The sequence below is a fragment of the Pipra filicauda genome, unplaced genomic scaffold, assembly GCF_003945595.2.
Source record: "Pipra filicauda isolate LSUMZ 115617 unplaced genomic scaffold, ASM394559v2 scaffold25_size4600443_pilon, whole genome shotgun sequence".
NCBI classification, from domain to species: Eukaryota; Metazoa; Chordata; class Aves; order Passeriformes; family Pipridae; genus Pipra; species Pipra filicauda.
In genome coordinates, this window is record NW_024104376.1 from 2,126,743 (window position 1) to 2,382,768 (window position 256,026).

General features: G+C 42.2%; 4 protein-coding genes across 14 annotated transcripts; 2 read left to right on the top strand and 2 right to left on the bottom strand.

Moving 5' to 3' along the window:
- The first annotated feature begins 26,456 nt into the window (after positions 1-26,456).
- Positions 26,457-33,589, top strand: RNF139 (ring finger protein 139). The gene is made up of 2 exons (XM_027727004.2): positions 26,457-26,735; positions 31,528-33,589. Exons 1-2 carry the CDS (start codon positions 26,546-26,548, stop codon positions 33,336-33,338), a joined length of 2,001 nt encoding a protein of 666 aa, XP_027582805.1. The 5' UTR covers positions 26,457-26,545; the 3' UTR covers positions 33,339-33,589.
- A 524-nt stretch (positions 33,590-34,113) lies between these two features.
- On the bottom strand, positions 34,114-49,874 carry TATDN1 (TatD DNase domain containing 1). Its single transcript, XM_027727006.2, has 12 exons — positions 49,829-49,874; positions 48,489-48,554; positions 47,829-47,878; positions 45,471-45,534; positions 44,102-44,245; positions 43,962-44,004; positions 40,441-40,526; positions 40,296-40,336; positions 38,815-38,891; positions 38,064-38,134; positions 37,025-37,151; positions 34,114-34,371 (listed from the first exon to the last, which is right to left on the bottom strand). Exons 1-12 carry the CDS (start codon positions 49,848-49,850, stop codon positions 34,269-34,271), a joined length of 894 nt encoding a protein of 297 aa, XP_027582807.1. The 5' UTR covers positions 49,851-49,874; the 3' UTR covers positions 34,114-34,268.
- Positions 49,875-49,923: 49 nt separating this feature from the next.
- On the top strand, positions 49,924-53,533 carry NDUFB9 (NADH:ubiquinone oxidoreductase subunit B9). The gene is made up of 4 exons (XM_027727005.2): positions 49,924-50,032; positions 50,165-50,357; positions 52,192-52,305; positions 53,312-53,533. Exons 1-4 carry the CDS (start codon positions 49,947-49,949, stop codon positions 53,441-53,443), a joined length of 525 nt encoding a protein of 174 aa, XP_027582806.1. The 5' UTR covers positions 49,924-49,946; the 3' UTR covers positions 53,444-53,533.
- Positions 53,534-55,468: 1,935 nt separating this feature from the next.
- Positions 55,469-181,901, bottom strand: MTSS1 (MTSS I-BAR domain containing 1). Of its 11 annotated transcripts, none has more exons than XM_039382152.1 (16): positions 181,482-181,901; positions 181,194-181,330; positions 164,763-164,824; positions 161,996-162,069; positions 90,354-90,438; positions 88,872-88,963; positions 87,072-87,146; positions 81,302-81,313; positions 75,926-76,083; positions 74,563-74,670; positions 73,585-73,682; positions 71,376-71,586; positions 62,393-62,587; positions 60,147-60,311; positions 59,641-59,803; positions 55,469-58,271 (listed from the first exon to the last, which is right to left on the bottom strand). In XM_039382152.1, exons 2-16 carry the CDS (start codon positions 181,263-181,265, stop codon positions 57,727-57,729), a joined length of 2,115 nt encoding a protein of 704 aa, XP_039238086.1. In that variant the 5' UTR covers positions 181,266-181,330; positions 181,482-181,901; the 3' UTR covers positions 55,469-57,726. The 11 variants fall into 11 exon arrangements, with proteins under 11 accessions (XP_039238086.1, XP_039238090.1, XP_039238082.1 ...); XM_039382156.1 differs by lacking the exon at positions 81,302-81,313 and adding an exon at positions 63,575-63,694 and having other exon boundaries at positions 55,469-58,418; positions 181,482-181,900; XM_039382148.1 differs by having other exon boundaries at positions 55,469-58,418; positions 181,482-181,900.
- Between the last annotated feature and the right edge of the window lie 74,125 nt (positions 181,902-256,026).

The following is a 256,026-nucleotide window of genomic DNA, read 5'->3' on the forward strand; positions in this document are numbered from 1 at the left end:
TTCCTTTGACACATGGAAGAAAGATAAAGGCCTCAAAGCATCAGAACGAGCTGGGTTAGGACCCTGGAGACAGCCACCGCTTTGTGGTGTAAAATGGATGAGATGACCTTTGGAGACCCCATCTTGCTGATCAGGGGTTCCCTCATGCTTTTTAGCACATTGCCATCACCATTATCCCTGCTGCCCCTTGATCCCATTTACCTCTATTGAGCAAAGCCAATTAGTCATAGGAGATAAGAGTTAAATACCATCAAAAGGGCAGCCCAAGCTGTTGTTCAGCCTGTTTACACATTCAGTGAAAGAGGTCATGAACAAGAGCTTTGTTACTTCTCACCAGAGGTTTTCAGGCAGTGTGTCATCACAGTTTTCTTTGTCTTCTTTGTTTTTCCTCTTCATCAGTTGCTTTTCTCTTTCTCACTTTCTTCTCTAGGAGTCTACCCTGTTAACATACTCAGCCTGGCTGTATCCAATCTATTACTTTAGATGGGCCCATGGCTGTTTTTTGGAGGCTTTCCCCAGTCCATTGTTGCTACTTGCTGGTCCCCTCTTATTCCAGAAGTAACCATAACAGGTTAAATAGCTTGTGCTGAGGTCCCCAGTACAAGATTTTTGATCTCCGTTTACTAATTTCTTGATAATTACAGAATCACAGAATATGCTGAGTTGGAAGGGACCCACAAGGATCGTGGAGTCCATCATATCCCTTCCAGTCCTGTGTCCAAGTTATTAAGAAGATGCTGAAGAGCACAGGGCCCAAGATGGAGCCCTGTGGAACCCCACTAGCAACAGGTTGCCAGTCTGATGTTACCTCAGTCACTGTTACCCTCTGTTACCCTCTGTGCTTGACCTGCGAGCCAATTGCTCACCCACGGCATGATGTGTTTATCCAGCTGGACATTTTGTCCAGAAGGATCCTGTGAGAGGCAATATGGAAACCTGTACTGAAATCCAAAAAGATTACATCAGCTGGCTTCCCTTGATCACCTAGGCAGGTTACCTTGTCATAAAAGGAAATCAGGTTGGATAAGCAGGACTTTCCCCTCATGAAGCCATGCTGGCTGTGACCAATGACAGCATTGCCTTTCAGGTGTTTTTCAATACCTCCCAGAATAATCTTTTCCATAACTTTATCAGGCATTGATGTGAGACTGACAGGCTTGTAGTTTCCAGGGTCCTCCTTCTTGCCCTTCTTGAAAATTGGGACAATGTTCAACCACCTTCCAGTCAGCTGGGACTTCTCTGAATTCCCAAGGTCGCTCCAAAATCATCAAGAGAGGTTTTGCAATGGCATCAACCAGTTCTTTTAGGATTCTGGGATGAATCCCATCAGGCCCCATAGATTTGTAGGAATTCAGCTGGAGCAGAAGATCCTGCACAATTTCAGGGTTGACTGGGAGTTGATCATTCTCACAGTCATGGTCCTCCAGCTCAGGGCACTGAGACCAGTTGCTCTTTGAAGCTGCCTTGTTATACAAAAGCAAATATGATTATACACCGTGATAATGTGATGGGTCCTCTCGATACTTGTAAAATTTCATAGCCTCAAATTGTCTTTGAAAATTCCATTTTAAAAATCACATGATGAGTTCTGTGAATACAAATTAGGATACCATTCAATTAACTGATTCTAACACGTAGATAGTTTTCAAGAAGGAAACAAACAGGTGTGAGCTGCCAAAAAAATCCAACATCTTACTGTGAAATTATTTGTATCCTCATTGTCTGGAAGCTTGAGAGTCATCTAAACAAATAAACAAACTGTTTTCTGAATGAGGTCAAATGTGTATGTCCCCTCAAATTAAAAAAAAATTACCAATGCTCAGAATAGATTAGAATCCACATTTAGAACTTTCCTGTTGAATAGCTGCTGTGCAGATTTAACTGCAGGAGTAATTCATTCTGACAGTGGCAATGAATTTTTAATTACTATTTATTTAAATTTCAGAATGCTTGCACTGTTCCAGTGAGATCTTCAAAAGTTCTATTGCCTACAATATTTATTTAATTGTTTATAGAGCATATATAAATCTATTTAAAATAGAGATATGTACAATCACAGAAAGATGAAAAAAAGGAGCAGAAACGGGTGGTGTTTAAGATCCTGATGATGGTTTACACTAGTATTTCATTCAGCAATGGAAAGAAAAAGCTACAGGCCGTTCATAATAACTACAGAGATATAATCATCTTGCAAGTGTGCAAGTGACTGTCAGATGCTAGATCCAATATCACACCAAATGGTGGTTTTTAACATGTTCTTATATCATTGTGGTTTTGTTTTTTATTAACTGCTTAATTTCTATATGGATGAATGAAGATAAAAATTTTGAAAGTCTTGATTCCTCTTTTCTTTAGCAAAAAGAAAATAACTTCATAAGAATAAGAATTACAAGGCAGAAAACTTTTATAGTTTTTATAGTAACTGGACACTCACAGAAAAGAATGTGTGTTATGCCTGCATGACTGACTCCTGTGCAGGTAAATAATGATGAGTAACTCCAGCTGACTGTTTCTAATATTGTATTCAACCTACTATCAAATTGGATATGAGAGGAGGCAAAGGGTTTGTTTGTAAAGAGAAACTCCTTCACCGCCAGAAAACCGGCTGCAAATGCAAAATAAGCCTGTAATGACCAAAAGCCACTGCTTTGCAACGGCTCAGTCCATACCACAGCCTGAGCTCCTTCCTGAACATCATTTTGTATCAAACTAGAAACAGTCTTAATGGTGAGGTGTAGCTGTCTGGATACAGAGACAGAGCCTGATGTGCTGCTTCACTGTCACTGAAGGTTCACTGCTACCCCTGAGAGTATTTGTTGTACCCGGTGGGTAAACAGAGCAGTATCACCTGGAATGAGGTATGAAGCCTTGCCTTGGCACTAAATTCCAAAGGACCCAGTGAAGCTGATATTCAGCTGTTACAGGCAAGGAATGACTATTGCACATATTTTATAATATTAGCATGTGTTCTGCAAAAGTTAGTATCTGTTATGTTTTAGTATTTTAGGTGATAATTGTAACAATTTTTAGTATATTTTTAAAATAAATAAAAGAAGGAACATGGTTTTCTTTCCAAACTTTGGATGCACCAGCCTTGTCCAGGAGACCTGAACAAGCAGCTGACAGATGGAAATCTCCTCCTAATCTCACAGGCAAGGGCAGAAAAATGTCAGTATTCACTGTAGCAAAGTATAAGATTCTGGGCAGTGTATCTTGGCTTCATTCTCTATGTTCTCTTGATGTCCTCACCCCTGTTTCCCCTGTTGCTGGGAGTGCTACTATAAAACAAGATGCAGGGGATGAAATCTGTCCTGTGCAGGCCCTTAAGAAAATGCTCTGAGAGGAAGAAGAGTCAGAACAAGGTACAACACTTAGCAGAATGGTTATGAAAATTAAATGTGAAAAGGTTGGAAAGGAGAATGAACATTATGAGTCAGGAGTGAAGCCAAACTCTAGTCATGAGCCTCTCTCTATGGAGAGGAGGTTATTCCATACTTACCTGATGTGGGTTTCTTATGTTCATGCAAAGGTCAGATAGCAATCACTGTCAGAGGTGAGATTTGTGAACTAGAGGGACAACAGGCTGCATGAACAATGCCAGAACCAGTGTTTCTGGTCTCTCTCACATGCTAAGCCATTTCTTTGGAGGATGTTAGAGTGGATACACAAGCAAATAGTCCTGTTAATAAAGGAGAAGTGCTGCCACTCCACTTGTGTATACTTGTCTATATCTCACTTGTAAAATCCAAGGAGTTACCTTGCTTTTAAACAGTTTATATTTCATTTGAATTTTTCAGCATCTTGGTCACCCATGGAAGAATGTAGTCTGAATACACTGACCCGTGTTCTCTCAGACAGAGCAGTGCCATTGTTGAGGGTGGCTGAATTGTTCATTGCTCTGTTCTTTTTAAATAAAACAGATCAACCTTGAGTCTATTAATTACGAACACCACAGGCCGTTATCCTACTCTTGTTTTTCTCTTTTGCTCTCAGTCTACAGCAAAGACCCTTAGAATTAACTTCTTTACGAATAGGGGCTGAATAAATGTACAAAATGGGGGGGCAGGGGGGACTTACAAGGTGTTCAAATCACTGAAAATATGTTTATTGATTTTTGACCTGTTTTCCTCAGGTACTTAAATGCCATACAGGAATTCTTTTCAAAAAGATTTTTCTGTGAAAAGAAATAACAGATGGGGGTGGAATAAATTGCCTTTATAGGGATTTGTGTGTTACATAGATATTTGTATTTGAAAACAAACAGAGGGTTTGAGCCAAACTTTTAGGTGCCTGGAGGTAAAGAGGCTCAGTGGAGTTACGACACTTCTATCACGCAGTGTAATGCTCCATAACTATTCAGTTTATAGCCTTGCTTTAGCAGCAAAATGAATTACAGGTTTATATTTCTATTTTTATTTGTTTGTTTATTCCACTGTCTTTTTATATGCTTGCACAACTACAAGAGATAAAGATATTAAGTTAAAAAAACTTTGCCCCTAACAATGCTCCTCAACATCTAAGACTGCTTGCCCGTAGCAAGGACAGAGTCTGTCCTGCCTGGTTTCTTTACAACTGTGTAATCCGAGAAGCTATTGATTTTATTTTATCACTCTACTTCAGTATTGCCCAGACCTCAGTGATCTCTGCCAGGCATTGGCCTCTTGCTGCTTCTTGGAAATTCGCCTCCTGCTCCCTGGAGCCTACGTGGTCTGGAGCAGCAACATAAACTTTTACAGTTTTGACCCTGTGCCACCCGTGTATATTTTGTACCAGTCTCCTGCTGATCTGCAGTTTCCCTCCTGGGCTTTACTGCCTGAACTTCAGTTTTCCATGGACTATAAAGAGAGAGCAGTGCAACCGGCTCAGATTTAGACATCTAACTTTTCAGATATCCATGATGTCATTTACAGTGTAGATGTCTGTGTGTAGGCATCTGGCCTTCCAATATAGACAGGGAGGGATACAGACACCTCTGGAAGGCAATTTATTTGGCTTAGCTTAGAGGACTGTCCAATGATGACTTTAACCACCCTCTACTTGTGCCTGGTTGTCAGCACAGACTGCAAAGTGAACTGGGAATGACTATGACTTAAATGCTTAACTTCCAGATGCATAAACCTTAGCAGATGAGGCTTACTCAAAACTACCTTTAAAGCCCAGATGCACTACCTTATCCTCAGATGCTGCTTTACTTCTACTTATTCTGCTTTTATCACTGCAATCCCTGCGTAGATTTTAAACCTACTCTGGTCAGCAGAGTGCTTGCTCTGCAGCAGGAAATAAATCCAAAGGACAACAGGACATGAGCTCAATGCGTGGAATCTCGGCTGGTCTAGTGATTGGTGCAGAACAAGGGATCGTGCATCTTCTACCAGACGTGTCAGAAGGTAAATCCCACAGTCCAGACTAACTTCATCCATATTTATCCCATTCTTTTATACTCTTCACTCTCAAATTAATCCAGCATATAAACTGGTCTCACCAGTACAAATTATTATCTGAAGAACAACTGATATTTTTCTCAAAACTATGTATTTCGGGCAGAAAAAAGCCCCAAAACTAATAGGCCTTTGCACATGAACTGCAACCGAGAGAGAAACAACTACTTTTCTAGAAGGTGCTAGTCATGATGCACCAGAGGAGCTATTTGTTGATACCAGGCATTGTTATTTTCTGTTGTATTGCCAGTCACAAATGTAATTTTTAAGTGGTTTACAAAATTACTCCTTGTGGAGGGTTTCAAAGCACATTGTGCTTGACAAATGCAGGTGGTAATGGAGACACGATGTTAAGGACTGGAGGCAAATGTTCATCTGTAGACATATTAGGGATATGGTGTTCTCCAGAGAAGCAGCCTCCAAACCAGAGATTGCAATGCCAGTAAGAAATACAAGTGGAATCACGAGCAGAAGTTTTGCTCTTGGCATTGCTACAAGCCAAATAAATGATCAGTGACGTAGCAGTGGTAATACCAGCCACTGCAACACAGTTTTTTCCAGACTTCTGTCTCTCCCATACAGAAGTTAATTTTGTTATTATATGAGGAGAAAGAACCATCTCCCCCATATCTGTGACAAAAAGTGCACTGTGTGTTCACTTGTGTTCATCGTGTCTATTACCTCTTCCTCTTTGCAATTCTATAAGCTTACTCTACTCTCTTTTAAATAAATACTTCCCAAGGCACAGAAACAAATGAACTGGATATTTGAAACTTGGCTGTTTAACATGGCACATAACCCATAAAACCAGGATATGAGATGACTTTTTTACAATATGCAATCTGAGGTCTAGTAATAAACAAGACCTTTTTTTATTAAATAGACAGTGCCACAAAATGGGTGTGAAGAATTTTGGATTCCCAGTGGTGATTGCCTTTAGTTTTCCACAGCACAGAAAGTTGTAGTTGTTGCTTCCCTGGCTGGGTAGTTTCATTACCAAAGAGTGCTTGGCCAGAGACATCTATAAATATAGATATTGGATTTTGGGGATAGAGTACAAGAAAAGCAATTTGTTAACACATCTGTAAACTGGGAATAGCTTCAGAGAATTAGCATCAAAATAGTTCTATAGTTTTTTATGCCAGTTCTGTCTCATTTCCCATGTAGCTATAGCTCTTGCTTACATGCACTATAAGGAAGACATTGGACACTTTAAAATGAGCCTACAGACTGCACCTAAGTCAGAGATTTCCTTACAAATTTGTACTGCTTCCTCTTTACAAAACACCTTTTAGGTTATGTTCCCTTTTTATTATTCTTGGGGAGTTTGGGGCTCATAAAGTACATTCTGTCAGTGTTTTCAAGGTTTTTCTCACAATTACAATGATGACAATCTTACATAAAATGACCAAAAAAAAAAAAAAGACTGTTGTATAAACTCAAAAGCTCCTCTCTACTGTCATCATGAGAATCATTAAAACTATTCATGATTGCCCAGACTGGAGTTTTACTATATGGCAGGGAGACCTTGAAACTGCTTGCTTTTAGGTTTGCTTAGTGTTACAGTCCTCATCAACTTAAATGACATTAGGGGGATTCTCGGCACATCTGAATATCAGATAGCAGCTGAGACACTGGAAATTTAGGTGTATGTGTACTCTAATTTACATTTAATGTAAATGTAATGCTCAGAGGTACTTACAGAGTAACCTGGTGCTATGTGCCAATTTTGACTTTACAACTCTATTTGTTGTTTATAGTTGAATAAATTAAGCTTTCTACAAGTGTTTTGAACAAACTATGCCAGATTTCTGAACTGTGTAGATAATTAAACTTTCCATCTTAATGGATTTCTGTGTCCATTTGCTCTAAAATACAGATCTAGGACAGATCTAATGAAATCTCCATGGGCTTTTTCAAGAGGCCTATGCAACTGAAGCATAACCAGCCATGATTATCCAGAAATTTGCATTTCTCATATAGATTATGAAATATGCTTAAAATATGTTACAGAACTCGTTTTGAATTCTACTTGTGCATGCACTTTAACTCTGGGTGTGTTCTGTCTTGTTTTGGAAGATCTGAATGAAACTTCTCTTTGTCCTTCGTATTCTCAGGAAATTATCAGGAAGGGAATTGCTCAATAGCAGACTTAGCAATCAAAGAACTTGGCTCAGTATATAGAAAGATATTCTGTACGGATCCAGTTACACAGAAGTATAGAATTAATGCCAAATGGGTAAAATTCTGTAGGCTGAAGTGTGGGACAACATAAACATATTCATGAGTATGTAATACTTAATCATCTGTGTGGATTAAATTACAAGCACTGTTTTTTTGTATTTGTGTTGCTGGTTCAAAATCTCTGCAGAGGTCTGATTGCTGCAGCAGCTGTGAGAGAATAAGGGAATAAGGCCCTGACCCAAAGAGCTTAGTGCCACAAAAGTCTGGCACTGATCATCTATCAATAACCTTGATACCAAACTACTATGAAATGGTAGGATACACAGCAATCAAAAAGTCACCGGTAAATTTTTCTCCTGCTATTCTAGTAACACATTCATATAGCAATTTGTATTTCTAAAGGGGCAGATAAATCCCAGTGAATTAATTCTTTCTAGAAGGAGGTGCTTTCACTTTATTTTACAAGCAGTGAAAACACCTAATCACTGATTTAAGACCTGCCCAGTCTCATGCACTGCATGTGAGACCTACTCACTTGATTCCCTTTTCACCATCCTATGCTGTGGCACTTCCAGGTCAGGAGCTTCCTGTGCAGCTGCATCTGCTCCCTCCTGCTCCCTGACCCCAGCTGGGTGCTGTGGTCTGTTTGCCAGCTGCATCTGGGAGCTCTTTACCAGCTGCAGCTGCTGTGTAGGGGCAGCCCTCCCAGAAGCCAAAGCGCTCAGCTGTAGATTTGCATCATGATCTGTGATGCAGGCTTACCTTGTTGTGTGATCTGACACATGGGCATGTAGCCCAGCCTGGGACAAGCTAATCCTGCTTTTACAGCCATTGAAGTCCCACTGCAGGTCATGTGCCAAGCAGCCTGAATTGGCTTGAAAACCTTCTAAAAATGGCTTTTATAAGGCACTAAAGCTTTGTCTACACAATATCCCCAACTGAGTTTAAAATTGAGGAAGCATCTCCCCAGTGTGCAGTAGGTTTTAGAAAACTAATAGTAGCAATTACATCTACGTGATGTAATCTCAGCTTTGCCATCATTCTATACAGAGTTCTCCAGAGGCCACCACCTCTCTTTAGCAACAAACAGAGATGTTAAGCACAAACGTACAGTGTCTTGTTTTGATCAACTCACAGTCTTTTCTACCATCCTTAGAGAGGGTCAGATGTGTTCTGGTCACACAGACATTCTCTGCTCATGCTAAATGAGGTCTCATTAGCAAGGTGATCTCTACCTCTTTGCTGAAATCACCCCTCTCAGCTGGTTATTTAATTTAGATCTAAAGCTCATCTCCAGGCAGACACCCAACTAAACTCAGTGGGGCTTTCCTCAAACCTGGGGCAGCACAGCTCCTTGTGAAGCTGATGAAGGGCAGCTCTAGCACGCAGAGCCTAGCAAGGGAAAGCAGAGCTTTGGGTAAAGGGTGACAGAGAAGAATATGATTTAATAATTTCATTCATTTTTAGGGTCCTTATGGTTTCCATTGGGGAGTATACACAATAAATCCCATACAAGACAGATACAGGCAAAGGAAGAGCAACTTCTGTAAGTGGTCTTCAGTACAGGAAAATCACAATCTTAAAAGCTGTCAGCCCTGTCCAAAGAAAATATGTATTCACATATAAACACAGTAATACAACACAAATAAAACACAAATAAAAAAGGGTGCAATGTGCCTTACAGTGACACACAAAGACAGGTCTTTTGATGAAAATTTGGAAATTCCCCTCTTCCCCATTTACTTTACCTGACATATGTTATGCCTGCGATAATAACGGAGATTTTGGGACGATGAACATGTGCTCTTAACTTTAATAGAGATTTTCCACGGGGTTATTTTTATGTAGTCAGGAGATGGTGATTTGTAGACAATAAAGTTTGGAAGATCATATCCTCAACAGATGTGGGAGAAATCTACATTATTTTACAAGGAGCAAATGCTTGTGCATGCTGATATTGCTAAAGGAGCTAAAGGAGTGCAAGCTCAAAACTGTCTGTAAAATTATCCCAAATTCATCTGTTCCTGCTATATAACTCCATCTTGCATCTGTAAATGATAGGGAAATTTTTCCTGAAACCTCTGAAGTTCATGAATGAAGATAATTATCTCTCCTTGACACACAAGAAGATTCTATCACTGACTGTCTTTAGGCAACTGCATAGACACAGTGTTTGAACTCAGCATCTTTCTTAACAGTCTTGTCCCCTCACTTCTTTTATCTGTGACTAATGGTATCACTGTTCTTCCTGCCACCCACACTTTCTAAACTGGGTGTCATTTGTTTCTTCCTTTTTTGGAACACTTCCTTTTCACCATCATCTTCATTAATATAACATTTCTCATTCCCAACTTCACAACCTTGCAGGAAGCTCCATTAGCTTCCTTTCCCCCTTCTTCCTGCATTCACTGACTTTGCCAATTACTTTGTGTCTTTTCATTCCCACAATTCAAGCCTCAGTATTGCATCTAAAGAAGCAATCCCACCAGCACACCAGAGGTCTTCTCTGATGACCCGCTCCACTCACACTTCTGGCCTGCAGCATCAAGAGAAACAGCTGGATTTAGAAATATCTTTTGGCTTGCCTGCATGGTCAGCCGGACACATGTGCGGGCAATAATATGTAAACTGGTGGTTTATGTGGCTACAAATATTTTAGGAACAGCAAATCACCCTTGAATTATATTGATGTTGTGCTTAACATTTCATGTTATTTTTGTCAGTTCTGGAGGAAGAAAGATGGTGAGGGGGAGTGAAACCTACTGTCAATATTTTTCCTGTGAAGGTTCCTGGTACCTTTGCCATTAACTGTCTTCGAACATTCTTAATTTTGCTGTGTATTGTGGGCTGAAAGGAATGGTATACCTTTATGAAGATTTGATTAATTATTATGAAACTCAGAAGCTTTTGTACTGTGTGAGGGATTCAAACTTGCTGCCCTCTAAATTTCCTTGCCCTGAATATATTCTAATGTTGGACTGTCTTTGCCAAATTTTTTTTTGTGTTCTCTCATCAGAATCAGGAAGATCCCACTAAAATGCAGTTTTTCAGGCTTAGTTTTTGATGTTATGAAGATATTCATTAATATCTCAGCTGAATTCAAACCCAGAAGACAGATTTTGGTTATATGTGAAAATGAGACTGTTCAGTTTTATCATAGTTCCTGTTAGTTTTTAGGACACCCTTGTGGAGAAAGAAGAAAGCAGTTTTCTCAGCTTTTGCTCTGGGCATTCAGTTTTAGAGATTCTAAACTGCTTGTCTGACAGAAATATCCCATACTAAATTAATTTACTCTAAATTTCTTCTATTATCTGCCATGAAGCTTGTTTTAAAGTCAGTGATATCGTATTAGTAACTCATATAGTTTAAAAAAAAAAGTAGGATTTTATGCAAATTTATTCTTACTACTTGAAGTGGTTTAAGTAGTTATTTCTTGGAAAGTAACAGAGGAACTGGAAAATGGTACATTACACAGGATAATATCTGTGGCACAGATAAAGCTGCCAGGTGATCCTCTGTAAAAATTTTATTCGCAGTTAAGATCAGCCACATGTTACAACAAAGAATGATCAACCTCTTTTTTTCAGTCATCTCAGGAGGCTGAGGCTGTTGCATACAATCACTTCTGTTGTGATGCTGGATGGGCAGTGGAAATACAGGATCAAGGAGAATTCCAGCCAGAGGTCTTTCAGACCTCAGTCCCAGCCTGCAGTAGCTGAGATGAAGAAGAGCCTGGGCAAGGACTAAGAAGATGCAGAAGCTTGTGTGAGACATATCTGAAGCTGACCAGTGCAGACTGGTGACTCCACTCTTCAGAAGCCACCCAACAGACCAGTGTGGACACAGCTAATGACACAACTCAGATCTGCTTCTATCACCAGCCTCCAAGCCCAAACAGCTGGTGCAGCTGCAGAGCACTGTGCCACAGAGCTCTGCTACCACCTGGGAGCCACTGGGCATGTTCCACGGCCTTGGTTCTATTTTAAAAGCAAGTAAAGCCTCAGCAGGGTTTGGTTTTCTCTCATGTCAACAAGCCTCAGCCAACTCAGTTTTTGCAACACCTGACAAGTTAACGAAGACAATGGGCAAGAGGCATTAGAACCACAGGTTATCCTGAGTTGGAAGTGACCCACAAGGATGATTGAGTCCAACTCCTGACCCTGCACAGGACAGCCCCAAGAATCACACTATGGGCCCAAGACAATTGTCCAAACGCTTCTTGAACTCTTGTCAGGTTTGATGCTATGACCATTTCCATGGGGAGCCTGTTCCAGTGCTCAGTCACCCTCTGGGTGAAGAACCTTTTCCTAATATCCAACCTAAACCTCCCCTGACACAGATCTGTGTGCAGCCATTACACTGGTCTGGAGCAGAGGAGGAAGGCTCTGAAGGCTCGTGTTCATCAAGTGACATGGAACCACACTGCACCATCAAGAGTCAGTGCTGCAGCTGCAACCCTCTCATCCTCCCCCAGGAGAATGACCTTGTCAGAGCTGGCTCCAGCAGGCAAAACAAGTGGTAGCAATGGAGGGAGACATTAATACAAAATCCTTCTCCGGTAAATTCAGTTGCAAAATTCTCATTACTTCAAGGGACTGAGATGTCATACATTGCACTCAGCTATGGGAACATTCTTAAAATGATTAGGAGAGGCTAAGCATTTGCTTTCAATAGCCCATTATGGGATAAATTAATCCTAAAAATCTGCTGGCTCCCATCTCTTGCTGCAACTGCTTGCTTAAGCTAATCTTCCAGCTTTACATAAATGAAGATTGAAGAGGATGGTAAAAAGCTGCTAATAGCTAAGGAAGGAGGTTTTCTTTCTCTTCCTGGTTACAGTTCAGCTTATTTTGTTACCTTATTTATCATCTCTAATGATGTCTAAGCACACATGGAAGTGGGGGACATTTAGGAACAGCAAATTGGTCCTTGCTCCAACCACCTCTGTGTACATGGTTGCAGAGGTGATAATGTGTCCCAGAACGGGAATTTAATGGACTTGTCTGGTGGAATATTACTTTTTGGGAACAGAAAAATGAGAACAAAAGGTTTCATATGGTTAATTGCTTAAATAATGTGAAAAGTAGATGAGTTTGAAAACAGGTTGAATGAGAAATTGTGCAGTCAAAGGAGTAAATGACTCACTTTGCTTCTCTTACATCATAGTGAAAAGCTGCCAGGTATGTGCTGCTAGAAAGTAACAGTATATTGAACTTTGCAGTGGCTGATTAGAGGCAAACCCAGCTTTGTGGAACACAGCATTTACTGTTGTATTCTGAGTTCTTGCACACAAAGTGTTTGGTTGAGCAGAGAACAAATTCATAATTATCCTGTGCAGATACTTAATGTATTTACCATATAAAGCAGACATCTTTCTGGGAAATGAAGGGTAAAATATCTTTCCACATAAATCACTGGAAATTTTTCTTTCAACTTCAGTGAAGCAATCCAAAGACATTAGGAGATGGAGAAAATTAGCATAATCAGCTCATGTTGTTTAATCCCCCTAGTCCAACCCAGGAATGTTCTCTATGTGCTACTGGTTAACACTTTTATCCCAGCCAGGTTTAGATGACCTGTAATTCTCTGCTCCACTGGCTGTTGTAACTGTCAGAGAGCTCACAATGTGTATCTTGTATTTCATTGAAGTTTGCATGTATTGCACACCATATATTTTAAAAGTGTAGTTATATTAAGTGTAATGGAGAAAGAGCACACGGAAATATGGGAGCTACAGAGGAAAATGCTTTCAAATCTGATCCTTTTATATGGTATAATGCATGTATATTTTTAATTCCTTCCTTTAAAAGAGCTGTTAAGATTTGATAGTGACTGGAATGATGACCAGGATGGGTGTCAGTGGTGGATGACAGACTGCAGAATACAACAGGAGAAGGAGGACTTGTAGTAGGAGATTTTTCAGAAAACGAAGGTATCTGTTGAAAGCTGTGGAGTTTCCATTGGACAGCATGAGCACTGAAGGCTCAGAACTACCACAGGTAAGAAAATCATCATCTCTGAAGCACATATTTATGTCTCGCTTAAGTAATGCTTGTCATCTGTCTCTATGATGTTTATATTAGAAACATAAAGTCCTGTCAGGCTTGATTTCAAACAAAAGAGCTCTAAATCCTATCCCTCAGTTCAGTTGATTTTCATTGACTGAGGTGAGATCACCCCCAGGAAGCTTCCATCTGAAATGAACTGAATGTGCACTGATTGCAGACCATGCAGTGCCTGCCACAGTATTGCTAGAATTTATACAAATTGCTGTTATTAATGCAATGCCTGATGTTACAGTAGAAGAAACAAGGCTGTAGTTCTTACCATTTTCTCCCGAGAGCTGAAGAAAAACATTTAGATTTAGACACCTCTGCTTGATTTTTGTGTCATTAAACAAAAATAATGCCAGCTCTGTAGAAACTTTCCTCATTTCATGGACTCAGCTGGTTTCCTTAATTCCACTGAGCTCAACAATCTGACAACAGCTGATAATTTGTCCTTATGGCTAAATGTTATTCCATTACATAAATTATGGATGTTATTCCAATATGCAAAATCTAAAAGATGAAAAGGTAAAAACAGTGTATTATGCCAGTTGCTGAGACAAAAATCTTGACAGAAATGGAATATTGATTAAGTCTGGCAACATAACTAGGTGGGAACAGGAATAGGTGGTTCAAAATGGCTCTTAGAATGCTGAACAAAGATGGAATGATACCAACACTATAGGTGGTCCCTGTATAACAGACTTTGGGCAATGGCTACAATTACTTTGTATTTTCTAGAGATTAATTTGTCTTTGGAATATGCAAAGTTCATAAACACACATACCTATGAATCATTTTCCAGTGGCACATTTCTAATTCTTACAGCTGTTGTCTTTCCAACACAAGAAGAAAAACATTCCTGTCATGACAGCTGCTCTTCTTAGACAGGCTTAAAGGGGAAAAAAAATGCAAACAAAGTGCTTCAAGAGAGAGAATAATAATAGGATGGGCCACTCAGCCCTGGATAGTCAGATGCATTACTCCGAAATCTGCTCTACTAAGCTTTTTTCATGGCTTTCTCCTCCCTCCCACCATCACCACAGACACGTGTGGTTAAGAGTATGAGCCAGTCAGACCATGTTTTTTTCATGTGAAGAGCCTCACCAAAAGGGATTAATGAGGGTTTTCAGGGTTGGGGCTGAGTTTATTTCAATATTTTGCTTTTGTTAAAAAGTCCAATCCTGACTCCCAAGAGATAATGGAAAAGCTACTGAAGCTGTTAGATCCTACAGTTACGGTCTTTACCATATGTGAACTGCAAGTTTTTTGGACATTGATTGTGAAAAACAGTGTAGACGAGTTTTCAAAGGATGTCCACCACTGCTCAGTGAGTTGGATCTGTCCTTACCCCTGTTTCTGGTGTGTGATTCCCATCTGCTTCCTCAGGCCAGCAGTTGCAATCGTGTGTTCAAGGGGTAATGCAAATCAGGAAAGTAAGCTTGGAGCCAGCGTGGGGGAGAAGGATGCTCGGTCCATAGTCTGGTTCACTGTGTAGCCACACAGCAGCTACATGAGCTCCATGCTGGGATGAAAGGAGGCCAAGGATAAAACAAGGATCCACTCATTTCACCAGCAGCAAAGAATTCCATTGGTTCAAACAGATCAAGAAAGTTTACCCTGATAGGCTGACCCAAATGTTGCTAAAGCCAGTGTAAGCTCTCCTCATTATCTCTTCCTGGAAGGATTTCAGAGGTGGTTGAGCAGAGACAGCGTGACTCATACATCAGCACTGGGACACCCTGGCCAAAACACCTTGAAATAGTAGGAGGGGGTGTTCAGGAGCCAAAGCTGCTCCTGGAATCATCCGTCACAACTTTGAAAAGGTTTCTCACAGCACTGAGTAGCAGGAAGTGAATCCTGCTTAACAAGGCTCTGTGTAGGGGCCAAAAATTTGGCTCTCAGAAAGGAGAACACAGCACAAATAAATCCTTTTGTAGGAATTGTCATGCCAGACTGGGGAAAACTGAGGGTGCAATTCCAGGAATATTTCTTCAAAAGCAGTCCTGGCACATGGCTTGTGTGTAAACACTGAGATGGACAGAGGAAATGCCCAGCCAGGAGAAGGAAAATATTTTTTTCCTTCCACATTTTTTTCCAGCAGGATGCCTTTTCCAATTCAGTGCACCATGCAACAATGCTGTGCTGTTAAATAGAATAGATTAGAATAGAACAGAACAGAACAGAGCATATCATGATGGCACAATACATAAGTTAGAAACACTTCATCATTTACTATATAGATATTAATTATGAATGTTCAGTAAACCAACACAATGATGCAAAGTATTAAAATCAGTATTCATAGCTATTTCTCTACCATGCTATTATAAAACCCATCAATGGTGGAATTTCCACAGATCACTAGGAAGCTCAGCACTGTGCTGAGCCACCTTTGGAGATGGAAAGCTTTCTGTAATACCTAATTAAATAATCCTTTTCTGCATATTATGTCATCTGTTTTTTTCTTGCTGTCAAAGGTAATGCAGAAAATGTGATCCCTACTGGGCATTTTTTCCTCAAAAAAATCAACATGTATATGAATATGTTTTGGTTTGAAGGCTGCAATGCTTATAACTAAAAGAAATAAATCTTTCCTTAAATGAAGTAATGGAGATGAGGGGGTAATGCCTTCTTCCTTGACAGGAATATTTGAAACTTCTTGTAAAGCTGCTGTATTTTCAAATAAGCAGAAGAAATTTATCTTTCCTGTATCATTTCCTCACACACTTTTGACTAGTGATATATCTAAAATTTCTGTTTCATTCCTCATTTGTGACATTCCTGGCTGCTCAGAATATGCATATGGAAATCAGGTTAATAAAAGTGTTAGCCATAATGGGAATGCATGGGAAAAAAACCCTTTCCCCTTTTTGTGGTATGTTCTATTTTGTTTGCATCAACCTTCTTTCCAAAAAATTCTTTCCCATTCCTTAGCTCCACTGCAAGCAAGGTCATAGAACCATAGAGTCATTAAGGTTGGAAAAGACCTCCAAGATCATTGAGTCCAACTGCGTCCAAAGTGATTGGAGTGTTTGGGCAGCATTATGTTTGAGCCCACCCTGTGCAATGATGGAAAACAGAACCTTTTACAGGGGATCTGTTCTCTGTCTGGTCCATAAGTGAATGTAGCCCTCATGACCTGGTCCAATGATTCCAATTCAAGCATCAGGAATACTCAAACTGCTCATTCTGTGCCACTGCTCACAGCCACCACAGTGGCTTAGTGTGTGCACGATGCAAGTGAAATGTTGTCTGAGGCCCCCAAATCCACCCCCAAAACAGTTCACAGCAGCGGAAAATGTTTTGTGCTTTTGAATCTCCTGTTGAAAATGTACATCTACAAGTAATCAAATTAATCATCTGTGACAGTGCAGCCAGATCAGAGCGATACAGGTCTGACCACAAAATCTTTGACAAATGTCTAGTATTGCCTCATCTCTTCACAACCGTGTCCTTTGCTCCCTATTACAGTTGCCATTACAAAATGTAATTAAGTTCAAGACCTCCGCCCCGACCCTTAGGGGAACCAGTGACCTGTGCCCAGGACGACTGAAAGATCAGTTAAAGCCTACAAATGAAAATCACTGCCAGCAATTCAGCTCCCTACTACAGCAGAGTACTTTACTAAACAACTACAGTAAGGCTCCTTGGTCTAAAGTCACACTTCTTGCAGCCCTGGTCCAGAACTATGACATGATCTCTCATAAGTTCAGAAATATTATGAGCATCATGACATTTTTCCCTAAGGAATATGTGTATTCCTTCAGCTTAGTCTTCTCTATGAATGCAGAGTATTTCCACACTGGGGAATGGCAGGTCAGTGATCAGGAACTTTGTAGAAACTGGATGTTCAGCCCCTGTTGGAAGCAGGTACTTTGCTTTCTTGAATCTGCACTTCCAGGCAACTCAAAAAATTAGTTGAGAAACTAAGAGCTTTATCCAGTTACCTATGGCTGAAACACCAGGCAGAATTATTTTACTTCTAAGAAAGTAAAAGGACTGCTTGCCATTCTGGAAAGGATTCAGGAATTGCCAGTCTTTGGTAGCTGAAAGGGAAAAGTGTCAGGCTGTAAAGCAGTATCTAAATTCACTGCATTCCAGTCCATGCCCCTCCCTGTGCCAAAGGTATGGAAGGCAAGAAGGAAATAGTAGCAGAGCAAAGCAAATAATTAACAGCAGATTGTAATTCGCTGTCATTTCACAAGGCAAGAAAAGACATCTCTTGCCTGTTGTGAGAGAGGATGGTGGGTCAGAAAGCCAAGAGCTGGGAGATGCTGGGTACTGTTGATGGGGGATTGTGTCTGTTTCAGAACTGCTCTTACACAGCCAGACACCAAATGTGGGGGCAGCACAGGTGCAAGGATGGCACTTTGTTGTGTCCCTCGGGATCACATCCCACATAAGTGATGCCAGTGGGGTCAGAGGGTTTTGCCTCCCTGAGCACTTCCTCCCTCCCCCTCTGCAGATGCAGCTGTAAGTTACTGCAGGTTTTTCCTCTTTTGTTGTCTTACAGTTCAACCAGTACAGGGATCATGTAAATAATGTTAACGTTTCTAGTCTTGACTGTGAATTATTTGATTCTTACAACACCAGAACACCTGTCTGCCTGGCACACTTCCCTTCTCCCACAAAACACGCTTGCCATCTTCTGGCCAGGACACCAAGCATCACAAGGCTGGCTGGAAACACACTCTCAAGTGTCTGTACTGCAGGGGCTTTTCCAGTTGTTAACACAATCAACCAAACAAACAGGTTGAAATTAAATTTTGCTTTGGGATATGAAGTTCCCCTATCACAGAAGAATTTATCTTTCAAGCTGTGCAAAACTTCTCTCTGATTCATAGGGATGTGCATGAGTTTTTTCTTCGATCTTCATACCTGTAAATATACTGAGAGTTTTATTTATTCAAAGTCTAAAGGAGTTAGTATTATTATGATGCTTTTACATTTAAATCACAAGTTTCAGTGGCTCTTATAGGAAACTAGTGTTGGTCAAAACTGGAATTACAGTTTTCATGAATATTTATTAAACACCAACATTACAGTGGAAGGTGGGGCTGAGCAGAGTTTGTGCGGATCAGGTTCGAGCACAAATATTTGATACAGCTGTAATCAAAGCCAGTGGTAGTTTTTGATGTCACTTTGATATCCTCTTCAACCAGGGAGGATCTTCCAGGAAGATCGCATTTTCTGCCATGGCAGGTCTAGTTTCCAGTGTAATTCTGCATTCTCTCTCCTTTTGTCTCCCACATGTTGTCTGTGAACATATATCTCCCAGATCAGCTCTTCTGAAGACTGAAATCATCCTGAGAAGTGTGTTGTATCAGATAAAACCAGAAAATTATTCTTTCCCGTTTGGGACTGTATATGCAGAGGACAGGGGAACCAGGGGCAGGATTGTCCTGTATGTGACTTCAGAAAATAGAGCTTTTCCACTGCAATTTTTTCTGCCAAGGCTTTGTACTGACACTGGAGTTCAGGGAGACTGGGAATAAGAGTGCAAATCTCAAGACTGGAAATGCTGAACATAGTTCTACTGAGAAGCAGAGGCAAGCTCTGGCAGGCTTGGTAGTGACAGGAAGACTGGTGTTTCCACAGATGGGATTTCCTCTTTGAGGCAGGGTTTTTCAGAAGACCACATTTTCTGCTAGTGGTATATCTAGTTTCCAGTAAAATTCCAATTCTCTCCACTTTCGTCTTTCACAAAACAAGTAGCACAAATGGTAAAAATGAATGTTGAGCCCCAAGTTGAAGGAATTTGCCTTTCCTTTTGTTATTTCACTTTGTAATTCAGGGGTTCCACAATTACATTCCAAATGTTACTAAATATCCGAGAGAAAGAGTCCTGCAATGCCTTTGCTGTGCATATATTGAATTAGAATAGCCAGATCTTTCCTTTCAGTGGTACAAATTTCCTGTATGCAGCCACCCATCACCTCGTAAGGGGAAAAAAAGTTGAGTGTAATCATAATTATTTTCATTAGCTATAAAAAATGACATATAGGGCAAGGCTCTATATGTACAGCTCCTATTTAATTTGTCATTTCAAAGGGAAAAATTTTCATTTATGAGGTTAAAAATTAACACTGGATCTGCATTTTATTTCTTACCTTTACAGATGTCTAACACAAAGCATTGCTGAGGTCAGAGAAACTGCTCTGATGGTAGCATGTGCTATTCCATGTGCTCCACGCAAAATATCACAATCATTTGCATTTCTCCCTCTCAATCAGGCACACCATTTCTGAGTTGCTGTCTGGTAATTGAAAAAATGAGCTGCACCAGCTGTCAGGGTGTTCCAACTTCCCACCTGTTTTAGCAGACACATTTTTCTTTGAAAAAATGGATCTTGACATTCTATTATAAGAAGTAATAGCCAAGAACAGCTTCAGAGCAGAAACTAATATTCAAATGCAGAGAAATAAAGCATATCAATTCCTAGGACTAATTTCTAGCATCTGCTCAGAGATACTTTTAATGTATTTTACTACTTTAACATTCTAGAATTGTTTTTACTGAGTATGTAACTTATAGTAAAGGTTGCTATCTTTTCTACTATGGATTAATAACAGGATTAGGGGGACTGGGAAAACTGCTAAGAAAGGGGATGATACCCAACAGGCAAGTATATAATACTGCCTGTCTCAAGCAAGATGCACTCAAACACTAAAAAAACATGGCAGGAGACAAAGGGATACATGGCAATAAGGAAATAAAGGATCTTTATTCATTCTTGCCTCCCCACAGAGAAAAGAGGCTGTGGCAGGTGTACATCCCTTCTAGAGCAGCAGACATGTCAAGGAGGGGGCTGCAGTCCTTAGACATGTTCCTCGTCTGTCTCTTGTCTCCTTGCTAAGTGTGCTGGTCAGAGTTAGGAAATGGGACAAATATGCCAATGAGAATACAATTTATACTGTTAATTAACCAATACTGTTAGTACAATTTGTTCTCTTATCTCCCTTTTTTTCCCAGAAGGCAAAAGCCAAAGGCTATTTCTACAGTTTTGAAGAAAATTGTAAAGCCCCATCCAACTTGGCCTTGAACACTTCAGGGATGGGGCATCCACAGCTTCTCTAGGCAACCTATTCCAGTGCCTCGCCATCCTCATGGTAGGGAATTTCTTCCTAATATGTAGTCTAAACCTACTCTCTTTTAGTTTGAATCCATTCCTCCTAGCCCTGTCACTACAGGCCCTTGTAAAAAGTTTCTCTCCTTCTTTCTTGTAGGCTCTGTTCAGGTAATGGAAGGCTGCAATTAGGTCACCCCAAAGCCTTCTCTTCTCTAGGATGAAGAATCCCAATTCTCTCATCTTTTCCTCATAGCAGAGGTGCTCCATCCCTCTAATCACCTTGGTGGCCTCCTCTGGACTCGCTCCAACAGGTCTATGTCCTTTCTGTGCTGGGGACCCCAGAGCTGGATGCAGTGCTCATATGTTACAGCCATTGACACTTCATGCAGATGAGAAATCAAAATCAATCTTTCACACGAACAAGTGTAAAACAATTTATTTTGCTAAATATTTACTTTAAGTAAGTTGCTTTCTGCTTTCTTAGCACTTTTTAAGAAATGCTATCCAAACCCATGGCATTTAGCTGTAAAGAAGGAATAAAACCCAAACTTAATACAATAACTAATCTTAACCACACTAATTTTTATATGGAAATTCTTAATATATTCAAAAGGTCCCTATGTCCATAACAATATTTACAGGTTTCACCTTACCTTTTCAAATGTTACCTTGATTTGCTTTCTTTTTCTTCAGAAGGAAGAGACAGATATAAACTATTCTTGTGTAAAGATTACTGGTGTCTTTAATTATTAAAAATAGTCGCATGAGTGCAAATCGTTTCTATTGAACATTAAGCAGCAATACCTTGGTCTTTAAATATTTTGCCAGTACCACTTTGGAAGGGCCGCACACAAAAGTCTGTCTATGACAAACTTGTTCAACGTAGGAGAGTTTGTGCATCCTTCTGCATGAGCTGGCACTTCTCTCTCCTCGCAGAGCACAGGCTGACAATGCCAGGATGCTGCTGCAGGCAGGGCTGATGGCACAGACTGTTCTCTGCAGCAGGCAACGAGCAGCTTCACCCAGGCACAGCTGGGTGCTGAATCCACCACAGCCTACACTAATAAAACATTGATAAATTTGGCTTTTAAAAAATGCAGATTGGTTTCTTCTATGCTGGAATATCATCCTAGGAGAAGAAAATCCACATGAGGTTCCTTTCATGAGTCTTTGTTTTATGTTTCAGTCCAAAACACACACATCCTTAGTGACTGTAATGAAAAAGCTGTTACAACAAAATGTAAGATATACTGTACAGAGCTTTATTCTTATATAGGGAATGAAAAATGGTATCAGAGAATCAACCGCAAAAGGTATCTGGAAAAGAGAAATGAAATTTGGAAATAGCTATGGATTGCTACATTCATTGCAAACTAAAATGCATTTTGACTTGCACATTTGCACTGTTTTTCTTAGCAGCCAACAGTTTTCATTCTTACAGAAGTTATTGTTACTGAATCAGGCTAAATTTACATGTGGTATGTCAAGGCAAAGGTATTGTGAATATTTAGTTTTTCGGGATCTGGTAGTTAGAAAAAGAAAAAAAGACAATACTTTTAAAACCCTCCCTGCATTTTTATTCTTTTTATCTATAAAAGTGTGATTTTTGCAAGACCACGTGATTTTGCAATATCTAATGTGAGTGCTGGCGTTAATCCAATAAAGCCTTTGGCTTGATGGGATTATGAGAGCACTTAAGCAAATGGAGTTTTAAGAACTCTGAAGTTGTTTTGCCAAAAATTGGTTTTAGATTTGGCCATAAAGTATGGGCACAGAGCCTAAATATGGCCTCGGCAGACTGGTATAGAAAATAAACAGTTCTACCATTCCGGAAGATAACAAAGATTCCATTATGTCCAGTTAATTCAGGGCATGCGACTTACACAACTGATAATTTGTATTTATGCCATTCCTCTTGCTCTAAAAATCTCAAATGGAAAAATACTAACAGCTTTTGAAAAAAAAAGTATATGAATTTTGACCTCTCTGAGCTGTCAAAAATACCCCAAAAATCATTTTTATGCGACACAGACTAAAACCTCAACCTTTTGCCACATACTATACAGAATCTCAGAGAATTCCAGTGGCTTGTTATTGACATAGACTCAGCCTGTCTGACTCAGCCTGATACAGGAGGTGATTCGAATTATTCCGAAAGCATTTTTGAGTGTTAAGTTCTTATTTATTATGCAACAGCTCCCCAGGGCTTGTTGTTTGTGCTGCCTTGTCATGGGCGTGGGCTTGACACTTGACACCAAGTCAGGGCAGGTACACCCGGGCACAGTGACACGTGGAACAACCTTCATCTGGAGTCAGGACTATTTGCCCTTAACAATTAATCTATACAGACAAGTAAAGGAGCTTTCTGCTTAATTTGTGTGTTAGTTATGAACGAGAAATTGCAGAAGTCCTCAGCCATGAGAACTTTTTTTTTTATAGGAGCATTAATATCCATATACTGGAAATAGTATTTAACCCCCCAATATACAAAGAACGAGAGACTGCATTAAACTCTATAAGTAATATGCCAAATTTCCCTGCATTTGTGTCTATAACTGAAGTGAATTCAGTAGAGGTTTGCTGGTGTAAAAAAGCTGAATTTGGTTTATTATTCCACATTTGAAAGTGTGTAGTGCAAATTGCAAAATGAAAAGTATCCAGTAGGTGTCATCTTCCTGCATCCCATGTGGCTGATAATCCAGTTTATATTTACTTTTTTTAATTGAACTGAAATCAAAAGTAGGAGTCCTAAACACTGCAACAAGTTTTCTGAAGAACATGTATAAGAAATGTACTAATTTGATCTGATATGCCTTACTAACACTAGGATTTCTGGAATGTTTGCAACCTGGAAGTGTTCAAGCACAAAATAATTTGCAGATATCCGTGACTGCACTCACATGTCCAAATAACATCTGTAAAATATGTCCGTAAATACTTGTATTTAAACCTGAAAATCCATTTAATGGGTTCCATTTAATCCACATGTCCTTAAAGCAACAGAAATATGTACTACAGCATTGCCTCTGATCCAGAAGCCTGTACTGCAAAAATAGATTTAAGATGCTCTTTACAGATGAGAATATTAAATGAAGTTGAAAGGGTCTCAGGAGGGCAGGGAATTCTGTTTCCTTAAATGGTGTTTTAAGTTGTTTGATTTTTTGAAATTACACCTCATGCAAATAAATATTTTCATGTGGATTACTGGGAATTATCAAGTACCCAGAGCTGCTTGATATACATTGTTTTTAATTTCAAATCAAATACTGTTATTTCTATTCAGCAGCTTTATACTTAGTTGAGGAGTAAAATTATTCAGGCAAGCCTGAATCACTCTGATTCAGCCATCTTCAAATGTAAGTAAAATAAACCCTTTCCAAATTTTAAACCCTGACCCCTATTATTTGGCATGAGGAGACTTACTAGGTCAGAGTTACGCCTTTCAGCATGTGATTAAAACATGTCCATGTCCATGGATTTTGTAATACAATCCTTTAGCAATCTGGCAACATTTCTGGCTTTGTTAGCTGGGGCATTGCTTAGGAAAGTTCCTGTGCAATACTGCTGTGGTCTGATCCAAAATCCTTTGGACACAATAGAAAGGCTTCCGAGGGCTTAAGCCACGGACAAGTGAGGCTCACAAAAAGGCTGAGCCGGAGCAGGTGAAGTAGGAGGCACACACTGGTGGGAATCTCAGCGTGGCGGATGCCAACAGGCTCACAAGCCCATCTCAGTTGTGGCCTGGAACCTGCTTTTAATTCCCACAAGCGGTGAGATGGGAAATGCCCCTGTTTCACACAGGCAGATATTGTTACACATTGAATTCAGTGTAGTATTTTTTTTTTTAGTAAAAAATCATAGAATAGTAGAAAGTTCAAGGGTTGGAATGGACTGTAAAGATCATCTGGTCCCAACCGCCCTGCCATGGACAGGGACACCTCTCAGTCACCGGGTTGCTCCAAGCCCCATCCAACCTGGCTTTGAACACTTCCAGGGCTGGAGCATCCACACCCTCCCTGGGCAGTCTGTTCCAGCATCTCATCAGCCTCACAGTGAAAAATTCCTTCCTAATATCTAACCTAATTTCCCCCTCTTTTAATCTGTACCCATTATTCCTTGTCCTATCACTACAGTTCCTGATGAAAAATCAAGGCAGCTTGAAGTTTCTATTACTCCTTGTATCTGTGGCTTCTGTGATAATACACAAGGAAGGAAAGAGGATTTAAAAGGAAAATGCTTTTTTTTCCTATGACTCTGATCTATGGTTATGCATAAAGGCAGCTGAAAACCACAGGCTGTGTTTTAGCAGGTAAATCCACTTGATATCACTGGTAGAGAAGAGCAGAAATATGTTTTAAGTCACTACTTCTCCCGGGCTCAAAAAGGAACTTTGTTTCCCCTTCTCTTTTTTCTTTATTTCTTTCTTTTTTTTTTTTTTTAATATTTCTTGAACTAAAGGACCACCTAATGGGTGGAACAATACCTGGAAGGTAATTTTTACAGCCACATACAAAGGCTCTGAAGGTCAAAGAAAGTCTTCAAGGTCAACAAAATTTTTTAGCAGAGAATAAAAAAGGCACATGTAAGGGGACATATTCTAATGGATCTCAGAGGTAGAATTACAGGAATATTTCCCACTGTTTCCAGTAATATCGGCAAAGACAGGGCTTGTGTACCCCGCTTGAGAGAACTGGGAATTCTGATTAAAGCTCATTAGTCCTTCAGCATGCGCCACCATCCCCAGACAGTGCAGATCAAGGCTGCAGCCATGGGGAAACACTGAGGGACCGGGGCTGGGCTCTCCCGAGGGGGCTGCAGCACAAACGCGCCTTTTTATGGCTGGCAGAGGATCCCTGTGACAAAGCTTTAGGGGCACTTTAGGGACATGCGGGGCTGAGGGGCTCCCGGGGCCGGGCCCACTGCCATCCCACCATTTGAGCCAGCAGTGTGCCCAGGCGGCCAAGGACGCCAGTGGCATCCTGGCCTGTATCAGGAACAGTGTGGCCAGCGGGACCAGGGAAGTGATTCTTCCCCTGTACTCAGTGCTGGTGCGGCCACACCTCGAGAACCGTGTCCAGTCCTGGGCCCTCCAGCTTAGGAAGGACATTAAGGTGCTGGAGCAAGTCCGGAGAAGGACAATGGAGCCAGTGAAGGGTCTGGAGAGCAAATCCTATGAGGAGTGGCTGAGGGAGCTGGGGGTGTTCAGCCTGGGGGAGGCTCAAGGGAGACCTGGTTGCTCCCTACAACTGTCTGAAAGGAGGTTGTAGCCAGGTGGGAGTTGGACTCCTATCCCAGGGAGCAAGGGACAGGACGAGAGGAAATGGCCTCAAGTTGTGCCAGGGGAGGTTCAGGTTGGACATCAGGAGGAATTTCTTCCAGAAAGGGTGATTAGACATTGGAAGGGGCTGCCCGGGGAGGTGGTGGAGTCACCTGGCTGGAGGTGTTTAAGGAAAGACTGGACGTGACCTTTAGTGCCATGGTCGAGTTGACGTGCAGTCGTCCGGTCACAGGTTGGACTCCGGTATAACCCCAGGTCTCTTCTCCATCCAGATGGATCTTGGGATCTACGGCCCGGTGAGCGCGCCCCGCGCATGCGCTGCCCCCGACCTGGCCCCGCCCCCCCGGGCGGGCGCGCGCACGAAGATGGAGGAGGCGGCGGCGCGGGGGGCCCGGGCGGGCCGGGCGGCGGGCGCGGGGCGGTAGCGGCTCCCGGCCGCCCTCCCTCCTCCCCTCCCTCCCTCCCGCCCCCTCCGCTTCTCCAGCGGCGGGAGAGGCGGCTCCGCCTGCCCTCCCCCGCGCAGGGCATGGCGGCGCCGGGCCCTCCGCGGCTGCCGCGGCTGCCCCGGCTGCGGCTGGGCCCGCGGCTGCGGGCCGGGCTGGAGGTCGCGCTGCGGGTGCCGAGCCTGTTCCTCATCGACGCCATCTTCAACTCGGCCCCGCTGCCGGGCGGCTCCGTGAACGCCGCGCTGCTGGGCGCGCTGCTGCGGCTGCTGGGTGAGACACCTGCCCTTCCTCCCCTCCCGAGGCACGGACCGACCCCTCGGCCCCGCTCAGTCCCGGCACGGCCACGGCTCCCCGGCCCTCAGCCCCCGCCTGCTCCCGGCTCTCCCGGCCTGTCTCTCCCCTTCCCTGACCCCTTCCTGCCGCCCCCGAGTCCCTGCTCGGCCGCCCGGGCTGGATCATCACCTCGCCCGCTCCGTGCCCGCTTCCCCACCCCGTCCGTCGGCTCCCTCCACCTCCTCCTGCCCCCGGGACGGTGCAGGGACACGGCGGGGGCTCGGGGCTGTGACACCCCCCTCCCCCTTCCTCCCAGGGCTTCCACGGCGGAAAACATGTGACTTAGTGGGTATAGGGTTTTCTTGTGGTTTTGGTTTTTTTAAAACACTTTGGATAGCGTGATGCCTTCCTGAAATATGGTGTTAAATCACTGTTTTAGCAACAGCAGTTCAGAAATGCCGGGAATTTGGTTCGCAAAGGAAAGAGAAGGCTCTTGAAACTTACCAATGGTTATTTTTAAGCTTTTTTTTTTTCCCCGGGATGAAGGATGAAAATCACGGGTATAATAACTAGGTGATGCTTGTTTTCAGTATTGCTTGTTATCTGGGGTTCTTACGTAGCCTCGGCTTGGTGGGAGCCCCATTCTGTGAACTGCTGTGCGGGTGACACTGCGCTGCGTGTCACATCTTGGAGCTGGCGGTCCTGAGGCAGGGAGGAAAGGATGACACAAAACACAGCAGGTTTGATTTGGTTTGTTTTTGTAGGCCTAAGACAGGTTGATTTTATGTTTTATTTGACGTTTATAGTGGAAGAAAAACAGGAAGGAAATAGGTGGTACGGCTGTTGGGGCAGGAAGCAAAGCGAGGCTTAAAGGAAAGGTGCTCGGTGAGAAGTGTGGTGGTGACAGCGAGAAGCGGAGGGGATAAAGTAAAGGATAACCTATAGCAAGACAGCAGGTGAGAAGAGAGCGAAGGGAGGAGGGAACAAACCAAAGCAAGTGTTTCATTTTGGGTTTTTATGTTTATTATACCAAAGCTTCTGCTTTGGTAAAGGGTGCCGGGGGAAGTCACTGCTCACATGAAGAGGCCCTGACTTGCCTCCTTTGCCTGAGGGACAGCTCTGGGATGGGGAGAAGAGGTTCTTCCTCCTGCTTCCCATTTCCTTGACCCTTTGTTCCACATTTATGGAATTGCTAAGAGAGCTTCCCACTGATAATTCCTTTTTAAAAAAATGGCATTGCAGTGCCTCACCAACTTAATTTTAGGAGTCCTTCATGGTGTGATCCAAAGGCTGTAGGAAGTGCACTGAAATTAATCCCACCCCTGTAAATGAGAGTGGTGGATGTGTTATTCGATGATCTCTCTGAAGTGTGTGATGCTGGGATTAACAGATTAAGGCACTTTTGAGGATTGCATTTATATGATCACTTTTCGGGAGGGGGTTGGGGGAGCAGTGGGTAATTTTTGCCTTCTGCAAAAAAGCTTCGGAAGTGCTTTATGCCAAGAAACTTATCTTGTACATTTAGACAAGTGGTCTGTGGTTCTTGGCTTTCCAAAATTGAAGAAAAATTAAAATGTAACTACGTGAAGATGATGTTAAGACCTGCCATGTGGTTCAGACAATGGAGTGCTTTTGTATCTATTTTTTCCTCATCTGAATTTAAGGGTTGCAGGGTTGGGTTTTTGCTGCTGTTAAGAAGCTGAAATAGTTATTTTGGATCATTCTGTATTTAAACAGTGGGGAAGTTGTCCTTTTAGTTACCATTTGCAGGTGTTGAAAGACTGATCCAAATTTTTCCTGTACCACAATACTGTTTAGCAGAGGATAAAAGCACAATTTGTCCTGCAGATACTAAGCTTGGAGCTCTGGAGAAATTGATGGCTTTTGTGGGTGATGTTCTACAGTTCTGAAATATTCTGGGAGTACAGTTCTTCAGGAATGCTAATAGAGATCTACGTGGGTGCTGCGTTTTACGGCAGGATTCCTTGGTCTGATTCTTCCATCACTTATTTTCTACACAAGTACATAGAGTTACACACAGCACAGAGCTGAGTTCTACAACTGGAGTGTCTTTGACTAACCTTGCTTTGTCCCCAGCACAGTTTTTCTCTCTCCTATCTTGGCATGGGTTTAAGTATCTTGATTCCAGCAGAACCACCACCCCCAGGAGTGACTGTTACCTCAGACAGCAGTCCCTCCTCAGTGAGGACACTCGAGTTTTGGGAGGGTACTATAAATACTGTAGTCTGTAGAAAGATGTGGAGCAAATAGAATGACTGGAGCTAGGGAAGAATAATCTGGCATTTCCACGATTGAAATGCTGAAGTGTAAAGGTAATTGCACCCTGCAAGTGACCAAAAGTCGAATCGTGGGTAGTGGTGCTACCATAAAGATACTGCCAAATTGCAAGAGTTAAAGGGAAAAAATGAGAGGGAGAGATTCATTGCAACACAAGACATTATTTTAAAAGTAAATAAGGTGTGGTTTGATTTAGTGCTGTGTTTAGAGGCCATCCTGGGATAGTTGGGGATGGCGTGACAGAGAGGAGCAACAATATATACAGAAACATGAGACAACCTTATCAAAGGAGGAACTGCAGCATTTCCTAGCAGAGGGAAAATGGGAAAAGATTTACTGCTTGGTGAACACTTCACAGGGCAGGGGGAAGTCTGGTGTCAAGATGGGCTAAGTGACATAAATGGAGATGGGGGAGAGGAGTGCCCACCTCTCCTTCTGAGATTTGAGTAACCTCTTATGGTCTTTTGAGGCTCCTTTCAGGGGGTCTTGACTTTTCCCCACAAGTGTTAACAGAGAAATGCTTTACCTTTTTTTAGTCCCTCTTCAGAGGAACCAGTAAGTCGAGCTTCTCTATTGACTCACTGTAGTACTGTTTTTAGGGACTTGCATGTGAAATGTCAGTGTTTTAAGATGACCTGTAGTATCTAAATACAGGCCTGTTACTGCTACTGCAACGCACAAAAATAGGTTTTGTTAGGGCGTGTTTCAGAGCAGCCTGCTCAGTGCAAAATGCATCTCCGTTGGCTCGGATGATCAGAATTACATAAATAATGACCTTGTACAGGCATGTGAGCTTTCTCTGTGACTTCTGAGGAAAGACAAAGGCTACAAACTTAGCAGTGTTGGCTTTCCCAAAGGTGTCTGTGGTGGTTAAGTATGATAAGGCAATGAAACTGTCAAGCTTATTTTGTAAAAAGTTCTGCATGTAACTAATACTCAACTTTCCCTGGAAGAACTGAGCTATGATACATTTTCTGCAAAATGATAGAGGCTTTTCCTCAGTGCACTTCACAAGGTTACCAGGTTAATGATTAGTTAAGGAGAATATGTTTATATCAGCCAGTGCTGCTGGCAAGGAATACTGTTAAGCTGTATTAATGACTTTATTTGTAGTCTGCCTTTTGCTGCTGATTCATGTTGACCCCTCCTTTCTTCTCAGGCCTCCGGGCTGTTGGGGGTTTTTTGTTGTTTGGGTGTTTTGGTGTATCTTTGTTACTGTTTTTCTTTATACTGGTGGAATCAAATGCTGCTTCTTAGCAAAGTTTTTATTTCCATGATCAAGATCCTATGGCTTAAAGTATTTTTTAAACACTTGATTAGGGTGGATTTAGAACAACCTAAATACAATCGTCAGCAAAGACTGATGCTGTCCTGCAGCAGAAAGAGGATTATTTGTTATTTCATTAGTTTTAGTATATTGAGATTGAAAGCAATTTACAATCAAATATAAATTGTAGACATTGCAGTCTCACCAAACTGGTTTGGATGAGAAGGCAGTTGCATAGAGCGGAAGCTGACCAAGAAGTCCCAAAGAAAGGCAGAGTGTTTCCTGAAGAAGAAAATGTTTAAGGGAGTGACTCTAGTGATAAGTGCTGTTTAACTCCTCTTGAGGCAGAACCCTTACCTATGTAGTACACAGGGATGAAATTCATAAGCCACTCTACAGAAGATACTGCAGGGACATGTAATCCCAAGGTACTGTAGTTGCTCTGATAGGATTTCTCATAGGAAGGTGGAGTCATGGTCAAGATGTGTTCATGGTCAGTATGAGGGAGGGGTTAGCAAACGGGAATTTCAAGGTCTAAATCTGACTTCTAACAAGACAGACAAGTTTGCATTGGCAAAGAGGCAATTGGTGCAGTTCTGGATTCTGTGTACAAAAGCTCTACACTGCAGAAAGTCTTCCCCATGCAACTTTTGTTTCAGGATGCCTTGCCAGAAATGAAAGCAAACCGAAGGGATATGGAAGAAGGCGGCCTTCTCCCTGCAAACTACAGCAACTTTTCACTATTTTCCCATTAAAGGGTTTAGCTAAACTGTTTTGGTTACTTATCTTCAGTACTCCAGCTTGGACAGCTGTAGTCGAGTGCCTTGCTCAAGTGAATTAGGGGACTTACTTAATTTTACTCATTTATTATGAACTCGGCATATAAAGGCGGTGCCATATCTGGTTGGGTTTTTTCTGTTTTTAGAACTTGTCTACCCTTAGATTTCAAGACTGAGGCTGAAAGGCTGGGAGGTGTCACTACTCTAGTCTGAAACTGCAGGTGAACTTCATAGTAATTGTGGCTTAGAGCTTGCCATGGCTTTGCATCACAGCTGTAGTGCACAGCTTAAATGCAGTGCTCTGAAAAGGGCACCATTGGTAATGCAAAGTTACAAGTGACTAATGGGGGGGTGATACATAAAATAAATGTAGCTCCAAAGCTAATAGGTTAAAATCTACTATTGAATTTCTGCTGAGAACTAAATTATTTCAATCTGGTTTTAGGTGTCTTTGTATCCAGTGTTGTTCTGGTCTTACAACAGCGAGCACTTTTCAAGTTCTATATGATTGCCTCGGCGTTTCTGCTGGCTGCCACCTCAGTGTTGGTGAATTACTATGCTTCTTTGCACATAAACTCCTACAGTGCCTACTACACCGCCGCGTTCGGAATTCAGATCTTCCCACATAAAGGACCTTCACTATGGATGGCACTTTCCATCCTTCAGCTGACCTTTGGGATTGGATATGTTACATTGCTAAACATGCAGTCCGTATACTCTCAACTCATCATCCTGGATATACTGATTCCTGTAATTGGCTTGATTGTTGAATTACCTTTAAATGTCCGGCAAGTACTAGTTTTTATTTCAGGCCTAGTTCTGACACTAAATACCACAGCCATTTTAGTTACCAAAATTAAATGGTTCTATTACTCGGTACGATATGTTTATCTGCTGGTGAGGCACATGTATCGCATTTATGGATTACAGCTACTGATGGAAGATACATGGAAAAGGATTCGGTTCCCAGCTGTACTGCGTGTCTTCTGGCTAACAAGACTTACAGCACAAGCTGTGGTATTAACATATGTTGTAAAGATGGCTGAAAATAACACAGAAGAAAAATTCTTCTTGATATCGTGGGATAACTGTTGGGAACTGATTTGCAGCTTGATCATAAGTGGGTGTGACTCTACTTTAACTGTGTTGGGCATGAGTGCCGTCATTTCCTCAATAGCTCATTACTTGGGACTTGGTATCCTTGCCTTCATTGGATCGACGGATGAGGATGACAAAAGGCTTGGGTTTGTAGCACCCGTCTTGTTTTTCATTTTGGCTCTGCAGACTGGTTTAAGTGGACTGAAACCAGAAGAACGATTAGTTCGCCTGAGTCGAAACATGTGCCTTTTGCTGACTGCAGTCCTGCATTTTATCCATGGAATGACAGACCCCGTGCTGATGTCTCTCAGTGCCTCCCATGTGTCATCATTTCGCAGACACTTTCCTGTACTGTTTGTCTCCGCTTGCCTTTTCATCCTTCCAGTTCTGCTCAGTTACATCCTCTGGCACCACTATGCACTAAATACTTGGCTTTTTGCAGTCACAGCGTTCTGTGTAGAGCTTTGCCTAAAAGTAATAGTTTCTATCACTGTTTATATATTGTTTATGATTGATGGCTACTATAATGTGCTATGGGAAAAACTTGATGATTATGTCTATTATGTTCGCTCAACTGGCAATATTATTGAGTTTATATTTGGAGTAATCATGTTTGGGAATGGAGCTTACACAATGGTTTTTGAATCAGGAAGCAAGATTCGCGCTTGCATGATGTGTCTACACGCGTATTTCAACATCTACTTGCAAGCCAAGAACGGCTGGAAGACTTTTATAAATCGCCGGACTGCTGTTAAGAAAATAAACTCACTTCCAGAGGTGAAGGGAAGCCGGTTACATGAAATAGATGATGTCTGTGCAATCTGCTACCACGAGTTCACCACCTCCGCACGCATTACCCCGTGCAACCATTACTTTCATGCACTTTGTCTTCGGAAGTGGCTGTACATTCAGGACACGTGCCCGATGTGCCATCAGAAAGTGTATATTGAGGACAAAGAAAATGCCAATATCTCTAACAACAACGGGTTTGTAGCACCAAATGAAAATCCTGTACGGGTTGCAGAAGAAGCTGCTGATGCTGAAAATGAATTAAATGAAGATAATGACAGTTCTGACAGTGATGAGGAAGATGGCGACTGTGTGGCACAGCACTTGAATGAGACTCTTAATGTTGACTCTAACTCTCTTGGTGATTAAGATGTCCTTTACTAAGCCGTGAGGTATTTGTTTAAGATTGACTTCAACAGAATAAAAGTATCACTTTGTAGTTATTGTACTTAAGCACAACAGCAGTATCTCAATGTTGAGTCTGTGAATGGTGGTTGTTTACTGTGGTGTGTGTGCTACTGTAAATATACCTCTAATTTTTGCTGGTCTCTTTCATGACCACCTTAAAGTTATGTACATTATTGTACATGGAATAAAATGTTTTCACATTTTTAAGATGATTGGGAAAACACTCTTTAATTGATGTAGTGATAATGCTGTGCCAAAGACTGTATACCAGTAATCCCTGATCAATGTCTTCTGGATGCAAATGAAAAATACTGGTGAAAACAGACTGTTCAGCGGGTCAAACAGGAAATGAAAACCCTGAGCCAAAGCAGCTTTACTTATAAATTCAGTATTAGCAGAGCTTTATCGCAAAAAACTAGTGAGCTGTGTTTTTAAAAAATAAAATAATTAAAAATTTAGGTTGTTAGACTTAATGTTACAGCATTTGCATAGATGGAACAAAAGGCAACACTGCTGAGCTTTCTGGGGAAGCAGCAAAGCACATGGCATGGATGTGTTCGACCCCTCTGAACTGCAGCAGTAGCTTGAAGTGCTCAACGCACCAACGTAGCAGCCTGGTGCTCATCCTGTGATGCATCCAGATGTTAACAGGAATTGCAGGCTTGGGCTGGCCTTGAACTTGATCCTAAATCTTGACGAAAGGGGAACAGGGCTGAGAAACTGCACAGATGCAGACCACCTTTTCAAAAGCAGCTTTAATCTTGTACCATAAAAAAAAACAAAACCCACTACATATTGGCTTCCATTGATTAGGATTTGCAGGTATGATGATTTTTAAGTTTTTGCAATATATTTACTGAATTATGCTGAATAAATGTAAGAAAAACAACCTTATATATTTGGAAAGAAGACTTTAATAGTGTTGTTATATAGAGTGTTGGCCAACTCAAGCGGGTCATCTTCTCTTACTGCCGCCATAATTTCCAGTATTTGTCTAAAAAAGAAAGATTGATATTAGAAGACTGAAACCCAGTACTGAATGTACTTCAGACTGCTGCATGTGTGTGTACAAGTCACCAAAATTAACCTGGAATAAAAACCTATGCTGAGAGCAGTAGGGCAGGGTGCTCAGATATGCAAATAGCTTCACTTTTAAGTCACTAACTGCCCTTTCCTTTACACTGAACACTGGTTGCTCACTGGTACAGATTCATCTTTGCTCTTTTGACTCTTGTTTGGAGGTAATTAAACAGCTTTCTGTTTCGAAGAAAGTGTCATTTTGTGGGTGTCTTTATCAATGGTCTTCATTTTTCAGACTAAAACTCATTAGCCTTTCAAGGCTAAAGCTGCACTATGAATAGACTGGTCTATGGCAAAGCTTAAATTCCAGATACAGTCTTATCTCAACACAGCTGCCAAAGTAACTTGCTCCTACTTCCCTGTTCTCTAGCTTAATTGTGATTAATGTGGTCAGATATTTGCCATAAACACTAAATGAGCATGGTCTTGATACAAGCCAGGAAAAGGAGGCAAAAGAAATGGGATGGATACTGTTAACCAAGCCACAAGCTCTTCTCTGCACTTATTTTCTTGATTTTGTATCAGTCTTTCTTAAAAAAAAGGAATATTCTCTACACTTCCTAAGATATGTCATACTTTAATTTTTCTAGCAGTAGAATGGAACTTCACAGTGAAGAGCAAGAATTTGAAGCTTGGTAGGGTTTGGTGGTTTTTGGATCTTGCCTCTAAACTGACGCAATAGCTAAACTTCTGTTTAATAAGGAAGAGAGAGGAGAAAAGGTTGCTCTTAATAATTGCTGGAATGCAGATCCAGAATTAGCAAAATGGTTTCTTGATTTAAGGGACTGTTACAAATGAGATGGGGTGAGATCAGGCCTACACAGAAATAAGTAACAAATACCAAAGAATTTCACCCTGGAATACTCCTGGTAGGGTTTACATATCTCTTCTCACTTGGATGCAGTAGAATGCCATGTGTTACTGTAACACTGTGTATGTGAAACTGCTGAAGGAGAAAAAAGGTTCTTGGGGCTAAAATTTTTTAAAAAATAGCTTCCAAGGGGAGTAGTGCAGTTCTAAATATATATATATATGAAGCAGAAATATCGCCATCAAAATTGAAAGGTGTCCAGCACCAGTAAAAGACAAGTGGAAAATTCCTCCTGCCAGTTGAGCTGTATTATAGTATATATGCCCTAAACATTAAATACTCTTTGTGGCCTGAGTAACTTTCTCTCACACCAGATTTTGCTACTTCAGAAGTCACAAGATATCAATTCTGTTATCATTCTTCATTTTTCTTAAGGTTTAACAGATTCTCAAGTTACTAATTTACAATTAGTACGGCTTATAATAAATGTTAAAGAGATGGTAATTTTGAAGTAAAGTTCAAACAAACAAGAATTTGTTTTATAAAGGAAAGCAAAAGCATTTTTGTACCAATCTAGGGCAGATTCTGTGCATTTCCAATTCTAGGGTTTCTGAAATAATCCCGTAAGCTACAACTAAGGCAGCAGACAAAGATGTGGGGATGTTGTTAACACACAGGCTTGCTGAAATAGTAACAGTAGAGGCCCTCTGCTTGTGATCAGAAAACTGTTTTCAGTTAATCTCTTCCCCCACTCCAAAATCACAGACTGACCCTAGAAAGTCTTAAAATAGCCCTTCCATGCTAACATGTGCTCTTCACATGTAAAAGGTGGATAAAACCAATTTCAAAGAGTATTACAATTGACCTAATTGGACAAAATGTATCTGAACACTAGGAGCTGCCACTATGTAAGCTTAAACTATGCTTTTAGCATCATCAGTGGTTTTCTAAGTTTCATCACGTCTCTCCAAAAGCAGAATTCCCTTCAGTTCTCAAACTTTAGAGACCTTGCTGATCCTTAGTACTACCCTGTGCAGTATTTCAAAAGTTAGTCTGAAATAGGGAATTCTGAAAACTCACGCATTTCATCTATCAGTGCTATTTAAAGCAGATAATTAAACATTTTCACTAAAACAGTACATTTTCCTGCTTTTCACACCTCTGTGGGGAACCAGAAAGGAGGTGTTTCTGTACTTTTCAGCTTTGTCCATAAGCCCCTGGAGTTTTCTTTCACTACTCTGTATGTTGGCTGCTGCCAGTCATATCTAAACTGGGCACAGCAGCAGAAGGAAGAAACAGCCCTGACCAAATGTATGTTGTGGCAGTTGGTGCCACAGGCCCTGTGACAGGAGCAGTGGCACAGGCACTGCTGGTGCCTCAACACTGTCCCCTCTGGGGGACTGTTCCCTGATCCTCAGGGCTGGATCAGTTTTAAAAATTACCTGAACAACTGAATGAAATGAATATTCAAGTCAGGTTATTTTACAGGGTTTAACCTCTTCTCCACTGTATCAAGTGAAAGGATAAAAACAGTACTGGTTTCACTTTCAGAGAGCTTTTTACATCCAAAATTGCTGAAGTGAGAAAATTAGGAGTTTGTAATTTTTTCCACAGCCTATAAAGCAAAACCTTGCACAAGTTTCAGTACATTTGGAATGAATTTCTATTTACTACATTACTAGTGAACTGATTCTTTTATATTTTTTTTCATGTGAGATTTGAGGTATTTTAAATAATAGTACAGTAGTACACTTACATTATGTGGCAGGGTTCATTTCTGTCCTTCAAGCAGTGCCCTTTTTCCCATTTCTTTTTTGTTGGAAATGTAGTTTTAATGTATTTTGATCCAGCGTGAGTATTTTTCACTCCACACCAAGGCGCATCTAGTTTCATATGAAAAAAAAGGAGTATGCAATTGTTTGAGAATAGCATGAGATAGTTTAATCAACTACTTCTACAGACAAAAGTTCTTGCAATCTTCTTCTAGCAGTGACTTCCAATTCAAAATGAAATTTAAGAGATTTGGACAATTTAACATCTTTACAGTCCTTGCATTTTTATACCATTACCTTCAGGATTTTACATTTGAAAAAAATCAGCAATAGTACACAGTACATAACACTAATTTCCCTTGACATGATAGAGATAGCCAGATACACTGCCTGCATTCCACAGAAATTTCCTGTATAACAGGTCTGTACTTCATGTGCAAATCAACTTAAGGATTTAGGCAGTTTGTGGTTTTCCTTTCTCAGATTCAGAAATTAAAATAAATTCTGTAACAGCCAGTTATTGATAACTGAAATAAACATGAAAAAAGAAAACATGGCATCCCTAGTCAGTCCATTAAAAATGACAGCTCAGGGGGCTGAAAGGGGAATTCAACCATTCTTCCACCTATTCCATTTAAAGAACAGTTGTTTCCAAATGCTGTTACTGCTGCCAGTGGCAAGCTCATAGCCATTTCCCTGTGCTTGGCACATCTCCAGCAAACTACATTTTAAAAGATATTCAAGCAGGATTCTGGTACATTTAAAAATCTGGGTTTGTCAATTTGTCCTTTTCATCTTCCTCTGCAATGTCAGGAACTGACACAGCAGCTTATTCCTTCCAGGAGAAGGCTGAAAAGGAGTATTTCTGGAGCCTGTAAACTGCTTTCCCAAGTGGAGAAACAGCCAGTCCTTTTCCTACTCTGAACTCCTTAGGTCTCGATTCTCCTTTATCATTGCTATACCAGCATATTTCATTGCCCAGCAGTGATGAAGTCACAAACTGAACAAGATACAAAATCTTACCAGTCTCTATCATTAATCGCTCACTAGGAATCGATTTCAGTGTTTCCAAGTTGGCTTCTGTTTTCAGTGAACTAGAAAATAAAGAGGTTAAAGAAAATATAAAACGTGTATAAAAGTAATTACTTTGCCTGTTGAAATGTTTTGGAGCAAAGGCAGCTTCAGAAATAATTTTGATAATGAGTAAGGTTTGCTTCGTTTCTTAACAATGCTGCCTGTAAATTCAAACTTGCAGAAAACAGCAATTTTTGAGTTACTGGGAGAAGCCATCTCACCCCAGTAAGCTGCTGAATCCCTGCCTGGGTGCCCGTCCTGGCCTGGTGACAGCCCCTGCGCCTCACAAAGTGGTGCTGGCTGGCACTGGGCCAGGTGACTGCTGAGAATTCTGGCTGCATAACCAGGAGATGCAGTGCTCAGGTTACATTTGCATTTCTCCTGAGTTTGACATGGCAGCTTAAAGTCAGGCTGTTTTTTAAAGACTCCTCAGGACTCCTTCCACGTTCAACAACCGTATTTTATTTACAAACAAGGATTGACTTGAGGGACAGTAGACTGGACCTAACACTAGATGAGCTCACTGAGCTGCAAGGTAAGAACTTTTTATGGCTAACAGGCTAATGAGAGTAATTCTAAATCTGTCAGATGATTAAGAGTCTAGTGAGCTTTGAAAGCTTGACCTCATTGTTTAAAAGAAAGCAATGAGTTCACTACAGCTGCCATTTTTGAACAGTTGTATTTCTTATAAAGAACTTACCAGCCATTTATTCCAATATAAAGATCCAAATCTATTAGAGCTGCTGCTTGTTCCTTTGTGCCATCAAAAGAATGTACCTAGAACATATATAAATATAGATGCACAGATACATACAAATATAAATGTGCTTTTATTAAAACTCCAATAATTTAAAAGTATGTATTAGTTTTTATGTGCCTCAAATACCTTTAACAGTATGCACTACACATCAGTACAAACATAAAGACGGGACATGGCTCAGCTGATTCTGAATTTGGGCAAAGTTCAGGCTGAAGTCACCTGAATACTGTACTGAAAGTGGTTACATGCTTTATTAGTGATAAATATGGGCAGAAAAGGCCTATCCAGAGATATTCTTTTGGCCCAGGAACTTCCTGTAGCTGAAAGCTAGGAGATCATACTCAGGAAATAATCCTGTGCATGATTAATTTTCACACTCTTTCCTCACTATTCCCTACAGGGCACTGTCAGGGACACCATAAGAGCAGCAGTTCGTTCTCCACAGATTTAGTCCACTGGAACTAGAGAGACAGTCTGTTTGGTCATTCCAGGGCCTGGAGAGCCAAGTGGAGGGTCACAGTTTAATGCATCTGGGAACTGCAGCTTCTCAGCCTCAGTAAAGAGCCTGTTTGCTCTGCTTCCCCATACTCTGAGGGGGACAGGCAGTTGCAGAGGATTCCTGCTCATTTCTCCCCTGGTTACAGGCTGTGCAGAAAAAAGAAAGGAAGGAAGGAAGGAAGGAGAGACTTTACAGCATTATGTAAGAGTGGAACATGCAAAGTACTGAGCATGGGCAAGGGTTTTGCGGTAAAAAAGGGCAAACCTGGGGACTGAGATATTCTTGTAGGAGGTGTGGTCTGATATTAGGATAGAATGATTCAAGCATTTATTACTTTTGGAAAACCCAGCCATAATGGAAACCTGAAAGAGCATTGCTGGACTTCCTTAACCATTTCACCCAAAGCTTTTCCTGTTATTGAATTAAAATTCTTGTTTTGAATTAAAAAACATGATCTGAATATCTAAAGACATAAAGTAATCAAAAGTTACATCTGGATCTAACTTAAAAGTGATATCTAACGTCAGAAGCAAATGTTTGAGGTTATGGCCTCCACTGGGAACATGCATCTAAATTATCTGTGGTCTGAATGCATTGCAGTTACAGACACTGACGAATTGGGAAAAGGCCAATGTCAATAATCAGGTGCTTAAACTGTCCTTCTAACAGGCCAAGAAAAACTGCTCACGTCAGCTGCAGAGCTTTTCTCAGCCTATCTTCTTACCTTGCAAAAAATTCTGTCGAATAAGCAATGGAAATAAAAATACTAGAAGGGACTGGAAAACTTACTGATTACTAATAACTTAATTCATGTAACAAGAAGCCCACACAGATTCCATGACAAACAAGAAATTGCATACTAGGCAACAATATTCACACACATGCTTGTAAAAATGAATGCTACACTGAAGTCCATACTTACCACCCCTCCTACAAATCTATCTCGGTTTCTTCTCATTATCTCTATGAAATAAATAAAAATGTAAGACAGCTTTATAACAGACAAAGGTGAAACATTTTCATATTCAGAATCTGTTCTGAATATGAAATTCTCAAACAAAACCCACCTAAAAATTCAGAATGTGAGTTTCTACAGTGGAGAAACATGGGCAGTTGCATCTGTTCTGACAAGTCAAACTGTTTCTCAAAATACCTGTAAAACAAAAATCACCTTTAAACAGAAACTCTGTGTAAGAGCAAATTAAGTCAGTAAAAGTTTTTTCCAGCTTCTGTCCTCCAGAACTAAACACAGAATTAATGGATTTGCCATTCAAAAGCTCCTGCCTGCCAAGGATTTAAAAGAAACTCTTTCCCATGGTATATTGCTGTAGCAGTGGTGTGTGCTGGAAGACAGGTTAGTGGCCAAGAGCATCAGTACTGCAGGAGCCACAATGTATGTATATGCTGAGCATGTGCTCTTGTGTAATGTAGGAGCTGGAGTTCAGGTTTATTTATTTATTTTTAGTGAAAGAGAAACTGACTGTTCTTTCCACAAAGTTTTGAAATGTCAGGAATGGGAGAGTGTGGATGACAGAGAGACCACTATTTCAAGGACTTAAAAAAGCAGTGAGGGATCACTATTTCTAAAGCCTCAAATGGCCAAAGCTGCACCAGAGCTGCTGACCTGGAAGCGACAATCCAGGGAGGGCAGTCTTTTCTCTCTTGGGGTGGAACAAATACCAATATTAGACATCACACTTCTGCCCCATTCTACCTATTATCTTCACCTTTTTCCATCCTCTCCTTTGTGTGCCTGCATCTTTTCCTTTTCACTCCTTTTTATCCTTCTCTTACCTTCTACTCTTAGAGTTGCCTTTGAAGGAGTGGGAACAGCAAGGCCCCATCCTACCAAGACACACTAAAACATGGGCAGGGGGAAGGTAACCAGGTAGCCGAGTTCCCCAATGCAGTTTCCAAAGGAAACTAATTAGCACTGAACTAACCTGTGCTTGTCATTTGCAGCTAGTTCTGCTCTGTGAGCATTACCACTGAACGTCTCTGCTGCCACCAGGCATGCAAATCACCAGTGCTCAGGAAACACAGTAGAGGAACTTAGGCCTGGCAAAAGGCCAACAGTGCCCAGGTGACTCAGTATCCACATGTAATTGGAAAGAGGATGTTATTTGGATGAGGCAGGAGAATAACACTGCCCGTCCCAGCAGGCTGGGGCTCTGTGCACATACTGGATTTCTTCAGGTGTTGCTGCTAAAAACAGTTCAGGGCACTGGGGAATTCCCATTTTCAGTTATCAGCCACATTTCAAAGGCAAACTTCAGTGACCACATACTGCTGTGTATGAGTCACATATCAATCAGGAGAAAGTGGCAGCAAACCATTAGTTTGATTTACCATTTTCCTAAAGAAACCCCAAACAAACAAAAAAAATGTGCAACTGGTCATTTCATTTCATGCCATTTTCACTATTTTTTGTATATTACAGGTTGATATTTCTCAGATCAAAGTTACCTTCCTTGTTAATCAATGCAAATCTTTGAGATAAAACAGGTGAAACAGAAATCAGCTGAAAACTGGCATGAAAATGAGAATTACACCTACTTTCAATCTTTGTCTAGACACCGTGCTTAGTTTAGCCTGTTTGACTAAATATAAATTAATTGCAACTCATGATTGCTCTTGTGGTTAAAGAGCTACAATTGCCTGATTTCTGGTGTGTTGGGTTTTTTTTTACCAGAATACTTGTTTCATATGGGAATAAGGTTTTAGAAACTGAGCTGCAAATAAGCACCCTAAGTAACCTAACTGGCCAATTTCAATCTAATTTTGAGAAGGGTAGTGGCCTTGAAAGTACAAAGTTTAGTGTCCTACAAATGAAAAGACAACTTAAGCTTCTTCCATTCCTAGCAACATTGAAGCCCAACACATGTTGCTCCTTGGCCTATCAAAGAGAAAGGGGAGGTGAAGTTATTGAAGAGAAAAAATAATAATAAAATAAAAATTTAAAAAACACAAACCCTAGAAAAACATGAAGAAACCAGATAAAGTGAACAGAATGATAACAAAATAATTCAGTAGGAAACTAAACCTGACCAGTTCCAGTGCTTAAGGAACAACCTTTTCTCTTGGGCAAATAGACTGTCACGGAACATATGCTGATTCTATGTTGCTTCTGGAAAAGTTTTGAGAATAGAGAAAAATTCCGAGAATAAAAATTCTTAGGAATGCTACAACAAAGGATCTTCATCTTTATTAGATTATCACCTTTACTAGCTTTTAAATCCAAGAAAAAGGATTGAAAATAATGTTCATTTTTTACAGGTGAAAATTATCCAAAAGAAAATGCAGCATAACTAATTAGAAAAATAATGATTAAGTATCAAAACAGAGGGCATGCTCCGATATTACCCCCTGGGAAACTACCATATTGCTTTTCTGTGGGGGATCTCTGCAGCTGCTTGTCAGCTATCCTTGTGACTGCTACACCTGAACTCCGGAGCAGCTGAAATCCAGTGAACTGCCTCCGTGCATTTCGCATTTCATCCCCCTTTGTTTAGTTCACTTATCAAGCCTGTCACCTCTTTCCTCAAAGCTCAGTTTCAGTGTACCCAATTAGAAGTCACTACTGGTCTTCAGCTGCAGTCTATTGATACTTTTATTTTTTTCTCCCAATAACATCAAGTCAGTAAGCATCTTAAAATCTGATACTCCATCAGTGTTCGTCAGAGAAAAGAAACAGGTTATGCTCCAAGGTGTGCTTTGCTGAACTTCATGTATGCTGAATTCTACCAGGAAAAAAAGTCCTGTTCCCTTTGCTGAGTATTTCACTGTAGCATTATGAAGAAATTAACTCCACCTCCTGCTAACATGTAGCAATTAGAAGAAAACACAACCAGCCACTGCCCCCCAGTGACTCGTTTACTCAGAACAGTAAGGTGCAAGTGCAATTCATTAATAACTTATTGATTATTTGAATTTACAATAATAATTACAACAATAATAATTACAGGTGATTATCTGAATTTATCACCTGTATCTTTCAAGGAGTTCCCTGTGTAGACAGAAGTTCTGCATACCAGAATGCAGGCTGATTTTAGGGGCCTTTTTCTTTCCATTAAGTATCTACGCCACATGTGTTACTTCAATGCACAGATCTCTCCACCTCCTGAGATTACCTTTATGATCATCTCTCACTTACCTGCTCCCAGCTAACACCTCCCTTACCAAAAGCTCATTTTTCCCCACTGCTGACTTATCTTTTTTGACAGTTCTGTTCCCTTCCCCATGCCGTTCATTCAACAACCTGATTCTTTCACATGCTACATTTGTTATTTTTCCCACAAGTCTCTTTGAGAATGGACATCTGCCACACCCAGAAATTCACAATTTCTGCTCAATTTTACAGAAAAAGACATGCTAAGTCAAGACCAGACAGGTAGCAAAATCTAGGGCATAGCACTACTTGAACGTAGGCATAATTCTTTAAAACTCCATTTCTGCCAAAAAAACCCCGGGCCCAATCCTGCAAATTGTAGGGTCTGTACCTGACACAATGTTATATGGTAGAGCACAAGATAGAAAACACTCCTGTAAATTGCTACAAGTCAATTCATAATCATCAAAAGTTTCTTACTTGAGTTGGATGTCCTTTGGGCAAAATTCTAACCTATCGAAATCTATGAATAGAAAGAACAAAATACCCATTTAGTATTTTAGGGTTTTTTTAGAATATGTCTAGAAAAACAAATATTGAAGTTCTAAAAGAACACTTACCTAAGCCACATTCTCCAACTGCTACTACCTTTGTCTTATTCTTTTCAATCAGATTTTTTAATTCAGATAAATACTGTTCGGGGCTACTCTGCTCAAATTCTCCACAGCGGGTAGGATGACAGCCAACTGTACTGTAAAACATGTCTAAGGCAAGAGAATATTAGGAGGTTTTAAGAAAAAAAAAAAGAAAATTTATCTAAAGTATAGACAATATCTGCATCTGGAGGGGTGCTTTATGCTCACAATTATTTTCTGTTTTTTTAACAGAAAACTCCCTTTGAACATCTTTATCTTGATAATAATTTTATGAGACAGATATTTTCTGCTTTAAAAATGTCAGACAGTGTCTCCAGTGGGGGGATGTGTGTGTCTTTTTAGTATACATTGCTTAGTGTACTTCAGAACTGCAATTTAAAGCTGGACTGCTGTGGTGGAGCAGCCCTCAATAAATCATACAATTGTTGAGGCTGGAAGAGACCTCTTGAGATCATTTAGAAACACATCTCATTCAACGTGCATCTGGTTATCCAAGCTCTAAGATCTGAAGAGAATGTGCAATTTCCCTCATGTGCCCCTACATAAACTGTTTCAGAATTTCCCAAGTCACATCTGCCTGATTTCCCAAGTATCTAATCTAGACTACCTTGCCAAAACTAACATTTCTGCTAAGTGCCTTTATGGATAATAGAAGAGCATGAGGGAAAGTTAAAACCAGGTAAGGCCCTGAGCAACTTGCCCTAATATTAAAGCCAGTCCTGCTTTCATGGAAGTGGGGAGGGAGACTGGGTTGGACCAGATTACCATCTGAGGTTCATTCAAACCAAAATTATTTTATGTTTCTGTTAGTAAACAGTACTTTAACATGTGGATTAGTTCAAACACATATTTAAGTCATAAGTGGAATGAAATTTGCCTCAAGAAAAAGAAGAGACATATTCTCTTCCACAGCAAGAAAGGAGAACCATAAAAAGAAAGATACCTCTCTTGATCAAGCTGATCATGACAGACTGGGAAGTAAAAAACAAACAAAAAGACAACAAAACCCAAGTATTTCACACCATATAAGCATTCTAGCTTATTTCTAGAATAGAGACTTATATCAATTTTTTTATTCCAGGAATTTCTTATAATTTCTATTTTTATCTAGAAATAGAAATTGCAGAAAAGAATTATTCCTTCCAATATCAGGGATCTACAGAGCAACACACAGAAACTCATATACAATGCATTCATCCCGTCTGAAATTTAATTTCTCCTTTTAATCTGAGATTCTGTAAACACCTCTGGGACAGATCCTTTTGAACTCTTAATTCTGAGAGAAGAGAAGGTTATATTTTTGACTGACAACACAAGTTTAATGTGAAAATACCATTTGTCTGTGCCAGCTGCAATGCATCTTTACTATCTTCTAGACTTCCACCTGTAATCAAAAACTTGAAAGAAGAAAAGTACTGTCAGTGTGTATGTTCTTTGAACATCAAACAGAATGTTTAAGAAAACACTCAGATACATGAAGAATCTTGACAGAGAACATCAGAAGACAATTACTAATATATATAACAAGATTTTGTAAATCAGCTACAAACCTCAGTGGCCCTCAGGAGCTAGTAAATACACTTGGTGTAAAAATCTGATTTTCTTTTCTAAATCAAGTATCTTCTATGCTAAGATTTTAAACCATTAAACAAACAAAATACTTATATCTGCAGCAATACTACCTTCATTAGACTCAAAAAACTATACTTGCATTCAAGAAATGATACTCAGAAACATTCTGTCTTACAGGTGGGGAAAATAAAGATTCCCAAACACCCAGAACAAGACATGAGTAAGTAAGTAATTAAACCAAAAAACAAGTCTGTATCAGAGTTGGGATTACAATTTTAAGAATTTCTGGCTCTGATCTTTTATTTTTACCTTAAGCTCAAAGTTATCACACCAGAATTGTTGCTCACAGTGCTTTTTTGAACCACCACTTACAGAATATCTCACCCTAGGTCCTAATAAATTATGAGTACGTCACTTTTGGACAACTCTTATCCCTACATATGCTGTACACCAGACTCAGTGAGCACCAGGCCAGACATTCCTGCAGGATGCTGCACGACTGACGGACACATCCCAACAGTATCACCAGAGAAATGTTAAGCTGAAAATGAATCAGTTAGATACAACACAGGGCAAAACTTCACAAAAAATTTACCATAAATCAGCAGCTATATGGAAAAATAAAAGTATTTTCCAATAAACACATCAAGCTTCTAGGCAAGTAGGAACAATCTGTGATGGAACAGGCTTCTGACACTGTACAGAGCAGTAGGAGGCCTGAAAACAGCTAAGGACAGGGAACTCCTGAATGCCACTTCTGAATCCACTGTGCATCTTGAAAAAGTTATGCAGCTAATCTATTTTTGATCACAAAATAGGAAAACTGCCATTTATTTTCAGAGAGTGGTATGAAAATTAAATAGCACTTACACAGCACATACAAAAATGACCTGGATTCTGTATTTGCTGCAGTGGGGTAACTTCTCCATCACTGGAGTTTTCTTTTTTTGTCTCCCAGTTCATTTCCCGCTCTTTTCAGATGAGAGTTTTTCAACAAACTCCCAAGAGGCTTGTTCCTCTTCTAGAGGAGCATTTATTTCTTTATTTCTAATCCAGCAGCCTTATTAGTGCAGTAGTACAGTTTGTGACAGTATGCACTGTATTCTATGTTAATTCATATTTTTGTCAACAATTAGTTTAGAGAGAGAGGGAGGGGCAGGCTGGAGTATTGTAACTGAAAGAGCAACTGAAAACACCAATTTCAAGTTCAGAGTTACAAACTCTCTCACATAATGGTGCTGCTTTAATACATGTAAGCCGGTATTAACCAGCAGACGTTCACGTGTCTCAACTGTAAGAGTTTATGGGCACTGCCAGCTCTTCTGCAGTTACCAATTTCATTTACCAACAGAAATATCTGAAGGATCTCAATCAGAACAGTTTGTGAGTTTTGATCTGCGGCAGTAACTGTTGATTAAGAATCACAGAATAATTAAGGTTGGAAAAGACCTCCAAGATCATCGAGTCCAACCTTTATCCGATCACCACCGTGTCAACTAAACCACAGCACTACGTGCCACATCCAGTCCTTTCTTGAATACCTTCAGGCATGGTGACTCCACTACTTCCCCATTACAAAGTTTAACAAACCTTTCCATGAAAAAATTCTTCCTGATGTCCAACCTGAACTTCCCCTGCACAGCCTGAAGCCATTTCATCTTGTCCTGTCACCGGTTGCCTGAGAGAAGAGGCTTTCAGGTAGTTGTGATACGGTTCCCCCCAGGCCTCCTTTTCTCCAGGCTAAACACCCCCGGCTCCCTCAGCCACTCCTCATGCAACTTACTCTCTAAGAGTCACATAAGATACCAGAAGAAAGGAATGGTTGCCCATAATACAACTAACATGGAAAACCGATTGCAGTAGCTCAGAAGTGAACACCTTTCTGTTGAAACTGTACAAAATAAATTCTACATACACATCACCATCATTAAATAGTCATCTAATGATCTGTGCAAAGACAACGCTCTGCACAGAACACTTTTGTTTTGTGCTACTGAAGGAAGTTATTGCATTTTCCATTGCAAATCCCAGAAACATTTGTTTTAGTAGGAGAGCACCAAAAAACCAAATATTAGAAAACAGTTTAAAATATTAATGCAATTTTATTATAAGAAATTACCTTTTTAATGCCAACTTCGACTGCTCGCTCTATCACATCCAGAAGGTCATCTGCAAAAATTCATAAAAATTATGTAAGTTGAACTTAAGGTTTTACAACATAATTTAACTACTTTTCAACTTTCATGCAGTCAGAATTCCTATCATTAAATCTTTAAAACATATTAGATTAATCTTTAGAAGACTATTAACAAAACACAGTAACTGGAGATCCAATTTAAATCCAAGAAGTCAACAGAAATTTTTCCACATACTTTAGGAGACTCTCAGTTTTTACATCTATATCTAAAGGCCATGAGAGCAGAAAACCCCCACATTATGATTAGTAACTACGATTCAGCAATGCAATACTTTGATAGGCTATTGTTCATAATCCCCACATCAGTTTTTCCACGCAATCCTAACATAAATAGATCAGCAATTGTCCATTTTGCTCCAGAAGCAGAGTTACCTGCATGACAGTTTAACAGCAATTAAGAGAATGTATTTTGCTTAGGACATCTAACCTGTTTTGTCACACTTTCTTCTTCGAGCTTTAGTAAATAAGCATCCAGTTCCTGAGGAGCAAAAAGAAACTCTAATCTCACGTTCTGACACATAAGAGGTTTCTATTTTAGCAAGAAGATTCCTGTCTTTCAGCAGATACAAAGAAAACATTGACCTTGATGTTTTTGTGTTCCTCTGTAGATTCCTCTGAACATAGGATCTGTGAGGTTAATACCAATATCTATGGAAAAACAAAGATAGAAATTAGAAGTTTTAGTGGCTCTACATTTTACTCTGAACATTAGTCAACTAGAGAAGACAACAGAAACTATCTCGATGGCCCCTGACCAGCACATTGACAGGCCGCATAAAGCTGAAGTTTACTTGCATAATTTGAGAACTTACTCCTTACGAGAAGTGACAGAAAAATTATATTTTGGCCTCTGTGCAACTCCAGACTTCTATGGGTGTATTAGGCACATAATCACCAAAGCAAACACACGTATACTGCTCATTGCAAATAAATCTGAAAATACAAATTTATGCAAACAAGCAGTAAGAAGGAAGGGAAAATGCAGCATCTCCCATACAATCTTCACATGGGCGAGAGCAGGAGCTGCAGAATGCCTCCTAACAGCTGCCTGTTCTCCCTCCTGCTGCCATCCCACGGCCGTCCCTCCCGGCAGCACTGACAGGATACCGACAGGACACTGCAATGCAGGTACTGCTGGAGCTGCCCCAGCCCAGCCCAGCTCTCCTTACTCAGCTCCCACGGCTTTCTCTGTGTTGCAGCCTCGCAGCCAAGGACTAAAGCACCGGCTCCAGGAACAGCCGCCCCTGCAGCTGCCAGAGCCCACATTCCCAGCCGGGATTCTAGCGAGAAGGGAGATTTTCCAAGGAAATATTAGGCTGTTCAGCCACATATAGAATTTCAGTATGAACCAACCAAGTTACGTACATGTTTCCTGTCGAATTTCCTAAGAATGTTAACATTTTCATCCAAGCCAGTTCCATACAATCCGAAACAACCAAGACTAATGCGCCAAAGCGGGACAGGCGACGAGGGGCGGCCGAACCCCCTCAAATTCGGGGGGAACAGAGGAATAGCAGCCCCAGTGCCCAGACACAGCACAAACCTTCCCAAACGCTTCCGGGGGGCTCCAAGGCCGCCGCATCCCGGCCCGGGACGCCTAGAGGGACCGCAGGAGGTGACAAGCCCTGGATGAAGGGCTGGGACGGGAGGTGACGAACCCTGGATGAGGGGCTGGGAGAAGCCCTGGATGAAGGACCGGGACAAGCCCTGGATGAGGAGCTGGGGCGGGAGGGGACAAACCCTGGATGCGGGGCTGGGACAAGCCCTGGCACTGCGCATCCTGAGCACTCTCCCGCTACGCGCGGCCCCTCACGGAGCGGGGCGGCGGCGGCCGCCTCAGCCTGGCACCAGGCGAGGAGCGGGGGGGTCCTGGGCCGCAGACACGGGGACAGAAACCCCCGCCCGTCCCGCCGCCCCCTCACCGATGAACTTGGCGCGGCTCATGGCGGCTCCGGGCGGCTCCGGCAGCAGCGCGGGCGGGGCCGCACCGCCCTCCCGGCAGCCCCCGCGCGGAGGGGAAGGCGGTGCTGAGGGGCCGCCATGGCCGCGTACCTGACGCACCAGCAGAAGGTGCTGCGGCTGTACAAGAAATCCCTGCGGCACCTCGAGTCCTGGTGCATCTACCGGTGAGGGCGAGGGGCGCGGGGAGGGAGGTCCATCCGCCCGCCCGCCGAGCGGGGCCGCTCAGCTCCGCGCTTGGCTGGGCCCGGGTGTGGGGGGGTGTTTTCCTCCTCACTGTGCGTGACCTCTGTCCACAGGGACAAGTACCGCTACTTTGCCTGCCTCCTGAGGGAGCGCTTCGATAAGAACAAGGATGTGAAGGACATGGTGAAAGCCACCCAGCTGCTGAGGGCGGGCGAGGAGGAGTTCTGGGCCAACCAGCACCCCCAGCCCTACATCTTCCCCGACTCCCCCGGGGGCACTTCCTACGAGAGATACGAGTGCTACAAGGTAAGGTGGCCTGGAATGTGTGAATTGTTGCACTTGCTTTGCTCTTCTTTTAGCGAATATAACGTGAGCAGCCATAGGGCCGCAGCTTGGCTCAGCTGCTTGTGTGGGAGGGGCTGTTCTGCTTTTCTGATCCTGGAAGGTGGAGTTTGCTGATCTGTCCGAACACAGCTGGTTGCGTGCTCGTTTGGGTTGGGTTGAGGGTTTTTTTTGGGATAATAATCTGCCGTTTTGCCCGGTGGAATCTGCCCCGCGGTGGGTCAGGCGGGCACAGGGAAAGGGCTGGAGCTGAGCTGTGGGAGGGAACAACGCGGAGGAGGCTGTGCTGCCATCTGAGAACTGCCTTGGTTTCTCTCTGGTCTGTTCAGGTGTCACCTTGGCTGTGGGGGGGACTTCCCTTCGCTCGGTCCCATCATTCTTCCAGCGTTTTCAGTAACGGTACAAGTTAATAATTTCCCCTGATATGCTGCAGTGTTTGTGCGCAACTGCGTGCCAGGAGCTGTGCCTGAAAATAGAAACCTTATATTTAGTTTTAAAGCACTTCTACAGGCTTTGACCATCTCGATTGTTCTGTTTAGGAGCAAAGATACAGGTTTCATAGAAAAACACGGAGCTTTTGCTTTCTTGGCATCAGCTTTTTAATGCTTTACAAGAAGTTAATACTGACCTGAATTGGAAAAAAGTGCCGGCGCAAGACTGGATCTGATCAAATCTTTATGCATAAGAAGCCACATGAAGGGAAAAATAGGATGTAGATTTATGAGGCAGTAGAAAGAATGTCTGAGTGAAAAGGGAAGAGAAGGACTTAAGCTTATGCCAAGGTCAAGGGCCTTAGCAGTAGTAGAGGTAATAGTGAGAGAGAATCTGGTCAGAAAAAAGCCTGTTGAGCAATAAATGGTCAAGATTAGTCTTCATACAGAAATAAAAGCTGGATTATGCTTTCTTTTCTTTGCCCTGTTTGCTGTGCTAAAGTTGTCTGTTAACAAAATAGCATCACAAGGATGGTTATATCTGATATATCAGTGACTGTCCATCGTGGGTGCTGCTACAAAATGTAATTTTTAGATCTTGGGCTCTTTGATGGTTGGTTTTAATTGTAGTTTGGTGTATGTGGATATTTTTTTACAATAGCAGCTCTGCTATTTCTGTTCACTCAAAGGTTTACTCAGTGATGAGAATTACAGCAGGAAACTGAAAGTCTAAATATCACTGAATAAATGATGGTACTGGAGCAACTTCTAAATTTATTTTTTTTTAAGAACTTGGTCTTTGGTGGTATTTTGGGATTGTTTTCTCTTAATCAGTGTTCTTGTCTTTAAAATGTAAACATTTAGTGATATCCTGCTGCAGAATTTTGAATTTTGCTTTTTTGTTTTCATTGTGTGAATACCTTCGCGGTCAGACCATTATCAAGATTTTAAAGGCCTAATAAAACTGCTCGTTTCCTAGAAGTTGTCGAACTGTAATGTTCTGTCTTTGTCAAGTAAAATAAATCAGTAGTTGGAGAGAAGAATCTCTTCTGCTTTTAGGAGAAGTAAGGGAAGAAATGTGATCTTCTCTTCCACCAGAAGGAATTATTTTGAGAACTTCAGAGTAAACTGAGATGACCTGGGATTTGTTTTGGGATGCTGTGATGTCTTCCTGTGAGTCCTGACCTCTGCCATGTGCCTTGGGACTTGTAGTAGTCAGGCAGCTCTTAAATGGTGTTTTTATGTAGTACTTCACAGTGGATAAAAACCCAGGAAGTAATACTGGCTTCAGTGATTGCATTTCCTTTTTCTGTATGTGTGTACTAGATGTGATTTCATATATATAGAATTATATTTTTCTTTAACAGATTCCTGAATGGTGCTTGGATTTCTGGCATCCTTCTGAGAAGGCAATGTATCCTGATTACTTTGCCAAACGAGAGCAATGGAAGAAGCTGCAGCGGGAGAGCTGGGAAAAAGAGGTCAGTGCTTGCTCTATGCAAAGTAAAGTCTCTTTAGCACACAAGTATTTTGTGTATGTGTTCTTGGAAAAATTATTGAATGCCTACTGCAATCTCAGTTAGGCTCTGCTGTACTGGAACCCATCAGTGTGAAACACTAGACCTAAAATAGCTACAGAGAGATCTCAGAGCTTCTGAATGGCTGTGAGGGAAATTCAAAGTTAAAGCTGAACCTGCAGCTGTGTTTCAGTTAGTGAGGGCTATTATGGCAGTTTTGTGGAAAACGAAAACAAAACAAACAAAAACAAAAACCCCGAAACCAACCAACCAAACTCCAAAGTGGGATGTGAGAAGATCAATGACCAGAGAATTCCTTTTCTGCTGCTGTGGAGCTCTGACACTTTGTTTGCACATTGGAATGTGACTTACCACAGCGATCATCGATTGGGAATCGAGACTAATTTCTGACCAGTTGGGAAAAGTTGATGTTCTTAGAACAGTTCTTTGATTCAGTTGTAGAGAAACAGTTGGATTTTATGGAGTGTGGCACTCTAGAATTAACACAGGGGCAGCCAGCACTTGTGCTGCTTTAAGAAACGTGCTGAAAACATGTGAGGGGCTGTTGGTGGCGTGCAGGAACACAGGTGTCCTATGGACTGCTGGGGAAGTTGTTCTGCACTTGTAATTATCTGGCAGCTTCCAAAGCAGCAGGATAATTCAGCCTGTTTAGTGTAGCAATGGTAGACATGAGTTACATGGAAATAGTGACCTTCTAAGTAAAATTTCTGTTGTAAATCACTTTTTTCTCCTAGAAATTCCTTCTTAATTAGGTAATATGAGCCTGCAGTGATTACTGAGTGGAAGTGAATGTCAGGAAACCTGAACCCTCTCTGTCAGCCTGAGGCTTTACCTCTGGTTCTTCCCTGCAGAAATGGGGAGCTGGTTTTGCTCACTGCCTGGGCACTGAGAGCCACGTTATGGGAATGTGTGTTAATGTGCTAAAGCATTTTTCTCTCTTTTCTTACAGATTAAGCAGCTGGAGGAAGAAACCCCAGCGGATGGTCCAAAAACTGAAGCTTTGCCTCCAGCTCGGAAGGAAGGGCACCTGCCCCCGCTGTGGTGGCAGTACGTCACCCGGCCCCGGGAAATACCCATGTAAAGGCACCTTGGTCTGTCTGCTGTAAGCAGTTCACGTCAGTGACCATGTGCTTCTCTAAGTAACACAGAATAAAGCCAAATAAAAGTAACAGAGAAAGCGTTTTTCCTGCACACTGCTCTTGCCTAGGACACTCACACTTCACTGCCAGCCTGTGGAAAAATCCTAGCGGGGCACTGACACCAGAGCAAGTTCTCTTGCAGCTTTCAGAGTTAGAAAACTCAGCTAAGACTGAAAAAAACTGTCCACGCTAAACTCGTTCCCAGAGAAGGAAAGCAAGCTTAAAGGGGTGGGAGAGGCAGATTTAGTGGGGAACTTGATCAAATTATAAGCAACTAAACTGAGAATAACTAGATTAACAGACTGTCTCCCACTGTGGATGAGGTGGGAGGGAGAAGGGCCTGGGGGGAGTGAATGACAACTAATAATAGTTCATATCAGCTCCATAACTTGGAATGTGATGGTAAATACAGGCAAGGTGTTAAAAAGCTGGAGTTTCAGGATGGTGACAGCAGCAATGTGCTTTGGGTGCTCCCAGAATGAGGGTATTTCTGACCTGGATTTGGGATAAAGACATCTTGCCCTCCCCACCTCTTTAGGCACTTTGCTGCATTTTTCACTTGCGTATCAAGTCTCACAAGACATAAATCTTCCTTACAGTGTTGTGCTTTCCTGCATGGATAACAGTGCTGTGGAGCACCAGAAGCAAGCTGATTCCCCTATAAACTGAATCCCAGAAAAACACTGAGCCGTACCAGTTAATACATGTGGGCTGCTGAGGAATATGGCTCTTGTGTGCTCATTCACGGCCCTGCATGACAGTGAACTAGGGACAAAAAGCTGTTTGCTTCTGGCCACATTCCCAAAGCATCCATACAAGACACAGGAAGTTTTGGTAACACTTTTTCACCACCTTGAGAGGGAACAGATGGGATACAGCCACAGAGTGAAAGCTCATAGGAAAACCTGGCTCTTCAGCTGTTTTCCCATTTTTAGGGCTAGAAGAGAGGAGATTTGAGTTGCCTAATCTGACACAGCCTCCTTTGAGCATCCACCTGCTCCACCATGGGCTCCTGCACGGGCTGCAGGTGGATCTCTGCTCCACCATGAACCTCCATGGGCTGCAGGGGCACAGCTGCCTCACCATGGGTTGCACCACGGGCTGCAGGGGAATCTCCACTGTGCCACCTGGTGTCCTTCCTCACTGACCTGAGTGTCTGCAGGGCTGTTTCTCTCACATACCCAACTGCTGTTGCAGTGACACAGCGACATTTTCTCCTTAAATCTGTTATCCAGAGACACTACCACTGTCACTGATGGGCTCGGCCTTGGCCAGCAGTGGGTCTGTCCTGGATCCGGCCGGCATGGGCTCTGTTGGACATGGGGGAAGCTTCTGGCAGCTCCTCAGAGAAGCCAGCCCTGCAGACCCCTGCTACCAAAACCTGGCCATGCAAACCCAACACAGTGACAAATGGAAACTTTTAGACAAAAATGAACCCATCACAGTGGCAAGGAAATAAATCGGGCCACTGTGTGGCAGCTGGAAGAAGGAGCAGCGTCCTCCCCACTGCCTTTGTTGCTGGGGAAGGTGAATTAAAAATTGTCTTCAGTCACTTGGGTGCCTGTGGGAGATGGTGCTGGTGGTGTGTTTGATGAATTCTGGCTGTAGCACAGGCAGTGCTGACAGCAGCAATTTTCCTCCTCTGGCATAAGGAACTGAGGTCCATCACTGAAGTGGACGCACAAGCATGCTGAGTTATCTGTGCTTCCTGGCCAGGTAAGAACAGTGAGGTGCAGAGAAACGTCATCAGTTTCTATTTCACTGGAATTTTCACTGTTAGCACTGCATTTCTGTTCTGCTACTACCCTGCCAGTGCAGTAAAACACAGCTACACGCAATTTTATTTACTTATTTTTTAATTCTCTGTTGCTTCTATTACACGCAGATGGAACCTGCGCCATCCTGAGAAGTCTGAGGAAGGGCACCATTGATATCCAATGGTCTGGAAGCAGAAAGCCTTTAAGACAGAAGTTTTTCAGCAGTTCTTTATTTATAATGTAGGCTTAAGCAATCATTACAATGTAGAAGAGAGACACACTTACAGCAATTATTTATACCAGTTTAGAACAAAAAACTGCACAGGGAGAGGTCAACTCTCAGTACAAACTAGCAACTAAACCACAATAATTTACCATTAGAAACATTTTATTTTTTAGCTGTGACACTGCTTTTACAATATGCAAAAACACAAACAATAGAACTATCCAAAGTGTTTTGTCACATTCTTTCTACATTGAATTTGGCAACATTTTATATTAAATTTTACTGATTATACTAACGTTTAAGAACTAAACAAGTGAAAAGCTGTACTTGGGTACAGTTACATCCATTTATTTCAAAGGTTTAAATAACACTTTTAACTATTGAGATTATCTCCTAGCAGTTTTTGTTTATGCAAAAACCATCTCAAAGCCTCATTTGCACAATGCATCAGCTACTGTATCAAGATTGGTGGGCTACACCACAGGCACTACTGTTTATTATATTCTGTTATAAGGAGCTTGTTTTTCAAAGAAAGGAAGGTTTAATATTTTCTAAGAATCATGCTTTTTTTTTTTGCTTTTAAGCCATAACAAAAAAAAAAGGTTAGCAAGCACAGCAGTGTAAAATGTCATACAGAACACAGTGACTACACAGTTACTAGAAGTTTCACATCCAATGCATTTATGTAGTAAAGCATAAGAGGTCATGTAGGCAAATCTAGAGCCAACAGAAATCTGCAGAGCATGTGGTGGAAACCAGCCCCTTATTTGTATTATTTGGTGCATTTTTAAACAATCCCGAATCCTCAAGTCTGGTGTCCATCCACACGTGGGTCTGCTGTGGGTGGGCAGACAGCATCCTTCTGGATTGTCTGATGGGAACACGTGTCATGCCAAGGGGTCTGCATATTTCTGTTGGCTTTAGGAGACGGGTATTGCAGCAATAACTTGCTTTTACTTTAAGGAAAAAATCCAACTCTTAATGATTCTATCAATAGCATTCCAAAAAACATGACTTAAAGTACAAAAAAAGAGAATATAGTGGTCAGACTCCCAGTATTATCAAAAAACCAGTATCTCTCCCCACCCCCCACCCCTCACCCCTTTCTTTTCGGTATTTAAGAAAAGCCAATCAACTGCCATTTAAAAGAAGTTAAGAAAAACAAGCCCCTGTATTGGAAAGAAACATTCGCTGTTTATTAGATCACAAGCTGGTTACACCTGTCAATTTTAAGTGTTTTCTCAAAATAGTTGGGCTTTCCAAAGTGCCCAGCCTGCTGGGCACAGTCAGAAAAAGGCATTTTGATAATATCTAAGAACTCCCTGCTTGCATTTTAAAAATGTTTTCACATTTGTAACTGCCTTAAGCCTGTTGTCCTGGTTTGTATTCAGCAGAAGGATGAGCAGAATGAAACGTGAAGGTGGAAGAACCAAGCCTACACAGTAAAGGCTGCATGCATGTGACTGAGAGTTGTTGCTGTGCAGTCAAAAAAGAAATGTGGAAAAACCCAGTCTTAAAACACCCTACAGAAACAAAACACTGCAATCCAATATGGCTTATTCTGATGCATTTACCATGAAGCTACTAGTAATCCATCCTACTAGGCTACTTTTGTGCAACAGCATCTGCTATTTTGATGGCATCTCCCTCCCCCCACTACCCCCCGAATAACTCTACCAACTGCAGGTTTCTTCCTTGCATTATATATTGCTTTCATTGTCAATTTTTATTCTTCCTTGTCAAACTTTTTTTTTTTTAATACTTAAATGAGGATTCGTTCCTTACAGCTTGACTTAAACTGTAGGAAGTCCCATTGTTTTGTTTTTTTAACCTCACTATTACAAGGAGCTCTACAAAAGCTTGCAAAAAAGCCAAATTTTCATTAAATCCCTTTGCTGAAGTTAACTACTCAACATTTTTTCTTCTCCTATGATTTAAAACTTTACAAAGAGAGTTATAAAAAAGGTAAATGGGATTTGGCACCTTCAGAAAAAATTAAAAGTGTAACTTAGATCAAAAAAATGCAAGAAAACAAAATCATTGATATTTACAAATTAAAACACCAGTGAAGATTATGCCTTACTATGCTCTTTCATTTGTTTTCTCTTTTAGAGTACTTTCAGACTGTCTGTTACCGAGTATCTTAAAAAAAATCACTGATTACAGATTGGAATGGGTAGAGACAAATTGGTTTCCTCACAGTTCCTTCTCGGCGTCTGGTACTCTGGCAGCTTCCTCACTCCTAGGAAATACGAGGTGCTGAGCGATCATTCGTGGTTGTCTTCTTCAGTTTGACACCGCGCCGGATGGCGTTCAGCATATCCCCACCCTGTGGGGCGTCCCCAGGACTCAGCTCCCCGGGATCCAGCTCTGCCTGGCCCACAGGCGCCAGGGTGCCGACCCCATCCCGCTCGCTTTCCTCCCCCTCGCTCTCAGGAACCACCTGCCTCTGCTCCTCGGCCACGCTCAGTTTCTGGCTGGACGAGGGAGGGTTGACAGACGCTTGTCCGCTCCACGAGGGCACGCTGGTCACACCTTGTCCACCATCTCCTGCTGCCGGAGACTCCGGACTTTGCTCGGGACACTCTTCAGTCCCAGCGAGGGCGCCAGGCAGTCCGCCCGGGATGTCGGGGACGGTTGGCGTTTTGACAGGAATCACTGGCGTCTTGATGGGAATGGGCCCTCCCCCGATGGTGCCGCGTCGGACGGAAGGCTTGGTGGAAGGGGTCCGTCGGATGGTGGCGACGCCGGGGGTGACGATGACTGGTCCCAGCGTGGTTGGCAGACCTGCGGTGGAAGCAGGACGCTTGGTTTGAAACATTCTGCGATAGGACTGGCTAATGTCACTGTTTCTTGGGATGGTGGAAGATTTGTCAAACTCTTGTTGTTCTGCCTCCTGGTCACCACTCACAGAGAAATAATCATAATCTGAAACTGATGCCAAAAGACAGAGTTAGGAACACACTGGAGCAGAGAGCTGAGTCACGTCAGTAAGTCTAAAGTGTGTATATATAACCAAAAAAGCCTGGAGATCAATAAGCATTAAGAGTGGTTTCACCTTTAGGAGGAAGAAAGCCTGAGGTTCCTGTGGCCAAGATCCACAGACCGTGTGCCTGAAAGCACCACAGCAAAATGACCCTACAGCTGCAGGGTGCCCATGGCTCTTGTGAAAGAGAACAAGAACTGTACACGCTCAGTCCCTTCTCCAAACTAATTAAGTAACTAAGACTCAGTATTTGTTGCCAACATGAACATACCAAAACCAGCATCCTACAAGCCATATACACCACTTACAAAATGTACTTTTGAAGGCAAGTGGGGCTCACGGGACTGTGTACCAGTGATTTCAGCAGCAAATTTGCTTATTTTACAAAGTAAATCCCAGCTGTCAGCTCTGAAAACTCAGCCTCAGCTTTAATAATTGCATCAAGTTCCTTCCTCTTCACGTAAGTGCTGAGCCAAGCTTGGCCCTCCGTAAGCCCTGCTGCCTCCTGTGACTGCACAGCACAACCATTGCAGCTGAGCAAACAAGGAAGGTTTGAACTGCAAACACCAAACTCCTTCCCTCTCAGGTTGTTGCTGGTTCTGAAAGAGGGTACAAAACCCAGCACCTTACTGCAGCCTCCCAGCTACACCCAAATTACGGTCTCCAATGGATTCTTTTTCCAATTACAAAACTTCTGTTTAGGCAGGAAATAAAAGGTCACAAAGAAAAACCAAGAGCAGATTCAGAATGCAGATGGAACACGAAAGCAAAGCTCCTGAGTGTGTATTTGCTGAGACAATAGCTCACAAAGGACACTACTACCACAAGAAGTGTATGATGCAGTACCAGTGTCATTCCACTCAACCTATGAAATTTAATTTCAGGACCTTCTTCAAAATGGTGGCATCCTTAACCTGAAACTCATTTGAGTAATGCACAAGAAAATACAATCGTTCAGTACACTATGAAGCAATCCAGGTTTTTTGTAGTTAATAAATCCAGGCTGCATTTCAAGCTGGAAAAAACTTCACAGCAGAATGTTCAGCCTTTCTCCCCAGCTGATGACAAAGCCAGTAACAGCTGCTGGAATAGAGCTCCTTGGCACCATGGGGTGAGTGTATGATGGCCAGGTGGGAACGCTCTAAAAAGGAACATCTCTTGGATGGGTACCTTGAGATGGGATCGTGTCCTCTGAACAGCAAGGAGTTGTTGTTTGGGTGCTGTAGCCACTGGAGCACTGCAAGGAATCCCGACTGCTCCTCTGGGTGTCCAGCTGCAGTCCCCTTGACAGAGCCAGTGCCAGCTCCTCGCAGGCCTCCATCTCCTCACCCTGCTGCTTACACACAGAAAGAGACTCATTACGCCTGTCACCTTCACCCATGTTTAGGTGCCCTTCCTCCCCAGAAGAGCTTGTCATCATCACAACCCAACAGATTGTGCCCAACCATTTACTTGGGCTAGGAAACAGACGCCTCTTTGGAGGACGTTGCCCTACAAATGCTAACACCCAACAGTGTATTCCCTCACGCCCACAGGATTCCCACTGACCACACCACCACGCCAGTACCCCTTCCCGGGTGAACATGTGCCAGCATAAAGCACATCGGAAGTACTGGCAGGAGCCAGCACATCCGTTTCCCTTGCACCAAGCATTGTATTTGAAATCAGAGCTTCACCCTTGTGGCAGCTGAGACCGTCATGCTCCGAGGTCTCTGGGCCTCCTCAGGGGTCACAGGGGCCCCGCTCTGAGCTCCTCCATTGAGATCTGGTTCGCGCTTCTCTTTGCGACGTTGCAACGTGTTCACCATCGGCTGATCGTACGGGCCCGGCTTGGCCCAGTCCTAAGGAAACGCACTTGTTAGTGACAGCTTCCATGTAATAGCGCTTTAATTACATGTGAAACTACGCAAAAGGACAATTTTAATGCACCAGATTATGTACCAAACTGCATATGCCTTTCTGAATCAGGTGAGGAATAAATTAATTTTAAGGATATTAAAAATCTTCATTTATAAAATCTATTTCCTTTATTAAAGGGAATCTAAATTTCCTATTCTACCTAAATGTTCTTATATGAAGATATTTAACATTTTGATACTACAGTCTTATCTAAATGAAATTCTGTTGTGATAAAGCCTACATTTTCAGAATTTCAAGTACAAAAATCACTTGCACATAGCAGAAAATACACATGCATGTTCAATCACCAATGTACACAAATTCTAGTATTACATGCTGTTATGCATGTCTTTAGGTCTGAAAAATTAGGCTTGAACAGATTTTTGATACACATTAGAGGAGGAAGTTACTCTGAGTAATCTCTCAGTTTACTTACTAGCTGAAATTGAGTTTGTAATGATGATCTGTACCGAGGAAAGACTAACTTTACTCTGAACTACTGGTACTAAATTTGAAACAGAAATTCCTCAGCGAAGACAGTATTCACTCAGGGCTCTATTAAGCAAAGTCCTGAGGGTGTCCAGAACCCACACATTGCACACAAAGAGCAGGACTGATCCGTGTCCTGTGCTGGGAGGCAGAACCACTGCTAAGCAGTAGCTCCCCAAACACCAGCTGCTGCAAGGGCAATCCCAATCCTAAGAGAGTTTTCCTTTACTGAGACAGGGGCTGCTTTAAAAATAAAAGAAACAAATTCTGCATGAGAATGGGCCCCACACCCCCCCAGCTGCCTGCTGGGCAGTCTCCCACAGCCTTCCAATTCACAATTAACATGGGCCAAGACCACATTATGGATTTTTACTGACATGTGTCTCAGTCCAACATATGAGAAGTGCGCGGCAGCTGAAGTGACAGACACCCTTGCACAGACAGGTATTTTGGTTTTATTAACACATATGAAACTCTGCTTTACCTTAACATCTGTGTCTCTGCTCTAAGTATGTTGCTGTCAAATATACTGGCAGAGTGCTTCTAAGCACAGACACAGCTAATGACCCTGAGGCCCCAGGACCACTGTGCCCACCCTGTATCTCAACAGTCTCCAGCTGCTGGAGAGAGAGAGTAGGGGGATCTGTAACAAGATATCTCAATTTAAAGTATAAGCAGGTCCCGTGGTGCATATGCAGTATTACACAACCATCCACAGGCACTTAAATCCTGCGTAGCTACTGTCAACTGCACATTAGCCTTGTGAGGATTCAGGGCAACAGAGAAGAGACCTTCTCTCCTTGCTCTGGGGCAGAGTCTCCCAGGGGAATGACCTGGCAAGGATGAAAGTCAAGACTCTGGCAGAGCAGAGATGTTTTAGTGCCAAAGAAGATCCCTGTACATCCAGCTGGAGCAACTGAAAGAAGCTACTGCACTCTTTTTCAGTGGTCTCCACTAAGAGAGCAAAACGAGCTGGGTGATCACTTCCAGTTTGTGGTAGTAAAGCTGGGACAGCTTCAGTCATCGCTTGGGTTTCCCTGGTGCTCAGCACCTTCTTAAACCACTCCAGCTGGATCTTGGAGTGTGCCTGCCCATGGCCAAGGTGGGGGCCCAGCCCAATCACCACAGGGAGAACACTGGTGTCTTCAATGTGGCCTCACTAATCTAAGCCAACTGGATGCCAAGCCTGCCCTGGCAGCGCTCAAGTGAGCGCTCTGACAGAGCTAAACAAGCTTTTCTCGCTGAATAGAGCCCAGAGTGCTTTCACCAACGTTCCAGAGTTAAACTATTCCTTCCTACCTACACATTGTCAGCTTTAATATGCTTTAGTCAGTGCCAGAACAGACAAGGTCATTGAGAAATACCCCCTGCTGGAATTTAGCTCTCCGATTTTCCCCATGCAGTGCCCATTCAGAGTGATATTAAAGAGAGCAAATCAACCGGTAATTACATGGATCGAAAGGTAGCAACAACTGCTGTGTGCATGCTGTTGGTATGAGGAGGTGAGGACTGCCACAACAAAAGGAACACAAACCTTCCAGCTAGGGATCTTAGATGATGGAAACATGCCTGGCCCAATGGTGTAATAATGAACGTAGTCTGGAAGGAGGGCTGAGGGAGCCCGAGTCCACGCGCGGGAGACAGGCGGGAAATGAGGGAAAGGACCTGCACCAACTGAAGCTACGGATGGGTCACTTGATAAACTACAGTGATAAAACCCATTAGACAACTGGAAATGAAACAAATAAAAAAAACAAAAACAGAGAAATTAATATAAACAGAATGAATACGAAAATACACTGTGACTGATGTTGTAGGGAGAAAACTTCTGTATCTTAAAACAAAAGAAAGAAAACTCTTAACTCTGCTGCAAACAAAAAACAGAAAATTGACACAATGCTTGGTTCAGAAGCGAGATTGCTTGAAAATTGTTATCTGGTATAACAAATTTCAGGCATCAATCTAGTGGTCATTGTCTCCCGGCTGAGCAGCTTTGCCTTCTGTCCATGGAAGCAACATACTGTGAAAAAGCCTTTGCAATTTAGGAACCCTGCAGACTGCAGACATAGAACAAAACTTTTCCAATCCTGGAGGCATTTGCATTGGTGGCATTTAGTCTGTGTAGTTGGACAGAGAGGAAAAGCATACAGCCTTCAAATATGGCATGTTCTGTGTGATGATATGGAAGAAAAAAGAACAAAAACCAACAGCAAGGATTTACCAGATGAGAATGGAGACCGCTCTCACTTCTTCCCCCAATTCAGAGTGTATCCCACTTAATTTATTCCAACAATGTGTGTTTTGTCTTCCTTTTTGGTCAAAACCCAATCCCAATTAGTGTAATGTGTGCTACCTAATGGGAGAAAGGGGAGAAGCCACAAACAGCACAACCTGGGCAAGAAGCTCTTTGTCAGGCAACCAGCTGGCTTTGGGCGGCATTCCACAATCTCTTCGAGTAGCAAAGGTGGACAGTGAGCTTTTCTTGGAAAATTACCTCTGTAAAATGCCCAATTTGTAGCTTTTCCTATAAACTAGTTTAAAGGCAAGTGTGGTCTATTCAAACAGATTAATTCCTAAAGGAGAGTGCAACAGTTCCTATTCTCATCTTCACAAAAAGGAATCCTGGCTGCATCCCATGCATTGTTTTTTGTCCAATGTTGCAGGGTTTGGATAACGAGCTAGTAGGTTTGTATGTCTTGGAGATGAAGTTTTTCACCTTATCTGTGGAGGCCCAAGCCCCCATGGTGGAGCCTGAGCTGACTGAGGTGGGGGAACTGCACTCGCTCACTGACTGGCAGGTTTCAGAGGCTTCTGAAGAGGCAGAGCTGGACGAATTCTGCAGCGTAAAACAGCACCGCAGTGCAGGGAAAGGATACACAAGCCACCAAAAAAGGAAAAAAAAAATCACGAACAGAAAGAAAAAGACAAAAAGCACATACACAGAGACACACAGGAGAGAGGGAGGGATGAGAGAAGCAAAGGGTTAGGGTTTTAAAAATTAATTAGAAACTGCTCAAAACCATTCCTAATGTTCAGGACATCTATGAGAAACAAAATAAGCCACTTGCTTAATGCGAGAACTTGCCACACTGCTTAGGAATGAGGAAACTGAGGCAGTGATCTCAACTCCTCATTGCAATTTCAGCATCTCAATTCTGTTAGCTGTCTCACAGCAAGAAGCTGAGGGAGCTGAGGGCACCTGTGGTCCAAACATGCAATATACTGAGACAAGTTATTTATACAGGAAAGCAGATCATCAGTACTTCAAAGACACAAAGTTTAGATTTAAAACATGGAGTAGCAAACATCACTTACATTCGCAAGTTCTTGGATATTCTGATCTGCAAAAGTGCTTGTGAAAAGCTCATCTGAGTTCAAATATTATGGAATAGAGAAAGAAGTAATACTTACCAAACTGGAGTTTTCCAAAGTGCATAACTTGTATGCATGTAGGTAGGATGCATACACCAAATGCATACACTCTCACTCAAACCTTTCTGCCCAGCAGCCAGTGTGAAGGTACATGTGCTCTGCTGTGTGCAGAAATGGTGGCATGTACTTGCCACCTGCTTTCTCTTAACAGCAGAGCCAGAAAATACCAGGGGCTTGGATGGAGAGCGAAGGAAAATGCAGGACATAAAAGTGCCCATTGAACATATCAAACATTTTGCTCCTAGGTAGGAACTTCTCCTCCAATTTTCAGTGCATGCCTTTATGTACATTTGCTGCTTAAGACCTCTGCAACAGACTCTAATTCAACCACAGGCAGGCCAAGGGGAATAACCATGGGGACCACTTTGCCTACTACAGTGCTCTTCTAAAGCTCCCCCTTGAAAGTGGCATCCTGCTCCATAAAGGTGTGCGTCCAGGTCCAACCAAGTGCTTGGAAATGGTCAAGAATACTGGAAGAGTTGCCAGGGCAGTGGAGAGCTCTATTCACTGTCAGGAAATTCAAGACTACCAAGACTAATTCACCCTTTAGTAGCCCAGGATCTGGGAAACAAGTCTATCTAAGGATATCCCTGCCGTTCTACGACAGCAGAGAGAATGCGCTCTTGTATCAGGTTTGCGTAGCAAAGCCACAGATTTTAAGATGTTGAAGAGGAAGGGAAATCTCATTTGAAATAAAATTTCATCAGTTAACATCAGGTGAGATCTGGGGTGAGTTTGCAATAAAAAGACAGATGGATAAGAGGCACTGTAGAGAACAAAAGGTGTCTCACTGCTAACCAGAAGCTACATATGAGAAATGTACAGCCAATTGCCTGGGTAAAAGGAGATGTAGGTCTCTGAGATGGAACACTGTCACCAGAAGGATTTTGGTGAAGGCTAGTAGGGCTGCTGAGAAGTCAACACAGCATCAGCATCTTGAACTTACTAGCAAACTGTGATTTTAGTGAAATTTTGCAAAGGCTCTTTAAAATTTTTTAAAAAGCATGTAGTGTGATGGACCATTTTATAAAAATAACACATCCCATCCTATGCTGACATGGGATCAGATCTGCAGGTGACCTGTCAAATGTGCGTAGGGTACAAGTATGCTCAGCTAACAAGGCTTGTATTCAAGGTGCAGCAAGAGCTGAGGTGAAGGTAAGATCAGAAGAAATTGCAACAAATGACTGTTAAGGAGAGCAGTGAAGAGTGTGCAGTGGGGCACCTGATGATGCGGTGGCTTCATGTTTTGTGGAACTGGTCACATTCTTGATTTAATGCAACTCCTTTTACAGGAGAAAAGCCTCTAAAATAAGAATACCAACATACATGAGCTGTGGTTGACTCCGCCATCAGACATAACCACGGGGCACTAAATGGAGATGAGCCTATTGCTTCTATCCTTAGAGAAAAATACATTATAGAAAATTAGCTTTTACACTAAAACTCCAGACTTCTGCCTGACGTTCCAGGTACCTCAGAAAAGAAATCCCATGAGAATACTCACACTGATGTTCTGGTTTGGCTAGGAAAAAAAAACGAAGAGAGAAAAATGTAATTACAGAAAATCCTTTTTTAATAGCCTGAATGACCCTCCTGAGTCTGCATACTCTGCACATGGCAGAACAGACAGTGAAGAGTCTGAGTTACAAGCATGGTATCCCTCATGCCACATTGTTTTCTGCAGATGCCTCAACGGGGACAAGTAAGAATTTGGAATTTACACCTGATAAGACTATTTGTGTTTACAAGACAGAAATTTCACAAGATTATGTCAAGTAATGGTAAAAATGGCCCATAAATGAGGTTTATTAGCAACAAAGATGCATGCAGCAAACAGATAGAAAAAGGTCAAAAATGGAAATTCTGAAGATGCAAAGAATTGTTCAATTTACTTGGTGTATGGGGGGAAAAAAGACTAGAATTGATGAACTTATTTTTGCAATAAAGTGACTACTTCAAGGTGGAAAAAAAAAGAAGACAAAAAGGACTCTCCCACTAACTCAGTGTGTCCATTTTCAGCAGGAAAAGCTAGACAAAGGCTGAACCAAGATGCCATGGGGAAAACACCCTGGTAGACGAAGGAAATGCAAGATGTGGTGGTACAGAAAGAGTGTCTCCTCACCTTCAGTAACTTGCATGGCGCAGAGAAGGTGAGCCTCTGGTCTTGCTAAAAAGCATTACAACAATGAGAAAACAATGGAGAGGGAGACAGAAGAATACTGAATTCCTGAAGGAAAAATGTAAGGAAAACATGACTGGCAGCAGGTCAAAGGCTCTCTGGATCAGACTGCATAGCCACTCCTGAATGGTTAGATGAAGGTGTGGGAAGCACATACCACCCTTCATTTCTTAGCAGAAAGTACATGAGGGACTGAAAACAGAAACTATACAGTTACTGCTTGGGCAAAAAGTCCCCAAACAAGTGCTTGTTTTGGATGCACGCCCTCTGGCACATGCACTCCTGCGAGCACACGCACTGGCAAACACTGGGCAGAGCAATTTCTACTCCACACCCCATGGTGTGAGAAATTTGACTATCACATTTTTTGAATTTGTTTTAGTAATTATTTTTTTTAAATGATTGTTTCACGTGAATCAGTTTTAAAATCAGTTCTTTAATTTTAGCTATTTTAACCCCGGGGGATTTTTTTCTTTTCCCCACAGCTGCAATAATGGTGGTTCTGCTCTTCTGAGAAAAAGCTAAAAGTTAGGAGTATCAGCAGAAAGCTAAAACTGTGCTCTGCACAGCAACATGCAGTGTAGCTTGGTGTCTGGTCTCTCAGACGTTGTGCCATGGCTTGTTCTTGGATAGCGTCCTGCTGCTTGGTGGGGTATGTACGAGTTCCAGCAAGCATAAAAAAAAAAAGAGCTGTATTTTGGGCTGCTGGACTGTGCAATTATATTTTCCATCTGCTGTCCTACTAACCTATAAAAGGACTATGGTTATCTTGCATTACTTGCATCCTTTCACACCTTTCTTAACCCCTTCCCTTTCCCAATTATGAGACAGAGCTTCCTGGACAAGGGTTTCCCAGAAGATCAAATCCTAACGACAATTGTCCTCTACAGTCATTGGAAAATGGTCTCAGCTACTTTTCAAAAGGCTCCAGATAGTGACTCAAGGTCATCACCTCTCACTTCCAGAAACCTGTCTCTACTGACCCTTCTTTCTAGTCAGGGATAAACTGCTGGGAAACATAACTTAGAAAAGGAAGTTTAGGAGAAACAAATTCCTGGTGAAAACTTAACAGATGAGTTTCAGTTTGGAGTTGTTTTTTGTTTGTTTGGAGGTTTTTTTGTTTGTTTTCCAGGGGTTTTTTTCTGTTGTTTTTTTTTTAAGTATTATTTGGGAGCATTTCTTAATTTAAATGGAAAACTGAATAGTTGTAACAATGTACTTCCCCTATTCTAACTTCAAGCTATTTCAAGCGATGGAATCTCCTCAAAAGCAGAATCTTTCCAGCTTGATAACCTGTACACACAAAAGCAAGTTCGCATTCAGTTTTCCTCTACTTCAGTGTTTACGGAAAGCCATTTCCAGCGTATTCTCACACTAAAGACTTCTCTCTCTGCTCTTTGACAGCACATCAACATTTTTATCTTCTTATCTGGTTCTTTCTGTCCCTTTGCTTTCATCCCCACAAAGTCTAAGCAAGCTATGAAATTCAACTGCATAAGTGCTTCCCCTATGCATGTTCACTCCAAATCCAGGGGATCCTTCTAAAATCATCCCCCTGAATCAAACATAACTATACTACTACCATATTATTTCACCACAGATACTCCCAAGACCTCAGTTTGTCTACTACACAGGACAATGTGTGGGTTTAGCAGCACCAGCCATGTCCAGTGTTCACCCAAGAGCCACTCTTGGTCTGATGTTCCCAGCAGCAGGTCTGTCAGAAAGACTTTGTATGGGGTCGGTATGTGCCATGGGCACCACACTGGCCATGGCTGATCTTACATCTGGCATTTAGAGAAACTGTTCCACTCCAGAAAAGAGACCTGTGATGCTTTTCCATCACAGGATGTGCTGAGCTACACCCAAACATACTTGTGTAATTACAATTAAAGTATTTTACAGTGACCTTCCCACATGCACAGCTACATGCTACAGGCTAACACTTCTGCTGCCAGGGATAATAAGAGCAATGCTGCAGAAAAGAGATCCTCCTAAACCAGTGAAAAGGCAGTGTCTGGTTTGATAATTGCTCTTTTTCCTATCTTCTATGTAGAATGTGATAACTGCAAACACTTACTACTTGGCAACTACAGGTTGGAAAGCAGTCTTCATTTTGTCAGTCGTCTCTCCTCTGGTATAGTCTGTATCTTGTTTAAATCTCTAGTTACTCCTTGTTTGAGATTCCCACCAACCTCCCACCCCCATTTGTGTTTTTGAGGAAATTCAGTTTAATTTTCAGTGACACTTGCTTGTATAAAATGTAGGCAAGCACATAGAAGCTTCTCATAGCTCATATATTCCCAGTCCTATAATATGGGAACTTTAGGTAGTCCCTTCTACTTCTTTTTCTTATTATAGAAAGAAAAAGGGCTTTGTTGATCCAGCAGATCCCACAGCATGTAGCTAGCAAACATCAGCAAGTGTCCACCTGCGCAAGATATACAGCTTTTAATTTCCTTTGTTGGTTCCAGAGCTTGCTTTTCTGCCTTCTCAGTGTCACTACTAGAAACAATGACATCAGTGTTCCAGGAAGAGCAGCAGCTGCTGCTGCTCCTCCCCACCCGCCATGGAGCCTCCAAGCACAACCACACGGAGATCTGTCAGTTGGTTAGAGACACACAACACAGGATAACGCTGTAAACTGAACAGCTCCTCGGTAAGCTCACAGTCACAATCATCTGTCAGCACAACACACATGATTTACTTAGTGCTGAACATACAAAGCAAGACACTTAAGCAAAGATGAAGCGGCCAGGCAATGATCTGTTACCTTTTCCTCTGCGTAAAGGTATACAGAGCCAGAGACATACAGAGCACATACCTATTTGTTATACCAACACACTACACTTGTCACACTGCTGCAGCCTTCTAGAGCTCATGAATAGCTCAAGTGATGCTTGGGTCAGTTTGCAACTTTATGGACAGTTTCTAAAATGAAGTGAAAGCACATGAACTTAGATGGTGTAAATCAGTGTGACTCCCATCAACTTTCAGGATGTTCTGCCACCTGATACCAGCCTAAGTTCTCTCCTCTGCTTAACAGGGGAACTTGCAAAGAGAGATGTTGAGGTTTTTTCCATGCTAAGAGCAATTGCAAAGTTACATCCTCATCTGCAAACACGGCATCATCATGTGGATTACCGCCCTTTTGTATTGGTGCAGTGGATACTATGAAAACCAAAGATGATGCTGGTATGTGTAACTGATGTATGTATCTTAAAAGTTAATTTCCTTACCTTGTTACTATTCCAGTTTACTTTATTATTGCTCATTTACTTTTTTTGCATTTCACTTAGGTTAGCCATAGCCAATCTAAACAAAACATTCATTTTATTAGTGTGCACAAAGTTCTTCAGGATGTCACCTACAAAAAAAAACTCATGTGTCCAGACTGCGGACAGTGCAGAAGAGGTATCATTTGAAAATGATCATCATCATTAAAATGAAAGAGGTAAATATATTTAAAAACAGTTGAGCTTCCCTTGAGAATGTGTTCCAAGCCTAAATGAACCAGTTTTATTTTGGATTGATGCCTTAAGTCTTACAAATATTAGAAAAATAAAAAACCATTAGGGGCTTAAGGCATCAGGATGATACCTTAAAATTTCATTAGGGGTTCCACTCACTAAATGTCTTGCAAAAGTAAGGGGCTGTGTGCTATCAGAGGTGGTCTAAGAGTAGTCTATATGGGCAGGTGACACTTGGAAATCACTAACACTTGCTGCTTGTTGACTTTGAGGATTAAAACTCCCCAACTATGCCTACAGAACTATCTACTCCCCAACATATGAAAAGGAGTGCAACTACATTTCTTAAAGTAAAAGACAATCTTCTCCAGTGACCTCAGGATGTATTAAAATGAGTAATACTGAACAACAGGATATTAGGTCCACTTTGGTTTGTGACTAAGATTTACGATGGGATTTATAACATGAGATGGTAATTCAGCCTTGTTTAAAAAATACTGCAGCTGCTGTGTGGTTTATTAAAAAACCCAAACAAAACAGCAGAAAATTCAGGTGCTGGAAGGTAGAGGCCTTGGAGCGTTGCAAAGCTCTGCCTGCAGATGGCCAGCTAGTTTTTATAGGAATGATGCCATGAAGAAATAGAGCAGCAACTTCCTTCTGTAGACCCAAAAATGCTCTGGAAAAGTTTTGCCTATATTGATAGTGAAATCCTCTTAGTTTTACTGTGTTTAGGATGTTACCATACATGACTACACAAACACTCATTTCTTATGAGTTCTCGTTTTCATGCAGAAACCTTATTTCTGCAAGGTGCTCAACTGAGAACCCAAAAGAGCAAGCCTATCCACAGAAATGGATGTAATAAAAAATGGTAAAGCCAGTTCCGTGTGATAATGCTGACAGCATTTTGAGTATCCCAGACCCTTCGCAGGGGAGGAATAAAAGAAGTCTCTCTGATGTCAAAGCCACTGTACTATGGCTGCCAAAAGGCTGTTCTGGCATCAATATTTGCCCATTAAACAGTAAACCGCCACCACATATTAACAACTTGCAACCTTTGCAGGATATTAACTGCTAACCTCAGTGGGTAAAGTGAGTATTATCCCCTCCGGTAAGGTGAGACTTGTTGTTCTTTCTCTTCTGTATGTATCTGAAAAATAGGCATCTAGGCTCCCTCCAGGGCCATCAGGAAAACTAAATCCCCCAAGAGTGACTCATCCTTTTCTTCAGTGCTAACTGCAAAAGCAGCATAAATCACTCAAGCTAGAGGCCCAACTTTTAGCTGGATGAAGTGTAGTGAGACAAACCTCACCCTCACTGTTTAAACTGACTCCAAGGTACCCCAAAACCACACCAGATTCTTTCTGTGAAAAGTGAGCCAATTTAAAGAGTCCAGCTCGCACTCAGGTTTTTGTTCTCATGCTTGCACGTACCTGGTTAGGTGCTTCTGGTGGCATGGGGGATGGCGATTTGGACTGGAAAGCATCCTGGGACATGAATCCAGAATCATGGGAGGACACACTGGACAGCCTCATGGGTGCCTGCTGAGGCAGATTGGAGCTGCGATAGCGATAGTGTGAACTAGGTGAGTGCGAGTGCGAGCCACTGGACCGGGAATCACTACTGTTAACGCTGTTCAGACTGCTGTGAGAGACAAAAGGAACAGAGAAAGGAAAGGGGAGAGGAAAAGACACAAGGGTGGGGTGGGGAGAGACCCATATGCAGTACAATTAACATTCCACATGTCTCTAGCAACAGGCAGCATAAACCGGAAAAGAAAAATATTGACAAATTAAATATATATATATATATATGCACATATATATCAGTAAAGAACTATAAGCAACTGCAGTATCCCTGGTGACCAGAGAGAAAATGGCATTTTACCTTGAATTTCACTCACATGACCAAATCTGTAACCACTCAGAGTTCAAAGTTGGGTTAGGGATGGAGGGATTGCTACATGCCCTCCCTAGCATTTGCACAGCACTTGCTCAAAAAGTCTCTGCTGACAGCCTTCTCCTATTCCTGACTTAGACCTTGCTGCCTCTGCACCATGGCCCAAATATACACTGGGATTTCTACAAGGGTGACCAAAGGCACTGCAGTTCATGTAAGAGTCTGTCTCTAGGCATGTCACTGCAGACAGTCAGCAGGACAATGTGTGAGACCATCACCAAACCCCCCGCGCTCCAGAGTACCTGGGACAAGCTTCGCTCACATGAAGGCTTCCTACCAGAAAAAAACATGTGATGGTATATTGAGTGAAGCCAAGCCACTGGGTATGGAGTTTTAGTTAGTAAGACGGTCAGAGAATTAAACCCCCAAATTAATATCCGTGTTAAAAAACCCAGGGTGATGCTCCAAACAAAGAGATTGATTTTTACTCCTCAGTATCCATGAATGACAGTAAGGACATGTCAGCTGCAATGTGGGAGCCTGTGAAATTTCCTGCTGGGGTGGCTGAGCAGGACTAGCAGGATGTACCTGTAGGCAGCTTTCTACCCCCACTGGCAGGAGCCTGGCCAAAGGAATGGCTCTGTAGGATATGTGGGTGAGGCCTGCAACTCCTGTTCACAAATGCCACGTACACAGAGGATGTACAAATCAGCTTGGAGCAGAGACAGAGAAGATCTGCTGAATTTTACCCACACATCCTAGTCTATGCCACAGAGGTTTTACTGCTCAAGAAGATGAGGTTCATTAGGAACAGATGATGAAATTTTGTTGGGGTTTTTTTTGCCATTTTCTTTTATAGCTTCAGGATATTGCATCTTTAAGCCTGTGCTCATTGCTCTAAATATGCATGTTTTCACATATATATATATAAAAGTACCGACTTTTTTTATATATATCTGCATGCAGAGACAAGTAGGTACATAGAAGTGGTGTTCACTTGCTCTGACATGCTGTAGGTAACTTTGCTCATACACAGAGAACCTGTAATACATTATTCATAAAGCAAACTGAAAGGTAATCATTTGAGAGCAGCTAGAGAGGTGTTGAGCAGAATACACAACAGGATATCTTCCTTTTCAGTAAAAGGAAAGAGTAAATGTGGACACCGGGTATGGGGGCAACATGCTAATAAACTGTTTTATGAGAAAAAACAGTTTTTACAGAGAAAGCATAGACAGAATCCAGTGTTTCAACATATTTCAGGACAGCATTAGACAGCATTAAACAGTCAAAAAAACTTGTATCAAAAAAGCATTTCCATCTACCAGACTCATAGGGCTATTGCCAAGGATGTTTTCCCTTTTCAAACAGTTTAACTTACTGATTAGTAACAGCTACTTAGAATAATCTAAAAAGTCATCACATGAAAAACAGAAAAGGAAATTATGAATGAACAATCTCAGAGCTTAGATCAGTACAGTCTGCTCTTTGATCCAAAATGGATTCAAGAGAACTGAACCAAAAACATCTGCAAGTTGTCTTGAGTTCAAAAGTTGTTCAGTCATGCCCATCCTTTTTAATATTCCCAGCACACACACTTAAACGAGTAATGACCACAAGGGACTGATTTCAGTAATACTTGTTATTTAAGATTTAAGAATGTATACAAATCCATATCACAGTTTGAACTTGCCTCCTGTTGTCCCCAAAGAGGTGAAAAACAAATATTACCAATCGACTTACCTGCAAACACTAGATTTTCTGGACATGGTAGTACTGGGAGAGGATGGAGGAGTCTGGTAAGACCAGCTGTAATCAGAACCTTTCAAATCTAAAATTACCTGATGAAAGATAATCAATAGCATCAAGGATGTGGAAAAATTTTACCCCTATTAACAGAAAACATCTTCTTGTCATTCGTCACCACTACAAACTTGCAGTGCCAATTGACTCAGTCTCAGTCCCCTTCCAGAATTACGCTGTGTATATAACACAGGAGAGTCAGCTTCATCCTTGGCTTTCCAGGAACTAACATACTTCAACACTAGGGCTGCTATTACAGAAGGAAAGTCACATTTGAATGGAAAAATCTTAAAAAGTAAACTGGAGATTTATTTCATGCATTCTGGAAGCTGTTTTGTTTGGGTTTTTTTTTTTTTTACTTTTTAAAAAACTATTACGGTCTTAGAGTTGAAGAACTGTTGCATTTTAAAAAATTAGCTGAAGATCCAATACTCAACCACAGCAGAGCTTTACACTTCTGGGTCAATGATATGACAAGAAAATTAACAGAGCAAGGCTGGAGAAAAACATCCTATTTGGATTTATTTAATGACACACATTTTTCTATGCATTTCAAGGACCACATGGAAAAATGCTCAAATGTTAGACTCCACCCAGCTATCCAATCCCAGCAATCTTGCAACTACGTAAAGACAGGGATGTTCAAATGTAGGGTGAGGAGATGACACTCATACTCTCAGTAGAAATCTGGCATCTTCATATACTTCCAAGTGTACCAAATACTTCAGGGGCACTAAGTTGGTACTTCAAGATAATTTTTTTTAAATTGCTTATGTTAAACATGACCTTGCTGCAGAGAAGCATCTACAAAACATAACATTAAGCCACTAAACACCAGTACTCAATATCCTTCAAAACACAAAAGGAAAACTGGTGCAAGCTACAAACGAAAATGTTTTCTAGGCAACAAGAGCTGACCTGTTCACTTGAGGATGGCAATTTGTGTGGATCCATGGTAAGACTTTTCAGGTCATCTGATATGGTTTGTAAATGGGTTATTTCTCCTAGCATTGATATTTCTTCTTCCTGAAAAGACAAAAGAGCATGGCTAATCACAGCCTTGGTTTTAAAAATCAGACCCATAATTCAACACACCACCTTTTTCTTTTTGCTGATGACTGCGGGGACGCCCAGTGGAGCCACCTTTTCTTTGCCCATTAAGCAGTAACTTCTTATGAAAGAAGCTTGAAAATTAAATTAGAGTTCTGTAACTACTTTTAAGATTGCTGTAAGTTCTGAGGCCCACAAAAATCTTTCTCTCATCAGCAAGATACATAAGTCTCAGCCTTCTTTTTGTGATGTGTTCAGAAAAAAGAGTGTCAGTTCTGCTGCATTTGACAAATTTTAACTCTTCTATGTATAGGCACTAATGTGCCCTAAAGATTTTAACCCTGAATGTACACAGGGGTTAAACTTGTACTCTTTGCTAGTTTTTGAAACTTAGAGATAAAGGCACTATACAGGTACAGAGCACCAATATATCTATGATTCCTTCTGGCTCAAATTACATCAACAACTAACTCAGATGATTCCTGCACTGTAAACTATCCTACCATTTCCTCCAGGTCCTCCAAAGTCTGGAATTCACCTCCTCCTGCTCAGCCATCACCTTCCTACTTCTCTAACTACAGTTTTCTGTTGAGAGTGGTGCTCTTTGTAAACAAGCACTGGGAACATATTCCCAGTACACCGGTGACCCTTCAGAAATGCATCATGCTTGCACAAAGCCACAAATGATTCCTTGTCGGGCTTCAGACAACCTGAGATGATGAAAATATACTGAAACCTTTTCAGGTTTGAACTGAAAACCTGTCATGTAGCAGGAAAAGAGCTATCAAAAAACTGCACGGAAGCAGCCTGCAATCTGTCAGATAATGTCATTATATAAACAGGGGAGGTCTTGAAACATTTATCAGTCCTAGCACTGGAGTAGGAGTGAGGAAGATTTATATTAAAATGTGATGTTAAGAAGAAAAGCAGTGGAAAAAACTGCATTTGCAATGTCTTAGGTTGAAATTCATAGGGAACACAAACTGACTTTAGTCTTTGTGCCCACTGTTTACCCATCAGTCATCTTGAAAGTATTCAGTGTCTTCTATCACTGAATTACTACAAGCGCCCACAAGAAAGGCTCCAATTCTCACCACTTGCTTGACAGAGATGAAGCTTAATTTTGGCTCTAGAAATTAATTCCCAAGACATAACAAGATACTCTTTTGAGAGGTTTTTGGCCACTTATCTAATCTGTGAATTGTACTGACTCAAAACGACGAGCTCTTACTATCACAGGGCGCAGCATGGAGATGAAAGCACAGAATCGGCCGCGCTCCTCGATCAGAGCCTTTCTGACAGCTTGCTTCTCAGTTTCTTCAAGCAGCAGGTACTTATCATTGACATCTTGTAAAGCACTATCCAACTGGGGCTGAATGTCACCCCGTCCTGTATGCAGGAAACAATCAAGAGTACATTTTGTCAAAACTGTGGATCTCCATAAACGACCTTATTTTCAGCCAGCACTGTTGCCAGATTGTGCTTTTGCAATTAATGTCTCAACCAGCATTTTATCTTAATTCAAGTTAGTAAGGGTTTTTTTCCCCCCAATTAAGTCAAGCATTTCAAAGCATTTATTTTTTCCCCTTTTGCACAGAATAGAAATACAGCTCAATTCAAAAGGTTTCAACAAGCCAAAGACAGCATTTGAAAGGACTTTCTCAAAGCATTACTGTACTAACTGTTCATATCACCCTTGCTGAAAACCAACACCTTACTAACAGGGAGAGTAGTAATCACTAATCCCAGGTAAACACCTCTTCCTATTTTTGTGCTTAACAAGGTCCTAATGACAACCTTGTGGAGCCACTAAATGAATGAATCAATCTCCTATATAAGATACTATTATGACATGTTACTGATCATTGGACCACTTGACTCAAGTACTCTGCACAAGCAACTGCTGCAAGTTTTCTTCATTCCAGGGTTCAAACAAAACCAAACCTATCAACATAGGTTATTAAGTATGTATTAATGTCCAATATCTGGCAATGGAAATAATAAAATTCCAACGTTTTGCAAACAAAAAGCTTCACTGTGTTAATTACAGTCAACTCATAATAACAAAACTTTTCTGTGTCAACTGCTTACTCTGCATCATGTCAAAAAATATTCCTCTAGGAATGAAGAGCTGCTGCCTAGACATACTATTACTGAACCAATAACATTTCAGTTGCAAGATATTTTCATGCAGCTTACACTCCTAAATATTTTGAAGAACTTTAGTTGTATAAATTTGTTGCAAATCTCCCAGGATCCAGGTACATATCCATACCACTGTTGCTAAATACCAGGGAGATAACATTGAAAAAATGGTGAGTGAGTTACAAGCAGTTACCCAAAATCAATTTTTACGGACAATAACCCTTCTGCACGGAGAATTTAAAGCTACGAGCAAGAGGAAGAAGAAAGTCTCTTGACTTGTGCAGTACACAATTGCAGATGACTTAATGTCAAGGTTACAAAAGAAAACCTTTGCCTTATTATCATATGTATTTCCTTAATACTCCTTTTCAAGGCAAAGCCATCAGCACCCCTGCACTGATGCACAGCCAGAGCTGCAGGAAAAGAGCGCAGCAATGGAAGCAAAGGGAATCACGCTGGTTTAGCAGCATTACAGGCTGGATATATCCAAATCTCCTCTGTACAGAGTTAGACATAGTCCAGATAAAACTGCACAGACCCCACATGCAGAGCTGTGCGATGGATCCTGGAAGAATCACATGCAGTGCAACATGGACATGGCCACTGCCAAGGCCAGCTGGGTACTAGACTGCCAACAGAACACCCACTGCCTGATCCTGCAGATCAGGCTGGCTGCTGTAATATGGTCATGAAACTGTTTTGGAAGTCAATAAGAATAACAGACTCTGAAGGTGCAGTCACCTGCTTTCTCTCTCAAAATTAGCATCTCCCAGAAACAAGTTATAAGAGAGCTTTGGGTAACATCTTGAAGGTCCTGTGCCTTCTTGTATGTCACTCTCAGGAGACATACTGGGCCTTCCTGCTTGAAGACCATTCTGTATGCTTCAAGTCCCTCCCCATACTCTCCTTTACCATCAGATGCAGCAGTTAAACATTTTATACTTCTCTGGAGTTGTTATTTCAAATTCCTTATGGAACAGAGACTTGCATCATTGCTCAGACCCCTTTTCAGTGTTGCCTGGAAATTACAGCAGGTGAAACAATCTCCCGTTGTTCAAACCTAGATTCTGACTCACTACCATGGATGTACCAAATGCAAAATATATTAGTTGTATACTAAATCACACACTCATTAGTTCAGCTCAGGAGAATTGCTGTAAATGTTAAGCTGCTCCATCATATGATCATGCACGTAACACAGTAAAAATCCTTGTTAAATGCATTCACTTGTGCACTGAGAACACACACGCTTAGAAAGCAACTGGACTCCATTGATAAAGTGGGTTCAATTACGGTGAATTTTGGTAATTCATGTGGACCTCACAGAGCACCATGTCTTCAACCAGAGCAACAAGAGCACCCAAAACCTGAGGCAAAAATAAACTCAATTTGCACCTGTGTAACTCACTAAATTCAATAAAGTTATCAGGATAACATTCAAGACGGTATTTTAACCCCTCAGCAAGGGCACATGTAAAACTGCACCCCTCTCCAACATCCTCTGTACCTCTACAAAATTTCCTTTATTTCTTTCAGTGAGTCAGTACATTACCAGATGCGCCACCTCCTCACTGCTACTTCCGCAGACCCGCTTTAATGCTCTGAGGCACTTGGGTAGTCAGTGAAAACACAGAAGCTGCCTGGGGTATAATTCAGAGCAGGAAACAAGCTTAGGAGAATCATTTAGATGAGGCTCCGAAGTCAGATGTTTACATGGCATGAACACAGCTCTCTCCCGATGACTCCTTGCAACTCATCTTTTAGGAGCAGAAAAGCTTTATCAACATCCTTTGAAAGCTCCACAAAGCAGACATCAATCTAACAAGTCTTTTGAAAGCAAGCATAGCTCTTCACATTCTCTGAATTGCCAGCTGCCTCCCATGTCACTCAGAGAGCTCATAAATTTGAGTGATGAGATCTCTGCCCAGTTAAACCAGTTTCCTTAGCTAAGCAGAGCAGAGCCAATCCCCTTGACAGCACTCCTATACCCATAGGACACAGAAGGTATGAGGACCAACTGCTCATCACCTCTGCTCCTCCCCCACCTTTGGGTCTCCACTGCTTTGAATCTGCTACTTATCTCAGAAGGGAATACTGACCACAGGAGAGCAATGAAGTTCTTTTCCCCTTTGAATTATGAGAGGAAGGGCACTTGTCCATGGCATCTCCAACAACTGATTGCAATATTTTTACTATGGACATGAGGCACATTTTCATAAGGAACATCAGCAAGTGATTATTTTTTCCAGCCCACATTGTCTGGCCTTTAGGTTATGCATTCGGAAACATTTCCAAACCAACACAACCACAGTAACGACATCAGATAGTTCCAGAACTCATCATGGAGCAGCTGTAAAAGTACACCTGGAAGGACATTCCTGCCCCAGCTGCAGGTAGGTTTGAGTGACCTACCACATCAATCTGCAACAGTAATGGCCAAAAACATCAAATGTAGTCACAGGTCTCTGGTCTGCAACCAGCCAGACATGAACAGGGTGTAGGGATGGTTCTGCAGAGCATGTCCAGCTGCACTCAGAAGAACAAGTCAACAACCTGAAAACCGAGGAGGAATTCAAATCCAGCCTTTCTCAAAATGGAGCTCTGGCAATGCAGAGAGGAGCAGAAATGCAAGACCAGAAGTTGTGGACTGAATTCTCCAATAGCCTGGGGACTTGCGGCTGGACCACAGGCAAGCAACAGCTAATCCAGTGCAGGGAGCTGAACTGCTTCTCATTAAAAGTAACATAAATCTGCTGCTACTTCAAGGACAGTTTTAATATGTTACCTTCAGAGCAGGTGCTCCACATCATTACCATGACATGCAAGAGCTTTAAAGGACCAACATGCACTAAAGGTTCCATTTTACAGTGCTTTGTGTGAATCCTGGCTGAAAGCCTCATGCAATTTCTGAAATAACCACCATTTAAAAAGAACTTCAGTAAAGGGAAAGTATTAGGGAGAAAGAAAAAGGCAAATCTCATTTTCAACCCAATTTCATGTCTATTTTATAAGATAACTTAAACTAGCAAAGCTCTCAGCAACACCAAAGCAGAACAATCATCTTTAAATGCTCTCAGTGCAAGTCAGACTGCTAAAGTTAATGCTGTTATTGACAAAGTAATGCAGCAAATATTGGTGAAACTATTATTTTCCATGTTCTCACTCAAAGACTGCTCCCTTGCACTTTTTTGAGTGTCTGCATAGAACTTGAATATTCAATATTGGACACTTTACAGAGTGGCAGAATTTACACTGTATAAGATAATGCTGAGTACACCTCTACTTGTACAAATCAAAGCAGGCTCCAAGTCATTCATTCCCAAAACACCTTCTTTACAAGAGTACACCTGCTCCAGCTGCCAGGACAAACAACCCCTCTAAGTTTGCACAGTAAAGATAACAAATCAACTAATACGGATCTGGGTCGAGAATGGAAGAATTCTGCCACCATTTATAGCAAGGTGGAAAATCATATAGTTGGGATTAATTTCAGACTCCTTCAGAAACCAAATCCAAATCTTTCTGTTGGCTACTGGAGATCTGAATCAGCTGCTAATGTTCAAAAGCGCAAAGGCTTCCTTTAACAGAAAAATTCCAAGTTACTAAATGAAGCTTCAAGATTGAATTACAAACCAGGAAAACCACAATGTGTAATTCCAAAAAAGGGGACAAGCAGCAGCTCCAGGAGCCCAGATGAGGCAACTTGATTGAGAAGCCATCTAATCAATCCAAGCAATCCAGAGGCCAATCTAATCAATCCAGGCTTCTTCAAAGGGAACAGCTACATCACTACACTTGCAAGTGCAGGTATGATTACTTCTCTCAAGTTCAGAATCACGGCACTTCATTCACAAGGAGATCTCAAGGCAGCTACTTTAAATTTGCAATACAACTGAAAGAGAACCCCAATTCAAACATACTCGAGGTGTGATCAGGCAACAGGAGAGGAGACAATCGTGATGTTGAATTCCAACCCATTCCCCAGCATGAAGTAAATATAGTGATTTCTTATCCATCAGGTAAGAAAGATGCATGCGATTTTCAGAAAAAAAGGGGAATTTGGATCACAGATTACAAAGACCAACACTAAGGACTTGAAGCTCTAGACTTTAAAAGTCATATTAACAATAAGATACTCAATTATTTAAACATCACCTTGATGACATGTCTATTCCATTTAACTTCTCTCCCAACTGTGACATGATTTATCTGTCCACGTTAATCCCTTTCTAAAATAAACCAGAGGTTTATCCACAATACTGATTTTCTTCTTTTACCAGTGTTCCAATTAGATGCCAAAAGAAAATAAATCAAAAGATGCTTTGTTCATTAAGATTAGGCAAATTTTAGTTTCATTAGAAATTAAAGTCTAGGCAGTTAGTGGAGACCAGACACCATAAAGAGGCCACAGCAAGGGCTACAATGAACCAGCCACCAGGGTCACAGCATGGCACAGACTTACCCAGAGCCTCAGCTGTCAGGCAGGTGCGCATGGTGAGAAATTGCAGGACACAAAATTGACACAGAAAGGAAAATAAAAAAAGTCAAACTGGTATTACAGCATTCCTAGAATTTAGACATTATCATCAGCGCCAAGAAAAAAGAGTGAGCAGTTTGGACTAGGCTATTTTGACTTCTTCCATTGCTGATAAAGACAAGTGCATTAGCTTTGCTTCCTGGTGAGCTGTTGTAAGTTAAACTTCTGGTTATTTACCATATACAGTTTTACTTTAAGAGATTTAAACCAGTTTAGACTCCTCGGTGAGAACACATTAACCTGTGCTTCAGAGAAAGTGCACAACACAGATAAACGTCAGACTCTGGTCAGGCTGATGAAGTGGCAAAAAGCTCATCACCCTCACAGGGAAGAGGGAATTCAAACTTGCAGAACTCTGGGCAGGTGCTGTGTGAGTAACCACAGTGCTTTTTGATGTTCTCTACTGCAATTACATTAACAGATTGTTAATTAAATTAAAAGCTAATTGCTGATGCAATGTGGATGAACATCAAAAAGATTAACTATGATATGTGTATTTTAATTAAAAAACTTTTTATTATATGAAGTTTTGCAATAAACCTGGTTTGCTGTCAAAAAGAGGGGAACTATCAAGAGGCATTCAAAACTCGAATGAAAGTAAATCAAAGAAATGTCTTCAGTCACTGATTTAGCAATGTGTCTTCACTGCATTTTTGTGAAGTAGAGCTTACATTATAAGCTTGTAGGGAAAAAAACCCCAACAACAAAACACCAAAAAGCCCTGCAGGCACCACGGCCTCATTCACACAGGACATTTTCCCTGCAATAGATAAGGATAATTTGCTCATTAGCTTCCCTCCTTCTGAGCTGCATCAGTGTGAGTCTTGGCTCTCACTTCCCTCATCATGCCACACTTGATCAATTTAGAGGAATGAGGTTATCTCCTGCAGAGGAAGGGTCTGGCCAGGGGTTCCCCCTTCCCAGTCTGTCACTCCAGATGGGGTAAGTGCCACGTACAAAAAGAGTGCAAAGTACTTGAATGAGAAGGTCAGCATTTGCTTTAAGAACTGAGACATCCTTCAGTTATAATTGTGTTGAAGAGCTTTCTGTTTTTCAGTTAAGAGTCACAGGGTTTGCACAACCATCCTTGACAGGAGTATAGAAATATTACAAAGACCAGAGTGTAACCCCAAAACAGCTGTGAAGGCCCTAAAACACAAACAGGTCATCTTTGCTAATGAGGAGAAGGAAGAAAAAGCCCTTTTAGCAGTATTACAGTAAATTAATAATCATGTTCTACTCTCTCAATTTCATTAGAATCACAAAACACTTTCCAAGACTGCTGCATACTCAAAAGGAGAGGCTGTCAGTTTGGATACCCAATGTTGATGGGACACAAGAAGAAATGTACTGAATGTTAAGGCAATTCTGCAGAAACTTCTACAAATGGCATAGAGATAAAACTCAGTTTATATATTAACATGTGTTATATTATTGCGAGTGTTACATATAACTCCTCTCGTATCCTTGGATTGAAACATTTTCCTCAAAGCTCACACACAGCGTCACATGAAGAACCTGAAAATGAAACCTACCAGTCATGTTATATGCAGAAGGGAAACCTGTCCAGTTAATCATTAATAGCCAAGCTGAAATACAGAAGATAAAGCCAACATGCACTCCAGATTTTACATATACATTCAGATAAATTTTAATTTAGTCACTTTTTTAGTTAAACTAAGAATCATGCATTTTGTTAACCTTCCCAAATGGTTACATGCAGAGCCACAGCTGCTATCTCTCTTCTGAATTCAATATAGCATCAACAGCTTCTAGTAGCTATGGAATGAGGCCCTGACTCAGCAGAAACCTAAACATGGAATTTATTTTAAATGTATGCATAATTATTCTGCTGACTCAGGTTAGCTGGGCTGACTTCTGATGGCCAGTGTTTGTCTGAAAACAAAGAGCAATTTAGAAGATGTATGCAGTTCCATGCACTACACAGTTTTATCTGTTCAGACAAGAGCTAAGTTTCAACACTGAGATGTTGAGGCAAGAAGCCCTACAGGCCTGTTCCCTGTGGGAACAAAGGCCCTAAGGAAAAGGAGGTACCTTGAAGATCACCATGACATCCTCAGGGACTGCATGGGTTGGTACACCAGAATCCTATTTAGACTATACAGATTTAGCTTCATATGGACCTTTTTTTTAATAGTCAAAGACAACAAACAGAATGTAAATTATCTCTATGAGGTCTTTTGAAATGCAAGACCTTAATTTACACACAGACATGTCACTTTACTAGATATACTCTAGCAAACTCCTCAAAAGGACCCCGAACATCCTTTTGTTTTGTTTGGAAAGCTTGGTGTTTTCTCCATCGCTTCAAGCTTTGGAAACACCTTTACTGCAATTAACACGCTTACTCAGAAAACATAATGTCTAATAAATGATCTTAAGTGCCCAGCCTGAACTTTCAACTTGGCCGCATGGAACCAGACCATGCGCAAGCCAGGGCACAGGCAGACCCCCCATGTATTCGGCCCCTCGGTGGGGTGTCCAACCTGCAGTGCTCCTGCCACGACAAGCCACACAGCCCAGGGCTCTCTCTCCTAAATGTCCTTGGGATGCAGACAAGGAGCTGCTGTGCATGCTGCAGCCATCACCTACGAGAGAGAGCCTCCGCAGCTCAATGCGGAAGGGTGAGAGAACACCCCTGCCGTGATGCGAATGAGGAAAGTAGAGGGTTATATTTGAGTTCCTACTACATCTAAAGCTGCCCAAAGCAAAGGAAAACCACTTTCTCATCCAGTCACAGCAGAATAAGCTTGAAGGACCTTTTTTAGTAGCATGCACAGTATTGAAGCAAATCCCGAATTCAGCAAACATCTCACTTGCCCACAGATGATCGTAACGTTAATTCAAAGATATTCTTACAAGTGCTAGGAAGGGAAGGAATTGGTTGTTTTAGAGTTCCCATAGGTGAGTCAGTAATTTTACAGAAAAATCAAAGGGACAGGTCCTGCTTGAGGAAGAACAGAACAAAAGAAGTAAATCCGAGCAACAGGGAAACGAGAGTTGAAGACACAATAAGACATTCATGCACTCAGCCACATGCCTGTCAGGAGAGTTTCACCCATAGTTCCCTGTCCACATTTCAAACCTCATTTATGACCTAAAGCAGAATCACTTCTGCACTCGTGTCATGAATAAATAAACCCCTTCTTGATTATTTTTATCCCTCAATAATAGCAAAAGCAACATACTTCATCACATAGGACATTGAACAGATCTGTCAAGATGGATACATACAAAAAACATTTTCATGACGACATCTGACACTGCATTCAGACCAACACTTTATTTCCTCAAGGTAGGGATCAAAACAACAAAGAGGGGGAAAAAATCTGCCATGTTTTTTTTTTTCTTCTGTATTTAAGCGCTGTAGATAACTTGCAAGAAGGCAGGGAGAACTTCCTTGGACCTCCTGCCCACTTGTGCTGGGAACCCACAGGGCCAACAGCTTTGGGCATTCATACTCTCATCCATACGAGCCTCAAGGCCTCCCTGCATCTCTCCTACTCAGGGGCCATGAGAACAACGCTCAGCTCCTCAAAAATATTGCAGCTCCTACTTTTCCCTGTACTGGCTACCTGTGAGTCTTCAGCTCTTCCACCTTCCCCATACACGTCCCTCTGTGACCAGCTTTAATCCCACCTGACTCCTATTGGGTTTGTGCTCTGGACCTAAACACCAGGTGTGGGAGAGCAATTCCACGGGGGACAGCACAGAAATACAGCACCTTCAGTACAGCTCCAAAAGTATGTCAAAACAGCAAAATTAAGCAAGGGAATGACATTTAAAAAGAACTATGAAAGAAACAAAGAAAACTTCAATCATACCATGGCTGCTGCAATAATGATGGCAAAACGAGGCCTGTTCCACTCCCCACTCAAAGATGCTTAATCCTGAAGGAGGACAAGACACCAGTTTGCTAACCCTCGTCACAAGACTTGGCTCACATTTGGGGAGGAAAATATGAACCCAGAAATCCAAGGACTATGTCTGCTTGCTTTAACCACCGCTGACAGATGCAGGTGGCATCTGCAGTATGAGAACAGTGGGTTGGGTTTTTTTCCAGCAGCTTTTAAGTTCTTCTCTCTCTGCTTCACACTTTACAGAAAATTATGTCTCCTTCTTCAATATTGCAGATGGATTTATTCAATACCCAGAAGCAGGATAAAGGGGAGCTGGAGCCAGACAGCTGTCATTCCATAGAAACAGGGTCAAAAAATGGCTCCTTCTTCACAGATCCCAGACAACCAACCAAACCATTCTATGCTTCAGTATTTTTCTCAGTGCTCACCTACCATGCATTGATGGGTTGTTTGTAACACAGGTGGACAAGAAGATATGAGACTAGAAAAGGAGGGGGAGACAGGAAGAAAAACTGAGGAAATATTACACACTCTCTACAGATGTTGGTCTGAAGTCCGACAATTCATCACAGAAAATGAGAAACATGTTTACACATCATCCAAAATCAAAATCTTAAAAAGTCATGTTCCTCTAACGATCATCATTCTGATTTTAAATACTAAACTTCTGACAGACAGACACACAAAGCCTAATGAGCTAAGCTCCCTCTTGCTGGCTTCCACCTCTCCTTTCCTCATCCCTCATCTAACATCAGCTAAAATTCAAGAGCAGTTTTCTAGTCATGTGGCTTTCTACCACTGTAATTAACTGACTCACCTATTAGGAAGGACAGTCAGAGACAGCTCATCTGTTCTGGGTAACACTTATACAATTTCAAAATTTCAAGAAACTCCCCACCCTAGTATTTATTTTGCTCATCCGTGGGTTCACTGATTTTAGGCAGGATGGGAAGGACAAGTTGCAACCTGCAGGCTGAGAGCTGCTCAAAGCACACTTCCAACCCTGCTGCTTCCGACCCACTGTGGAAAAGGGAACCAGGAAGTCTGCTTCTGTACAAGCTCCCTATCATTGCTCCAAAGCCTGGTGGGGTTTGCGCTTGGTCAAGTAGAAGCCTTAGTGATGGCAGTGCTGTAGCTACCAGTGATGCTTGTTTCCATTAAAATGACGATGAAACTCCTGGGACAAGATGGAGGTGGGAGAGCAACAGGAGCACAAGATTCAGGTACTAAAAAAGACATACTGCCTTTGGGGAGAACTCCCTTTCTTTTCTCACTCATGTTTAGTTTTCTATGGCTGCCAAGTGCCCTCCCCTTGATAACAACCCGTGCCACCTTCTCACATTTTGAGGAATAACATAAGGTTTAGGACACCACAGACTGTCAAAATAAAAAGAAAAAAGAAGAAAGGTGGTAGAAAGGGAGAACATTGAGAAATGTTAATAGTTACAGAACATTTACATAATGGCTTTTTTTATATTATTCCAAAAGATTCTAGAAAATTTTACAGGTATCTGTACAAGCCATGTTAGAGTGTCAATGTTCCTAAGAAGAATAAGTTAGCAGTAAGGGTTCTATTTTAAAACACGATTGACTTTGTACAAACAGTTTCAAGGCTATTGCATAAGAACATTAGATGGCAGCTTCAGAGTATGATTTAAATGACACATAGTAATTCTATCCTGGTGTTCAAGTACATATCAGGAATACACTAGAGGGGACCGAATTATTATAACAGAAAGTCCTACTGCTGTTCAGTCTTTGTCAATGAGCACAGCCCAGAAGTTTTTTTAACAGTATAGTATGGAGCAAGTTACCTTTCTTTGCTTTCTTCTGTAGCTTCAGTGTGTCAGATGATTTCTTTTTTATCTCTTGGCGGGCTTTTTTGTATTCTAAAAAACACACACAGTCTCTATTATCAACATACTCAGTGTCAAAATGAATGTTTTTCACAGAAAAGGCTATGCTTGAAGACATTAGACTACCAACTTTTAGAGGGCAGCTACTATTAATCAAAGCAGCTTAGAACTCACATTTTGTAGTGCCTATACATTTGGCTTAATATAACATTTTAGGGTGCGAGCACATTCACATACCAAAATCTTTTCCAAATAAACAAAGCCTTTACAGAAATAACAACTGAGAACACAGTACAAAATTAGAGTGCTTTTCACTTCAGATTCATCCACTCTCAGGAATGGAAAACAGAGATGACAGGTTTCTCGAAACATCTGTGTTCAAAAACAAGCATCCAGAAATGGCAAGGCAGAGAATATCCTGTGATCCCTCTCCAGCATGAGAGTCAGGCGGAGGGAGAGAGTGCTAAAACTTTGCCCAAGGAAGGGTCACATTGCTAGCTCTTTCTGATGAAGTGGAACACACTGCAGTTGTCCTCATTTTTAGATGAGCTGCAAATCCTGGGAGAATTAAAATCCCAGAACAAAATATTCAACCTCTAGTGCAGGGACACTAAAGGTACCAGATATGAAAGCTGATATTTAAAAAAAAAATAAAAAAAAATAAAAGGCATGTATGCATGTATATACATATACACATACACTTTAACAAAGGAGTCAATGTTACTACTCTTCTAATAGATGGAAAAACAGAAGCAGGCTGGTGGCAGGCACAAGAACTGTACCGAGGCCAACTGCACCCCCAACACCCAAGTCTGCCCACTAAACCCTAAATCTCACTGCCACTTTGGCCAGGGTCACCCCTACCTGCAGGAACCCAGGTGATTCCTCCCTACCTTGCTTAACACTCTCTGCAGCACAAGGCAGAGATTTTATCAAGGGCTGCTGATTCAACTGCTTCTATGTGATCACAGTAACAGTGGAGCAAGAAGCAAATCCTCTTTTGGAGGCCAAGCCCACTCCTTCCCATCAGTTCTCACCCTCTACAAAATAAGTTATGGTGCTCTTGCTTCTTTCAGCCATAGCAAAAGTCTTCAATTTTCAAGTGGTGAACTGGAACCTGCTTTCAGCACCTGTGCTAGAGGGCCACCATCCCCAATTAAAGTTTTGCAAAGCCAAAGACATCTACCTATGCACTTGCTTTGCAAGACTGCTGCCTCCTGTTCATTCCCCCAGGAAAGCCTCTGGAGCCATCATCAGCACTGCAGCTCTGGGCATTCCATGTCCACGACACAGATCTCCTGCTCCCCAGGTGCACATTTCTGTGTGGCATCAGGTATAAAATAACGATGCTCAGTGTTTTACAGGGCTGTGCAATCTCTGGAGAACGCTGCATCTGAGGCATAACATGATCTTACAATTTGCTTTTAACAATACCCCAGGGCTTTGACAGGATAGATGTGGCATCTCCAGTCCTCAGCACTATCACAGAACACACAGTGAGAGCAGACTAACAGACTAGTCACGGCTTATCAGTCAAGGAAACAATCTACCCCTTGGGGTCCTGCAAACTAAACCTTCCAAATGCATAGCAAGGGTTAAAATTTTGTTAGGCACTTTAGGAGAGGAGTGTTTTAGAAGCGAGAAGTTGCTATACATATTTAAGCACATCATTCAGTTCCCCAGTACAAACATGAAAAGAGGAAGAAAAACTGATATTACAATCTTACTCCTATTAAAGAATTCTTCCTCTGTAACTACCTTTTGCATGGTCTTTATCCAGCTGATTGGCCACTTTCTTCCACTCTTCCATCTGTTCTTGAAGTGGGTTTATCAGACAGTCAATTAAAGCACTAATTTTGTTGGAAAAACACAAAGAGCAATCAAATCCTGCAGATGCCCCTATTCTTACAGAGAGATCCAAGGTCAATATTGGAGTATTTTTACTTTTTGCTGTGACAGCTACCAGTGCCACAATGTAAATATCAGAACATAAAAATGTTTACACTGGAGAAAGCAGAAGAAAGAACTGGATCAAAAAAAAAAGTAAAAATCCACATCACAAGATAACCAGAATTACTGCGCAGAAGTTCAGGACAGTGAGGAACAGAGAATAAAGCAGAGGAGTGACCCAAAACAGGTCAATGTAAACAGTTAGATCCTACTCAGCTGTCACACAGTTTAAATGGATACTCTGGAGACCAGAAAGGTTCACGAAGCCATGAAGATTATAAACTTAAATAACACATTTATATACACAAGAAGACAGCAGTTGTACAACAGAACAACATCCTGGCCAATGATGGGCCTCACCTCGCACCAGTGGAGCCCATGATACAGCACCAGCAATCCTGCGCTAATTAATGAGACTGGGATCAAATCATTTAAATAGCTAACTCTCGGGTAACTGGAGACTAAAGTTGTCTCTTCACAGCCAATTTCTTAAAAATCCTTATTTTAAAATAATCAGAAAAATCACAGAATGGTTTGGGTTGGAAGGGACCTTAAAGGTCATCTAGTTCCAATTCCCCTGCCATGGACAAGGACACCTTCCACTAGACCAGGTTGCTCAGGGCCCCATCCAACCTGGCCTTGAATACTTCCAAAGATGGTGGAAAAAGGGAAAAAACAAACCAGGTCACCAGCAAATGGTGAAGCATCATTTTTTTTCACCTCAGGTCAAGTATAACTTGCAAGTCTGGTTAAAAAGCACACATGCAAACTACAACTTGTACAAATTGTTTTTGTACAGCCCAGCTTACATATGAGCTAATCCTCTCTCATAACCTCTACAGTCTAACTTCAACAGCAAAAAGGGAATGAGAGAATTTGCCTTTTCCACACTCATTTGCTGAAAGTTTTTTTTCTTGGTCACAAGCTGTTTGGGCTCTCCAGTAAGCTGAGGAAGCAGCACAACATGCTGCTGCTGCCTTAAAACTTAGTAATAAAGCTTGAAGTCCTGAAACAAAGACAGGTCAGTTGGTCACATCAGCAGCCGCCTGCTCAGCACTGAGTATCAGGAACTGACAGTGGGAATTTGCAGCATATAGAGGTGATTTGAGGTGACTAGCCCAGCCCCCAGAATATGCAGTGAAATCCTGCATGTTCACAGCACCTAATGTGCTGTGGGGCAGAGAAAAATTGCTGTTCTCAGTGACATCAGCTGAGAAGCCAATGCTGGTGGACAGCTTCAGCATCAGAAAGATGAACCTCCAGTGCCAGGCCAGGTAGGGAGCCACTCACCTTGAGAACTGCCGGAGTTTCGACTCTATACTTCTGTGCCTCATACACATCCTGGTGAGAGCAGACCCAATCTCTCTGGTACCACCTGAAAAACAAAAAACAAAAGGCAGGTGAGACCCCGATGAGATTCCCACCTGTGGTGTAGAGGCATAAGAACCAGGAGGCAGGTGCCAAGCCTTCCAGAGCAACTGTAAAACAAATTACTAGTAACTGTAGAATCAACCAGGCTATTAACAGGGCAGACCTCAGGGGTATCTGCCACCTCAGGAAGAGATTAATTCCTGTTTACCAAGAGACCAGAACTGAACAATTAAACATGAATAATACGCAGTTCTTCCCAGCACTTTTCTGTGCCATGAGGTCCAACTCCATGGCAGAAGAGTTAAAAGTGCCTGAAGATGTCAAGAGCCAAGAAGCAAAGCTGGCACAAGGGGATCTATAGAGAGCTGGGCATCTATAGAGAGTTTATTTACACATTTTGGAAATAAACCTAGGGGATTCGATCCAATTTTCCCATCTCTGGATTCTTTAGATCCAGTGCCTCAAAGGGATTCTGCTCCTCTGGGATATGTGCCCGATCCCACATGCCGCAGGTCCCAGCATTGCCAGGAGGTGGCGCCGTTCGCTGCAGCCCCTCGCGCATCCCACAGGTGGGACAACCAGCGGTTTTCCAAGTGTTCCTCCTCCCAAGCTGTGCCTTCCGAAAACACACATTCTTTCATTCCCCACTTCAATCAGCATTACCAACTCTGACCAGCCCATCAAATTTCGATATAACTTTGTTTTGGTTAGTTGCTAGGTTTGGTAATTGCTTGGTTCCCATTTGCAAGTCAAATCTACTATTTTCAGGGTAACAAACATCAACCTTCGTACAAAATGTTTCCAAAATGCAGTGCTCTCTGCAACACTGAATATATCAGCAACTATTTAAAAGACCTATTTGATTATTAGAATAACTTTGGACTTGTATCACAAACTAAAATCTTCCTTAGCCTTTAAAAACGACATTGCCCAAGTAAAAAAAAAAAAAAAATCTTCCCAAGAAACTTGAAAATTTTTGATCATTTGAGTTTTTCAAACATGAAAAAAAGTCACCATCTTCCTGCATTCTTGTGAAATTAAATCCTGCGCCCACAAAATGGCTGTGGAACAAAGACACTAAATAACTGGAACAAACTGCGGCTATTTGGTATTTTCCATTGTTCAAAAAGATAAACAGAAAGTCCTTTGTGACTTGCCCAATTACTCATGTTTTTATAAGGAGCTATTGAAATAATATTATTTAGTAACACTGAAGAGCTGTAGCCTCTCTGCATACGAGTGCTTGGGAATAGCATACGGACTCCAGCCTGTGGAAGAGATGGATCCAAACCCATCTCTTCCGGTGATGCTGCACTTGCACACGCTGTGACAGACTCTGGTAACTTGAAAAGCAATACAGAGGATGGAGAGAGGCATAACAGAGAGAAAACAACTGGAGAAAGAGGACAACATCCACAACAAAACATCTTTATCCCAAAACATGGGCATTTTTCTCTGGAGCCAGTGGCAAATAAAAGTAATTTTATTTCAGAGCTCAATATGGCACAACTCCAATGACAGAGAAGGAGAAATGAAGCAAAAACTTCCATGGCCATCAGCAGAGTAATTCTGAATCGAGTTTAAGCAGAAGGTAGGTTTTTCAGGTTGAAAACTCACTGACATACTGGAATATTAAATACTGTCAATGGTTAAGTGACACTGCTTTCCTAAGTCTGTTATATGAAAAAGGAAGGGTCATACCAGAACAATGATAAGGAAATAAGGTACCATGTGTTTTGGAGACTAGGAAATGAGGGCCAGTTACTGTTAATATTAAAATGCAAGATAACAGAATTTTACCTGAAACACCAACAACCAAAGTATAAATATATCCCCTCAATATACAGTACAGATGGGCAGGCAAGGTCAGCCAAACAGCAATACAAAGTTTGGCCTATACACTGGTAGTTGAGCTGGTTTAAAAAACAAAGAAAAACCAAACCAAAACAAAAAACCCAAACCAAACCAAACAAAAAAACCCCTCAAAAATAACAAAAAAACACAACAACAACAACAACAACAACAACAACAACCAAACAACAAAAAAAAAAAAAAAAAAAAAAAAAAAAAAAAAAAAAAAAAAAAAAAAAAAAAAAAAAAAAAAAAAAAACAAAAAAAAAAAACCCAACCAAACCAAAAACCCAACCCACAACAAAAATAAATAAAGCCTGGAATAAAAAGGTTATTACATAGAAAAAAAACAAACTAAACTTGTTGGGAATGAGGGGGCTGCTGGTTCTCCCCACCTTTTAAAACTTCCTGTTAACCATGAAGTGTTTACACAAACATGGAAAGATGAGGTGTTAATTTAATTCTGTGAATAAAGACTATTCTAACAAAGTGAAAGTAAGGGAGAAAAAATGGTTTGGAGAAATTTTTAATGTCAATTCTGGAAACAGGGTGTTCCAGAAGATGGGTTTAGGATTCTGCTCAGGAAAGAGAATGAGGGGTGCTGCTGGAAAGTTTGGGAGGGCTAAGCCAGCACCTCAGCTTGGTCATCATGGACTCAGGGAGGGCTGTGGGGAGTGGGTCAGGGCTGGCAAAGGTCACCGGACTAAAGGAAGGACAGTACGGGCCCATCTTGTCCCACACCTGAATCCTGCTGCTTCTCCTAAATGTATTAAGTACTCCAACAGCACTGGAGTTAAACAGAGCTTTACCTTCCTGATCCCAACTATATTAACTGTCAAGAATACAAATGCTTCCTGAGAAAGCAAGAAAAAGTTAAATACGGGCCTCTCAACATCCTTTGATTTACTGAGCTGGAGCACTGTGGCCATCACCGATGTAGTCAGCTGTTCCTCCAGGAACACCTGCAGTGCAAAGGATTTATCTCAACTTTCAGAAGGAGATTTCAGCAAAGGCTAGTTCTCACGAGCAGAACTGCACTGATGTTCCTGTTTCCAAATCTGGGATCAGCTGGCTACACAAACTGGCAGAAGGGAATCTGTACCACTGCAGTGGTTTGAAAATATCCAAACACAACAAGGGATGGTAGCTTGGATTTCTTTCACCCAATCTCAGCTGCAGTGAACAAGAGTAACATATGCTTCACATAAATTACTCACAGCAGCAGCAGGTGGCCAAAGCGTGTACTCTGCACACAGAGATGGACCTCACAAGCAGCATTAATGTGTGTGCAAGTCCCGGTACTGGCTACACACCCGAGTAGTCAAAATCTAGGAAGGAGTTTATTGCACTGGGCAGTGCCACGGTCATACAAAACTTGCTTCAGCCTCCAACTTAATTTATTGTTTATATTTTCAAATACCTGCTCCAAAAGCGACCAATTGCGTACTGACTCAAGGACAGAGCCATGAGCTGGGCAGGCAGAAGACCAGTGTAGATAACTTCTTTTTCAGTGCCATCAACCCACACAGTGGCAAAAAGAGCATCTGACAGAGAAGTCCATCAGGATTATGCTGAACGCACTGCCCATCTCCACTTCACTTACAAACAGGTCTCTGGAAGAAAGTTATGGCATTCTCCGGTATTCTCCAACTTCCCAAAAAGAAATACTGAGGCCACACTAGTAAACTTTTCATCAACCCACGAGTATGTTGGAGGGGTGACCTGGGCTCCATTCACCGCTCTGCAGCTATGCAAGTCAAACTGCAGTGCCTGAGACTCTCAGTTTATGAAATGAGGCTGTGAATTATCTGCTTCTCTGACATACCGTAATAATTCATCCATTAAGGCAAACAATGCCTGGGAACAGTGTAAAGTAATACTTCGAAACCGGAGATGAGAGCTGTATTCATCAGAATTCCCACTCAGAGAAAGTGGCTTAACAAAACGCTCCTGTCAAATTTGATTAGAAAGTGGGTGATAACATCAGCCTGATTTCTCATAAGTAAAAGGTGACTCTGCAAGGCAAAACGTGCTTTTGCTCTCACCTGCTTCTTCCTTTCCTGCCTAAGCCTGTAAAAGATCACAAACTTTTTTCATGTAAGATAATTAAATGAAAGTCTGTGGATCACTACACTACAATGAGTCCACTATAAAGGCATCAATGATTTTCTTTTGATGCTTGTTTGTCATTCAACATTGCAGAGAGACAACAGGGACAGATTGTAGGAAAGAGACTCAATTGTTTTATTGGAGTCATTATGTTTGTGTTTAATGATGATCATATATCAAGGAAATGATTATTTGATGAAATGTGCAGCTGTACAACTGCATGGCCTCTATATAACAACTTGCTACAATCAACCTCTTATCTTCCTCCTCTCCCTTCACTGCTGAGCAACTGCAGCAGGCTCAGAAGATGCTGCCTTTCAGGAAGTGCCTTTAAGACTCCAACTTGTTAACGAGTTTATCTTTGTCTTCAAGGGCGTAGTCCAAATGTTTCAGCTACTTCCCTCTTTCCAAAAAGGGAGAGAATGATGAAAAATGGGTGTAATACGTTTGTACTTTCAAAGTTATCAGAAGAGGCTTCCATTTTTGAGTAAAGATTAAAGCAGGAGTGGAACGGAGGCTGGATTATTAAATACAACTCTGAACACGGAGGCTATGACAGGATGACTAACAGTAGGACATTTTAAGTTAATGGCCATTACTCAACCCTTATCCAAATTCACGCTGGTAGAAGAGCAAGCAGTTTCCATCACTAATTACATGTGACATGGACCTTGATCTTACAAAACTTTTTATGTGGATGTCTCCATGAAACTCAAGAATGATGGGATCAGTTCCAGGGTGTTACAGAAGACAAGAGGAAAAATGAGGGCTTTTGCCTAAAAGTGACTAGCACAGGGGCAAGTCACTACTGGGACACAAGTAAGCAATCACTACTGGGACAGAAACCTGGAAGTGGAGCTACGGGAGCACTTTATGTTTCAGGGTGTCAATGGCTCCCAGGTAGGGCTTGTAAATTGGAAAAACACATCAAGAACTGCAGAAAATAAAAGGATCTTGTTCCGCATCTACCAGTCAGAAAAAGAAAACAGGACACCCTTAGTCCTACAGCTCCTATGAGCCTTTATGAGTAACACTTTATATTAAAGTTTCTGAAAGCTGCTGCAGAAAAAAAACCCCTATTTACGGAACTTTTTTTAAATTTAATTTAGACATACTTCAGAGGAGACTGGATCAACAAATGCAGATTCAAGGTCAAGCTCACCTATGAATTTTAGACTAACCAGATTTAACAAAGAAACTCTGGCAGGCCATTGTCATATACCACACTGCTGTGGTTGCCATTGCAAAGGAACAGATTGTTTGCAATGTTCAGTCAAGTGCCTTTTGGGCAAATTACTCGGAAAACATATTTACAGAGGCCTGCTATGAAGTTGTCACATTTGCCAGAGCCCCACACAGTCCCATTGAGAGAAAAACGCATTACAGGGTTTATTTTCTTGTTTGCTGAAGAAACTAGCATTTGTTCATGGATGGGACTAACATTTTCTCAAACTGCACTTTCACTGATCTTAAAGGAAGGGGATCTTAAGGAGAAGACTGGCAGTGGCAGTTAGTTAAAGCAGCAAAAGAACCAAAGGAACAGGAAACCTGAACCACCCCTAGCCTGCAGCCTGCCCTGGCAACTGCCAGCTTTCGGAAGTCCTTAAAACAGACTATGACCATGTTCTTTGCTAAAGAACATGCCAGAAAGCTCTTGTGACTTCTTCTGATCTAGCTTATTCCTCTGCTAAGCAGCATTTTTGCTTACACTAGCTGTTCTCCAAGCAGAGCACTGGGCAAAATCCTCACCCCAGAGGAGTCAACATGAGCAGTGCCAATAAAGAAGCAGGGTCCGAATTTCACTCATGCACACAGAGGTCACTACACAGTCCATCCAACATATAAATACAGTCATGAACCAACTCTGTTCTGATCTCTGGACAGTTTAGGTTTAGCCAGCCTTCGGCACATGAATGAAAAGCTCTCCTGTGGCCCTTTGCTTTGAAAGAGGCCACACACAGGTGGCCAAAAACGCTTTGGGACAGTTTAAGTTATCATAGGACACATTGGTTCAATTTTTGAGAAACTAAGAAGTCTGTCATTGATTCACGAAATTGTAAGAGACACAAAATGCATCACTGAACTGTGATATCCTGTTAGGGAGCAGTAAAAGTCCAAGCAGAAATATTTGCCAGTAACAAAATCCTCAAGTCTGAGGTGTTTGTGCCAGGAGTGCAAGCTGGATTGGTCCCTCCTCCTCTCCCTTTCACAAACAGTGCTGCCAGCACAGACAGCAGCATTTTTATTCTGGTGATTTCTTTCAAGAATTAATATGCATCCCTCCTCACAGGTGCTTGTTGCTCATTTTTATGAGCCCAGAGTTCTGCATCAAGGTTTTAACGCCACAAAACAACACATCATTAGAAACAGATTTGCTTAGAAGACCAAATGCCACACTTGTATTTTCCAAGGGCCATTATTTATATTTTATTCTTTGGAATACAAATAATTTCAGTACCGAAAACGTACAGGGCCTGCTAAACACCTGTACTCACAATGAAGCTGTGCCCACTAACACTGTCCATACCTTTTCCTCATTTCTTTTCAAATTTATAGAAAAATGTATTTCTGGAATCATTCTATAAACAGCTCCATAAACCTAACAGTCTTAATGTGAGCAGATCCCACTGCATTGCTCCGAATGCTACACCCACTAATGGCTCAAGGAAGGCAGGTGACATGAGTCACCAAGCTCGCTCTCCAATAAAAAAAGGAGCACGCTAATAAAAAGGACTCTGTGATGAAAAGGGAATTCCTGAGGCTGCTAAAGAACGTGAGGCCAAGCCTGTGCACTATCTTAGAGTAATCCCTCACCTATGCAGCATTCCAGAGCTGAGCTGCCAGCAAATGAGTATCCAAGGGCCAGCTCCATCAGCCAGGGATACTCACTGCACTGAGGACCACACTGCACTGCGTGCTCCAGATGGTGGAAAGATGGAGATCTGGTTCAGGCCTATTTAGATAGCCAGACTCATTGATCTCTATACCTTCATGAATTTGGCTCTAAATGAACATTTAATGTCAGCCCAATATGGGCCAAAAAGGCAATAACTCACGATACTTATGTTCTTCTGAAGTACCAGTCTTTATTTCGTCTGGGCCCAGCGATGAGCTGTGATGTAATCTGATTAGAGGCCAGCAGTATTCAATGAGGGAAAGGGATAATACACTTACAGCAAATGGCTTGGAACGCCAAGTGCAATTCCACTGCACACTCGGCAGCACATGCACTGCTTATTTTGAATTGACAACTTCCACAGAGGCTGTAAAAAGCCTAGAAGCTCTCCCTCCTCTGTGTTTAGGTATTGGCCTTCTAAACATCTCTAGCCCCAGAAGCCAAAAGCCCCTTAACTCTGGTCTCCCGACCACCTGTGCTGCTGATCCCAATCCAGCAAGGATTCCAGCTACTACGAAATGGCTGCTGCCTCCAAAGCAAAATCAAGCACCACCAGGACAAGCAGGTGCAAAAAGCAGAAGAAAAGTTTATTTTTAAATCGAAGTCAGCAGATCTAACTGAAACCCCACAGCAAGCAGATTTGCAGAATAAGGCAGTGCTATTTTTATATGCTGTCACTTCTTCCACCAGAGCTTGCTTCCTTTAGTGAATGGAGGGAAAGATCACGGAGGGACAAAGGGAGGTAAATATCATTCAAACTACCACAAGAAATTATCAGTTCAAGAAATTTTAGAGAAAGTCTGTTGTTTTTCAGTTAGTTATACAGAGACACATTATCATTGACCCATCAAAAGTCTCAGTGCACACCTAAGAACTGAGTGCAGCATCTCAGTCCCTGGGCACAAGGGGAAGCTCTGCCCCTGCCCCAAGTATTCAGGGATGTGGTTCCCTCTCACTGAAGCAAACCTGTGCCTTTGCTCAGAGTTAATGATCTCTAACTACAACAGGCACATACATATGGGGGGGTGTACTGGAGGTGATGCTTCAAAAGGCAATACATATATCTTCATTCAGGTACTTTCTCAATGCAGCTGCTCTGTGTGATCCAAATTTAAAAACTGTCTCAAATATTTATTGGAATAGCCACGGCTTAACTTCATCCCTACTGACTGATTCAGTGCAACTCCAAACTCATTTCAACATGGCTTGGTAGAAGCCTTCTTGGTAGAAGAGATTAAAAACACACTGACTTTGCAGACTTCTACTCTCTACCCCAGGAGATTTGTCAGCGCATGGAGAACCTGTGCACCTCTTTAATCAAGTGGCAGATAATGAGAGGGTAGCATGAATCCATGGCACTGCTGTTTGCAGTTACTCGGATTGCCTCAAAGCTCAAATTGCCTGGTGCTATATATACAGACAGTTGTGCTGTTTACCGGGTCGGCTCTCAAACAGTTAACCAGCTTTAACCCCAGAGATAGGTTTGGGGGTTTTTTTGGCCACACTAGACTAATTTTCAATGTCAGCTTCCTCAGCCTTGCAGAAATATAATGAATTTTCACAAAAGCAAAGGAGAACGTCGCTGCATGGGTTTGACGCCAGCTGGCTGCTTGAGCCTGAAGTACAAAGGAATTTGATATACAACAGTGAACTCGGCAAAAGACATATTCCACCTGTTACGGAAAGTGAAATGAGGACAGTTTCATCTCCAAGCAGAGGAACCACAGACCTTTGTGCTTTTGGCCACAAGCTCAATAAGCACACGCTCTGAAAAACACAGCAAACTCTGAGTTCATACTTCTGAATTTAGAAAAGGTATGGACTTTTTCTCCTTTACTTTCAAGCAGCAAGTGAAGTTCACACAAGGCTTGCATGCAGATCAGGTGAGACAGCTTACAAGCACCGGGCTGTGCTCACCAGATCTTTGGCTGCCTCGAATGCACAGATTCACATGTTCCACCGGCAAACTCCTGTTTATCCCATAAATCCTTCTGAACAATCTACGCTGTCAGCCTGCATTTAAAGTGTGCCTGCTTAAACCACAAAGAGTACAGCAGGAGAAAAGCTTCAATTCTTTGATTCACAAAAAGAAAAAAGCCCATCTTGTACAGAAGATCAAACGAAGCTGCCTCGGTGTACAGCATTACAAGCACGGCGTACAGCACCACTCGGCAGCGCTGACTGGCATGCAAGCACCAAGGACGTGCTTATCTCTTTCTGCCAGGACAGAGTAACTGCATTTCTTCTTCCAAACAAGCCCTACTGAACTGTAGCAAATGCATCTCAACCACTGAAACAGCAGATGCACACAGTTTGGCTGAACTTGCCTGTTGTGACCTGCACACACGTAATTGCACACCAGGGTTGTAAGACCTGAGCAAGAAGGCCAAGTTTTGAAATAGCACTTGATCACCCTTAGTAAGAACTGCAATAAGCTTCTGAAAACCAGGATTTGAATCAATGAGAAAGATTAGAATTCAAAAGGCAGAAGGAAAACAAAGATTAATTAAGAACAGGGCTTTGCAAATCTTGAAATTTAAACCCTGAAAGGGGAGAAGAAGCTATCCTCCTTCTTCACTGTTTTAGCCATTCTCTCACGGCAGCACAGAACACCTCTAGTACCTCCTCCCATTGAACATCCCCCAGAAGAGGACTAGGAAGGGATTCACACCTCACATTCCACCCAGGATAAACCTTTAGAGCACTATCGCTGTTCTAGCCAAGTCCTGTTCATCACCTGAATCTACAGTCCTGAATCACCAAACCAACTGGGGCTGGGCAGCTTTAAACAAGGCTGCAAGCCATATACAGAGCACTGCTAAGGCTTTTGTAGCAGTGCCATGAAAACCTATGTTAATACCCTTCTTAGGGGATACCCCTCCTTCCACAGTAGGGGAAGTCAATGCACATGGACTGCTCCCCTCCAAATACTGGTGTAACACATTTGGTTATTAGTTCTTCCTTTCAATATCTCACTCAGCAAAAACCAGGGAGACAAGACTGGAAGGGGCCTCGGGAGGCTTTGTGGTCTGCTTCCCCAATAAAAGTGAGGCCAACTTCGATGAGGTTTCTGGGGGTCTGTTCTGTCCAGCCTTGAGTGTCCCTAGGGGTGGAGATTCCTGGGCTCCTCTTCCTAAGCTGCTGCTTAGTGTCACTATAAAATCGTTTTCCTTACCTAAAATCCAGAGTTCACTGTCCCAGCAGTTCAAACCCACTGTTTTCCAAGCACCTCTGACACTGCTTTGTCAACATAACACAGTAAATATATGTGGAAAGTGTTTATTTGTTTTATGCAAGTAAAAGTTTTGATGTCAAAGGAATTCAAACATCCACCATAGGTACACAAAACAGCATTTTCACAACCCAATCTGGGAAAGTCTGTGGTATTGTGAAAATTACAAAAAAACAATTAAGGACCTCCTACAAAAAGGAGTCACCCCAGTCGCTAACTTGCTCCATTTCTTCATGGTTCTCAAAAATTAATTCACAGTACTTTACAGCTAAGTTGATTTTAACAAAGAAACATTCATCTGGTCATTTGACACCTCTGGTAATGCAGGAAATCCATCTAAGCCTTACAGCTCCTCACACGCTCCGATGCCCCCTTATTCTTCTAACAGACCTCATCAACCTGCACCTACAATACACAGCTGGTTGTGACCTATTGCTATTAATTTATCCATTAAAGACAAAAGAAAGTGTCGAAGTTGGATGAGGATTTCTGACTTAGGCTTTAACCACTGTAATGCACAGGACTAGCATACAAATTACAAGTTTACAGAAAGTGCTTGGAAAGGGTCACCTTCTATTTAGAATTGTATTATCTACTCGCCCCCAGAGACCACCTTGATTTAGCACCATGTAACCCACATTCCAACACTTCACAGTGATATTGTTACGTGAAAGGTTTCCCCTTCCTTCCATCCTGCTCAGCCATGTGAAGCAGAATCAATTCAACCAGCTCTTCTCCCAAAGACGGCCAATTTGAGGACAGGTTGCTCAGAACCTAAACACACACATGCACACAGTCACAAAGAGCCTGAGGAAACCCACACTTCTATTCCTGTGCTGGACATGCTGAGGAAGAAAGTCTTAGATCACTCAACTCTTGCCATGTGGTCTCAAATGAAGTTTGTAACAGAAAAAGCCAACAGAGATTACATGATTTTATTTTGCTCACTGAAGTGAGAACCTTTGGAAGCTTTAATTCTTGGGCTCTAGTTCTAGATCCCCAAGCGTAAGTTTGACTCAAATCCACCTGCTGCTCACCAGCATGGTTAGCTCTGTCTTAGACTGAAAGGCTGAATTCTTGCAAGACAATGAAAAATACAGGCTGCAGAATAAGGATGCAGCTGCTCTGAAAAGGTGGGCAGCAAAGGGAGTTACTGAACTGCCCACCTTCCCACAACGGGTAGCAATGCTTTAAGGCACTGATCCATGAACTGTGTTTTTTGTGACAATGGCGTGTACCCTACCACAAATCCACAGGCAGTGCAAAGCCCAGGCTGCAACACAACTGTGCCAAAATCATGCAACCAAAATGCTGTATAGAGCAAAGCACCTTCCCACTGTTCCCAGCAACAAGGGATCCCCACAAGAGCTGCTCAACACCACTGATGTGCCTGTGTTTAACATCTGCACTGAGAAGTAATTTATGATTTTAAGGAGAGCTTCTCAAAGAGGCCAAAGGTGCCTCAAATTGTTTTCCCCAGAGTAAAATGCATCTGCAGACAGTCCTTGAGGAGCAGCTAACACGTGGGTGTTTAATAACACAATGTTGTTCTCATTTCTTGACAGTCTCCTGGGCATTGCAGGGTCAACACAGGCCAAAACTTTTACAAATTTTATGTTGCAGTTGAAAAGAAGAACACACACACTTTTCACATCGTTTATAGACTAGACACAACTTGTTCCAGAAAGAACCAATCTGTTTTTCCCGCTTGTACAAATACCCACCAACCAACTTAACCACACTGAACAGCCAAACACTTGTACTGGTAACTAGTTTTGTTACCACAACACACCAAAGTGAAAACGAACCTTAATAATGTGACACAAGCAAGATTTAAAGTATATATATTTTTAATGTGCTCGTTTTTCATGTGGTCAACTTCTGCATTTATGCTCTGGTAAGCGTGACGTATCATCAGTCTTAATAGACTTCCAGTGCAACAGCAGTTTCTGATTTATTTCTCCCCATCCCACATCCTCTTCAGAGTCCATTTCTATTTCAAGCATCAGTACCCAATGCCTGCAACATCTGCAGGTTGCCAAGCCAGTTTAGCTAAGGAAAAATGGATACAAACTACTTGCCAACAGAAGAAAATACACCCTGCACTGCAAACTGGTTAACTTGTGCTTTTTCTATCTATCTGTAAATAGGGCAATGCCAACTGCTAATTAAAACAGACAGGTTCAAATGGTGTAAAAGCTGTAATTACAATATGACGTGTAAGTCTCTAAATATATATTAAAAAAAACAAGGCTAAAAAGCCCTCCAGCCCAAACCCTGAAAACAGATCAGCACTTGCAGCTTTTCACACTGCATTAAGGAGAGCAGAGAGCTGCTGATAGAGGCTCCCCTGCACAGAAGGGAAGCACAAGAAATGCACTAAGAAGCAGGGAAAACAGAGCCCATGACATCTGCTGTTACACGGCACTGAAGCCACGCTCTCCTCAGGCTCCCGATGAGCCCTTCGGCTGCCGGAGGATCTGCTCGTGACGTCAGCCGACAGCAGCTGCAATGCAGCACTCGCACGGGCGATGAGCATCTCTGGATTCCTCTTCCACTGCCACTCATCCTGAGAGAACTCAAGGGCACGCCTTCCACAGAAATAATTGCCAGGTTTAATCTGTCCAGCTGCAATCCATTCCAGATACAACCGCCTGTGACGGGCTCTAGCCTAGATTTTTGTAACAGTTTGTTTAAAGTAGGTAAAACAAATGATTCAATTAAAAAGACAGCCCCCAAAGAACTGGTTTTTGGTACGGGAGTAAGGGTTGTATAATTGGGTCTTGAAGTAAGCAGTGTTTTTCTGGTTAAGAAAAAAAAATCGGTTCAAAGAAAGTAGTTAGTCTCATTAATCTGCCATTCCCAAAAGGATCAAAAGGGTGTGAAAGGCATAGCTTGCAGGTCAGAATATAATAAAACAAGAAAAAGGTACCTCAGTTGGCAACCCAGGATAAACCAGCAATACACGTGGGACGTGGATTATTTTACTATAGAGAAGATGTGGCAAAAACCTATGGCAGCAGAGGTGGGAAGCTCTCACTGTGGGAGACTGCTGAAATTGTAAACATTAACAAGAACAGAATCCCACTGAAGGAGCTCTGGTTTATCTACTAACAAAGCTTTATATCAGGTTTGCTAAACTGTAGGTGAGCTAGGGGCTCACCTAGGCCTGAAACAACTAAAAAATGTGTTGAGCTCCAAAGAGAGAAATGGCAAATCATCTGCCATAAAAACAAAATTAAACCTAACACTATTTTAAAGCACTTAAGAATGTGACTGAAAAGAAAACAGCTATAAATCAGCATAAGCAATTACCCATCCAATGATTGCTCCTCTTATTAGAGGTAACTCTTGCAAGTCAAGTCAGCAGACACAATGGGAAGGAGGAGGGAGTACCCCCACAGACATTTTTTCTAGCAGTGACCGAACATGAGAAGACTCCACTTTAGGTTTAACCTAAAGTGCATACAGAACATAATACAATACGGCTTCCTTTGAAGCTTGACTGCCTTTTGCAAAAGGAAGAAAAAGTGGCATCGAAAGAAATCAGTGAAGAGACTTTTTAGCAGAAGCTCTTTTCCAACAGGGTACCACCCTCCTTCAGCCTGACCTCTGTGCCGAGTCACCTCCAGGGAGTACCATGGACAGGGTGCTCCTCACCCAAATGTACCTGTTGGTTAGTACCCTGCTGACTACTAAAAATGCACTTTTGCTATAAGGTGCTGTTAACAGAGTTGCACTGGACACGTTTCAAACAATTTTGCCCGTGAGAAAACAGTTTGCAATTTCCAAACAACTTTCAATGGGACTTTCCCAGTGAGAAAGACTGACCTATCTCTAACATGGAGAAGTCAAACTAGGGGTACCTCAAACGCTTGGGGCAGGATGAGCACCTGCCTCAGCCACCTTCTGCCAAGCCACATGTCAAGAAAAATGTTCTGACAAGCAGGCAGAGATCAGAAGTACAATTTGCTCATTTAAAAATATATCTCCCATCAATTTATTCTGCCATCTGTTAGCAGGGTCAAACGTCAATCCAAAATCTACACAAGCCATGAGCCCTCTCATGTGAGGCATCCTTCCTTCTGCAGCCAGCAGCACACAAGTGTTTGATGGGCTCAGGATCTCAGCCCAGCTTCCTCTGGTTCTCTGGCCAAAATGATGTGGTGCACATAGAGCAAGGCTGTCAGGGACAGCCTTTGGCACACTGCAAAACCCAGGAACAAATGTGGATCTGGATCTTTGGATCTGCAGCAGGATGCTGTTATCCACCCTACTCCTTTAGAAATTTTGGGCCCTTCTGTTTCTATGTGACTAGCATCAATATCTCCCAACAGCAGTTCTGGAGCCCTGGAAAAGGCCACTGGTGCATCAAGGATCCCTCCTAAAAATAAGAACCACTAGAGATGACAACACCCACCAGAAAGATGGGCATACAGAGAGAAAACAACACAGGTGCATCTCCCAAGACCTCACCAGATGTCAGAACAGGGTCCATCCTCTCTCAGTTCACAAGATTGCTTCACATGGTTGCTCTCCACCAAGGTGTCACAGAATCATAGAATCTTAGGTTGGAAAAGACCTCCAAGATCATCAAGTCCAATCTCTGACCTATCACCTATCCTGTCAACTAAACAATCAACAGCCCTAAGTGCCACGTCCAATCATTTCTTGAACATCTCCAGGAATGGTGACTCCACAACTTCCCTAGACAGCCTGTTCCGATGCTTAACCACCCTTTCCGTGAAGAAACTCTTCCTGATGTCCAACCTGAACCTCCCCTGGTGGAGCTTGAGGCCATTTCCTCTGGTTCTGTCTAGTTGCCTGGGAGAAGAGGAGGAGACACTGATTCCCACCTGGCTACAACCTCCTTTCATGTGGTTGTAGAGGGTGATAAGGTCACCCCTCAGCCTCCTTTTCTCCAGGCCAAACACTCTCCGCTCCCTCAGCCACTCCTCATGTGACCTACTCTCCAGACCCTTCCCCAGCTCCACAGCCCTTCTCTGGACTTGCTCCAACACCTCAATGTCCTTCTGGTAGTGAACTGAACACAGGATTTGAAGTGCAGCCTCACCAGTGCCAAGTACAGAGGGACAATCACTACTCTGCTCCCACAGGCCACACTAGTTTTGATACAAGCCAGGATGCCATTGGCCCTCTTGGCCACCTGGGAACATGGGCTGGCTCATGCTCACTTGTTATTGACCAGCACCCCCAGGTCCTTTTCCACTGGGCCACTTTCCAGCCACCGTTCCCCCAGCCTGTAGCATTGCATGGGGTTGTTGTGACCCAAAGGCGCAACCCGGCTCTTGGCCTTGTTGAACCTCACACCACTGGCCTCAGTCCATCAATCCAGCCTGTCTACATCCCTCTTCAAGAAGTTGGCAGTCAATAGGAAACATGTTGTTCCGGCACTATATTCTCATCCCATTCCAAAAGTAAGGAAACGGTCAAGCTCCAAACGTGCCAGTGGTCCATCAATTTAGTACAGACAACACTTCCAAAAGGAAAAACTTCCTGGCTAAAGTCACACACACTCTTTAACCCAACCTCTCAAACTGACTAATTCATTTATAGCAGGATACACTTCCTGCATAAAACATCCATATGCAGAAAATATTACAAACTTCCTTTAAAATCTATATTTAAATTGGAGTGATAACGCACTGCTGATATGGCTGCTGATATTCAGTGCACATCACTGACTTTTTAAGTGGCCTAGAGTTTAGATGCTTTAGTATGGCTTTCTATTATTTTATCTGCAAGTTTCCCTCCGTCACCATCCGAATGCTCTTTCAGGAGAGCCGCCAAGACAGATACCACCTGTCCTGGTGACTCACAGCAGTCAACTGGATGCAATCTAAGGAGTGTGAATCATCGAGAAGAGCTAGTCCAGCATTTTGATAGAAAAGTGTATCATCTTCATCAACCTGGAAGGCTCTTTTACATCAGAGAGTAAGGGAAGATCCACCAGGCAAAGAGCCAAGTCCTCTCTCTACAAAAGCTTCCTGACTATTGCTGCAGGGACAACCGCAGGGACAGCAATGGTAGTTCTGTCCAACTGACACAATTCCCTTGCTCACCCACATGGACAGGTTGACTCCAGAAAGAAACCGCCTGTTCTTTCTCAACCAATGCAGTAAGACTAGAAAGGTCTACAGCCTCCTTAGGCAGAATGAGGAAAACTCTGCCTCCTATAAAATGCTCTTTGTCCAGTGAACAATAAAGCACTATTGGTTAGAAAATACGAAACCTGCCTGGCTGTGGGAATAGGGACCTGAGCGCCACTTTTACTCCTGGAATTCCCTCTGATGAACAAGAACGAACCCCCCAAATACCTATGATTAAAAATTCAGGATAATTTGATTCTCCACAGAACACCAATGCCATACTGGTGGTGTTTTGGGGAAATTTCTGCGAAGTCGATGTAATGTTTTTCGGCATGGCCTCTCTCATCAATGAACACAGAGAGGTCTGCAGTGTGAGCCTGAAAGATAAGCATGCTGAGTCTCATCTTCAGTACACAGATCTCCAAGGAGTACCTGCTCGATTTCTCCCAGTAACTTCAGATATAATGTACAGGGGGGTTGCATGGGGCGGGAAGGCAACGCTATTACAATTTCTATGACTATGACCTTTAAATGTTTAACTAGCAATCTATTCTTTGCAGTCAAGATAAAGCAGCAGGTGATTGGCTTCACTATGAGTCACTACACTCCTGTAGAGCAGTAACTCAATCAGACACTTTAACAGCCTTCAGTTTTGTTCAGGATCTGCTTACTAGAGACATAGTCCCCTAGCTACAATTTTGTTTTGCCTTGCAAGCTAAGCAGGGTCAGTCCAGGTCAGTGCTGGCTTGAAGGAGGTGTCTCGCAGAAAATCCCAGCTGCTCCAAGAAATGGGGCTGTTTCTGGAGGAGGCTCTGTGAACAAGAGCTCTGGGAGAAAGTCTGGAGCTTGTGCCTGGATATGAGCTGCAAACTTTCAGTGAGCTACAACTGAGACCTTGACCTCTCCTACTCACTGATCTCAGGATGCACGTATTTCACTTGCTATCCATTGGACACACCATTCTTCATCTTCCCTTGTAGCTGCTGCAAATATTCTCTTAAGGAGCTCTCTCACATCTCCAGAAATGGCTTCAATGTTGTGTGTGGTATGTGAACACCTGCTCACCTTTACCTTCTGCCTGATCCATTCCTCATCAGGAAATTGCTGGAGCAGCTGAGTAAAAGTTTATTGTGACATATATAACACATATCTTCATTGTCTTTCAACCACACCTGGATTTCAGAAGTTATACAGTAAACAGTCTGCAAATTCAAACTGCCTTCTTGACAGCCAAGGCCTTTTCTGCTCCTCCAGAGTAATTTCTTTTTCCCCAACAGCTTGATAAGCAATTCTGAAAAGAAAAAACATACTTCCCTCCTCCCATAGCTGAGTCAGCAATGACAACAGCAAATTCCCAAAGCATGCATGTACCCTGCTGATCTCTGGACCTGTAAAATTGTTTCACTTTCCCTCAGCACTTGAGTTCTCCAAGCCCAGGCATAGGCACAATGTACTCCAGTTGCACTCGTGCTCACAGGACCAGCCCTTGATTCCTGCTCACAGTCCAAAGGGTTACCAAACAAACATAAATTAGCAGGAAGGGTAAATCTTTCTTCCATCAACCCATGGTCAAATGTACTACAGGAACTGAACTACACACAGTATGTCCTGTTCTAAGCCTGCATCATGGGGCACACAGGTTAAGTTTAAAAATTTACTTTTCTAATTTTTAGTTTAAAAATTACCTTTGGTCACCCATTACTGACCATTTCATAAGGCTTAGGAATCTGTTACTGGCTTCAAGCTAACAGATAAGTACTAAACCTCACAAAATATTTGTTCATGCATTTTGATCCAGAGATCCTGGGATCAAACTCCACTGCTGTGGTCTGTTTATCTGGGTTGTACAATAGTAACAAATAAGAAAAAACAAATTACAACCTTTCAAAGAGAGCAATGAAACATTTTTGTTCTACAGCACGTAGTTTGATCAAAGCCTGTTATTAAATATTCTTCCACTTCCTAAACCAAGTGTTCTGCATTATGGAAAGGGTTATTTTTATCTCATACTTACCCTGGTTGTACTTATAAGGCCACATTGAATATGATATGGTTTTTTTTAATCTAGGATTAGTCTCACCAAGACTCTTATCAACACATCACTCAGGGGTTTGCAAGGAAAATATCTGTACCTAAAGCTCCAGCATGTATGCACATAGCTTCATTAACATAAACACTTTCATCTCAATAAAACTGCATTTCCATTTGGCATTGCACTGTTATTCACAGAGGTGTCAAAGCAGAGTTACCGCTTAATGGGCCTAATATTACTGTCACACAGGGAAGCCCTAATGAGAGTTTTGCAACACGCTATTGCAAAAGGGCTCCAGAACCAGCTATGGCAGGAAGATCTATGCCTGAGACATCTGTATACCATCATATACCCCCCTGTGTTTAGTTTTACGGGGGTAAAAAACTAAAACTGTGTCCCTGTAATAGAAAGTGAATCAAGACAAAAGAAATACATCTTACACAGCAAGAAGATAAGCTGGCAAAAAATAAAAGCAGGTAAAGAGTGAAGTCATCTATCAACCTCGTGAGTAGAAAGCAAGAAAGATGCAATCTGTTTGGCTTACACTTAAATCCAAGATCTCATATTTCTTTCTAAGAAGGCCTTGAACTGAGACGCTTTTCTGCCATTATAATCCTGTACTTTGGTTTGCACAGTAACTGTAAAGGTGCAGCATGTAGGTACCATGATTTTTCTGTTTCCAACTCTTCTAAAATCATTTTCAGTGCTTCAACCCCTCAATGCTCTTACAAGAAAAACCCACTGAGTCACCACAAGCAACTAAAACGCTCAAATACCTGTGACCTGTGCAGAGCTGTGAAGCTCTTCTACCTACAAGACCTCATCTCCTCAACAGACACTGGCTAATTCTGAGATGACAAAAATGCTTTCAAAACTTGAGCTGGTGACTTAAAAAGCTTTCTGCTGAAATGAGGTACACGAGAGGCATCACAACTGGAGGTTTAAGGGGGGAAAAGTCTGAATAAAGCATATGTTTAACAGCTGGGCTAGAAGAGGCCATAAACCTTTCCTTTTTAAAATCAATGAAACCCCCACACCGCATCCCACATCCCAGGAATGTGGGAGCAGATACGTCCCTGGCCTGGCACTGTGAGCTCCCCACACTGTAACTTGAGCAGCTCCTGCCTCTGGTGGGTAAGACGTGAAAAACATTGTCAGCCTGAGAAGAGACACGCGTTGTGCTCGTGTATGCTCAGCTCAAGCAAGGTGGTCTTTCCCTCTGAGGAGCACAAGTGACTGACATTTGGTCAATTAGCTCTCTATTAATATGCAGCCAGGGACCTGGGAACAAGAACATTTCTTCCTCTTCCTGATTTGATACAAAAGACAGAGAAACATGTTTTAATCTGCAAGACAGACTGATAAAACCAGCTGCCCAACAAGACAGGCTTAATTCTCCTCGGAGGGCTTGAGAGCAGCTTTACTGCCTGCTGGATGAGTTGTGTTTACAGCAGATCCTCCGAGCTGCTCAGCCTCCTGGATGAATTTAGAAATCAGACCAGAGGGTAGATTTGCAGAGCAGTAATTAGCAAAGGAGATGGTGGAGAAGCAATGGAGAAGAGTAATTTAGTCTGTGTCAACATAAGGTCAAGGTCTGGGGGGCTTGTCTGAACTTCTGGGCAGCTCATGGAAGAAAGGCAAGGAAAAATGAAACACGGGGACCTGCACTCCAAAAGCCCAACTACTCCCCACTGATCAGCTTGAGCAGCCTTGATCAGCTTTGTAACTCTTCTTCCTTCCCATTTCAGGGTTTTACATTTTTTTTTTTTAATTTACTTTGAATATTTTTTTTATGTTTAAAAAAAAGGCAGGTCATGGGTATCCCTGACAGGCAGCCCTGCCGTGTTGCCACAGTGACTGTAACAGTACACGGTCAGTTGGCAGGCAGAGGATTTCCCCACCACTGTATTTCTGCTAATGAGTCAGCAAGTGCTTTAACTTAAATAACACACCACCAGCTTGATCAGGCTTGCTACTGTGCAACTGCACCCCAGAGCAGATGGAAGAGCTCCTGTTGTACCAGCTGGATTTAACCCTGCTACCCTCTAAAGCCACTTCCAGAAAAAGCCAACATGCGGAACTCCAGCCACCATTTCCACAGAGCTCAGCATCACCGTTTCCATCTTGGATGGACTGCATCAGCATTGAAATAAAATAGAGAGATCATTAGAAAAAGTTAAAAAGATGTAAATATGAGCTCAAAACCAAGACTCGGGTCAGAGGAAGGCCAGGAATCACCAGGCAGTACAGCTTCTTCTGGGTTCTCCTGTTCCAAAACTCGTACGTTGCCTCTCATGTACAAAGAGAGTAGAGAACATGTAGGGAGGACTGGTTTATTTCTGCTTATATCTGTTCCCAGAAACTAAGCATCTTCTTTTTTTTCAAGTCAGTAAGAACCTGTTACTGGCATTCCAGCCACTGACAAAAAGCAGTATCAATAGTGTCAGTACCGACACATACTCCTCCAGTTACTGCTAATATGTTCCTGCTCCAGGAATTAAAGTGGTGAACACAAATCCCAGACTACACACAATCACTGCGCACTCAAGAACATAGAAACTAGCAAAAAGATTAATTTACCTTATGTATATAGTTCAAATAGTCATATTCCTTAGACCTTAATACATAAAACAACACAAACAGATTCACAAGAGTTAAAAAAGACAGAGTCACAGACAGATCAACCAAGAGGTGGATGGGTCTTCTTGCCATGAGTATTTACTGACTTTCTGAAAATGGCAAATGTACATTAACTCAAGAAGTAGAAAGTGGTTGAAGAAGAGAAATAACACCACAAGTAAAAAGCAGACCAGAACCAGCTCTTTCCAACTTCCAACCTTCCTCTACCCTCTCTCTCATTTTCCAAGGCATTTCCACCCCTGTCTATGCCTGGTCGAGACAAGCTACTGCAAGTCTGACCCAGCAGACAGTCTGTGCTCTGCTCCCATTTAATGAAGGCACAACAATTCCTGAAAAAAAACCCACCAGGGCTAAGAATAAGTGGCCAGAATAAGTACATGAACTAAGTACAAGGCACACATAAGATGATTTATTAGGTCTCCCACTGTAACAGCACCATGAATCATTATGATGTCCTATTTGCTACCAGTCAATGATAGAAGTTCACCTTGCACAGTGACGTCCCATGAATGGTTCCACCTGCAGTGGTTTACTTCTAGCCCTTTTCAATTTACTTGTGGTAATCTGAAAACCGGCTATTTGGGTGGAAAAGATGGAGAAGTCCCATAGTGTCTCCAAGTTGGTGAGCACACAGCATACAAGCCATATACCAGGCTGGGACTTGGCTCTCTGCCAAGTCTCCAAACCTTACCAGGAAACTACAAGGAGCAACAGGAGGAAGCAAGAGGGGAAGGAAAAGTGTCTTCAGAGCACGAAGCCACTGACAGTAGGTCTGCTTTTTAACTCCTGTTTTCCACCCAAAATGACTACACATCTGTCACCACAACCAGATGCTGTGCATGGCAGGCTCACCATCTCTCCTCTTGGAGCTATAGAAGATTTGCATATCTTACTTCACAGAGCACATATGAGCCCTCTGGTGCAAGGTATATTCAGTGCTGGGGACAATGACCTTCTAAGGAAGTCCCATAACCATCACCCCGCGTCCTTTTGTACAGCCTGGCTTTCAAGACTACATACAGGCAGTAGGACAAGCTTGTTTGCTGCATACAAGCCTCTGTACTGCTCTTGTTTGAAGCAACACCACCACTTCATCTATCTAAAGTAATATCCACACTTTAGGTTCAAAAGCAGACACTTCTGTTTAACACTAACTTTGGTGCTGACTTCTCTGCTGGGAGCACATCTCTGGTGTGAAAAGAATGGTAAACAAGGTGAAGCAATATTCAGTCACAACCATTGTGCTTCCAGTTAAACTACAAAGCACAGCTGAAGGGCCTTGCAGCCATAATTCATCTCTTAAAGCACTAATTTCCTGATAAATCATTAATGTGCCTAAAGCAAAAGAAACGACAGTGAAGTCGGAATTGTCCTGCCCATCCAAACACACCTTGTATTTGCTGGTCCTGCATCCCAGTTGTGAGAACTTGCCTGGAATTACTGGGGAAACAAATAGATGTAAATGTTAGTTCCAAGGTCTACATATTTTTTCCATGATGAAATGGGTCCCTTCAGGTCTGGTTCAGACATAAACTACAGGAGGTGAGGAACATCCTGACCAATGCTCAGGGATCTGTTCACATTCACTGCGTGTTCCTTCATACATTTGCCTACAGTATCTTATTTCACAAGAGGTTCTTCTATTCATACAAACCTCACTCAACCTTCGTTTGCTGAGGACAAACAAAACTGAACAGACCCCCACAGTGCTCCCAGTCAGCCAGGACACAGCTCTGCCTTTACTTCTCCTGTTATACAGAGACTTAAGACAACCAGCTCACGTGAGCAGTCTGGGAAAACAGTGATCTCCTCTGGCATGCAGTGCAGGCTGCAGGTCTTGGAGGGACCATTTCTGCTCGAAATCTCCCAAAGCTGAACAGGGAGAGGCCTGATTGTGAGGGGCTGGAAGGCAGAGAGGGGGTTTTGCAACAGCTTTGAGCCCAGAACCACTGAGAGTGGCTCTGCAGTACATTCAGGATTATTGATTATCCTCTCCTAATCCCATGATTGAGTGCCTAGGGCAAAAGAAAGAAAAGGTTTCATATTATATACAGATAGCTAGCTATTTAAAATCATTAACAGAGATTTATATCTCTGAGCTAGTCTTCTGTTCTCAGGGGAAACCTGACAGCTGCATAGTAAGAGACTGAAAGCCACAAAAAAATGAAGAAATGAGCTTCAATAAATCATTAAGCTAAAGCTTGTAATGTTTATCTGCAATGTCATGTCCTCACAATCTACAAAACCAGATGCATAACTTTTTGGTTTTCTCTTATTGACTATTAAACTGTCATGTAACTATTACAGAAGATCGAAACCTTTTTCAAAAAAGCGTTGAACATCAGGGACTGCAGTTTCTTGTCATGGAGGGCACAGATACTTGAATGCCAATCCATACTGTGCAAAAGGAACTGGAGATAAGATATATGGAAATAAAGCTTTGAAGGTGAGGCTGTTCACCTTCTGCTGATGTTCTGGCAGCTACATGTGCCCAAAACTTCAATAACAAGGTAGCTCTATGTGATGATTTTTATCAGCTCAGCCCCATCTTCTCTCATTTATTCTCCTTTCAGCGTACCCCATCCCTATATCTTTCCAAATATATTATACATACAACAAGGCAAAGGAAGCACCAGAGCCAGTTTGAGAGCCCCAGTAATGAGGAAAAGTCCTGTGTGGCGCAGCCCTCCTGCCCAGGAGAGGCAGGAAAGGAGGGGAGATCAGGCAGAAAGGCTGGACAAGGCAGACCCACTTGAAGAGCAGAAGGAGCTTTCAGGGTCAGCAGTCGCTTCCCTACACTCTGCCTTGCAGCAGCACTGCTTCTCCCCCAGCCAGCTCTACTGTCCTTCCCAAGTCCCAGAATAGCTGAGGAGATGGGAAGAGCCAGGCCTGGGCACTGCTCTGCAGGCACAGGGGTGGAGGAGGGAAAGGACGGCCCTGCAGACATCCCTGTGGGACAGGCAACCAAGGCAGGGGCCAGCTGAGGGCAGATGCAAACATCGGAGAGCTGTGCTCCCCGAGACCTGCAGCGGCAGCCTGAGGAGATGTGTGGCCACGTCCCCAAGGCTCAGCAGTGACCAAGAGAAGGGGCAGCCAAGTGCTGCATCACAAGTAACATGTCTGCACGACCTCTCTGTTGAAAGTTCATCTCTTCCCAGTCCAGGTAGTTTCCATAAACAGCTCTGACATTTTCCAGCCTTGCACTGTTAACAATCTACAAAGACCCTTCACCTCCCTCCTCTCAAGTTGTACTACAGCCAACAGCAAAGAGGAAGGAGAAATCAGTTTCACAGGTATTTTAGGGATCCAAATAATTACTTTAAACCTTGTTTCCATTTTTCTAGAAGAACAGAGCAGGAAAGCTCCATGCTCCCTCGGGCTGGACATCCAAAAATTAGCATTTGTTTGTTTTACAGAACAGGACTTGCTCTATCCAATTTAGACTCAATCTGTTAATCTAGAAACAAAAGCAAAAAAATAGTGAAATTGTGACTAAGGGGGATTTCAAGAAGCCTACACTGTGCTGTATTTTTCTGAGGCATTATGAATACAGTCTTACATTTATTCTACTGTATTTCCTGCTGGTACATCTGCAAAACTCAAAGCTGCTGTGCTGCTTTGTCTGCTGCTGCTGATGTACAGTGTAACCACGTGTTCAATACAGCCTGGGAGGGCTGCTCTTTAAAAGCTAATTTGAAGCATGATTTCCAAAATCCTGACCGTATGAATCCGTGAGCAAATCTCTCTACCGTTCTATAAAAACCCTCAAATTACTGCTATGCTCAAGTCCTTGAAGTCCACCAAATTAACAAGCTCTAGCCCACATGACTAAGGTTCACAGAAGTTCAAACCCAGCTTATGTAAGAGAAAGAACTGATGTGTTTGCCTTTAAAAAAACGCACCAAGATAAATACTAGGGTCAGCAAACATGCTGTGCAATATTTAACAAGAAAAAGCTGTGACCTTAACAGGATTTGCAGCCTAAAACTGCTCCTGAAGGCAACAAACATGACATGATTATTCTGACAGCTGTGACAAATTAGGTTTCATTTGCCTGAGAGCCAGCCATGTTCATTTAACTGCAATTACTGGCACACCATGATCCCCATGCGGGGGAACGCACCCACCCAGCCAGCCAGCGAAACAAAGCATCTTCTACAGATCAACCTGTTTAAATGGTTCTTCTATAACACCAAGTCTTCAAAAACAAACACTTGTTAATATGCATCACTAGCTTCCTCAGGTGGTCTCTCAGCTTTTTTTTAATCTGTGGAACAACAAAATCTGGTTCAGATGTTTTAAATTCTGCATCCCTTCCCTGCATGCCTGCCTGGCTGTCAAATGCAATGCTTGCAGGAGAATGTGCTATTTAGGGATGTTTACTCTGTCTGGTCCAATACAGGAGATTTGAAAACTGTTTCATCGAGCCTGAAATACTATTTTGAAAGACTAAACATATAAATTAACTCTTTTTTTTCTTTTTTTTTGGTAACTTTTTAACTTCTCTTTATGCCTAAGAACATATCTGGACTTTGTGATCTTTTAGAGCAAAATGCTGCACACATATCTACAATTTCCTAAGAACCCTTTCCTTATCTGCTTATACTTCAGCCCCACCAAAGAAGAAAGCTTCAGTCAATTATATATTCACCATTTCCAACATATTTAGTTGGTGAGTTAATTTAAAGGGAAAAAACCCACCTCCAGGATGTGCCCATCAGCTTCCTCGAAAATTCCTAGATAACAGATCCACAGCATGTCTAATCCTTTTAGTCACACCCCAAAACATCACTCATTTTTTCTTGAAGACAACATTTATTTATTCCCAAGTAGGACTTTACAAGCCTATGCATTCTGTAGGCAGGAATGCAGGAGCCCTGCTCCATCCATCCGTCCGTCTGCCCATTTGCTGCTGAGGCCCCAGCTGCCAGCAGTAACAGGTGTTTCCTGGTTTTCTTCTCAAGAGAAAGTCCCAGGCATTATCTCCAGTGGAATGCAAAAAACCAGCATGACACACAGGGCCCAACATGGAGCTGCATTCCACCCCAAGCCAGCAGGCAAGACACCCTCTGCCGCAGCACCACTATCTCGGATGCTTTCCTGGGGAGCGAGCTGAGTTTGGGTATATGCTTTCAAAACATTCAGTCAAATCACTGCATGATCTCTCTTCTTCCCTAGGAAAAGCTTGTTTATCAACAGCTGCGGAGCACAGCACATTCGTGCAGTACAACACTAATTAACAGGACAGGGTCAGCTCTTAGCTCACCAAGGCTGAAGGCTCTGCCCTGGCAGTAGCTAACTCCTATTCAATGTTTCTATGCAGAGTAAAAATCTTCAAAGGTTATTTTCGATAACATCTTTTTTTTTCTTTTCAAACTCTCCAGTGTGCCAAAATAGTTCAAATGTCTAAGATACAGAGGAGAAAAATGAAAACAGCAGAATTAAGAAAAACAAGTGGTGAAGATCAGGAAAAACGTGGAAATGGATTCGTGATAAAAAACTGCAAAATAACCCATGACCAAAGCAAACAGCCATGCAATGTGCCACCAGCATCTTCTGAGAAGTACTTAGCAGCAAGGCATCACACAGATTTCAAATTAAATAAAGCTTGCCTCTGATCTTCAAAGGCTAATAAATGTGTTAACCTTTACTCACTCTGTGTAGCCCTGAATATTTACAGTGAATTAAGTTAAACGTGGGCTTAAATATCTGTAAGATTCCATCTTAAATCACTCCTACATGGAGTTCTTCTCATCCTGTTGTACACTGGGCACTTTTAGATAGCAGCTTTCTCATGGTGGAGACACACAACAGCATCTAACATACTCCAAATGGGAATGTGACACAAGCAATAAAGCAGCTGCCCAAAATCTAGTCATGTTGCTCATGTTTACAACATAAAGTTATGTTTATCCTCATAAACACAGCTTTTGAAAAGGTTATTTCCCCCCTCCTCTGCAAATAGAAAAGGTTACCTTCATCATCTGCTGCGCAAACACATCTAACCATGCTGCAAAGGAAGGAGCTGCAAAGAGCACAGTCCCCCTGTTCCTCTGTACTGAAGGACCTCTCACAGCATCCCAGCAAAATGCTCAGAAAACCATCCTGAACTTATACTCACCTCAAATTCCTCTGCCACAGCCTGCTTTGTTAGTAGACTCAATTTTTACAGCAAGCCTCTGAGGTACGGGTTTATGGACAAGTGTTCAGACCAGTAAATTCAGAGGTAAAACCCACCTTACCTTTTCACTTAGTGTAGTCATTAAAATTAGATGACAGGAGAGTTCCACTCTGCCTATTTCAGATTAACTCTACCAACACTGCTAAATCATGAAAATTTACTTATTCAGTCATAAGTGATCTCTGTACTGCTGAGAGCTGACTCCAGCTCAGCTTTACCCTAATTCCTTGAATTATTTGGGGTTTTTTTTAATGATAGCACAAGGACATCAGCACTGTAACGCTAAATACAGCAGCACTCACAAGCTCAACTGCTGCCTGTGAGGCAAAGTTCAGAATAAACATTTCATCCACGGGCAGGTAAGATGCTCAAAATGTAAGAGGCCATTTCAGCCAAGCCCAGAGATGCAGCAGCTGCAGCTCCTTTGACAGTTGCCTGGCAACGCTTTTTTACCTTTTATTCATTTATATTATTTTTAATACACTTATCCCCAGGTCTCACCCAGGCATTTTCTATCATTAGGAGAAGGTGTCTGTTTACTACAAGTCTTCTGGAAGAGACCAAGTTCTGCATAAGACATAAAAGAGCATAGGACACGAGAGCTTTCCAAGAGCAGATTTTGGAATGGGTTGTCTGCTCCTTCCAGCCTCAGTTTCGCATCACAACACGCACTTTGGCAGGTTGTTTCTCAACAAGTACCTCTCACAACTGCCACCTTTTGTCAGCATCCAGCCAGCCATTCAGTGCATGAACATAGGAGCTGCACAGAATCTCTTCGCTAAAAATATCAGTTAATGGGAAGTTACTGCAACATTAAAAGCATTTTTATTCTTAAAAAGCATTCAAGTTTATTCCCTTGTCAATAAAAACAAGGCAAACTTAAAATTCAAGAGGACCTTGATTTACCAACTAGGTTTTCCAAATGAAAGAAAAAAATATTCAATTATTTATTTCTCGTGAGAGAAATCTCCCCTCGTCCCACTTCCTCACCTAAAGAAAAAGAAAACATAACCAGTGTCCACACAGAAAACACCCTAAAGCCTTTTGAAGAAGCTATTTAGAATAAGGAACATGGGCATTCTCTATCCTTCTATTTATAATGAGGCTCCACCATCCCCAGGAGCTAAAGCAGAATGAAAATGGGTCACATATCTAATTAGCACTATTGAAGCATGAAACCCAAACATCCCTGAAATGTAATAGAATTCTTTTTTTTTAATAACTTCAGCTTCATTAGAATATCCCACAGTCACCTATGTCAGATGCCAGAAGCTTAAAAAAAGAGGCACCATAAAGCAGGCGTGTATCCGGCATCATGCTGCTTTACTGCTCGGGAAGGGGAGACAGTGCTTTTGACAAAATCTAACCTATTAACTAAAAAATGAAGCAATCACTCAGTCGGCCTAGCACAGCCTGTTCTTTAAACAATTTTTATCGTAAAAAAAAAAAAACCGAACATCAAACAAACCAGAGTAACACAATCCTCTTGATTACAACAACAATATACAGATCCACTGGTTTGGATGTTGATGAAGCACGTTCAAGAAGGGCACTTTGTAAGGCAGAAAGATGGACAGAAACTGGTGGCTTCCCACTCCTTCTCCCAGCAAAGATGTCAGACACTGTCCTACGCTTTGTCCCTTACCTCACGTTTATTAGGAAGCTGGCGAGGGCTCCCCAGCAAGTGCCCCCCTGCTCTGCACATGGCTCTGCTACTCATCCTCCCCTCACTCCCATCCGCGGGTCCCACACTGTCCAAGTGCCGGACACCACCTTTGGGCTGCCACAGACAATGAGTTTAAATTACAGGTGAGTGCTGGCAGAGAGCACTGAGGAGCTGCTCCTGCTTGCCAAAGAGCAGGCACAGGGAGGTTGCACACAGAGGTGGAAGGGAAGGGAGAAGCCAGCAAGTGTTCCTCGGTGTGTTCACAGTGCACGTGGCTCAAAGGGGCTGCATGAGCACCTGCACATCCAGCTGACATCCTTTGCTTTCCCCTCTGCCTCTGTAGCCAGCTCCTTGCTTTTGCCTCCCAGGGCTCACTTTGACTCAAAATAGGCTCAGTCTCCTACACCCAGCATCCAAAATTTCATTGGCTTTGGGTAAGATGGACACCAGTGAAGCTGTGGGGAAGCACCCTGGGCAGCTCAGGCCACCCACCCGAAAAGACATCCAGTGAAGATTTTCACATGCAAACCTGCTCTCATTTTGTACAGGACTCTGCGCTTCACTTCGATCAAAGTCAACAAGCCATAAACACCACTCACCCGTGAGGGTTTAGAAGTCACTACAGCCTCCTGGGAAAAAAAAAAACACTATGAAAAAAATCAGAGGGGGGAATTAATTGAGCCTGCAGCTGTCTGCTCTACATATCAGACGTCACAAAGTTCATGTTGCTGCATGAGATTTTTTTTGGACAAGGCGAAAGCAGGTGAAAGCAGCACAAAAACCAGAACAAAGTGTTTACTCTGCTCATCCATGACCAGGCTTTCACCCCACAGGCTACTGTGTCTTTTGCAGGACTTGGTACATGAGCACTGTGATGCATCTTCTGCGCCAATTTTGCATTTCTCTTTATTACAATTAAAGGGTTTTTATTGTTTTCCTTTTTGTTTAAGTTACTTTGTCACAATAGAGAACAAGGGACATCACTATGTGGGAGTGAACCATGAAGTATTTTATTTGGTTTAAGCTAGTAACTTTACCTGCAAATGGAAACAAAGACACTCAGATTATAGAGACATGTATACAAATTTGTATCTTTTTTTTGATTACACAGCATGACAGTTCACAAACCACTAGGCTCTCCAAAACTGCTCAGGTGCAACAGACATTAAAAGCCAAAGCAGAGCAAACAGTGATAGATGAACCATGTCAACGGTGGACACCAGCAAAGGCTGGAGACCCCCAGTCCATTGTCTCAAGTCCATATCTCACATTATCATGCCTGGAGCAAAACAGTCACCTTTTTTATCACTTGTTATTGGCATAATTTCTATTATATTACTAAAACTACAGCTTATACCAAAAGCTATTCTTCACAATTTCTTCTGTAACCAAAACTCGCTCTGGCCGCAAGGAGACTCAGCCACTAGCAATCTCTAAATGAATCAAACTGTACAATGCTTGCTGTATCTACTTTCCCCCTCACGCCCCCCTCCCCACCAAGGAAATTGTCCAGCAATTTCTTAAAGTGCCTCCAGAAGCCCTGACACCATTTCTGAGAAGCTCAGCTTCCACTGAGGCTCTCCCCCACCAGCTTCGGCAGCTCCACACGCAGTTCTCAAAACGTGGCCTCTGGCTTTAATATCCAACTGGAAGACAACCTGTGACGAGCTTCCCACCATGCTTGATACTGGGACCTCCAGGCTGTGAACACTGCCTTTTAGTGGATTAAATCCATGCGCCAGCACGGCCTCCTTGAAGCCCAAATTGCACGTTTGAGGTTTCCCATCCAGGGCAATGGACGCAGCCTGTGAGGAGCCAGGAACAGCGTCCTGGGCCTCTACCGCCAGAAAGCCCCATTCACTATCGAACAGAAACAGCAGAGGGGAGGCTTTCAGTGGAAAATGTGATGAGAATAGAAAGCAAGAGAGTAAAAGCCCTGTCAGCACATTTCATAGACAGTCTTTTTAATGAGGAGATAAACAGATAAAGCTTTCAATACATGTATGGAGATTTTTTTTTTAATTTGAAAAGAAGCTAACCAAGCACACGGGATTCAATATAAAACAAAGACAGAACAAAACATTTTCTGACGAGACCTAAACAATCTGAAAATTGTCAATTCTAGTGCCACAGAGGTCTCCAATCTTTATCCACCCTATTCATTTCTTTTTTAATTATCTTTTCCTTTCAGGTAACCGACTGTGCAGTGAAGTTAAGTACATAAAAAACCATCCCCCCAGTTCTATGTGGGACCCCCAGTTTTGTTGCAGCAACACTGGAAATCAGGGCAAAGACTAGGAGCAAGCTAACCTTCCCTTCTGGAATCAGAACCACGCCACACAGTGTGGATCCAGACCTCCCCAGATGCCACAGAGCTCCACCAGTGTGGCAAAACTTCATTCCTATTACACAGTTCCCAACTATAGTATCTGTCACCCTCTACAACCATTTCATGTGCAAAGAAGCTGTCCTGCCAATAACATGCTGTTTCTTAATCTGATGCAACATATTTAAATCAGGTGTGTAAGTGGAAAATCAATGTTCAAAATCCAGCCTGAAGCTATTATGCAACAACAGAGATTTCTTCCCATGAAGATGATTTTAAACACAGAATTTAAAAAACATGAGATGGGACTCAGACAACCCACTCTGCAAAGGAAAGCCCTCTCTCTTCATATGCCATGCAGGAATAGTAGTGCTCTCTGCTCTCCCACTGAAATTTCTTCCACTGTAACCTGGAATGGTAACCTCAGAGGGCGGGGGAGGGGGGGGGCAGCTATGCTCTTCTGAATAGCTGCAATAACTTCAAATTTCATACATGGCATCTTCAAATTAATGATTTAGAGGGGTTTTCAGCACAATCAGAATCTGCCCTGCAAGTACCACCACAGCTTTATCCCTGCTGTTCTAAGAAACTCCATGTATACATATAGCTATGGACTTTTCCCTAGACAAGGTTATATATATACATATATATATATCTATACAACCCTCTACACTTAAAAACTGAAACAAAACCAGTTTAATATACAAAAATCAAGCTAAGTGACAATCATACTCCCCAGAAAATAAATTCTCTTCTGGGGGGTTTATGTTTCAGAAGCTGTATTTCAGGGTAGCAGAAGAAAACCGTATCCTAAAGAGCCAGCCACAGAAACCCATTACAAACACATATACACTTAAATATGAGACACTGCCGCCAGGTGTTTTCAACAAACTGCAAACTTACTGCAGATTGAACCATCCTGAATAGTCCCTGGGGATCATTTTCGGTGGTCATATTAAAGATTTGGAAGTGTTGCCATGTAGGAAGGAGCACAATCCCGTAACCCCGTTACCCACCGTCTACACACCATGCAATTTAAAGCATGAGGGTTTTTATTTTGAAGCAGTGAAGCAAGGCTAAAAACTGCCTCCTGCATACAGTTAATAACACAGAAAAGTAAAAATTAAATAACTGCCTACATATCAGATGAAATAAAGTCTAATGTGGTTTCTAACAGCTGGGCCAAAATCATCTCTAGACATTAAGGGTCATGATCAGAACAGCGACTACACCACTGCAGCCCTCCAGAGGGGTATTTCAGATGGCTGCACTGCAAGGCTGGTAGCTCCTGGCTCCCTGTACAGTAGAGCCTGTTTTCAGACCTGTAGGTGCAACAGCCTAACCCAGGTGCTGTGCCTGCCTCTGTCTCTACCTGCAGCCCTGTTCCACAGGAAGCCCATTTTGCTCCATGTTCTCCTGAATGAATGTGCCATGGTACGTGACTATGTACATCTCCATCACTGTGTAATGCAGTCTGAGGACACCCCAACTCTCCCTTTCTCATCTGAATTTTTTCAAACGGCTAGGGAGAAGAGTGTTCTTCCCAAGCGACAGTGTGAGTGAACATGTGAGTCTAGGTTTTATAAATTCCTGCTATCTCACTTTACTTAGCAGAAGCAAGATGGGCCAGATGAACCAGTGTACCAAGGAAAGCAATACATTCATCACCACTCAGGCTTCCAAATCTGGGAGTTGAATAGCCTGCCCAAAAGTTTTGGCCACAAAACCCAGGAAGATCTCATTACAGGAATTCTTACGTGAAATTCTCAGTCTGAACTGAGTAAGACATCAGATCAGATCACAAAGACATGGACTGCTCTAGAAAACACATGCTCTTTGAATAAATGCAGAAGTTAATATATTTTCTTAGGACTACACATGGATACATCAGCTGAACTGGTGACTGTTCTTGAGATCATGGATTGAGCCTAGATGAAGGCAAAACTGCAAAATTAAATACTCACAGCAAGGTCCACTATCACAATTTATTATAATAGTTGGCCAATCCAACAGGAATTATTATTAATCTTTTTCTTGCATCTTAACCCTAACTTTTGAAACACACCCTGTACTGCCTTCCTCCACCACCTTTTTTTAATTTGAACGCTGACTTTGGTATTGAAAAATCTGCATATGCTACTTCATTTTTTTGAAAAGGAATTTAACAGTTAAGCATTTTTTTGATCTGGGTGTTTCAACTGGTCCAGAGCATTCACCTCTCACTCCCATCAATAAAGGAATTTGTTAATGGACTTTGTTTCAGTCCCACTCACTTTCATGGTATACATCCACAGCAAAGAAGTTTTTTACACAGATGGCAAATTTCCAGCATTTGCTTTCAGGCTGCTCATCATGAAAGTACAGATAAATTCCTTAAATATTACATGAATCAGAGCCAGAACTCAAAGCCAGAAATAATTACCTTCTCTGGACAACATTCAGCAACCCATTCCCTTCCTCCCCAGCCTGCCAGCTATCTTCAGCACAAGCAGACATCCTCCTCCTTTTAATTGTCCATTCGTTTGTTTCTTGTGGGTTAGTCTTCTCCCATTTTTCTCCTCATCTTTACCCCTCCAGTTTTCTACAGGAGTCATAGAGGGCCCCATCTCCCAGGTTTTTTGCTCTCTGCACTCTGCTCAGCTTCGTCCTGGGGGACCAAACTCTCACTGAAATACTTTTATTGTGATCAGCTGGAGTAAAGCATCCTCAACCCTTTAAGAAAAATATCCGTGTTTTCAGTGTTCTCAAACATAAACATAAGATAAACAACTTGACATGAATAACTCAAATTAGCTCTCCCTTTCAGTCTTGTTCCCCATCTTTAACATCTTGGAATCACTTCCATTCTTTAACGAAGTTCAGGCACTACTTTAAGTGAAACACTGCTGAAAACAGGCCGATGCAAAGCCCGCTGTAGCCCCATTTCCTGATCCCTGGAGACACAGCCACCCGACTGACAGACCCAGCCACAGGGGGCTGCTTTCTGCTGCTTAACTCTCTCTCTAGATCCTTAGGTCCAGGCTGTGTTTGTGGATTCCTTCTGAAAGCAGCAAAGATGGCTTTTCCCATCCCTCCTAGCATTGAAGCTCACAACTAAGTCTGGGTTTTGATAATGCCAGTATCTCCTTATTTGATACATGCATCCTGTGGCTTTCTTCAGACTTAGCTTTCCTTCCCCTAATCCAGCATTACCAAGGACTCTTAAAATTATTGCTTTCATTCTGGTTTTTGACTTCTTCATCCCTTTCACCAGGCTCACACTATTTGGACCTCGACAAACTGTGCTACTGAAGCATCAGCTCTGGTCTCAGGTTGGCCAACCCCTCCAGGTGTCACTGCTCACCTGGTAAGCCTCAACATACACCATCATCATGATTTCTTACTAAAGAATTCACTCTTCATCCTGTCATCTACAAACACACATCTGTCTGTCCTCCCAGCTTTCTTGCATTTCTCCATCAATCAGTTTTTGCCTATGGTATCAATACTATTGTCACAGTTATAGATATATATTATACATATGGTCTATTTCCACCATATACACTCTAAGTCTATGGTCGAAAAAAACTTTCACTGGATTCAGGACTGTACAATCTTGACTCAATACCAGCCAAAATAACCCTACATTTATTAAAAACTAGCCACAAATAGCACAAAAATATTCCCAAATATTATTATAACTGAAAATGCTCCCAACTATTTCATGAAAAACATTCCCTGTCTAATTGCTCCTTATTTCTTTGGAAGTCAGTCACTAATAGCAACACTGATACTAGCATATGGAGCAGACTGCAGCATTTCAAAGTTGCCAACAAGTTTAAACAAACAAATTGCAGAAATTAAAGTTTAAGCAAAACTTTCTTCCCAGAAACAAATACTGACACTGGATACAAAATATGAAAATGCCAAGCCAATACAAACACTGAAGGAGACAAAACAAAACCAGGCAGGAATTTCATTTTGGCATAAGTGACAGCAGTTTTATGCCTGGATCACAAAGGAGCGGTTTCACTTCTGAAAAATTAAGTGTCTGTACCCTCAGGTAGGCAGTGAAGCACCTGGCAGGGCTGGGGAGGATGATGCAGAGCACTGCACTCCCTCTGCCCAGTGACTCACCACGTAAACGCTTCCCAGATCTTTTCTGGCAGTTTTTTCATAGTTTCGCACAGGGTAGACTGGCAGTTCCCGGAGGCACATTTTTCTAGTAAATACTACACTGGGAGATTACAGATGCCACGAGTGGACTGCCTTGGAGGCAAAAACCTGGGTGTGCAACTTCAGTGATAGAGACTTCCTCTGAGGTGACCTACAGGATTAACAATAATCCTGGTGTAACTAAATATGTTATTTGCCATCTTTTTTGCCCATGAAGGAAAATTTAAGGACACCCCTACTTCTTTCGGTATTCCAGGCCAGCAAAAGACTGGACTGAAGGTAACAAGCAATACGCTTAGACCCTGTTGCACAACAGCCGATTACTTTTCTCCTTTGTTTGGATGCTGAAGCAAAATTTCAACTCTCAACACATTAATAAAAACATAATCCAACTATCAAGAAATTAATAAAAAAAAGCAACCTAGGTATCCAAACAAAAGACATTCTGTAGTCCTCAGCTCCATGTGAACTGCTGCCACACACTGAAAAAGCATCTCCATTTGCCTATGCAGACACTGCACAGACAGAAGGGAGCCCTCTCTGCACAGAGCCCTCTGAGTTACCCAACAAGAGCCACTCAAAATACCCATAAACAAAAGCAACTCAATCTTAAGCACTGTCATTAAAGTTCCAAACTAAAATGAAAAATCTCAACAGGGAGCTCAGGCTGAAGTAACCCATTATCAGAAAAGGCTTCTTTAGGAACATGCTGAATACAGCATCAAATTTTCTGAAGCTCTTTTGCTACAAGACATAATCACTTCAGACTAACATTAAATGTGGCCACTGCAAATAAAGGAGCAAGCAATAATACAGATCACAAATAACCAAAGCTTACTGCATGACCTTTTCAATGAGATGCTAAAAAGCAACTTATCTCTGTGGCAGAACCTCGATATCATCAGAGTTGCTCCATCAGATTCTTCCTACAGTCCAGTCTAACATTACATCAGCAAGTCAAGTGAGGACACAGCCATTTAACTTTCTCCTTTGATTGAGACTTTGCAAAAGAGGAGCAATTTCTTAGGGCTTTTTGTCCCTTCTCAGAGGAGACCATCATATTCACACTTAACTATGTGAAGCACTTACAGCCCTAAGTGATCCAGGACAGGGTTGTCTCAAAGACAAAGTTCTACACTGCCTGTGCTGAGTAGGGTCTGGGTACTCTGCAGGAACTAGCAGCACCTCATCCGGATGTCTTCCTTCTAACAGTCAGTATGCAACACACTGGTTTAAGTTCCTTCTGGCCATGTTTTCTAGAATTATTTTTCAGAACTCGAGGCATAGAGTCCCACCTACACATATCCTGGCTTTGCCTCAGCTCAAATGGTACAGGTTGAGAAGCTTTGGTTGCACACAGTTGAGCAGTGGATGTGAAACCACTCACTTCAGGCAGCACTGCACCATTACTCAGGAGCTATCCAGACAGCAGTGAAAACCAGGACCATAAGATCACACAGGCTCCTGAGCCCAGGCAGATACTTTTCAACTTAATTGCTTTCCCTGTTCTTCAGATTACCCCAAAGTCATCTGTCCCAGTCTGCATTCCTTCAGCTACTTGCTCATGTTAAGTACCTGCCTACTTAGCTGTCCTTGGTCACGTACACAGCTCACACAGCTCTGCCTTGCCTGGAAATAAAGCAGCTCCTTCTCAAGCTGAGTTTGACTAATATTGCACTCTACCTCACAGCTAAAGGTAAACTCCTACAGAAGGTCTGACAGGCCACAAGACGGTTTAGTGGAGGAGAAAACAGCACCCAGGGTAAAAAGGTTAAACTGCCCTAAAAAACCACTTTGCAAACTCCTAGGAGGAAACTTCTGTTAAGTATTAGAGGCTTTAAGTAATGAGAAATCACACGCCCAAAGAACCCTGTGGAGTTTTACCCTCATGCTGAGGCTTGACAGTTTGAGCCTCACATTGCAGCACAGTTGCCTTCTTGCACAACAGCAGACTGGTCTTGGGCAGGAAAATCAACTGTGCCCTACCCATCTCAAAAAGGAGGAGATGCTATGTTTCGTTTCTCAGGTTCAAGCAGCTTCACAGAAGTCCAGACTGGAGGCTCCTCTCAGAAGCCATAGGATTTCCTCAGTATACATTGGTCTATTAGCTATTACAGTCAATGACATGAAATTGGGCACTATATTTGCAGGATGGGCACTGGCTGCAGAGCAGACTGCTCTCCGCTGTTCCCAGCAGTCTGAATGATGAATAAAATACCAACTGCTACACATTTCTGTACCTGATAAAGCTCCCAAGATAGGAAGTCCCAGCATCCACACCTCTTCACTTGAGGAAAAGTGAACGAATTAATTATTCATATGCATGCAAAAACTTTTTATTTTTTTTAATTACCAGCCTCACATGGCCATTTTTGTCAGAAAGCCTAGAATAACCCAGATGCAGGAATTAAATTCACTTTCACTTCTCCCTTGCTGTTACTCAACATTAAGTCCTGCTATTAGTCATACATAGAAACTTCATTTTTCATAGAAATGCCTGGATCTTCATTCCCATTCATAGCACCCCAGTGGCCACAGCAGCTACAGAACGACCACCAAAGTAGAGAGGACATAAAACTTTGGTACCACTAACATACAGCACATCATGCATTTTAACAAGACTAAACAACAATAGCTACAGCAAAACCCAATCTCTGCCCATTTATCACTGCCTGCATTTAAGTCTGTTGCAGCCTGTCAAGTATCTGGAAGCTCTTCCTGCCATCTGTTTCCTTCCTCCAAGGGTGCTGCAGTTTTCCATGATTGCTCTCTGTCACACACACACACACACACACACACACACACAGAGAAAGGTCTTTATTTCTGTGAATCTTAAGAATTATTTTTTAAATGGGCTATGAATTTTGAACCTGCCTATGCAGAGTGTAACTGTTGTCATTTGCTTGGATTGGTAAACTTCAGTTACCCATCTCCATCCTAACAGAGACATACCCAAATCTATTTTTTTCACCCTTTCTTCATGAACTGGTAATATTAAAGCCAGCCAGTTACAATGGCAAGAACTTAATAAGCTGTTTCCAGAATACAGTGGCTTTCTGCTCCCACAGAAAGCTGTCACAACAATTACCAAACCAATTAACAGTAACTAAACAAGGGGACAGATTTGTTTAAAGACTTGAGTTTCAGTGCTGAGTGGGACTCTTATCGTTGCCCTTTGAACACCAGAGTTTACAACAGATTGTTAATGGTACCTTTTCCGCAGTGCTGAGGATCCAGCAGATGAGCATCTATCTCCTCTCTGTATGTAAATATTGCCCTTTTCCTCACTTCCTACAGAAGGCACCTAAGGATTTTAATGTCTCAGGAAACAGGCTGCCCTAAATATTTAAGGATCCTTTTGGAGTTTTAAAGCAAACAGCCCTAAATGTTCATAAACATCTACCTGTACTTCTAACAAAGTCTAGTTTTTCCATAATGCAGGAGGTATATTACACAGTAATCTGTCCTTACACCAACAAAAAACCCCCAGCACCTTAAATTATAAGTAATACCCTTGCAGAAACAGTAATACCCTTGCAGAATTAGAACTCTTTTAAATAATTTATTTTCTGCAGCTTCTAGCTTTGATAAACAAAAACCAGAGACTGGCTGGCTACCTAGCATTCATTTTACTTTTTGCTTTATACTGCAGCCCTCTTGCAGAAGGAGTATGGGATTTCTCACAGGAAAACATTTTAATTTGGAACCTGAGGCTAAACGACTTGTAGTGGAACATTTACATTAAGAATACCAGTGCAAAACAGTCAGCAGAAATACTATGGTGTTAATATCAAGTTTGAAAGTAAAGGTTAAAAATCTCTTCAGAGTATACTCTGCAATAAAATTTCAGGAAGTAAAGAGGAACACAAACACACACACAAAATGTCTTGCACCAGGTGCATCTCCTGTATTTGAAAGTTTTAATAATAATAATAATAATGGTAATAATAATGTCTTTACATAATCTTACTGGAAAACACCAGACCAATCTGACCTACATGCTTTAAATAACCTGCTTGCTTCTACTTTATGAAGAAGCTGGTATGAAACCATTAAGCTAATAGTCGGAGCTGACTACTGTTTGGCTTTTAGTAAGATCTGGTGCAGCTGATAAAGTAAGTGAGAAAGAGCTTTGCAAATGGAAGCTTTGCATGAAAACCTGGTCATGATAACACCAACTCCATTTCTCCTCTTAAAATACAGCCATAAAGCCAGCACACTAAGCTGATTTGCTTTGTCTGTTAGAAGATATCAATACCCACCTGTATTCCAGCAGGTTGTGGGAGCAAAGGCATTCACAGCATTGCACTATGTTTTCTCAAAAGAGTGTAATGCTTTGCTGTTCATATAAAGAGAGCTAAGTCTTATCCCAATTCCCCATGTTCTGAATACTGAAGATCTACTCAGCATGAAGGACATGCTACCTGCTTTGGCAAAAAACAGCAACAGAATTCAGCACATCTGCCTCCAGAAAGTGCAGAAGTGCATGGAGAAGCCAGAGCCGAAACACTGCTAATTGTGAAATTGTGTAGGAAAACTGGGACGAGGCTGTGTTGTCACAAAAAAAAAAAAAAAAGGGCAAGCCAAAAAGACCCCAAACATGCTTTAAATTAACTCCAAACTGCCAGGCACTGCTTGCCTCCCTTTTTTCCACCCTCACAAGCTCCCAACTGTGAAAGAGCAGCCTCTGTGCAGCCGTCCCTCTGTGTCTCCCCCCACAGCAGTACCAAGGATGTTTTGTATCCTCCAGGTCCCTACATCACTCTACATTACTCCTTTCCCATGAACAGAAAACAGCAGCAATTCACAGCATCAGTAAATAGTACACTGGGGTATGCTGGACAAATGAACACTGTGAGATTGGGAATGCTACGGAGTGCAAGATGACCCTCACAATTCAATCTGTGATCATGGGTCTGGCTGAAGCTGCTACCTCTGCTTATTAGATGAAAGGGCTCTGTCTGCTCTGTCCTCAAATCCCCTTCCATCTTCTACCTGGTCTTTCTCCAAAGCCAAAACGATTCTTTCTAGACAGCAATGCCTAAGATGTTCCCCAAGGGATTCGTTCCATGGCAACTCCTGAGTGCTGCATCTGCCCAAAGAGAGAGCAATGAGCTGAAGGCTCAGCTTGCTTAATTCCATCATTTTTGCAGCAAAGGCTTACTTTCCTACCATGCCTGCAGCACAGCCCATGTCAGTGGTAAACAGGTACTACAAATTTTAAAAATTGAGCTATCTTCCTAATTTTCCAGTGTTTACAGTACGGTCAGTTCATGTTTCCTGGTTCTCCTGTACTGGAATTCTTTTAATCAAATATTTCATAAGATTCACAAAACAAACCTAAAAAACATGGAATGTATTACTTGAATACAAGCCAGTAACACTCTGCATTTGCAACATCCCACAAAGGCCACCTCAAAAAAAAGACTCTAAAATAGCAAGCAAGTAGCATAGCATTTTTAACTCCTTAAAGGCAGATTTGCTTTGGGTTCAGATGCTCGGTTTGAGCTGTGCACAATCCTAATCATTGCATGCTGTCTGAATTTCCCTTGAGGAATGTAATTAACATCAAGTTAAAACCCCACCTCCAGCATCAGGGAGATAATTGAAACCTAGGCAGTCCCAAGACTCTTCTCAAATTAAGAAATTGCTAAACCAAAATGTAAAGCTGCAGCAAGATGTTTATATTAATTATACTAACCAACCACCAAGGGGCTCTTATCTGAGGGTACTTTTCCATGGATTATTCATGGCAACTTTTGAATGATGGTCCATAATACACTGTACATTCCTCAACAACATGAACAAGCTGTTACAGCTACTTCAGGCTTCCAGTATCAAAGCGCAGTGGCTGCTGAACTCCCCAGAGGAACAAATCTCTCAAATATTATTTTTTAGTGACTCCTTTGTCAAAACAGAGATGCATTTCATGGTTTAGTTTCCAAGAAAGTACTGCCTTGTAACACCCTCGAACTTTCACCAGTCTGTGAGCTAATAGCCTGAAATTTCAGGCAAAATCATCTTTGAACTTGTTTTTAAAAGATACCTCAGTGTTCAACTGCTTTTCACAATGCCTTCCCTATTAGATTTTGGTCACTTTGGGTTTTTCCCACCAAAGCTTTTCACAATTCCTCTATAGAAAACTATGCAGCAAATTACACCAATACAGTGGGTAAATGTGCCCCCCGTATATGAGTAGATCAATTTAATTGACTAGCTACCAAGTTAATCAATTAGATTAACGGTTGACCTACTTAAAGATAGGGAAAAGCATCTGATACTTATTTTCTGGAAAATAACATGCAATAGAGCATCACCATATGAACAGTCAGGCAGTTCAGATAAAGCTGAAGGCCAAGGACATGCACAGTTCTGGAAGAACACTGGGCTCAATGGGATGCAAAGACTCCATTTTATATTGATGCATTTACACGATGTTTGCAGTCTTGAGGGGCAAAAGCAGCAGGGCAAAGGCTCTCTGATATATGGAAAGCTATCTGCTCAACACTGAGATTTTTCCAACAGCGGCAGCTCAATGATCAAAAATTTCCCTCATGGATTTTCTCAGACCTCTTCGAAGTTTGTGGTTTAATGAGCAGAGGAGAGAGGAAGAAAACGCTATGACTTCCTTCTCCATGGTACCTCTCTCAAACAGACAACCACTGGGAACTCCTGGGAGCCCACATTTCACACTGTTGCATCTGTGCCCTACTAAGCCACCCATCGTGCAGCAAACTGCAGCAGGAGAGGTTTATCTGCGTTCACCCTCTACTGCAGTCAGCAGTTATCTCGCTGCACAGGCTGCCAAGAGCACCTGCTTCTGTCTAGGGATCTATTTACTGACATCTGATTTTCTAACCCACTTTTTCCTACCCATCTGACAGCATTTTGGGGACATGCTGTATGAACAGCTGACTCACACCATTATTCCAAACTGTTTCTTACACTGGGGGAAAGGTGTTGTCTTTTTTGGGTTTGGAATAAAAAGTTTCACTGGGAGAAATAGTGTTCAGACAAATGTTAGGTTGATGCCCCACGGCTGGGCAAGCACATCAGTTTAGCTAAATGAGCCTCCACACAACACTACAGGTCCTCAGTCTGCTGTGTGGCTTCACACCTGTATCACTGGTAAAGGCAATGACTCTAGAGAGCAGAAAGCCCATTCAAGTCCTTTGATGAAAGGCTCCTGTGGTGGTGCCATGCTACTCAAAAAGACCTATTTGTACTGAATGCTGGAGCCAGAGCAATCCTAATAAGTCATTCCTTCAGCTATTTGTCAATCAACAGGCGGGTACCCTGACGAAGGCTGTGCTGTCTCCTAGTGAAATGGGCTTTCTTTCTGTGCAGTCAATCTGAAAGTTGTAATTCTAGCTCCTATCACACTACGTGTAACGTCACTTATAATTAAACCTGAAAATCAGCAAAAAATTCTGAGAGACAACCGAACAAATGATGTCAGGTTTTATGACAAGGCGGTTGCGCCAGAGGCGATGCATCAAACAGCTACATGACATTAAACTTTCTTCTGAAGAAACATTCACCTGCTCTCTAATAATTTACGTACTTGATATTTAAGGACTGACAGCGCTGAAAAACGTGTCATTCCATTAGACAGATAGCTGTCCTGCCTCCGGGGGAAACGCCGAGAGTGTAATGGAAAGAGTTTTAAGGCCGGTGTGGCGTCGGGCCGGGTCTGCCCTGAGCAGCTGTTCAGGAACCCGCACCACCATTCCTCAGGAAACCACAGACTCAACAGCACAGGCAGAAGTTTCCAAAAAATGAAAAGCATCTCTCACCCCTCAAGAGAACATGGGCAAATGGAGAGAAGAATAAAAAAGGAGGAGAGGCAGAGGGAATAGCTGGGAGTCAAGGCCTGCTTCTACTGAGTGTCCCTTGCATGAGACAATTCCAGGTGGGAGGACATATGGAGAATGACTCTGTTTTGCAAGGTAAATCAAGACAATTCACTCATGGTTCTAGAAAATATGTACTTCGAAGCTAGTCCAGCATATTTCATTCACTATCTAATTATACACAGAAAAAAACCAGATTTATTATTTGTATTCTTATTTACTCCCAAGAGTATCTTTTCCTTCCAGTTATGCAAAAATAAAGAAAATAAACTGTGATTTTGGTGACTTATTAACATTTTTGCCACTTTTCCCAGAGGCTTTTCCTTTTTGTCAATCTCAGATGCCTTCAGCTGCATACTTTCCCTTCAGTCCCGGTCCCTTCAGTAAGTTTTAGGGTCTTTTCATGAGAAGTTGTCACACAATTTTGTTCCCAGAGTCACCTAAACAGTAGCATCGTGTGGGGACAGCAGCAGTCCTTGGGATGGATTAATTTCAACCCCCACTAACAGCAGTTTTAACACTCACAATGCAAGATGAAAGATAAGAAGCAGAAAACCAAACACTTGGGGGAAACTGATTACAGGGGAGTCCAGCTACTGATGAGAAAGCGAAGCCTCCTAGTCTTTCCCTTTGTCAATACATTCAGTGATGGCAGATCTTCCCCCTTCGTAGCGAGGGTACTGCTACTCCCTGCTGAACAGAAAGTATTTGAGATAAGAGATCCCAACTATTGGGTTGCAGGCTGTACATTATTCCCTAATCCTCTCAGACAAACTGACCACATCAATGCTTTTCTGATGCCTGGATTTGTTTCCTGGCACACACCTATTCCCTAGCTTGGAGGTGTGAAGAAAGCTGGGTTTGATATCTTGAAAGCAGCATGCCAGTACTTCTCAGCCCTTCCCAACCCCTCTATCTCACAAGCAGGAGCGTTGCTGGTGGAGTGCCATCCTGACCAGCTGGCCCTCTCAGCACTCTTTGTAACTGTCTAATATCTTCGTGTGACCTTCACAGCACTAACCAAGTGCAGAGAGCACCAGGCAAACAACTCAAGGAATAACACTAAAAATATCCCAAACTTACATCAGTCACAGGACTAGGGCCCTGCTGAGAGCACAAGCTACTGCTCAGTTGCATTGCAGCCCTGCTTTTCCGGCTCAAAGGGATCTGCACATCAAGTAAGCTCAAACTCTTTCATTTCAGCTATTTTAAAAAGGCAGTGAAGAAACAGATCTGTACTCCTGGGTTTTGTCCCATGACCAAACCAGAGTATTAGGAGGCGGCTCACTGATCCCAATCAGCAGTGGTATAATTCAATGTTCAATAGGTTCCTTGTGCCAGTGCATCACCACATCAAAACTCTGCCAGGGTGGGTCATCCTCCCGTGATTTACTGAAACCAGGCTTCCTCTCACCAGTTTATCAGAAGACTCAGCAGAGGAAAGTACTTGCTCAGTCCTTAACATGGAAAGATATTCCCTGCAGACACAGGAACCAAGCCATACAATCTCAATACTGATCTAGGGAACACCACGAGCTACTGGAAACAGCCCTCAAGTGGAATCAGCTACTTAATGCCCATCTGGTTAAAATAAAACGCAGTATTTAGGATGGATGGGGGCTAAAAGGAACTTAAAGAAAATAAATTATAACTTCCCAGGCCAGACAGGCTTCCACGGATTAAAGGGCGAGCAAAGCATTGAAGACAGGAGGAAGCTGACAAATGGATATGAAACACAGCATGAAAACCAACTTTTCCACTAATATGAAGGTTGCCTGCAAATTAAACCCTTTCAACACTCACAGAAAAGCTGGTTATAATAGATAATGCATCTGTATCTTACCCTCAAGTTTAATGCTGGTGCACTTCCCAAGCACACCAAACTCGAGCGCTCTTTTAATAACCTGCAACAAAGCCTCCCAGACAGTCAGGGACCCACAGGCAGGAGGGTCGGAGGAACAGGAATGTGTGGGTGCACGGAGGCTTTTCTCTTTGGCTTCCCCAGCAGCTGGTGTTGTGGAAGGGTGGGCTCAGGGCAGCTGCTGTAGGACATAAATAGGCAACAGCTGTTTGGCCATATGCTCAATGGGTTCCAAAGGGTTAAACTCTGTCATACCTTAAACCCTTGCACATGGGCACAAAGCAACACACTTGCCTCTGCCTGCAGCATCACTGCTTTCAGCCCTTGGGGTGTGGGAAGGGGAATGAGAAGGAAAAAGGCTGTGTCTCAATTTCTCAATATCCTGTTTTGAAAAGAAAGGCAAGGAAAACCTCTGAGGGAAGTGAAAACTATTGGAAAGTGCACTGAAGTGCACTGAAGTACTCGGGGTGCGCTGAAAGCCATTTCTCCATCCCATTTGTCACATGAAGGCACTAATGACACGTACATGTCAGTGCTATTTCAGACCAACAAATTCAAGTGAGTTTCAGTGCATGGTGACAGTCATCTTCAAATATAAGAGACACTTTCTCCTGCCTATCACTGCACAGCTGGAAGCAGCTCCAAACCCCAGTGCAAGTTTACAGCATACAACTGAGCCTTGCAGGCTCAGCTGCCAGCCCCCCACAGAACACCAGAGTTTTCCTGGGTACCCTTCTCTTTTCAAGGGGTTGGCCACGACCTTCCTCCACCTCCCACCATGGCCCACAGTACTCCAGTTTTGGTAGAAACAAATCTCCTGACTGGGGCACACCAAGGCAGTGGCTCTTTTTGGAAACAAGCTCCTTGAGAAGGGTTGAGAGAGCACAACCACAAACTGCAGCTTCACAACAAAATCTAAAACAGCCTCAGCCTGGCTTTCCTGTCAGCCACAAGCACAAGAAAAGAAGCATTTTGGGGGAATCCTCTCAGACTGGGGTAAGACAGACTGACCCACTCATACACAAATATAGTACTGTGTGGAGTGTTATACAGGGGCAGAACAGAACCTAAACTGGTTTTTAAATTGTGAACTTTAATCCTCCTTAAATCCTTCCAACGCTGTTGCAAGGATGGCTTATTTGCTGTTGTTTGTTGAAGTAAGAGACACAGCCCTTCCCCAGCTTCACCCTTCCCAAGGGGCTGGGATGGGGCAGACTGAGCTGCTGCCACAGCACTGGACATCCAGCCATGGTTACTTACTGTCCCAAATAGTTTGCATTCTACATTTAATGCCAGGAATGCATTCCTCTCATCACTGCAGTCATGCAAGATTTAATGAAGACGCACACCACACCTGAAAAAAAGTGACTGAAAGAAAGGGATGAATTATTTAAACTCCTGGCGTATCTCTTTTCCCCATTGAGAGCAATCACATGAGTACCCTCCTCTGATTCAAACTCTGATCAGATAACCAAGCTTTCTGGAGCAGAGACCAGGAGTGAACTCTGCTCTCCCCCAAACTGATACAAACATTAAAAAAGCAAACAACACAGCAGCTGCCTCCCAGAGCGCTGGAGCGAGACCCACGGACACAACACACCACTGTACATTAACAAGAGCTGCTATTTCTGGTACAAGCCTGGGCCCCTCGTTTCCTTTGGCCAATTATGATAATAGTATTTGGCAACAGTATCAAGGCTAGAACAAAAACATGACCAAAATGTTTATATAGAGAATTTACAGAACATTTGTGACCTCTGCAGACACTGATTTCACCAAGCCAGTAGCATCCCCACAGGGCTGAGAAGCACAGAGCACAGAAGAGACGCAGGGAAGCAGAGTTAGGGGCTTGTGGGGGAAATGGGCATCACACCACAGGTTTACAGTCAACTAAAGCAACTCCATCCTGATGTTCCCTTACATGCCAACTTCAGCTGCACTGAAAATCTTAAGGACAAAACACCATGCAAAGAACCACCCTAAATTAACCAGGAGGAAAGCCCGTTTTCCCTGTATCACTCCACCTTAACGTGAACTCTGGCATGTGGGACAATATTTTAGTTAAAGAAAACCAAACAGATGCTGAATAGTACTGCAATGTTCCTGTAAAAGAATCCATGGGAAAATGGCAATGTCTGGATGCAATAAATACACACACATATATACATACATACATAAACGAAAACATGTACTATGGCATAAGGTGGGGTTCTCATGCAGCAAGTGCAGTAGTTGGAGAAGAACAAGGACAGTACTGTAGAAATCACCTAATTACATAAATACTCACTCCCCTGTCACTACCATTTCACACTACTTGCTGTGTTAGCACCACAAACAGAGCACAATGTTCTGCAATAAACACCAGTGCTATTTATTCTGGTGCTTTCTCCATTTTCAGTTTAAATACACCCATGATAACGTGATCACATGAGAACTATCCAGCTTTCTAAGCCTTTTTCCCTGTCCCACTGAAGTTCCAGGCGCCTAGTGCAAATCACTTTGACAAAACTGGATTTTCAATAAAGCCATGGTAGCAAATCTGTTTATCTATAATCAGGCACTCCACAGGTATTTTTCCCAAAGTCATGTCCTTAATCAAGTGCAACTCCTTTTTAATATCTTTTTGAAAGTTAGTGAAATTAACTGCTGTAAGCACATGGAGCACTCAGCACCCCTTACAGAGCAGAGAGCCATCTTCAGCAAGTAAGTCAGGCAATGCGAAAAAGAACACTGAGATACATTAACTCATGTAAATCAAACCCTGTTAGTCTGTAGGAAGCACATAAGATGGTTAAATACCAAGGCTTTTCTCTTGTGCTTAAATATTGTGGAGTTCATACTCTCTCCAGTTTCACTATTCACGGTGTTGCTATATTTAAAGGCACTGGGAACCGTTTCACCAGCTAAGAGCCTCCCAGGAGGAGACAAGTCAGGCTGCAGACAGCTGGCATCAGCCCCTTGGCAACTGCACACCCGGGCATTTGGGGGAACAGAAACTGAGCTTCTTGAAGATAGGCAAGCATTTTCCCTGGATTCTTCATGAAGTGATAAGTTTCAGCAAGTCAAGGACAATACACTTGCATGGAAGCTATACAGCCTATTTTAATCCTATTTTAAGAAGCCAGCAGTACTTCCTTACAGTTGGTTGACATCAACAGGATGCAGCTTTCTGCCAGCAAGTGCAGGTTACCTCTATCCGAGGGGTGTCTTCCAGAATGTTTCATGCCATTTATGCACTCACATTTAGATTAATGTATTCCGCGTGTCCCATTGTTAAAAACTGTTTCTCCACAGCTTCCTTTCCAGGAGTTCATCTTCCTCTTGGAAATAGTCACAGGAAAATAAAATGACCCCTCAGAACTAATGGGATATTCAGTAACTAATCCATAAAACAGAAGAGCTATTTGAACCCTCCATTTTCAGTTTCCAAAAATAGTTCTTATCCTTTCACAAATTAAGTAATTGGGCAGTAAAAAGAAAAGCCTTTTTTTCCTTGTCTTTTTTTTTTTTTGGGTAAACTACTACTGGAATAGCTATACTGTACAACTGTATTAATGGTTATCAAGTGTATCTTTTTATGGTAGTGAAAAAAACAGTTCCAAATTCCAAAATTAATGTTGTTATTAGACACTTGTTTGGCTTGAGAATGGAATAAGAAAATGTAAGCTTCCAAGTGGCTTTCTATTTGAGGTTTGGGTGACTAATTATGTATTCAGATGCTGCTTGATTTAATACCTACTCAATTCCCATTCTGTTTCTGTGGGAAAGAGACTCAAAATATTTTGGAAGAAAGTTTTCCTGACCGTGAACCAGAACTTTATGATGCAGTATTTAAAAAGGAAAATTCAATTTCACAATTGGAGTAACATAAACGAATCTGCTTCTTGGCAGAGGAAGCCAAAACGTTTCTGGTCGCAACATGTGAAAATGGATAATGACAGCAAAAGTGCAGCTGCACCCAAATCCCCCCCCTTCTTAATACTAACTGTGCCACTGTGCTACCTCACAATTATTTTAGTTCTGATAAAATGTGTATAAAGAGCAACAACTGAAAATCAGCTACCCCAAACACCAAAGTTTTCCCTTACTGAAATATCAAGGATTACAGATTCAACAGAATATTGAGGGGGAGGCTGGGAAGAACCCAAGTTCAAGAGGAACTTGAAAACTGAGTTTACATCAAAGTAGAAAGACTGAACATTCCTTTTACGTGCCTGGAAAGCCTCCAAAGTAATCCCCCAAACTCTGATCCTTTGTCATATGGTTTGATAACAAATACACTCTGCCCTGCATGACTGACATGAACCTCAGCCTCCCATTCAAGCTCTGTTTTTCAAATGTGTCAGAGACTCCAGAAACCCTTTTTGGTTGTTCAACAAGTATCCGAAACAATAATAGACAAACACCTATTATACCTATGTGGGTGTGCAAATATAGCAAATACAGTTATTTGCAGGGACTTGTCTCTGGAAACATGTCTGTTACTGGTTACTTTACTGCAAATAAGAAGTTTAATACATGGTTGTACTTAATGAGCAAGGCAGAGCAAACCAGCTATTTAATTCTTTTAAAAACCTGTTACCACTACATTCCTGTATCTGTTTAACTCTTATGTCTTTTACTCTCATATGAGGATATATGAAAGACATCTTTCTGTCTCTCTATTTAAGGTGTTGATAGTTTTAAACTTTTACTGTTGGGTGGATGCAGGGAATGAGAAAGCAAAAGAATTTGTGTTGTCTTAATTACACAGGTACAGATGTGCGTTTACTTCCACGAAGACTAAATTACAGCATTTCCTCTAAAACTTAAGATACAGGATGTCAGACTGAGCATCCATGTTACTTTATGGACTGTTGTTTATCTCTAAAAATGGCACCAGCAAACAAGGGTGTGGCGCCAAGGCATGCTCTCAAAGGGTAACTAATTAAGGCCCCATCTCACATGCAGCACAGCACATCCACTGGCAACAGCTGGTGCTTAATCCAGGAAAAGATGGGTTAAGGCTTGAATTTTAAATTTTTACTCCTGCTTACTAATTTTTTAACATACATGTGAACCAAATGAGCCAAACTTTATTTTCACAGAAACATCAGTGTTGGAAGAGACCTTCAAGACCACCTAGTCACCATCAACCCAGCACCACCATGACCACTCCTAAACCAATCCCAAGTGCCACATCCAGATGCCTGCTGAACACTTCCAGGGGATGGTGTCTCCAACACCTCCCAGGGCAACTTACTGCAATGCCTGACCACTCTTACAGTGAAAAATTCTTTTCTAATATTGAATCTGAACCTCCCCTGGCACAACTTAAGGCCATTTCATCTCGTCCTTTCACCTGAGACACGGCAGAAGAGATCAACTCCCAGCCTCACTACAACCTCCCTTTAGGGCATTGTAGAAGACAATGAGGTTCCACTGAGGTTCTTCTTCTCCAGACTAAATACCTCCAGCTCCCTCAGCCACTCCTCATAAGACACGTTTTCCAGATCCTTCACCAGCTCCATTGCCCCTCTTTGGACTCACTCCAACACCTCAACATCCTTCCTTAACTGAGGGGCCCAAAACTTTGCACAGGATTTGAGGTGTGGCCTCACCAGTGCCAAGTACAGAGGGACAATCACTGCCCTGCTCCTGCTGGCCACACAGTTTCTAATATAAGCCAGGATGACATTGGTCTTCTTAGCCACCCCTGGGCACACTGCTGGCTCATGTCCACACAGCTGTCAGCCAGCATCCCCAGGTCTCATTCTGTTGAGCAGCTCTCAAGCCCTTCTTCCCCAAGCCTGCAGTGATGCATGGGATTTTAAAGCCACATGAACTTCAGTAAATTCGAAGCTATGAATTTACTGTTGAACTCGCCTGTTTTCAGTGCAGATGGGATTGTGTGATGTGAAACACCACAGCCCATCTAGGGCATTGCCTATTCCAATGTTTCCTCTCTTGCAGTGTAAAACATTACAACCCAACTAGAATTTTCTTTTTCTTTCAGGCACCCAGGACCAAGTTCACACTCAAGGCAAGTCAATGTTGAGACCTGCAATGAATTTTCTGTCACTTTGACTTCCTCCACCTTCCATCAGAAGGTTCACTTGACTCTTGTTTCCTGTTCTGTTCAAACACTGGAAATCCTGAATTCCTCCTCCCAGCCTCACCCTACCCCTCAGACACTGCAAAGACCACAGCAACATTCGCTTGAATCCAAGACACTCCTGTCATCTCTTGGCACACATTCCCAGGTCAGCTGTGCGATGCTGCTTCCTCTTAGAAGAATGGGGAAACATTGCCAATCTCTTTTCCTCCTCTCATTTTTAGTTACTATTTCACAACTTAGCACAACCCACATGACATTTAAAAATAAAAGTGTCCAACCATCAATTTTCTCTTCCTCCCACTCAAAATGTGTTTGATATGTTTACTCAAATATTTAAATTACGAGGTTTTCCTGTGCCCGAAGTAGTCATATTTTGGCTATTGCTGGTATTTTTACAAGATGCAGGTGTACTAAAAGTAATTAGTTGCTTAAAACAGATTCATCATTTACCAGTTATTAAGAAAAACTGAACAGTGCTATTTAAACAGGTAACATCCTGCTATCAAGAAAATATGATTAAAAATGTATGCTAGTGAAAAGGACCTCATATATTATTACAGAAAGGAAACAGTGGAAACAATAAGCTCTGCAAAGTGCCCTTTTAAAAATAGAGACTGTGTTGAATACAATGCAGATTATCTGTGAGGATATGCAGATATCACAAAAGAAAGATGAGATAGGAATTTTCACTGTGACAGAGAGAATTTATCGAGAAGTTAAAAAATAAATTCTTTGTCAATTGAGAGAAAATTGCTTGAATAACTCTGGAATCTGATATCAGTTCAAGGCTATTTCAATACTACAGGATTCTCCTTTTTGTCTTGGTCTGTTTTAGAGACCACACAAACATTCTTCTGCTAGAAGTATTTGTTTCTTGAAGTTATTATTAGCCATGAAGATCTAAAGCAGATCTATTCTCAGCTACATTCATAACCCAGATGTGGATACTGTGAGGACTCTGCATGAAGAATCAAAGCCAAGATTCCAGAATCCTTTACAAGAGACCCACAGGAGATGAAAAGAAGGCTGTCTTCAGCATTTTCATACTACAAGCTATTTAAGGGACTATGACTTCATACGTTTTTGTTCTCAAGTAGCACAGATGTGCTCTATCAATTCACAGAGTTGGAAAAAGATGTGCAGAATGAGTGTAAAAAAAAAAAAAATCACTTTTCTTTCACCGGAAGTTAAGCAGTACAAACATGGAACTGATAGGATTTTCTGCATTATCACCGAGGCACAATGTTTATTTACATAAATACTTAAATTATATTTTGTCTGACCATCATGTCTGAAGAGATTGTGAAGACAACAAAAATCTATAGCTGGAAAAGCAGTCATTTTGTCCCTGTTCTCAGCTAGTTTAATTTGCAGAAACAAATCCTACCTGAATTAGCAGAGAGCCTTTCTTTTGACATGCATGTTAGCTGCAAGGTAGACATTTTGTTCAAGGTTTGTTTTGTTTCTAAATCAAGAACTGTCAATTTTAAACAACAGATCCTGTCTTCAGAACTCAGAGAGAGAAAAATTTAAACACCAAACCTTATGGCTGGACTCAAGGATCTTAGAGGTCTTTTCCAACTGAAGTGATTCTACAATTCTGTCCTCTATAGGACTGAAAGTATTAGCAGGTCCAGCAAATTGACTTTCTGTGTCATAAAACAACTTCCAAGTATGCTAAAGAGGGTGTAGCAAAATTCTTTCTTATGTAGCTATAAGTTTGCAATACTTTCTGCCAATAACGTTTATGGGAAACTATTTTAAAAAGCAACCAGTAAATTTCTCCTTCCTAGGATTTTTCAATCTCCCTTGCACATATGAAAATTATATTTGCTACCAAGTAGAAAGCATAAAACATGCAAGCACAAAGATCAAAATGTGTGATGAATTCAAGAATTTGCATTGGGATGTCCCTGAACACCAGGATGCTGCCCCAGAAACCATCCTGATTCACTTGAGTCTTCTAGAGAATATCATACAGCATCACATACTCACAAACAGAACTGGAAAAATTTAAGGGATACATTCTTAATGCACAGCCCTTATTCCAGTCACTGGCAAAAATCAGCAAAGGAGGTTCCTTAATTGCAAAGTGCTAAATTTAGGATTGCAACTTATTATTCATCTCAAAGGGTCACAGCCATGTTTATTCCAGCAGCTACAAAAATCCACTTATGTGTGTACGATTTACACTACGCAACATTTAGTTTTTTGAAAAAACCTGCCCCCACAAGTGTGAACACTCCCTCCCATTTCTTTTTCCTCCCTAACTCTCTTACTTCCATTGAAATAAGGTTAGCTAAGAAAAACTCTATTCATAGGAATTAAGAGCTAAATATCCAATCCGCTCTCCCAATGAACAAGTAGCCTCAGTAAGTGTCTGTGCCATAAACCCACTCTGGAGGTTTATAAACAGGCCCTGTATTTTTAATTTGAATGAAACATGTCTGAGCTATTAGAGATGTCCATACCAGCAAGAGCTACTGGAAAACTGCAAGACCTGTGTTCTGCATTATGCTAATGGAAACAAAACACTGATGCTTTAAGATTTGTGGATTAAACGAAATTGATGCTTCTGGACTAAATTTTTATACTTCCAGTTATTTCTGCGGTGTAAGTGTCTCAGGAATTGGAAGAGCTAAGGGTTCTCAAGCTCTTATTCTGCTGCAGGCACAAAATCTCTCCTTCCTCCAAGACAAGCCCAGCCACACACAGTGCTCTGAGCATGCAGGCACTGTTTCAAAGGTCTTGCAATCAGAAAGTTCATTAAAAATACTGTCAGCTATTAGCCTCCAGTTACTGACCTGCAATTGCATTGTCACTCAGCTCCTGTGCTCTTCATCCAGCTCTAAACACAGTTTAAGCCTCATCTTGTTTTTGAGACATTTTGCAACTGGCAAGGTCAGGGCCTTGACAAAGCTCAAAGCATGACTGACGTATGGATCTAGCACTAGCTCCTCCTGCAGAGTATCCCATTTAAAGTAAAGCACTGAGCCTCAATCCTGAGACAAACCTCTGCAGATCTGTGCAATTCTCCCTTCGACCAACCAGCTCCTTGAATCAATAGGATGACCACGATTTACTGTCAAAGAGGTCCCATGTGCCAGAAGCAGGTGATTATACGGGAGGACCACACTTCCACTCAAACCTTGCATGTGGAGAAAAACAATAGTCCAGCTGGGTAATGAGTATACTGGGATCCTCCACATTTTACATACTGTCTTGATCCACAATTTCTTCCTGCTTATTACAGTAATTAATCCCAGCAGATCCATGAAGCCACCATACTGGTCATTTCCATTGGCTAACTTGCAAGAGCTACACATCCTTTCAATGAAGCCTTAGAATAGCTCATTTCCAGTCCCTAGCAGATGACAGGTGGTACCACCTGCAGGTTTATGATCCGCTGGGAATGTATGATGTGAGACACTTGAAGCAAATTTGCAAGGTTTACTCCAGATATAGTGGACACATCCCACTGAAGTGGTCTGGAGTGCAAATCAAAATTCCATGGTACTAGCTGCTGGATAGCTGTTGCAAAATGATCTGTTAATTCTTTCAAGTCTTGTTAAACAGAAAATCTCGCAGCCTCTACCAAAACAAAAATCACCCCGTAGTAGTTGATATAACTAAATTTAATGCAATAAAAAAATTACCCAAACTATAGGACTGCCCCATAAATACGTAAATTTTGTTGTTATGAAAAGACTAGTCAATCCCCTCCATGAATATATAGTAAGATATTGACTTCTTTATATTGCTAAATGCCCATCATTTTTGCCCAGATAGTTGAAACTGCAATTTGCAAACACACAAAGCTAGCTGAATAAAGGCCAGCATCTCATTTCTCTCCAGCTAAAAAAAGAAATTGCTGAACGTAATCAGCACGTTTTCTCTCCAGATGAGAATGACAAATACAGTCAGTAATGCATTGTGCTGCATTTCTGGTCTTACAGCTGCTTAAAGCCTCTACTTCCAAAACAAAGTGTCTCAAAAGTAGACAGCAGTGAACGTAACTTGCCCTATGCAAATGTCTTCAACTTTAAAAGAAAACCAGTTCCCTCAGTGTACAACTCCTTCTTGTAGTGCAAATAATGAGGAAAGGAGAGGAAAGACAGCATTCTGAGATTCCTGCTCTCTGTTATTTCAGGAAGCTGTTTGGGAAAACAGCCGCTCAGGCTCTGCATTTTGGAGCAGCCTGAACAACCGAGCCACCAGCAAAGGGCTTCCCTTCAGCCAAAGATCATGCTGCCTTCCACACACTCTTCAAAGCTCCTCCTGCTGATCCTCATGACCATTCCTGGAAACTATTATTTGTGCAATCCAAAGCACAGCTCCAAGTACATCTCTCTAGTCAGAACAACACATGCCTAACTTTTATAAACCACTCTGCAAACAGTGCGAGGTAATCCATGCAGCTCCGAGGCATTTTGTAAACAAGCAGACATGCTGCATACCAGACAGAAAAATTTAACAACATACGGGAAACTAGGAATTTAAAACACATACTGGACATCGCTGACTTAATTATGGCAACTATCAAACCTTTTTTTTTTTCATTTTTAAGCACCTAAGGTTACTTGTCCTACTTATTCAGCTTTAAAACCTCAGAGCACGGGCACAGAATTGGGTATTAACTACATTAATAAGCAAAGCAATATGCTGCTGCTTTTCTTCTCTTTGTACATTTTATGCAAATAACATTTGCAACTTTTCTTCTATTTCTCCACATCTTCCAGAGAGCAGAGGACAAACCTGCTTAAAGCAACATGGGAAGAAAGTACCTAAAAGATTGAACACCCTGGCAGGGCACTGCCTACATTCACCCCTTAAGCCTGATGCAATTCCAACTCTTACACTTTTGCAGACTCCTGGCTAACCCACGAGGCAGCAGAAACAGGAGGAAAGCCATCCTCACTCACTTACTCCTGCCATTTTGTATTCTTGATCTCATTTCTAGGCAAGTGGACTGTGAAAAAAACCACCACAAAGCCTCACCACAGATGGCAGTTTGGTATCCTCCAGCCAAGCTCACACCTGCAGCTTCCACGACCACTGCTGCAGCTGGGCTTTTTGTCTCCTCTCACTGACAAAAACTGCAAAATACGCAAGTGTTAAGTGACCCAACCACCATCCATTTCATTACTGAAATAAGTCCCTAGGAAATCAAGAAGCAAACCTCCACTTTTGGCTCTGTTCCCACCAACACGGCTTGGCTTGTTCCACATGAAGGGGTAACCTCCAGGCACTTTGGTTACAGAACCATTTGCCATAGGGTTGGGAAGAGGTGGGTATTTTAAAATCTGAATTTTAGAGAGGAAGTAACAAAAGAAAGCATACAAAACTGACAGTTCTGAGAAGAACTTCACAGTCACCAATGCCAGCATGAACCACAAGAGCCCTGTGCTAAACCGGCGTCATGAGCCCTGCAAGGGCAAAAGCTGATTTTCACTGCAGTTTCACTTAGACTCTTGCAGTTAATGATAGCAAAATGGGAGTCACCAGTGCCTACAAAACACCTTACTCTCTCCTGGCCATGACGTTTCATTCCAGGCCATGGCTTGGCACAGCTGTTTCCACAAGCACCAGAACAGTCACATGTTATAGAAGGCAGCATGTTTTCCTGCGCGCCCTGAGATATGGCAAGATGATCTCTCCCTTGGTCTGTAAATTTTATTTAAAATCCACAGATGATGGACACCACTAAACCCAATGTTTGTATTTCCTTCAGAACATGGAAGGCAATCCATGCAAGACTTCTTATGGGTATTGGTTTGGTTAAAGTTTTTTTACATATATTTTTATACAAAAAAGATGCGCCCAGAGCATTTTCCAGCACACCTCCCACTCCACAGACACTGCCTGTTCCCACGCCTCTCTCTGCTGGAGGGCTCCAGCCATGGCTGTGTCCAGCACAAGACTTGGGGCAGACTAAGCCCTGACCAGCCCTCCAAAGATAATCAGGTGAGATGATCTAATGGTCCTTCTGGTCCTTAAAAGGAAAATTAGCTGTGAATCACTTAGATGCTTTGAAGCTCTGGTCCAGTTTCTCCCACAAATGGAGACCAGCCACTGCAAGATGAAACTCAAATCAAAGCCAAGTTTTACTTTTGTGGTCAGCAGCACAGACATATTTCAAAACCAAGGTGAAGCAGATGACCAGGGAAGAGAAGCTAAGCCTGACAGGCTTCTCTGTCTGTGGGACATGAGAGACAAAGAGCCTAAGGGGCTTTCTGGCCTGATGCTTTCCATATGTAAATCCTAAAATGGCAGCCACTGGTCCCCACTATTCATTCACTCACCCACAGTTATCAAAGTACAGTCCTCTCATCAACTGGACAGAACTTGCTACCTCTGCCTCTTGGACAGGTAACTGGAGTGAGTAATCCTCTCATCATGTTTCACCATAATGCTTTAAAAAAAAATAAATCTGAATTATGGACTACATAGCTATTAATAAGGATAAATCACATGGCTATTTTTGAGCTTAGGAACTACTTTTTCTCCAAGACCTACCTGTCCAGTTGTCCACACTAAGGTGGCTCACACATATTTAAATCATACAAGGCTATCACTGTTCAGTGCTCCCACAGAGACCTTCCCAAACAGATTTAATTAACCAATAAATTACATTGAGAACATATCCTTCCAACCTAGGGATGCTGTTCCTCATGTTCGTGCCAAAGCAACTCTACTCCTACTCTTCCTTCAGCATAAATTAGTCTAAAAATAACCTTATAAAAATATTAAAATGGCTTTCATTATAGCTTAAACTAGTGAGATGGCTTTGACAGCTATTCCCACAAAGCAAACTCCCCGTGGACCCTTTTTAAATATTCTAAAAAGAGTTGCAGCTCTACCTACAGAATTAAAATCTAAAACAAGTTACCAGAAAACAAAGGAGAAGGTAAATTATAATAAACAAAGTGTAGATTGCTGCACAGAAAGATCTTTGTTCAAATATACTGCATTTAAGAAATCTTACTATTGTGTAACTAAACCCTGAACTAATATGGCCAGGGAAGTGGAGCTTTAAAAACAAGGCTTTCAGGATTGTCTAGTTTGACACCTTCCTTACATGGCAGAAACAAGTTTGTCTGCCTTACTCCTTCCTATACAGCCATAGAAATGTCTGTATGTGCTAAAAGAAGAGCACTTGAGCTTTTTAGGCATCAAGAAAGAGCAACATAACCTTAGCTAGGCCTAACCCCATTTAAACAATCAAGAACACTGCATCTTGCTCATCCCTTGTTATTATGAGACCTCTTGCGAAATGAGGGTATTGTTCAAGACACATATTTCCAAGTCCTCCATCTTAATGCAAATATGCTGAAAATGCTGCAGGAAACATGCGGGGCCACAGTAATAATGGAAAAAGAGCGGAAATCCACAGAAGTTGAAAACAAAAAACCACAGGTAAGCCTCTTTCCAGTAAAAACAAGAAATGCCCTGTGCACCGCAGAACAAACTGAACCATACAGAGAAATCCAGACAGAGCCATGAAACACCAGAAAACAAGTTACAGAACACTTCTTTAAAAAAAAAAAAAAAAAAAAAGAGAAAGAGAAAAGGGAAGAAAACAGGGATGAGTGTAAAACTCTAGTTGCCCCCAAAATCCTGTGAACAGGTATCCATCTGTTCAACCCCAGAAATGTTTTGGGGTAGTTCTGGGCATGCAAAGCAGCATATGTAGGATCCTGAATAACATTACTGAAGGAATAAGGTGCCAGGAAATCCAGACCCCACATTTTTAATGTAGTCACTTTGCAGGAGTTACATGGCATCTCATGCTGGATCTTCAAAGCCACAAGTAAGTAACTTGCACAAACTTCACAGATGTTAAGACCAGAAGAAATTCTCATTGCTATAAATAGGCCGTACAAAATAGATATGCCTGGCAATGTTTGACATCCCAGTCTTGGGGTCAAACTACCACTTCACACCTCCATCCCAGGGGATGTTCAAACCTCTACAATCCAGGCCTGTTCTTGGAAGTCTTTATTTTATTCTCCCTTTAAACAGAACTAAATCTCCCTTTAACTAGAAATTATTGCAATTATGTAAATTGCTGTTATCACACTACTTGCTTTAAAATAAATAAATAAATAATTTCTAAATTATAAATTCTGTTCATCTACTTACCAAAACTATCATTTGAGGCAAGATAAGTCATTACAAGAAAAAGCTAAAGGAAGAGACTCCTATTTGCTTTGTGTCCCTTCAACCTTTCCTAACAGTTGGAAGCAGTGAATCAAAGGTAAAATGAACTGACTTGCCCCAGTTTGTTTCCATGCAACTTAAAGCTGCATCATTAATGTTTAATGTTTACTCCCATTGGTCACAAGAAGCTTTTTACATACTGAATGTGTTTCATTTAAGAGACCTTTTCTCCTAAAGAAAGTGAGAGATGAAAGCTATTCATACATCCTTCAGCTACTGAGTAGACCTAGAGGGCACAAATTTTGAGTTCAGCTTCTCCTTTTGGACAAAAAAAAAAACAATTCACACCTGAAAATAACTCGGAACCAAACTGGAACTAACTCGAAGTAAACAAAAGTTAAGCGATAATGCAAAAACATACATTGTTTATCCACGACAATCATGACGTCAAAAACTGAACTCTAGAGAGGCTCAAATTCTGACCAATTTCAAAAGATCAGCAGCAGTCAAAACAGTAGAGACAGGGGAGCTTTGGAAAGGGTACTGAATAGATGATTTTTTTAACCTGACCATGCTTTAACCTTTATTAACCAACCCTTTACAGGGCACAGGACAGACTTCTTGCCACTTCGGCTCAAAAATCCCTTGGCAATATTCACAATGGGCAGATGGGTGGTTGTATGCACTTCTGAAGACATTTTCTTTTTGCCTTTGAGAGAACCCATTAGCCCTAACATAAACCTTAACAAGAAAGCTTTTTTATGACAAATATATTTGTTTTTAAATGCTTCTATCTAAACTTTCAGCTTAATTACGTTGTGCAGAAAGTCACTCCCTAGTAACATCTCAACCACCTTCTTCACTATACCCATAGATGCACTCCAGAAGTTCCACCCGAGCTGGAACATACACCAGGCTCTTTCTCCCACTCCTAGTTTTGGAAGCCATGTTAAATTATTACGGTTGCCAACAAAGAAAATACGTTGTGAAGAACAAAGAGTCTCTGAAAACAGCCACTTCAGAAAGAACAGCTAAAACCCTTGTGAAAGTACAGCTTGAGAAACACAAGAGTTCGTAACTCCAAGTGAGGCCAGCCTCAAGTTTACAATGAAGATTAAAATCTGTTCATCTAAATCAATTATCCATCCTGAGTGCACATGGTGCATTTGAACTGAACAGTCTGGGGAGGGCTTTGCATCACGGTACATACTCAGTGACAGCACTCATTTCCCCGGCAGCAAGCTAAATTTCAGCTTAATAGCTCAAACATTCCCTTGACTATGTTCATAACCAAGGCTCCTGCCTCTGCAGTAGCTCCAGAAGAACTACATATGAACTCTTTACCTTTGAACCAAAGTGACTAACACTCACCCAGAGCTGCTATTCTCCATGCCAGATAACCTAGATTTAAAATAGATACACATTCACAACAGCATCCAACAGAAATGTGCTCTATTGGACTCCAGTGATTTTGCAAACTAGCAAAAAATGAACAAGCATTAAAAACAGGGATAATCCATCACAATATGCACTTTAAGCATTTACTAAATGTACTCTGGACTTAATTTATTTATAGCAACTCAGTGTTCCAGACTTGCATCACTATATTATTTAAATATAACAAATTTTTATTCTAAGACCTCATTTCAGCACTCTGCTTAGTACCCGGTTCCAAGACAGGGAGATTTTTTACTTCTGCATAAGTACAAAGAGGAAGATGATTTCTCAGCAACGAGTCATTATATTCTTGAATGATAGTCTCCAATGCTGCTTCTCAAACTGTTCATCTGGAAATATCTCAGTGCCAAACTATCTCAGATTATTCAAATGCATCATTCCTCTCTTGACGCAAATGGCTTAATCCAGTAATTTATTGGAGTTTTTTTAAATCACTGTAATACTTTTACCATGGTCTTGCATACGTAAATGGTGACTATAAAAGATGACCCGAACAGATTTTTTTTTAAAAAAAGTCTCATTTATTCATGAATATATACCAGAGGTCCCTAAATATTCCCAGCACAACACACACAGTTCCTCTTTGTCTACCATCCACTTCTTCCTCTCTAGAGTCTCCTTCCTCAGCCCTCTCCAGCATCCAAAATACCAAATGAGTAAGAGGCTGCTCTTGGGGTGGCCAAGTAAAGGCTCTCCTTGAGCTGGCTGAGCAAACAGCACTCCTTGCTTCCCCAGGTGAGTGCATACACGTGTCCATGTCTACAGGTGCACGGGACATGCAACTTCACTCCCTCCTCAGAGATGCCTGGCTTCTGGGGCAGGAGGTGACTTGGGAGACAAATGGGGGAGCACATGCTCAAACACATCTCTTTTTCTAGCACAGGTAGGAAAACTGACCTTAAGTCATACACGAAGACATCTTCATAGTTCAGACTACTTCATCAATACTACAAGTTTGCTTCAGAGATCAAGCCTGGCCTCAATACAATTCTGGAGAACTACTGGGGGGGGGGGGAAATAGACCAAACTATTGGCCTGCCTAAGTCCAATTTCTGTACTGAGAGGACTTCTCCTGACAAGAAAGCACTGTTCTGCAGTCCTTCCTCGCCTCCATCACAGGATGGTAGTTTTACTTTGAAAGGGACCCTAAATGTTTCAGTTTCAGATTCAGTTTCATTTTCATACACCTGACCCACCATGCCTTTTGGGACTACCTGCAAATGGTGCAAACCAGGCTCTCCATATTGCCTGGCACCCTGAAAGCCTACAGTCTATACAAGCCAAGCTTCAATGCTCTCCAACCCCTTCCCTGCTTAACCCTGCAAAAACAAATACATTTAGCAGGTGTGTCTGGTCTTAAGTAAGGGTAGAAGGTGGTCCTGCAGATGAAACTGCATTAGCAGTGATATTTATCATGCTCAGCAGAACAAACACTAGCTTTGCTTAAAACAGAACAGTGGCAATAGCAATGGCTGTCACTCTTGTGAGAAAATGGACCCCGTTTCCAGGATTATGCTTCACTTTGGAGGCTGAAGTGACTCCAGAACAAACACTCATGGGTGTATCCTCGAGTGTTTCTATTTCGCAGCTCTACTGAGGGAGGGGGATGGTGAAAGAGGAAAAAAAAGACATCTTCCCACCTCACCTCCAACTCCATTTTGCAAAACACCTATTTTTATGCCCTCAGTGTACATGCCGAGGTGCACGACACTACTACTGTAGTAATGGCAGCCACACCCCTTGACTTCTTGTTTGCTATCCGTCAAATACTCGTACGGGGTTGTACTGAACTGCAAAATACGCTCAAATACAGCTCTGAAGTGAAGTCCCAGCCAGCTCCTTGATAGTAGTTACTATAGAAACCAGTCCCTTGGCACAGGCTCTCACAGCAGGAAATCATGCAGATTTCAATTTTACATAGTAATAAATGCTGCAGGAGAGGAGAATTTCACAAGAATTGCAGGGGCTGACTGTACAAACCCAGACCTCTTCTACCCCGTGACACCACCACGCTGCAGATGAACGTGCCCACGCACACAATTGCCACTGCTCTCAGTTTTGAAGTGGTTTCTACAAAGCCTGAGTTGGGGTGGCTGCTGGAAAGGTGGTAGCATTTTTCAATGGCTTCATTGGATTAGAAAGCGTACTCATTTTTACATGTAAGAAGCCCAAATGAAAACAACAAAAAAAGCACCAACTGCAAAGCAGCAGAAAGATTTAAGCACGTATGTAAGAACACAGAGTCCAAACATTTTAAGGAAGTATTGTCAGGTCACAACCCAGGGCTCTTTTAGAAACAGCCCATCTTCCTTTCCTTCTCCACCCTGTCCAAAAACACCAACCCGAATGGAGGGCAGGTCACAGATTAATTTGTAGAAAAAAAACTGCTGTAGAAAGCACAAAGACAAGAGGGAGGACTCTCAGCCCTGAAGTGAAAGAGTGAGGTAATTATTTTAACTTTTCAGAAGCAGTTCTACAGGTTGGACTCCATCACGCATGGGAGTGGAAGAGGAAGACACACAGCACAATATACTTCTTGTCCCAAGCAGATGATCATTTTCTATTGAAATTCAAGAACCAGCGGGACTCTTCCTCACCTCTCTAACTGACCCCGTAAGCCTGAAGAGTGCAAGTCTGGCTACATCAACACGGGAAGAAAAGAGCAGGAAGCTGCTTCACTGAAGAAAACTAAATGAAGGGAGGAGGGAAGGGGTGAACAGCTTGCACAGCAACAGGGACAAACATTTGTGCTGGCAACACCCAACAAATCATCAAGCAAACAGAAGGACAAGAACATGAAGGAAGCTGGTCTATTTTTAAGCAAGACCTCATTATTCTCATTTATTACCATGAACATGCACTGCTTCCCAGGAAGCAGCAGGTACGCAAACATGAGATGAATCATATCACCAAGTAAATCACCTGGCAGTAGAATGCTAGTTTGCATGGACACACACAGGGTGAACACATACGACCTATGCTCCTGACACCTCCGAAAATGCGTTGGAAGAGCATTCTGGGAGACAAGCCTGCATTATGGAGAGCAAAACACCCTGTTAGACAATGCAATTGTCACTGCTGCTTCTGAAAATGACTTTTGTTAATGCTTTTGCTAATGATTAGACAGAGTTCCTTGTTCTGGACACTCCACTCTCAATTAGTCTGCTGGAGCTTGTAATTTCACTTTTTGTATAGCTCTTATGTCATTAGAAACAAACCTAACTTCTGTCCAGCTACGGTAAGAATAGACTTAGGGAGTTGGAGAAGACACCCTAAGTCAAACCGCACATTTTATACCACAGCCTTTGCACAAGTTGTCTTGCAATTTGCAGGAACTTCGCAAGTGGTTTAAGGACCTGTGGACTTGAGGTGCAGCAAGGTTCAGGGAACTGCTGGACTCTAGTCAGGTCCACACACACCTCCCTAGAGGTCTGGTGAGTTTGCATGAAGCCAGCTGACAGCAACCAATCTGATCCTTCACCAACTTATTATGTCTTCTTAGAAGCCATCACTGAGGTGGCCAACAAAAGGACAAGCTTTGAACCCACATTTCCAGACAGCTGTGAGGCCCAAAGGATAAGCCTGCAGAAGGTTCAGCAACTTGTTTGCTATGGGCAAGGTCCACTAAGCAAGGAGCACTACCCTACTTCCCAGAAAACTGGCTTAGTCTGAACTGATATATTAATTCTCCTCCCACACAACACAGAACTTCCCTCTCTGTCTTAAGGCAAAAAGATACTAAATAAAACCCAATGGAAACAGATCTTCAGCTACCTTTGCTATCCAACTGGTGACAGACTAAAAATAAATAAATAAAAGCTGCAACAACTCTCTTGTTGTGGTTACTATAGGATTGTTGCTATGTGCCAACTAGTAATTTATCACATCAAAAGGCTGACTGAATTAGCCTGAAAGGGGATCTCCCACCCCAGGAACACATGCTACACTGGGAAAACCAACCGCCAACCAAAACCTCAGCCTCCACTTTCAAATCCACATCCCATCATCAAAAGGATGCTTTTACATCTTTGATTCTAACCTAATATATTATCTGAAGGAAATCCTCAGAGCCATTTATGATTTATCCCCATTACTTCCCAAACTGGATGTTTAAGACATCGGAAGTTTGGTTCTGTTGCCAAGACTGAGAAAACTCTTTGCAACTTCAAAACCAGTATTTAGTTACTGAAGCGTAGGTGCTCCTAGTGAAGATGCCACAGAGATATAAAGTCATCATGTAGCTGGCAACAACAATCAATCCATCCATCCCAAGCCTGCAGAGAAACCAGGACCTAATATTCTATCCTCCTAAAAGCAACAAAGCTGCCTAAAGAACTATGACTAAATGTACAAAAAATTAATTCTGAGCTGCACCCCCTCCCCACACTCCCAAAGATTTCAGATTCAAATAGCGAGCAGACTTACATTCAGTCACGGAAAAAGAGGCCAGCCACTCCTTCTTGACACACTTTTCAACTCCTTGGACAAAGCATTAAAGAAGAATATTCACTTCTTCTCCACTCATCGTTATCTTTCTCTCCTTCACAGAAGTCTGTCTCGCATTCAAGTTTTCTGTTTTGGTTTAGCATACACAATCACCTGGGAGCATTATCCCCTTCCTAACAACACTTCAGTCTCTTAGCAAAGCACCTTAAGCTCAAAAATTACTGGGCTGAAGGGCAAATACAAACTCCACTCCTGTGTCTGTCTGTGCACCATACCAAGGAGCAGCTGACTACGTAAGTTATTATAGCCATTATTTTTGTCTATTGCCCTGAATACCTCTCCTTAGGTAGGGACAAAGCAGCAGAAATGTTATCAACGAGCCTGAGCTAGATTTCATCTTGACCTCAAGAAAAAATAATATCTCTTTATGCTGCAATGCCTGCATTCACCCAAAGAAAGGGTAATGACAATGCTTCACCTCTGGAGCACCCCTTTCAACCCCCTAAATACAAAATTTAGTCATTAATCACCAAACCACTTCTTGTGTGCTTGGGCATATAAAATGTTCATCCCATTCTGACTGCTCCAGCCAAATGGGCTCACATCAGCAGCAGAGTTCTCAGGGTGACACTTGCTTAAAGACATGGACTGACATTTGCTAATTGTCTAAAGAAAGACAGGAACATGGAAACAGCAAGTAACACAGCACTGCCCTTCTATATGTGTTTTGTAGTTTTAGCACTTCTAAAGCAGCATATCCAAGTCCCAACAATCAACAGATGTGTAATATGCATCCAGCTTCAAAATTATCTGCCAACAATTCCGAATTGGCCCTGTGTTTTGCATCATCTTCATGAAAGTATAATGGAAGACTGAATGGTTCATTTAAATAATTTTCTTCCTGATTATTTTATACATGAAAATCCAAAAAGAAAAAGCCTGGACTGTATTATTATACTTCAAAGACTCCATAGGAGGAATAAGCACTTATTACCAAGTCTTATCTTAACTGACAGGAAGCTCAAACAAAGGTTTTGTTATTTGAGTATGAGCATCTGAAATTAAAGAGGAGTCAGAAAAACAAAGGAATTGGACAATGAGAGCCCCTTTCCTGTTGTGCCCAACTTTGTTTTCACTCTGAAATTAGGCACAGATCATCATCACAACTCCCCAGTCCATAGCCAGGAGCAAAGGAATTTATTTCAAAAATGTTGCACAGCTTTTAGGTCTACTGCTATAGATTGTGGTGTCTTTCCCCTCCCTAGTCTCCATTTCTGTTTTCTCTTTAATTTTTTTTTTTATTAAAATAAAGAAACTAAGCCACCTTCCAGTACTGCCCATAAGATTTTGCCGTGTCACCAAGGATTTATCCCTTGGGTTACACTGTGCCATATTTGCAGTGAGTGAGACAGTGGTTCAGAAGGCCTAAGCACACTTACTTGAAAGATAACAAGATAACAGATGTTATCTAAAGCCCTATGACACTTTGCGCAGCTTGTCACCTTGGAGAACCACTTCAATACATACCATACAGATCCTGGCCAAAATAACAATGGAACACCAGAGTGAGGACAACCTGCAGGTGTACTCACACAATACCAAGAGCAACGCGGATGCAGAGTCTGCCCAGGAACACAGATCTGCAGCAAAGGTACTATTTTAAGCAGTGTTATTAAACATGAAGAGCAGTCAGAACAGTGCAGTACAAGAGCCACCTGAGGCAGACACTCACAGATCTCAATCAAGTTTATTTTTGTAAGTAAAAGTGTCAAACCATGCTTACATTTTTGCGTGCTGATATAGTTTAATGAAGCGTGAAAAAAGTACAGGCACTTTAACACAGCACTTCTTCCAAACTGATATATCCTGCCCCTCAAAAGGGTACCATTAAAACAACTATGCTGGTTTTGGTACCCTGTCACTGCTGCGTGCCATGCAGACTTCGGCTGAGTTTTGCTTCCAGGTCTACTCAGTGTGCCTTGGTAGCTGGCTGACCATCCACAGTGCTTCCCTCCCTCTCAACTGGAATTTCCTGCAACTCTTGTCAGTAGCCATAAAATCCTTAAAGTCCTCTCAGATGTGCAAAATGAAAGAGATGGAAAATGTAAAGAGAACCAACCAGCACGAGAGATGTCAGAATTACCAAAGGCACGGAAAACATACCTTTAGTAGCACTTGCCAAGATGACTTGCCAAGAAGAAACTTCAAACATTACAAGCACTACAATCTATGGAATCCAACTGGCCAAAGAAAGCCTTGTGATAAAGTGAAACGTATCTTGAAGTGATTTAACTAATCTCCTAATATCAAACACACCTATATATATGCAAAACCCTTCAATATGAAGGAAAAACAAAAAACCACAGGACTGGGTATCAGCTGCCTCATTAACAATCTCACTTTGAAGATCAATTTTAAGCTTGGGTAAATCAAAGCTTTTAGATCATCTTTCCATAAATTTTAATTTACACCTGTGCAGATGTAGGTAGGCAAGACTGGGGCAGGCTTTTTTCCACGGAAGCTGCTGATGGTGTATTAAGGGGATACAGAAGACGTGTGCATGTCTTCAGATTAATCTCCCTCATTACACAAGGAGGAGAATTAATTTTCACACCTACTTTTTCAAGTTCCTGAATTCTAGCACTTACCTACAAAGGACATTCAAATGCAGTAGAGGTAGAATAACAGTATTCAAAAAGCAAAGTAGTTTACACACGTCCTTTTACATCTGTTCAAACCCAACTTACAGTATGTTTATATGTGATATATGTTTATATTTGGAATGCACAGTTCTTGCTTTCATAAGAGAATAAATTTTTAATGCACAAAATATCAGGTAAACAGATATTAAATTAAATTAGACTTAAACCTCTTCCATGCTTCAGTTAGAATTGATGCAGATAAAAACATTCAACATTTCAAATACTGAAAGACATAAGCCATATAAGAAAAGCCTGAACTAAAACTCATGAGCTCACATCTCCCCAAAAGGAAACTTCACTTTTAAGGTATTTAACGGTTATTATTAGATTATTTAAGGCATACTACGGATTTAAAGGTATCCTGAAGTACCTACTTCATTTAATATTTTATGACTATTCTCTTTAATAATCACAGTGAGAAATAATACAGATTCCATTGCAGACTAGAGTTCTGCCAGGCTATATGCCAAACAGTTGTTCCTTGAATAACACAAACTGCTACATAGATGTGTCTACCTTGTCAGAGTTCAAAAGTCAAAATATCAGAAGGAATTCTGCTTTCAAAAATCTCTAGTACCAGCAAAAAACCAGCACACACTGCTATACAGCATTATTACAGAATTAGCAACATGACTTGACAACCTCCTCCATTCAAATGATATTTTTCAGATGACCAGACCCACAGAAATACAACATTTTGGTGATCCACACATCAGAACTACTTTTCCAGTGTTTTTCCTGGTCAGGCAAAAATCAAAAAGCATTGAACTGAGGGAACTGAACTGAGGAAAAAGGAGAGACTAAACTTTGGGTTGACACACATTTAAATGGAGTGGCAGTGAAGAAGGAAGCAAAAGCTGAAATGAGCTGCTTGGGAAATTAATTTGCGTACTGAGTCACCACAAAACACCAGGTACTTGACATTCAGGTCTTCTCCTACTTCAGAAGCTACAATGTGAAGAAAATACAGCAAAATACAGGTTATCCAACTCATCCAACCATGGCCTTACCATAGGCAGAGCTCCAATTATGCCTTCTATTTGAGCTCCAAAAGGGAATGTTAAGATTAACTTTGTTACCATTGCAGAATTAGAAGGAAGTAAATGACATGGAAAGAACGATGCACCAAAAGGGAAAAGAGGATGCCTGGGAACAGCAGTAATGGTACAAGGCAAAGAGATCATCTGGAACAAGGAATGGCATTGATGGAAATAAGCTCTCATTCTTGAACACTCGGTGACTGCAAAGGAAATTGTCTCCCCTTGTATGCGTGTGGACATGTACATCCACGTAAATACTTTTTCATCTTTCAAAGCTAATGCTGATGCAAACAGATTAAAGAGTAGCCAGAGAGTGCTTCTGCTGACTGATAAAATGCTTTCATCAGCTAGATGAGTGGGTCTTAAAATAACAGGCCATTTTCTGTAAAGCTATCAGCAATTACAAATTAAAGGCAGCACCCAGCTTCACGACACTTCAGTCATCCTACAAAGTTCCATTTCATCCTACACAAACTAACACTGTCCCTCTGAAACAGGTGCCTGCTCCAGCATTTTTATATACAGTTAGTTCCCAGAAGAAGCATTTGGCTCATGCAATGATAAACCAGCCTCAGATTTAAAATACACCAACCTCCCTTCCTTTGTCATGGGAACTGCTACACAAGTCTCATATATCCCCAAAAACTGAACATGAACTTTGCTGACTTTGGTTAATCTGTTAACTGCAAACTTTGGTTTATCTGTTAACCCTCTAAACAGTGTGAAGCATAGCCAGGTGTTTGATTAGACAATCAAATACATGGTTTTATAAACTGGGTAAGTAAGAGGCAAAATTTAATGAAGAATTCTTCAAAGTAGGTAACTCCTAAAAGGGAAACCTGAGAACCCATTAAAATCCCCACATCAGAGAAAAAAAAAACAACTAAGTGTGTTGTATTTTGGGTTTGGAATGTAAATCTTTATACTTACAGCAAAATACATTTTTTAAGCAATTGTGTCCTAGTAAGTCATAGAGAGCTTTGCCACCACCTTTAACAAGGCCAGGTGTTCATCTCTGTCCACAGCAACGTAGAAGGAGCTGTATTTCTTAAAGAACCAACGTGCAACCTCAGAGATATACTTGAATGGGCACAAATGGAAGTTGGGTTGGGAGGCAGATCAGAACCACCAGCTAACTCGGAGTTTTGATTCATTGCCCAGAACATCACTTTCTAAAAATAAAAACAAAATTCCCTTCTATCCTTTCAGTCAGAGAAGGCAGAAGACAGAACAGAGGAGCTATACAAATTTGGCATGCCTGGATTCACAGAGCTCCTTTTGTAAAGGATGTGTTCAAAGAGATAAGAGACAAGACACGACACTTGTTGGACAGGGTCCAAATAACACAGCAGAAAGTGTAAAATACCCTTCAAAAACCCGCACAAGTCATTTCTGTTTGAGAATGGGAAAGTTTCAGTCATTCTGGTATCTCAATGCAAGTTCTATAAGCCTGCCAGCACAGCTAGAAGACAAATCCCAAGGATTTTTGGTAGTTTACTTTGTTTCCCCCAGAGGAAGAGAGAAGAAATAGAAGAGAACATGCTTGAAGGAAAGACACATTAGAAATCAAAGTGAATTCTGCCTTGGGTCTCATCCTGAGTTTATTCCACTTTCTGTCATGTTTATTATTTTACATGAGTAGATTACCCATAATTTACAGAAGGTACGCATATAATGAGGAACTTCTTATCAGAATGTAAATATTAGCTTTAGACAGGAAAAAAATATTCTTCCTTCTTGTCATTCTATGGCTTGATACTGGCTCCAGCAGCTGCTACCACTCCTGTTAGCCAGAAGTGAAGGGAAACACAAGTCTGGCTGAGCTTGAACTCTGCTAATGCAAATGCACACTCTTCACATCAGCAACATTACTTTCTCCCTCTCCAAATCGAATGTCCAAGGGCACATTGGGACTTTAAAAAAAATGTTACAAAACCTCTATGGTTAGAGGTGACCAAAAGCCGCTCACTCAGCAGTGCTCTATGCACTTTGGATTTACTCTTCAGCAATAGTTCAGGGACCCAGTGACCATGGGCAATGCCCTACTGCTGCAGGGACATCTGCATGCGATGCCTTGGTCACTGGGCATCCAACATCAGAGAGAGCCAGCCTTTTGTCTCCTTCCAACTCAGCAGTCTGGAAGGAAAGCCAGCTGCACTACTTCGGCTCTCCATACTCACTAACAAGCTTAGATTGCTACCCAGAGAAGTCCACAGCCCAGGAAAATTAATTTTGACTTGTAATGTCAGACCTAAAGGGGAATGACAAGCCAAGATTTTCCTCGAAGACATAAGTACAGGCCACTGTCATCATTACTGGCAGACCCCAAAGGCCATAGGATCAGCTGGTATCTGCTCTGCTCTGTCTCCAGCAACCCTACACTTATTTATACCAGCTGAGTATCAAGCTTTTTACATTTACACAAGGTACAGAAGCATCAGTGAATACAGATTTCAGTAAATCTTGCTTTCTAAAATATTATTCATCAACGTATAATTCAAATGGTAATTAAGAAGTGTTCACATGATTGATGACACACTTAAATTACAGGTTTCCAGCAATTTTTTTTCTCTAAAGAAAAGACAACTTCCTTTTTCACGTGTCGTTTAGCGAAGTGCAAGTCCATCTAACAGATGTCTCACAGATCTGCTTGTCAATGTAACAAGTTAAGACTTTTTTTTTATTACAACAAATGGTATAAACCACACAGCATTCTGTTAAACTCAATATTGACACATCTGCTTACCACGTGTATTAGTAGCCATGTCAGCCACTTTCTGAAAGGCATCCAAAAAGGCAGCAGCTGCTACTACTGTAGTCCTGAAATGCATACAGATAACAAAACATTAGCAGTGTCTCATTGATGCCTATTTAATTACTGCCAAAAACATTTAGGCTTATAAAGAATAACACTGTGAACTTGCAGAGGCCACAAAAAGTATCCTCTTTTATATCTGAATTTAGCCTTTTCCCTCCTTCATTTCTTAATCCCTTCCTCGCTTTGTGTTAGCACTATGGACTTGGAGGCAGTCACGCTAATTCCATGCTGAGAATTGCACAGGACAGGTGCTGTTTCAAAAGAGCACAGCCATCCTTCTTCTAGCTGATTTCCTCTGATGAACTAATATTAAGCAGTCAAACATGAAAAACAAATCTAACACACATTATACTGCACCCATTAGTGTACAAATTACAGCCACTGCTATTTCAAGGAACATGTATATTTAAGAATAAACATGCAGGAACTTCCTTTTATCTAGGACCCTGGCCAAACAATTTCCTGAGTTTTTCATCTAGGGAGCATGAGCATCCCTTGAAAAAAAATAGTGACTTCTTGGAAATCAGACTAGTCTGGAGTTCTTGGGCAAATGGAAAAGTGGGAAAAGAATCTCCACTTCAAGGGAAAAAAAAACAAAAACAAAACAACCATAAAAACACCAATCCCCCTAAATAAACAAACAAAACCCCTTTCTGTTCCAGTGCTCCTCTAAACAGGACTGCTCCTGAGAGGTACACCAGCAATCCCAGAGACTTCACAATCCAGTGTCAACCCCACTAGCCCAATCTCCCTCCACATCTGGAAAGCGCACACAGACCACGCATATGTTCAAGTGAACAGCAAACGTGAGTTACAATTTTCCAAACACATTTGCTCTAGATAAGCAGGCCCCAGAGCCCTGAACACCTCAGGTCAGTCCAGATTTCTGATGGTTTATAGTCTGCTCAACCCAATTAAAGTGGAAGTAGGCCAGGGCTCTACAGGTAAAGCACAACTGTGCCCTCTCCACAGTTACCTCGTGGTTCTCTTTCCGCGCATGTTTTCTAACAGTAACTCTGATTTTCTCTCCTGATGGCATCAGTCAGCCTTTCCAAGCAAAATCCAGAATGGGGACTACCAACTTCATTTTGTTTCAAGAACTCCTTCCTAGCCTCAAAAAACCTGGCAGACCTGCAGGGAAGCTGATCCTTGGCCAGAAAGACCGCAGGACTGCTTAATTAGGTCAGATTTTATGCGAGTCTCACTCCAAATATGCTCAAGATACAGCGGACATAACTGGCAGCGTAGTAAATGGCCTACTGACAGCACAAAAGATTTGAACACACACAGAAAAAAACACCCCAGGCGTGAAAGGACCAACCAAATGCATAAGGACTCTCCACATGCCCAGGAGATTAAAGGGAGGGCAAGAAAACCCCCGACAGCTAGCTAGCAATATTGAGCCCTGAAACCAGATAACCTTTTCCGGGATTTTCTTTAGCAGTGTTTGAGTTCATCTTCCAAACTTGTGGGTCACGCTGTTATTCATGTACCATGTTGTTAATTATTAATTATATTGCTAATAACAAAGTTCCATTTCTCCAGTAACAAGATCCAGGAAGACCTGGCTCCAGCTCAGATGACATCTGCTGTCCTTTATCAAAGCACACAGAAATGAAACAGAGGCAAAAGGCTCACATTTGCTAGAAACAAACAGCAAATCCTCGAACACAGGCTTTCAAGCCGCCTATCTGCATGTTCCTGTAGCACTGCATTGATTGAATGCAACAGCACAGGACTGGGAAATACACAAAACTATCCCTCATGCCACCCCAGAAGGCCTGTTTCTAAAGAGTACCAAAAGGCTAGGAAAGTTCTCCATTTCTCTTCTTTCTCTCCTTCCTCTGCATCTTCCATCCTCAATGTGACATAATTGCTGGAAAAGGATAAACCACGTGCAAGTGTGGCACTTTAGGCACAGTGTGGTAGAACAACATACTCCAGCCATTTAGGGCAAGTGAGGCTAAACTCTAGCTTCTTCAGGAGCAGTTCATTAACACAACACAGAACCACAAACCAGACTGCCAACAACCTGTTCCTGCTGCTGGGAAAAAAACACTGAAGTGAATATTGTGGTTTGGGGAGAGTTGTGAAGAATTGGAACTTGTATTCAGATTAGCAAAAACCAACTTTACAAGTGAATGAATTCTAGAGATAGCAGAATTGTTCTGAGTGTGATACTAATGGCACTTATTAAGTAATCCAGAATGCTGTTTTCAAAGTATAGCCCAATAACCTAAGTTTTAATCATCATCAATACATGATCCAGCAAAGGAATTCCCTTCAATTTTAAGGCAGAAGAAAGTGCTGTTAAGACTGCCAAAGATTTTTTAGTATTTTAAACCCTCTTCTAATATAACCCCTCTGTATTCTACACTAATAATAAGAGCAACATAGGGTTAACTCCAAATGTATGCTCACTAAACAACAATAAACTATCTTTCCAGTTTTCCATCAAAATCCATGAAATTTAGCTCATTTTGTGTTTATTATGTACAGCTGCTGGTAGATTATGAATTTTCATAAATACATTAAAACACCAGTAGTAATGTATGAAAAATTACATGCATGGGTGTTGACTATGAAATATGCACAATTTTACTAGCAAATTATCCTGGCAAAAGCTGCATTTAATCTTAATGTTTGCACATGCAAGGAACTGTAGGGGATCTTGACTCTGTAACACAAAACTTACCGAAGCTGAGACTGCAGTTTCCCAGCTTTATTTATAAAATCTTCCCACACTGGGTAACTTCCCTGCAAGAAAAACAAAACACAACAATGAATACCTATTTTGAGCATTCTGGTTTGGATACTACAGATCAAATGAAACTAGATATAAAGCAACAACCAAGACTGTGCTAAATCCTTATCCACTAACACCAAAATAAGTTTTCCCAGAAAGTTCTCTCTCACATCCTTAGACACCAGTTCCAAGCAATGAGATGTCAACTGGTTCTGAGTCCAGATGAAACTGCAGGTCCTCTGATGAGGCTTTAGAGAGTTTCCAAATAGAAACACTGGGCAAAAAGAAGCAGCAAAAAGAAATGCCTTACTTTGGATGGATACAGCAAAACCAAATCCATTAGAAGGGGGTGCTAGGATATTGCAACAACATGTACACAGAAGCTCCCAAAATCAATGGCAGGACCACAGTTGTTCTTCTCTACCAACCGATTATCTGTGTTTTCACCAGGTTCCCATCCTCTTTTTAAAAAATAAAATCATTTTTCAAAAGCCTGTACAATAAAAGTTTGGCTTGACCAAGAAACGACCTCGAACGCTGCCCCAAAGTAACTCAGCAATCAAACACAGAATAGGCACATGACAGCACAAGACAACAAACTTTCCCAACAGCTGCCTTGTCACTGCAAGACCTGATTCCAAAACAGTCCTGAATGACCTTGGAGACAATTTCTGAACTGAAGCTGATAAAGCAGCGTGGCATTGAGTGTATGCAAAGTGTTTAAGAAGGTTTAATTTTTCCTGACCTCAAGTTTCCTGTAAAACTTTCCCCATTTTTTAAAACTGTGTTAAAAGGCCAGAGTTGTTTTTTTTTAGAATACGGACACCACATGTTCTTGCAAGTTCTGATCTTTATTTTTCAAAGTTAAAAAAATAAATGTTTTTTTAGACCAGAAAATGGTTAACTTGGGTTAACATGCAGAGCAAGTACAAATTTTCTACTAACAGCAGAAACTGTGGTAAAAAGAAACCTCAAAATTTCCCTTTGATTGGAGTCTAGAGAGTAAAACAAAATATCCCTGCCTCCTTTAATAAAGGTGTAAGACTTGCTGTTACCAGAACAACAACACAATAAAACCCAGATAAGGCAGGTCCTCAAGGTTAACCTTACCCCAGCTCCGACTGGAAGAGGTTGCAAGCAAGTGCACTTGCTTGTAACAAACTTAATCCACCCCCATAAACTGGTCTGCTTTTCATAAGTAAACAAAAATCCATTGCCCACACTGCCATGAGAGGCCATTTTTTGTGTAGGGTAAAGACAGACCCCTTCCCCAAAAGCTGGGAGATTCCAGCTCCTCAGTACACCCCAGCAAGGCACCTCCCAGACACTTGCTGGGAGGCCTTACTGGTACTCTACATATTTTTCAGCAAGGCTTGTGGGTTTTTTGCTAAAAGAAAATGAAAAAAACCCAAAACGAAACAAAATCGGGGGCGGGGGGGGGGGGGGGGGGTGGGGGGTGGTGTAAAACCAAACAAAGCAAACAGATGTTCATAAAACCTTGCTATACCTACACACGATGGAGCCAATGGGAGATGCAGATGGGGAAAGGGAAAATAGCAGTTATCTGGGTGGCAAGACCTAGAATATAAAGTGCCTTGATAAGCAAAAACTGTCAGACATTTTAAAAATGAAATAAACCCACCAATTATTTGAAAGAGGGGAAAAAACCACTATTTCCTTAAACCTATTAGTCTTACTGCAATCCCCTGCTCTGAACCCGGCCTCTCAATGTCGCCTGCACTCCATGTATGCATTATGCATGTGTATGCCAGGAGCCCTAAGAGCCCTGACAAATAACAGCAGGGCCCGAGGCTTTACTGGATTCTCCAGCAAAACGCAAGCCGGCAAGCAGAGGATACCAAAGCAGCCTGATTATGTTTCCGTCTCGTCTCTGTATTATCCAGCTAAACACTCCTGATGGCATGCAGGAGATTGACACCAGCCCGGCCTGTAGCTGCTTCCCTGGGAAGCTTAAGACACACTCCTATCAAAACACAGCTCAGCAATAAAAAACCCTTTTTTTTTTTTTTTGTGCTCAGCCTAGTCACAAAGCAAGCAAAATGGGAAAAGTCGTCAAGCATTTCCACTATTTAGTCCTTGCCTTTAAAAATGCTGTTCTCTTCAAGCTAAGCCTGCTCAAATAAACTATAACAGCTCACTTGATCAAATAGTTCGCTATATTTGTTTAGTTGAAATGAATGCAGTGCCTTCACCTTGGCTCTGCTATACTGGCCAAGGGCACTTGATCTCATTTTGAACAGTAGAAAAATGGAGCTTTTTGCGTTTTTTAATGTCAGTGAATTAATACTTGGGGTGGTGGATTTTGCTAGGGTTCTTTTTTTGTTTGTTTTTCAATTTTTAAAGAAAACCTTTCAGCAGTCTTACACCAGCAATGAATTTCTGCATTATCTGCTCAGCTTGCCACATCTTGGTCTGTTTGCAATTCCAAATTCTCTCTATTAAACTCTGCTGAAAATTAAGAGGCATTTATTTTATGTGGGTTCCAGAAGAACTCCCTTTTACTTTTCCATGCTGGATCCACATCCGCAAGCTCATCTCTCCCTCAGGAACACACAACTGAAGTCATGCACATAAACTGTCATCCCTTTGAGCTTTTCCAAAGAACACTTCCACCATCACATCCCTGCTGAAACCCCTTTACTCCTACCTACAGCAGAAATGCACACCATCTACCACTTCACAAGACCAAATAAGTGGAGGTTTATCGCACCTCCAGCACGCACCTAGGAAGGAAGAAGCCATTTAGTGATGCTTGTAGGGGCAAACCAAAGAGATGACAGGAATCAAACTAGTGCTGTAAATCTGCACAGCTTCAAGTGCCCTGGGCAGCGACTCCTTCTCCAAGACCTCTTCATGTGCCACCTTGGAACACAGCAACCCAGTTGTCATTCCATGTCTCACTTCTGCGTTTGCAGCAATTAGTTCTTGCCTTTGTCAAAGAGGCATCAAGAGAAATGTTAACAGTGGTGGAAAACACACACTGAAAGAGCCACAAAACTTCATCCTTCATTTAATGTGTGTTACTTTCTCAATTTAAACACAAAGAAACAGCAGATGGAATTCAACGTCTTCATACAATAAATCCTTTTGCAACATAAAGCCACTTTTGAAGAATAACACCACAGTCTTTTTAAATGCTGCCTCTCCTGGAGTTCTCTCTGCTTCCTCTACAATTTCTGATTTCAGCCAGCTGATAAAAGAAATCAATTTTGCCCCCTTTAAATGCCAGGGTTACTAAGGCCTGGCATTACCTTTGAAAGCAGGAGGCCTCCCCCAGCTCCAGCCCCGCTTGGAGAAGAGCTGCAGCAGGATTTTGGGTCACAAACCCCTGTTTAGCTTCTCGTGGGTTAAACCAGAGATAGATTACAGTGAAGGTTTGTTTCAATAATCTTGAAAATTGTTAATGGATTAATCTGAGGACTATTTCCCCCGTAACTGTGCCCAATTATTTCTTCACCACTGAATGAAGAAAGTTGATGTATCCTTCATGGAATGGGTGCATCCTATTGCTGTATGGCACTCCATGGCGTCAGGGCGCCTGGAGCTGCTCAGTGGGGCTCGGCAGCCCACCAGCCCGCCCAGCGAGGTATGTCACCAGTAAGCCCTAACATGCCATTATCCTACACCATTGCTTAATTAGTGGGTTTATAGGTGATTAGTCACCTGATCCCAGGGCCCACCTCCAGCTAATCTCAGCTGAACACAGGCAGGGAACACCTTTCCGCCTCAGGGCTGAGAAACAAACTGGTGCCTCGTGCCTGTCGCTCAGGTAGCCAGTCCGCAATTAGGGACATGAAACAACTTCCCCTCAGGGACAGCAAGTGTCTGAAAGGCACCAGGCTGAGCTGGCAAATCACCCACAGGTGCCAGACACCAACACTCGGACCCGACAGCACTCGGCCTGATGGCGTCCTCCAAACCCACAGCTCCTGGACTGCCACAGGGGAAGGGGGAGGACCATCACCATCCACTGAAATCCCATCCAGACCCATGAACATGGGCAGATGCGTTAATTTTTGTCAGTCTTCCTCACCACTGAAATCTATTTGAATTGGCAAAAAATTTAATCTTTCCCGGTTCAGTCTGGTTTGCTCGTGACAGTAACTAGTAAGTGATTGCCTTGTCTTTGTCTCAATCCATGAGCTTTTTCATATTATTTCCCTCCCCATCATGTTGAGGAGGAAGAGATAAAGAGCAGCTGGCCAAGGTCAGCCCATGAGACCAGGAAAGAACAGGCAATGTTCACCAAAATGCAGCTTTGCAAGAAGAACTAAAACCTTGGGTGGAATTTATTTTTTTTTTTTGGGAACCAGCACAGCCACCCTACACAAAAACAACTGTACAAGACGCTAACGGGACATAGTTTTTCCCTCTTTTCAGGTCAGCAATCCTGCAGTAGGAGTGAGAAGAGACCCAGATGACAAACTCAAGGATTTCTCAATAAAGGAAGAGTTAGATTTGCAGCAAAGGATCATATTTACTGAAACTGTTATTGATTACATCTAATGGCAAGAATAGGAATCCAGATTGTTGTATTTATTTAAGATTACAACTTGAGTATTACTAGCCTTTGACAGCTTTAAAATGTTCTGTCACTCCTTCCACCAAGAAGTTACAATTCTTGTCTTTCCATTAAGCAAAAAGACACTTACTTTATTAATTTATTTCCATGCACCCCAATTCCCACAGATGAAATGCATCACATCTTCAAAAAACCCTTGACAGAGTTCTTTTAAGTGCTTTCATTTATCAGAAAGGGTTTTCAGAGCTATTATCAGCTCTTGCAGGTACATCAAGTACAAAAGCAGCAGCAACAGTCTGGCATCTTGTTCACAGCAACAACCCGCCTAAACTTTTGGGGCAGGGGGAAAGAGACAGAGAGCTGCTCCACAGTAAAGCAAATTCAGAATCTACTTTTGGCTATTTCAGCTAGAGAGGCAGGAGAAAAAAGAACCAGGCAAGCAGTGCCTTGGTTTCATCTCACAGGTTATCAAAGCAAGAGCTGTATGCCTTCCAGAAAAGCACTAACAATGACTACATGTGGACTTCAATAAAATGGGAAAAAAACCCTACACAGGCTACGCAGTTAGGACTTCTCCACCTCAGTGTAGTCGTCCAGCTATGACAAGCTAAAAAGTTGAGTCCTAAACACACAGTGCTGTTATAGAGCTTCACACCCTAGTAACACATCCAAATGCCATACATCTAATTTTGGAACAAAAATTGTAACTTGGCTTCTGCTTCCTCCTACCCCTCCAAAGAAAATTATGCTGAAAACAAAAGATTTCTTTTTATAGTTTTACCAGATAACAGAATCACACAGATTATTATGAATGTCTCATTTCTGTGGCATTCACTACACTACCTCCAAGTAGCAAAGAGACGCTATTGTGCTAGACACCACACAAAGTCACAGATGTTACACACAAAGAATGTCCTGGATAGGCAAATACGATTTCAACATAGAGACTATCACTTTTCCAGGAGTCCTTCAACAGGCAAAACCAGGAAAAAAGTGGAGGGGAGTGGGACAGGAAAACAATAACAGATTAAGGAAAAAAAAAAAGGGGGTTCTGGCCACAGATGTCTCAACACACCAGATGATACAATGGTTGACAATCAGAAGTTCCCTTCTCAGGTAACATCTCGCACTGGAAGTTCTTCCTCTTTTCTAGAAGAACCAGTAGTCAACTGGGGGAAAGGGCACTTGGCCAGCCGTAACTGCAAGAGTTACAAAGTGCTACCAAACACTAATATGCCACTCTGTGCAATCCACCCATTTAGCCAAGTCCATGATTAATAGACTGCCTAGACCTTTAACAAGTCACAAAAGCTTTTGCAACACACACGTGAGCACAGAATTAACAAACATCATCTTGCCTGAAGTTCATCATTGCTCTTCTCCATCCAAAAAATTCTGCTTGTTGGCTTTGCCTCTTTTTAGACTGAAAAACACCAAGAGCCTATCTCATGAATGCTTCTAAGCTGCATCCATTTCCCAATCACTCACCAGAGTGGTCTTAAATCTTTCAACAGACTGAAACAGAAATTTTGCTGGCAGGAGAGACTTCACTCTTGTTATGAAGACACAGAGGTGCACACAAAACCTACTCCATTACTTCTTTGGTTTCACTCACCTCATTTCAAATACAGAGAATCACAGAATGGCTTGAGTTAGAAAAGACATTTCTAACTCATCTAGACAGAACATCTAGACCAATCGCCCTGTCATGGACAGGGCCATCTTTCACTACAAGTAAGCCCCATCCACACTGAACACGAACACTTCCAGTGATGGAGAATCCACAACTTCTCTGGGCAACCTGTTTCACTGTCTCATCACCCTCACAGTAAAAAAATTTTTCCTCTCCAATCTAAATCTACCCTATCAAATCCCTATTTCCTACATTCAAAACCAGAACTCAAGCAGCAAAGTTCCAATACTGATTTCAAGAGCATCCCCTAGCCTGATGGTTGTCCATCATCTGTTTTCCAGTGCTGCAGGACAAGAAATAATCAGTTTTACTTGCAGCAGAGAAGCTTCAGATTGGACAGTCCATTCAACTATAAGACGAGATAACAGGCAACTCTGAAAGATCTAGAGCTTCCTTTCACTGGAAGACTTTCAGGTAGAGTAACACATTCATATAGAGACCTTACAGGAATACTCCTAAGCGGCAAGGAAATGGACCATCTGACTGCTAAGTCCCATCTGTCTTTCTATGCTAAAGGTACTGCAGGTGCACAGGGGAAGTTTGAGCTTAGTTCCATCAGCAAAAGGGACTCTCAACTCGTGCTAAACCCTTGCTGGGCTAGGAATGAAAACTCAGCATCAGCAAAAGACAAGACATGAACTTCACAGGATTTCACAGTGAGAGCTGAAGGCACACATTACTGAATGGAGGAGGAGCAGACAGGTACAAACTCAAGAGTTTGAGAGATTACAGTGCATGCAGGTGAAAGTAAAAGCATGTCAAAGATCAGAGTGCCATTTAACCAGTAACTACCCTTCGGGAAAGACAGCAGGGGTAATTAAAACTGAAGTCTTGTATTCATACATCTACTTCCATTATTTCTGCCACTTGTTCTGCAGGATTAGAAATGCATTTCCCTCAGCATGTACAGTAAAGATAGGCATGCCAAACTTTGCTTTCCAAGGTGATATATTATCACAACATTGAAAATTATGCAACAAAAACACTACTGAAGACATCTCCTAGGCTATTAAAAAAAAACCTGTCAGCTGGCTATTTCTTCTATGTATCACAGAACCACTTGTTTAGGATTTTCAAAACTGCTTAGTTTTTAGTCTAAACAGTACATTAGGGCATGAAAAAAAAATCCAGATAAATAGCATGATATCCTGAGAAAATCGAGACTAAAATCCAGTCAGGAAAGTCCACGAAAGGGTATTCACCCCACTGTGGAAAAAAACCAAAACAACAACACATAAATACCAGTTCTTTCTACATTTCCAAACCATCTCAAGAACTCTAAAGAATGCCCAATTCCCTGTGCATTGAAATGCAGCACTGCTTCACAAGAACACAGGTAGTTATTAGACCTCGCTAATCATTTAAAGGAGGAGGGAACTGAAGTCTGGTACCATTCTGTTGTCAGAGCTCTGGAGTCTTTAATTTGTATTATAATAACACCTGCACTCTGCTAGCCCATATTTAAACATCCCCAGTGAAGGATACCAGCTGCCCCACGGTTGTGACTTCAATCTGTAATGCAGCAAGGACCTGTGAAAACTCATGCTGGCTTACCACCCAACTCATGAGCCTCCTTCTCTGTCAATAGGGACCACGTCAAATCTGTACCGTCCACAGTTCAATTTCATGGATCGTAATATGAAGAAACTCAGCTCCAAAGCAGCCACTTCATGGTTTAAATCCAAGATTGGGTAATTAACAAACAAAAGTTATACTCATACTGTGAGAAAATACATCATGCATAAACATACAGTCTCTCCCTCTCTAAACATAGGAAGTTATTCACAAGGCAGAGGGGGGCGGTGGGAAACAACTAGCCACAGCTTCTAGAGACGTTTTATCCCATGCCACATTAAAAGAGTTGGACATTAAGCAGTCTTCCAGAGGAAGCATTTAGTTCCACATTCTTCCCTGCAGGTCTGAACAAGTTTGCAAGCCTGAATAGCAGATTTCTCCTCAGAGACTCATCAATACTGCCTTTCATCCACTCAATCATTAAGTGGCCACTGTACATTCTCAGCAGCTATTTTCTAAACCCACAATATTTCAGCTGGATCAAAATTAAGATAATTAAAATATTGGGAGGCAGTCATTCAAGTTAATACCTACACAGGACAGCCTCAAGCCAACGGCCCTGTGTTGGTCATGTCATCAACACCACTGGGGTCTCATCACTTCTTCCCAAGCAAGCAGAAACCATAATTTCTGAGCATTCACTTGACACAATCTCCATCACACAAGCACTCATAACAATCTCCAGGACCCAAAGTACTGACAAGCATTTGAGATGACCACAAAAGTATTTCACTGGGAAAAAGGCAGTAAGCAGGTACCCAAGTTTTTAATGCTTAATGAACTTTGCCTCTTGACAGACAGTAAAGTAGCCTGGTGCAGGCTACTTTCTCTCCATTTCACTCAGGAGAAGACAAATAATCCCTTCCAAGCTCCAAATTAGACACCTGGTTTGCTCATGGGCAAGGAGCATCCATGAGGTTTGCTCATGAATGATTTCATTAGGAGGCATCTCATCACAAATACAGCTTTATCAACAAAAAATCCCACACCACTCCACAAAGGGCTTCAGAGACACTATAAAGCACACATTTGACTTTTGTGGCAAAAAAAAAAAAGTCTCAAATTCTTCACGATCAACTAGCTTACGGTTAAGATACTCCAGTCAGACTTCTCCACCAAAATCTGAGATGGCTTGTAGTTTCGGCTACAAGATTGGAGTTCAAGACACTTGAGACATTTGCAGATGTCATCTCTTCCGCCAGCAAATACTGGGTCATTGCAGGGGGTGACCAACAAGACACCTTAATCAGTAAAAACGAAGTGGTGTGTATGTGAGGAAAGAAACTACTGGGAGCTTAAAAAACATCCCCTCATTAACTCCATCCTCTGGATGCACTCAATTCCTTCTTGTCCTAGGGGAAGGGAGTAGAAGTCACTAAAACTGCAACCATAGTTTGCTTTTCTGTCAAATGGGAGCCGTTCTTTGGAGCTAAGTCACACAGAGAGTACTTTGAAGATGAAAGCTAATATGGTCTTAACCACAAAGCTACCAGACATTTTGTCTCCAATCCTTCCAAACATCTCAGCATCCAAGGTATCTCACAGCCCAGCAGGAAGAAGTCAATCAATGTCCTTAAAGGTCAGCACAGATCCCATCAAACTCAGCACCTTACAGTATCAAGATAGACATAATTTTCAAATTGAAAACATACACTTGAAGAGGGAAATGCATTTCTATATGCAGCCTAAAGAGGCTACTCTAATGCCTCTTTATGGTACTAACTCAAACCTCTCTGTACGCATCTTTTTTGCACGCTCCAAAGTAGACCAAAAAGTCTTTTTAGATACAGTTCCTATTCTGCTCTCTGCCATGTACTGCTTTCTGCTTATCTTCAAGACCACACTGTCTCTGGGTAGACCATGAACCTCAAAAATGGTTTTCAGAAGCTGAAAACACATAGGCTGTGAAGCAGAAGATGGAGTATTCCTGTATATCTGTAAACAGCATCAACTGTTGCAACTTCTGTACTTAAAAAAAAAAAAAAAAAAAAAAAAAAAAAAAAAAAAAAAAAAAAAAAAAAAAAAAAAAAAAAAAAAAAAAAAAGTCAAAACCCAACTTTTTTAGGTATTTTATAACAAAGATTTTGGTACAGCTCATGCACACTCAGAATGAGGAAGGAAGGAGCAAACTCTACCAAATCTGACCCTCTGTTAAGTATTAACCAGTACCAAGCATGTAATTACACAGACTTCTAGTCCTCCAACATTTGTTCAGTCAATTGTGTTTCATGCAGCACTGCACAAGTCCTTCCCCACTTACAACCTCGCAAACCCTACTGTGCAGCACTTGGCGTCCTGCCAGGTCCAGAAGGGAGTACTCTTAAAAGACATTAAAAATCTTTGCCGTGGGTATGTCACAGAATAAGCCAGCCTCGTACACACTTACTCAGCAAATGTTCAGCAGTTGTACAAATTGTTAACACTCACACAAGAGTATCTGGATTAAGAAAGCACATGTCCCTAAAAAATAAACTACTTGTGAATAAGTATGTTCCCAGCTATGTCCTGCTGCTTGAACCCCAGTGTTTAGGCAGGCACGCAATGGTTCTCCTTCCTGCACCATCTTTCAGCCTTCACTGCATGTCAATCCCTCCCCCTCTGAGATGTTTACAGAAAGACACAGCAGCTGCTTAGAAAAGGCAAGGAATTTCAGTGTATGCAAACCTACTGTCTGAGCAAGCAGGTTGTTGGGAGGCAGTTCGGGGTAAGAAATTAGCACAGCCAGCTATGGTCCAAATGCCTTGGTGGCAAAACCTTCAAGGAAAGAAAAAAAAGTGGGAACAAAAGCTGCAAATGATCTCATTTCACGCTTCTGGGGAAAGGGGAAGATGGGTCTATTTGGTAGGTTTTAAATAGTTGCCCTGAAGACCGTCATATAAGGGACATGCCAGTGCAACACAGCACATGTGGGAAAGCGAGGACAGAGATGCCCTTTCCACTCCAAGCCTGTATCTGTCTGTTGCACACAGAATCACAGAATAGTTTGGGCTGGAAGGGACATTACAGATCATCTGGTTCCAACCCCCCTGCCATGGGCACTGACACCTTCCAGTACACCAAGTTGCTCAGGGCTCCATCCAGCCTGGCCTTGGAACACTTCCAGGGATGGCCATCCACAGCTTCTCTGGACAACCTGTTCAGTGTCTCACTATACTCACAGTAAAAAATTTCTTACTTATAGCTAATCTAATCCTGTCATCTTTCAGTTTGAAGCTATTCCCCCTTGTCTTGTCAGAAGTCCCTCTCCGGCTCTCTTGTCACCCTTTAACTGCTGACAGTGCAGTAAGGTCTCCCCAATTCACATAGTCTCATCTCTCAGGACTGTACAGGTCCCTCTGTATGGCATTTCTCCCCTCCAGCATGTTGACTGTACCACACAGCTGGGTGTTGTCATCAAACCTGCTGAGGGTGCACTCGATCCCACTGTCCATGTCACCGACAAAGATGTTAAACAGCGCCAGTCCCAGTACATCACACAGTTGTTTTTCCTTACAACAGTTACCATCCTTAGCAGCTGGATTGAAACTAGGCCTTAAAATGATTCAACTGAACATTCCTAATCTCCACAGAGATCTCAAGCTTCAAATAAAGCACAGCTGTGGAAGAGCTGTCATACTACAACATGTCACAGTAAAATAAATTTGCCCAGGTTCTTTGGTACATGTGTGCTGCCCTTCTGATTTACACAAATGCTGAGGACTTGCAGCTGTACTTGCTGTAGTAACTGTCTCAGCATTTCTATTTTTTCCATCACATATTTTTTTCCACTCAGTTTATATTATTTGTGTGAATAGCACAAGGCCATCCCTCGAAAGTAATCAGGGCTACTTAACAAACAAAACTCTTAATCCCTGATGTGGCCACCCCCTGGGCCCAACTTCTACAAAAAAGATGATTAAAATGCTGCTTCTCACCAGTCACTTCCTAACAGGAGATAAGGGACTGCAAAAATATGTTTCTCATGCCCATATGTTCATGTCTCTCTACTCTGCTTTAACCAAAAGTTTTGCATGGCTGAAAGCAAAGGGGCACCACTGCCTCATCCAAGAGCCCCGGGAGCAGCAATGGAGTCAAGGGTTCACCTCCGCTACAGTATTAGAGGTCACTGCCAGAAGGAAAAGGTTGACTTTATTGAGTTTTAGGCTAAAACAACTATAAATAAGTCACATAAAATACAAGAATTTCTAAAATTTTCCAATCTTACACCTCCTTTGGGAACCTTGTTTTTGTTCACTAACACAACAATATCTGCACATCTCTCACATGTGGGGAGATGAATGAGACTAATTGGTAATCCAAATCTGACCCATAAAAATTTAGTAAATCCTCCCACTTGGTATAAATGAAGTCACAGTGTTCCTTAAACTCATGTTCCTCCCATGACCACCCCATGGATGTCAAGTGCTGTACGCATGCAGCAAGCCCCTGCTCTGTCAAAACACATGCTGGCAGAAGAGGCAAGACAAATAAAGAACATGCTACAAGCCAAAGAAACACCATCAAGCAAACTACAAACACTGCCAATTTCAATGTTTTCAGAGATGTTGTCTTTTTCTTCAGGATAGCAGAGAACAATGTGATTAAAAGGAATGTAAAATGAACTCAAAAGGAAAAACAGCATGACAGAAAATCTCTGCATAAGAAGACAAGGTCTTTTAAAATCCATCCGCAACAGGCCCTCCCAAAAATTATCTGCGCTGATTTGCTTTGCACTAAAAGAAATATTTAAAATAACAGTACATTGCAGCATCTCATTTCTCAATTGCAAAAATGAATTACAAACCATTCAGATCAAATACTTCCTTCCCACGAGGAACTACAGAAAATATGCTGCATTCAAAGAGAAACTGCACAGCGTTTGCACGCAGCACACAGAACTAGTCCTCTTAGGGAACAAGCACATTTTATTTTTGCTTTTATAAACTTTGATTGCATTGAAAAACATCTTGCATAAGACTATAACAAACCATAAGTGTCATGTACTCAGTGATGTATTGTAGGAAACAGCAGGGTTGTGACAATGGATCAAAACTTAAGGATGGGATGGGCAGACATTTTCCAACCTTTATGATTCTTTAATCTGATCCTGAAATCTCAAAGCATCGAAATCCAATTCTAGAGCACAACGGCCAAGTACAACTCCCATTGTGGACTTTCCACAAACAACCCTGTCATCATGTACACCACCATACTACTCAACAAACATGACCCTTGTTTTGCATGGAAAAAACGGACTTCCCCTGTCAGGGGATTGAAGTTCCAGATGTTCTGTTCAGCCTGAAGAAGAAGAGACTGAGGGGAGACCTCACTGCAGTCTACAACTTCCTCACAAGGAGACGCAGAGGGGAAGACACCCATCTCTTCTTTCTGGTGACCAGTGACAGGACTCGAGGGAATGGCCTGAAGTTGTGTCAGGGGAAGTTTAGGTTGGATATTAGAAGGGGTTCTTCACCCAGAGGGTGGTCAGACACTGGAACAGGCTCCCCAAGGAAGTGGTCACAGTACCAAGCCTGACAGAGTTCAAGAAGAATTTGGACAATGCTCTCAGGCACACGGTGTAATTCTTGAGGTATCCTGTGCATGGCTAAGGGTTGGACCTGATAATCTCTGTGGGCCCCTCAGAATATTCTGTGATTCTGTGATGTACAATAATGTGCTATATTAATGGGATGTTTATTAACCATATCTATATTTACTCAATAATATAATTTCTCTAATTCACTTAGCTTTACACTGAGTTATTTTGGAGCATATTTTGTTGAGTATTAGCTCCAGAAATACTTTTGGTAGAGGGTGGAAAGAAATTTGGGGTTTCTGGAGAAAACAATAAAGACAGTTCAAGAAATCTCAGCCAGCAAGACATAATATTGCTATCAAAAATGTGATATGTTAGTCACACCAACATATATTCCCCATATTAAGTTTCAAAGTTAACGCAGTATACAGAAAAAAAATGGAAAAAATCACATTGCTCAGAATTATAATTCCCATTTCTGTAACTCTGTCAAGATCAGGCAGAGCTCAAAATTAACAACAGGTACACCTGAGCTAGTTCTGTATTACTGTGAACAAAGAGAAAAATCAGTCCACGTGTACTGTATCTTCATCACCTCAGCTGCAGCACCCATCTGCATCCACTGGCAAGACTTCAGAGTAATTTACCCTGTTGATTAACCCTACCATCTTTACAACAAAGTTTGAGGCAGAGCAATACACGATAAAAGAACCTGCGAACTGTTTAGCTAAAAAAAAGGCGGATGCTGCAGCAAATCCCTCAGCACTGCAGGGCATGTGGGGCCTTGATCACAGCCTGTGATGAGAAATCAGCACAGATAGTGCACTTGGGTAAGTGTGGGCAGACCCCTACGCAATATCTCCAAGATCCTGCCAGAAGCCTGCCCACACAGACCTGACTACGTGAAACAGCATTTAAAATGCTAATTTTCACTTTACTACTAAAGGTATGATTAGTTGAAAGGTTCTGGTTAGCTATCAAAAAATAGCTATTTTTTCTTAAAAATTGTCACGTTCCTTTGTGCACAATTCACAAAGAATCCTAGTGCATCTCATCAGCAGTACGGCATCAGCTGCATCAAACCAAACTACAGGTAAAAATTCTTTGTTCTACTCCTGCTAAATAACAAGCAGATTTTCCAAACCATAACAACCACCATACTGCTAAAGATCTGCTGTGATTCCTTCCAAATCTCCCCCCTCGGTAATTGCCAGTTCACAAAACAGGTTCCACTACTATGGAGCATTAAGAAAAAAATATTCACACCTGTGCCCATCTCCATAAGCTCATGTCAACATGTTTCTGATGAGCAGCATTTCCATGCAAGTAGCAATGTGTAGAAGAAAAAATAAAACCACATAACAAAGGCCCATTGGCTTAAGAGCAAGAAAACCCAAATGCATCACTCATGGAAAGAAGGAGAGAATAAACATACTCAGTGTCCCTCTGTGATGAAACCCAAACCACACTGCATCTGGAACAGAACATCTGCGTGCTCCCTGCACAGCCCACTGAAAGGACTCCAGGATTTGTGATCGCTTCCTGCTTTTTGGGAGGTTTATTTTAAACTGCAGTCATTATTAAATCCAAGGGGGTTGAGAGCCCGAGGACCACCACCTCCAGGACTGCAACACTGTCTTGACAGATACACACTCTCTCTCCTCTCTGCAATCTGCTTGCTCTTGACAAGTCACGCTTTTAATTAAATGTCTCCTCATTAGATGTGTTGAGAGGACAGTGCATATGAACCTTGCCAAAAAATAACTTCTAGTGCAAACAGGTTCTCCACCCCCCACAAAAATACACATTAGAAGCCATTCACCTCTGCTAGGCTCCCTCCTAGAGCAGATCCTGTCCTCCTCCAACCCCACCTGGCAGCTCTTTCTCCCGCAGCCCTCCCTGCTCACGAGCCCTGCATGGATGAGAACACCCAGAGAAATCCCGAGCCCCTGGCTGGGAGCAGCACCGCGTGCTCGGTTGCTGCCTTGAAATTACGGCGGCCCCCCATTATCTGACGCGTCCCTCAACATCTCCCGACAACTGCATCCTTCCCAGTCAGCCCTGGGATGAAGACAGGCTGCCCTTGTCCAGGGGAACACTGCAGTATTCTGCAGTAGGGCCGTCTGCCGGGGGCAGGGCGCCGCGGGCCCTGGGGTTTGGGGAAGGCATGACTGACAGAACACAGTGAGGCTTTTACGCTGTTTATTTCCACGAGAGAAGGGTGGGAGGCACCCGCTCACCCAAAGAAAACCCTGCAGAAGTGCCCTTGGCTGCCAAGGATATATTGGGAGCGCCCCTCTCAAAGGGACCCTTTGGCAGTCAGGATCGGCACACTCAGATTTCTGGTGGCTGGTGGAGAGGAGACCCGGCGACTTGAGACCTTTGGATTCACGCACAGAAAGAAGCAAATGCCACCTCCCTGAGCATACACAGCGTGAAAATAATATCGCATAACCGACCGACCCGCAATTTTAATCCAGGCACACATCAACTTTTGAGCATCTCCAGGCTGAGATTTTTCTCCATCGCTCCCATCAGCCTGGCACCGAAATCCCCACTGCCCTTCCCAGCCCCACCCCAGGCTGACATGCTCCGTGCCCGGCTCCTCCGCACCACGCTGCCGCCTCGCTGCGTCCATTCTGCTACCGCTCTGACAGTCCAAACCAGGGGAGAAAAAAGGAGGAGAAGGAAAAGAAAAAGATGTTTAAAAAAAAAAAAAAAAGGCAGGCTTGGAAAACGCTGACCCTGGTGCAAGGTAATAGCTTGCATGTTTGAGCAGGAGAGACAGCGAAAGGAGGGAAGGAAGAGAGAGGGAGAGGTGGTGTCCTGCAAGCAACTCGCAAGCCCCAAACCCTGTTGGGGTGTGAAGCATTTACAGGGGCCCCTTTGCCGGGCTGGTCCCAGCCCCGGGGAGGGTCCCCCAGCGCCACGGGGGAAGGTCGCGCCGCCACCAGAGCCCGATGCGGCTGCACCGCCCGGGGCGAAGTTTCGCCAGGCCAGGTGAGAAGACACCTCCCCTCCCCTGTGCCGCCCCCAGACCCCTCAGCCTCTTACCTTCATGTCGCTTATGATGGTCTGGAAGAGCCCTCCGAGCGCACTACATTCCTTCTCTATCACAGCCTCCATTTTCCTGGCTCGAGCTCACTGGAGGAGCAGGATTTCACCGCTACCGCTGCAACTGCACTGCTCAGCTGGAGGAAAATCAGACACCCCGGGCTCCCACCTCACCCAAAACAAAACAACAAAAAAAAACCCAAAAATGGGGGGGGGGGGGGGGGTAAACAAGCCGATATAGGCAGTGAGGGGAGGAAAAAAAAAAAAAAAAACAACACCCCAACACACCTGTACCCCTGTCTGCCTGTACGTCTACAACGGGAAAAAGGATAAAATCCAGCCTCTCTCCTACACGCGCCTCCCCGCCCCGCTCCGCGGCACCCGGGCACTCAGCGCCGAGCGGGCACTACGCGCCCATGCGGGGGCAGCCACAGGGCCCATCGCTGCGCATCGCGGCCCCGGCCCCCCGCGCCTCCCGGCACGGCAGCGCTCAGGGCAGCGGGCGCCCGCGGCGCTGGGCGAGAGCGCACCCCAAAAAATTAAGTGGGAAAAAAAAATAATCGGTCTCTGTATAAAAAGGGGACGAGATGACGCCGGTCCTCGTGGCGCAGCCTGTGGAAGGGGAGAGTCTCTGCCAACCCCAGTGGAGCAGACTGCAGCTAAAGCACCCGACCCGCTGCCTGCTCTCCCCGGGAACAGCCCGCTCCGCCCGCCTGTGCCGCTCCCGCGGCGGCAGCGCCCGCCCCCGTCCGACCCCGTACCGAGCGCCCCGCCCGCCCCGCCGCGTCACCGGCGCGGCCGCCCATTGGCCCCGCGCGGCCGGTGCACTCGGGACCCGGGTTCGAGTCCCGCTGCCGCCGGTCTGGGTTTTGGTACTGGTACTGGTGCTCGTCCCTACTTCAGGGCAGGCGCCGACTGCGTGTCTTCGGCTCGGCGAAGAAGCGGTTTTCTTCTGGTGACATTCGCCGAAATGGCCGAAATTCGTCTCTGCCGGTGAAAAGCATCTGCCTCGACACCCCCGATACCGAGCTGAGAGCCCTCAGCAAAGCAACACCCTGGGTTGTACAGCCGGCAGCGGCTGTGCGGCTATTCCCTCATCCTGTCCCACACATGCCAGACGATACCCAAGGGTGTGAGAGTAGGTTGTATAAAATGTGGGGTTTTAAAGTAATTCAGTTTGCACATTAACTGTGCCAAATTTTGCGAAACATTTGGTCGAAATCCTCCGTTTCTGCACGTAGGCAGTCAGTGGCTCGCCCTACACGTGTAACAGCGGAACAGGAGCAGCACCGAGGGTCCCCGAGACCCCCGTTGGCATAAATGGAGCAGTGTCCCGCTGTTTTGGGGAGCAGAGCTCCAGAGGTCCTGCTGCCGCCCAGCCCCGGGAAGCTGCACGCCCAGGAAAACAGGCTGTGTTGCTTTGTGGTTTAATAAGAACCACTTGTAGAACCAGGAACGTGTACGTATGGAAGAATCAGCCTTAGACGTTAAAGGGGTGTGAGGGGTCTGTCTTTACATACACACGGCGGTATGTGAACAGCCATGACTGAGAGGGCAGTTTGGAAATTTGAGTCATTAAAATTAAAATTTATCTTATAAACTCTGCCTGAGAAGAGTCAGTGTGCATGCCAGCATATTTTGCTTCATTTCAGACAGTACCTGGGTACATGCATAAATTAATATTGCATGTTAATTTATCACTGAGGGTAAAGGCTGGACAGGCGCCCTGTCTCCAGCAGGGCCGTGGCAGCACAGGCTGGGGCAGCAGTTTCCCTCTGCTTTGGAGAGGAAAACCCTGCACAGGTCTGACCAGGCGATTCATTTTGGAGCTCTGCATGACCCTCGCTCCCATAGACAGGTCCAGCAAACGTCCCCAGAGGCTTGTAATAGCGACACCTGCCCATCTCATACAGAGCTTCTGGTGCTGTCACATAACCAGCATGACAGCGTTCCCCTGGGACAAAGTCACAGCCAGCAATTCGGCAGGGAAAGTTGGTGGCCTACTTTGCTTTCTTCAGCCACTCTGTTTCTGGGATGATCCTTGTTTTAGGGCAAACAGCGACTTGGCTAACCTCCTTTCTGGGAATGAGAAATTTCAGTGTAAAAGGTTGTGGAGTGCACAGTGCATATGAGAGAGGAGGGTGAAAAACCTCCTATAAAGAAAAGCTGTTGTTTAAGGACTGCATTAATGCTTTAGTTAATAAATCAGAGCTGTCTTCTCTGTAGTAAGCAACAAGTCTTCATACAGTGATGAAAGAGCATGCAGGTATACAGCCAAAAAATGAAGTAGTAATTTCAAGCCTCAATAAATTGTAACAAGTAAATTAGGCATATAATGTAAAATAATCGGTTTTACCTTGCAAATTTGAAAGGAGAAACTGTCCATGTCACTGATTATGATGAGTAACTTGCTAAACCACTGTAACTCAAGTGCACCTGGTCACAACCTAGAGAGACCTTATCAAAATTGTTCAGGTGGAATACTTTTCTGTCGGAAGGTGTTAGGCTGTGAAAAATGGAGATATGATGATTTCAACACACTTTTACATTCAAAAAATCAAAGCGCAAACAGGAAAGTATTTGTTCTTTCCTGTATTTTCTATTTCAAATCTATTTTGTTAAATTTTCATTGTATTTATAACTTCGAATAAAGATAGTGTTATTTTTATGTTTTAAAATTTTTGTTTGTTCGTAGCCTAAGGCAGCTAAAAATAAAGCAAGGGCAGATAGCCTGAAGGCATCAAAATAGGATATCGATAACAGAATTATTTTTTTTCTTTTACTTTAAAGGACATTTCAGACTTTTAATTTTATTCTGCCTTTTAGTGACTTCTAAGGATAGAATTTTTTGCGGGATGACAATTCAGCTTCAACCAGCTGTAGAGTGAGAGTTAACATTTTTCTTTGAAGACCTGAGTCCAAATGGTTGTTTAAAGTGTGAGTAAGAAGTAGTTTGGTGATGTTGTGGTAATGTCGGGTTACCATCTGTCACATTTTTTCTGGGATCTGCTTGATTGATTCCTAGCAAATCACTTCCTGCAAGCATTATTTGCAAAACTTTATTATGGGCAAAGGCTATTTTTGTGTTCATGAGCCATCGTTACCAGGGAGCATTTCATTACCAAGTGATGACATTCTGTAAAATATCCTGATTCATGGGCAAATGCCAGCACCACTTCTTGACAATGGGTGCATCTTACTCAGTAGCCCCCAACAGATGTCAACCTTAAAATTTGTCAGCTTCACAATAGTAGCCCGTGTTCTGACATCCTTCAACACGCTGGGCGCTCTGCTGACAAAAAGCCTATTCCACTGAAACCCCAAGTAGGTTTATGCTTAAGAAAGAATTTCTCCAGAGATAAGTGGGCAGGTTGAGCAATGACTTGGTCACTTTGTCTGGCCTGGATTGTTCCTGCTGCTCCCCCATGCTGAGCACCAAGGCACAAAGTACAGACGGAGTGAAGCAGGACACAAATCCATGAGGGTCAGAAGTCCACAGCGTGTTCCCAAGTCTGCCAGCGGACTTGCCTCATGACCAGAATATATCCATTCAAATTTCTGTGCCTTGCTTTCTCCTTCTGTAAAATTAAAATCCCAATTTTTAAAAGCATTCCTAGTGTTTATGCACCAAGCACGAGTGTGAAATGGTATTGCAATCAGAACAAATATATCCTCTGTCAATGTGCTGTAAAAGGTTTAACTGTGGTGCTTATTTAGGTCCTGATCTTATAAAGATTTAAGCCCACTTATGAATGTGAGTAGCCCCGTGGAAGACTAGATTACACATGCACTTAAGTGTTATCAGATTGAAGTCATAGAACAACAATCGCAAAAGGTACTTAATCACCTTTAAATTATAGTGTTCCTAATTTAGCTAATGTTATTCCCCAAGGAAAAATTGCCTCATCTAGCATACAATCAAGAAAGAATCAAGGGCTGTTCCTTCAAGTGGTTGACAGTTCAAAAAGAGATATGATTTTAAAAGAATAGGTTGCTAAAGGCTGAACTATTTAATTGAATTATCTCTTTAAGAAATTGATGCAAATTAATATTATAATACTCCATTATATTGCTACAGAATCTTTCATCCTTGAGCCTTCATAAACTATATTAATAAACTCAAGTAGCATATGTATACTTTTTTTTTTAACGAAACCAGTAATCTGTCCCCATTTGAGGCTTTCTAATAACAATTTATATTTTGAAGGATGATGGTGTTTTCTTCTTTATAGACTGAGAAAAAAGAGCCCAAGAGCTTCCAAGGGGTGGAGTCCCTGACACGATATGCTCCAGTCCTCGAGGTGCTCACAGGGTACAATCCTGCTCTGTCTATGAAAGCAGATAAGCTCACTTTGCAATGCCTAATTGGAGAGAAAGGTACGATAACAGGCAACAAAGCCAGAAAGATGACAAAAAGAATTGATTAATCCATTTGAGAGAGTTGTCTCAATAGCATTACAAATATTAGATAGTGACCCTTCCCTATCACTAGTGAAAAATCTGTATTATATTGTTCACTGGCCATACATGGAGGTGGGGACCTGGTGAAGGAGAATTCTCTTTTTTTCATAAGCATATGTTTACAGTATTGCAGTTTCATAACAGGAGAAATAACAATGTTGTGGTTCTCCAGCTTTATCTGGGTTATTTCTATGTCCCAAATTGTTTTTAAATTACCAAGTAGCATTACTGTAGTGGGGGTACCTCTGCAATCGTTTCTGCTTGCTGCTTGCTGGCAAAATAACAGCTGTTATTGCTTTACCAGGATTGATTTCCATAGAACAGCTCCATCTAAAGCCTACCTACAGGCAACAACTCTGCAGTAAAATATCAATGCAGTCTCATTTTCGGCTTTTCTCAGAAGGCAAAAAAAAGGCATTTTCAGCAAAGTTCAACATGGGATGTAATTTATTCAGGACACACAGAGGACGAGATGCTTATTTTTCAGGGACTAAAGTAGTCTTCCACTACCCTCCTCACCAACAAATAGGGAAGCTGCCCCTAGGTATCTCTATGCACAGGCCACGAAATCTGAGAATCGGGGTTTGTGTGTCATATCAAGGGGTTTGCAGAGAGGCCACATTTTAAAGTAGGGGGCAGGTGACATGTTCTTGTTCACATGTACCATCTCAGGCTGGTAGATCACAAAAGGAGCTGAGGTCTATCACCTCCTTCCAAGCAACACTGCTCTTAAAACTCTTCCACGATTAACCTCAGTAAATGTCCAAGGGGGTTCCCATGGACAAGGTTATGTAGGCGCTTTCATCCCACGCGGGTCTGGAGTGGCACCAACAGTGTATTTCCACATTCACTGCTCAGCCACAGCTTCCTCCCTGCAGCATCCCTGTCACCAGCACCGGAGCTCAGGCAGCCATGTGATGGGTCACTCAGGGTCCTGATTTGGCTGAAAACTAAGGCTACAAGATGATTTTGTCCCAGAGGAGGACCCTTCCTCTTTGTGTTTCACAAAGAAGGGGCAGCCTGTATAACCATTCCCATGCTCATTCCCCAGTAGATACCTTCTTGTTTCTCATCTACGGCCAACACAGGGTTAGAAACAGAACTGTTGATCTGAACCCTCTTTCAGTCTGACTTCAGTACCTTATGTCAAGTTCTGGTGTGGACACATTCACTTCACAAAACCAGGCCTTAGCTTCACATTTTAAAGGTGCTCAACTGATGCAACTTGAAGTCATGCCCTAAATTAACTTGGATAAAATTTCCAAGTAGTAGTCAAGCAGAAAGAGAAAAAAACCCAGGTTATACTTGCAGTTACATACATGCTTAAATGCTCTGAAGAAATAAAGCCTATAGTAGGTCTCACTTTTGCAAATATCTCATGTTCTCATCTTTATAGCAACATTACCTTTGACTTCAGTATAATTACACATATATATCAAAGTTGCCTGTTGGGCTCTATCTCCAGCACGGATATTAGTCCAAGCCTTTGTCAGCCATCTTTCCCTTTAGGTGTTATATAAAAAGAATCTGAGCTCATCTGTACTTCCCATCAAGCAATAATTTTTACTAAATCACTATTCCTGAAGTCTCTGAGATCTGTATTTATTGGTACATGCAGAACTCAGTGTGTTGAACCACCTCAGGATATGGTCATGTGAAACATAATGCAACACTTTCTCCTATAAAAGAAAACATTATTTTTTGCCAGTTCGTAATTCCAGCTTTTAAAACAAGGATTACATTCACAGAGAAATGGTTTAGAAAAGAAATAAAACATATTTCAATGGGCAGACTTCCAACTCTATGTAGGTGTGGAATAGTCAGGCTCCTCCCCCCCCCCCCCCCCATCTCTTTAATTATGTTTAGTTCTTGAAATTCTGATGAAAACAACTTGAACACTAATCCTCTTTTCCAGACCTAGACACCTGGGATGTCGGTAAGGAGAGATTGTTAGGTAGAGGTCTCTGCTCTGAGTCCAAATTAAAGTTCTACTTGCCAGTCCTACTGGCAAACTCTGTGGCCAGAAAGCATTTTGGGGACATCAGATCATGGTGAGAGCCTGCTACTGTACAGTTTCTTAAAAAACAAACAAACAAACAGAAATAGCAAAAAAAAAATGCCCAGAAGAATTAGAAACAAGAGGAGCCCTTCCAATAAATCAAAGAAGATGGACAAAAAGAAAAATCTAGTCTATTGATCCAAATAATACAGGCAGACTAGCACGTACTGGAATTTGGGACTAAAACCAAAGAGAGCTGACATGAGGACATACTGCAGGGAGGGACAAGCACAGCCATGAATGGTGCCATTGTGTGACTATTTTAATTAATTTTTGTAATGAAGCCAAAGCTCTAATTTACCACATCCCAAAAGTAAATAGAAAAGGTTATGACCTTAATTTCAGAGGTGGGGAAGGAAAACCTAATTGCTAAGTAGTCATCTATCACTCATTACTGCAATTGGATAGATACAGTTGGTGTGTTACTATGAATAGTCCAGATTCAACAGTCAAAATAGTGGGTAATGACAGTTTTGTTCCCTTTTCCTTTCATCTTCTCTACAAGCCTTTGATTAATAACATTTTGTACCAGTTTTATCATGTGGATTGCAATACTCCCTACTCCACAAGACTCTGAGTAAACCTGTCTGGGACACATAATAGCCTTTATTTTTGTCTTAGTAAGCAGATATGTGAAGCTTCAGCAGGATGCAAAACATACAGAGATTACAGGAGGTTCTTCCTGCCTTCTTATTTTCTGCTAGCCCCTCGTGAGTATATGCCTATGCAAGATCTAGTGATGGACAGACAGTTTTTCCATGTAACATGTCTACAATGAAAAAAGTGCAAAAGTCACATCTGTTTCTAACCACTAAATAAATACAATTAAATGTGCCTTATATGCTGTTCAAAACATGTCTCTGTTTGCATCACTCAGACTGTGCACAACCATCCCTGCACTTGATTTATGGGGTCACCTCTATGGACTAAGAGAAAAGTTCATGGACAGATCTGAGACTGGTGGGAATCATCAAGCCTTGTAAAATGCTATACCTCTATATGTGCCCACATAAAAATAGTGCAATACTATTCACTCACTAAATTAAGTGTTTTCTACTTTGGATCTTTTTTTCCTTTGCCCTGTAATGCCAGTTTAAAGAGAAAGTTATCCAGCATCAGAACATGAAGAATTTAAGCAGAAATGTTCATAATTAAAAATGCTGTTCTGGCAAGTTCTGCTGTGGCGGAAACAAAGGAGTGATCTGCCTTAGGCTGACTAGTTCAGACAAAGCGTACCAGTATTAGGGTGAATATTATTAGATAAACACCTATAATGTGATAGCTGTCATCCAAAATACCAGTAATAGGTAGTTCCTGCCTCAAAATCCTTGTGTTAATATCCACCCTCCTTTCTCAGCATATGCAGAAGCAGCTGCTTTTTTCTAGAAACATGAACATTTCATCTGGCCCTGTCCTTTTCTAATATTCCTACTGAAAACTGGGCACGTGATCTATAGTATATCATTAAACCTTCAGTGGCAAGGCAGGTTAGTTAGCTGTTTGGCATCACAGTTTACCAGTTTAGCTCCTAAGCACAAAATTTGATGTATTCTTCTGTCAGGAATCAAGATTATCAGGAAAATTCTCCTGGTATTTTCAGCAAGGGAGAATAAACCTCATGAATGACTTTCTAAACTTCTGTCAGTACAGGGAAATCTTCCCTCTTCTGTGGCTATCAAATCAGGAGTGGACTGTCTTTTTTTGAAGGATATGTTTTAACATAACAAAAATCAGCACAAATCCTGATGGCCTCTGCTACCCGACAGAATGATCTAACAGTGTGTCTTGACTTTGAAGGCTGTAGCTCTGTGAATCAACCTCTAAAGAACGGTTTAGCACAAATCTTGAGAGACAGCTGCCAGTCTTATTGATGCTCAGGGATGATATATAGGGAAGGCACTGATCCTTTCATGCCCCTGTCCCAGTGGGTTGAGGCATAGAAGCAGAAAGGAGAAAGATCCCATGATACACGATCTGTGCACATGCAGTAGGCAGTGTGCTTGCTTCCAAAGCTGTATCTCTTCTGAAGGCACTAAGGCTGTCAGCAGAGGCAATGCCTCTCATTAGGCCAAGCAGGATATTTGAAAAAAATAGCCAAGTGTTTGAGTGCATGAGCTCTTCCTAAAGCCTGTGTGAAATTTGAAAACCTTCAAAGCTAAGTGAGGACATTTAAAATATAACAAAATTTGGGTAACATTTGACATTGCTCTCATGCGTGAGAAAGCAAAGTGTTGTTTCTTAGAGAAGAGCTTCCACATCAGTTTTAGTTTGAGGGCTGAAAATATCCTCCCTGTATATCTGGGTACTTGATTGACATCCACATCTTTCGGCCTTTTGTATCCGAATCCCATGGCAACGCTGATTTCCCAGCCTGTGTTCCGCTGAGCAGGGACGGGTAAGCGGAGCCGAAGGGCGTAGTTCCAGCTCATGGAGGCTGCGGCTTGGACTTCCCTCCTGCGAACGCTGCTTGAAAGGGGGAGCTGATTTTACGCCCTTCAGTTGCAAAAGGAGCCCTTGGCTCTACTGCCAGGGCTGGCCTTTGGCTCTGTAGATCTCAGTCATCTGCAAAGAATTGCTGCTGCACGCTGACCTAGATACTCCATCAGCTCTGCTGCAGCGCTGGCTCGGTGACGGGGCTGCCATTTCCCTGGTCTCTGCTCTGCCCTATATCCTGCCTTGGAGATAAAAAAAAAAAAAAGAAAGAAAGAAAAAGGGACAAATTAACATTAATCAGAATAGCATTTTCCTCCAATGGTTTTTCTGGAAAACAGGGTTTCCCAGGGAAATCTGTTGCCTTAATTTTCCCCTTCTGCTCGCCTTCCCTGACATCTCATTATGCTGCTTTAACTCAGAAATCCTGACACATTTCAAACATACGCTGTCCTCAAGAGAAGACAAACGTGCCACCTCCATTCCCTGCTTTCCTTGTATCTCCACCATGTGCACCGTAATATGTCAATGGAGAGTGGGGAGCACAATTTATGAGCTAAAGAGGGGAACCCAGGGCGAGGGTAAGCCTGGATCCCTGACAGCAGCCGCCTGAGACGCCTGTGTTGCACTCTGGTGGTGTGTTGTTAACAGGGTGCTCAGTCCAGCGCGTGAGGCCGCACCTCGAGTCCTGTGTCCCGTTCTGGGCCCCTCAGTTCAAGAAAGTCCAGTGAAGGGCAACAGAGCTGGTGAAGGGTATGGAAAGTAATCCTATGAGGAGTGGCTTAAGGAGCTGGGGGTGTTTAGCCTGGAGAAAAGGAGGCTGAGGGGAGACCTTATCACTCTCTACAACTACCTGAAAGGAGGAGGTAGCCAGGTGGGGATCGGCCTCTTCTCCCAGGCAACTGGTGACAGGACTAGAGGAAATGGCCTCAAGCTGCCCTAGGGGAGGTTCAGTTGGACATCAGGAAGAACTTCACTGAAAGGATGGTTAAGCATTGGAATGGGCTACCCAGGAAGGTGGTGGAGTCACCATCCCTGGAGGTGTTCAGGAAATGATTGGACATGGGACTTAGTGCCATGGTCTACTTGACAAGGTGGTGTTCAATCATAGGTTGGACTCAATGATATTGGATGTCTTTTCCAACCTTAATGATTCTGTGATCTGAGAAGTATAGCTGATAATATGGAAGTGTCTTTGTAGTTGCTGATCTCTACTAGAGAGGAAATGAAAAAAAGCCAAAAAGTAAACCCTTAATTGCCTCTAAAATTTCACTAGAATCAAATTAGATTGGTAAATCTAATTTTTTATCAAAAAAAGTTAACAGATGTAAAGGCACATCTGGGAACACCAGTAAAGGGGAGAATGTTCATCTTTGCAGTCTTGCTGTAGAGGGCTACAGGGACAACACCAGCAGAGAATCCCAGAAGGCAAACTGCTTCTTCCTTGTTTGCTTTTTGTGATAGCACAAGGTCTTGAGAAGACACAGCATCCTACAACAGGGTGATGCACGGTGCTGTACTCCCTTGTGTCCCTTGGCAGTACAAGGAGAAGAGCTGGAGACTCCTTGGTTGAACCTGGTGCCTTAGTGACTGCTCTGAATAAAATCCCTGCGCTCCTTTCTGCTCTGAACCATGTGGAGCCCCAGACTTGGTTCTCTGCTCCTCCATGCCACTTTTGTGTGTCCTGAAGTAAATCATTCGGACTAAAATGCTCTTCCCTTGGTTTCCTATCTCTGTTACAATGCTGTTGCAGGCTCAGAGGGACTGGCCAACCCTGTGTGCTACACCAGAGCTGGGGTGGTGTCTATCTGGTGGGATGGACGATGTGTTTTTGACTTGGTGTTTGGTGGGATGAAGTGAACAGTCCCAGTAGTTGTTCAGCCGCTTATGAAAGAAGAGACCTTTACTGACAGATTTTCTTGCACATTGTTCAGATAAGTATGAAGAAAACACTGCAAGGCAAAGCAATAAACATCGTAATTCACTCAGCAGGATTTGCAGGGCAAAGCGAATAATGCAGAAGCAAGGGGAAACAATGCAGCTTTATTTCAAGATATATAAAAAGGCAACTTTGGAGCCTGACAATTTCTTAAATTAAAAAAAAAAGCTGTAAAGACCATCATCTTGAGAGAAACGAGGGATTCCTTGAATTCAGGAGACATTCTTTTCCTAAAGAAGAGGGAAGCCAAAAGGAGATGAGTTCTGACAGCCCTACCCCCATCTTTGGCTGATGCTTTTCTTCTTGAGGTAATAAAAATAAGTGCTCCCACTAGTGCTCTTGCCAATGGAGGGACTGTAACAATGGCTAGTCTGGGGAGATGTCAGCCCCATTTTCCCCTCAAGCCACTGCTTTTTCCTCCCTCACTAACCTCTGATTAACCTCTGATCTTTCTTCTACATCCACAGTCTTGCCAGGGCCAAATCCTCAACTGCATAGTGAAGTCAGAGTGACGAAGCTGAGTGGGAGGAGGGAGTGATGGGAAGCTGGGTGGCAACAGGACAGGGTTTTGAGAAGAACTCTCTGAGGAACAAGTGTGTACAAGATATATTCCTTCTCCCTGAAGACTTCAGAGCACTTCTGTAGTTAGCGACAGGGGACTTCATCAGAAGACCACCAGCCTTAAAAGCCAGCGCCCGGCTAACTTTTGTGAAAATTTTCAGGTGACAGAGGACACAAAGCCCTAAAAGTTTGCTGCTCCAGTACTCTGGGGAAAGGCTTCATGTTGCTCCATGCCACACAACTGTATTTCAGCTGAGCAGAACCAAACTGACCTGGAACTTGTCCCAGACAAACTAGTTGGATCTTTTGTTTCCATCTTTCCCACAAAGGTTTCCTGAAGCTGGGAACTGACTTGCCTTCCCCACTTCTCAGTGCAGATTGCAAAGCCCATCTTCCCCACGCTGCAAAAGCAGACAGGGTGATGTGATTGGAGATGTAGGTGTGGAGGCTTTTTTAAGCAGACACATATGAATTGACAGTATAGACTGTGTTTGGTGGTTTTGTTTTTTGGGAATTTTTTTTGGAGGGACAAGCTGTTATTAAAAGCTTTTGTATTCAAATTGTTGAATTAGAGTATTTCACTAAAAAGTGTAGGTGGTTTATTTCTGTATACAAAATACACTGCAGAGCACTGCAGTGGCACCAGTGGATTAAAAATAAAGTAATACGAGAAGCCAGTGAGCTGTTTTGTCTGTCACCTGCCAAGAATTTGACTTTCAGTTGAATTCAGCAACTTTACTCTTAAAGGTACTGATCTTTCCAAGTAATAAAGTAAATGCAAAGATGGCAAGCAATGCATTTAAAGTATTTATCAAGGCTAGTGCAATAAATATATTCCATTCCACCATTTCTATTTATGAATTTACTTTAATGCAGCTAGATGAAGCAATTTTATGCAGAGCACACTAATATTCCCTTGCATTGATTGCCAATGCAATCTGAGATAGTGGCACCGAAGAACAAATAGGAAATATGCTTCCAGATTTTGTTATTTCTCTCCCACTGTGGTCATTCGTTGGGCTTGCTTTCCTTCTCCATCTCATCCTTCCATCACAGGCAAGAAGCTGAGTGTGCCAAGGAGGAGTGGTGGTTTGTGTCTGTGCCACACTGTTGTGTGAAAGCTGGTCCTCCTGCTCCCACGTGGACCATACACAGAGGGCACATTACATGCATGGCTGCTGCAGCATAAGCTCTTTGAAACACTGTGTCAGCTTGTCTCTCTGATATCCCAATAAAACAGAGCTTTTGGAGCATTAATTTTTCAAGATATGGGTGGTTATTTATACCATTGCAGTCTATGTAATGTCTGAGCCTTGTTCTGCCAGGTTGCTGTTTTATTTCTTCAGGATTCAGTGCACTTTCTATTGATGCTAATGACAAGTCTCCCACTTACAGTGCTGGGAGGAGGAACTGTCTATTGTGATAACAGCATATTGTATGTGAAATCTGATAATGAGGATGTTGCAGATATGACACTGCATTGATTTAATTGATTTGATGTCCATGCCTTGATCTGGAGCAATACTCTCTGAGCTTAACTTAGTCCTTGAAACTAAAGGAGGCTTTTATCAAATTATTTTTTGCAATTGTTGAAATAGAGAAGGAAAGAAGGAAGAAAGAGGGATGATTTGTATGCTGGGGGCTCCTGCACTTCACAAGTGATAGGAAAATTTCTGTCTCGAGAGACACTGAGGCTTTTATCTCCAGGTGGGAGCTGGGAGGCAGGAGCAGGTGTCTCTCACATTGGCAAGCTCTGCGTCCCCCTCTGAGCACAGAGCTCAGCAGGCGTGCCTGCGGTCCACAAATTGTTGCCAGCTGTCAAAGTGAAATGGTTCAGCAGTGAGTCTCCTGGGTTGTGTTCTGGCCAAAATTCAGTTGGATTACAAACCAATTGCTCCAGCCTCTCCCAGAAGAAGGAAATCACCATCAGCTGGCTGGTGGGATCTGGTCGCAGTGACCACACAGTGCTGCTCCTCACCTGCTGCAGTGTGTTTGCAGGAGCCTGCTGGGCACAGTGGATCTCTTTGCAGGTCTTATGAATGCAGCACTCCCTCCTTACCCAAGCTCTATGAATGATGATTTCCTGGAAAAAAATAAATTAGAAAAAAAAGGAGGAGAGGGCAAGCTGTACTGCTGCAAGCAGCTTTCTCCAAGGAGTGATTTCTTGGCAAAACATCTTCTGAAACTCCAGGCACCACATCCTCCCAAAACACTACCACTTATGTAACTGAAATACAGACACAAATACCTTTCACCAAAATAAGATTCCCTTTATTTCACATATAGTTTGGCTGTGGACAGCCTGCCTGTAGATTGTCATTGGAATCAAATCAAAGAGACCTTTCCAATTCTATAGGTAGCAAGGCTCTCTAATGACAGTTTGTCATCAATAACATTTTGGAAAAGAGAAGGAAGTTTCCTGTTTGGAGACTAGATCAGACACTGACTATTTGTGATTAAAGGTAAGACATTCATTTGAAACCGACTGTAATAGATACAGCTTGTCATGTTTCTTCCCTCTCCCTCTTCAGCACTGACTTGGTGCTGACTTGGCACTGACTCCATCACTGAAGGACTTGGTGACCAGTCTTAATCAGATGCCTCAGCTAAAGCCCCACGTCAGTCCATTTGCAAGCTGGACCTTCAGCAGGACTCATTTGAAAGAAGTCATTGTCTTTTCTTCACTTAGGGGTGCAGTGAAGCCATCACATTTCAGTCTTGGCAATCTTTTAAGACTAAGCATAAAGGTGAACGATATAGCAGGATGCTGTTGAGGCTTTTGGCTGATTCTGCTGAGTAAGAAGTGCTGGCAGTGGAGCATTACCAGGCTCAGGCTGCCTGTGGGCTCCTTTGCTCTGAAGGGATGAGACCTGTAGGAAGGTAGAGAAAGGTAGAGAAGAACAGGGAGATGTGGTCACCTGAGGGCACAGAAGCTTCTTTCCACAAAGGAGATGGGGGAGGGAAGCTTTGATTCATCTTTCTCCCATATGTCTTCAATTCCCTTTTTTTCCCTCTCTGTTTCTAGTTCCATGGGGAAAACATTGCTATTAAAGTGAAGCTCCAGGGATCTAAAATATACGTAGGGATTCTTTGGAGGAAGTCTTGGCTCTAGTGAAGTCAACAGGAGTTTTGAAATCAATTTCAATGGCACCTGAATTTTACCTTGCTGTAATACTGTCCTAAAATGTTTCCAGGACCATACAAAACATTGCCTGCTCAATGCTGACTTTCTGTCACAGCCATACAGAGCCTGGTACCCTCCTGTGAAATTCACCATTGTTCTGTGATAAATCACATCCTTCTCTCAAGGGGTAACAACAAATACATACCCCTTAATCATCCTGAGAATGGATCAACAGTTTCATGCATCGCTGGGCACCATGGCCAGATCTTTGTAGTTTCAGAGGGAAACTGCTGGAAATCAAATGTTACTGCAGAGGTTGTTTGTTTGAGGGACAATTGGAATATTCCAATGATCCAGATTTAGTTATTTTTGGTCCCCCTTTCCATAGGGAGTTGGCAACCTATTTAAATCCAGGGGATCATGACTAGTTATTCAAGTTTTACTCTGCTGGATTTGCGCTGTGTATATTTTGGAAACACTGTCTGCTCTGAGCAGCAGATAGCATGATGCCACAGCCCACATCAGTGAAAAGCTCTTGTGATTATTATTTTTTCCCTCTTCTATTTTCAGTGAAGGCTGTGCTCCGTTCTCCCTCTTTCTGTATTGTACTGCCAATGTGGAATGCTTTAAAAATGTCATTAAGGAATGTGTTACCCAGTGGTATCTACACTGTGTTTCACTCTCTGTGGTCTTTCCAACAGCAGTGAAGCGCTAAATGTACAATATCATCCTGATGATTGAAAAAGCACAAGCATTTTCTTTCTGGTAAGTGTAACTCTGGGGCTATTGACAACAGGCTTCTAATGTCATGTGCAGAGCCCATGCTTCCTTAAATGCATAGCAATCTTGATGCAACTGGCCTGATTTTCCAAGGTACTTGAACATCTGAGAATCCCAAGTTGATAGTCTTCAACTTCTCAGCAAATGAGACCAGGCACTGTATATTGAAAAGTTAGATCCAAAGAATCAAACCCAATTTTGTGAAGTCCAATGACTTTATCCTTTCCTCATCCCCACTTTTGCTTTTCCATTCCTAGGAGGATTCAAACTGATTTCTTCACTTGCACCCTACCTTTCAAAAGCACTTCTGGAACCTTTATTTCGCCATCCTTGAAGGGACCTGGAATCAGGGAGCGTATCAGCAGCAAGGGGTGACTCAGCAGTGAGAAGCGGTTTTCAGCCAAACCTGCCTCCCACGGCGGCTGAGCAGGGAGTGATCAGTGTATGTGTGCAAACACGTTGGCTCAGCGTGATGAAATGGCAGCCGGTCCTCGCGCAACATCTTCCTCCACTGCCAGTCTCTCACGTATGCCCACGTAGCACCATCCTCTCAGCAGCCAGGCACCCAGAGAGGATCTTCCCTTCCACTTCTTTCCTAGCCAGCAATAAAAGATCCCTCACCTCTTTCCCATCTCACAGCTTGCCTGGCTCTGGCCGATGCCTCCCTGCAGACCTCAGCTACTGTAGGGGAGAGCAGCACCTTGGGAAGCCCCTGGGAGAAAATGGGACTGTAGACTTTTATACATTTTATATTTTGTATGAAGATGATGTGATGATGGGAGGTTTCCCTCTGCACTTTTTTACCCCCAAACCCTTTCTCAAGCTGGTTTGGCTGTGTCCTTTGGGACAAGATCACAGTGGGACTGGCTATGCAGGAGCAGGATGCTCAGAGACATTCCCACCTCTACTGTGGACTCACTGCATGAGTCTGTAAGGGCAGGTATCTTCTCTGTTCTCTATATTTAAAGGCTAAAGCAACTGTGACCTACTGAGAGTAAAATAACTTAAGAGCGTGGTTAGTGTCTTATTAACATTGCCAGAAAAGGAAGAGAAAAAATAAGCTGGAAAAAACCCTCTTTCGCTTGCTTTATCCCACTGCCATCTAATTCCTGTAACCTCTACCTGTCTCCCTGGCCCCTTGTATATCATTTAGCACAAGCAATACACTTGGTTGTCCCACTGAGAGACAGAATCCTGGTGCAATACACAGGGAACCCTGTAGGCAGCTGATAGTTAAGAGCAAATTTCAGTAGAAATACTGGTGAAATACAGAGAAGGTGGATGATGAACCAAAGGCCAGCACAGAGTGGTTCCTGCAGACATCATTACACCTACTTTGGTGTCTTCAGCAAGAGTCAGACTGGGCGCGGAGTCTGGGACATTCTGTAGACCTCAGTCTTATGCTGTCGTTAGCAGTGGTGGAGGAGGATGGTTTTAAGGTCCCTTTCAGGCAGTTTTTGGCCAGAAAAATGTATGCATCCGAGATGCTACAGATGATTAGAATTATTTTTGCTAGCACAGTTTATTATAAAATGTCTTTGGTGATACGGCTGCTCAGTTCTTTGTTCTGCGAGTTACAACATGAAAATAAACAAATTTCTGCAAATAGAGAAAGGCCAGTTAGTCTCTACTAAATTCCCAATGAGTAGCACCTAAACTGTGGCCTCGAGAAGCTGCAAAGTTTTTGTCAAGTAGGGGTAAAATGGTCTGAAGCCTAAAGACTGGCCTCCACTGGTGAGATGCTGGATGCTTTAGTACTCTGCTGTGGTCGTTTCAGATGCTGGCTTGCTCCAAGCAGGTGATGTCCTCAGTTCAGTACCTGGAGTCTGTACAAGATAAGTAGAGCATTTCCAGCTTCTTGTGGCAGGAAGAAATCCTTAATTCAGCAGTCCCACTTCCCTGATTTCCATCACAGCTACTTGCTTCTCACATGCCACTGCTGCTTGGCCATACTGGCCTATTATTGCAAAGATGGCAACTGGTGCTGTAACATTTTCTGCTGTGAGAAACACAGTCCCTTGCCACTTGCATAAAGAAATTCCTACAGCATAAGTCTACGTGTTTTTCCTCTGTGTACATAACCAAAACTATTTTTAGCTATGGCATGGGTCTTTCATAGTTAGCTCTGCTTATTTTCAAAGACCTTAACATTTGGCACGTGTCGTATTAGTCCCACTGATTTTGTGTTGCTTTTCATCCCTATTCCCTTCATTCCTTGCCTTCCCCCCCTGTGGATCCCAGCCCATGGTCTCCTTCCCAACAGGCACAGGCTGGTTTCAGCATGTCTGCCCCACTCAGATTTAGCTTAGACCCTTCCCCCAACCCAAAATTAATAAACCCTTCTCACAATACTCAGTCACAGTGCTGGTGGCTTATTTCCAACTCTTAAACTTACAAACCTATTTATAGCTCAAAAGGCTTGAAAAGAGATCATTAAGGGAATAGATCTGTGAATATAGAACAAAGATCTGATTCTGGGATTTTCTGTAGGCAATTACTTAGTGTAAATAACAATGTTTGACACCTGCTTTCCTCTCCCATTGAAATCTCAAAGCAGTTACATATATGAAACCTTAGCCCAAGTGCTGCAGAGAGAGGAGCTGCCCTTGAGGGTCTTAGGCTGACACCATCTTCCTATCTACTAATATTATTTTTCTTTTAAATTCACTGACTTGCTTTTATTCTGTCTATGTCATGCTCCTCCTCACCTCAGAGGATGAAGCAGGAGTGAATTAGACCTTCAAAGATTCAAATTATATCAAAAATATAGCACTGCAGTCCTAAATGGTGACATTCAATGGAGACCCTGAGCTCCTCACCGTATTCTAAGCCATTAAGCATTATCATTCATCTATAAAATATAGCACAGTTACACACTGATGCAGAGAGATTCTTTTTTCCCCTATTTCTTCATTTCCCTTCACTACTAATTTAATGTGAATATCATTCACATGGTGAGTGTGGGGCTCAGGAGCTCCATCCTGGTCCTGCTTTATGGTGACAACCCAAATACCTTTTTTGTGCAAATTATGTTTTCCTGTTTTCCTTTGGTTCTGAAGAAAAATTGCAAACTTGCAGTTAGTGTTTGAAAACCAGTGCTAAGTTGAAAAGTTCATGCATTCCTCGTGGGAATGCGCTTCAGAATTTCTCTTCTGGATTATGTCTCCACACAGAGAAATCAGGACTCAAGCTAACAGTCTCAAACCCCAGACAGGACTCAAGCTGAGTAGGCAGCCATGTGAGTTTATCATAACTTTTTTATCCTTAAATGTGTATTTTTTCCTATTTCCCTGTCCCCCTTCAGGTCTAAGTGTCACTTTGCTGCTGGTCACAAAAGCTCGGCTCTGTTGTGCGCCGGTTAACTCTTCCGTTCCATTGAGTCAGGCCAGTGTTACAAGGACGATCATGTTGACTTAACCAAGCAAAGCCATCCACCTGCACCTAATACAGCCCAAAGTGGGTGAAAGCATAGCATATTCCTTTCTATTGACTCTTTACTGTGAGCCTTGGCAAAGGTTTCAAAGTCCATTCAGTTTTCCCTGGGCCATCATCAACGTGCGACCAGAGGCCTCATTCTGAAGATTCCTGGCCATGCTCAAGCAGTGCTGTACATTCAGAACTCCTCTATTACACAAATTTTTACATAGATCCCTTGTACCCAGAGGTGTGCCTAAGAGACACGCCTCAATGACATTTCCACTAGAAAATAAGGCAAAAATTAGCTCTATTTATGAGGACATTTATAAGGGTATTTTAATCCAAGTCAAAATATTAGGCTTTGGCAAGGAGAATTCAAGTGTGTGTTGTTGTTTTTAGGTACCTTCTGGGTGAGGGAGGTAACATAGTGATAAAATGGAGGCACAAGGAATGAGGTAAACGATGGGGAGAAAATCTGGAATCACAATTCTTTAGGGCACCATAAGGTATGACTTGAGGGCGAGACCAGAATTTTCTCTGTAGACGCCAAGTGCGTGTCTAAACATTGTCAGTTTCCACAGAGGTTTTCTTCCACTCATATGCAACGCTTGACCTGGTGGGTCTTCTCACAGCTCATGTAATGAGGTGAATTAAAAACCCTCTTATCCTTATACTCTTTCAGTCTATTTGTGCAGGGCACAGTCACTTTGAAACTACGTTGGACTTGACAGAAAGACTTCACTGAGATTCTTTAATATTCTTCCTTGTTGTGTTCACCGGGCTGTGTTTATATGCCTTTGTCCACAGCATGTGCACCATCACTTTTTTTTCACCTGAAATATGCCTTCACTTAGACTGAGAATTCAGAGGTTTGTGATATCCTTCTGTGTCTCATCCTCCATCCTTGGCTCAGATACATCTCCTTTACACCTTAACAGTGACTCGTTAGAGTAGAGACCTGTTGGCTCTGTGGAGGTGCCAGATGCTCTAGAGCATAAAAAATTGTGGCCCAGAACGGGGCCAAGTTGCTGATGAATAGCAGTGGCAAGTCCCAGATCACTGATGTCTCTCAGGCCTGTTGGTGACTCCCCTGGATACACCTGTGCTAATGAACTGGTGCCAGTGCCCACCCTTGGGTCCTGAGGCCAGCTGGCATTGTCTGGCCATTTCCCTACTTTTAGCTTCACTTCCAAAACAAGTTTTCAAACTTCCTACTGTTAGTACTACCTGGTCCAGGTTAACTCCTGAACCTTTGCTTAGGAGAGTGCTGCTTACTCTGGGCCATAATCATGGCCAAGACCACTCCAATGACTTCACAGTGTTCATGTTCCAGTGTTTGAGCCTGCTTTCTGGTACTCTTCATGCCAAACAAATGCTGACTTGCTTTGTGGTTTAGCAATATCTTATTTACAAACATGAAGAATTTTTTTCCCTGCTTGCTTGGTGGTAATTTCTTTGAATGCCCTCATTGTCTCCCAGTTTTCAGTGCACATGTCCCTTGGCAGATCTGCAGCAACACTATGTACATGTCTTCACTACAGTTAAAAAGTGGCAGCAGCACTGTAGGGATACAACAGAAATCTCTGGTTTAAAGTAATCATAAACCATAGCTCAGCACTTCCCTTACTGATTTGCAGCAAGGTAAACCAATCCCTGCTGAATCCCAGGCTGCACATCCAGCTGGTCTTTCTGCAAGATAGACACATCCTATGCCCCAGGCTTCCAGGGTTTGAAGAGCCTGGAGGATCTGGTCTTAAATAGCTCACTAAAGGTCATGAGGAAAATCTGAACAGGATGTGGAAATCGGTCTTCCAATACACAACCCAGCACAACAGCCCCTGGGGCACATTTTTCTCAAATTTAATAGGTGATGGACCTCATGAGGTGATGGCCTCATGAGATCCCACCTGTAGTACTGCGTCCAGCTCTGCGTCTCCCAACACAAGAAAGACATGGAGCAAGTTCAGAGGAGGGTCACAAAGATGATCGGGGGCTGGAGCACCTCTCCTATGAAGAAAGGCTGGGAGAGTTGGGGCTGTTCATCCTGGAGAAGAGAAGGCTCTGGGGAGACCTTAGATCACCTTTCAGTACCTAAAGGGAGCCTATAAGAAAGCTGAAGAGGGACTTTTTACAAGAGCAGGTAGTGATAGGACAAGGGAAAATTACTTCAAACTGCAGGAGGGGAGATTTAGATTGGATGTCAGGAAAAACTTCTTTACTGTGAGGGTGGTTAGGAATTGGAACAGATTGCCCAGAGTTGTGGATGTCCCACCCCTAGAAGTGTTCAAGGCCATGTTGGATGGGATCCTGAGCAACCTGGTCTAGTGGAAGGTGTCCCTGCCCATGGCAGATGGGCTTAGAACTGGACGATCTTTAAGGTCCCTTCCGACCCAAACCATTCTATGATTCTATTATTACGTCCCTGAAATTTTCTTCCCTCTGTAAACGTACGTGGGAGCAACCTTAGTTTGTATAGGCCAGGGTCATAGCTCCAGAAGCAGTCAGAAAGCAAATCCCAGGGGAAAAGAAGGATCTCCATTGGACAGAGGAATGCTAATTCTATGGTCCACAGGTCTTAACTGTATGTGTGTTCATATGCTACAACTCAAAGGTTAGTAAAACAACTTGCATGACAGTGATATATGTAGGAAGGCTGAAAAAATATAATCCCTGTAAAACAGAAAGGGTGAACAAAATACAGAGAAGTAGAAGAAAATGGAGATTTGTCTGCTCAAAGTAGGACCTTGTTAAGGAGAGGCTGATAGGGAAAAGGAGGCACTGGGCAGGAGTAGAGGGACTTGCAGAGCATTCTCACTCGAGAGAGAGCTGGGAGGGCAGCATGGGAAGAGCAATGGAAAAGAGCAAGGAAGGCCAACTATGCACCGTGTTGTCTGCAGAGAGCTGCTACAGAAGGAAGTCCAGCTAACCTTTGCCAACTCTACTCTGGCAGATAGGTACTCCATGTGAAGATGAGACGTAGCACACGTGGCTCCAGACACAAGAGCATCCTCTGCACCATCTGTGGGGGGACTCTCCAGCATCCACAGGGAACAGACACACTCAAGAGCAAATCAGGTCTCATTAGGGACAGCTCTGGTGAGTCCTGGAGCAGATCCTGGCAGGTGCTTATCACATTCAGGATGTGGTGGTTCAATATGCATGTATTAACACTGGGGAAAAATTAGGGTAAGGTTAGAGTAAGGCAATCACTTTCTTAGTAACATCGAGTTCACACATCTCCCCACTTACTAAAACAGCAATATTTTAAAACAACCTTTTTATTTTCCACCATGCTTGGATCCTGGGGTCTTATTTCTGCTGTCACATCCAGTCTGCTGAGAGAGGCAGGTTCTGTGTCATAGTCGGTGGTATGATTTTCTGTTTGTTCTTTTGAATGACTTTGCCCAAAGGGGTGATAATAAAAAAATGTGAAAGCTGGTGTCAAAATAATTTCTTTGAGCCTGGAATACACACTTTTTTCATTATTCTTGACATTCTCTTTTATTTGTCTTTTTTCTCCTCTCCACTTAGGTTCAGTATTAAAGCAAAGTAAAACACATAGTACAGATAATTCTGCTTTCAGATTTCTTGGCTAGCATTGGCCTGCTCTCAAGTGGATATGTGGGACTTCTGAACATTGCATATGGTCTTTATATTCCTGTGATTTATGAAGACACATGATTTTCCATTCACAAGTGCACAAGAGCATGGTCATATGACTCCTGCTATTGGGAGTCCTCCTGCTATTTAGCCAGAGCCAACAGCTACAGAAGCATCCCAGAAGCAATTTAATCCAGCAGCAAACTTAAAAATAAAAAGAAATGCTCAATATTGTCATACAGATTATCCGAAACAGATCTTATTGGGTCCTTCCATTCTGCTGGCCAAGTGGGTGATGCTTCCAAGAGAAGGGGAGCTAACCCATTGCTTCATGCTTGTTATTCATTTGGGTGGAAAACTGGGATTTGGAAGGGCTTTAGGAACAGACCCTCCCTCCCTCCCTCTGATATTTAGGAGGATGTCAGGGATGTCTGGTGTTTTCTTGGTACATGATGTGGTGAAGAAAGGAAGAGGGCCCATGTTGCTGTAAGGCTGCTTACGTGTCGGGTATTCACTGACCCTGTGACATGGTCTATAAGGAAGTGCCAGTGTTAATGCTCCCACTCCATCTGTGTGGCTCTTGGATGTCCTTAGTGTGTAGGGAGCAGGAGCCAAATGGCAGCTAAGCAAGGTTGGAAAGGATCAAGAACAGATGATGTTGTTCCAGAGATAATCCTCAAATAATGTTGTTTTAGGCAGAGAACTAGTCTTGTGGTGATACCATATTGACACCCAACCGCTGGCACAGGGGTTTCTCCACCTTTCAGCCCTCTTCAGCTTTTTCCAAATTGTTTCCTCCCTACCTCAGATTTTCTGTTTCAAAGTCGGCTGTGAGGCACCTGGTCTGCTTCTAAACACACTCACAGGTATTTCATACATTTAACAAAAGCAGAGGGCTGATTTTTGAACGAATGCCATCGTTTTGACATTTGCATTTGAGAAATAGCATCTCCAAACCTGTATGTCAGGGATGACATCTCAGGATCAGATGTGGTTTGGCTGGAACCACGGCATTGTTCCTGGGCATGGCTGCTTCTCCCAAAGGCAGAGCAGGGTAAAGATTTGTGCTCTCAGTCTAAATAAAACATAAGCTGACATATTTTCACTCTTTAGTATAGACAGTTCAGCAGCTCTTTAAGCAATATATTAGATGATGTACTGACATGGAGGACACAGTGGTGCAGCTCCCACATCAAAGACAATGAAGAAGGTGGGAAAATGACAGATGCTCCATGTGGGGTTCTTCAATCCACCTATGTCTTTAACACCTACAGCTGAAAAATGGTTCAAATGAAAATTATTGTTCACTCTGGGTTCCTGGCAGACCATAGCGCCACAAAGCTTGTAAAAATGAATTGGATGCCACAGTCAATTGGTCTTAGCTACTGAAGTTGCTGCAAAAATAGGATTTGCCTCATGGCTGAAACAAGGGGTTGGGAATCTGCTGGCATCTGTTAGTCTCCACCACTGATTTGAAATGGTGGCTTGGGGCAAGGCTTTGTTTTCCTTGTTGTTCTCCTGCCTCCACCAGACAGTATTTCCGGCCTTGCAGAAATACTGGTGCTGGGAAATTAGCAAGGTGTACCGAGAGCCTGGCACAACATGAACCCTGCTGCAAATTCCAGGGACTGTTCACTGCAAGGACATGGGTTAAGTAAATGTGCTGGTTTTTTTCATTGTGGCTGTTTCTGTCTGTCAGCAGCAGTGGGACCACAGCAGTGAATGCATCATCACTGTTCTCTAATGCAATGGAGGAGCTGGACCACAGGCTGAGCATGGGAGGTTTCTGAAGGTGGGGTGCACAATTGGTGTTTACATGGAGACATACATATTTTCCTGGCATGGGTGATGCACACAACGTGAACAGTTCAGAGAATTGCTTTGAGCAGACGCACTTTGCAAATAATGTTTGTTTTGTTTCAAAACGAACATGAAGCGATTGAAAAGCACGAAGGTATTGGCAGTGCCACAATGAGAAAATTATAAATGCACTCACACGTGAGGTGTTGACTGAGTTCGCACGCCTCTGAAGCTCAAATTTGTGAAAGAAAAAAGAGAGTTGTGTCTTCAGATCCTGCCATTTTTCAATGGGTTTTGAGTGCCCAGGACCTTTCACCATTTTAAAAAACCTAACACTTGATATTTGGATTTAATAAAAAAATGGGCATTGATGCACTTTCTTCAGTTTGATTTAGTGGTTCCTGGATTGGGCTGCAGAGTCAAGGAGATGCCGTCACTGAAAGTCAAATGTTGATGTTGGTGGATGCAGGGTGGCTGTGGCCTGTCTGGCTCCCAAACGGTGGGGCTGGCAGGAGTGGCCAGGGATGGATTGCACCAGAGCAAGGGATCAGGCGTGCTCCAGAGGAGAATAAATCAGCCACCTGTAATTAGGCTGTCAGGAGAAAGACTGTTTCCCCATTACAGAGCACACCATTTATTTTTTTACAGAGTTTGTGTTGTTTAGGTTCTTTCTCAATGTACAGAATTTCATTATTTTTTTTTTTGTTCTCAAATCCAGTCCTGTAGTTCACCAGACAATTCCTCCCAGCAGGTACTTCTGATTAATAGAAAGTGCTGTGAGGTCTCTTCAGGACACAAGTATGACTAACTCTGCAGCAAGTATCTCCAGCATAGATCAAGCAATGAGATTCAACCGAAGGACCTAGAAGCAGGTTCTGACCTCCTTTACACCAGCTGGAGTCTCAAGTAACTCCAGGAGCTTCAAAGGCTTTATCTGTCTTGTTTAGTATAAATAGTCCAAAATCTAAGGTGACCTCCCTGCTATCAGCAGCAGCAATTGTTTCATATGGGCAAGGGTGGATCCTAGCCCAGCTGGGTTTGGGATGATCTCTGTTTTTTACACCACTCTGGCAAACAAGGTTCAATTTGGAGAACTCTGGCCCACTTTGAGTTGTGCCTTACCATAAGATCAGCTTTTTAAGAATGCAAAATATGAGGTTTTCCTAGGTGGGCTGCCATCTCACCTTTCTCTCAGTACAGTGAGTCAGAAATAGGACCTGATCCATACCTTGCTGGCACACAGGTGGAGGGACCGGTAACTGAGATCATTGGATAGAAATGGCCTGAATTCTGCCCTTCTTCATCTCTTAACAGAAACAGTGACTTGGATAAAGGAGGAAGAGGAGGAGAGCAACTAGAGGGAAGAGTTAATGAATAAATTTGGGTAATTTCAGTATATAATTTAGGGTTTATTACCGTTATTATATATATTTTGGATTGGACACACACTACTCAGATCCTCACTACTGCAGTCTGGAAATATGAGGAGCTATCTTGACACGTTAGAGAGGGACACAGCTATATTGCTGCATTATTTTTTAGAACAAATGTGACCTTTTTTCTTTTTTGCCAACATCGCCTGCAGGAAGACTTTGGCCATCCCTGGGTTTTACATTACCTGCAGAATGAGTCTCATTTTCCACCCCAAGCCTTACGTGGCAGGATGTGCTTGTCAGACACTGCTCTACTTGCTCCATGCACATGCTCTGACAGCACTGACATGTTTATTATGATTAATAAACATTATTATTCATAGCACAGTGGCAGCTAGAGATTCTAATTATGCATTAGAGCCCTGTTACTCTAAGCCTGGTAGAAACTCATAGGAAGAAGCAGTAATTTAAATAGACAAAGAATGTTATTACTGTTTTACAGGTGAGACCCAGAGAGATTTGAGAATTCATCCCATGCCTCACAGGAAGCTTTGCAGAATCAAAAGCTGAACCTATATCCCCCAAGCTCCAACCTCTAATTTTACTGAGACAAAAATGCAGAAGGAAAGCCACTTGCATACAGTCAAACGCATCACAGGATACACACTCATTCTCTCAGCCCCATAGAGCTGAAGCACTTCGGGGTTTTTTTTGTTTGTTTTGTTTTTGTATTTCCCTTTCCTGATGATTAATTCTTCTTTTCTTTTTTGACTTACAGTTTATGAGTCACTGTTGTACAGAGAAACTTCTCATTCAAAACAAATGGAGCTCAATTTTAATCAGGAAATCAAACAGCATTTCTTTTTCTTTTTATTCTTTCTCTCACTTTTTTTATATCAAAGCAGTACCAGATTGGGCCCTACAAAAAAACCCCAAGTTCCATGTGGACTAACATTTGATTGCCTTTTACTGCACCCAGTACCAGTTTATTTCCACAGAGGCTAGTGTGGAGCATTTTAACACCTTTCTACTGCTGGATTTCCTCGTCTTGCTGGCAGTGGGTTTAATCTGGTACTGCCCAGGACATTTGGCATGATCATATACAAATACCTCAGTAAGTTCTCTCTGGTTCATTTAAGCATGAAGTGATGTCTTCATGATCTCTGCTGCAAAAACTCGATTGAGATTCAAATCTGTCTTGAAAACTGTTGTTTTCCTGTCCTGTTGTTCCTGAGAAATTTGCTGACCACTGTGACCTGCTGGGGGAGCAGCTCGAGAGCCACCTCTGTATTCTGGCCTATGTCTGACCATGACTGTGCCATCCTGTTTTTCCCCATTTATCCCTGTGCTTGAACTTATATTTTCAGCCTCCTCAGTGCAGGTGGTTTGTTTTCTAACAGAAATTACCTTGCTGTTGTACCTTGTATGAAGAATGAAATTGGGAAGGATTATTTTCATATCAGCATTTGCTTTCCTCTTTCTCTTAGCTGCCATGCTTCATTTCATGTTATCCTCAGCCAAACAGGTGCAATTACAACTTGCCAGTCTACACCACGCTATGGGTCCTGTCCCAAACACCTCTAGGCTACAGCCTCTATAAAACCTTTGGCAGACCTGTGGGCCAGATGGGGACATTCAAGCACTCAGCACATAACCTGGGACTGTTCCTGGTGACATTTCCATGGATGGAGAGAAGTCATCTCTTCTTCCTCCAGAGGGGCAGTATCTTTAGGATACCAAATGCAAGTACAGACAATGGCTCGAGATATAACAATGTGCAGTTATTAATGTTCCCACACAAAAAAGCTTACAGTACTGACTCCCTCTCCAAAGATGACCATTCAGCACACAGAGGTGACTTTCTGGCACTGCTGGTCCCCCAGCCCACATATCACTTGGTGTGGATACCTTTTAGAGGTTATAAATACATGGGTGCCAAGGCACTGCCAATTCGGTCAAGGACATGGACTTGTGGGTCGTTTTGTCTCCTGGTGTACTGCAAACCAGAACAGCAAAGTGCTTTCCTCATTATGATGTTAATTTTTGCAAGGGAGGTAAAACAAAGCAGACTTTTCCTAAAGGAAAGAGCAGGTGGGAAAAATCTCAAGGCATGCTGCATTTTGAGTAAAAAGAAGGCACCGTGAATGGCTGGATTTGAAGGCAAAACCCCAATTTGATTTAGTCTGCTCTCTCCTATTCCCTTTATTTAAGGAAAACAGCTGACTGCCTTTCCACTGTATTTCAGAGGATGCCTCAAATGCATATTTCAACACCAGGCATCTGCTCCTTCCCAAACACTGAACAGCCACAGTGCTTCATAACACCGTTTATAGCTGTGAAGTTCAGGGGCACTAAGCATCCAACCCAAAAAGACTTCCAGGTGGATATTCAAGTATAGAGGCACTTGAAAATATGTGATGCCTTGAAGACAAGGGACTTTTTGTTTTCTTTGGAAAAACGAGACTGTTTAACTCTTCCTGATCAGTACTGAGCATATCAAACATCCGTGGATTTAACCACAGATGCCAAGTAGCATCTGGAGAGTACATTGGCTGTGAAGCAGCATGTTCAATAACACTGTTGAAAGACTTGGAGCCTGCTCATCTGTCCCTCGAGGACCCGCTGGACAGAGAGCTTGACATTCTTCTTGCACCTTCCACCTCTCTTGGGCATGATAGACTCATCTCCTCCTGAGAGCAAGAGTCGAGGTTCTTGGTGGACCATCCACTGAGTACACACAAGGAAGGGAGCTCTTGTGCCATTTCCCCTCCAGCTTCCTCATGAATATACATTGATAGGCTGTAAGGAAAAACTGAGCTTACAAACCCCGGGCTGTTTGATTTACCTTGACAACAGTTGTGTTGCAGTTCCTGTATCTTCGTGGTTTTGCTTTCTCTGTGCTTTGGCATTTTAAACCAGTGGCTGATGTCAAAACAGAGTTGGACTTTCCCGAATTTTCCACTTTTGATGGTAATCTTGTCAGACTTCTCAAACCACAAAGATGTATGGGTGGTGAGGGAGTTCTCTGAATGGCCAGACACTGCAGGGAGCGGCACTGACTGTTCATTTATGTGTCACTCTGAGTCACTTGCTGAACCCATTGACAGAGATGGGAAACCACAGTGCTTGTCAAGGTACAATGTTCTGAATGAAACAAAAAAAAACCCCACTTTGGATTCACGGATATTAAAACCTCTGGGGAGAAAACATTGTTATTTGAAATGAAAAATTATAAAAAGCAAGCTCCACTGGATCAAGGAGTCTGCTGGAGAGTAAAGCTGAAACATGGTGCCAGATCCCTTAAAACACTAAATGAGGAGTTCACCAATTAGCAATGTATGTGAACAGCTCTCTGACCTGAGTTCAGTTTACGCAGCACACATTATCTGATGGCTTGGAAGTGAGAGGGAAGTTGTTCCCAAGAGGCAGAGGGTCACTGTGATCTAATGTCTGCATTTGCAAAGCCAAGACTTGTTACTCATCCCTTAAGTGCCTATTTTAAATAGTATTATTTTTAAAAGTAGCCACAAGACAGATTTGTAAAGCAATTCCTTGTACAAAACCATTGGTTCCAAGACTAGTACCCAAGTAGCATTTTCACATTGTAAATATAGTCTGTGCATTTCAGATTCTCCCTGTGGTAAATAATGGATTAAGTAATGAAAATCACATTATAATGAGAATGACATGAGGCTTTAATGAGACCAGAGCTAGGAAAACTAAGCCAATTTTCTGTTCTCCTCAGAAATCAGGCTAAGGTTTATCATTAACATATCATGATCAGCTTTAATTAGGTAATTAATGACAGTAGCAAGATAATAGCAAGGTGCTTGGCAATGTTATTCTAGCCAGTGTGCAGACACATCACAAAAACCTGACCTTTGTTTAGAAAAGTTTACAACTCAAGAGAGGACTAGAACAGAAAGTCTGCAGCTGCCAACCTTGGGAGCACCCCACCTACAGGGTGATGACAGGGTGGACTCCTCCCTTCCCTTTCTGCTGAAGCCGAACCCTACACAAAGAAAGACCAAAGAGGGCTCTCACTGGTAAGGAGCCTCTGGCATTCCCACCAGGAAGAGCAAGCCCCAACTTCTGTTCCTCACTCCTGGTGTTATTTATATATTTACTACCATGAAGTGGGATCGGAGAAGTTCCCTGGTGCAAGGATCAGCCAGCACTCCTCATTCCCCACCCTGGAAGAGCCCAAACAACATGCTACAGAGGCAGGGTCTCTTTTGCTTGCCTTTTCTTGCAGATCCACTCCTTTTTGCACAACAGACCAGCTACAATTAGGGAAGTATAGAGAACATTTCCTTCTCTCACTGACCTCCAGCAAACCTGTGAAGATGCTCATGTAGAAAGGGAAGCAGTGGCTTTGAAATCTCTCAGGCTGAGGGCATGAAACTTAGGTCTTGCCGTTTCTGGACAAGTACTTGAACTAGCAGATTTTTATACAAAAATAGGGAGTTACCCATTCCAGATATAGTCAGGAAGAAAAGAAATGCTAACTGGTAATCTGTCCCCAAGGGCAGAATTATGGTTATGTGTGAGAGTTCTCTGCAAATCCCTAGCCTGGATGATTGCCCTTGCCACGTCCTGACTGTGTGCCCAGGGGACACCAAGGTGTGCAGCAACCTTCCACTCTCCTCTACTCTCTGGCTTTTGCAGGAAGAAGACATGGATGTATGGCTTTGAAGCCCCAGCCAAGTCCTGGTTTGGCTGTATGGAGGACTATAAGGTGAACTGTGGTTCATCAGTGTTCTGCAGTGCTAGATGTCCCAAGGTACAAGCTGACACCTAATCTGGGCTTTCAAATGAATACCTAAGTCAGAGAGAAAGGTGGCATTTCCAGGGTTGACTCCTTTTTCACATTTCAGTCTGTCTGAGCACCTCGATACTGTGGGCCCCATTCTGGGGTGCCAGTCTCCTCATTGTGGCAGTGCCGTAGGTGCCTTAGCCCTTGTCATGCTGAGGGCCATCTGGCTGCCATTCTGTAGCCTGTCTTTCACTTGCACATTTGTACCTTTTCTCCTAAGCTTCCATAAGAGTGTTTTCCAGCTCTTCTGGGACAGCTGTTTTCCTCTGTTGTCAGTTGTTCTCGCATTGTTCTCATGCTGTTATTCTTATGGCCTTGATCCTGCAAATTTTTATACTGTTGTTAAGGTGTGTTCCCAAGGGGAGCAACCGCCACCGGGGTGAGAATCATTCCCACCCTTTATATTCCCGTTGGTGGTAGCTGTCAGTGACTGGACCCAAAAATACACAGATTAACAACCAGCAGGCATGCAACACCCACTCTGGTCCAAGTGTTCTCCCAACAGCATTGCAACCAGGAATAAAGCACAAATTCCCCCAAAACAGTTCCCGATAAAAACTGTTTGGTTATTGTAGGACATTGTAATGCGGGGACCCTCCTACATGGAAAAGACACCCAAGTAGGGGGCCTCATTACTTGTTTTCCCAGCTGGCTGCTCAGAAAATTTTCCTTTTCCTTTATCTCTCTCTCTACTTCAACACTTGTGCCTTGCTGTCACTGATAGGCTGATAACAGCAAGGGCTGTTTGATAAGATGACTGCAAATGGCTCCTTAACTCAGGATGTGGTTATGACTGTATCTGAGAAAACTCATACATCCAGGCACTTGTCTTCACAGTTCATCATTCTTTCAACCAGCTGATTGAGAAATGTACTGAGCTCTTCCAAGAAAAGAACTCATGAGATGTTCAGCTCAACTTAAGATCAGGCCTTCAAAAGAATTTATTATAAAAAAGACTATCAGCATCACCAGTTCTACAGTGATGGCCTGTGTTAAGATTTCATGATGTTACAGAAGTGTGGATCTGCTTCTTTGATGCAAACAATGATGTCAGTTCATGACTGATGATTTTTTTTTAATCGCCTTTATCTTTAGATCCACCCAGTAATTAAGACTTGGAAAGGGACTGTACCTATATGTTTGCATGCAAAAGATGATGCTCTGCATGGAGTAACTGATTATATTAGCAGTTTCAATTCTGACTGAAAAGTTCCTTGGTCCTGCCAAAACTCAGGAGTCAATCCAGCTAAGAAAGATATGATTTGGTTGTATCTTTTCCAGCTGCTGTAGGAGATTGACTTCAGCCAGAGTCCAAACCAGGACAAACTGAGACAAAGCACTGGGAACACACAGATAGAGAAGGCTCAAACTGAGAGAGCCCAACTTCCCTGCATCCTGGACAGCAGCCATGAGAGGTTTATTACTGTGATGATACATGAGATAGAAGGAAAGATGACTAACAAGCCTTTTGCTTGAAGTTGTGGCTGAGTGTCTCATAACCAGAAACACTCAACTGCCTTTAGGCAAAACCTTCCATCAGTCCCAAAGAGCAGACTGTTCACTGAGTGAGTAAACTGAAGCCGGGACACAGAGATTTCCCAAATCACTTGCCACTGCTGATTTCCACTCCTGGTGCTCTGAGCTCTAGCACACAGTTCGCAGTGCCCTGGCTCCAGATCAGCGTTGGCTCGACAACGTCTAACATAACTCACACATTACACATTGTCTAGGGTTCGGCTGTCATGGCTATAAACAGCAAAATAAGTCAAGATAAGAGATTACCCAGATTACTGGCAGCAGTAGAAGCCATAGAGGAACATTGGCAAGGCTGCTTTTGCTATCTGGAAGAAAGCTGAGTAGAGAGGAAAACAAGGCTCTGCTCGTACTGGGGTCACAGTCCTTGGCATCCTGCTAGGAGAGCAGGATACAGGCTGCCCTCACCCAGGATTTATGACCAGCCACCCTGTCAGCTCGACAAGGTTCTGTACCACATTAGGGCATCTCCCCAAGCACAACGTTTGCCCATGGCATGGCCCTGCTAAAGGTTCAGACATGCAATGGAGTCACTAAAGCCTAAGAAGGCTCCACATAGCACTGGGGACCTTCTGCTCCATCATATGCTTACCCTGAGCTGGAGGCAAAAGGGTTATACACCAACACCCTCCACAGCTCCTATTTGCAACAGGCCAACCCTCATTAGAAAGGGGTCGGGGTCATTTCAGAATGGGAGCCCATGGGTGCCCAGAGCAGTAGTGGGTGTCCATGACAGCTGAGCTGTTCATGGATGCACTCTCACTCCTTTGAGAATAGCAAGGAGAGCACATTCATCCAACCCTCTTTCACTGAGGCTTAACATAATGTGTTTCACCCCTCAGCTGCCGAAGGCAAAGTGTGTGAATCAGTCAGATATTGCAGCACAGTTGACATGTAGGAACTCAGCCATGTGTCTCAGCCCTCTGGGCTAACTATTGTCACAGTGTCCTTCCTCCTGCATTTATCTCGGCCTGTTTATGACCCTGTGTGTTTGGGTCACATCAGATTTATTTTGTGCCTTCCCTTGGCAGGGGAGAGGTTCCCACTTCATTTTTGCCATGCATTTTTCCCTTTTCTGAGCTGCTGTGGTTTAGACTCTTTTCCTTCCATGCATGGGGGTGATTTGCTGAGCTTCAGAAATATTTTTTATGATTTCACTGAAACACCCCATTTTTGAGCCTTTCTATTAATATTCAGACATGTTCCTCTATTGCTCACCATGCAAGTAATAAAGCTCTTTCCATAGGAAAGCAAACAAACAGCTTAGCACTAAAATCTGTTTAAAACAGATAAAGTTTAAAGCCTTACATAAAAAGTGGGTCTGATTTTTGCAGTCCTCATTGTACTCAGCGGAGCATTTTGTCATTATAACTTTGGACTACAGCAAAAGAACCTTGCAATAAAAGGCTGCCATAAATTGACCTTTTGTTGCAAATTCTGCCATTCAAGCATAAAGCAGCAAGAAAGGCTACATAAGCTGTGTTAAAAGTAGGTCACTGTACACCCACTGTTACCACGGCTGGTCCTGGCTGCGTGTTGCTAACCGGGTCTCTTGGTTGGAGCAGCGATAATGCACACAGGCGAGATGGTGAACTCATCACACCACTTCATACAGTGTAGAAAGGCCCAGTGGTGTTGGGGGGTGGTTGAAAGACTTGTTCTTGGGTAGGGCAGGACTCCTGTGGACCATCTATAGAGCTGCTTTCTGAAAAATGGGGAATCCTGGTAGCAGGGATGGTGTTAACTGCAGAGAGCCTGGTGGCTGGTACTGCCACCCCTTAGGTAGGTCCTGGTACTGCAGAAGTGACACCGGGAGCTGGTGGGAAGCTCTACTGGTAATACTACAGCTCTAGATGCAGCAACAAAACTGCAGGTCTGCACTGCCTGGCCTAGCCAAGCCTCTCTCTCTCCCCACCGTGCTCACATCCAGAGGTGGGACAATGCGACCTGCGTGAATCTCCCTGCCATGGTGGTAGTCTTTTCCTCTAGCCCAGGGCATCTTTCCTTTCCCCAGCAAAGTCTGTTATGCTCTGGCACGTACCAGGTGTAGGGAAACAGAAGGGGATGAAGAAATGACTGCTCTGGGGGTCTCATCTCTTCCAGTCTCATTGGTTTAGTCTCCACCATCACATAAGGTCATCCAGACCACCGTAATATTAGCTCACTCTCAGCTATAGAGCAGAGAAAAAGAGACTTTTACCTCTTCCACAACTGTCTGAACTGTCATTGATTCTTCACTGTTGGTCCTCTGAAACATTCAAGTGGTCTCAATCTCTGCAGCTCCAGGAAAGTCCAAGTTAAAACAACAGCTCTGGCTTAACACACCCTGTCCCTTTCCAGGGCTACATACTCTGCATGATGCCTGTTAGAGGATCCCTGGGATTTTCCAGCATTGTCTACATCACTAAAGAGAAAGTTGAATCTGAGACTTCAAGAGTCAACAGGTCCTTTCTCTATTAACTCCTCTGGGTTGGCTACAGACATTACCTCAGAAACCCACCATACTCCAGGAAAATGCATAAGTGCACAGAGCTCTAAAATTCACTCTGAATTTGAGTGAACAAAGCTCAGGGTCAAATGTTTCCTTGACTCAGACCCTAACCAGCATACTACAGATGATAGGAACCGAGTGAGTAGTAGTAACTCCTCAAGAGAACAATTGTAACATCTGTATTTCCCCTGACTATCCAAACCTGTCTGACTCAGCTGCACTAACTGGTCCAAAACAAGACTGTGTTCAAGATCCAAGCTTGTCCTGGAGATTGACAGCAGACCCTGGCAGGTGATGGAGAGCAAGAGCACTTCCCCAGAACAATTCTGCCTTGTCCTCAGCTCAAGGATTTCCTGTTAAATCTTTTACTCAGCATCAGGAAGGAGACTTCATTTACTATCCTTGACATACAATGACATGATAGACTGAAGAGAAATTGTTCTCCTTTATATCTCTATTATAGACTTACATAGTGAAATAATACACAGCCTTTGATCTTGTTCTGTGTTCTGTATCATCTTTGCAGCTGATTGAAAAAAAAAAATAAGATGACTTGATTTAAAGACATTCAAAGTAACATTCAAAGTAACAGACTAGCTAAATTTTACGATTTGTACTGAATTATTTATTGCATGATAAATAACTTACCTGTTTTAATAGACAATCTGTCCACCCATCCCCTTCCATGGGCTGCTGTTCAAAAGGGCTTGAACACCATCAGAGGAGAGAAGAAGCAATGGGAGCAAGATGCTGGTGCCTGGTCGTCAGAGGAAGAAACAAAATGTGGAATTTGTTTGAGGTTTTTTTAATCATAACCCTGATAGATATTAAGCAGGAAGGTTCTTCCCAATATTTCTGTGACAGTTCTGAGTGGTCCAAAATTTATATGTGTTTCCCTATACTGAATAAACAGCCTAGGCAGAATGGGTGCCCATTCTGCCACAGAGCCAGAACATCACAACTTGTGAGGGTCACTGTAAGGCAAGGAAAACCTGGTCTGACTGGCTTATCTGACATAGAAGGTGTTGCACTTAACGTGCATTTTCGACCAGTTTTGAAGGACCTGCACCAAAATACATTAAATACACTTCTAGATATTATATACTAAAAGGTCTGTGGCCTGTATGGCCCAGAAGACCCAAACCTAAACACAGACTGATTAGAACAATGCTCAGCATATGAGCGCCAAACTTTTTAACTCTCCCTGAAACAGAGCTCACAGAATTTCTGTTATCTTTGTAAGCCAGACTTTCTGAAGAGTTTATGCAGTCAAATTACCTGTGTGTTCACAGATGTATAAATGCACAGGTGTGCCCACTCCACAGAATCACAGAACAGTTGAGCATTTTTGGGACCATCTGGTCCGATCCCCGGTCAAAGCAGGGGCAAATAAAGGAGTTTGCTCAGGGCTGCATCCAGTCAGGTTTCTATCTCCAAGGACGGAGATTCTACAACCTCTCTGGGCAACTTGCTCCAGTGTTTGACCACTGAACTGTAAAAAAGTTATTTCTTTCATTCACACAGAATTTCCTATATTTCTGTTTATGGCCATTGCCTCTGGTGGTGTCACTGGGCACCACCACCGAGAAGGGTCTGGCCCATCTTCCTTACTCCCCTCTCCCCTCCAGTCAGATATTTATAAACACTGATAAGGTCCCCTTCAGCCTTCTCTTCTCCAGGCTGAATAAGCCCAACTCTCAGCCTCTGCTTATATGGCCCTGAATCACCTTTGTGGCCTTTTGCAGGACTCAGTGCAGCAGGTCCATGTCTCTCATGTGCTGGGGAGCCCAGCACTGGGCACAGCACTCCAGATGTGTCTCACCAGGGCTGAGCAGAGGGGCAGGATCACCTCTCCTGACCTGCTGAACGCATGATGCATGATGCATGACGCAGACCGGGAGGTTGGTGGCCACCTTTGCCACAAGGACACATTGTGGCTCATGTGTCACTGCTCCCAGTTCTTTATCATCTGCAAACATGCTGAGGGTGCATTTGGCCCCATCCTCCAGGTCACTAATGAAGAGATTAAACAGTACTGGCCCAGTATCAACCCCTGGGGGACCTCAGTGGTAACTGGCCTCCAGGTAGATTTTGAGCTGCTGATCTCCACCCTCTGAGCACAGCAGTTCAGCCAGTTTTCAATCTGTCTCACTGTCCACTTAACTGGTCTGTACTTCAACATTTTGTCTCGCAGGTGTTATAGGAGACAATGCCAAGAGCCTTGCAAAATAAACAGCACCCACTGCTCTCCCTTCATCCACTGAGTCAGTCAGTCAGTCATCTCACTGTAAAAAGCTGTTGTGTTGGTCAAACATGATTTCACTTTTATAAGTTTATGCAGTTACTTGGGATTGTTTGCTCCATTTCCTAGGGATCATGGTGAGGCTGATCAGCCTGTAGTTTCTCAGATTCTCCATGCCCACACTGAAGACAGGAGTAATATTTACCTTCTACCAGGCCTGAGGAATCTCCTCAAGTTACCACAACCTTTCAAAGATAACTGAGTGGCCTCACAGTGACATTGACCAGGTCCCTCAGTACTCAAGGGTGCATCCCATCAGATTCCATGGACTTGTATGTGTCTAGTCTGCCTAAATGTTCCTTAAATTAATCCTTATCCATCAAGAGTAAGTCTTCCTTGCTCCAGACCTTCCCACTAGTTTCAGGCATCTGGTATTCCTGTAGGCAAATCTTGCTTGAAAAAACAAGGGAAAGAAGGTACTGAGCACTTTGACCTTTTCCATGTCCTTTGGCACCAGTTTCCTTGCCCCATTTTCATCTTATCATCACTACAACCAGGGCTACCCCTGACTTTCATACTGCTGACCAGTTCTTCCACATTGGTAAGCATCAGGTAGAGCAGAGAACTTCCTTTGGCTGGCTCCTCCATACCTGTGTCTGGAAGAGAATTATCCTCAATGCACTTTAGAAACAGCCATGATTGCTCGTGCCCTGCTGTGTTCTCCCAGAAGCTACCAGGGTGAATCAAGAACCAGACCTGCAAACATAAGGCTTCTCCCAGTTGTCTGCTGCTTCTTCCCAATCAGGTGATCTGTAGGAGACATCTACCACAGTTGCTCACATTGGTCTGCCCTTTAATCCTGACTCATAAGCTCCCAGCTGGCTCATCACCCCTCCCTAGGCAAAGCTACAGGCACTCCCGCTGCTCTTTCACATGAAGCTCTTTTCCAAATCTTAGCTGATTTCAGAGAAAGATCCATCTCAAGCATGCAAAGTTCCTACTACATTTTTCATGGAAAAATGTCTCCATGAGGGGGGTAGAGTGAACGGACAGACGCACAACAGGACTGTGGGATGCAGGAGCTACTAGACAATTCTTAGACAAGGGAAATCCAGTTATAGGACTCAAATAAATGGGAAAATCAGACTGCATTATTTCTACTTTGTACAAAGCAGTTCTGTATTTTTTATAGAAGCATTGTGAGACTTTGGCCCTTATAAAATAAGAAAAATATGAATGTTATTCTCAGAAGAAAGAAACAGCTACATCATAGGACATCTTATGTGAGATGTTCCTTACACAGCAGGAGTCCAGATCACAAAATCATTATCCAGTCCTATCACTGTATGTACTTTCCTCAAGAATTTTAACTTAGCTACAGCCTCTTAAGAGTAATGTTTGAACTTAAGGATTTTCAACTATCAGAGAAAATACAAAATATCATTCATCAGGTCTTATACATTGGGGCTCACATTTCTAGGTATCTTATGAGCACTGGAAGCTCCCACTAATGTCAGTTGTTTTTATAGTTTTGGCACCACACAAGCTATTATTGCTTATTTGTTCTTTACTGAAGGCCAGAGACAGGCTTACACCAAGCTCATAGAGAAGAATGAAATGAAATGAAAATCCCTAAGTCTCCAAATGCAGACACAGCTCCCACTTGCTGTTTCAGAGCCCTTCGTCTCTCAGATTTCCACAGGAGGGAGAGGGAATGAAGCCAGTCACTAAACAAGGTTACAAACTGCCCTTCAAACCCTGAAGAATTATTCTGATGGCTGTTGTTGGCACTATGTTTATTAGTTTCCTGGTGTAAACAGACATATGTTCTGTGGAAAAAAACCAAAAAATTGGACTTAAATCAGAGTCCCCACAGCTTGTTTGTGATTACAAACTTCTTGGAATTGTTTTAAAGTTTATCACTATTTGCTTGCTTTCTAAATAAGCAGGAATGAGGAACAAAAACATCAGTTGTTACCTCAGGCAGGTATATCCTTCCATAGGGCTACTCTAGTGCCAAAGTGTGTCCTCAATTTGGGGTTGCTGCAGGTTGGATGTGGAAGGAGCCCTCAGCACCAGTGTCCTGATGAGGGGAGCTCGGTGCTGCTCCCGGCACAGCAAGAGCAGCCCTCACTCCAGGGAATGATGGCACAGCTGGCCCTGTGCTACGGAATTAGAAGCTTCTCTTTTGAAAGGGTTCTTTGTTTCCATAAATAATGGGCAAAATTCTTAAAAGTGCAAATCAGCTTTCTCAGAAGTGATAGGAAGCCCTTGAGCTCAAGTCTCCAAGGCAGCTGCAGCCAAGTTACCTGATCACAGGAATCTGTAGGATCCAACATGCCCAAATACTTCTGAGGATTTGTGCCAAGAGCTTGAGTTTCACAAATATGAAATGAAACAAAGACTCCAAAGTGCTGGTTTTTTGGTTAGCTGTTCTAATATAGCCTTGTGAAACACATCAGTAGGACCAAAGTAAAATTAAGAACTTCTTTTTGTATCTGGTCTTTGTGCTTTAGAAAAGTTTACCCCAAATCCAAAGCTACTTGTCCACTTGTCCAAAAGCCCAACCATTCTTGAGAAAAATCTGCCACCCAGTACACGCTGCAAATCATCTGGACAGCACTGTCCTGGTGGTTGGATGCCTCCTTCAGGCCAGAACAGCCATGGGTGATGTTACACAGGGGCAGAACTGCACAGCCACGCAGGCTCTCCCCTCCAGCACTGTGTGACCAGCACTAAATATCATTTCAGGTAGAAGAGTGTGTCAGATGCATGATGCACACTGGCTTTCTAGGCTTTTGTAAATCTGTCTGCAAGTTGGTGTCCCAAAGGACTTTTATACTACCTGCAAGGGTACCATCCCAGGGCCAATGTCAGGGGATTTAGGTCACCACAAGCAGTCCTTAAGTGATTTTCTGCAGCTCTCAATCGTTCGTAGGGAATTATTGCCACCACAGTCACAGGACGTCTTAAGCACAGATGTCTTTTCTCTTCTTACTGCCAGCATTCAGGTTTTCAGTTTGTCTTGTGTTTCTATAAACGTGGTTTTCTCTCACGTGCGAACAAACATTTGAGGTAGCAACCTTGTCTCCAGTAGATTATTGCATTTTGTCCTTCAAACAGTTCTCCTGATATGAAATCCTAGAGTCATCCAAAAGGCATTGACTATAATACCATAAGTTTTTGAATTAGTTATAAATACAAATGGCAGGCAATATTTATTTAAAAAAAAAAAAAAAAAAGGAAAAGCCCCATGGAGATGTTATTTTTATTCACTTGCATCTGCCCACGCTGCTTCCAGATGACAAGACTGTAGAATTAAATACAAAAGTAATGTGAAAACATGTCATCTAAGTTGAACAATTTGTATTAGACCCAAAGCTGACCTGGCCTTTGTGGTTTCTTTTGCTAAATCAGGGGTGTTGTTTTTATTGTTGCTGTGTCCGTGTCCAGCCAAAACTCGTGGTTCTGCATCCCATCCCTCCACAGTGACGTGCTGGAGACCATTCTGTGGGAATGCCTTATGTTAGCATTACTGCAAATGACATGATGTGCCAGTACAGATGTCAGGTGAGAATTTCACAGTTACGATAAAAATCAGTACAAAGCCTGGCCAGTGTACCAGGAAACCTCTGCAGGCTTATGCAATCCTGTTTGTTCCAGTTACATCAATCAATGTTGCCCTGGCTCAGGAAAAATAAAGCAACTACAAACAATTATTTTCAAATAACAAAACTCCCAAAATGTAATTGAAGAAACTCTGAACTCTGCTTTATTCCCATTTAAAAGAAACATTCCATACATATCAGGGATTTGTCAGAATTCCCCTCCCTCTGTCTTGCCTTCTTGTAAAATTTACTTTTAATAACTGTCAGCTTCCTGAACCACAAAGCTCTCTCTTCTGTTTTGCTGTTATTCACTGGGGCAAAATAAAATGCAAGAAGAGAACACAGGTGTGTTTATTCTGGGTCAGGGCAAAAGGAATTTGCACTCCAGCAGAAGTGGAAACACAAGCAAGAGGCTAATGAGTTGTTTCCAGCCTTTGCCTGCTGCAGTGGGAGGTTTCCTAGAGGGGCTGGCTAAAGGACACCAGCCAAAACTACACCTCCCAATCCCACGTGCTCACCACTGTGATGGGTTACCTTGAAGGGAATGTGGTCATCCTCTTCCTACTGCAGGAAGTCCCAAATTTGCAGAGAGCAGAGGTGTTGGAGGCATCTTAGGTGCTGCAGTTTCCCCCTGAGAAACCGTCCCTCTTCCTTCACAATCTGAAACCTTATCATCACAATCAAGCAGCGAGTGCCAGGGAGAGGTTTCGGTGCCTTTCATCCTGCTGGTGTCTCCGAACTGGCAGCTTGGAAATAGCACAATCCAGTGCAGATGTTATAGTGCAGCTCCCTCTTACTGCAGTGCTCTTCTGATGAGGCCAGAAACCTGCCCCGTGCCACAAATTGAAATACCCTTTAGGGAAGAATACCACGGCACTGGGCAGTGGTGACTGGCCAAGTTTTACAAAGCATTGAGCTCACTGCAAAGGTAGACAGATCTTGTGGAGAGAGTCACCTTTCAAAAATCCCACTAAGCACCACTGCTTCATACCCTGTCTTTTACCTAGAGAAGGACAGTGCCTTTAAAACCATGTTTTCTCTTTGTGGGGGAAAAGGGTTGAGGCAATTAATTTGCTGAGATATTTCAGGGAGAAATGAAGCTTAAGAAACCGAAACAAAAAGAATTACATTTTGAACCTACCATGAATAATATTATATTAAATATATAAAAATACCAAGAATATAGCTGTCAGTTCAGATGACTAGGGTTTTTTTGCTATGCTTTATAGACTTTGCTATAAAACTCTTGTACAATTTCATCTAACACCCAAGAGAAATATTTCCCAGACTGAGATCTTTCTTTCTTTGACATGCACAGCGTGTCAGTGCAGTAACAGTGATTTCTGCAGGATGATGAGAAGGTACATCATTGGTGCATACCTAGTTTCATATTGACCCAGAGTATTGATTACAGCCCCACATCCCACCATGCCAGGAGCCGCACAAAGAGTAGAAAGAACTGTAACTTACTTGCTGAGGATATTCTTGCACATGGATTTGTTTGTCAGCAATGTCCACAGAAAGTTTTCTGCATATATTACAGAGCACTACAAAACCAAAAGCCAGCATCCTGCCAAAGCAGACACCTGGAAAACACTGTTCTCTCTGTGTACATGGGCCTAGTTAAGAAACTCTTTAAGGAAGCAGGAGCTCTGGGCTAAAGGTGAGAATCTTCCTCTTCTTCCCCAGATCCCACTGCTGCCCAAGTTCATTAGACATAGATTTGAGTGCATTTGACTTCCTATCAATACCTCTTGGAATGCACAGAAGCACTAACCTGGGCTCCCAAGCAACTTAATGCCTTCATTTTCAACCATCAATTGATTTTAAGGTTTGCTTAAACTTCTGAGGCCCCATGAACAGACTGAATAGAGTCAAATTAAGTGTCTCGTCATAACTAGGTGAAATTTAAATCTAGTGTAGCTCTATATACTCAATAAGAGCTGCTCAAATGTTGATTGCTAAATGCTTGTAATCAATCTTTCACAGACATCAAGGAGTGAATTGGTAGACAATACTTTCATCAAAATGTAAAAAATGAAAAAAGACCCAAACAACCAAAAACAAAGTGCAGAAAAATGTAATCTACACATGAACAACATATAAAAAACAAAGTTACTCTGTAAAAAAACTGGCAGGAGCTATAGCTTGAATTGTGCCACACATACCCTCAAATGCTAGATTTTTTCCCCTGATCAGCTCCCTGATCCTTTAATGCCAAATGGCAAAGGGATATTCTGTACATAGAAGTGAGCTGTACCATCAAGAAAAATCAGAGCCTGCAAGGGAAGCAGAGAATTCTAAGTTCTGGGTTTCCCTACCCCTTCCCTGCCCCCATTCATCTGCAAACTGGTGGGCTGAAAGGAACATGCAGCAGACACTGAGCCAGAGCCCCACACACTGCCCTGCCCTGACAGCCAGGATGCAAAGGGCTTCTGCCTTCTGGAGAAGGTACAGACACTCCTTCCTCCTTCTCCCATGTCACCAGGAAGTCCAATGCAATCTTTCCCTGTCCCCTTTGTGAGGCAGGAAAGCCCTGAAGAAATCCAGGTCTCATCCTTCTGACTATGAAATAGGGATAGAGGCATCCAGCACAGCTGAGTGGGTGTGTGCGTGACAAGAGGAGGCAGCTCAGAGACAGGGGAGGGGAGGACTGGGACAAAGGCAATGTGGGTAGGCTGGCAACAGCAAGACAGGACAGGCCCAGCTGCAGCAGGAGTGTGAAGTTCAAACAGGGTGATGAACAGACAGATGCAGGTTCTGGTCTCCTGTATGCTCTGTGTGGTGGCACCAGCAAGGAGTGAGGCCTCCTAGAGATACAGTGGAGAGAGAAAAGCCAAGTAAGGAACATGCCTGTGAGCAAATACCTTCTAAAGCTTTGTGCTTTGACAAGAGCAGGGTGATCTGGCAGCTGTGGTGGTTGACGGGGAAAAAAGTGGACTCAAAATCTTTTTTTATACCATGCTATAAAAGTATCAGCAGTTAAACTACAGACCATGTCTCAGATGTCTTTTCCCAGACATTATCATTTATAGATATTTTAAAAAACCACCCTCAAGTTCCATCACATTATCTATTAGGCTATGAGGAAGCACAGAGAGGGATCCATCATTTCCTTGCCTGCACAAGGCTTTCCTGTGAACAGGAGTATGAACTTAATATGTCTAAATGATCACTGACTCTCCAAAGAATATTCCTTCTTCCACTAAAAGAGTTAGGTAGTCGAAGGGCAAAACTCCTAAATCCATTAATATAAAGACAAGTTTTCTGGGGGTGCCCTGGCCCTCAGAAGCTGTTTTGCTAAATTAGACATTTAAAAGAGTGAGAAACCTGCATAACTAAAACTGCCCAGGCAATGGTAACCTGGTTGTCTCCTTCTCTGCCTCACGCCTGTGCTGACCAGCAGCAGCACTCCCCTGTCATACAGACAGCTCAGCCACTCCTGCAGCCTCTCCAGCCTGTTCCTGCCACCCTTCAGCATTCTGCTTCTAGTTCCCAAGCAGTGAGGCCACTGGCTGTGCTGTTTTTTCTCTTTATTTCCTGCATTTTCAGCAGTTTGCAGAGTCAAAGCACACTCAGTTGCTTAACCAGGGCCACCATCTGGAACACAATCAAGATTAAGAAATTTGCATTTTGAGTCTTTCTGAACAAAGTGCCTTTAGGTATCTTGAGATAACACACTCCTTTCCAGCTCTGTGTCAGCAACAATTTTGTCTCAACTTTCCATATTTTTTTTTGGTTTAATATGAAATGCATTCAAACAGAACCCAAATCTTTCCAAAGCTAACAAGGAAAGGATTTCTTCCTCTGATTGAAGTGGAGTTAGCAAGGTTGTGATGAAGCGCAGCGTGCTGAGACCTGCATGATGCAGGCAATGAACACATATTGAGATGAGAGGAGTCATTGTAAAACTCTGGGCAAAGGGGTTGGGCCCAGCTCTCTACAGCCCAATGTCTATCTCATTATATCAACAGCAGGCAAACAGCACGACTAGATTGTTTACAAGAGCATGGAGGTCAATCTTGACAGTATTTTGTTTCTTCTGTAGTTAGTGATGACAAAACAGGTGATTATGAACAGCAATTGAAGTATTTCTTCCCAGATTGGGTGATTCATAACGACTCATTGATGCTGTTGTCTACAAAGCAAAGCTTGTTGAGGTTGGTGAAAGGAGGAAGGAGGAAGAAAAGAGGAGGCACAAAGAAGTAAAACGGTGCACTTACAGCAATCTCTCTGCAATCCTGAGCCATCCCTAGGTGCATTCCTTAAGCCATACAAACGAGCACACAGTCCAACACAGAGGCAGGAACAGCAGTAAAACATTAAAAAATAATGCCTACATGGAAGGCAGAAGATTAAGTGCCAGCAATAGTCTAGACACTGGGTCATGCACTTAAAGCCCATTCATAATTTCTCACATTAAAGCATCACTCAGTATACCCCAAAATGAATAAGCCTGAGTAAATCTTAGAAAAGTCTTTATCAGAGCAAGAAGGGCCTAGTTAACATGTGCTACATCCCCACCTGCCTTAGTCAGAATAACTAGAACAAAGCCAGTGCAGCTGTGCCAGTTTACACCAGCTTAGGCTATGACCTGTTTAAACATTTTTGGATGAAGTCCAGCAATAGAGTCTAGACATTGTTATTCAGAAATAACTTGATCTTCATCTTTTGCTTTTGTACAGAAAGGAAGAGGAAATGTATGTCACAAAGCAGCATTTCACGCAGAACAGCAGGGAAAGACAGGATGGTAACCCAATTAAAGGCGGATCAGAAATCTTTCAAAGCCATTTATAAAGAAACATAAACTATCTCCAACCTCCGGTGACTGAATGAAAAGAGATTGCATGGAGCAAGGAATCAGGTGATCTGCCTTGCAAAATCTTCCTCGCCTCAGAGGACAAAATTCAAGAGCCCATTTCATCAGCCTTGCCCCTTTAGTCACTGCTGCAATCTTCTGCTTTTATCTTCCTCAGTTCCTGATCCGGCAGACCCAGCATCCAAGAAAAAAAGTCTTGCTATCTCATGTGTGCGAGGAAAAATCTAAGGAGCTCACAAGGTCTTCTGTGTTTAAGGGCTATGTCAGATAGCATTACTTATTTTGTCCCTAGTTGCTTACCAGAAAGATTGTCTGAAGCAAATTACCTTATTTAATTTTGATATTTTGTATCTTTCTGTTCTTCATTGCCCCTAGGTCTCCTGGTCATAAAATGTTATTTTTAGCTTACTTCTCTTTACATAACTTTCATGGAAGAATTCAGCATGCTCCTTGCACACGAATATCTGCACCAAGAGCAGGCAGATGAGGGATTATTTGAAAGGAACATCTGTGAAGTCTTTGTGCTCCTGCTCCCCAAAGGATCTGACATTCTGTCTCTTCCTTTGCTTCTACATCAGCTTCTTGTCTCCTCATATGCAGCTTTTAAGTATATTTTTAGACAGTTGAACAATTCAAACAGTTTGCCTGGAGCCAGCATTTAAACTTAGACCTATATTTTCAGAAAAAATAGATTTAAAGTTAGAATGGCTATTTAGAAGTTTCAGAAAGGTCAATTTCCTGCTGACATTTTTACATACCTTATTTTTACAGCTGCTTATATTTCAGATAAAAAAATGTACATTATAAAGAAACATATCAGGTTTCAAGAGAAAGAAAAGGAGGTCACTAAATTCTATCATAAAATATAGACTTTTATTTATTTACCTTTACTTCTTAGGTTAGCTCAGGGGGAATGCTCTAGTAAAAAAACAGACTACAATTTGATGAGATGCTAAACTCTATGTTCGAGGTCCTTGTACTGCATCTCAAACATCATGTGCACATTATGACAAGCACTGGTTCAATCAATCCTCAATTTGCTAGCTCGTTTTTACCAAAACCATTTCTGTAGATTAGGCAGGGTAACCAGTATGCTGTGTTGTATGCTGCCTGTTCTCCTGTGGATGGCTAAAATCAGCATAAACCTCTCCTTTGTGAGTGGAACCAAAGCCCCCTCACAGCACACACACACTTGCCTCATCCAACAGGACACAATTTCTGCTTGCATGTGGGGAACCACAGCCTTAGAAGATACATGGAGATGAAAACCAAATTATCTCAGCATTTGTCAGAGTATTTACAATGGTCAGATATTCAGGACTAGAAATGCTAAACCAGCCCCTCATCTCACAGGTGATCTGTGAATCTCTTCAGGATTCACTGGAACACATCAATCAAGCTTGACACACAGGTTAGTTCTCCTTCAAGAAAACTCTAGCTATTTCCACCACTGCCTGTCTTCCAGTTCCAGGGAACCCAAACTTCCTTACCTTACTTGGGTATCTGTTGAGAAATTGTCTCCAGCAGCAATATGAAGACGCTACAGAGAGATGATGGATGGGGAACTCCAACAGATTTTGCCCAGAAAAGAAATCAGTAGTTCCAAGGACCTCACCTTTTTCTTGCCAGTCAAACCTGTCTTAGGTTTGATCTGATGATGATCTGATGATCTGATGATACCAATCTCAGCTCCCACAGGAGAAGTCTATGACCACAGCAGGGGTGTGCTGGCCCCAGGCCCCAGGGAACAGGAGTTACACAGGAACTGCTGGAAATCCATGTGTGGCTCCAAGGTCATAGCACAGTTACTGCTGGCTACGTTACTGCCTACGTTTGGGATTGCTGCTGCTATCACCTGCCTGCCTGTGCTCCTCCATGGCTGCTATTTCATTAAGCCTCAAGTACAAAAACTACCATTCAAATGATACCAGCAATCATGAAAACATCAGGATCTTCAAAGGCTGCCACAACTGCAGGCTTGGTGCTGGGATACTTTCCCACACTGCTAGCAAGCATAATTTTTACCAGCATTTACTTTGGATGTATCCTGTGATGCTGAATTAGAGGAGACTAAGCATAAGGAAGGTCAGAACACCAGTGGCATGGCTTGACCTTGACAGTCAAGGAAAATAGTATTCAGGTGACTAAGACAACAGACTGAAGGGTTCCAACAGAATGGGATTATGTAAAGAAAAGCACTTGGAATGGGGCCATACTGGACAGACACTCTACCACTTTTCAGCTCATCTCTGGTTTCTCTCTTTGGTAATATGTTCTTATCCACAGCACATGTAAAGTAATCCAAAGAAACTTAGTCTTCTTATGATGCCAAAATGGAAATCCAAAACAACTGGATATCTTTGATATTTACTTGACTGGATTTCAGCTCTGCCTTAGCGAAACAAGAAATAATATTCACCTCCAGAAAGGTAGGAAAATTAATTCAATAATATTAATGACGGTTCCGAGAACCACAGAGGAGCCTGTGAGGAAATTAACATTTGTGACTTTGGTGTAGTATTAAACAGAACCCACTGGAACACGGTCTGAAGCTGCACAGTGAAACTGTTAAAGCTGATCACTCAGCAGAAATCTCCCCTCTTTAGCACTGAGCAAAGCTCATCATATGGGACACGCTGCACAGAGTGATACAATGAAAACCTGTACCGTAAGACACAGAAAGACTATAAACTAAGGTAACATGGCAAACATTAATTATAGCGCTTATTTTCACAGTTACTGCATTTTCTTCTAATACAGCTTCTTGGATGAAATATTGGTATCTGCTAGCAAAAAAGAAATTCAAACCAGACAGCTGGATGTCATTTTTTCCCCTCTAAGGAATGTCACGTATGGAATAGCCCAGTGGGCAAAGGCGAATACATAATGGTTATTCAGAAAGCAATTAGATTCTGACCGCAGGGAAATGTTTTCTGAATGGAGTGAACTCTAATAGAATAGACCCAATAATCTTTTTTGTTCCTCTGTTTCTTATATAAGGAATCTTTTTCCCTTAGAGTTGAGATCTGGGTTAAGGATGAACACATAATTATACTCTTCACACAGTTTTTCACTATGAACTCACACATATACCTTAATAGTTACAACAGCTGCATTTTAAGATAGGTATAAATAAAAAAGTGGGTAAAGATATTTTGAAGTAGATGACTATATACATGACCTTAACTAAAAGCACAGTTACACCAGTGAATTTTTTGCCTTTTCATTTACAGAGACAGGTTATCACAGGAGTAGTCAGTGTTTCAGGCTGATACAAACAACAGAAGTAATAACTCAAGCCAAAATTAAAAGGAATTTATGTGCCTTAGAGCAAATTCTAATGATTTAGAAATCTCACACCTTCTTGTGCTCTTTCTTTCAGTTCTAAGACAAGAGGAGTTACATTATGTAGAGACCTAATAAATAACAGGCCTAATTCTGCTCTCAACAACACAGGCAAATCTCAAAGCAAGGGCATGAGAGCTCAGGTAGGTTATGTAAGGCAGCACTGCTACCAGGCCTCATCAAAGGCTAATCAGCAATGGAAAGCAATAGGGCTGCTACAAATCAGTATTTGATAATATAAGAAAAGTTAAGTCTTTACAGTATCTAATCTCATACCCCTGCAGTGACAACTGTAAATATCTACATTACCCAAATAACCAGCAGTAGGCAAGATTATGCAGTTACACAGCACAGGCAGAACAAACACTGAAGAAGGATGAAGGGAATAAAAAAGGCATTTTTTTTGTTTTTCTTGAAGACACTTTCATACTAAGGGCAGCCTGACAATTTGCCCCAACCTAAACAGTGCAAGGCAGAAGAGAAATAGATGTACTGAGTAGCAACAGAGCAAAACATGCTCTTCTAAGTCATGAAGACTCATCAGAGTAGCTATGCTTGTTTTCTGCATGAATTGCTATTACTCTTTTCTCACTATTCCCAGTAACACTCAAAGGCTCCATTAAAATGGCACGTTACTGCACCAGCTCAAAAACGACTGACACCTCAAGCCTCATTTTTCTCGGGGGGTTGTCAGTTCCCAGTTGTGGCAGTTATGTACACCAGAGCTGCTCCGTGCACATTTGAATGCACCAGCTGTTGCTGGCCCTCAGAAAGAATCAATTTCAAGTGTTTCTAATTAGCCAGTGAGATTAGGTGCTGCAGTGTTGGCTCAGCTTCTTGGTGTACTAAAGCCAGTCTTCTGTGTTTGGTAGTGATCAACAGCTGAGGTGTGAGTGAAAATGCCTGAGGTTACATCATCTGCTTCTCTGATACCAGCCATAACATAAGGTGGACAAATTGCTCCTTGTCCCATTTAATTTTATTTTTTTTATTCCTTTTTAAGTGGTGGTGGTGAAGATTTTGTCATTCAATACATGTCTATGTCTGAGCAGCTAGAATACTTGTAATACAGCTCAATTTTGATGTCTGTGGTGATTTAAAAGGAAAAAAAAAGACTTCTTTGATTTGGTAATAGTATCTATAAGAATATTCACTCTCTAGTGAACAGTATCCAACTCTTAAGTAGAAGAAGGGTCTTTTTTTGTTATTACTGACATGCAAATAGGGAATTAATTCTAATCATGGAGGCTGTTCATAAGAAAGATAAAACACCTGCTTGGATAGACACCAAAGTTAAAACACATGAATGATATTATGAGTCATCAGATGATAAGATCTTGCTCTTATGAATTTTTTTTAGCTGGTATGTTCAGGTTCTAAAGCACACTTAAAGGGAAATCAATACTACAGGAAAACATATTGGGAAGCTGACAGAGCAAGTGAGGGACATATTCTGCCAGCCAAGAGGACAGTGGGAGCAGTGGGAAACAAATCCTTGTCTCTCAATTCCATGATAAGACTCATTTTCCTGCAGACTGCTGTTGTTCAATGTCATTTTAAGACACGACATTATAAAAATGTGTGCAAAAATACCAGGAGAAAAATAATCTTGTTATGATTTAATCCCAGTCGGCAACTCAGCCCCACACAGCCACTCACTCACTCCCCTGTGGTGGGATGGGGGAGAGAATGGAAAGGGTGAAAGTAAGAAAACTTGGGGGCTAAGGACAGTTTAATAGGCAAAGCAAAAGCTGTGTACAGAAGCAAAGCAAAACAAGGAATTCATTCACCACTTCCCATGGGCAGGCAGGTGTTCAGCCATCCCCAGGACAGCAGGGCTCCATCACACACAACAGTGACTTGGGAAGACAAATGCCATCACTTTTAATGTCCCCCCTTCCTTCTTCTTCTCCCAACTTTATATGCTGAGCATGATGTCTCATGGTTTGGAATATCCCTTGGGTCAGCTGGGGTCAGCTGTCCCGTGCTGTCTCCTCCAAACTCACTGTGCATCCCCAGCCTCTTCAGTGGTGGGGTGAGGAGCAGAAAAGGCCTTGCCACCATATAAGCACTGCCCAGCAGTGATGGAAGCATCCCTGTGTTACTACACTGTTTCTAGCACAAATCCAAAATGCAGGCCCACATGGCTACTATGAGGAAGATTAACTCCACCCCAGCCAAAACCAGCTTAACTGTCCTTTCAATTTATTACAATACTGAAATTGGGAGTTTGTCCACTGAAACCCAACACTCTCCATATCACCAATTTAGACTTCCAGGAACACATGGGAGAATGGGAGAATGGTGATTTATGACGTTCAAATAATATGTGAAAGAAAATGTATATTGTAAATGTTTTTAAGCTACTCTTCAGCATATAACCCCTTCAAAAAGAATGATCAGGATTTTGTTCTGCCGTTTTTGAGAAATATACAGTATGTTTTGCCTTTATCTATATAAGTAATTTTAAAGAAATGCTGGAAGAACATGGCAACTGTTTTTATTTACCTTCTGTCTCTTTATGAAACTCTCTTCCTCCTTTCTCTGTATCAGCTGATGAAAATGTGTCAAAGTCCCTAGTCAGTCTCCTGCCCTTTGCAGGCAGGCCACAATAAAATGTGGGAACTGATCCAGAATTGGAAAGGTTGAGTTTCTTGAGTACTTTGACATATAAAATATCTGTTTATTACAGATGTTGAAGTTTACTTCGTTTATGATCTTTCCTCTAAATCTCTCTGAGCCCACTGGGCTGGGTCTGTGAAGGGCCGTGAATGCCTGAAGTTAGGCTTTGATGGTGTTTAGGTACAAACTTCAAAATATGCAAATCTCAAAAATTTCACTTAACACTGACATATGATGTCTGTAGGCATCTAAACTTTCTCTCATTAATTTTTTCAGCAACCTAGAGTTCTGCTTCTGGGCCTGCCTGGAAGCACCAGTCAAGATCTACAGTCAGGGCATCCCCTACCTACATTGCCTGCACCTATAACATCCTGTTCCTCCTATGACAACTACCCCTTTTGTTTGGAAACATGGCTAGCAGAAACCTCCCAGAGATCAAACAACTTGTCTTGTAGTTTAGGTGCTCGCAGGATAGGGTTTGTTAGCAGACATGAAGAAGGGGTGAACCTTTTCCTGTCTCCCCAAAAGTACACTGGGGTTTTTTGTTTTTCTTTTTTTTAAGCTTGGTTGCAGAATTAGTAGTTTCCTTGTTTCTTTTTCGAAAGAGCAGAACAATATTTCAATTTGAATTTTTTTCTTGTTTCCTGGATACAACACAATAGGGATTATCAGCCATGTTACAGAACCTGTGGTCATCCAAACTTCATAGAGTTTCTTATTAAACAGAGAGAATAGCAGAGAAGGCAATGGCATCTCATCCACAGGACACAGCCACTCAGCAAAATTTTTTTTTAAAGGTGCTTTGTATTGGATGCTACCAATAAAATGACACTTTTAAAATCTGTCTGTAAGAAGTACACAAAGCTCCTAAACCATTGTCCTCTCTTTCCTCCTATTCCAACCTCGTTCTCAGTTCTTGGATGCCTCAGGATATGAGTCAACAATGGCACTTGTAGACAAGGAAAATCTGCAGCAACCAACAAGTCTGTTGTCTCATGATATGTAAATGCATTAACTAAGTACACCATCATCCTTGGTATAAAACCTGCTTGTTGTTCCTGACTCTTATTTATCTAATCTTCATGACTTTTATGGTATCTTATTCTTAGGTAAAATCTGAAATTTCATGGATTCATTTAGTATACTCATGTTTTCAAATTCAAAGCCAGAGTTTGTGAATAGGTTCTTAGCAGATTATGAGGTACCTTTCACCATTTTACACACAGTAAAATATTAAATTGATTTATTTAAGAATATATTGCTACAAGAATTAGTCTTGAAATCATGGATCATCAACCAGGGGTCACAAATTAGCCATCTAATGTACTCTGAGGGCTTTATCTTCTGTGAGAACTGTGGAAAATGTTTTACAGTGAATTTTAATGCACTCCTTGGGTTAATTTTGAGCTGCCATTTGTCATGCATCATTAATTTGAAAGTCTAAACAAGACCTGATATTAATTATTGTTTCATAGTAGCTGAACATTTTATAAAGCTATAGTAATATTCCCGTTCTTCATCTCTACCTCTAAGTGTCTGGCTGCTGAGTGTTTGGTATTCAGTGCTTATTTTTTTCATATGTTGAATTCGTTAGTCTGCACCTACTAGGAAAAATACTACAATATAAAGCATGCAATTATGATACTCATTCTTTAACCTTTTGTGTGGTATCTGACACCCACAGAGATTTTCTCAGCTCTAGGAATTGAGTCAATGTTGTCTCAGCTACAGACCTGCAACCACAGCTAATGTTTTCAAAGCTGTCAGAAGCTGCGTTCTTAAATCCATTATTTATGCCCTCAGATAAAAATGTTCAGATTTTTAGAAACATAAAAAACCCCAATAAATTCCCAACTGGAATCAGTGAAGAGTAATTATTAGTATTTCTAATTATCAACAGTCTATAATGACTCTCATGTATTTGTGTCTAGTTATACCTCTTTTACCAGAAGCAGTTTGGCCCATACACTCCCCATCAAACAGCCTGTTACATTAGAAAAGTGGCTCCTAATTTGGGAATGTTCCACAGCAGTGGCTGTGGCACAAAGGGACACCATAATCTAGGTGATACCAATAAATTAATTGCAACCGGTATCTCAAAGAACAGGTTTCTAATAGTTTAGAAGTGACTGTGAATGGATAAAAATAGCAAAGTGTGACATGGGTCTAAAAACTTGTCTTTATATACTTAAAGAATTTGAGAATGTTTTAATTTTAGAGCCAGTCAGTAGCTTTGTAAAGGCTGATAAAAAAAAGAAAGGGGGAGAAAACTATTGTCCAAGAGTTTTGCCTTAGAGTTGCCTGGAGGACACGGTGGGAGAGGTGAGGACTCCTTCCTGTCAGGCAGTTAAGAGACAGAGGTTTCTTCCTTCAATCCAGTGACTCCTTGGCCTTTCCTGCCGCCCTGCCCCTCCTTCCTGCAGGGACACCGAGATGAAGTACAACCCCGATGCCCCAGCCTGTGAGCACCGAGTGGCTGAGGCCACTGCTGATACTGCAAGGGGAAGGGAGGGTTGGAGGAGCAGGAAAAGCACCCCGATGTCGGGGAGGAGACAACCTTCTTCGCTCTTTATCCAAACAGCAGTTCGCAGGAGGTACCTCCATCCTGCCTTGGAATGAGGTCTCTGGTTTAGCCTCCCCCAGCTATTGGAGCAGCCGGGGTTTGTTTCCTCTGCAGCAGCAGAGCAGCCGGGCCAGTCTGGCTGAGTTCTGCTGGCAGCGCTGGGCCGGGAGCTGAGCTACAGCGCCTGGTGAGACGCTGCACTTTCATATCGAGAGCTGAAATAACAAACTCGGTTCATGCAGGGGGCAGAGCTTTGGACTCATCTCTGCTTGAGAGGCCTGGTTATTTATTAATTATATTTAAAGTTTTATAACAGCTTAAAAGGAATGTGAGCCAGAGGCAACACTTCCAGTGAAGCCTCCCTTGTGTAATGCTTGTGTAATTCTCTTGGTTTAGTGCTCGTTTGTGCAGCTACGAAAGGCTCCAGACTGTTCCCTTCTCTAATGACTCCACTGGCCCTGGTGATTTCTTCATCCTTTGACATGGGAATGTTCTGACAGACAGACCCCCCCAAAACACTACTGTGTTGTGAAATCCCAGTGCATAGGAGTCCAGCAGGCAGACCAATGCAAAATCCTTCCCCATCGCTTTCTAAGGAAAATCTGTAAGATTCCTGCCTTTTGATATCCACCTGGTGGGACTGGAGAGAATGTTTGGCAAGCCACTTCCCTTCTCCTTGAAGTCCCACTTGCCATAAGAAGGTGAGTGTGGTTGGTGGACTGCAGGATCCAAATTTCTGATCCAGAGCCTGACAAAATTAAAGGGTGGTGTAAGTGAATGAGTTCAGGTTAGTTCAGAATTGATGTATCCTGGCTTGTTGAGTTGGGAAATGCTTCATAAACATATTTATGATTTCCCACTGCCTTTTACTTGGTGCAAAGCAATGATTTACTCAGTAGTAGGCATTTCCGAAGTAGAAATTCCCCGGTGTCAGTGGTTTGACTTCAAAACACTGCACAGAAAGGGAACAGGAGAAATCGATTTTGGCTGAGCCTATTTGGGGCATGGACAACTAAGGACCAGACTCTGCAATAAGGCTGCTTTTAAAGGTACCTGGTGTTAGTAACTCCAGTGAGCCTACTCCAGGTTTCCTCTGGCACCCTGGGACCTGCCCCACTCCAGGCAGCCATTGGCATCTGCAGCCACCTACTGGCTTGTCCCTGCATCCTGAAGGTTCTGCATAAGCTCCTGCAAGGCACAAGGAGAAGGTGGGGTTTCAGTATTTCATACCAGCAATGTCTTTTTAAACAAAGTTCACCTATTTAATCTGAGCACAGCGTCTCCTTCTGAAGAGACCAGAGACCTTTTGAGACCTTTCACTGCCTTTGTGTTCTCTCTCTTTTTATATACATTCCCTCATTTTATGTGAGCCAAGAGTTTCTTCCAGACAAGTAGCACATATTAGCTAATGAAAACATTGCAGTTTTGCATGGCAGATGAGTATAATTATGCCCATTTTGCAGCACAGAGTACTGAGAATTAAGCCAGGAGAAGGTTCAAGGTCTCTCAGCAGAATCATTGGGATGAGCCCTTGTCTGACCATTCCTGCCTGCACAGTTTGATACTTGCTGGTGTTTCTTGATGTGCTGGCCCCAAGGAAGGAGAAGCTGGGAGATAAGATCTGCTGTACCCTGTTAGGAGGTATATGAGTAGTACCTGGAAATCTTTTCACCTTCCCTGATGCTGAGTTTAGCTTTGCAGGAGTGCAACCAAGGGAAGGCAGGCCTGAGAAACACAATGTAACTTCAGCATATTGCGGATGAGTTGTATTTTGATTTAATGAATTTGCATAGCCAGTATTAGCTATATCCTAATGTACTTAAAAATATGTTAATCAATTAAGAAGTGCTTAGAAAATGATATGCAAACTAAATAAAATAAGGCAGCAGAAGGCATGCTTAAGGGAGTGGTTCCTGAGAGGTTTCTTCAGCTTGCTGTCTGAGGAGCAGATGCCACCCCACTTCAGCAAGGCCCTATCAAGATAAGCCACTAAGTGACTACTTTGATTTTAGCAATAAACAATATTATCTGTGTTTCTTGATTTCTTTTAAATAAACATGCAACTTTCTGTAGTAGTTGTGGGTTTTATAAACAAACCCAGCAAAGGTAACAAGTGTTAATTGGGCCCACTAACCTCAGTTTGATATGATAATCAACAGCTTTTGTTATTTCGTTTCTTGTGTTGCTGACTGTGCCGTTTCTTCCCCATTCTCCTGCTCAGTGCATTAGTACTTCAGTTACCCTGTTGATTTATTTTTTCCTAGGAAAAAACATCTTCCTGGCCCATTATGCATCCATTCGCATCTCTGACCTTTATTGCTATCCAAATGAATAAGGCCGGAACACTTGGGTCTAGAGCTCTTGTTGTCTACAGCTGTTATAAGAAACAATGGGGATGAATGAACAGACTGTGGTGGCAATAAGGAAATAAAAAAATAGCCGTGATCTCAGTCTCAGACCATTTTCAGTCCCTTCCTGGTGGCTCCCTTTCTCAGACATCCTCCTGGTATTGTCACTGAAAGTCCACTTCCTAACCAAGGTTCAAGGCTGCACATCATCCTCATCCTCTCTGATGTATCTGTTGCGCTTAACACAGCTATAAAATACTTGTCCTTTGACACCTTGTAGCATTGGGCATAATGACTTTCCTGTGATCTTTTTCTCTCAGTCTAGACTTCCCCTCAAGCATCTCTCCCCAAGGCTTTTCCTCCCATCTCAACGTGTAGCCCCCTCAAAGGGTGCTCCTTCCCCTCCACCCTCAGTTCTCTGTCCTTGAGTGACCTCTCCTGCTGATGTGGATGTAATTATTACCTCTATGCCAACTGCCTTTAAAAGACTTATCTACTGCTGATCTTCCACACATTGGTTTTGCATCTCACTGCCTCCCTAGTGCTACATCCTGACAGACAGCTTGCTACCAAGCTCCCTGAGATCCAAAAAAAGGAACTCATTAAAAACCAAACCAAACAACACAGCTTTCCCTAGCTTTCTGGCCAGCAGCCAGCGTGTGTGTCAATTTTAGTGTCTTTGATATTTAAATTTAGCTCTCTCTTGCTGCTGATACCATTTGGCAGAAGGTGTACTTACAATATTATTCCCAAAGCTATTCACCAGGCTTCTCTGTGCTACACTCAAAACCTCCTAGGAATTCACTTTTGTGAATAACAAAAATGTAGGAATGAGTGAACTATCAATGCTGCCCTAATTGGCTAATGGGATGATTTCCTTGTTTTCATTCTCTTCTTTCTTCCCTGCGTATGTTTGTATGTCATACCAAATCTTCCCTTCTAGCCAAGGAATGTCTTTAGTTGCTCATGATATATCTTTAGGTTTCTTGGAAAACTAATGTGTGATTTTACAGGCTTTTTAATAGAATTGCAAGAAGAAAAGTGTTTTAGTAACAGGACAGTATGACTATAGAGCTGCAATGCTGGTACGTGCTATCAGAGGCAGATGTATTATCTGACTGAGAATTTTGTACTTCTTAGGTCCCAGATTTGACACTGGTTGTGCAAGGTAGTGCAGATTGGACTAGAGCTTTTCACATGTTGAATGTCTTGGTTCAACAAGAAAAAAAAATTAAGTTACCTGGCAGCTGGACTTGGAGGGATTCTTCAGTTATTTTAGTTTATGTTTTTTTTCAGGAAACTTCAACACTTGAGAGCTGTGCAAGTGTTATGCTCATGTATTTCTTACAAGTTCATGGTTAAGGTTCCTGATTTCTCTTTTGAGAGGGATTGCTGATTATGCTTTTTTATCAGTATTCAATTCTGTAAATTTTTAAAACATTACAGAATGAAGTTACAAAACTAGGATTCAAGTGATTCTACATCATTTTAGGTGGGCTTGATCAAAATATAGATGCTATTAGTTGTAATAAATAGTAAATACATTTTTTAAAAAGAGAAAATTAGTGACAGTTACTTAGATGTTGCCATAACCTGACAATGTTTATCGTGCCTTGATACCAACTCCTATGTCATTACAGGACCCAGATATTTTGAATTTAGACAGAAGCCCCACAGAGATTCAGGGGACAGATCTTTTGCCCTTATTTCTTCAGTAGGATTTGATATTATTTATATGCTGACATGCAATTCTATAGGAGCATGGCTCGAGGAGTCTGCTTCTTTTCCATAATAGCTCAGAAGCAAAGCATTCACCTAGACCTAAATCTCCTCCAGTTTTTATCCCAGGATATTGGTAGTGGATAGGTAGGTGTTATAATCACCCGGCTGTTTAGGGGAGAAGTTCTAAACTGTGTTTTCCATAAAATGCTTAAATACTGGTAAGAGTTGGACACAACACCCACTTCTTGAATTCCCTAATGACCATATTGTAATATATTTATTTGCTTTCTTTGTCCTGAGGAATATTCAGGTATTCATACAAAGCAGAACTTCCACAGGGTACCAGAAGATCCTGGAGCAGATGGGTAGAGTGACAGCAGAGGAGAGAGCTCTGGATTTACACTTTCTCCAGAGTAATGGCACCTGAACTTTGCTGTCCAACATCCTGGGTGCCTTACCCAGGCACACAGATAACTGCCCTGAGCATTTAGGAAAACTGTCAGTTCCTGGCTATCCTTTGAAAGGGCTGCTGACCTTCATTCTGCTCCAATGGAGTTCTTCCCAAGAAGACAATTATAACTCAGTATCTGCAGAATCAGAACCCCAAGTTGGAAATGGTTAGAAAGCAAGAGGTACAGTAAAGCCCCCATTGATAAAGTCTTGTAAATAGATAATAATCTTTCATGAATAACTGCAAAAGAACTGCCCCTTTTCTCTTGTCCCTTAGCCCTTTTTTGTTCATGAAGTCCTTATCATTAAGCTGAAGGGAAGACCTGCTCCTTTTAGCTCCTTAGAACTGCCCAGCAAGGACTTTAGCAGGGGATACTTAAACATGCAAATTATATTAATTTTATGTAGTAAATCTGGCAGATATAAAAATCCATTGGTCTTCCAGCATCAGCTTGAGAGTAGTATTTTTCTGTGAAGTTACCTATGACTTGTTCTGTACTGCATCTTTTTCTTGCATCGTTTTTGTCCACAATATAATTCAAAGCCTGTTAAATTGAGTGGGAACTGTGTTGTGGCTTCTGTTGCTCAGCTGGAGAGTTTTTTTCATGGTGCTTTAAAAGCTCTGCAAAAATACTAGCAGGAAAGTTTTAGTGTGAGAAAACTGCTTGACATTAATTATTGAACACATATTAATATTCATAAGGGACCCAATTATCTGGGAAAGTCATAGTGATCTTATTTGCTGATTAGCAAAGAAAACACTGACATATTTTTCCTAAGTTCACCTTGTTGACTAAAATTTGTGTCAATGAACAAGTGCAAGGTTAAGAACAAGAGGATAATCATGCCGGTGAGATAATAATTGCTGAAGTAAAAGTGATAGAAATGCAATGGAGTGATTTTTCAGCAGGTAAGAAACCTAAACTCATACGATAATTTAGTTTGGAAGGACCTCTGGAGGTAGATTGGTCCAACCTGCCATCAAAGCTGGGCCAAATTCAAAGTTAACTTCCCCAGTGCCTGCAGGGGACACTGTGGTGTTTTCAAAACATGGAACAGGAAATGTATGAGCAAGGCAGGTAGATGTAATTAGGTATAAAAGACATATATAAGTGTGGTTCTTTGGAGTTTCTTCCTGGGACAAATGTTTGTAGAAGTCATCAAGCTGTCTTGTTTGACCAGGCAGTGCTAAAAGTAAGCAAGATAAGAGGCTGACACCTTATCTAAAATGAGTGGTTTAATTCTGATCATAAGGGAAGGTCTCTCAAGTTTTGCTGAAATAAACCTCAGACTTCCAAAAAAAAAAAAAAAAGACTGTAATTCAGGACAGCTGTGAATGTTGTAAGTAGCAGCTGGGCCTTATCTAACAATGTCATTGTTTATGACGTATCTTCTCTCTCCCAAAATCTAGATCACTTAAGGACCTCTGCAGTAGTGGCTCAGAGGAGACATCTGTGTAGGGAGATGTGTAGGGAGAGTGGCCAACCTGTTCCAGTGTCTTCCTGAGACCTGGCTGTGATGAGCAGCAGCCCTACAGGCACAAACACCACTGTGTAATGAAGTGCAGCCCTTCCTGCTCACACGCTCATCTCCTGGCCCATCTTGCACTGTTCTCCATCATGTATATTAAAGCCAGAAAGTATTACTTTATTCCCACTCCTAGGAAGGGTCATCACCTTGAGATTTTATCCAGGAAGCATTTAACCTTGTTACAGCTCTGCCCACTGCTGTTTATGTGACTCATGTTGCGGGTGAGAATCAAAGGCAAGTCAAGTTCTTGTGGGAGCTGACCTTGTTCAGCAGGGCTCTGCCATCTTCAGACAATTTTCAGGTTGGCTCTGCACAGCAAGAAAAGGCTTGGTTCTCATGGTTCCTATGATGCAAAAAAAGGTACTCAATACTTCCAGGAACTTTAACAATTGGATTTTGGCTTCTACTCTTTCCACACTGAGAATATTGCTATTTTTGCAGCAGAGGCTGGGATAGTTTGACAGCTGGGGGAAAAAAATATAAAGATTCTTTAATTCAACTTGGATTTTTCAACTTGGATTTTTCCCTATATCAGGAAATAAAAAAAATTTAAAAATCAGGAAATTTACTAACTCATGTGAGACTTTGTGGATGCCTAATTTCTCCTTACATTTGCTTCTTATTTTTCTCCCCATTGTTTGCTTTCTGTTTGGAACCACCCATGCCAGCATAGCCTTACTGACTGTGCATGTTTCATTATTTGGGCCTGATGTATTGGTGATGAAATTTTTGGGATTTGCCAGCTATTCTATTGTCTCATGAAGTCCTGTAACACTTCCTTTAATTTTTCAATGAAGGATTAAGAAGACTACCAGTCAAAAAAGCATGTAAAAGTCTGATTAAAATTGTCTTTCCTTTCTTTTCTTTGAATTTATAGAAGAGCCATAGACTGAATTTTTTTTACCTTTCTGGAACGTTCACCAACATGTATAATGGTTATTTTGGTAACATGACCTCTCCAACATAAGTTTTGTCAAAAGAGTACTATGAGTACAAAGGAAAGATTCTGAATAATATTCATTTGTGATTATAAAATTCCTAAGTTAAGCTCAGATACTGTCTTTGCCATGCTGTTTTGAATTTAAAGCTTTAGAAGTTCCAAACTACCTCACTGAGAAGATCAGCTCAAATAGCTTCTCAGTCCAGACCTGTTTTCAATTGCACAGGAAAGTGCAGAGCCAGAGCTAAGGAAGATAAATTCAGAAAGGTTTAATCAGTTGAAAAAAAGAGTTTGGGGTGTGGCCTGGCAGATGTGAACATTAGCAACAGAAAGGCGGAGGAAAGACTTAGGGGTGGGACCTGGAGAAAAAGCTGAGAGATGGTCTTTCTGAGACCTGTCATCCCACCAGAATTTTCTGCTTCTGCATACATAGAAACAGGATTTATGCCCATTTTTTGCAAATAAACAAGATTATGCTAAGAACATATCTAATTTGTATCAGCAATTTTTATTCCAGTAGAGAAAAAATCCTTGCAAGGCCTTGCAGTTTGATGATCTACTTCAGTGAAAAGGGCAACATTAGTCAATATGATTTCAAATGCAAAACTCTTCAGTAGACCTTGAAATGCTTTGAAGAGTTGACTTTTAGTTAGCATTTTGCTCTGGGGTAGGTCATGAAGTAAACTAAAACATCACATTACATTTCTGGTCTTTCTCAAGTACTGAAGAACAATGTGTATGATTCTGCACCATAACACAAGACTGAAAGGAGAATTGCTCAGACTGATCTTCAGCAGGTAAATCTGGACACAGCAGACAAGTAAGGAATCTGAAAAGCTTTGGGAAAGAAATAAATGCAAATCAGCAGGAAGTCTGAAAAAGAACCAGAATCTCAAATGTGTTTGGTACTGCTAGAGCAAATGCAGGACTTTACATAGTGGGAACTTCTACAGAGCTAATTGGAAATGCAAAAGAAAATTTTAGGAAAAAAATTTCTGAATGCTTGATATTTATGAATATGTGACACTTTTGAGATACTGAATTTTTTTTTGAAGGCAAATATATACTTTTATGGTTTATTTTAGGTGGAAATTTTCAAACTGTGAGAAGTTAACAAAATAAAACATTTATTTCAGAAAAAAAAGGGCTCATACCTAGTTTTCATAGATGACAATAAATCAGATTAAAACAGAATTTTCTTACAGCTGCAGATTCACCTTTAGGTCCCTGACACATACACAGTGACAGATTAAATCTGGTTGGCTGAAATTGTCCTGACTCTGGCTGTCCGCCAAACCTTTGAGGCACAGCTAATGCCAGAGTGTTTTAAATCTAAAATCTAAAAATGAACTAACCCCAAACACAACTTGCCTTATCACAGTAGCCTGAAAACTATGGTGGTCCAAAAGCTGCTTCACTTGCCATTTACTTATCCCATGGCAGGGTGGAGCACATATGTGGGGTGGGCTGAATCTGCCATCAATTTTAATCTGCCATCACATTGTGTTTAAGCATTAAGTACAGTTCTGCTGCTGCCAGAGAAGAGGAAATTTCAGCCAAGAAATGTTGTTGGACAAGACAAACTTGAGAAAAATTGTTCAGTCTGATTTGTGAGGAAAAACATACTGAAAACATGAGCCAGAGAAACTGAAGTTTGTGGGTGAGATCAGTTCTAAAGGTATTAATTGATCTTTAAATATTTAGCTGATTACTATATTTGGGACCAGGATGTAGAGGAGACAAAAAATACCCTTATTCATGTAGCCAACTATTTTTCTTTACAGCACAGTAGCATGAATATGGCCAAAATCATTTCGACCTTAGCTAATGACTTCTTTCACAGCAGAACTGCCCACTAATTCAAATGCTCCTTGCACGGTCTACTTGTCATAACAATCCTTGCATGGTTTTGAATGTGAAATCAGGACTTCTCCGGGAGCTTCTCTTTGGATCTGGACCCAAATAAAACAAGAATGCCTGCTGGTGTCCCACACAGGGAAAGTTAATGGACAGACCTCACTTGACTTGATTCTAATGAACACGTTTTGTCTTTGTTACTCCCAGTAAAGTCCCAGTACTATTTCTCAGACCAGATCTCCCAGGAATATTTGCATTGCTACAGCCCATTAGGTAATTATAGACCAGAATTCCTCAAATGCCAGAACACAGTCTGTGTTCAGGATGGGAGTAAATCAGCTTATCAAAGCCTGGCAAGACCAAGAAAGAACCAAGACCAGAGGGAAAGCTCAATCAGCAGCACAGTAGGCTTGAAGGATAGGCTGCTTGGGCAGCCTGTCCTGTGGCCAGTTCCCTGAGGGGCAGGCTAATTGTCCAGTGCTGCTACTGCTGGCTCTTCTGTCAGAGCACACCGAGCTCCTCTTTCAGTCCCTCCTGATGTGTTTGGCTCTTGGTAAATAGCAAAGAATGAGGCTCGTGTCACTGATAACCACTTTCAGCAAAAGCACTACAGCTTTGGCACAGTAACTGTTGTCCAGCAACACATCACTTGCTTTCATTCCTGAAGCATCCCAGCCACCAGCCAATAGGACTAGAGGTGGTGTGCCTAAAAAAATATTAAAACCAGAAATAGAATATTTCAGTTAGAAGGGACCTTCAGTGACCATCTAGTCCAAACGAGTCAGAAGATCTTCTTGACTTTGGTCCCACATCTGGGTTTGGCAGCCCCCAATATCAATACAGGCTGGGGGATGAAGGGATTGAGAAAAGCCCTGTGGAGAAGGGCTTGAGGATACCGGTAGATGAAAAACTGGAAGTGAATCGGCCATGTGCATTTGCAGCGTAGAAAGTCAACATTATCCTGGGCTTCATCAAAAGAAGTGTGGCCAGCAGGTCAAGAGAGAGGTGGTTTTTTCCCCTCCACTGCGGTGAGATCCCACCTCCAGTGCATTCAACTCCGGACTCCTTAGTACAAGAAAAACATGGACACGTTGGAACAGGTCAAGAAGAGGGTCACAAAAGTGGTCAGGGGGCTTCAGGGGGCTGAAGCACCACTCCTATAAAGGCTGAGAGAGTTGGGCTTGTTCAGCCTGAAGAAGACTCGGGGGAGACCTCATTGCAGCCTTTCCATACTTAAAGGGGGCTTATAAGAAAAAAGGAGATAGGCCTTTTACTAGGAGTCTAGTGACAGCACAAAAGGCATAAGGAAGACATAAGGAAGAATTTTTTTTATGATAAGAGTGGTGACACACTGGAACAACAAGTTGTCCAAAGAAGTTGTGGATGCCCCATCACTGGAAGTGTTTAAAGTCAGGTTGGATGGGGCTTTGATTAACCTGATCCAGTGCAAGATGAGACGTTGGACTAGATGATCTTCTAAGATCCCTTCCAGACCAAACTGTTCTATGATTCTCTGGTTTTTAGAGCAGATGGAAAACAGATGTTAGTAAAAGGAAACTGCTGTAGATAATAACATGAAGAGGCCTCCTTTTCCAGGCTCTTCTTTGTCTCTCTGTGTCATGAATGAGTGTTTTAAGGTCGCTTAAAGAATCACTGGCAAAGGTATCAGCAAAAACAGGTTTAATATAAAAATGAAAGCACAACAAAGTTTGTTGGCAAGGTTCACTCTAGTACCTACTAGATGGTAAAACACACAGAGAAACAGCAAACAAAAATCCAAAATAATCAATCCAAACAAAAATAAATCCAAAATTATCTATGTGGAGTTTGGGGGTGGGGGAGGGCAGGGCCAGAAGAGGGAGAAAAAGATAGGGAAGGGTAAGGATAAAATGGAATATGGAAGATTCTTCTGTTGAGTCACAAGGTTCAGAATAGACCCCTTTGCTAAACTGAGTCTGGACCTGACCAACGGTTTATGCCTAAAGGCCCAACAGCACTTAACTTTAGCAGCACTTAACAGCACTTAACCTTAACAGCATTTAACCTTAACAGCACTTAGCACTTAACCTTAACAGTATTTAAACTTAACAACACTTAACAGCATTTACCAGCACTTAATAGATAACTTAAGTTAAACAATTTAGCAAAGGATTCATATGGGATTTACTATATCACAACAGTAACTTACTTACAGGCCTAACTTACTTACAAAACTAAATTACTAAGAATCTAGAAAAGCAACATTCCGAGTACCTTTGCTGTAGCATATTCACACTCATGCACATGGACATAAAGGAGTCTGTACAAGGTGTACCTGTGAAAAATTCCCCTCGAATTAAGTACTCATGTCAGATGCCTTTTCATCTTCTCAACAGGTGCAGGACTGAGCCTCGAGGAGTGGGGGTGTCAGCCCAGGATTGTAGTCATCATTCAACAGTCCCCGAATATAGCAAACCTGAGTTTGCTGGCTCTGAGAGGCCCCATCAGAGGGGGATTGCAGGTCACAGCCCACTGTGGTCCAGGACAGCTCAAAGGGTCTCACTTTGGACAGCTGTTTATACGGTCGCAAGGGAGTTTGTTTTAGTTATAGTAATTTTCCGTCTCGGCCACAGTTTGGGTCAGTAACTTTCTTTGAAAGTTTGATAATGAAAATGTTACTCCACTTGCATTGTTATTCAGGCAAGAAAACTAAGTTTCCAAGGCTGTTTCTTAAAAAAACCTAGGAGCTCATTAGACAGCACTGGTTCCTGGGAACAGACAGTGTTTCTGATAAGCTCAAGAGAAGCTGAGCCCAGGTGCTGTTCATGAAAACCGAGACCTAACAAGCATTTCTGAGATCACAGTAGGCCTATGGGGAGGGGTGGGGGATGGGATGCACCACCACACTGATGCATTTGCTTCAGATTTGCCTTTTTTTTTTCTCGTCTTCTTGCAGTTACTGTATTTTGGGGAGTTCTCTTTACAGGCTCAGCTCAGGTACTTGCTCATGGGGGAAGCAGTCCCTCCCTTTCCCAGTCATTCCAGTGGCAGAGTCATATTCATCTTCATTTCGTTATGTCACCTATCAAGAAGTATCAAACTAATATTTCCCTCTGAGAGGCAAAGCTGCATATTGCCTTAAGGTTTTCAGCTAACATTTTCAAATAGGATGTTGTAACACTCACCTGCTAATCTACTTGTATTGACAAATCTGACATGTACAGGTGTCTCTGTTACAGTCAAGTACTTGAGTTTTGTATTTGGAATTTTTCCTAGTATTTCATTTAATTAGCATCCCTTAGCATTTCATAGATGTTCACAGGGTATCTCAGGAGTGCAGGGAGAATTCCTTCATTCATTAACTCTGCTTTCCTCTCACACTGGTAAACAGCTGGTTTTGAAACCATGCGAGAATACAAATTCATGGAATTGAGTTCCAGGAGGGGACACAGTAATTTAAACTGTCACATGTAATACAAACCATTTTGTGTCAACCAGTTACCTCTGTATTTAACCCAATTACTTGTGTTCAACAAAAGCATTGCTTGTGCTTGGCTAAAATATGTACAACGTGACACCTGATTTACAGACATAAAGCCATGGCTCTATCATCTCTGCAGAGAGTCGGTGCCAGGCATTAATCACATTGAGCATTAAACATTTGGGCTTATTCCTCATTTGAATTACTCTGGATGAGTTGACAGACATTGTTTTTGAGCCACTGCTGCTCAATTAATGAACCCATTGCCACACGAGATTTTCTTTATCTGTGCTATAATCCAGTCACTTCTCAGTCATTTATTTGTCAAATTCAACACAATGAATATCTTAAATATTGTAGTGAAATGCATTTTCTCAAATCTAAAAATCAAGTGTGGAGCTCTTTTGCTCATCTTTTTTTTTCAATTTTTAATGTTGATTTTTGCCCTTGAGAACACAGGTTCCCACAGATTCCCACAGGCCATTCTGGTATCATTGTCAGCAATGCCATATATCACAATGAAATAATTTTACTTTTCCTACTCGCTCTCCTCCTTTGCACATAGAAAGATTACTACTTTAATACCTTTTGCTACAGTCTTGGCATGTATATATGCATGTTTAGTGTTTTCACAGTTGCTGCTTTCCACGTCACAATCCCTCATTTTGTAGTGACTGAAGTGTCAAGAGAGCTTCAAAGACCTGTGACCTTAAAAATACATAAAGTGTGAGATGAGCCTCAAGTACCCATGTTTTTCAAAATATTCTGCATGAAGCAGTTAGAATAAAACTAAAAAAAAGGAGAAAAAACTAAAGGCATAGATTGAGAAGTCCAAATAAACTGAAACTAGTGATTAAACTGAAAATAAGTTAAATTCCTCTACTGAAATCCTCCCAACTACCTTTCGCCCATTTCTATCACAAAGTAGCAGACACGGCAGCCACGCAGCTGTCAATCAGACTGATTCTGAAACAAAATATAGGAGTTTTGGTATGTAATTTAGCAAAAGTCCACAAGAGGGGGGTACCAGTCACAAGGAAAGTCTGCTCGGGAAATGCAGAGGGATCTGCCTGAGTGGGTCTGCAGAGAGTTTCGCAGTGGGGCTTCACTTACCTGGCAGTGCTTCTGGGGCCCTTTGGAGATGGAGACCCAACCCCAGTGTGGTGGCTGCTTAGACAGCCCGACCTCAGTTGTTTTTAGGATTTTAAAGTAACTGAAATAATTTCTATATAAAACAGTTGATAATAAAATGTATTGAAGTAAGCAATTGAAAATATCCTATCAGTCACTTCAGCTTTTGAGATAATAGGAAACCAAAGCTGGCACTAGAAAGAAATACAGCAGCACCTAACAATAGAATTTGTTCCCATGCCTTTACAGGAAAGGTAAGAAACCCAGATACCCCTTTTTACAAGGAAGGTTACTGAGTCAAAACTACAGATCTCACTTAAGCCAGCACTGTTCCCATATGACTGCACCAACCCACAGCAGTACTTAAATCCATATTTAACTCCTTTTCCTACATTTTGTCCCTAAATACTTCGTGAGGGCTTTTTCCAAACCCGTGAGTTTGAAATCAGAAAGTCTAAAGCTCAAGTCTTGTAAAATCAATTTTACATGTTGATTTTTAATGCAACTCCATTCTTTTTCTCACTGATGTGTACTATGTAGAGAAGTACTTCTGTAATCAGGACACTGTGATATCTGTTTGCCTGCAGAATCAACAGCTCAACTTCAGGGTCCTGTGGGGATAATTTCCAGACAATCCAGTATGTATTGATTTGTCCAGCACTGATGGAAGCTGAAAGCAAGCAGCATTCTTGAAAATCACCCCAATTTTAGCTAAGAAAAACAAACTTGAGTTTGTACCTTCAGGGAAATGTGTATTATTTAAGGTAAATCCGGTGTGTTTATGTTTCTTGATGTTTGTTTCCCCTGCAATACATTTGTATTCATTATGCACTCCATTCTCCTTTTGAAAGGTAGATGATTGCTGTTTATCTCTGCTGTCCTGGAGATTAAGGCACCTGACAGCTGTTGTAACTCAGACCTATTTCATGAGGTTGCAGTGGGAAATGCAGTAACTGTATCTGAAACTCCTAGTCTGGACAAAAGGCACATGGGCTTTTCTCCCACTAGTGGTAACTATCAGTTCATTACATACAAGTACAGTGTCCTGTAGGAGGCCACAAATGCTGTTAAAGCACTTCCTACAAGGGTTTAATGTAGGAATATTCATCTACACTTTGACAGTGGGGCTCTAGAACATCTAGAGAGTGACCATACTCTACCGTTGGTAGAGCACTCTTGGAGACACTGCTTATCCCACCAGTCCTTGCCGTGTACCTGCTAACCACCATGATTTTCCCTCACTGACAAAGGCAGGGAAGGGAGGTTTCCCAACTCAAGTGTGAGTCCTCTTGGCCTTCCACCAGAATCTGTGTTTGTGGCTAGCTGTAGTAGGCAGCAGCTCTACAAAGCCTGACTTCCTCAATGGCTCTGTGGAGGTTGTCCATCGCCTGCCCCACATGTCATTTGTGAGGGACACAACCTCTCCCTAGAGGAAGAGACAAGCCAGAAATGACCATCAACAAGCCTGATTCTGCTCATCAGCCTTGACCGAGTTGGAAGAAGATGGCATTCTTGAAAACCAGCCTAGTCTTATTTGTAGGAGGACAAATTTGGGAGCCAGGGATCTGCCCTAAGCTAGGGGAGACAGAATCCATGGGACATAGACTTGGCATTGACAAAAGTGTGTGGAAGATGCAAGAGCAGAGGTAGAGCTAGAGGAGGATATTCAGCAGTCACCATTTAGAGGAGGTGAGGCAGAGAAGAAGGGTGGAGATAAACAGCAGTCTGGGCAGCTGTCTGTTTACAATTGCAGCAGTCAAGTTATGGGTACCTGAGTAGGCCATTTTAGAGAGACTAAGTGAGCTTCCTCTGAGGTACAGGTGGAGGAAGAGCAAGTAAGAAGGCAGAGCAGCCTTTCATCTAAGGATTCCATCTCTCCTCCAAGGCCAAGCTTGATATAGCACAGCTGAGTGAATTTCAGTCACCTTCATAAAAAAAATTATTAAGATGTGAAAAAATAGATGAACTAAATTCTCACCAGGTTAAGACAAATAAATAGAAGTGAAACACTGAAATTCTAACACTTGGCAGCATAAGGGTTAGAGGAGAATTCTGATACGAAAGATATTAAAGAAATCAGGAGATCAGAAGACAGCAACTCAGCAACAGTGAGGATGTCCCTGCTCCACAGGGCAATGGAGGTCAGCCCCTCCCCACCTGATTGATGTTCTTCTGAAAAGCAAAGAACTATAGGGCATCTTATAAGGGGCGGTGAGCATACGCTTATCCCAGTAGCTCTGTATTTGTTATATATTTTCATTTAAAAAAATTATTGGATTTGGCTCCTGAATTGTTTTTATCCTGCCTGAAGAGTTTTTGCTTAGAAAATAAATATTATCTGAACAAATTGGCTTCTGATACCCTCATCTGGTCAAGGTGAATCACTGTAAATATCAGTATCCTCAAGGAGGTGAAAGAAGAGATGTGAAGTGCCACTAAATTAAGCTTGGACTTAGAGGGAAAATATTCAGGTCTTCAGTCCAAAAGACTACTTTGCCTATGAGTACTTTTTCCAGTTTTTGAAGATTAAGAAGCAATTGCACCCCCTAATGAAAAATTAGAGTAGATGCAGAAAAGACTGAAAAGAAACAGGGAAGATGGATGGCAGGGAAAAAACAATAAATTTTCAGAAGATTTTATCACATGCTCCTACAGTCTAGAGAGACAATCTTTAATTTATAAAGCAACCAACCAAAGTACCAAAAAGCCTGCTAAATGGAGTTCCATTTAGTTCAATTTAATTTGACAAATAAATTGCTAGCTGTGTGGATTCTTTCCAGGTTTTGTAGGTTGAGTATCTTGCTGTAATGTGCCCTTCCAGAATTACAGACTGTCCTTATTTTTACCGACATTTCCAATCCATAATTTTAAGTCATAAACTTCACCTATCTTAGACATTTATAGATGGCAAGTGACTTATATGGAAACACTTTTATTGACAAGCAGTATTTTTTGTTGCGAAGTGGTGAGAAATTTAGTATGTAGCAATTAACTCTCTTGGAAAACATAGAATAGAATAATTGAGATTGAAAAATATCTTTAAGTTCATTGAGTCCAACCATTAACCCAGCACTGCCAAGCCCACCACTAAACCATGTCTCTAAGTACCACATCTACATATCTTTTAAATAAAATACTTCCACAGTTGGTGACTCCACCACTTCCCTGGGCAGCTTGTTCCAGCCTGACAACCCTTTTTTGTGAAGAGATTTTTTGCAATATCCAATCTAAATCTCTGCTGGTGCAACTGAGCCATTTTCTCTCATCCTGTTGCTTGCTAATTAGGAAAAGAGACTGACCTCCACTTGGCTAAAACCTCCTTTCAGGTAGTTGTAGAGATCAATAAGGTCTCCCCTGAGTCTCCTCCAAGATAAACACATCCACCTTTCTCAGGCACTCCTCATCAGACCTGTGCTCTAGTAAAGTAAGTTTGCTCAGCAGCAGGAAAAGTTCACTCATAGCAGAGTCGATGTGGATTAATTCCCATCTTGTAAGATTTTTATTTCTTTTTTATGTGCTAAACTCTCTCTGCTCTTCCCTTCTGGTTTTCTGGCTTGTCCTTTCTATCTGCCCTCCAGAGCTCACCTGTTCTCAATTTCTAGTGCATGGATGGATTACTGTTGATGTGTAATTTGCAATTCCACCTCATGGGAATTCACAAATATGAGCAGTTTTTCTGTTTATAGAACTAGTTCACCTCTCACTTCAGCATTGCTATATACTGAACTCGAAGATTTGATTGTCTTCTGGGTGAATCTGAGCTCCACCTATGTAGAAACAAATTATTCACTGAGGAAACAAGGGAGAGAAGCAGCCTCTGGGGTTCAAAAAGAGAATCTGTTTGGATTGCATGTGGAGATAAGGCAGTACAGAGGCTGCATTTCTGTTCAGTGCTGTGTAACTGCTCAAAAGGAAAGCCTTTTTTAACAAATAACACTGTAATGTTGATATGCTTCTCCACCCTGCCTCTGTCTTGTGGTTCTTCAATCTCTTTTTCCTTTCTCATAATCTGTAGCCTGTCTGCTCTATATTAACCCTACTCCTATGTCGCCACCTTCTCCCCACAAGCCTGAAGACTGTAGCGCCTTGTGAAAATATTTTGCTGTCTTCAGTATGGCACAGCTAGGAAATGTCTGTGAAACGTGTCATCCAAATCAGAGAAAAACACAAAGCTCTGTCAGAGCTGGTGTGAGAATTGTAATTTTTAAAATAATGATTTAGCCTCTCCCTTTCCATCCTTCCATCCCAGTCATCTGACTTGTGATTATGGATATAATTGACTGAACACCAACTCACTCTAAATAGTAAGAAAAAGAGGTAAACATATTGATAGTATATGAAAAATCACCATGTGCAATCTGAGATAAAATGATAGAAAAATGGGCATCATAATCATAGCCTTACACAGAAAACAGAACCAAGAAGCGGACAAGTGCTTACAGGTGTAGTTGTCGGGGCTACCACAGGGTATGTGGCCACTGGCTACACCACAGCCCACGTGTTGCCTATGTTCCTCAAGCCCAAATAACTTTAAATTACTGCCTGGACTCCCTGGGAATTACAGCTTTGCCCCAGAGAGATGCCCTCTTAAATATTCTGTACTACCTATCTGCAAAGAGCATAAAACCTAGTGGCTTTAATTCCCTAATTATGCATTAATAAGAGACAAGTTATTTCACTTATCTTCCTTCTGGGATAGAAAGAAAATATTGCTAAGCATCCCTTGGTACACATTATAAATACAGTATGTCATCAGGATGAACTTTCATGATGTGCTGCATAATATTTTAAACTTCATAGCAGAATTCCAGTTCATACATTACATACATATTTAATAATGTTTTTGCTGTTGTTTAGACATTAAGCTGTTTTTTTCTGACATTCATTAAAAACATTCTGAAAACATCTGCAGAATTCTTCATTGTGATCAGTCTTGAAAATATCCAGCTGCACTGCACTACTTTGTTAAAAAAATGAATTGAACCACCCAACTTCTCAATAAAATCCCCACATGAAGGACAGCAATTTTTTATTTCTTCACACACCCACTGATACATACACAATCATTACAGCTTTTTATGCAAGTAGCCTCTTGCTTCAAAGCATCCCTATTTCAGAGTAATTGCAGATTCATCTAATCATCCTTCTCAGTCTTCAGGACCCCTACCACACCCCTACTGCAAAATTTACCACGCTCTGCTTCTTCTCACAATGATGAGTGAAACACAGGGACAGATATTTTTCTTTCATTTTTCAGTCTACACACCAGACTTTCTCCATCAGTCTGTCAGTGCAAGTAGATGACTATTAATAATTGATTAACAACCAGGGAGAGCACAGGGAGAGCAGGTGCCATGTCACGTGTAGCTCGTCCTTGGGCAGCAAGGGTCAGCCTCATGCACACACTCTCAGTGATACCTCAGATATTGGTCCTGATGCCTGTGCTCCCGGGGCAGTTGTGACCATGAACCAGGAGCATGACTTGTGTTTTATGGGTCTGCACATTCAGATGGCACAGATGATGCCTGCTTCTGCACAACAGGCAGGCTTCATCAAGTGATTTATTTTATATACCCTGAAGTTCAGTGAACCATTTCTGGTTATTCCAACATCACACCACTGCTCTGCCAACTGCTGGTTGTCCAAGTCTGAAAATAGCATTTTGCTGAGTGAAGTTCCTTCTAGAGAAGGTTTAAGAGAAAAATCTGCTCAGGTCCAGCATCTTCTCAGGAGTCTTTATTTCCTGACTGTGAAGTTGTTATGGAATTGTAGAAATTCCTGCTTCAGCCTTTTCATATTTGCCACTGTGAGATTTAAATCACAAAAAGATTTTCCACAGCAGTCATATTGACAGGGTAACACAAGTGAAGCCTGAAGTTTCTCATTCTAGAAACAAAATTGTTAACCAAGTTCAAGAATGCACATAAATTATAAAGCTGGAAAATAAGGCCATGGCAAAAAATCAGTAGCTCTACCTACCTATCCACAGAAATACCTCATTTACAATAACATAAGCAATGAAAGATAGCTCTTACAGTAAACAAATGAAAATATGTCAAACTCTTCACCCCAGCCAGGAGAGTAAGTGAAGAAGTATAGGGGAGCCACCCACTTCCAATGTCTTGGCTGGAAATATAGCACTGTTCTGAATGCATCCGAGCCTCGAACAGATGTATCTGTCAGAATTCTGTAACCACTTCAATTCCCAGTAACCACTCCAAATAGAAGAATCAAGAGAAATGACTCACAGGTTACATAATCTTGAAATAAATTTTGCATGAGTATTTAATCAACAGTAGGCAATTTCTTGGGGTGGAAGGAGAACAATCGTTCGGTTTTGTTGGTCACCTAATAGGGTCTAATTACAGCCTGCAGCTGAAGAGACACACACACTCATTCCTTCCCATACCACCCATAGATTGCTGCCCTCTGCTCTGGCTCAGGCACAGTGGCTACAGAGTGACTTGGACATATCAGAAAGTTCATGTTCTGCAGCGGGTTACACATATCTGTTGTGGCCAAGTTGACACAAATAACTTCACAGCTGCATCAAACAGGATCCTCAGGGGGTAAAGAAGGGTTTTAGGCAGCTGGGACTAAAGAGGGAGAAGCAATTTTACTCTAGTCTTAAAATCGTCATACCATTATCTTCATTCACAGAGCTCTGCTTTAGTCTGTTTTCTTAACCATCAGCCTTCTTTCTATTAGCCGCTTCAGTTTCTTCTGGTCCTTGGTACAGTTCTGACTATGCACTTGCATTATTCTGGTGTTAATTTTCAACAGGTATTATTCATGTATGTCAACTGACATTTCCTAGTCTTCAGGTTTGTGTTGGTTCCAGTAACTTGAAGGCTACGGTTCTTCTTGTGTTTGGTCTATAGCATGAAATGCCCAGAAAGGTTATACACTGTTTGACTTGGTTCTCAGACCATAAGAAAAAGGCCTCTTTATCAGGTACAAGGACCATGAGCAAACTGAACATAGGAAATCAAGTACACATGTATTTAAGAGGCTCAGTCTCAAGTTGTTTAAATATAAAATTGCTGACAGCTGTAATAACCCTTGTTCAAACTTGAGAAAAGCAGCTCCTGCTGTGAACATGTTTTTACAGGTAGTTGTCTGTTTTGTTGGATGCTTCTGTTGCTCCAGAATTCACGTCATTGTTGAAGGAATAACCATCACTCTTGGATGAGCCCCATGCCTTTACCATATAGAAAAACCCATGTTTGATCTCTTTAGCTCACAAAATCTTTACTTTTAGCCTGAACCGACTAATCTGATGAATAAACTAATGCCACTTCTCTTACTATCTCCTGTTTTCACTTGTATTCATTTTGTCAAACTGGTTTCAGTCTCCTTTTTACGGAGAAACTACCAGACATTTTCCCCCTCTTGTAAATCTACTCCATTCTACCACTGCAAGGATCTTGTCTCCTTTCACTCCGTGTGCCTGTGATTGGTTTTGCTCGTTCTTTCACCAGTTCTTCCTGGAGTGGAGTCCTGTGGTGTTTCATAGCTTCATTGCTTTTAAGTATCATTATACTGTGATAGACAGACGTTGTTGCACCACCACCAGTACACAGCCCAAGAAAGGTCCCTCTCAGAGAAATGGGAGGATCAGAGGTGTGTGTCCCTGAGGAGCTCAGTGCTAAAAAAGGAAACTCAGCTGCATCCTGGGCTGCATCACCAGCAGCATGGGGAGCAGGCTGAGGGAGGTGATTCTGCCCCTCTGCTCTGCTCTGGTGAGTACTCACCTGGAGTACTGTGGGGAGTCCAACACGAGAAAGACACAGATCCATTGGAATGAGTCCA

Coding starts and splice junctions, on each gene's coding strand:
- MTSS1 (XM_039382156.1), bottom strand. CDS start 181,265: ATGGAGGCTGTGATAGAGAAGGAATGTAGTGCGCTCGGAGGGCTCTTC. Junction 162,070..164,762: donor AAACTGCAGTCTCAGCTTCG/GTAAGTTTTGTG, acceptor TATGCATTTCAG/GACTACAGTAGTAGCAGCTG. Junction 76,084..87,071: donor ACAGAAGAAAGCAAAGAAAG/GTAACTTGCTCC, acceptor TCCTGCATACAG/GACGGGGTGACATTCAGCCC.
- NDUFB9 (XM_027727005.2), top strand. CDS start 49,947: ATGGCCGCGTACCTGACGCACCAGCAGAAGGTGCTGCGGCTGTACAAG. Junction 50,358..52,191: donor AGAGATACGAGTGCTACAAG/GTAAGGTGGCCT, acceptor TTTCTTTAACAG/ATTCCTGAATGGTGCTTGGA. Junction 52,306..53,311: donor GGGAGAGCTGGGAAAAAGAG/GTCAGTGCTTGC, acceptor CTTTTCTTACAG/ATTAAGCAGCTGGAGGAAGA.
- TATDN1 (XM_027727006.2), bottom strand. CDS start 49,850: ATGAGCCGCGCCAAGTTCATCG. Junction 44,005..44,101: donor AGTTGGAGAATGTGGCTTAG/GTAAGTGTTCTT, acceptor TTCTATTCATAG/ATTTCGATAGGTTAGAATTT. Junction 34,372..37,024: donor AATGAACCCTGCCACATAAT/GTAAGTGTACTA, acceptor TTTCTTTTTTAG/ACAAATACTGGAAATTATGG.
- RNF139 (XM_027727004.2), top strand. CDS start 26,546: ATGGCGGCGCCGGGCCCTCCGCGGCTGCCGCGGCTGCCCCGGCTGCGG. Junction 26,736..31,527: donor CGCGCTGCTGCGGCTGCTGG/GTGAGACACCTG, acceptor ATCTGGTTTTAG/GTGTCTTTGTATCCAGTGTT.